This window comes from Podarcis muralis, chromosome 3 (genome assembly GCF_964188315.1).
Source record: "Podarcis muralis chromosome 3, rPodMur119.hap1.1, whole genome shotgun sequence".
In the NCBI taxonomy this organism is placed as follows: Eukaryota; Metazoa; Chordata; class Lepidosauria; order Squamata; family Lacertidae; genus Podarcis; species Podarcis muralis.
This window is the reverse complement of record NC_135657.1, coordinates 28,665,358-28,953,715: the sequence shown is the minus strand read 5'-3', so window position 1 is coordinate 28,953,715 and position 288,358 is coordinate 28,665,358. Positions and strand designations below refer to the sequence as shown.

Here is a 288,358-nt window from a genome sequence, read left to right as displayed (position 1 = left end):
AAAGGTTCTCCGGCGAATTCCTTCGCTTTAGCTTGATGATGGCACGACTAATTAGAAGGCGCACTCTTGATTAGCAATGGCATGTGCGCCATTGTTTTCGAGCCCATGCTGCTATTCAAAAAGAAGAAAGAAACTTCGAAAACAGCACGGCAACGCTGAAAATCATAATCACCAATTTAATTTGACGTATTGCAAATGTCGGATGGAGCAAAGAAATCATTTCCAGGTGCGAGGGGAAATTGCTTGTCTTACTTCATCTGATTGTCAGGCAATAGTAAATTTCCAAAGTGAAATTATGTGTGCATCCTCAAGTGGAAGTCCATGGGGAAAACTCACTGAAATATGAAGTCCCAACAGGTATTGCAAGTTTAGGTTTCTTGTTATTCTAATGTGATGATTCTGGAAAGTCCCCCAGGGGCGATGCAGGCGAGAGGAGAAGGACATTCTGTTGCACAAGCGAAGTCTGTTGCACTAGTGGAACAGCAATGTTGGATACAATGCAATGTGTCCAATGACATCCATGTAACTTTAGAGCTTGGGAGGGGGGAACCCTCAAAGAATGCTCTGATACATTTCCTGAAAGATTTCTTGTTTGAGTTTCTCTTGACCTCTTGGAGAATTTCAATTCCTGCTTCCTTAGAGAATATTTGGTGAAATAATTGTTTTAAAAAGGACACAGCAGTAATTTCAAAGTGGTAGGGAGCTGCCCATGGCATTTGCAGTATTGCAAAGTCTCCGCGAAACAGTTCCATGCTTAAAGCTGAAAAAGAAAGAGGAAAAATGTTTATTTAGTTTTTAAATCCTATTTCTACTTCATCCTTTAGCTTTAAAATGGGGTTCCCATGGCAGCTCACTATTATAATTACCAAATATACAAATCGTACAATGAAAGCTAGAAGCATAAATTGTTATCTACCAACTAGGAGCAAATTAGCTCAGACTAAACAGCGAGCAAAATGAAATGGCCTTAACAGCTTGTCTAAACACTATAGGCAAACAGGCCAACAGAGTCTGTCTAGGGCAGTGATAGCCAAACCTGGCCCTAAAGCTGTTTTTGGACTACAACTCCCATCATCCCTAGCTAACAGGACCAGTGGTCAGGGATGATGGGAATTGTAGTCCCAAAACAGCTGGAGGGTTGAGTTTGGCCATCACTGGAAGGAGATAGTTTTCCTATCTGGTGTTGCAACCAGATAGGCCCTGTTTAATGTCCCCACTATGACCTGGCACCATGGCCTCCACCTTTGTCTCCAAGGATGTGGAGGCAATTGTGCTGTCTGCTTGCTCATAGGAGTTTCTGCTTGTTTACCCAGACCCAAGACTCAGGAAAATAACCCCATGGATAACTGCCCCCCCTGCCTTCACTCTTCTAAAGGGGAGCATAGAGGGTATGTCAAGTGTTGAAACAACCAGGGGCATACTTTGGTAATATGGCACCCTGAGCGAGGACAAAATTTTGCGCGCACACCCTAAGTATTTCTTATTTTCACAATAATTCCCTTTGGTAAAGTTGCTTTTTGTGGATCTTCTGAGTATGTACCCTTAGGTGGTATCATTATCGTTATCATTATCATTATCATTATTCGCCCCCTCAGCTTGGTGCCCTGTACTGTGGAGCTGTCCACAGTGCCAGGAACAACATATTATACCTAGCCTTGTACTGAAGAGCTCTGCCATGCTTTAAGAAACCTGTAACCTGAGCTACATTGGGACACTGTCCTGATTTTTGAAATAAAGCTTTTTAATCAAAAGAAGAAGAAGAAGAGTTTGGATTTGATATCCCGCTTTATCACTACCTGAAGGAGTCTCAAAGCGGCTCACATTCTCCTTTCCCTTCCTCCCCCAAAACAAACACTCTGTGAGGTGAGTGGGGCTGAGAGACTTCAAAGACCACATGACACAATTTTCTAGCCACTTCTGCGCCTCAGAGTTTGCTGCCTGAGGCACCTGCCTCACTCTGCCTCATGGATGAGCTGGCCCTGGAACCAGGACAGGTATGAACCTGCTTGTAAAAATACATATATTTCACAGTGCCATTTCTTTTACCGTGGCTGATCAGTCTAACAGTGAAATTGCCACCTTTATTTCTGAGCAGATGCAGCTTGTTAACCAAAAATTGGATAATAGCTGAAGTGATGATGCCATTACATATTGATTGTAATGGCATGGAGGTCAATCACTTGACTGCTCTGATAAGCCATGAGATAATGGCTCACATCCTTCTGATCTAATCCAGTTTTCATCCGCGCATCTTTAGGAGGTGATGAGTTTTGATCTCATCATGCATCGGTTCTGTGCCAGAGCATTAAAATGAACAGTCCCAGACCAAAACAATAAGCATTGTGAGGATGATTTAAGAGCTTTGAAATCAGAGCTATGCAGTTTCAAATGTTCACAATTCCGTACTGTAATAATCAACACAATTACTAAATATTTACTGCTGTAGCAATCAGGAGAGAAGGGAATTAAATCTTGTTTTGTACTCCTAATGAACAAGAATCCTAGCCTAATATTCTTCGGTTATTTAATATTTCTGATTAATGCCAAACTTTTCTTTAGGAAACAAAACCAAAAAAAAGCCCACGCCCAAATCCTAGATATTTGGACCAGGCGACCAAAGACAAGTCAAATACTGTATAACTCTAGGGGTTAGGAGAAGAAGGAGAAAGTTGGATTAGCATTCTGAAGTTACTCACTATGATTCTGATGTTTAAAATCTTTTTTTCTTTGTTGAGAGATTCCAGGAAAATTTCCAGTATCATGGAAAGTTGTTGAAATGCCTTGCCTTGTTAACTGCAACATTTTTGGAAATTAATGAAAGACAAATGTTTGAAATAAGGAGTTCAAAAATGTACGTGGGGGAGGAAGGTATTTATTTTCCTCACTATGATATCATTTTGCCCATTGCAGACAGTGTTGCGTTGGTTCCTGCTAGCTGTGTGAACTACAAGAATACCAGCATGGCTAAAAGCAGAATGTATTGTATCATCACCACCACCACCAATGATTTATTGATTGTCTCCTCAACCACCATCTCAATGAGATTTACACATGATGCACACACTGTGTGCATGAGTGGGAGATGACAATTTTAGGTGTCAGGTTGCCTGAGGAATGGGATCTTTTAGAATTCTAAAACAAAGTGATCTGATTCACACCTCCTCAGAATCTCAGAATCATAGATCTGGAAGGGACCACAAGGGTCATCTACTTCTCTGCTAATACGCAGATCAGAATTTAGCTACCTGCCAGCTTTTACACATTTCACACTTTCAGAATATTTTACAGAAAGGCCATAGCTCTGTGGTCAAGCATCTGCTCTCTGTGCAAAGTTTCCAGGTTCAATCTCTGGCTATTCCACATGGGACTAGAAAAGACTCCTTTCTGCCTGGAACCCTGAAGAAGCATCTCTAGACAATATGGACTGGTAGTCTTCCATCTTTTCAGACCCAGAACCCACCTCTAAGTCAAACATGCATTTGGGGACCTATTTCTTAATTCTTCTGCCTGTATTAGCATGGTGTTAGTACTGCTCTCACAACCCACTTAGATCAGGCTGGGTCCTGACCCACTAATTGAAGGCCAGTAGCATACATGATGCTGAGCTAGATGGAACAATGGCCTGACTCTGTATAAGGCAGCTTCCTATGTTCCTGCACATTCAAGACAGTTTTCAGGTAAAATAAATAAATAATACATCTCTCTCCCCCCCCCCTGTAAAAAATACATTTTGACAGAAAATATATTTAGAAATGCATACCTTGAGAGAGAGAAATGTGTTTTAAAAAACATATGGTACTTTAATAATAATAATAATAATAATAATAATAATAATAATAATAATATATATGCCTGGTTCCCTGTAACCTCACATCTTGCAGTGAGGGAACAGCCAGAAGGCCCTTGGAGCTGGACCTCAGTGTCCGGGCAGAAAGATGAGGGTGGAGACACTCCTTCAGGTATACTGGGCCGAGGCCATTTAGGGTCTTGGCCCAGTATTAAAGGTCAGCACCAATACTTTGAATTGTTCTTGGAAACGTATTGGGAGCTGATGTAGGTCTTTCAGGACCAGTGTTATATGGTCTCAGCGGCCACTCCCAGTCACCAGTCTAGCTGCCGCATTCTGGATTAGTTGCAGTTTCTGAGTCACCTTCAAAGGTATCCCTACGTAGAGCGCATTGCAGTAGTCCAAGCGGGAGATAACTAGAGCATGCCCCACTCTGGCAAGACAGTCTGCGGGCAGGTAGGGTCTCACCCTGTGTACTTGAATGCTTAATACTTATTTAAATCTGTGTTTCAATCATAGATTAAAATCTGGGTGGGTGGGTGGAAGCAAAGTCCGACTGAGTGGAAGCAAAGGTCATATGGGCAGGACTGGCCCATGATATTTTGCTTCCCAAGGTTAAGATGGACAAGTCGTCACCTGTCACCTCCATTCCATGTACAGAAGCCAACCGGATCAATTTACTTCAAAACTAACTCCGAAATGGTGCAGCTGAAGGCAGGATGCTCAGCCCTCTGTCCTTTCAACTCTTCAATACCACATCCGACTGTCAAGCACCTGTTGCCTGAGGAGCGTGCTTCACTCTGCCCAATGGTAGGTTCGGCCCTGTATAGGGCCCAGAAATAGTTTGATTCATCCGTCCATAGTTTGCATGGCAGATTTTTGTCAGGTGTCTTAACAACCCTGAAGGTCGTATTCAGGAGTCAGACCTTGAAATAAACAGGCTTGATACTATTTGGATCAGGAAGAGGGTTTTTGATGTGGGCCCAGCTGGCAGGCAATGCTGAACGCAAAGCATGGAGAGTATGAGAAGCTCCCTTCACTTGGCTCCCCTTTGCTTCCCATAATTAGATAAGGCTGACTGGCATGTGTATGCTTTGCAGGCGAATACAATGCACAAGCAACCTATGGCATATTCCAATGCACCCACTGGGGGGGGGGGAGTGAGAGAAAATGATTACTGCCTGTCATATAATTATCATTCATTACTTAAAGCAACATGCTTTATGTAATCCAATAAATAAGACGGGTAAAACTAGACAAATGCTTTTGGCACCAGTTGACTAATTTCATTCTCAAGCGTACAGTATTAGTTTAACACTTGAGAGTCCTAAAGCCTCGTTTCATTAATATTTATTCTTTGTCTGAAGTGGGTTACTTATTCTGTTGACAGAACGGATGGATATGCAAAACCAGGCTGGGCAAAGCAGCTGAAATGTTCCCCTGTATTATTGTAAGAATGCCTTAATCCGCTTTCAACCCCTTTTTCTTTAAACATCTGTCACATAAAGTTGCCTCCGGCCAAAATTCCACATAATGTTGGAAATTCTTTGCCTGGAACACACACGAAAATATGTCCAGTTCCCACTGGGGGGTGAGGGGCGGGAGAGAACCGATGCTCAACTTTCTTGGGAAGGTGCAAAAGAATTTGAGCTGCAATGTGGAGATTAACTGCCTTTCTTAGAAAACCCCTTCCAAAGTTTTCCTCGTGGATCTTTTCTCTATTTACGACGGTTATGACGCCTCGGGTCTAAAGTGGATCAGCAGTCTTAAAAGATCTATTATATGTTTACATAAGGATTCATAACTATAATCTGAGTGGTAGCATATCTATACACCATTTTCTTGGAATCGCATATGGGGGGGGAATCAAAATTATTTAAATATGCTCAGTGCTTTAGCAGAGTGCTATTAAGGAATAACCTCCCCCCACCTTAAGAACACAAGAAGAACCTGTGGGCTCAAGCCAGTTGTCCATCTGGTCCAGCATCTCTTCTCACAGTGGCCAGCCAGATGTCTGCAGAAATCTGCGAGCAGGATAAGAGTACTCTCCACTCCCAAGGCTTCCAGGAATTGATACTGAGAACCACTGACCCCTCTCATTGTGGAGTCAGAGCATAGCCAACATGACTGGAAGCCACTGGTAGCTTTATCCTCCATGATTCCAACCCTCCCAGCACCCTACTTTAAAGCCACCCACAACTTCAAACCATAATTTACACTCCTAGCTTGTTCAGATATACCATAAACAAGCTGTAGTTCCTGTTTTGGACGTAGTAGCAAACTGAGGTTAGTTGAAAACCCAGACATATGTTTCTGACTTCTTTCTTGTGGTCACACCAGAGAAAACAAGAAGAAGGGGAGCATACATGTCTGAGACATTGCACATACCCCCAAGCCATAGGTTAGTATCACATACCAGCCGGTCCAATGAAAGGCGCAAAGCACTTATCACTTATTTCCAAAAAGCTGTTGTATTCTCTGAATAAGCAAATAGGTTTAGGTATACTGTGAATTTCATCAAGAAACCTGTTGTAACGTTGCTGTTCAAGATGTCAACAGAAATTGTAATGAATTTGTTGGTCTTTAAAATATTAGAATATCAGCCTTGGTGCAGAAGCCATATAAAGAGATGATGATGATGATGATGATAAACCTCACCATATATCATTCTAATCTTAGGGTTGAGAGATAAAGTCTAAATTATATATTCTAAATTCATAACATAGAATCAACTGTGACTGTGATGCTAATGTCAGTGTAATCAACAACGGTTTCCATCCAAGTAGGATCACCATGACAGTTATTTTAACATCTGCTTCATAATTCAACCAAATGGATGAATCATGCAGAAACACATTGTTTTGCTCTCCCCACCCCCAATGTTTTTCCTGAATGCCAATTCCTTCCAAATGCTTGGCAGATTTTAGACACAGCTCTTTGTGTACATTGCTTTAAATTCCTTTATATACTATAAATTAGCTAATGGATACTTAGTCCCTGTGAGATAATGCTTTCATGAAAGTGTCTGAAAACAAGACATTGTGTTCTAAGAGGGGGGGGAAGGAATATTTTGATTTTGAGAAAAGTGACTTCTGTCTTTGTGGGTGGGTGGGTGTGAGAGAGAGAGAACACACATACGATTGGAAGTCAAATGGTGTTTTTTTTCCAGTTTGCATGATCTAAAGAGGGAATTTTAACCCAGTTTTGTCATCACAAATCTCATATTACTATAGTGTGGAACTTGGAAATTTATACCTGAGTAGATGTGCTGAAAATTCCTGTAAAAATCATATACAAACTTGGGAGTCAGCCCCACTGATCCATTGTGGGGCCTTCCACTAAGTAAACCCGTATAGGGTTGGCTGCCATCGTAAATGAATGGAGGGTGAGTCTACTGTTGGGTCTTAGTCTAGGGTGGCCATGTGAAACATAGGAACCTGCCTTGTACTGAATCAGACCATTGGTTCATCTAGCTCAGTATGGCCAACACTGACTAGCAGCAGCCTTCCAGGGTTTCAGGCAGGGAATTCTCCCAGCACTGCTTGGGGATGCCAGAGGTTGAACCTGTAGCCTTTTGCATATGCAAGGCAGAGGCTCTAACTCTGAGCTACAGCCCTCTGTCAAAGCATGTGTCTTCTGCTTTACGGAAAACAGTCCTCTACTTGAAGGTCAGCTCAGTCCAAGACCAGTTTAAAGGTAAAGAACTCTAAGAAGGGAGGTCAAAGGCTGTGCAGTTGCCCATCAATGGTTACCCACTGTTAACACCTGGAAGCAGACTGAGCAGGTCACCTGGTTACAGTCTTTTCCACTATGGTGAGATGTCTTTCTATTCAGCCCATTGGAATTTTTTTCTAAATTCACATCTGCACACATAAATTACTATATGCAACTTTTTGTGCAAATCTGTTTCCAGTACTGCCCTCTTTTGGGGGCGATGTGTATTCTCTTTCTGTAAAGGTAAAGGGACCCCTGACCATTAGGTCCAGTCGCAGATGACTCTGGGGCCAGCATGACTAAGCCACTTCTGGTGAACCAGAATAGCTGTTTACCTTCCCGCTAGAGCAGTACCTATTTATCTACTTGCACTTTGACATGCTTTTGAACTGCTAGGTTGGCAGGAGCAGGGACTGAGCAACAGGAGATCACCCCGTCGCAGGGATTCGAACCGCCGACCCTCTGATCAGCAAGCCCTAGGCTCTGTGGTTTAGACCACAGCGCCACCCTTATACAAGCTACAGTAGTTTAGTGAAGCTTCTGTGTTTGAAGGCAGAATATTCAGGATAGCTCAGTCAGTAGAGCAAGAGACTCTTGATCTCAGGGTTGTGGGTTTAAGCCCCACGTTGGGCAAAAAGATTTCTGCATTAGATTAAGAGTCTCATGCTCTACCGATGGGGGGAGTTGAATTAGATGACCCTTGTGGTCCCTTCCAGCCCTGTGATTCTGTGGTCCCTTCCAGCCCTGTGATTCTGTGATTCCTTGCTTTCCACAGGCATCTCTGGTTGGCCACTGTGAGGACATGATGCTGGATTGATCTAGCAAGGTTCCTAGATGTTCTCCAGATGTTTTGGACTACAACTGCTGTTACTTGGCTGGAGCTTGCAAGTTGTAGTCCAAAACATCTGGAAGGCACCAGGCTGGGGGGTGGAGTCAGTTAGGAGAAGACCATCACCCTTATGCATTCCTCAGGGGCATCTGGCTGACCAGTGTTACAGCCTGCTGGACTCAGGCTGAAATCTTATGCACAGTTACCATTCAATTCAATGGGACTTACTTCTGAATAAAGATGCAGAGGATTGCACTATAAATGGACATTTGATCTGATGCAACTAGCAAGTCTTATGTATCCATCACGCACCTGCAAAACCCTGGCCCTCCCTGGCCCCCTAAAAGCCTCTTCTTCTTCTTCGTGTGGTGCCAGTCATGCCCTGAATGGAAACATCTTACCTTGTTCTTATTGACTAAATATAATCTGTCTTCCTACGTCCTGAGTTGCCATGCATAGATGCTGATCACATTACTTCTGTCAAGCAACTGACTTCCATCTTCCTTAATGCCCTTCTGCTAGCTTCCAGACACTACAAGCAATCCATCAACATCCAGTCCAAAGAATGCGTTCCGTTTAGTTCCAGCAGCGCTAGCCATTTGCCAAAGTGGCTCTCAGGATTCTTCACTTAACCCCGTGCCAAACACCAGCTAGTCTTTCTTGCAGCGATGACAGAGCCACCGTGTCTCAAAGCCAAAGCGGAGAGAACAAGATATCCTCATTACGGCTGTCGGATTTGGGGATGATTGCTTGGCGCTGGTGCCAGCTGAAGAACTGCTCTTTGACTCCAGATCATTAGGCACTTATCGAAACTGGCAGAGTGAGTTCTTCTCAATGTGTGCCCATTTCAGATTCAAATACTCATCCAAGGAAAAGTGCACCTGGGGTATGAACGAACTAACTACCCCCAGACATGTAGCTGCAGCCAATTGCCATAAATCGCATCACTGTCATTTCAATCTGATGTGTTATTTCCACATATGACAAGATGAATGAACACCACAATGGGGGAGATTGTTCTACTTTGACCATCTTGCTGCGAGGGCTAGAAGACTTGTTCCCTGCTTTGCAGGCCTTTCTACCTGGCCTGGGAGGGTGGGGCCCGGACTGACTCCAACTAAAAAAAGCTGATGCTGCTGAACAGAATCTTGGGCTGGAGTGTTGTTCAGGGAGTTTTATTTCAGAGGGGTTGCTGTTATTGATATTATTAATTTTTAAATCTTAATTTTAGATCTTATTATGGTGTTAGCCGCCCTGAGCCCGGTCTTGGCTGGGGAGGGCGGGGTATAAATAAAATTTATTGTTGTTGTTGTTGTTGTTGTTGTTGTTATTATTATTATTATTATTATTATTGTTGTTGTTGTTGTTGTTGTTGTTGTTGTAAATCTGGATCCCCCCCAACCTTGCTGCTGCCTCACCCAGCCCCATCTCAAAAAGCACAGTGCTACCTCCCCACTCCCCTGACTGACATCTGACATCCCTCCCTTGTGACCAGATTTCATCTAAGTCAGGGATGGGAAACCTGTGGCCCTCCATATCTTGTTGGACTTCAACTCTAACCAGCCCCAGCATGGCCAGTGCTCAGGAATGATGGGATATGTAGTCCGAGAACATCTGGGGAGTGTCAGGTGTCTGCCTGCCCCTCGACCTAAGAGAAATCCCGAGATGAACTGGAAGATTCCTCCAAAGGTAGAGCATCTGCTGGATTTGCTCCCCCCCCCCCAAAAAAAAGACAAAAGATGAGGGTAAGATGAGTGACATTTCCTAGAGAGCTTTCACACATCTCTGCAACATGTGATGGCAAGTTCTAAAAGGGGTGGTAACAGGTGATTTCTTGCCTCCCCTGAATTTCCCACCTCGCTGGTGCACAAATAAGAAAATACAATTTGAGAGACAATATAAGCCCAGAAAATGCTCTGAGACTTTATACAAAGAGACATCCTATTCCTCCAAATCCCCTCACTAATCCAAAAAGCAAGCAAATCTTGATAAGCCCAACTGGGAACCATCCATCTGCCACCTATTAATGTGAAAGCTGAAACACTTGATTCTTTCTGACTGAACTGAGAGAAGAGATAACCGACATTAGTTTTCTTTGTGTCTTCCCAGTTGCTGTAACCTCATTATTCTTCAAATTATCTTGCATTGTGGTCTCTTTTTTTTACCCTTCTTTTTTTTTTTTTAGGTTGAGCTGGTGCCATCAGGTCTGTAAAACTTTGCAGTCCACATTACAATACAAAGAAAGGTCAGTGCACCAATCATCTTGCATTTGGTGGGGGCTTCTTTTTATTATTATTATTCTTCTTCTTCTTTAAAAAGCTATTTGCTATTCCCTACCAGCTATTTTTCATTCCTTGGTAATTGTCTGATATTATCCTGTCCAAGCAACTCAGCAATAATGCTATCTGAAAGCTGTAAAAGATGCCTTGCTTTGGTATTTAAGCCACTTCCATTACTCACTCCCATTTGGTTCCTGTAACTGGAACGAGATAACTAGAGTAGGACATCATGGCTTATCTCCCCAACCACATTCTCAGCATGTGGGGGAAAAACTTATTATCCTGTGGGTTTGCGATTTGGGGACATTTATCAGGGAATTTAACTATTTGACCTCTAACTTTTAAGTGAAGCAAAAGACAGAAATAAGAGAACTGATTTCAAGTAGCCCACCCCAGCACTTCTACATTTCCAAAGGGTCTTGGTTTTCTGATTTCTGTTGCCTCCAGGCCTGCTGAGGTTACCCATTTCCAGCCATATGGGGGGAGAGAAATAATGACCAGTGGGCACATGCAAGATGCATGACTTTATAAGTTACACTGAGGTTCCCCAAGGAGGACTGAGGTGCATCTTGAAAAAGTGAGCCACCGTGTTGGGTGGATCCACCATTCTGTGCCACCAGATCTGGGAGATTCTGGCTGTGTAGACTCCATGCATGTAAAGCACACATACACAGCCACAATCCTGGGAACTGTAGTTTGTTAAGGGCGTTGGTGTAAGCTACAGTTCCCTGGATTCTTGCGGGGTGGTAATGTTAAATGTGCTTTATGGTGTGAACATAGGCTCTGTGAAGCTTTGATCTAGAAGTGTTGTGGGAGAAAGAGGTTAAACTCCCAGTTGTCCTCAGTGTCCTGGCCCTGAATTTTATTGGGACCTCTTGCAGGTGCTTATAAAGTGTGTTTTAAAAAAACAAGATCCTTTCTCTCTAGTTCAGTCTCAAAGGTGTAGAAAACTCTCAGAGTCTGGGATCAGCAGCACTCACGGATGCTGCCACTTCCGTTCCTGACACCTGACTTGGTTTATCTTTTTGTCCTAGTCTCACAAATGAGAGGCGGGGAGAGACAAAAATCCTGATCCGGATGAATCAACAGGTAGCAACAGTTCTCCAGCAATTAAGTTCGAAGGCCTGAAAGTAAACAGGCGGGGGCTGAAAAGGGTTTTCTCACCTATTTGGCTTTGTTACAGCTGCTGATGAATCACTGTCTGGAAATGCATCGATTTGGAGAATAGGTTATATTGTCTGATTTCTCTGTATGAAACTGTATCTGAGCTGCATTCACTGCCCCAGCACAAAAGGGATTTTGCTGGGAATTACCTGAGTGTGTCTAATAAATAAATAAATAGAGCCCAGGTGATCCCCAGCACCCACCTCTCATTTCAGATATGCGCATCTTAGTCATATCAAAGCGTTTCTGTCCTGCTCTTTAGCCAGAAAGGCTCCCAGTGTTGCTTGCATCTTAATAAAGGTAACACAACCTTGGACTTTCTGGCATGAAAGGAAATGGGGATGGGGAGAGAAGACTCAGGCATCAGATTCCTAATGCTAGTTATGACGTTCTTATAATAACCAGCAGGGAGGAAACAGGCTGCTCATAGTTCAAACAGACCTTCTGCTAGCAGCCTTTCTCAACCTTGGGTCCCCAGCTGTTTTTGGCCTACAACTCCCATCATCCCTGACCACTGGTCCTGTGAGCTAGGGATCATGGGAGTTGGAGGCCAAAAACATCTGGGGACCCAAGGTTGAGAGCCACTGTGCTAGAGGGACCCATCAGTTAAATTTGACCTTCTGCTCTCATAGTAGACAACCAGATGCCTAAGGGAAGCCCACAAGCAACAATGTTCTCTCTACTTGTGATTCTCTGCAACTGCTACACTGCATCTGACAGCAGGGGTTCATGGGGAGGATGTGAAGAGACCCAATGAGGAGTAGGATGGGAGAAACCAGCACTGGATTCTTTTCCATGGTGCAGAGCTGCTTAAGAAGCAGCCAGGATCTCTGGGTTGCAACCTGAAACCTATCTGCCAGATGAGATGAAATGACCGATCCTGTTCACTACATCCATCCTGTGGAGTGGACAACCTGCAGCCCACGGCCTCATTTCATGCAGGTGGCGAGGCGGGAAAAGCAAAGGAAAGTGGGGGCAGAAAGAGAGAAGAGGCTATAGGCTATGGGCTCCACCCTACGGAATTCCAACTCCACCCAGTGCCAGCTTCCACCACTGACAGATTCTCCTCCAGGGAATGCAGCCTTCAACAGGAGAAAGGTTTTCCGTTCCATACATCTGTGAGTAAGCTCCACTCCCACCTCCACACTGAGGAACCAGTGAGTGTGTTGCTATTCCCATCTCTGTGCATTTTGTTCTGTGTAAAAATTTTGTGTAAACAAGGCTATGGACGCCCAGAGGGGCCATGGCTCAGCAACAAACAACACTGATTGTGGACAGGAGGCCGCTGGTTCAAACCGCAGCACCAGCAGCTAAGGCTGCAATAGGCCCTGTACTAGAGAGCAGCTGCTGGTGGTGGTCATTGTAAACAATACCAAGCTGGATCATGACTGATTCAAGGCAGTTGGTTTCAAGCAAGCATTTGCTGTGGCAGAGCAGTCATAAACATTTTGGAACATGCAAAAACTGTATATTGTGAGGTGCATAAGGGAAGGGCCATTGCTCAGGGGGAGTATCTGCCTTGCGTGCAGAAGGTCGCAGGATCAATCCCCAACATCTCCAGGTAGGGCTGTGAATGTCCCCTGCCTGAAAACCTGGAAATCTGCTGCCAGTTAGTGTAGACAAGGGGTTGTCAACCTGGTCCCCACTGCCCACTAGTGGGCGTTTCAGGATTCTAGGTGGGTGGTAGGGGGTTCTACAGCACAAGTTGAATCCTTCTTCCATCGAGCACTGGTGGGTGGTAAGGAAATTTTACCATCAAGAAAGATGCATTAGTGGGCGGTAGGTATAAAAAGGTTGACTACCCCTGGTGTAGACAATACTGAGATAGGTGGACCAATGGTCTTATGAAGTATAAGGCAGATTCCTATGTTTTCGTGTCCATGCAAGAAGTGCAGGTGTGGATCAACCATGGGGAGGAAGTCATAAGCTCATTATCATTCACATGATGCTGCTGCCTTATTACAGAAGGAATAAAGCAAGAAACATATATAAGGAAGTTTTTAGCCTTTGATGTTTTACTGTGTTTGATGTTTTAATTTGCTGGAAGCCACCCAGAGTGGCTGGGGCAGCCCAGTCAGATGGGTGGCATATAAATAATAAAATGATGGTGATGATTTATGCACACATTTATACATATGTGTGTGTTAACTATTTCCTGCAAATCTGCAGTGCTGAATTTTTTTAAAACTAACCATTCTGTTTTCATTGCCTCACTTCTTGTGCGAAAGAAACTTTAATAATAAAATTGTGTCTCTGGCAGATGATGATGGTGATTTTCTGGTCCTTTTGCTATTAGCAGATTTTTTAATAGGATTCTGGGATAGTTTTTATGTGGGGGTGGGGAGAGAAGTATCTCAATGGTGGTAGTTTTATCAACACATTTTGAAAAGGGCTTAGACTTCAAGCCAAGGCTTTTCAAAAAGATTAACTTTGCTCTGAAACAATTATATTTTCCAGTTATAATGAATTGCCTCGTATATCGCAGACTAAAACATTGTGACCTGAAAATAAGCCCTATTGATTTTTAATCAGAATCACTTCCAAAAACAAATGGGCTTCAGTTTGCTGCATTAGTGCCATCAAAAGCAAGACTTCATTGCAGACAGCAGAATCCATTTTTTCATGCCAACTGAGAATTCATCAAGTAATCTCAGTAGCCTGATGAATGGATCCCCCCTGCCCCAGCAACGTATGCCATCAAATGCATTTGATTTAATCTTTATATCCCTGATGACCACAAAAGACGATCAGCAAAGAAAAAAGTCCCAGCAATCCTACATTGTTTGGGATATCATTTGCCGCATCAGCTTGCTAGGATATCAGAGTTCTTCAAGACTATAATTGGATTGCCTAAAATTAAGATGAGCGCCTAACTTTTTCTGAGAGGCTAGAGTAAGGGTTGGTACTCGAGGGGGTGACACAGGCATAGGAGTGGGGGGTGAAGTGGGTGCAGCACGCCTGGGCGACATATACACAGACAAAGCAGAGTTGCTGGGAGGCCACTTCACTGTGATATGTCCATAGCTCCCTCCTGAGGTGACTCCCCTCTCTCTCTCTCTCTCTCTTGAGGCTCTGACACAGGCTGTCCTTCCACATGTTCCTCAACTCATCCAACTCTTCCAACCCCCTCCCTGGTCCAACCAGGCCCTTCACGATGCCTTTTCGTGGGACTCATGACAGAACGAATGCCCCTCAGGATTTCATCTTCTTCTTTTGGACTAGCAACAGAGAGAAGTTTTATCAGGAAATCTTTTATTTTATTTTATGGCAGAACTATAAGAATATTCTTTCGTAGTGAACTGTGTCATGGAGGAGGTTGCCAAAGCAAGGAAGCATCCGGCAAATGACTTGTAGGAAACCTTTGCCTTCTCTCATAACTTTATAAGTATCCGAGGGTTTTTGTCTTTGTTTTTCAAGATGGCTGCAAATTCGATCCATGAATGGCGACGATTATTTATTTATTTATAAGCCAATGAGGTCATCACGCTTACAGGAGAACTCCTTGAAGCACTCACCACACAGCCGTCTGGTTTTGCTCAAGTCCTGGTGCTCAAGAACAGTCATGATGCGTCTTTCATTTCATTTCATGCCAAATACCCCCCAAAAGAAGCAACAGCTAGCAGGGTGGTGAGGCAAGGAGCACATTTGTACCACATTCTTATATGAGGGAACCTATCTTTGGAGAGCTTCCTCGGAACTGAACATTTAAAATCTCCCCCACCCCTCAGCCCTTTGGCTTTATTATCCAAAGGATATCAAGTTAGAAGAGAGGAGGGAAGCTTCAGTGATGCCTCATCCGGAAAGATAAAAGAATAATATTTAATTGCTTCCTAGCCAGATACAAAGAGAGATACTCTCCTAGCGATTTATAAACTGTTTTGGAGCCCAGTTTTCGAAGAAGGGACTTTTAATTCTGAGCCTCCAAACAAAACAGTTTGGGGGTGTTTTTTGAATAAATTCCAGGGAATTAAAATATGTTTTAACGCTATTAGAAAACTTGAGCCTGGAACAATTTGAAATTACGAGAGGGAAATTAACTATTAATTGAAAGCTCCGTTTAAGTTTGGAAGTAAATCCTTTGGAAGCTAAAGAGAATCTACAGGGTTTCCCCTCAAGCCCTGCCTCTCACCCACATCATAAACTGTTGTATAGTGCTTTCAAGTGTTCAAAGTGCTCCACATGCATTATGTAGTTGCCCTCCTTACAACAACCCTATCAAGTACATATTAGTGGGGGGAGGGCTAAGATAGAATGACGGGCATGAGTTCATGGCAGAAATAAGACTCAAAGCAGAGACTTCAAGATGCATTGTTTAGCCACTAGGCCAGATTGAAATGAGTCGAGACCAGCTTTCCACAGCCAGATGTCTCCTAGATGTTTGGACTACAACTCCTATCACCCTTGACCATTAGAATGCTAGCTGGAGCTGATGGGACTTGTAGTCCATGCCAGCCTACCCCAACCTTGGGTTTACTGTTGGAAACATATTCCCATCAGCCCCAACCAGCATGGCCAATGGTCAGGATGATGAGATGCCCAACAACATCTACAGCTAGAGACCAAAACAGCCAATGTCTCTCAGTAAGCTGGTTCCATTCAGCTACTGTGGTGAACAGTAGTTTATAGATGGGTTCGCCAGGTGCCTATGGTTAAAGGGGAAAATCAATACAGTGGCACCTCAGGTTACATACGCTTCAGGTTACAGACTCCGCTAACCCAGAAATATTACCTCGGGTTAAGAACTTTGCTTCAGGATGAGAACAGAAATCGTGCTCTGGCGGCGCAGCAGCAGCTGGAGGCCCCATTAGCTAAAGTGGTGCTTCAGGCTAAGAACAGTTTCAGGTTAAGAACATACCTCCGGAATGAATTAAGTACTTAACCTGAGGTATGACTGTAATATCTATATTATTGAAAACATTGCACATACAATATCTTGCAAATCCTTAAATCCGGCTAAATTTGGCTATTGTTATCTTTATCAGGGATGGAGAACCCATAGCCCTCCAGGTGTTGCAAAACTAAAATTCCCATCATCCTTGATCATTGGTTAGACTGGCTGGAGTGATGGGAATTGATGTCCAACAACATGTGGAGAGCCACAAGTTCCCCAAAACTCCTCTAGGCCACATTCACGGCCTACTTACAAAGCACTACAATACCACTTTATACTGTCATGGCTTCCCCCAGATAATTATGGGAGCTGCAGTTTGTTGAGGTTTGTTAGGACACCCTTATTCCCCTCACAGAGCTACATTTCGCTGTGTGGTTTAACAACCAACACCTTTACACAGAGAACAGTGAAAGAAAAGCATTCTTAGGTGTCTTTCTGGGGCTGTTTAACCAAAGTGGGGAGATGTTAGCCAAGTAATCAGTCTCTGGGCAAGTAACATTTTTGACTCTGAAAAGATCTGTTATGGCCATAGGTGGTTGAACTGGACACTCTTCACGGCACTTCCTGTGGTGCCAAGCCCAGACTGTAGCCACAGTTCGCCTAGTTCTGATGAAGCCAGCTGGCAAGGAAACTGGTTTATAGTTCTCCAGATTCCCTTCAGCTCAGAGCACAGCTGAGACAGGTTATTCAGAGAGTGCTGGAGCTCGGTTCCTGCAGCAAGTGGGAGACTTAAAGTGTTCCACATGGGCATATGAACCAAAGCAGAAGCAGTGTAGTTCATTGGGCTTTTAGGAAGAAATGCAACCAGGGCCACCTCCAAAGAGCTTCTGCTATCTACACCTTGTGAGGAGCTGGGCAGATATTTATACTTCCAGTTTCAGGCAAGGGTTCAGTGTCCTGCAGAAGAGACTTGTCCCAACTATGCAGAACTGGCGAAACTGGTGTAAATTGTGGGACAAAGACAACTGTGACTTTAAAGAAGAATGGGAACCTTTTACAGTCTATTTTAAAAAGACAACAAAATGAAATGGACTCCTTGGCAGGTTTTGAATTAACATACACAAATTTATTGGGTTAATATGTTGGATAGATAATATAAGGATGTATACAATTTTATAATATGCAGAGAACAATATGAGATGAGAAATCAGAGAGAGGAGCTGAGTGAAGTCTTGGGGGGAAGGGAGGATTTGTTGGGGAGGGGGGAGGGGGGAGTGGAGAACAAGATGATTTGTATTGTTGATTTGTTATGCTGAATTTGTTAATAAAAAAAAATTAAAGAAAGAAATAAGTGACCTGTCCCATTTTGCCACCTGAGGCAAAAAGGGAAGATGCGCAGCTCCCCCACAGCCCCCCGCTGCCGCAGCCCTCCACCAAATCCTCGCTTACCGGGTCCCGCAGTGGTTTCTGGTGAGATCTCCTGAGATTTCATGGAATTCTTGTGAGATCTTGCCAGATGCCACCAGCAGTCTTTCTCCTTGCTTCTCCGGCAGTAGCAGGGGCAGGCAGGACATCGCCCCATGGGATTCCACTGCCCAAGGCAACCAGACCCTTCAAATGTCCCTATTTTCCAGGGACAGTCCCAGATTGACAGGAGCTGTCCTGGTTTCTGATTTGATCCTGGAATGTCCCACTTTTCCTTAGGACGTCCCTATTTTCATCAGAGAAATGCTGGAGGGTGTGGAATTACACAACCCCTGAGCCAAGGAGATAAGTAACAAGACAACCTTTAGAAGACATCTGAAGGCAGCCCTGTATAGGGAAGATTTTTACTCTTTAATGGGTGGTGTATAAATAATAAAATTGTTGTTGCCGCTGCTGAATAAGATCTCCCTATTTTCATTGGAGAAATATTGGAGGGTATGGGCAACTGGCTCAGTCCTTCTCATGAGCTGGCTGGCCCTGCCTGTGAGTCTTGGTTAGTAAGGATTTCGCTTTCTGTGTGGATGCAGGATGCCACGTTAGAATTGTGTATTTCCCCAGGATGCACCTTGCATCATTTCCTCGGTATTCATCATCTGAACTTATTTTTGGTTTTGCAACATAATAAATAGTGGCACAATCAGCAAATACATTCCATTAACTAAAAAAAATCTACTCAAAGAAACCTCTTCATTAAAAAAAGAAAGAAAGATCCTACCATCAGCAAGAAACCTGGCATAGTGTTAACAGTGTTGGACTAAAACCAGGATGAGCCAGTTTCAAACCCCACTCTCTGTCATCAAGTTCACTAGGTAACTGCAGGCCAGGCACTATCTCTCAGCCTAGCCTACCTTGCATGGTTGTTGAGAGGATAAAATGGGGGCGGAGGAAAGAAGAACCGTGAACACTGACTTGTACTTCTCAGAGGTAAGGTAGGGTAATAATGTAGTAGATTAATTTTTATGTATGTGATTTTATGGATTGTTATTAAAAATGTATGAATTAATTGTTGTGTCATTGTTTCCATTTTTTAAATATGGAATTTTTTTTAATTGTTTTTATACATGCAACAGATTTATTTCTGTTTTATAAACTCAAATTTTGTACATTTTATTAGATCACTGCAGATGGTGACAGCAGCCACGAAATTAAAAGACGCCTGCTTCTTGGGAGAAGGGCAATGACAGGCCTAGACAGCATCTTGAGAAGTAGAGACGTCACCTTGCCAACAAAGGTCCGTATAGTTAAAGCCATGGTTTTCCCAGTAGTGATGTATGGAAGTGAGAGCTGGACCATAAAGAAGGCTGATTGCCGAAGAATTGATGCTTTTGAATTATGGTGCTGGAGAAGACTCTTGAGAGTCCCATGGACTGCAAGAAGATCAAACGCATCCATTCTTAAGGAAATCAGCCCTGAGTGCTCACTGGAAGGACAGATCGTGAAGCTGAGGCTCCAGTACTTTGGCCACCTCATGAGAAGAGAAGACTCCCTGGAGAAGATACTGATGCTGGGAAAGATGGAGGGCACAAGGAGAAGGGGGCGACAGAGGACGAGATGGTTGGATAGTGTTTTCGAGGTTACCAGCATGAGTTTGACCAAACTGCGGGAGGTAGTGGAGGACAGAGGTGCCTGGCGTGCTCTGGTCCATGGGGTCACGAAGAGTCGGACACGACTAAACGACTAAACAACAACAAGCCATTTCAAGACCTATGTAGTAAAAGGCAGGATATAGTTTTTTAATAAACAAAAATACATGCTTTTATTTTGAAATCACTTCAGGATGCCCCAAGGGAAGCGATTCATAAATAAAATTATCACTATTACTATTACTATTATTTAAATGTGATTTGAGTAGCTCATTCAACCTTCATTCTTTTAGCTTTTATAAGTTTTGTCTTACACCCAGGAAACTGGGTATGGGATTGCACCCTTAAAAACTGGACAAGTAATGTTTTTTTAAAAAAAATAAAAGGCAACTTTCTGTGATCATTTTTTTAAATTAGAGGAATCATGGAATTGAGCAAGGAGAGAAAGATAGTTCTCTAGCATCAATGCCAAGTAATTAAGTAAGTAGTACTCCTGGATCACACAAGCAATTCTGAAGTTCTGCAATGTCTGAAAATTGGAGCCTTATTCCTTCTAAGAAATTAAAAATGACTGTGTGCTTTTGCAAGTATTGCCTGCATGCTCAAACGGCAACTTGACAAGTTTACTGTTCTGTATCTCTAGCAAAGCAGGCCACAAATTATTTATACAATAAGCTTTATTAATGAGGTGTCTTCCCATAGCCCAAGTAAATACAGCCAACGAAAAAGGGCCTGCCTTCAAGGTGGCCCAGCCAGAAAGATGCTCTCTGTTGACATGAGGCAAACAGTGATCTTTGCTTTCCAGGGCAACCATAGAAACCTATTGCTTCCAACCTCACAAGGAACTCGGATGACATTAATATCCCCCTTTTCTGGAATAAGCATGAATTTTATAGAAATCCTCTACCAAAGGAGTCCGTGATGAATTAGAAATGTGACTGTCTGTTGCCAGACCCAAATCCAGTACTTTTTCCACAGGAACACAGAGAATTTCAGTCTCTCAACAGATACTTGAGCACCTAGTCCTCTCACTTCATGAGCACTTGTAAAAGGGGTGGGGAAAAGAATCCCTAACCAATAAGTACAAAAAACACACACACACCTGTCTCTGTACTCTCTGTTGGCTGCTGGTGGTGAAAGGACCATTGATGGTGGCTTATTATCTGCTTGGACAGAGGTGGAGTTTCTGCTGCACTGAGCTACCTATCAACAGCAGTATTCTTCAGCACAGATGAAGGCTATGTTACACTATCAAGTACAATGGATACATACCCTCCAACATTTCTCTGATGAAAATAGGAATATCCCATTCCATAATGAATTCCATATTTATACCCCACACATCTTCAAGCCGCCCCATCCACGCTGGTGGCTTGAAACACATATAAAAATGTAATAAAACATTAAACATTAAAAAAAAACCTTCCCTATACAGGATTGCCTTCGGACAGTTTGGGGGTCACATAACTCCATACCCTCCAACATTTCTCCAATGAAAATAGGGACATCCTAGGGATAAGTGGGACATTCTGAGATCAAACCAGAAACCGGGATGGATTCTCTAAATCAGGGACATCCCTGGAAAATAGGGGCACTTGGAGGGTCTGATGTATAACAAATTATTATTATTAACTTTTTATAGACCTCTGAAGGCAACCCTGCTTTGGGAAGCTTTTAATGCTTGATTGGTTCTTTCTCTCCCCATCCCCACCCCAATTTTTCCCTCTTTAATTCTGTTAGAAGCCGCTCAGAGTGTCTGGGCTTTAAGAAATAATAATAATAATAATAATAATAATAATAATAATAATAATAATAATGCAGAAAGGAAATGTCATTTTACAGCACCATCCTATGCATGCCTACTCAGAAGTAAGTCCCACAAAGGTCAGTGGGCTTACCCCCAGGTAGGACTGGGGCAGAAATCCATTCAGTTCACATTGCATTGCAAACCTACCTACCTAATCTACACTTCCCAAGCCAATATGGGGACCAAAACAGAGTGCGTCTTCAAAAACTGAGTCTTCTCCCAGTTTTGCAGAGCAGTCAACCAAAAAATGCATCCATAAATTTATATGTTGAGGGGAAAGAGTGCCTAAAACTGTATATGTTGGTGAACATAACATACAAAAATGCACCACACTAGGGAAGGTTGCTTGAAAAAGGGTGAATTTGGATACAAAATACATATATCAGGAGAAATGCACACAAGAATGCAGGCTAGTTTTTGTGGTGACTTTTTAGAAAGCACAAATGAAAGTGCAAACAGGATGAACTGAATTTAAGAACAGGGGAAGAATGAGAAACCGAGGGAGAGAAATGGCCAGTTCCACCCATACCTTCTTCCAGGTAAGTGGGTTTAGGACTGCAGCCTTAATGAGTGTTTTGTTCAATGGCTGCAATTTATTTTGCTAAATATTGGCTTTTCTCTCTGTGCAAATGTTGAGGGTGGCAGGAGAGGCTATATTGATTATTAATATCCTTCCTAACTTGCACTAGCAAGTTTCTTCACTTAGCAGAGAGCATTCCCCCTTTACGCAGCAGAAAACTGGTTGCAGGTTTGTGTGAGCCTCTTAAGACAAACAATTCAATCTGGCTTGCCCAGATTGATTATGTTCTATTATTCCTGGTAAGACCCCTTTGATCCCTCCTAAAAGAATAAAGATGCAACAGTCTTATTCATCAATAACAAAAAGTAGTTTTACTCACTATCAGGCAGAGCACAGTGTGATCCCTGAAGGCAGGCTTTAGGCTTAAAGTTACAAACATGTACGAACAGGTTTACCCCTTATGGGAGAAACCTAGGGAGACTGCTGGCCGGCAGTCAGCAGTCCAGTCCAGGTGAATTAGGAAGTTCGCAGGACAAAAAAGAAGATTGAAGAGAGGGAGGTTAGGAAGAACATTAGGAAGAACTTCCTGACAGTAAGAGCTGTTCGACAGTGGAATTTGCTGCCAAGGAGTGTGGTGGAGTCTCCGTCTTTGGAGGTCTTTAAGCAGAGGCTTGACAACCATATGTCAGGAGTGCTCTGATGGTGTTTCCTGCTTGGCAGGGGGTTGGACTCGATGGCCCTTGTGGTCTCTTCCAACTCTATGATTCTATGAGGTGGTTGCGTGACTTGGCCTTTTACCAAGTCTGGAAAGGTCACGCCCACCTACTAGTCACATGCAAGGAAGGATGCTCCAGCCAGGTGTAACAGGAAGTTCGACTGGCTGGAGCAACATCCCCTGCATGACCACTCTAGCAAAACGGGTAATGTTGTACTTGACTGCTCTAGTGGTTTACATCCCACACTCTCTGCATTCACAGCTTTCATACATCTTCCTCTCAGTAGCATAAATTTCCTCTAGGAGCCTTCCATGTGAATTTTTTTGTAGCAACCTCTTGATCTCTATGGAAACCTTGATATGGATTTCTGTTATTCTAGGAGTTGGGTGGAGAGAAGAAAGAGAATGGGATGGGCGACAGAATAATCTTCAGAGTAACACGCAGCAGTTGTCCCAACCCTCCATCCCTTGCAAGCGTTATTTCTGCCGAACAGCCCTTGCACACAAGAATAGTTTTCTTAACCTGGTCCAAAGTACACTGTATGCACGGGCCGCCAAGACTGTATGCATGGTGCGTAAGAGCTGTGGAATCTGGCTTATTTTCTGTTCGAAGCCCAAAACAAATAGCGGTCAATGTGTTTTGTTTTGTTTTAATTTTGAATCCTGCCATCTTTGAGTTTGCACACTTTCTGCTAGGTCTTTCATGATGCGTGGCCATTTCTTTTCCACTTGGGGAGATTCTAATGAAGAAGAAAAAAACAAAAAAAAAAAAACAAAAAAAAAAAAAACCCCAGAGCTGCCAAATTGCTGAATGGCATAAAAAGGATGTAAATATGTCGTGTGTCAAAGTTGATGGAAGTGAGGGGCGCAGCGAGGAAGGAAAAGTGTTTGAGGAGCACACTTATTTGGAGGTATATGGAGGTATATGGAGGTTATTTGGAGGTATAGGAATCTGACAGGAACAGGATAATAGAAAATGTTTCTAACCCAGCAAGGACTGCCACACAGAGAGGCAATCTTTGGCATGTACTACTGATGAGGATGCACAAGTGCCTCTGAGTAATACCTCACCCATGGCAGAATAGTCCCCTATTGAACGTGCCTGGGCGTGTCCTCCAATGTGCATATTCAGGAATGTGCTTCTCCATTTACGGCCACCGGCTGTGATGTGCGATGAATTGCACAGAACCACTGCTGGATAAAGACCAATGAATTCTATTAGTCTAGGGCTGTAGTATTTGCCTTTCTTTCTTTTGCCTCCCCTTCCTCTCACAATATTTTATTCTATTTTATTAAGAGCATTTCTAACCCAGCCTTCATCACAAAGTGATCTCATGGCAAACAAAGCAATTCCAGGATTGACATATCTTTTGGGTTCCTCTTTCTGTATGAGCCTATCTGACCTTACAGTCTTCAACTGAGACTCTTCTTTGGATGACCCCTTAAGGACTTTTTGGACAGTAGCAACAAGGGAGAAGGACTTTTTGGTTATGGCTCCCAATCTATGAAATGCTCTCCCCAGTAAAGTCTGCCTGGTACCACCATTAACATATTTTGGGCACCATGTTCAAAATTATATCATCTCCGTGGCATCTGAAGGATGATAACAACCCAGTTGATGGCCTATTGGATGAAATGTTCTTGCTGCTGAGGTTCTGGTTGTTGTTTTTGCTGGGTTTCTTTATGGGTTGTCGAGATGGCTTTCCTGGGAAATATTGTTTTATATGTGTTGACCTCCCATAATCATCCCTGACCACTGGCCATGCTATTTGAGACTGATAGGAGTTGTTCTCCAAGACATCTAGAGGGTTAGGGCTGGGGCTGGGGTATGGAAACTTGGGCATAGGATCTAGGGGTGGAGTCAATGAGTAAACATGGACTTTTGAGTAGGATGTGAAGGAAATAAGAGAGATGAGACCTTGCCCCAGGCACAAGGAGGCAGTTCCCAGCATATGAGACAGCAAAGGAGAAAGGAGTATATATTTTGAGGGAGTAGATCTTTGGATGGGAGTGGGTGGTGCAGCTGGAAGAGAAAACTGCCCAGGCCTATATGCATTAGGACATAGCCAGATTTAGGTTTGATGAGGCCCTAAGCTACTGAAGGTAATGGGGCCCTTTATATGTTCAACTGTCCTTTGTCAACAACAAATTGTCGCTGTTTTTTGTGTTGAATATATGCTATCCGGTAATTTATGGACCTAATAGGTATCTAAAGCCATTTGCACATAACAAAATATGTATTTTATCAAAGTAATTGTTGAACTGAAATACAATTAAGAAGAAGTATATTAATAGTGAAATAATTATTAAGCTCTAACTGTATGTAGCTTTTATTTTATTTGTTTTTTATCTATATTTTGGAAATGTACATTCAGGGGTTTTTTTCCTTTAAATTTTTTTGGGGCCCCCAAGAGAGTAGGGCCCTAAGCTATAGCTTGTTTAGCTTATACGTAAATTCGGCACTGCATTCGGATGTAGATGGGTGGCAGAGGCCAGAAAGGGCTTTGAGGAAAAACACAAGGAGTTTTTGTAGGAATTTAGGGGGGAGTATCATGTGATCAAAGCCCTAAGAGAAGTGAGAGGTTTGAGCTGTAGACTGCTGGAGAGATGGGGACGGACTAAGCGACAGATGGACCAGAGACTACTGCAGTAGTCTAGATGAAACATGACCAGGGGGCATGGACTAGAGTTTTTGCCAAGGGAACAGGGCAAAAAATGCTGCAAAGGGGATAAGTGTTACAATGGACTGAATATGGGAATGAAGAAGAGAGGGGCAACAGCGGTGAAGCCAAAGCAAGAGAGAAAGCTATAGCTGGGTCTGAGCTATTCGCCTTCTATTCACCATCGCTCCCTGCACCCTGTGTGGAGTGAGCTTTCAGTCCAGGCTTTTATATACAGAATGTATCATTATTTGCTCTCAAGAGAAAGCAGCTTTTGATCTGAGGAAAGTGATTCATCCTTGTTAGTTTTGAAGAGGGATGTGTCAATGCTTGCCTTTTGTTGACCTTTCAATTTTCTATGTTATATATATATATCCCCCAGACATTCCACCCAGTAGATTTTCTTTAATCATGCCTCTTTTCTGTGTACAGGAACTGGATTCTTATTCACATACAAAAACAAAGCATCTCCCACCAAGGCTTGCCTCTATTCAAGATGATCCACGCTGACGACGAGAGTCAGAAAAATTCTTTCCAGGAGGGGCTTTTCCCCACAGTTATTGTATGAGAGAAAGAGAGAGAGTCTCCATGGGTCAGGTAATGTAATAAAGCAAGAGGATAGAAAACTGTTGCCAAAAAAAAAAAAGTGTAGCCACACAATCTGTTCAGGGGGAGGGGATTAACTGCAGTGACAGATATTCAAAATGTTCAGTTTAAAAACTCCCAAAACCTAGTGTTGACATCCAGATGTTGGAAACTGCCACATCTTAGTTAACAAAAATATTCTCTGTCCCCTCAGATCTCCCTTCCTTATTTTGATTGCAAGTCAAGTTAGAAAGAAATTCTTTCCCACTACTGTCCACTGATCACATTACGAAAATATTTTCAAAGCTAAACTCCTTTCCTATAAGGAAAGAAATGGAAAGCACACCCAGAAGTATTTATAGTACTGTCACTATTTATTTCTGGAAGCTTATATCTGCCTGTTTATGGAATGGCAGCAGCACCATACCATGAAATCTTGTAATACGGTTCCTTCAAGCACTCGGGCACTACAAGGCAGCCTCTCTATCACCAAAGCAGGGGAGGCTGCCGTACGGTGCCAGCAGCCGGGACTTTCCACAAGCTTCTGTCTGGCATTTAGAACATCCCTTGGGCCTCCTCACTGGGCTCAACCTGCCTGTGCTTCCTAAGCGTCCAGATTTTGAGAAGCATTTTATTGGCTTTTTGGACGTTGTGTTGGCACAATGGCTGTGCCGTACTCCACTGTTGGAGGCAGTATGCTGGGAATCACAGGTGAACTTTGGGATCTGGTTCACCACTGTGAGGACAGGATGCCGTGCTAGATGGGCCCTTGGCTGGATCCGGCGGCACTATATGGTTGGGGATGGAAGGCAGTTGCTTGAAAAGCACAGGCAATGGCCAATAAATGACATTTTTTTTCTCACTTCCTACGAAACTCACAGAGTTCTCCTTTGTGGATCTATAGCAGTGGAAAGTTGCATGCTAATTAGCTAGAGGGTGAATGGAACAGAGCAGCAGTGAAGAGGCAGGAAGGAATTTTCTGTTTTGGAAATCCAGCTCCTTAATATCCTTCCAGTTTTCTGTTTCCCACAAATTTATTATTATTATTATTATTATTATTATTATTATTATTATTATTACCCACGCTTCACAGCAAAGGTCCAACGCTGGGCGACAACAGTTTAAAATACAACACTAAAAACACTTTAAAAAATCTTACATGGCGGGGGGAGGGAAACGCAACCACATGAACTGGATGAGTCCTGAAATCTCAGGTGTCCTGACACTCTTCTCATAACAGTGGCAGACTATGGGCATTAAAAATTTCAGCAGCACTCTGTGAAACACCAAAATTCAGGGAGCCCCCACTTCTTGCTTTCCATTGATTGTCATTGTTGTGGTGTCCCCTGCAGTGCCCTCTCAGCTGGGCGGCTATTGCGGGCACCTAAATCTGCCTCTACTCATAAAGAGGCAGAGAAGGGAGCTCTGGACCTTGGTATCGGTAGAAAAGAGGTGAATTTTCCCTGCAGGGACGCTTGTCAATGTGAGCATTGCTGCTTGAATAACTACAATCAAAATCCAAGGCGTGTAGGGCCTGGCTTGAGCAGGCCCCCTGCCTCAATTTGGATCAGATTCCAGAGTCCCAGCACAGCCCTTCAGGAAACGCCATCAGGCCATGTGAAGACAGGGTACCCCACCCCATGTCTGCCACCCCCAGTACAGAAGTGAAACTGACAGGCAGTGGGGTCACAGCTTCCTCCTTGCCTGAGGGCAGCAGGCTAGTTCATGGAGGGTAGGACATGCCCTATGGCACCCACAGCTTTGTCTACCCAGGACAGGACTGGCCAGCAGTCATCCACTGCTATCCCAAAGCATCGGCCTAACTGGAAGGCTGTTGCCATCTGGTATGTCAGTGATAAACTGCTTCTGAACAGGAAGGTTCCATTTGAACAAAATCTAAGCAATCAAACGTAACTAGGGGCTTTCATGGATAAGCTGGGGTGAAGCCAGATAGAAGAGCTTTAGGTGTAAGGAGTCTAGGTGTGGTGGTGAGAGAGGTTTGGTGGCTAGGGATAGAAGAGTCCCGTCTAAAGTTCTGGGCAGCCACCGCCAGTCACAAGGTAGGCAATGCTGAGCAAATGGATCAATGGTCTGACTCAGAATAAAGTGGCTTCTCTGTGTTGCTATGACTTGCAGGTCTCAGCGTTTTGGAGTCCCCTGGAACACCAGGGAAGATCGAGCCGCATCAGAAGAAAGTAAGGAGAACCTTTCTGCCTTCGAAGGGTAAAGTATTCTGGCTGTCTCCAATATGCTGCTCCTGAGAAAGCAGGTTAAAAGCCTTCCCGCAGTCCCCCTAAAGGTATTCTGCTGAATCCTGGAAGTCTGTGGGTTTGACTTTGACACCGGATGTCTCTCTTTTAATCCGTCTAGCTGTGCTGAAATCGGGAAGCTGGTGGGTCTTAATCATGCCAGCTGCTTGCCTTGGGGCAAATTTCTGTCTCAATTCCTGTTACAAGCCTTTCCTCCAAGCACCACCTTCCTCTCTTCTTCACTATAGACAAAATGTACAAAGGCTGCCACCAAGATCTCCCAGAAAGGACTTGTCTATTGAGCATTTGTCCTGATTTGCTTACAGAACACTTATATGGAGGTTATACCATGTCTGCCCTTTACTGAGCATTCATTCTGCTTGGTTGGCAGTGAGGATATACTGCAGTGAGCATCCATTCTGATTTCCTTGTGCAGAGGTTACACATCTTCTTGCCAATCACCCCCTTATCCTCACACCTTTTTGTGCATCTCCCTTTTGCTTTCCTAACCACACACACACACAAAAGGATATTGGTGGTTGTTTTTAAAGTGGATTTGTTGCACTGGAGCATTTTAATCTGCTTCCATTGTGCTAACCTAAATCTCCGGTCTGCGATTGCGTCCCTGCCATAAAATAAAGAGGCAATCACAGTCACACATTCAGAATGCACTTTGTATAGATGAGACTGGAAAACTACTTCGAATGCCCCCATCCTGTTGTTTTAGACACAAGCCAAGCAGAGAGGGCATAGCATAATGCGATGATGCATGCTTGGCATACAGAATGTCTCTGGTTTGATCCCTTGCTTTCCATTTTTAAAAAGGCTCTCTGAAGGTGAGAAAGACCTGTGCATAAGACCCTGGACATGCCCCCTGCCAGCCAGCCAGAATAGACAGTACTGATCTGGTGTAAGCCACTTCCTGAGGAAATATCAAACAACAACAAGTTAGGTGGCTATTATTATTGTTGTTGCTGTTGTTATTGTTGTTATTATTATTATTTCTATCCCGCTCATTTGGCTGGGTTTCCTCAGCCACTCTGGGCAGCTTCCAACAAAAGATTAAAAATACATTAAAACACCAGTCATTAAAAACTTCCCTAAACAGGGCTGCCTTCAGATGTCTTCTAAATGTCATATAGTTGTTTATTTCTTTGACATCCGATGGAAGGGCGTTCCACAGGGCGGGTACCACTACCGAGAAGGCCCTCTGCCTGGTTCCCTGTAACCTCACTTCTCGCAGTGAGGAAACCACCAGAAGGCCCTCAGAGCTAGACCTCAGTGTCCGGGCTGGATGATGGGGGTGGAGATGCTCCTTCAGGTATACTGGGCCAAGGCCATTTAGGACTTTAAAGGTCAGCACCAACACTTTGAATTGTGCTCAGAAATGTACTGGGAGCCAATGTAGGTCTTTCAAGACTGGTGTTATGTGGTCTCAACACCATTCTAGCTGTTGCATTCTGGATTAGTTGTAGTTTCCGGGTCACCTTCAAAGGTAGCCCCACGTAGAGTGCATTGCGGTAGTCCAAGCGGGAGATAACTAGAGCATGTACTACTCCGACAAGACAGTCTGCAGGCAGGTAGGGTCTGATCACATTCCTGCCTTACAGCTTAGTTGTCCTCTCCTTGTACATTTCCCAGCTCCTCCCTCCCCCCCAGCTCTTCACATCAGCACGGGTTCAATTTGTTCCTGTCTGTGTGCACAACAGGGGTGGTTGATGTGGGGAACGAGAATGCCTTTACCCTATACCAAAGTGTCCACTCCTTGGCTAGAGGTGAATTAAGAACAGCTGAAGGACACCAATATATATGGAACTAGTTGGAGAAAAGCAGCTTCAAACATTAATATTTTATAACAAAGTACGGGATACGTATGCATTTTGGTTAACGTCTTGTGAACAAAGATTGAAAATCCAGTGCTGGAAATGCAGTGAGGGCAGAGTAGACGGTAGCAGCAGAAATGCTAAGTGCGATGTATAATGCAGGCTACTGTGATCTTGCAATGGGAATGTATGAAATTTTAAAAGGACACTTGTTCTGTTACCTCTCCCAACCTCGGCTGCCATTTTATTATTTATATTCTTCTTTTCTTCCAAAGGATTTGAGGAGGACATGCAAAGAGTTCCGTCCAGCCTTCCATTCGGGCCCTGAGCAGCCCCAAATTTCTTTAACAGGTCAATTAAAATAGAAAGGACACCTGTGAGCAAATAAAAATATTATCAATCGATTTATGAAACCCGGTAAGACACGCCTCTAAGGAGAGATCAGACGAGAGTAGCATCCAGGTGTCACATGATCTCATCCGTCCCTGTTAATAAATACAGTGGTGCCTTGGTTCTCAAATGCCTTGGTACTCAAACAACTTGGAACCCAAACACTGCAAACCCAGAAGTAAGTGTTCCAGTTTGCGAACTTTTTCGGAAGCCGAATGTGCTCCATTTTGAGTGTTATGCTTCCATTTTGAGTGCCACACTTCCGTTTTGAGGGTTACACTGAGGTCTGTCTGTTTTGGGTATTTATTTTGTGTTTTTGTTTTTGCTTTTTGTTTTGTTTTGTGACTGTGTGGAACCCAGTTCAGCTACTGATTGATTGATTGTGTGACTACACTACATTGTTTATTGCTTTCATTTTATGGATCAATGGTCTCGTTAGATAGTAAAATTCATGTTAAATTGCTGTTTTATGGGTTGTTTTTAAAAGTCTGGAACGGATTAATCCATTTTGCATTACTTTCTATGGGAAAGTGCACCTTGGTTTTGAGCACTTTGGTTTTGGAACGGACATCCGGAACAGATTAAGTTTAAGAACCAAGGTACCACTGTATTAGTATTTTTTCCTCTCTATGCACCTTTTTTTGTCCAACAGCCCTCAATGGAACATGCAAAAGTTTCATTATTATTATTATTATTATTATTATTATTATTATTATTATTATTATTATTCTAGCCCACCCATCTGGCTAGGTTGCCCCAGTAATCAAATGTAATAAATTAATTTATTCAATTTTATTATTGTTAATTATTTTATAAGTAACAAACATGTAACCAAAATTAAACAAATCCACAAAACAGCAACAAATCCAACAATGGTTGAAGGTGCAAGGTGAAAGGAAAGGGAAAAGCAGGTGAAAAGAGAGTCGCTCCCCATGTATCCACTCATCTAACCTCAAGACAACAAATCAGAGCCCTATCAAGAGGTTTTCAGTGGACAAACTGGAACATATGGGGGCAAGTGGCCCTTCAGATTAGGAAAGGGCTACAGCTCAATGGTAACAGCATCTGCTTTGAATGCCAAAAGTCCCAGGTTCAATCCCTGTCATCTCCTAGGAATCTTAGGAAGCCATTGTCAGTCTAGACATTACTGACTTCGTCTGACTTGGTGTAAGGAAGCAGTATCTGTTCCTAAGGCAGCAACTCACGCACAATATCTTCACCTGACATACAAGACAGCATTGGTTATTATCCTGTTCTGGGCAGTTCACTGAAGGCATGCAAGGGGGAGACCAAGGAGACTGGGAACCTTTTATTTCTGGAGATTTGAGAGGGCTGGTTATAGGTGGGCAGAGGATTCACACATCAGGGAAAGCCAACTCTCCTTGGTGTCACATCCCTGAGATTCTTCACATGTTGTTGTTGTTGTTTAGTCGTTTAGTTGTGTCCGACTCTTTGTGACCCCATGGACCAGAGCACGCCAGGCACTCCTGTCTTCCACTGTCTCCCGCAGTTTGGTCAAACTCATGCTGGTAGCTTCGAGAACACTGTCCAACCATCTTGTCCTCTGTCATCCCCTTCTCCTTGTGCCCTCCGTCTTTCCCAACATCAGGAGCTTTTCCAGGGAGTCTTCTCTTCTCATGAGTTGGCCAAAGCACTGGAGCCTCAGCTTCACGATCTGTCCTTCCAGTGAGTACTCTTGGCTGATTTCCTTCAGGATGGATAGGTTTGATCTTCTTGCAGTCCGTGAGACTCTCAAGAGTCTCCTCCAGCACCATACAGAGAGGTGAATTTGATCATTCGCATTTGCCAGCCTGAATGGAGTCACTGCCTTCCTAGAGTTTCTTATCAGGAACATCCGCTGTCTGAGAGAGATACTTTGGACATGACTTTCTATTTCTTAGTAAATGGTGTTGGGAATTTCTGAGTGCAATTTCTGAGTGCAACGAGATTAAAGTACAGAGAGCAGAGAGAGAGAGAGACGTCTTTGTTGTTGTTGTTGTTGTTACTGACACAAAACCACCCATTCCCACTGTCCCTTCACTGAGATGATTTCTTGGAGGAAGCAGGAAATGAATAAGTTCTGGGTTCAGTGTTGGAAGTATTAGAAACACGCTACAGAAATCAAAACCCCACACTTCTTTTTTGGCAGGTTTCTCCCATCTGTAAGGGAAAAAACGCTACTGCTTATTTTTAGGCAGTCTGGTTATATCATCATTATTAATATTTTAAAAAGGAGCCAAAAAGAAATTTTAAAAGGTTTAAAAATGCAAAAGGTTCTGGGATTTGTCAAGCTAAAAGAAAAGTGTGATTTCTCAAGGCTCTGTTTCACCCACCCGCCACTCTCTTGTGTTAAGAGTTTTGGGAAACTACTAAAAATGTAATTTTAAAAAGTGTATATGGTGGGGGGCTGGGGGAAGGGGACTTTCAGCTTCTTTGGCTAATGGAATGGAATGGATTCTGCTCAACAATGCTTTTTGGCATTCTGCTCACACTCTTTTTCCAGGCCTCCATTGCTCAGTTGCCCTCTGCTTCCCAAACCCCACCTCCTTCCCCCCCACAGACCCATAGATGTTGAACAGTACTCATGCAAACTGTGCAAGTAAGAGATGTGCAGGTCTCCATTCCTGGCTCTGGAACGTTAAAAAGTCACACCAGGAAGCAGAATCCCCTTATTTTAAAAGGTATTTCCAAATATCATAGGTAGGTTCATAAAGTGGAGCAGGTAAGGTTTGGAAGAGTGAATTCTATGATTCCATTCCTTATCAAATGTCTGAGCAGCAGGCTTGTTCCACCACAAGGACTCATCACCACCAGTTGGAGCTACCCCTCGTACCTGTAAGACCACCTCCATCCCAACAGACCCTCACTGGTGCTAAGATTGGCAGAGGGAGGCTCTCTTGGCTGTTTCATCACCCTTAAAAGTTTGGGGGCTTGCAGCCTGGAAGTGGGCATTCTCTGTGGCAGCCCCCAAAGTTGTGGAATTCCCTTATGTCTGGAACCTTCTTTATACAGCTTCCAGTGTATGCTGAATATGCACTACTTTGCCCTGGTCCTTGAGGTGTGCAGTGGTACAGACTCTGCTAACCCAGAAATAGTGCTTCAGGTTAAGAACTTTGCTTCAGGTTGAGAACAGAAATCGTGCTCCTGCGGCACTGCGGCAGCGGGAGGCCCCATTAGCTAAAGTGGTGCTTCAGGTTAAGAACAGTTTCAGGTTAAGTACAGACCTCCGGAACAAATTAAGTATTTAACCCGAGGTACCACTGTATATATATTTTCAAGGCTCACCTAATTTCTGTGAGTGTCAGTTGCTTTAAACCATTGTTATACCCTAGCCTAGGGCCTTAGGGGGAAGCATAGGCACCGAGTGTGAGGGGCTGTGGGTGCTCTAGCCCCCACAACATTCCCCATGAAGGGGCAGGGCAGCCACAAATTTTTACGCAGGTCCAGCTGAGGAGAAGAGCGGCTCTCCTTCCTCTCTCTGCCTCTCAGGTCAAACCTGACCCAGGAGCGGTGCTGAGACTGGGTGTGAAGGAGCTGGCTGTTCCCTCGCATGGGCACCCCATCGCAGGAGAGGGGCAGTAACACTCAACAGCAGAGGAAGCCTCTTGGGCACCTGGGGCAGCGCGCCCAGGGGCAGGGAGAACCACCCATAGGGGCAGGGCATGCAGCACCCATAGGGGCGGGGCACAGATAGGCGCCCTTAGGGAGGGATGGGGTGCATGGCGCTCATAGAGATGGGGCATGCCGTGGGCCTCATCCACCCTACAACTGGGGGGGAGGCAGCGGGTGGGCAGCGGGAGCCTATGGCTGGCACCCATTGGAGGCAATTGTCACCCATTGGGGGCGATCGACCTGGCGATCGGCACCCAGGGGGCGGTGCAATGATCCACCCAGGAGGGATTTTGTCACAGAGATGACACCAGGGGCAGACCGCCCCCACCGGCCCCCTTCCTACACCACTGCTGCTGCTGCTGCTGCTGCCGCCTCTCCTCCAATCTGCCTCCGGGTCAGACTTGACCCTTGAGAGGAGCTCCGCCTGCCAGAGCCAGGCTCCAATGAGGGAGCGGGGGGGGCACCTAGTCACACCCCCTCTCAAAAATGCACCTGTAGGCGTACTGACGTCAGACACACGTGTGTACAGGGCCCTGGAGACCCACTTTCCCAGGACCAAGCCAGCAGGCCCTGGGGTGAAGGAAGGGTAATAAATTATCTTCATCATCTAGGAAGGCCATGACTACTTTAGGACTACATTGTAGAGGAAATTCCTGTTTGAAGGATGTTCAAGGGCACTCCTCTATTTGAAGGTGTCCTCTATTTTACAAGCTCTCCGGTTTCAAGGTAAAGAAGGGAGGTGGGCAGGGGCGAGAGCCCCCAGGACCTGCTTCTTCTCTCTTCTCCATTGCAACCTGCTTGTTCACTCATGTCTCCCTCTGGCCCAGCAGTGGTGAGAAGGAGGAGTGGCAGGTGGCCTTTCTGACTTCCTCGTTGGCACTCTGCCTGGTAAGCAAACAGGTGGAGGCAAGGATGAGGAAGGGCAGCCGCCTGCTGTGAGAATGGTGATGAAGAAGTAGATTCACTGAGGGTGGGCCTTTCAAATCTTGGAGCCATCTCTGGCGGGGCCTGTGGAGTTAAGCCTAAGAGCAATTGCTCCCTCCCATTTATTGGTGCAATTGCTTGCAGTTAAGTAAAAGAGAAAGGCAAGAGGCACTTTACACATTAAGAACAGCTTGTACTGTACTTTGGCCCTCAGAGACAGTATACTTGGCTCGATAAATTATTAATTCGTCCCAATTTAACTCCCTGTGGACTTTGTGAAATATATCACCTGGAAAATGTTTATCAATAAGAGCAGATCACTGGTGGCAGCTTAGCTATGAACATGCTCAAAAATAAAATCTGTATATGGTCATATTGGCTTGCAGGAATGTTACAAGCTCATCTAGAGCTACGGTCACTTTCTGCTTAGATCACACCCTCTGTTTCCTTGTGCTTGTGACTATTTTAGAGAGATCTAATGTTTTGCTCAGGAAGGTGTAGTTCCCCTACCCGCCTGCCCCCCAAGTCTCACTGGCTTCCCTCTCCCAAGCTTTGTGCATTTGGTGTGAAAGTCTGAAGGGAGATTGGAACTGTGTTCCATTGAACTGTGGTTAGAATCTTTCCTGCAACCAGGAATCTGTTAAGCTGAATGTGATTAGGTTCTTTAGGATTTTCTGCAGATTTTCATGCTCACGCAGAAAAGAGAAGGGGATGGAGAGGTGAACACAGGAACATTGGGGCACACGTGTGTTTCCCCCACCTGTCCCATGCCCCTATTCAACCGGAGTCCTCACTCATTCATTTGATGCCTGAAAAGGGCTTAATTTACTATGCAGTCCTATACATATCTGCCCAGAAGGAGGTTCCATTGAATTATGAAGAGCCTTAGAACACAATCCTACACATCCACTCAGAAGTCAGTCTGCTCATTTCAATGGGATATACCCCCAGGTTAAGTGTGCATATGAGAAAGAACATTATATGCCATTATACACTGCCTATGATTTATGCTATGGCAAGATTAATTGTTCTGGGAAAAGTCTTGCCATATGCTTATTTAACCTGGGGGTTTTTAAAGAGCCCAATAAGGGAGATTCCCCAAGCTCCCACGGGCAATTTATTTTGTTGCCTATCTGTTCCTGGTAAGGCTGTTACAGTTCCTGAGCTGCTGCCCAAGTTGTTCTTCCTATACCATAAATCCAGCTTGCCCTCTCCTAAGAGGCCAAGCAGAACAATTGTATTTTTGCATCCTTTCATTCCAGATTTTTACATAACTAAAGACTGTGGCCATGTTCTCTTTCAGCTCTCTGCTCTTGAGACTAAACATTCCCATTTCTTCCAACCTTCCCTCAGAGGTCTGGCATTCTGAATCTTTTATCATCCATGTTGTCCTCGGAATTCTTTCCAGTTCATCTTCATCTTTCTCAAAAATGTGTGGAACAAAAGCACGGACAATTCTCGTAAAGCTGGTTGCTTCTTATACATCATCTTTTGGTTAAGAGGACGTGTCAGCATAGTAACTATTTTCTAGCAACAGCATCAAATGTTTAATTCCTCCCACCACCAACACAGCAGCTACATGTACCTGAGTTCTGGTCTTTATGTGGGAGCTCTAGGTGTATTCTGTGCTGGCACACGTGGCAGGAGCCCTGATGTTCTCTTTCCTGAAAGTAAGTCCCATGACACACCATGGAATTTACTCATGTAGAAGATGCATAGACTTGGGCTACACCTCTCGCCATCACACCACTTGGAGGGAGCTTCAGTGGCCTCTCTAGCAGGGTAGGAGAATGTTGTTGGACTTCAGATCCCATCAACCCCAGCCAGTATGGTCAACGGTCAGAGATTATGGGAACCAACCACATTTAGTAAGCCATAGATCCCCCAACACTGTCCTAGAGTGTCCCTTCTTAAACTGGAATCTTGTTACAGTGGTACCTCTGGTTACCAACGCTTCTGGTTACGAACGCTTCAGGTTACAAGCTCTGCTAACCCGGAAGTAACTGCTCCTGGTTGTGAACTTTGCCCCAAGATGCAAATGGAAATCGCATGCCAGAGGCAGGCCCCATTATTGAAAGTGCGCCTCAGGATAAGAACGGTTTCAGCTTAAGAACAAACCTCTGGAACAAGTTAAGTTCGGAACCAGAAGTACCACTGTACTTATCTTTTCTTTGAAAATTCAGATAGACCAGTTTCTCTGAAGTCTGGAAGTGATCTCCAGATTCGACTTCCTATAAACTTTAAAAAGTTATGAATTGGCCTGATGCTCGTCATCTTAACACTAATTACCCTGGCTTAACCGTGTTGTAGTTCTCTGGCTAAAACTCGGATACAAAGAACTAAGGAGCCTTCTGAGTCAATGGTGAGAATTGTCTGGTGACATCTCCCTTGGTGGGTCTTTTTAGTTTTTTAATATAAAAACCCCCCAATGAATAAAGTGGTAACATAACTGAAGATCTTATTGTGCTAAAGTGTTTAAGAAAAAGCAGTGTGTAATCCCCCTATCATAGTTCCTGTGCCAACCCAATAATTGCATCCAGATTATTTGCAATTTTGCTTTGAACCTTAGTGGCGCTGGAAAGCGTTAGTGATCCTAATTGCAAAACCTACCATGGCTCAGGAGGATCAGCAAATGCACTTGCCCTGCTTAAATGACAGTGTTAAGTATGCACTGAAAACACCACTAAAATAAACCTAGTCAAAAGCACACAAAACTGCTAGCCTGTTCAATATGCTTGCTCACACAACTTAAATCAAATTTACTTCCATTATTTTCCAGTCCTACAAGCTGCTCCAGGGGGAAACAGCAGGTTAGATAAAGCACAATGACCAAAGTGCCAAAGCAATGTCACAAACTGTGGCTGTTGCACTGGCATGGCAGACTATGTTATGTATTCCACAATTTGGGTCAACGCTACCATTCAGGCAACCACAATTTTCAAAATTGCACAGTAGAAAAATAGCAGTTTTAGAAGGTAGAATTCATATTTGTGTTAGGTCTCTAAACTTCAAGTGTGCAGATTCTGATAGGGGAAACTTCATGTTCTCTTTTCTGTTATTCATCGGAGTTTTCCTCCAAGTCTATTACTTTCCTGATGCCATTTTTTAAGCATCAGCACCATATATCAACCAGTGGCATTGTAGGTCACTAGGCCAGCTTTTGGCTTAGTGACCGTATAATGGATTGTTTATGTATGCACAGGCAGTTCAAAACTAGCAATGTCAGCATAGCCAAGGGCCAGAGGGCAGAGTGGGAAAGCAGATTGTGGGCAATCAGGAAATTGTTTGAGTGATCTGGATCCAAGGCATCAAACAGAGTCAAAATCAGTTTCACCAAACCATACTCATAGTCCTGGTGAGAAAGAGGTGATTTAGAGTTAATGGCAGAAATGGCTGGGTTGGGAGGGGGAAGAGGCAGCATAGAGTACTAAAGACCTGTATACAATGGTCATTATTAATAGTATTCTTATGACCCCTAAATTCCTGGGTCCAGTAAGTGTTAGATTCTAATCAAGGTTTGTGTGTGTTAAACTGGATTCAAAACTCCTAATCCCTGGACCCAGCTTCCCATGTTCAGGAGATCGCCTGGGAAATGGACCATTGAGAAAACAAAGGAAAGGTAATGGGCCATTAAGACAGCAAAGGCCCAGATGATCAGTGGGTAGGGCCATCTCAGAGTCAGTTAGAAGACAAAGCTAGAGTCTGATGTAGAGATGAGAGGTGGCTGTGATGTGACCTAGAGGAGGAAAAAGTTGCAGGCTGGGAAAGGCTGGAGAGAGGATCAGAACACAATGGTTGATTGATGCTTGAATCCAAGGCTGCAGCTATCGGAGAAACAAGACCCTCTTAATGCTGTGAATCCCTCCATCAAGGGCTCAGGTTGTATTTATGAATAAACAAACCATATATCATAAAGACACCACAGTCTCCGCTGTGCCTCATTCCCGAAAGGAAACACAAACCCTGGGTAAGCTTGCCTGGAATCTCACACTGCTGGGAGACTAGGGTGGCGTGTAGCAATATTGATTATCTTTCTTACCCATCCACCTTCATAAGGGCAGGTTACCCAAAAAAATATTACAATTTTAAAATCCTGTAAAACAAATTACAGAAATGACAAATTACAAGAACATAGAGTGAGTCCTAGCAAGAGAGAAATGATGATGAAATAGCATATCTGGAAAACACATAAGGAGGAAGAAGAGGAGGAGAAAGTGTTTCCTTGTAACCTATAAGTCTGGCAGGGCAACTGACAGGCACCAGAGCAGGGTGTACTCATGCAGAGGATGTCATCACAGCTGCATTGATGGTACCCACTCTGCGCACTCTCACAGCTACCAGTAGCTTGAGGATTTGTGTTGCCTTGCATATAAGTTCAAAAAAGTTTCTAGTCTGCAAGTTTACCTCTCCACCTGTCCCCATATACCTGTATTATTTATATGTGGCATACTGACAGTCTAAGAGGAAATATGAAGAAACCAGTTCTTTTTCCAATTTACAGAAGATTCCTTGCTGCTCACTTGGGGAGGATTTGTACTCACCACTGGTGACTAGGTGAAGGGCTATTTGCACACCCAATATAAAGTTAATCCTTGTGGACTTCAGCATTGGTCTGGGCATCTCAGCGAAGCTAGAGGATAATGAAGCCAAGAGCGGTTCCCCCCAGTGCATTCTCAATGGAGGCAGCATCCGAAATGCAAAAGTATGGAAAAGCATTTAGATATCATTTTGCTGAAAGAATTACAAGGAGCCTCTTGCCACACACACACGGGCTCTGTTGACATGAAAGAATAGCTGACCGTTAGTCTGAATAAACTATTACATAACAGCTAAGCTATAATAAAACCCTGATTCCAAATCAAATAAGTCTCCCAGACTGCTTTCAATGAGTCACCAACAGCTTTATAAACATACAAAATACTTGACAAGGAAGTCTCTGATAATTTTTTAGCAATTATGTCTGCGAATTGTTCCTTGCTGACATCACCGTTTGAAATGGTTTCCCATAAGTTTGTGTTCCCTCTTTATGTCTGCTCATTAATCATTACAGCTTGGAATATTTCTTTTTCCTACCAACGCCCCCCCCCCCCCCCAAACCCATTATCAGAGCGTTTTCATGGCTCTGAAGCCAGCTGATGTGTCAGATTCTAAATTATCAGTGGCTCAGGAGAAACCATTTCCCCCCTTTTGGCTCTGTTAGGAGGAGGCTTTTGTCTATACAAATAAAAGGACTGCATGGTTAGAGCAGCTCCATTGTAGTGGTTTGCAAATGTTCCACTATGAAATAGATCTTTCTGCATTGACCTGTCTTGCTGCCCACCTGTCAAAATTGCTTACACTCCATTGCAAATCTCCTGCACTCCTGTCTGAGCAAAAACGCTCTTTGAAGCAGCTGCCCCTTTTCCTTTAAACACCACCACCCACCTGCTTGCTCTAATGTTTAAAGGAGGAGGTGGCTGCTTCAAAGAGCACATCTGCAAAGGGCTTCTTCTTTGCATCTCTGGTGTCAGAAATGGGGGAAGGATCCCACAGGGCTTTCACTTCATTCTCATGTGGCTCTTTCTTATGTCACAGATGCCCCCCATTTCCATCACAGAGCTACAATTCCAGGAGTTCACTGGGAAGAGGGATGGACTGTTAAACCACCCTGAGAACCATAGCTTTCTGAAGGGAAATGAATCGCCTAACAACTCTCAGCACCCTTAACAAACTACAGTTCCCAGGATCCTATGGGGGAAGCCATGACTGCCTTGGCTTTGAATTCCTTTTCCCCACAGCATGTGTGTAAGTGGTAATCGTGGTTATGGAAAGACACTATGCATGTGCCCATTAGGAAACTTCATTCCGAATACTCCACAAGGTTCTCAAGCTAAGGCCTCCTGTTAGGCTCCAGGAGAGTGGAGCACAGCAAAACATCGTCTGATTCCTGCACAATTTATCTCCCTTATCTTGGACAAGCGGCTTGACATTTTGCAGCAACATACAATTAAGAAGCAAAATCGGAGCTGCCGGCCCCAAGTGTCAAATGGTGAGCTCCATAATATGGCCTGGCACAACCAATGCAAGGGAAAGAGAATTTTTAAAAGCTCACCACAATAACAACAACAACATCCAAGGCAGAGCCGGAGGAAATGGCCTCATAATGTTGAATGTGGACTAGAAAGGCCCACGCAGTCCAGTCATTCCTTCAGATCTGAGCTTGGGAACTAAGAAGTTGCTGAGTTCAAATGGGGGACTGAGGCACCAATCAGTGCGCAACCTCAGGCAAGACATCTGATGCTCACTGAGCCTCGGTTAGCCCTGGATTCAACTGGAAACCAGATGTTGCCTGTGCACTGAACCAAGTAAATAAGTTGTAAGAACATCATACTTTCAAAACATGCCATTACTTGGGGGGGGGGGGGATTACTAATGGCAGGCCAAGTTGTGCACATTTCTTACAGACATGTGAATGCTTAGTAATGGTTTGAGCCAGGGATGGGGAACCTGCGGCTATAGTGAAGCTGTGCTGGTCCTCAAATTGCCTGCTCATTCCTGTGCAAGAGGCTGCTGGTAAAGTCACAATGGCAGAGGCTGGCTGATCATCTGGCAACAAGTTTAAAGGCTGAACCATACCACCATTCCAAGCATTTTCAGTTACAACTTAAATGTACTTCATAACACAGATCTTCAACAGTCAAGGATTATAGCATCTACCATTTTAGGTTGCAGGCTGTTGCCTGTAAGACTCATCTTTTATCACTGCACACACTCAGTAAAGCTACTGATCCAGTGTGGTGTAGTGGTTAAATCTGGTGAACCGGGTTTGCATCTCTGCTTCTCCACATGCAGCTGCTGGGTGACCTTGGGCTAGTCACACTTCTCTGAAGTCTCTCAGTCTCACTCACCTCACAGAGTGTTTGTTGTGGGGGAGGAAGGGAGAGGAGAATGTTAGCTGCTTTGAGACTCCTTCGGGTAGTGATAAAGCAGGATATCAAATCCAAACTCTTCTTCTTCTGACTGGGGGTGGCTTCTTCTGACTTTAGATGGGGCTCTTCTATCTGGCTTCACCCCAGCTTATCCATGAAAGCCCCTAGTTAAGCTTAGGTTTTGTTCAAATGGAACCTTCCTGTTCAGAAGCAGTTTATCACTGAGATACCAGAGGGTATCTTTGAGACTCCTTAGGGTAGTGATAAAGCAGGATATCAAATCCAAACTCTTCTTCTACAAGAACATAAGAAAGATCCTTACTGAATCAAACCAGTGGCCTATCTAGTCCTTTATCCTGTTTCCCACAGTAGCCAATCAGATGCCTCTTTGGAAGCCCAGAAGGAGTTCCAAGTCACAAGTATGCTCAAGTGTGTCCAAGGCTCCTATTCTGCCCAGTCAGTGTAGCTTTTCTGGTCTTCTTCCACATTGTGGCCCTCCAGGACCTTTTGCCCAGCCAGGCTCTCAGCTTTTAGGAATAAGTACAACTCTATAAGGTCAGGAGTGGGGAAGCTGTGGGCCCTCAGTTGTTGTTGGACTTCAACTCCCATCAGCCACAGCCAGCTGAGCCAATATTCAGAGATGATGGAGGTTGTAGACCATCAACATCTGCATCCCCTCCAACATTTCCCCAGAGAAAATAGGGACGTCCCATTTCATAATGATAATTTTACCATTTATGCCCCACACATCTTACCAGCCACTCTAGGCAGCTTCTAACATATATAAAAACATAATACAACATTAAACATTAAAAAAACTTTCCTATACAGTATTGCCTTCAGACAGCTTGGAGGTCGGACAACTCCATACCCTCCAACATTTTTCCAATGAAAATAGGGGAAAGTGGGACATTCTGGGGTCAAAGAAACTGGGATGGCTGTTCTAAATCAGGGACATCCCTGAAAAATAGGGACACTTATCTGGAGAGCCACACCATAGCATAGGTGATCTCAAAGAAGAATGACTTGCTTTCTCTGAGATACTGGATTTCAATCTTCTTGCATAAGGGCAAGCTAAGAAATATTGAGTGAGAAGGAAGATTTTGACTTAAAATCTAGCCAGGGCTGTTACCAGAGTCCAAATTCAGTAGCTAGTCTTAGCCCACCCTTCCTGAAAAGATTGCCATTGACTTCAGGGGTGTTGCGACTATTTCCGAACGAATTACCATTGCTTATTGGAGAAGAACTTGAAATTCTAGCATAGCATTGGCTTCGAAGATTCTGGAATTTTTATGGCGATGATGACTGAAAGGCCCATTTTCACAGCAGCTAAGGTCAGCTCCACATGATGACTCACTTACACCACTGATCTACACAAATAGCATGTGCTATGATTGTCATCTGGTATAACAATCTGCATCACAAGACTCCACATTTCCTGTTCCCCAGCGTACATCCACTGCAGGCCTGAGGGAAAAACTTAGCAAGTTTCCCAAGTATCTTTACAGAGTGAATAATGTCGCTTACATGGTGTTGGAGGAAGAGTGATGGGAAGAGAAAAGGGGGGAAATTATGAGGTAACTCCCCTTTCCTTTGTCCCTCCTCATGATGCTTGCCATTTCAGAGAAATGAAATCTATGTAATCAACATCCTACCTGCCTGAACAAAGAAACTCTAGAGTGGAACAGAGTGACTCCTTCCTTAAACCCTGAAGGCCTGCTGCCAGTCAGTGTAGGTAATACTGAGCTAGAAGGACCAATGCTCTGACTCACTATATGTTTCAAAATAAGGAGAATGTGCTTTGCCAAGAAGGATAAATTACAGCATTGTATTGGAGAGGTTCTCAGACCGTGGTCTATCCATGCAGGGGATAGTTGAATATATATATATTTGACAACACACTTGATTTATTTATTTTGATGACAGAGATTGAGGCTGTTCTGTCCAGGGCCAGATATAGCATGCAGCATAACAACACCCAGAAATGGGGACCTGTGATACTTTCACAGTGTAACTGGGGCAGTCTACTAATTTCCTCCACTGAAAATTATCGGCTAAAAGGCAGAACTATGGTTATCAAAATATGAGTTATAGACACCCCCCCCAAAAAAAATGTTTATTAAGTGGTCCACCACAGCCCCCTGCAAGAAGGTTGGACTACAGCTCCCATCAACCCCAGCCAGCATGGCCAAAGTGAAAGGTGATGGGAATTGTAGTTCAACTACATCTGGAGGGCCATAGGTTCCCCATTCCCTGCTTTAGGGCATAACCTCTGTTCATATTAGATTCTAAACAAGGAGAACATCACGTAGTTCCAGGCTCTACTGAAGACATGACAGAACCATGTCATTTAAAGCCAGTGTGGTATAGACTGTTGGACAAAGACTTGGGAGTTCAGAGTTCAGATCCCCACTCGGCCATGAAGCTCACTTGGGCCAGTCCCTGCCTTTCTGACTAACCTACTCCACAGGGATGTTGTGAGGATTAAATGAGGACAGGGGAACCATGTATGCCACCTTGAGCTTCTTGGAGAAAAAGGTGGGATATAAATGAAATAAAGAAATACAAGTACAGAGAATTTCTTTTACGCCACCAAATTTCCCTCCATGGGCTCATGACGCCAAAAAACAAGAAATTCCTTCTCTGTCAAATAAAATAAAATTAGATATGGAATGAGGTAAATAGAAAACAAGCTACTAAATGTCAGGCATTATGCAAACAAATGAAGATTCTGGAAACCTTGTAGGTTTCTGGCAAAGGACAGCCCTAAGCTCAAGAGGTCAATGGCGTCTTTCAGGGAACAGCTGTCAGAGCACGTCGACCCAGAGAAAAGGCCTCACTGAGATTTCAGAGATTTCATCTTTCATGAGCATTTCAATCAGGCTCTGACTGAGGAAAAATGACCCTTTTAAGGCTGGCTTAAGGAAAGGCTGCCGCGTCCACTCGGGAAGTGTTGCATGTGATACAAGAAAACAATTTAACTTTATAAAATTAGAGGTGGTGGGTGTTGATTTAACATAATTAGTGTTGATTTAACCTACACTGTGCAGGTGAGGGATGCAGTGGTGGAGACTCTGCCTTGCAGTCAGAAGTTCCCAAGTTCCCTGGCATCTCTCGGTAGGGCTGGGAGAGCATTCCTTCCTTACAACGCCAGAGAGACACTGCCAGTCTATGTAGAAAGACTGAACTAGATGGCCCAATGGTCTGTTTCAGTTTAAGGCAACTTCCTGTGTTCCTGTGAGGGCCACTTGTAGAGGCCATCTTTTCAGGAAGCCCCTTCCACACAATATAGGTATTGGGCCTTCAGTGTTGTGGCACTTTTACCTCACAGTTGTCTGAAATGGCATAAAGGCTGTTTTTATTAGAAAAGCAGAGAGGAACTTGATGTATGCACCTATCCACCCCTAGACTGGGAGGTGGGGGGGGGGGGGAGAAACTAAAATATATTGTGCACTTTTGAGTTGTCTTCTGAGGCATTATCCACAATGATACGCTCAAGCAGAAAACAAACAGCCAGAGAGCCAACATCACTGCCAGTTAGTCAAGCTCCTACGGCGCCCAAACCAATTTGTAACTCCATCCCCTTCTGCATCTGTCAAATTTCGTTCAAAACGGAGCAGTCCCTGTATGAAACCCTCTATTCCCACGGAGAATTACATTACAGAATGATGCTCCATGCGAGTAGTAATTTTGTTTTATTTGCCTTTCGCATATGGGAATATTTATCTTCAAAGTTTTCTCCTCTGGCTCAGAGGCTGCTTTGTAAACCAGATGGTCTTGTGTGGCCTAATTGTACGATGATTTGTTGTGTGATTCAGTAGCATTGTTTATTTGTACAGTGGTTTGATGGAATTTGTACACTGCATAATATTGTTCCACTGCGCTTTCTTTCAGGAACAAGTCCCATTTCACTCTTAACGTTTGTGGCTGCGCTTGTAATTAGATGGGGTTCCGAAGATGCTTTCATCTCGGTTCATTTGCAGTACTGAACTGGCAAAACTAAGGCAAATGAGTCCTTTGGAAAATGTTGGCACGATCTAGAAGTCGCTGACATTCAGTGTTGTTCAATGTGGAGCTGCACTTCTGGACAGTACATGCATCTCTATAGATCTTTTAGTTTGGCAGCACTTATACTTTGAAAGTGCCTGCCTATTGATATCAGGCAAGCGCCTTCCCTGTACTCCTTTCCCTGCCTGCTAAAAACATTTTTGTTTAGACAAGCCTAGCCACATTTCTAGAAGGTTGATGCATGTTTTAATCTGTTTTTGATGAAATTTTAATTTTTTAGGTTTAAAATGGTTGTTCTGAACTGTGTTTATGGATAATTTTATTCGTTTTGTAAACCACTTTGAGGTCTTCTTTTTTTTTACACTCATGTGGTGTAGAAATTTCTTTTTTTAAAAAAAATCCCCATAATTTTATTAATCTAGATTTTCCAAGATAGCCTACAAAAGAGAACCATAAAACAAATATAAAACAGATCAGAAACATCAGAAACAAAAGCAGTTATCGTAGCAACAGTAAAAATACAAAAAGTAGTAGATATTTTATCAAAGTTACCCTGCTTGCCATAGGGCTGGGGGAAAAATCCACCAGGACGTGATTCTCAGACGTATGGCAGCTTTGGGCAGCTGTTTGGGTGAAACCAAGCTGATGGGCAGCAGTGACTGTGTGAAGATGAGGAGCAGGCCCGACTGAGAGCTGCAGGGCCTACTGAGATCCTCTTGCCCAAGCCTTCACCAAAGTTGGATCCATTACTGATAACAACCTTCACTCTCAATCCAGCAGAACTCACTTACACCAATCACCACCTGCTAAGTGCTGTGCAAAGATCAAAAACAGGTCAGTCTCTCTACCTGGTGAGCTACATTCAGTCTTGCTCAGTGTTCCCCAAACATAGGTCTCCAGCTGTTTTTTGGACTACAACTCCCATCATCTCTAGCTAGCAGGACCAGTGTTCAGGGATAATGGGAGTTGTGGTCCAACAACAGCTGGAGACCCAAATTTGGGAAACACTGAGCTAGCTGATCATCAGTAATGGCCAACAGGGCAGCATGGCCAATAGGCCTTCCCAACATGGAGGATGTGGCCGGTAACCAAGAGGCAAAGTGGGAGAGGTGAGGTGGACTGAAGAGCTGTCCTATCACCACGCTGAGCTCCATAGCACCTTGCCCTTCTCCCTCTCAATAACTGGCAAAAACCTCCATGTTTGGAAGCCAGGTAGGAAACACAGTCTCACTCCTCTGTGCTCTGCCAGCCACTACCACTAGTCATAAATGTTGCATGGACGTCTTTTAGAGGCATAAGAATTGCAGCCTCTTTTACAGGCCAAGAAAACTTTTGAGAAATTGGAGAGCAGGTTTCGGCACAGCACTAGGTGTCTGGTGGGCTCAACAGGGGTCCTGGCAGCTGCCCTAGGATACCAGGAGCTGATTCTTATAAAAAAGTCCTGAAAGAATCTGGCTGACCTCCCACTTTTCCTTGAGATATATACACTGTCGTTGTTTTTTCAGCTCAGTCTACAAGCCGGTACCATGAGGAGTTATCATTGCCAACTGGCAGTCTTTCAAAGGAGTCCATCAAGCTGAAGGGACAGGACTGGATTATAAAAGAGGTGAGAGGAACTCCAAGCCAGGCTGCATTTGCTCCATGAACTTCCCACCCTGATGGGAGGCTGTCATGTCATCATTTCATATGATACAAGGAAAAGAAGAAGTGGAGAAATGTGTACTAAACTGTTGACAAATTCTTGAGAAGATTTTTTTTTCCTTAAAAAAAAAAGCAAACTAATGTTGAAATGGTAAGAGCTGAGGTTAAGATTGGAAGAGTGAGAAACTGAAACCACAACTGACAGCACCATCCATCCCTTTGGGCAACCCACAGCCACCTCTCAACAATAAGGTAAGCTCAGCTTCTGAAATTCTTCATGCAGAAATTCTTCAAATACAGATCATTCTTCAGCTTTTCTGCTATGGAGGAGCCAGCCAGCAAACACATTTCCCTACTGTTGATCTTGAGCTGAGAGATGGACAATGCGGAGTTCATTCCAAGGCCTCTGTCAGGCTACCTACTGGGTCAAGTTTTGATATCAGTCTTTTGGGCACATCCACACCCAGAGCAGCCCCCTGCATGAGGCAGGGGGAGGCAGCTGCCTTGGGCAGCACTCCGTAAGGGGCAGCACACCCCCCATTCTGCCATGAAGCTTTGCCGCTGGTCTCCCAAGTCTCTAGGGGCAGAGAAAGACCGGTGACAAAGTTCAGCCCTCCTGCTGAATCAGTGAAAGTGGAGGCATTCCACCACCCAGCTGTATCACTGGGTGGGGTGGGGGAAGATCTCCCCACCACCTAGCAGGGTGGCAGCGCTTTACACTGGCTTTTCCTGAAGGGAACAGCCAATCCAAAACTCCACCTCCAGGCGGAAGGGTCCAGAAAGGATCTCCCCCCACCTCATGGAGAAGCCCTTGCGGAGTTTGCTCCCCCCATCGTGGGAGCAGAAGTGGGGCAAAACACCTCAAGCTGCCCCTATCCACACCAAAGTTGTAAACTGGTTTAGCAATCAATCCCTCTTCCCAGGGAACTCTGGGAGTTGTAGTTCTGTGAGGAGGGTCTCTCGACAATTCTCAGCACCCTTAATCACAGGATTCTTTGTGTGCCAGGGGAGGGGACAACCATGACTGTTAAAGATAGATGTAAAATGTATAATGTGGACGCTACTTTCCCAGGATGGAGGCCACTTTCAAGCACGCAGGTGTGAGAATGTAAGAAGGAATTGTTTTCTGCCTGCCCTGCATTCATCACATAAGGCACTGTCTCTGTTCTACTGCAACAGTCATGAAATTAAAAGATGCCTGCTTCTTGGGAGAAAAGCAATGACAAACCTAGACAGCATCTTAAAAAGCAGAGACATCACCTTGACGACAAAGGTCTGCATAGTTAAGGTTATGATTTTCCCAGTAGTGATGTATGGAAGTGAGAGCTGGACCATGAAGAAGGCTGATCGCCGAAGAATTGATGCTTTTGAATTACAGTGCTGGAGAAGACTCTGGAGAGTCCCATGGACTGCAAGAAGATCAAACCTATCCATTCTGAAGGAAATCAGCCCTGAGTGCTCACTGGAAGGACAGATCGTGAAGCTGAGGCTCCAATACTTTGGCCACCTCATGAGAAGAGAAGACTCCCTGGAAAAGACCCTGATGTTGGGAAAGATGGAGGGCACAAGGAGAAGGGGACGACAGAGGACGAGATGGTTGGACAGTGTTCTAGAAGCTACCAACATGAGTTTGACCAAGTTGCGGGAGGCAGTGGAAGACAGGAGTGCCTGGTGTGCTCTGGTCCATGGGGTCACGAAGAGTCGGACATGACTAAATGACTAAACAACAACAACAATACCTATTTAGCTTGGAATAAATCCTATTAAACTTCTGAGTAGGGATAGATTGTGCTCTAAGAGATTAATATGCATGGCTGGTTGATGGTATCATAGACCAGTGAGGTTGGTCTAGCTCAGCCACCACATCCTTCAACTTACAGTGGAATCCAGTCACATGTAGGCACTTTTGCAGCCCACTACTTTCAGTAGGAGGTCTAAGCATAGGCTCACACGAAAAAAAATGACTTTGGTTATTTGAATTCTGGCTGAATCATGCCTCAAAATGAGAGAGCTTCCTTTGAGAACTGGAACACTGAGACCTTGGCACATTCTTCTTCTTCAGTAGCATCCTCACAGTGCCAACTTTGTACATGTTGGATTTGCAGTTTCATAACAGCTATGTAGTTCGTTCATGGATAAATTATAGAATCCTAATGGCTGGGGGGGAAACATTCCTCTATTTTCTTCTTCAACTGGGACTTTGAAGCAGCCAGTTCTAAACGAGATCAATATTGCACAGGGGAGAGAATTTTAAATAATGATTAATAGTAACATAATATGGTCTGGGATTGGGTAGCAGGATTTACATGTCCATCACCTACCCCTGAAAAAAATCCTTCTACTGATTTATGAAGGCCTGGATTCTTACACAGCCACTAGATGTTTTTCCCAGGTTGTGCTTAATCTTCCATATACAGAAAGTAGTTGAGTAATTCTTCTTTGAATAGTAATGTATTAATAATCTGAATGCTCTCATTCCTTTTCACAGAATTACATGTTTTGTAATATCCTAGGCTGCATCAACAGAAGTATAGTGCCCCAATCAAGGGAAGTCATAGTTCTGCTCTATTCTCCCTTGGTTAGGCCACACTTGAAGTACTATTTCCACAATTTAAGAATATTATTGACAAGAAAGAAAGAAAGAAAGAAAGAAAGAAAGAAAGAAAGAAAGAAAGAAAGAAAGAAAGAAAGAGTTTGGATTTGATATCCCGCCTTTCACTCCCCTTCAGGAGTCTCAAAGCGGCTAACATTCTCCTTTCCCTTCCTGGAACGTGTGCACAGGAGGGCAACCAAGATGATCAAGGGTCTGGGAACCAAGTCTTATGAGGAATGGTTGAGGGAGTTAGGTTTGTATAGCCTGGTAAAAAGGAGATTCAGAGGAGATATGATAGCCATCATCACATATCTCAAGGGCTGTTACATTGAAGATGGAGCAAGTTTGTTTTCTTCTGCTCCAGAGGCTAGGACCCGAACCAATGGATTCAAGTTACAAGAAAGGAGCTTCTGACTAAACATCAGAAAGAACTTTCTAACGGTAAGAGTTGTTTGACAGTGGAACGAACACCCTCAGAAAGGTCATGGACTCTCCTTCACTGGAGGTTCTTAAGCAGAGGTTGGATGGCCATCTGTCATGGATGCTTAACTGAGATCCCTGCATTGCAGGGCATTGAGTAGATGGCCCTTGGGGTCCCTTCCAACTCTACAATGCTATGATTGTATCCGAGTCTTCCTAGACTGATCCAGGCAACTGATCTAGCATAGAAGATATCTGAATAGAATGTCAGTTTATCAAACAGTTCTATAGAGTTTCCACGTTTACATTTTTCTAAGTCTGAGAAGTAAATTGTTATCATGTAATTAATTATGTGTACTTGCACCAGTGTGGGATTTTCGGCAATAGGGTTTCTCTGTCTTCCAAGTAGTGCCTAAAGTACAACACTATATTTCAAATCAGTGTATTGGAAGGAAGGTACATCTACAAAATTGTCAGGCTATTTTCAGAGAAGAGGCCAGGCCAAAATGGATGCCTAATAGGACAACAACTTTATTGCTAAAAAATAGTCTAGAACAGCAGCAATTCAGATACAGCACTACCTGTGGTTGGCATAGCAGCATAACAGTTAAGCTCTCCGTTACATCTCCTCTCCTCCAGTTACATTTAACCCTTGCTATATAATCATGTCCTATTTTGGTAATTCAAAATGTGTCAAATTAGTAATGAATAGTCCTCAAACGAAACAATGTCCTGAAATCCCAACTATCATTAGTAACAACCTGGTCACCACCTTTTAAGACTGCAGATATGAACTGAGAAGTATTGTCTGCTACAAGCTTTTTCAGAAAGTCCACAATGTGCAGATATGCTCTGTAGCCTGCCTGCTACATTATTGACACGATTCTCAGACATACTATTTCTATGTAGTTTGTGAAATAGTCCACCATCACCAAGTACCGATTGCTATTTACATTCACACATACCATCTGCTAGCCTTCCCATTACAAGAATGATGTTCTGAATCTGGCAAGAATAAGGGTGTCAAATACTAAGGACCACCCCATACATTTTACCCACCCCTCATTCTGTATTGTGTAAGCACTCCAGACCCTACTATTTAGTTGGCATGTGGCTAGTTTAAATAATAGCAACCAATCTCACAGCTTTAAGACACAAAAGATGAATTACTTAAACACTGTAAAAAAAGGGGGGGCTCTGGATTCCGAATCTACTTTATAAATAGTAAGCATTGCTGAAGTATGTGCAAGCAGAACAAAAACCCAGGAAATAGTGGTCACTGGACCTTTCTTGCCAACTTTTTGGTTTGGCATTAAATGGTTCATTCAAAGGCAAGATTAGATTGTTGGACCAACACAACGTAGTTTCTTTTATTCCCCTGAGACTCACTCTTGGATTCCAGCAGGTTACTTCATTAAACTAGCATATCAAATTTGATTGGGAGTTCTCATAGTTTTCTGTTCCGTTTTATTTTATTTTATATACAGATGAAGAAATTACTGTTACACCCATACCCAGTGACAAGCCAACTACATGACTTCACATCTACTTTATAACCACATATAATTACATAACCTTGCAGTTTATTTTCTCCCAGAACTCATGGCTCCTGATAGACTTTGTTCTGTCTGATCTAAGAGGCAGATTCTGGACTTCTTCTTCTTCTTCTTCTTCTTCTTCTTCTTCTTCTTCTTCTTCTTTGGAAATAGAAAGTTTTCAAGACACTTATACAATTAGGTTCTCCTCCCCCACCCTCCGTATCAAATATTTTACTTTTATTAACGACATATTGACTCAACCAATATAGAAGGAGTGTAGGGAAAGCGAAAAGACAAGCACTGCTAGCAGAAAAATTGGCACATGCATCCACCTTTTAATAACACATAGCTGCTTGTTCACAGTGATGGGACAGTTCTCGTATTTCCAATCCTACATCATAAACTCTTTTCAGAGTAAATTCTGTTCCTTTTATGATGGTCCCCTCCCCCACTTATATGTATTGCATGTTTTGTGTAGCGTATACAGTTTTGGACATGATCTTAACCTGTAGTGGCAAATTCACAGTGCTAGTTTTCTAGAAAAAGAGGTGCTCACCATGAATGTTTCCCTTGTTCTCTTATAATGGCAATGGCCCCCACCTGAGAAGTGCCGAAACTGAGTTCTGGCTGGAAAAAAGCCTTGCAAATGCAGAAGTGGAGGATCCCTTCGTGGTAGTCACAGCCACACCCCTTCTAAGGTTATTTTTTAAGAATATTTTTTTATTAGTTTTCTAATATACGCCCAGGGACGCAGGTGGCACTGTGGGTTAAACCACAGAGCCTAGGACTTGCCGATCAGAAGGTCGGCAGTTCGAATCCCCACGACGGAGTGAGCTCCCGTTCCTCTGTCCCAGCTCCTGCCAACCTAGCAGTTCGAAAGCACATTAAAGTGCAAGTAGATAAATAGGTACTGCTCCAGCGGGAAGGTAAACGGCGTTTCCGTGCGCTGCTCTGGTTCGCCAGAAGCGGCTTAGTCATGCTGGCCACATGACCCGGAAGCTGTATGCCGGCTCCCTCGGCCAATAAAGCAAGATGAGTGCCGCAACCCCAGAGTCGGTCACAACTGGACCTAATGGTCAGGGGTCCCTTTACCTTTAATATACTCCCAATAACAGCCAAATTACAACAAAAACAATTGATTCCCAAATTATACGATTATCAAAGTGCCAATGAACTTCCAGTTAATACATTTTAGTTAAAGTGGCTTCCGCATGATGGTTTGGGTGTATTTCTGTATCACTGCGTTCCATAATCTTAATGAATGTCAGTTACATTTCAGTTATAATAATAACGCCTTAGTCCAACAACTACATAATTAATAATTTCTATTTGTGATGTTACAATATATACATTTATAAAGTTTCAAGTGAGGAACTCAAACTATTATCTGTATTCTGCCCTGCGCGTGAAAACTGTTATATCCAAGGAGATTCCTTCTCTCCATACATGGTGTTGTCTCTTTCACTTCCTAGCTGTTGTTTTCTCTCATCGTGACTTGGGGCAGAACTGAATATCGAAGCTTCTCAGAGGTCTTATCTTTACATCCCTTGCTTCAATGTCTCGGAACAGGCGACGGTCTGCTATATATACTATATACAATCTTCTAAGATTAGGAAATGCATTGCAAAACCAATGCAGATCTCCCTGTGCTTCAATGGGATTTATTATTTTCTGTGGTCATACATGAGCAAATGATTTAGAGTGCTCCGGTATCTTCTTTCAGAGTGACTTAAGTTGTGCTTTCTATGTAGTTCCATTGTACATAATAGAACTTGCATGTCATTGTCTTGAAACTAAAGCACCTCGTGTTTTTGGTGTTGCTATATGCTAAGTTTTTGAGTATAAAGCTCCTCTTTAAATGCTGATTGGATGCCTCTAGAATGCTGGTGAGGGGGTCCCTCCTGCAGAAAGAGTAAGGAATTGTGACCTCACATAACCAGTGACCACTACATCACTGATCCCAAAATAACAATAACAACAACAACATATTTTTTATTAAAGATTTCTTGGTTTACAGAAATATGTGCAATGTCTCTTTTTTCAAGTTACATTTTCTACATATCAGTTTCATTTGTTGAGACATTAGTGTAACATTATGTGTGGGGTTCTGTGTCAGCGTCGCTTGTGCAGGTTCTCTTTACTACTCACCTTTGGTGGTGAGAGAAGTTGGGGTTAGCCTAGGGTGTGGTGATTGGCTGTGGTGAACTTTGTTTTCATGTGTGAGTGGGGTGGGTGGGTGTTTTTGGATCACGTTAGCCATATTGATTCATATGCTGTTGGTGGATTCTTGTTGTTGTCTTGTTGGGCTGTGTATGTGATAAAGGGGAGCCATACCGGGGTGAAGGTATCTTCTTCTATTTGTCCCCGTGTCAGTTTCAGTTTATTAGTTAGTTTTTCTAATAACCATTGGTACCATTGGTCCACTCCATACTTACTCCTGACAGGTCTCTCCAGTGTCTGGCTATGATCCCAACACAATTATGAAGCTCATTGAGTTAATTGTGGGCTCTCAAGCTAACTAACCTTTGGGAAGACAAATAAGACAAATCGAAGCCCCCATGTACATTGCCTGCTATTCTTGAAGAGAGGACAGGATACAAGAAGTGCTAACTTAGAACACCATCTCCTGCATCAACTTCTTTGTGCACTATGTTCAGTATCTGTCCTCTGCTTCCAACCACCTTAGGAGATGTGCTCAATGAAGACATGAGAGCAGACCTTCTTGGCACTGTCGCCCAGATTGCAGAACTCTTTCTCTCAAAATAATGTGGTTCATGAGAAGGCGGGAAATACTTTTATTATTCTGCTCTGTAGCTGACCCCAGCAGTAAGTATAGAGTTGTGGAATAATGTATGGTAACTGAAACATGCCTTATTTATTTATTGAATTTACATCCCACATTTTCTCCAAAGAGAGCTCAAGATGGCATACCTGGTTCTCCTTGTCTTCATTTAATTCTCACAACATCCCTGTGAGGTAGGTTAGGCTGAGAGGCTATGGCAGACCCAAGGGCAGAAAGCTTCATGGTTGAGTTGGGGTTTGAACCCTGGTCTCCTAGGTCCTAGTTCAATACTCTAACTGTTACACCACACTGGCTCTCTCCGCACTGACAGTCTCCTGTAATTAAGGAGCACTTTGTCCACTGGGGTCAAGCGCGATGGGCAATAATCACACTACACTTCCAACATTACAGTGCCAGGGAGAGGGGATTGCCAAGTGTCAGGGCACGTGTAACCATGCACATTCCCAGTTAAAAAGCAGCTGTGCTAGCCATGAATCCTGAATCATGTCCTGTTTCTTGCCTAAAATGTCCATTGCCATTATTCTAATATTTGATTTTCCATTTTTAATTATGACACTCATAGATTTATTTTTTTCAGTTGTTAAGTCATGCCAGAAATCCATTCCCAGCAAAGCACAATTAGCTTCTTGCTTTTCCGAATTGGAAAAGAATAGCAAAAAATACGCAAGCTTTGATTGCTTCAGAAAGGTTTATTCTCCTTATCTCTACTTCAGCAAATCGTTTTCATTTCGGTTTTAAACTAAATAAAGGGGATTCCGCTCAAGGCATAATGTAAACCTGTGACACCCCCCCAAAAAAAATCTAAACTCATCTATTCATGGTAGTACACTATGGACTATAGCAGGCTTCCTCAAACTCAGCCCTCCAGATGTTTTGAGACTACAGTTCCCATCATCCTTGACCACTGGTCCTGCTAGCTAGGGATCATGGGGGTTGTAGCCCAAAAACATCTGGAGGGCCAAGTTTGAGGAAGCCTGGACTATAGTAGTACATTTTGCTGTTTGGGTCACTTAGGCAAAAATGGACATATATCCTTCATGAGCAGTGAGATGTCAGGACGTCTATGGACTTGTGTGGGACCACATTTTGGTCCCATTGAGACTGGCCATCCACATAAATCCATTTTCACAAGAGAAAGCAAATTCATACCCAGTTCAGAATCTCATGTCCTGCTTCAGTCTGAGAATCATATGTATGTTATTTGGAGATACACAGGTTAAAGTGCAACTTGTTTAAACTTTTCTTTAATGGCCTAGGAGCCGAGATTCCATTGTCTCCATGTCAACAGAGGAGGAGGAGGTGGAGCTATCCTGTGACCCTCCAGATATTACTGGACTACAACTCCCAATACCCTTCCCCCACTGGCAGTGCTGACTGTAGCTGATGGGAGCTGAAGCCCTCAGAAATGGCTGCAGGGCCTCAGGGACCCCATCTCAGCTGTAGGGGGAAATCTCTCAAATTTAAAAGGATCCAAATGGTTCTGATTACATACAGTGGTACCTCAGTTTTCGAACGTAATCCATTCTGGAAGACCATTCGAGTTCTGAAATGTTTGAAAACCGAGGTGCAAAGGGTGGTCTGCAAATTTAATAGAGAAAATTGAGAAATTGAGAAAAATACAGTGGTACCTCAGCGGAAGCCGTTCGACTTCCAAAGTGCGTTTGAAAAGGGAAGCATTTACTTTCAGGTTTATGGAGTTTCGGGTTTATGGAGTTCTGAAACGTTTGTCAACGGAGATGTTCGAAAACTGAGGTACCACTGAACTTCTGTGCCAGTCCTTGAAAATAAAGCATTACAGAATCCGACAGACCTCTTCTATATGGAGAACATCCAAGACAGAACGACCAAGCTACCTCAAATATAGAAGTTATATCCCCTAATATAATGCGACAATCCAGTATCTGTAGTATCTGTTTTTTGTGGAATTTAACCCTGTTGCTAGAAACAGGCTTCATGTGAAACTGAGCTATTAGATACCTATTCCAGGTAACCTGCACTGACTTCAGTAAGAGTTACTGCCAAGACTAGAGTTGGAATAGAAATGTCCGTCTGGTCTTCTCTTGGGGATTTTGTACTTAGACCTCCAGCTCTATGTGGAGAGTGTGGGAATCCACATGGCAGCCATCACAGTTGGAAACCGCTTTTCAAAAGGTTGTCCTGAGGAATGTGAAGAGCTTCCACAGAAGAGCTTCCTCTGCGGCTGCCAACTCGCAGCGTTGATTCTGAGCATTTACACATTACTTGGTTGAACCATGAGGAAAGCAGCTTTCAAAACATCACAGCCGGCATGGAGTGCAACGTTTCTCGAGCCATTTTTTGGCAGTCTCCACACAAGAGCTGTAACATTTGATCCGAAGCTTATGAGCCTCCGGAGAACAAGAGTGTGGCCATTATTCTGGAAAACTTGTTTCAGTTTCCAGTCATTCTTATTGCAACAACATCCCTCTTCACAAGAACTACCCACACATTGAATCAATGTGCGAGTGGAGTCATGCCAAGCGACTCCTCCCCGATTTCCTGGTGCTCATGCTGTGCTAGGGATGCCAAGAGCAGTCAAGTCAGCATGCAGGATACTGGGGGCAGGGCTGGTTGGTGTGGCTTCAGCATGCGAACATGGCTTCAACGTGTGAGTGGTTCTTGGGAAGAGGACTTATTTGTACCTCTGTTTCAGTGTTTCATGAACCGATTCAGCATGTATCAAGATTTGGCCCAGTGCAAATAATCCTCTATTGTGAGAAAGTTAAAGAGTATGGCTAATGTACCGGCTTAATATATCACACAAGTAAAACCCAACCAAATCTCTATTTCCAAATAAAATATATGGAAGTCCTATTTCTGGACTGTTTTCTTAGATGGAAATGACATCTTCATTTCATTATCATATTCCTATAGACACTAATGCAGAACCATTCAAATCATTAATGTACAGTGGTACCTCGGGTTACTTACGCTTCAGGTTACAGACTCCGCTAACCCAGAAATAGTACCTCAGGTTAAGAACTTTGCTTCAGGATGAGAACAGAAATCGTGCTCCAGCGGCGCAGTGGCAGCGGGAGGCCCCATTAGCTAAAGTGGTGCTTCAGGTTAAGAACAGTTTCAGGTTAAGAACGGACCTCCGGAACGAATTAAGCACGTAACCAGAGGTACCACTGTAATAGCGAATGTCTGAAAGTTGGTTGACGTTGACAAAGCCTAAAAAAGGAATGTAGTTTTATTCATGTCTTTTAAGAGGTAAGTTCCATTTTGTTCAATTGGGCTTACTCCCAAGTAAGTACAGACTAGGCACACTAACCTGAGAGTGAGCCTAACTGAATGCAGTGCGACTTTTCCTGAGTAAACATGCAAAGGATTGTACTGTGAAGATAGATTTTGGACACTGACTGAATCCATTTGGAATGGTCAGAAATCACATATGAAAGCCAACATTTGTTCATGTGTCTTCCTAAAAGTAGGAACGGAATGCATTTGATAAAAGCAAATGTACTACTATCAAAATAGTATAAAATAATTTGAACAAAAAGGAGCTTTTGTGTGGTTGCTTTTGCACTTTAATGAAGAAAAAGAGAAAGGCGTCATCAGGGGAAGCAATGAATAAATTATGTAAGACAAAATAAAAATGCACAGATGGAAGGCCTGATCCTAGAAATCATTTGAGAAACTGGTCATTTGCGGACAACAACTTTGAAAACAAATGTTCATCATCTCCAGATAAGATAGGCAAAGCTGAACAATAATAACCCTGGGTTCAAATGACTGTCCTACAGGTACGATTTTGTCCTTTTGCAGGGACAGAGTCTGTAGCCCTCAAGGTGGCTGTCAAAATGTAATCTGTGTAGCATTGGGGGAAAGCACTTTAGCAGTTTGGCAATTAGGTCAGATAAAAAACAGTTAAGGCAGTGTTCCCACTGTGGCTGTGTAGGCCCAACCAACCACAGTGGGACTTACTCCCAATCAAACATATGTAGGATTGCACTACTGGTTACAGTTTAAACAAACTGAATGTTATTTACTAAAATTCAGAGTTAAAATGATGTGATTTTAATATGGATCATTTTAATAGCATACAACCATACAACTAATGATCCCTGTGGCTGAATTTATTTGCCTCATTGTGAACCCCCATATGCATGGCTTGTGTTCCCCTCAAACTCAAACCTTCCTGAAAGTATGAATCAAACCGCAATCTTGAAACATAACACACCCTTGACTGTATCAATTTAAAGGGACTATTGTGATTTTTTAAACACACCCTGGATTACTTAGGACTAAATACTTGGGCATGTGATGCGCAAACCTAGCTAGGCTGCATGTGCAGGGAAGCAGGTTTGGGCTATGTGGGGAAGTGTGAGCACAACTGTGCGGTACAAATGCCATTCCCCTATTTGAACCAGCTGCAAACCTTTTCTTTTGAAACAAACCTGAAATCTTCCCAGGCAAGCTAGATGCTTCTCCTTCCCCACCTAGCAGCTAAGTTGGCCACTTAAAGGTAAAGGGACCCCTGACCATTAGGTCCAGTCGTGACCGACTCTGGGGTTGCGCACTCATCTCGCTTTATTGGCCGAGGGAGCTGGCCAGCATGACTAAGCCGCTTCTGGCGAACCAGAGCAGCGCACGGAAACGACGTTTACCTTCCTGCCGGAGTGGTACCTATTTATCTACTTGCACTTTGACGTGCTTTCGAACTGCTAGGTTGGCAGGAGCTGTTACCGCGCAACTGGACCTCACCCTGTCGCAGGGATTCGAACCGCTGACCTTCTGATCAGCAAGTCCTAGGCTTTGTGGTTTAACCCACACATCACAAAAAAAGACATTTGCAAGGACTTTGCATGTGTTAATTTATGTCGTGATGCATATTTTGGAAATAATTTCTAATTTAAATAGACATGCAATACATATCGCCAATGTGTAGAACCCTGCACTCAGCTGCTAACAGTTACTGGGCATCTTTATGGCCCTGAGTCTTCCTTTCTGTTTTTATCTTTAAGCCAAGCTTGGCCTAGACAAGAGCAACAGAGGACTCCTTCAAACAGAAGCCTATTCCAGCAGCCCTTCAAATACAGGACTGTCTGGGATTGCAAAACGGAATGCTTTTTCCTCCCAGGAGCTCAAGGCGGCACACATGCCGGTTATATCCTTGCAACCACCCTGTGAGGTAGGCTAGGCTGAGAAAAGGCGACTAGCGCAAGGTCACCCAGTGGGTGCTCCAGCAGAGCCAAGATCCAAACCCCTGCGCCTGCTATATCAGAATGGGGGTGTAGCGTGTGACTTTCCTCTTTTCATTTTGACTGCGGCTGAACTGACTTCGATACCCCGTTATGGAATTAAACAGAACAGAAACTAACCAATCCCCCTAAGTGGAAGAAGTGAGGCTGCACGTGTTAAGTGGCCTTTCCCCTGCATATTGCTGATGCATATACATGGTCTCATGCAGACCCCCAGCACCACCGCAGCGCTAATCTGAAGTGGCTGGATGTGCCCTTTGACAAACTACGGGTGACTACAACTTGATCAGGCCAAGGAATGGCTTATTATACAAGCAGATCAATTATAAGTCCAGAAGTGCAGAAGTCTTTGCTTCTGTGTTGTCCCTGCCATCTGGGAAAAAACAGAATTGCCTTCTGCTCCAGCACCCAAACAGAGATTTTAAACTTCAGCATTTTGAAGCCTCCCATTTTCAAATGTATGACTAAGGGGTGGGTTTTTTTGCCTGCCTTTTGTTTGCTTTGTTTTTACTCTACCTTATTTTCTTCTTCCGAAACAGAATGAAATTGGAGTCAGGTAGCTTATATCGTCAGGATGAAAAACAACATACAAAGCTCATGTATAGCAAATATTACAAAACATGTATTTGTAGTGCAAGTTGGGGGGGGGGGGACACAAAAAAATCAGGGGCTTCACTCATACTGGCCAGCTAGAGGGAAACACACAATTCCAAGTGATCAACAAGAGCCCCTAAGTTAAAACTCTTCAGAGTTGACAGTATTAACAGAGTACAAAAATATGGTGAAAATTTACACGTTACACATAAAGTACTTAATTTTTTAATAGTTTACAATAGAGATCTACAGATATGTTTCCAATTAAGCTGGCTTCTTACTACCCACCTATTGTAATACTATAGGTACGGTTACATATACAAAACAAAAACAAAAACAAAAGAAAATCCCGCGCAAACACAAATAAAGCAGACCAACAATCCCAAAGCAATAGCTATACAGCAACGTATTAGGGTCTGAAGATTAGACCAGTACATGTTAAATATTTCACTGGTTTACTAAACTGACGGTTTAGTTCATTTACAGTCACTGGTGGTGGTATGTTTATATGTTTAAAAGAATCTTAATAGACTTGTCTTTGAGACTGAAACAAAAATGTCCTTTATTGATAAGGTTTTCAGTATAAAAACAAATGGTGCGAGGCTTTGCATAGGCTCTCAGCAAGAGAAACAACGGTGTATGTGGCTTTTTCTTTTTAAGGCAGACTTCCTGAAAAATAGCGAACTACTGTTTTAACTGAGCTAAACAAATCATGGTTTGCAGGAGTTTTTTTTTAAAAAAATCTCTTTTTTTGAGCTCAGGTTTCTAAGGAATGAAACCAGGTTTCTTGCAGTTTATTTGGTCTGCTCGTTTTTTGTTTGTTTTTTTGCTCCCTCGTTCCCCCCACCCCTCCCCCATGGTAATGACATGCCCCCTCATTTGATCATATAACACAAAAATAAATAATGCGCTGTTAATTCCTAAGAACTACAGGGAATGGGTAGAGCATCTATGGCGTAACACGCAGGTCAAGTAAGCCACGGAACAGATACAGCAACTCCACTGAATGGGATATTTTTCCTGTTTTTTTCCTTTCACATAAGAACTCTATCAAATTCTTCCAGTGTTTATTTTTTTAAAAGGTTTTTTTTTCATTTTCTTTTCTTTCTTGTTAGTATTTTTTTTTTTTTGCTTTTTTTTTTTTAAAAGAAAATTCCTTCTTGTCTATCTCACTAACCAAGTAGTTGAAATGTAGGATAAGGCCTTCACGGTTTTTGCTTCAGATGATGGTGTGTGGTGTTTTTTTTTGAAAACAAAACGCAAAACAATGAAACAAACTCTCAAACGATTTGGACTAGTACCGCTTTTTTTCCCTCCTTTGTTTTTTTTTTTAAATCACTGCTTGACCCTATGTGTTCTTTACATTTCTTCTTCTTCTTCTTATGTTTTGTTTTCTTCCTTTCTTTTCCAATGCACTTGCTGGTGCTGCTTCAGAATATCCCTTAGCTGCATTTGCAAGACTTTACGATCATGTTAGAAAGTTGTTCGATTTTGGGCGTTTTTCCAATGTAATACAAGATGGTGAGGGGCTCCAAATCTTGGGATACACAGCATGGAGATGCAGAGGCTTCTGGGTTGATAGTGTTATACAAGCTGAGAACCTGGAAAGAGAGGAAAGAGAGATGAAGGCATTTCCTCCAGATGCTCAGCAACACATTTCATAGGTTCCATGGATTTCAGCTTGGTTTTTACAAACGTGAAGAACTGGGACGCTGGATCAGACCAAAGGCTTATCAGCCCAGGATCCTGTTTCCATAGTGGACCGTAATTAATTGATTCACATTCATTCATAGTGGACAACCACTATGCTTCTGGGAAGACCACAGGCAAGACATGGGACCAACTGACCTCTCCTATAGCTGCCACCCAACAGCTTTTAATGTAATGATAATAATAATAATAATAATAATAATAATAATAATAATAATAATAATAATTTATTTATACCCCACCCATCTGGCTGGGTTTCCACAGCCACTCTGGACAGCTTCCAACAAAGTATTAAAATACAGTGGCCTGTTAAACATTAAAAGCTTCCCTAAACGGGGCTGCCGTCAGATGTCTTCTAAAAGTCTGGTAGTTGCTCTTCTCTTTGACATCTGGTGGGAGGGCATTCCACAGGGCGGGTGCCACTATCGAGAAGGTCCTCTGCCTGGTTCCCTGTAACTTGGCTTCTCTCAATGAGGGAACTGCCAGAAGGCCCTCGGCACTGGACCTCAGTGTCTGGGTAGAACGATGGGGGTAGAGACACTCCTTCAGGTATACTGGGCCAAGGCCATTTAGGGCTTTAAAGGTCAGCACCAACACTTTGAATTGTGCTTGGAAAAGAGTAGTATACTAAAAGCAGCATATAGCCACTGTGACGCGTAGCCACTGAGAGGTCTAACCTCCATTAACAGTGAATTCCACAATCATGTATACCGTCTTTCAGTTTAGAAAGGGGAGCAGTTCAGGGACAGAGTATGTGCTCTGCAGAAGGTGCCAGGTTCCATCACCCAGAGGTAAGGATCTGGCCATAAAAGTTCCCCACTCTGAGATAGATGGACCAATGGTCTGACTCTGGATGAGGCAGCGTCCTGTGAGGATTTTGATCTCTTGAAACCTGGGCTTACAGTGAATTAAGACTGTTTCCATTTAAAAAGGAGACTAGGATGGCACTGGAATAGGATGGAGAGAAAGGGTTGAGGTGGCACTGGGACAGAGCAGAGGAAAAATGGCAAGGGGGTTATAGCTGTAGAATTGGGGGCAGAGGGATTATAAAGGGCAGACCGAGAGCCACCCTTCCCAACCTTTCCTTAGCTCTTCAAATAAGCAGGCGCTGCCCCAAATCTTTCAAGCTTTCTCTCTGCAACCAAGAGACGCTGGCTTTTGTGTTAACGACGAAAGCCAGGATTTTCAGGATGCCAAAGTGTGTGCCAGACCCTAGATTCTGTGCTGGGTTTTCACAAGCCAGCACATGGAACACACCCAATCCTAATCACAGCCACCCAGGAGAATTCTTTTCCCTAGAACAGGCCTGCGCAACGTAGAAGTCCCATGTGTTGTGCAGGCCTGCCCTAGAATGACTTCCATGGGTGGAGTCAGTGCATTAAGGCCGTGTGGAAGATCAAAACCTGGCCTACAGAAGGGCCTAAACTGATTTTAGAACAGGACAGGCCCAGGAAACTGTTGCCGCTACTCCTCAGACATCTGCTTCAGCAGGGAGAAGGCACTGAGGTCGGAATGAAATCGCCCTGGCCCTGCTTGGGCACTGACTGTTTTAGGGCATGGATGGGGAACCGGTGGCCCTCCAGATGTTCCCAGACTCTAATTCCCATAATCCCTGGCCACGTGATGGGAGATGGAGGATATTGTGCCAGAGAGTGTGCTGTGCAACTGGACTTAAAAATACAAGGTGTTAAGGCAGACCTGTTTGAAATATGTTCAGTTGGTGTGCAGACTAGACATGTTGCACCAGTTATTTTTAAAAGACTTTGGCAGCGCCAAATTTTATTGTATTGGAAATGTATTGTGTCAATAATACACTAGTATAATGCACTAGCTGTCAGGGGTTTTTTGCAGGGGGAGGACAAAGAAAAACTTATTTTTGTTATCAAAAAGCCTGCTTTTCTGCACCCACCCCACCCAATATATTGTTAATATTCTATCAGGAAACAAATCTAACCCCCACCCCGCAAAGGAAGAGACTTACTCTACTATGCTGAGTATCTGAGCTCCATAAATAAGGACAAGCTCCTGCACAGAAATTTGCATGGTATCCTTTAGGTTCATGTATCCATTTCCATCCCAGATCTCTCTTGAAGTCAATATAAAATGGGCGCAGGCAGCAGTTGTCTTGCACGTTCCTGAAAATGCAATTGCAGACAAGCATATTATTAAAGTCACAGCCACCAAAACTGGGCTGGGGAGCAAGAAGCTGAGCTCAATGCAACTCTAAACAGAGATTCTTTGTAAGCCCTATGTAGTGTTCCATCAAACTTGGGTGGATACTTTCGTTGGGATTCCTGCATTGCAGGGGGTTAGATCACACGACCCTTGGGATCCCTTCCAACTTTACAATACTATGATTCTCAAAATGGATGCTTTTTTTTCTGAATTAGGGGTACACTTCATTTTTAGATCGAGAAACATTTACTTTCAAAATAGTAAGAAACATACAACGTAGCGCTCTCCAGATCTTGTTGGACCAAGCCTGTCCAGTGGTCAGGGATGATGGGAGATAGAGTCCAACAACATCTGAGGGTGCCATGTTTGCTATCCCTGCGGTAGCAGTAATAACCCCCTTGCATATTTTAAACACTTTTATTAGTATCTGTTAACAAATATTTTATATTGTCCAGTATAAGTCACTTCTAGGTCTTCTGTTGGGAAAGTGGTATATAAATTTTGTTAATGAAATAGATAAAAGCATGAGCAAAGGGAGCACGTTGGCCATCCCTGTAACTTCCAGTTGGCTACCTGTTCAGTAAATGTGAGAAAAGGCCCCCGCAGAACTCCTACATGAAACCAGAGAGCTGGGAGAGGACTCTGGACCAACCAGGATCCTCTCCTTGGTCAATGAGTTCTATATGCATATTTCAATATGCAAGTAGGGTCCTTTTCACATGGGCCAAATGTGTAGCCATGGCTGATGGAAGCATCACTGGCCCCTAGGGGATACAGCTAGCCTGTGGTGACTCCACGGCCTTCTCATGCCCACTTTTAATACATCTGAAACTTGCCCAATGGTGTTTCTGCATGAGTCATTCCTCTGGGTACATCTCCAACAACAGTTGATTCCAATCTATCTCGCTGCCAGGGATGTTGAGGCAATCTCATGGCAATTGAAACAGGAGCAGAAATGGCCAACGTCTGCTTATTTGTCTGGGCCAGTAATCAATCCAGCGATTAATTATTTGCATAATTAATTCCATAAAGTCCCACCACAGCAGGCAAAGAGATGACTTTACATCAGAAACTGAACTGCAGGAGAACAGAAACAGGGCTGTGTGCGATGAACATGGGTCGGAACGGAAATCAATGCCTTCTAAAATCCCTACTCTTTCCATCAGGGGTGAATGGATGATTCAAACAAACGCAATGCAGAAACGTGACAGCATTATTCATCTCCAATGGAGGCTGATCAGTGGGAAGCAAGACTAGAACAGCAAATCATTCAGCGATACAGTGGGAAGCCTGCTCTGCGGAGGGAATTACAGGAGACTTTCATTTTTTTTTATTCACTTAAGTTTTAGGGGCACACCAGGGGGTTCTCTCTTGGCATACTGCAGCGCCTTCCTGTGCACTATATTGAAAAAGAAAATCTCACAAACTCAGTGGGACTTTCTCCTAAGCAGGTGCGCATAGGATGTGGGCTAGCTTAGTTTGTTTCCCATGACACCAGAACTCAGGGAACGATGGTTTATTTAACTTATGGTTAGTGATGACACATCAGGTTCAAACTGTTGTCCCAGTTCCTGGGCTATAAGAGCAAACTAGGTGTAGAAGAGAGATAGAAATGTATATGCAAGCCCAAAGCTCATCACAGGTTATTCCATATTTCCAAAAATACTGTTTCCTGCTACAGTGGAACCTCAGTTTCCGAGTGTCTCAGAAGCTGAACAATTTGGAACCCGAACACTGAAAACCTGGAAGTAATTGTTTTCATTTTTGAACGTGCTTCGGAAGTCGTACAGCTTCCGCTACGTGTCTTTTGATTTTTTCAATGGATTTTACTGACCATCCATTGATCCTCGGTTTTCGAACGTTTCGGAAGTTGAACAATCTTCCGGAACGGATTACGTTCAAAGACTGAGGTTCCACTGTACATCTAAACTTGGCCACAATATGCATGGGTTTTTTGTTTTCTGCGGGGGGTGGGGTAGTGCAAAGTAAATGTGGTCCTTTCATTACAACTAAGGCCAGTAGGAGATAAAGGAATTTACTGGGAAGAAAATTCGAATTTTGTTACATTAAATCAGTTGTAAAGATACTATAAGAACTCAGGTGTTCAACTACTGCTCTTACTTCATACCTAGCAAGAGGCATTTTTAAAAAATAGAATCAGGGAATTATGGGGCTGTATTTATATTCTGCATTTATTTATATTTATTTGAATTATGGTGCTGGAGGAGACTCTTGAGAGTCCCATGGAAGAAGATCAAACCTCTCAATTCTTAAGGAAATCAGCCCTGAGTGCTCACTGGAAGGACAGATCGTGAAGCTGAGCTCCAATACTTTGGCCACCTCATGAGAAGAGAAGACTCCCTGGAAAAGACCCTGATGTTGGGAAAGATGGAGGGCACAAGGAGAAGGGGACGACAGAGGACGAGATGGTTGGATAGTGTTCTCGAAGCTACCAGCATGAGTTTGACCAAACTGAGGGAGGCAGTGGAAGACAGAAGTGCCTGGTGTGCTCTGGTCCATGGGGTCACGAAGAGTCGGACACGACTAAACAACAACAACAAATTTATATTCTATTAATGTTAACCTATTTCTACGCATGCAGGCAGACAGGCAGAGACAACGCCTCAATCCATAATTACCTAAAACAATAGGCAGCATCTAGAGCACGCTTCCTCCGCCGACTGGACTGTTGCGACTCAACTCTGTAGGAGGGCAATAACATTAGCAGAAGATGTGGGGTCTTCCCACTGTTTTTTTTCCTACTGGGCTTTAAAGATTTCTCACCACTGGGATATGTGTAGTAGTCATCAATACCTTTAAAAAATACATTTTGGTAATAAATATTGTGCTGCTCTTCTGGAACAAATTATATAAACCAACTTTTTACAAGAAACTCGAACCACAGAAAGAAAAAAATCAGAAGGCACTGGCATTGGGTGGGAGCATTTATTGCATGCTGATATGCATATGTAAATTTCATAGGAAGTTCTCATTATGTTGATTGCTGTGGCTCCTTTGAGACAACCTTCCAAACCTTTGTTCGGGAAGTTCTATAGCACTGCCTTCCTTCATCACACACCAACACTCATCTTTATTTTACTATAGTATGACATCTGGGTTGTAGAAACTATGGTTAGTGCTGAGCCCCGAACCATAATTGAAATGTGTTTGTAAACCTTGCTTTGTAGGTTAGCACTAATCATGATTTGGCATAGGATATCATGGCAAACTATGGTTAGAACAACCCAGAAACGGAAGTTGGAACTGGTGTACAACAGAAGATGGAGGCTGCGTTTCTAATCTGACAAGCTGTGGTTTGGAGAAGTATCCAAACTGAACATGTATTCTGCCCTCAATCAGATAAAATAAAATAAAATGCAATTTCAGCACATAACAATGCCAGGAGATGAACTATCATAAACTTCATCTGCATTCATGATTAGTCATTTAGTCAGTTGTAACACAATATATTAAAGTTTTTTTCTTTCACAGTTATTTCAGTACAACATGCATTTAGATATTTATTTAACTCAAATATTAACTCTACGCTTCTGATACACTCTACTAATCTAAGCTAAAAATGCTGTGCAGTCCAGTCCTAAGCATGCTTACTTAGAATCAAGTTCCACTGAGCACAATAGGACTTACACCCTAATATGTATGCTTAGGACTGCAGTCTAAGGCTGAAAACAAAAGTCTGACTCATTGATTTGTATGGGGTTAGATTGCACTAGAAGATAACAGGAAATAAATTTTGACAGAATACTGAAACCCACCCAGGTATCATCACTAAAGGAAAAACAACAACCCAATCTCTGTACACAAACACACACTCATCCTTCCAGATCCCGTTACTGTATTTGAGTAAATTAAATTAAATTAAATTACCGTAAAGTAAACTACAAGCAAAAGCAGCAAACTCGGGGGTGAGGGCTTGATATAAGATGGACAATGGAATGGGGACCCTTCATCTTCCTTCTCAGGCAATTTAAATTATCGCTGAATTTGATTCCTCTCAATTTTGTTGTAATTTTCTGTTAAATCAATTTATGGGTTCCTTTATTGTTGCAAGATGGATTTTTAATTCCAATGTATTCCGACCTAAAACACTCTTGTGGATTGCAGTTTTTTTTAAAAAAATCTATCCACAAATGTTTCCTTTGTTCTCATTTGCTAGTACTCAATAACCATGACCCACTTGCTCCCACTTGATTCAGTTGAGGAATCCACTTGGATTTGGGTGTGGAGCCAGTCAGGGATTTGCATCCCGCTTCTGGGGAATCCCAGTTATCATCCAAACAATATTTGGCTTCAATAAACTTTGGTGCCTGGCGTGCTCTGGTCCACGGGGTCACAAAGAGTCGGACACGACTAAACGACTAAACAACAACAAACTTTGGCGTTAACATGAGCATTCCCTCTTAGCTGCACTGGAGAAATGTGGTGAGTGACCAAGATCACTCTTTCTACAAACACACAACACACAACACACACAACACACACACACACACACACACACTAAGCACACAGAGCTCAATCTTTTCAATGAACTGGGTTTTTGTATTTTCCATGTACTGTAAAAACTCCTCTTACTTATCACATAACAATTTTAATTTTTATGGTTTGTCATTACCTGCAAATCTTGCCTCTAGCTCTTCACTTTTATTTGGGATGATATAATTATTTGAAGGCACGAATGTGCAACATGGACAGTGTAAACTTATCTTAAATCCAAGATTCCTGTCTGCAAAACACAAGGGGAGGAAGGGGAAATTGCCTTTAGATCCAGTGCAGACCTGAAACTATTTAGATTTAGCACAGGCAGGCTCTAAATGATCAAAGGCTTAGGATATGGTCACCTCGGTGGTGGAGCCACTCGTGTACTGCATCAGTTACGTCGAAAGATAGCCACTCGCCTTCAGCTCTGGTTTTAACTACCTTGCTATCAATGTAGCGCTGCATAGGTGATGTTAGATCTTTGGTTTTCAGAACCTGCAAACGAGAAAAGACAACATGCATTCTGTTGGCTATGGGCTTCCAAGATTGCACTGAGAAGAAAAACTAGCTCAAAACTAGTTCAAAAGAAGATGGCAATGGTACAGAAGATAATTGCAGCACTCAACAAGTTACAAACAATCACATACAGTAGATATAGATATAAATATATAGAACGAAATTGGATTCCAACATTGAGCCTGCAAATTTTGATGTTGCAACCAGACCTGGTGGCATCCTGCTTTTCATCTGGGCTGCTGCGTATGTTCCTGTGTTGCAAATGAATATGGCAGGATGGTTAGGGTTTTAAAGATCAGAGTAGCTTTAACTCATGGCTCCAAGATTCTTTGCTCATCCCAGAACTGTTTCCCTCCTGGCTTGATCTCTCTGCGCATTACAAAGAGGTAACAGAACTGAGATCCAGGCTTTCAAAGCCAGAAGTTGCTACAAACCACAGCAAAGTGGGTTAGAATTTCATCATTGCCGGGACACTGGAGGAAAATAAAAGCACATTTCAAACCCAGACTACATCCTCTTTTACTTGTGTTGACCTGCTTTACGTATTTCTGATATAACCCAGAGTGTGTTAGCTTTTCAAAAAAGCATATAAAATTCTCCATAGGATAACGTGATTCAAAAAGATCTTGGAAAATAAAAATGCTAGTCTTGCTTTCACTGATTTATTTACTAGCAGAATGTCCATCATTAAGACATGACCTGCTTAGCTTTAACAGTGTACCAGCATCTGTGCCCAGATACCATTTTCCACTGCCCAGAGCCAGATTTAGTGGCAGGTGCCCCAGGTGACTGCCAAGGTGCCAGGCTTGCAATGCACAGGGCTTGGGAAATGCCTTTCATGGGCTAGGTGCTCCCCTGTCCAGTGATCAGCTAAGGCAAATAGTACAAACAGTTTGAACCATGGTTCATTCATTCATTTACATACCATCTTTTTCTCCAAGGAACTCAAGGCATACATGGTTCCCCACCTTCTCATTTAATCCCTACAACAAGCCTGTGAGGTAGGCCAGGTTGCGAGGAAGTGACTAGCCCAAGGTCACCAAGTGGCGATCTAGACCCTAGTCTCCCAAACCTAGACAGCATCCTAAAAAGCAGACATCACCTTGCCAACAAAGGTTCATATAGGTAAAGCTATGGTTTTCCCAGTAGTGATGTATGGAAGTGAGAGCTGGACCATAAAGAAGGCTGATCGCCGAAGAATGGATGCTTTTGAATTATGGTGTTGGAGGAGACTCTTGAGAGTCCCATGGACTACAAGATCAAACCTCTCCATTCTGAAGGGAATCAGCCCTGAGTGCTCACTGGAAGGACAGATCGTGAAGCTGAGGCTCCAATACTTTGGCCACCTCATGAGAAGAGAAGACTCCCTGGAAAAGACCCTGATGTTGGGAAAGATGGAGGGCACAAGGAGAAGGGGACGACAGAGGACAAGATGGTTGGACAGAGTTCTCGAATCTACCAGCATGAGTTTGACCAAACTGTGGGAGGCAGTGGAAGACAGGAGTGCCTGGCGTGCTCTGGTCCATGGGGTCACAAAGAGTCGGACACGACTAAACGACTAAACAACAACAACTCCCAAACCGTAGCTAGCCATTACAGCACACTGATGGGAAAGAGACAAAGTGGGTCGGGGTCTCTAACTTTCTTTTTTAAAAAAAATTAACCACACTTTCGTGTGCTGTCCAAACCCTAATTTTAACCATGGCTTGTTAAAACAAGCCAATTTCAAACCACAGTTTGTTGGATTCAGGCAAAATGAAATCTAAAAAGGCAACAAGACCTTCCCACCTCCGGCACATGCCTGCATTGGAAGAGGAGGTGGGGAACAGAACACACCAACCCAAGGCCCACAGCTGCTCGCTCTTGTCAAGATAAACCATGGTTTGTTGTGACATCCCAACTTGCCCAGTGCTTTTGCTTGTAAAACTGGCAATCCTTACCTGCGCTGCCAGTGTCACATTGACATGTTTTAACTTGCAGGGAAAAGTACAACATCCATGCATGCAAATTTACCTGTCTTATGTGGCAAGGGAAGTATAATGAGCTACAACTGCAATACCAAAATAAGATACAGTGGTATCTCGGGTTACAGACGCTTCAGGTTACAGACTCCGCTAACCCAGAAATAGTACCTCGGGTTAAGAACTTTGCTTCAGGATGAGAACAGAAATTGCGCAGCGGCGGCGCGGCGGCAGCAGGAGGCCCCAATAGCTAAAGTGGTACCTCAGGTTAAGAACAGTTTCAGCTTAAGAACGGACCTCCAGAACGAATTAAGTTCTTAACCCAAGGTACCACTGTACTTTAAAGCTGAATAAAGGAAGGGCGACAAACTGGTGCTGCACCAAGTACCTATGTGGGCAAAGCTGGGTTAGATCAGTTCCATCTAGATCTCAGTAATACATGCCAAGTTGCCTCCTTCATCTACAATCAAAAGGTGGATGCGTGAGACTTCATTGTGAACCAATAGAAGACTAGCAGGCCATACAGCACAGCAGCCATTCCACAAGGTACCTGCCTAATGGGATGGCCTGTAGGCATCTGAGTCTCCCCACATAGTGTCCCCACCTTAGTGCCCCATCCCCCTACCCACAGCCGCCATTATGGGTACCACCACCCCTCCCTCTGTCTCACATCCAAAGTACAAAATGATGACCTCATGCAAACCTCCGAAACCTATTCTGTAGAAGAAGAAGAAGAAGAGGAGGAGGAGGAGGAGGAGTTTGGACTTGATATCCCGCCTTTCACTCCCCTTAAGGAATCTCAAAGCGGCTAACAATCTCCTTTCCCTTCCTCCCCCACATAAATCACTCTGTGAAGTGAGTGAGGCTGAGAGACTTCAGAGAAGTGTGACTAGCCCAAGGTGATGCTTACTTGGTTATATAACCGACTTCAGTGGTACTTCGGGTTACATACGGTTCAGGTTACAGACTCCGCTAACCCAGAAATAGTGCTTCAGGTTAAGAACTGTGCTTCAGGATAAGAACAGAAATCGTGCTCCGGCAGCGCGGCAGCAGCAGGAGGCTCCATTAGCTAAAATGGCGCTTCATGTTAAGAACAGTTTCAGGTTAAGAACGGACCTCTGGAACGAATTAAGTACTTAAGCCGAGGTACCACTGTATTTGTGAGCAGTGTATGATGAGAATACAGAGATCGACTGTACATTCTTTAAGGTCACCAACGTGAGCAAAAATGCGCCTCTGAACCCAGTGCCATCGATAAACAGACATGAATGCAACTTTAAACTACAAGTTGACTTCTAAGTTACATCGGCCACACCATAAACACATAAACAGATTTTATACGCACAGGGGTGGGGAAAACGTGTTCAATACAAAATTGGTAAGTTTAACTTGCTAGTATCTTCATCTACCATCTAAATTGCTAAAGGCTGGTCCATGCCACACCTGCGTTGTGGTGGTTGGAGCACTGGACTATGATGGGAGCAGATCCTGGTTCAGCTGCCCACTCAGCCCTGAAGCCCATTGGATAACCTTGGGCCAGTCTCTATCTCTCAGCCTAACCTGCCTCAGAAGGTTAGAATCATGGAAGTGTTGAGTTGGAAGGGACCATCTAGTGCTACCCCCATGCAATGCAGGAATGAACCATGACCCTGAGATCAAGAGTCTCATGCTCTACCACCCAAACTATCCCAGCTGTTGTGAAGATAAAGCGGGGGTGGGAGAGAACCATTTATGTTTCATGGAAGGAAGGGGGGAAACTTGAGTTTTCAGCTCTGGTGTCAACTAATCCTATGTGTTTGCTTCTCTCTTCTGGGAAAGTGACTCAGGTTGTCCATCACTTACTGCAAAGCCGCTCCAGCACATTTTGCACAGACGTCATTCAACAGGGGTTCAAGCAGGCCTTTTTAGGCAACCAGGCCTACCTGCCAAACCCTCCACGTCCTGCTCTTCTGTCGGCCAGCCTTGCGTAATGGTGTGCGATTGCAAAGGGGAATGGCATTGCAGCCACGGAAGCCAACAGGGGTCTTTCCCTTGGCTTCAACGAGGTTTGGATCTGGCAATAATTGAGAGCAGAATGTGGTCCTTATAAACTATTGTACGAGGTGCAGAGTTCTTGCCAAAATACAAAAGGTACATATGACTTGCCAAATGTTTTAAAGCCTATAGTTCTGTGATCCGCTTCCTGAGAAATTGCCAAGCACGTTCATCATGCAAGTTTGCAAATAAAGAGTACATGCTGCAGACACAGACCAAACCCAATTACGGCTTGGGTGGGTGTAGCAGCCACATTAGTTCACACAGTCACAACAGGGTTGCTTCCATCCTTTTAAAAACAGACATGTTTTTAAAAATTGAATGTTACTAGCCCTCATGACTGTGAGAAATGGTTTTCAATGTGTGCAGAGATCTGTTGACAAACTACAATGGGCTGGTGGGTTTCCTGTCCCCATCCACAGCTCGTTTCTTTCTTTGGGTGCCCCATCTTTTCACTGCCAGCTCTTAATGCTGGCTGTTATGAACAATACACCTCCTATCTGCAAGGGTAACACCGTGTATACAGAACTGCTCTGTGTCAGTCTTTTTCCTGGAGCGGACAGTCTGATCAAAGAGCCACATTTGCCAACAACATCCCATTTTCATTGCCGGCTACAACACTACACTGTCTAATTTTAGCCTACGTTGGAAATGATTACTCTCAATATTGCCAGAGAGTTTCTTTAAGGAGCAGGTATATGGAAAGTGTGGAGAGCAATAAAGAATGAGGACGGTTAGCAACTGCAAGGCTGTATCCTTACATATGACAACTACCTGTGTAGCAGGAAATGTAGGAAGTGGTACTTCAACAACCATAGCAGAACAGTAACACAATCATATGGGCTGCTCATACATTACCAGGCCAAGGTCAAATCTTGGGTCCAGGACATCATAAGGCCTGTTTGGTGCCTTATATCCCTGCCTGATCACTGAGATATTCAGGGGAGTCACTGTTGGTAGTCTCTCATGGGTCAGACGTACAGCTCGCATCCACCAGAAACTGCGTATTCAGATTTGTGGGCCTAATTCTCTGAGATCACACAGGTCTGTAGGTCAGTGCTTTCCAAACTTTTCAAGCTGGTGACACTTTTTGGACAGGCATCATTTTGCAACACAGTAATTCAGTTTTGCAACATTTCATGACACAGTAATTCAGTTTTACTAGCAAACCGGAAGTGAAACGAACCCTTTCCAGCCCCAGGAGGAGTGCGGGGAGCGTTTGTGCGACATACCTACACACTGCAGCTGACATACTAACGTGTCGCGCAACACACAGTTTGAAAAGCTCTACCGTAGGTGCTAGTTCCTGGGGGCGGAGGCACTTTGGGCCCCACATTGTTCAGAGGGCTTTTGGTTCCACCTCCTGCCTCCATACGTGATATCAGGACCCCCCCCCCCCCGTCATCCTGAGAAGCTGGTGCCTCTAGACAGGTCCCCTTCCTTTTGAACACCAGGTGTCTGATGAAGACTTTTAAAGATTTCAACAGGCATTTGAAGTAAGCTTTTCTGGTTTAACAGTACATTTTAACATATTTTATCATTTGCATCTTTTTTGTATCTTCATTGTACACCGTTTAGAAACAGTAGAACCTCGACTTACCACCGCCCCTACTCACGAACAATTCGACTCGTGACCGCAGCAAACCTGGAAGTAAATACTGGGTTTGCCGCGATTCGCACACGTGCAGAAGCAGCTTCTGCCATCTGCACATGCTCAGAAGTGGCTGCCACCGTCTGCACACGGGCAGAACGGCGCTTCTACCAGCGACCCGGATCGACTCACAAACGGACCTCCGGAATGGATTCTGTACATGAGTAGAGGTTCCACTGTACTGTATAAATTTGCTGAAACTGATCAAATAAATACCACATGACATCAGTGTTCTTCCATGTGGACTAGGTTATTTCTCACTAACCTCCATAATCTGGTACCACCAACAAGTGGAGATCCATGCAAAACATTTTCCGTAATCATGTCGCAGGATAATCTCATGGTAATGGAATGAGTTATCGATTGTGGGAATACATTGCAAAGAAGTCACTAATCATCTGGCTTCAGAGTAGGCAATATTATGCCCTCCAGATGTTGTTGCTGGACCCCAACTCCCATCAGCCTTTGCCAGCATGGCCCATGGTCAGGGATGATGGGAGATGTAGTTCAGTAACATCTGGAGGCCACCACATTGGTTGGCTGCTACCTCTGATCTAGCTAGCGGAGCAAAATAACGTCTACAAAGCTGGGAAGGCTTCCCAACAACTCGCCCTTGTTTCTGTCTTCTTCACTTTACAGTTCAGCACAAAGCGGTCTCAGTACCGTCAAGCAAAAAACAGACAAACAGAGTTTCTCCCCAGGAAAATGCCGAAATGCTCGGTGCAATTTCCTGAAGTTGAGGGAGATGTCGAGATTGTCAGGAACGAAGATGTCATGCAAAGCAAAACAAATAAACCTCGGCAAAAAAAAGGCACAAGCATTTAGCTGTAGCTCGCCTGAGGCGTGGTAGGTTTTATTAAAACATCAAGCCATAGAAGGCAAAGCCACTAAACCAGAGCAAGCCCTCTTTTTTGTTTTGTTTGACACACCTCTTCCAATATTTGGAGGTCACCATTCAGTGCCATCGCATCCCAACATGAGAATTAATAAATAAACTAGGGTGATAATTTGATGCTAGATTTTATGCCCAATATAAAGCCTGGTGTGGAATGGCTCTTGCACAATCCTGTCTTGGCTTTCCTCTAAGTCACATACATTTGCTGCAGGAAGGCTGAATGAAGCCAAGAGACAGAGCTTAGTCATCAGCATTTTGGTGACAAACAAGTGAGGCTACACAAGAGGAATCCTGTGGACAGCTGCAAAGTCTCACAGCTGCATTAACACCAATATCTTAAGGAGCAATAGTAGCAAACACTTAAGATGATCAATGGGTGCAACCAGCAATCTTGATTTCTAGACCGATGTCAGTAAACAAGGCCCCTGTATAGCCTGTCTAATTTCAGCTGGTAACTTATTCCAGAGGGCTTATTCTTCAGCAGCCTGCGTCATCTCTGCCTCTTGGCTGCCCTCCTCTCCAGCCTGCACTTCTGCCTCTGATTCTGGATTGCCCTCTGCCACAGCCTCTTCCTGCTCACTAAACCCTGTTACTTCTTCAGATTCTGACCACTCATCGTCGACCCATCACTGATCCCCTGGCTCTGAGCCTTCTTCTTTGTTGGTTCCCCAGCTGGTGCCCCCCACCAGTGGGTGGCGCAGTGGTCTAAACCACTGAGTCTCTTGGGCTTGTTGATCGGAAGGTTGGCGGTTCAAATCCCCACAACAGGGTGAGCTCCTATTGCTCTGTCCCAGCTCCTACCAACCTAGCAGTTCGAAAGCACACCAGTGCAAGTAGATAAACAGGTATCACTGCGGCAGGAAGGTAAATGGCGTTTCCGTGCACTCTGGTTTCCATCACGGTGTCCCACTGCAGGTTAGTCATGCTGGCCACATGACCAGGAAAGCTGTCTGTGTACAAACGCCGGCTCCCTCAGCCTGAAAGCCAAGATGAGTGTCGCAACCCCATAGTCGCCTTTGACTGGACTCACCACTCCTCTGCATCCAGCCAGTCCATTCCCTGCTGGTGCAGGGGAGAATTCAAAAAAAAGATGGCCCCCACCCACTTCCAGCATGAAGTGGTACAGTCCATTCTACAACACCCCCCCCCCAAACTATTCCACCTTATTCTGCTCTTTGTGGAGCCCATCATGCAATCATGATGAGCAATCTCTTCCCGTCTTTATTTCAGCAGGATCTGAAGGAATCGTACTGGTGATCCGAAACCCACACCAGTGTAACTGAGAGCAGAAAAATGCCTTAAACCTTTTGCCTCCTCAAGTCCTTCCTTGTAATATAATGTCCCCCCTGGGGTCCGAGCTGCCGCTAGAAGCCCAGTGCAGCTCAATGCGTCCCCCTCTCCTCCTCCTTCCCTGTATCATTGCATTCCTCCCATCCAGCAGCCTATCAGGTACCTAAGCAGGCTAAAGCCTCAGATAACAGTAGTAATAAAACCCAGAATTTCAGCTCCATTCCTCATGATGCTTTATGATGTGTTACCAAAACATGGCACTGTTTCCATAGGAAGTCATTTGAACACGTTATTGTTTTATAGTCTGTAGCTAATAAACTGCCATAAAAACAATCTCGCTGCAACCACTCCAAACAACGGATAGGATTTGTGCCCCGCTCTGCTTCCTCCCTCCACCCCACCCCCCTACTGCTTGTCCTACTCTGCCAGGGGTGCCTTTTCAGGATGCCTATTCATAAAAAGAAAAAGGAAAATGGGAGCAGCGGTTTATTTCTAAATACAGAAGCACCTTAATAAAATAAAGATGTGGTGAAGGCTACCAAAGGGGCCGCCAAGTCGACGGGTTCAAAGACATTCCCACAACATTCAAATTTTTATCTGATCAAATTCCAATAAATCCCGCATTTGGCATCAATCTTTCAAAACATAGCAAGAGACACTGGTGGATGCTTGAGCTTGTTTGTTTAATCATTTTATTTCCCTCCCCCTTCCCCCTTTTAAAGGACTTTTATCCGTCTTATATTACCTAAAGTCTTGGTCTTTTGTTAGAACTTATGTTGAGGACAGTCTCTTATGTTGTTGTTGTTTAGTCGTGTCTGACTCTTCGTGACCCCATGGACCAGAGCATGCCAGGCACTCCTGTCTTCCACTGCCTCCAGCAGTTTGGTCAAACATGAGTTCGTAACTTCGAGAACACTGTCTAACCATCTCATCCTCTGTTGTCCCCTTCTCCTTGTGCCCTCCATCTTTCCCAGCATCAGGGTCTTTTCCAGGGAGTCTTCTCTTCTCATGAGGTGGCCAAAGTATTGGAGCCTCAACTTCACGATCTGTCCTTCCAGTGAGCACTCAGGGCTGATTTCCTTAAGAATGGATCGGTTTGATCTTCTTGCAGTCCATGGGACTCTCAAGAGTCTCCTCCAGCACCATAATTCAAAAGCATCAATTCTTTGGCGATCAGCCTTCTTTATGGTCCAGCTCTCACTTCCATACAACACTACTGGGAAAACCATAGCTTCAACTATATGGTAAGCTCCCATTAATGGGAAGAGACAAACCCAGGAAGGCTCTTTAATACGTTTCAGTTTTCACAGGACTCTTTACTATTATGAGGGACAGGGGAATTCTGTGCACCCTGCCTGGATGGAGCAAGCTTGTTTTTTCCTGCTCCAGAGGATAGGACTCGAACCAATGGCTTCACGTTACAAGAAAGAACTAAACATCCAGAATAACTTTCCGGCAGTAAGAGCTGTTCAACAGTGGAATGGACCTCTTCGGGTGGTCGTGGACTCTCCTTCACTGGAGGTTTTTAAACAGAGGTTGGGTGGCCACCTATCTGTCTTGGATGCTTTAGGTGATTCCTGCATCAAGGAGGCTGGACTAGATGACCCTTGGGTCCCTTCTATGATTCCTTAACAACAATGCTGTGTAGCTCTGAGGCTAGAATGGCATATTGGGACTGAAATATGGCTGCCAACAAAACACTCTCCTGCTAAATCTGCTTCATTGGCTGATGACTATGAAACACACTGGCGATGACGTCATAGCATTGCATGATGATGTCATGGCAGGCATGTTTCTTGAGACACGTTCTCCTATATCATCCATCCCGGGCCCTTGTCTCACTGCTAACCCCACTGGGTTGTGCCATGTGCAACAGCTTCCTCTGTTGTGGGTCCCTACCTATGGAACACCCTACTGCCAAAAGAGCAGACTACAGACCCTGATGGACTGCCACCATCAAGGGAAAACATTCCTATTCTACCAGGCATAAACCAGCGAGGCTGCTTTTTGTTTTCAGTAATTTTAGGATGCTCTGGGGGTGTTTCTTTTTATTAGTTTTAAGGGGTGTGCATAATAAAATTGCAAATAATACACATCTAAAATCCACAAAAATTATTAGAAAACCAAATATGCATAAAATCATCATCATTAAAACAATTAACATTAAAACAAAAATAAAATTGGTAAAATGTTAAGAATGAATACAGGTAACTAATTCATATGCCTGGATAGGCTTAAAAAGGGTTTCAGGTGCTGACACAGTCTAAAGACTGATTCCTTGAAAATGTGGAATGAACATTATTTGGCACTTGTAAAAGGGCAAGTTCTGCAGGCTGAAATTGGTTGAGAAGGCACGTCTTTATATACCAATAGTAAAACACTCAACTTGGCCCTGTAACAAAAGAGCAGCCTGTGCAGATCTTTGAACAAAGGTGTAATATGCTGACAGAATCTTATTCCTGTCAGCAATTGGGCTGCAGCATTCAGAATAACTGCAATTTTAATGATAGTTTTAACTGGTGTGTGTGTGTGTGTGTGTGTGTGTGTGTGTGTGTGTGTGTGTGTATAATGATGTTTATTTTATGATATTCTGGAAACTGCCCTGAGATCATTATAAAAGTGATGAAGGGTGGTCTACAACTCTAGATAAGGAATAAATAATATAAATTACTAAACATTACTGGAGGGAAAATGAGGCCTAACCACTGTTTTTGGTGATTGTCATAACATCTCGTTGCAGCCTGATGATGTATGTACAGTAGTCAATGGGACTGTACACAAACGGCCCCCATTTGAAAGGACTAGTATTCACACATCCGCATTCTAGGATTACTTTCCATCCATGGAATTGCCGCTTCTCCAGCCTCAAATAAATGTGGAAGTGGTAAAATAAATCATCTGAGCACATTTATCACAGGCCGAGATGGCAACTGCAAGTGGCTTTTTGCAGACAGTAAACCAGTATTAGAGTCCATGAATAAACCATGAGATGATCTCTTTCTTGATCACTTCCATATTCAGTTCAGGCTATGGTCGTATTGACTGAAACGTTTACTAATTGTTAACACTTGTCATTACTGCGAGTCACTCAACACTTTGTTGGAAAAGTGGAATGCAAATTTTAAATCAAGTTTTATTATATCAAACTAAAAAGTCACTGACTCTTTCACACACACCAGGGGCTGTGCCCCTGGTTTCTTTGCTTGCCAACCCTGCCAATCCAGACAAACCCCCTAACTCCCCAAAGCCACCCCCCAGCTTACCAAAGTCACCCCCTGTCCTCACCCCTCCCCAAAGCCAGGATAACCCAATATGTTTTCGTGTCTGAAACAAAAAAATATAAATGGTATCTCATATGGTGGTGAATTATCACAACACAGAATATAATCAACAATCTATAGTCTGAAGCCTGGCAGCCATGTGGTAAAGGAAACAGAAAACACAAGCAGAAAACAGGGTTCGAAACAAAGGGCTTAAATTATATGAATTGGCTCAGGGGTGGTGGTGTTATTATCTGATTGAAGATGTAAGAATATAAGGCAGGCTCCTAATTTCAATTAATCATTTCACAGACATCGTTTGAGGGAAATGGCTAAACACAAAACGCATGAAAAATCACAGTGAAGTTAAGCTGAAAATGCCATGTCCCTGTTGCTGGTTTTGGGGGGGGCTAAAAAAAAAAGGTAAAGGACCCCTGACAGTTAAGTCCAGTTGCAAACGACTCTGGGGTTGCAGCGCTCATCTCACTTTACAGGCTGAGGGAGCCAGTGTTTGTCTGCAGACAGTTTTTCCAGGTAATGTGGCCAGCATGACTAAGCCACTTCTGGAACACTGAAACCAGAGCAGCGCATGGAAACGCCTTTTACCTTCCTGCCGGAGCAGTTCCTATTTATCTACTTGCACTTTTGGGTGTGCTTTTGAATTGCTAGGTTGGCAGGAGCTGGGACCGAGCAATGGGAGCTCACCCTGTCGCGGGGATTTGAACTGCCAACCTTCTGATCAGCAAGCCCAAGAGGCTCAGTGGTTTAGACCACAGCACCATCCGCGTCTCAAATCTCAGCACCCTGATTTAACTGAATTGCATATGAAGCTGCAAGTTCACTGTATATGAAGTGCCACAGACATCGCTAAGAGAGGAGGGGTAACTCCATCAAACTCCCATGAGGGAGGACTCTAAATACCATCACAGTAGCTGTCTGAGGCAAGAAATGTATGGCAGGAACTGCCCTCCTGGCCTGGACACTGTCACCGACTCTGCCCCTGGATCTGAAGAGGGGGACAGGAAGAGTGCATCCAGGGGGCGGGGGGACTGTGGTTTATCAAGGAAAAGACAACCACTGACACTGGCAAGGAGCTGCTACTTTAGATGGCCGAAATCTGCTTGAATAGAACTATATAACTGTGTTGAAAGCACTTGTTGTGGAGCTTGCTTTTTCCTCCTCCCACCCACTCCTTTTTCCTTATGTGCCATGTCTTTTTAGATTGTGAGCCTGAGAGGGCAGGGATTAATTTAGTACTGATTTTTGTAAGCTGCTCTAAGAGTCTTTCTTATTTTTATTTTTGCTAAAGGGTGGGGTATAAACATGTTAAACAAACAAATAAGTGAGCCAATGCTTCTTTTTTTAAAGTCAGTTAAGTGACGGAATGGTTAGAAACAAAAATAAAACAAACTCCCAGGAATGTATAGCAGCATCAATAATCAAAGACGACAAAATGGGGTCAGACGGGTTGAGGATGAGATAAAGACTCCACCCAGCTTTCGGCTCTGATTTTTAACAAACTAAGGCTGCAGTCCTGAGCACATGTCCTTGGGAATAAGAACTGGACTGGCTTCTGAGTAAATGTTTATAAGACACAGCTGTAAAGCTGGGATCCCATCCTTGCTTAACTGTAGAAATCAGTGGGGCATAGTTCTGAGTATGTATGACATTATTTATATGTATTTATATTATTATACTTAGGGACGTGGGTGGCGCTGTGGGTTAAACCACAGAGCCTAGGACTTGCCGATCAGAAGGTCGGCGGTTCGAATCCCCGTGGCGGGGTGAGCTCCCCTTGCTTGGTCCCAGCTCCTGCCAACCTAGCAGTTCGAAAGCACGTCAAAGTGCAAGTAGATAAATAGGTACCGCTCTGGCGGGAAGGTAAACGGCGTTTCCGTGCGCTGCTCTGGTTCGCCAGAAGCAGCTTAGTCATGCTGGCCACACAACCCGGAAGCTGTATGCCGGCTCCCTTGGCCAGTACAGTGAGAAGAGCGCCGCAACCCCAGAGTCGGCCACGACTGGGCCTAATGGTCAGGGGTCCCTTTACCTTTTTATATTATTATACATGGATGCAGCCCTCATTAATACTATGTTTGATATTAGTTCAGAATTCTTATGAAGTGCTCACCCTAAACCTCACTGTTCAGGGGTGCTGTGCTATCACCATGCCAACAGGAGCAAGACACAAGTGAAGAAAGAAGCATTATTCAAGCAGAGGAATATAGGAGCTGCCCTATACTATTATTGGTATATCTAGCTCAGCATTGTCTACGTTGGGTGTCAGCACCCCTCCAGGGTTTGGGGAAGGGTTCTCTTCCAGCCATACTTGGAGGTGCTGGGGTTTGAACCTGGGGCCTTCTGCATGCATTGGGTTGACAAGACGCCACCATTTCTCTGTTAAGTGCAATAATATAGTGCAGTGTTCCTTAATAAAATACCCAGTGCAAAATACTCACACAGCTACTTAGTTTCAGCCCACCTAATATAGTGGTACCTCGGGTTACAGACGCTTCAGGTTACAGACACTTCAGGTTACAGACGCCGTTAACCCAGAAATAATACCTCAGGTTAAGAACGTTGCTTCAGTATGAGAACAGAAAGCGTGCGGCGGCTGCGGGAGGCCCCATTAGCTAAAGTGGTGCTTCAGGTTAAAAACAGTTTCAGGTTAAGAACGAACCTCCAGAATGAGTTACCGTATTTTTCGCCCCATAGGGCGCACCGGCCCATAGGGCGCACCTAGTTTTTTGGGGGGGAAATAAAGGGGGGAAATTTATTTTTTCCCCAGATCGGGGAACAGCGGGATGGCGGCGCTGCACCTCCCCACTGCCCCCCGAGCTTGTGGGGCTGCCCGATATCTGCACGAAGCCCGGGCTTCGGGATGCAGGCTGCTATCCGCAAGCCTTGGGAGCCCGACGGGAACTCCCGCGGAGCTCCCAAGGCTTGCGGATAGCTTCCTGAAGTCTGCATTCGCCCCATAGGACGCACACACACTTCCCCTTCATTTTTGGAGGGGAAAAGGTGCATCCTATAGGGCGAAAAATACGGTAAGTTCTTAAGCTGAGGTACCACTTTTTTAATTCTACTGTAAAAGCGTCTTAAGGAGAAACCTTCTTTTCCAGCTCCCAAGAACATAAGACAATCCCTTATGAATCAACCCAAAGACCCATCTAGCCCAGCAAGAGGGAGACCATGAGCTCCAATCAAAATAATTCAACAGACCATGGTTGTTTTCACACCTGAGGCTTAAACTATGGTTTCTAAAGTAAGTGTGAAACTGAATTGGCTGGGATACATGTTCAAGTTGTTCTTCCCATTTCTCTCATATCTGACAGAAAACGTGCAAGAGATTCTTGAATATGTTAATACACATACTACAAACTTAGATCTGCTTTATACTATTTATAGTGGTCTGGCATCTCCCAAAGGATCCTGGGAATTGTAGTTTGGTGAGGTAGTGAGAATTCTGTTGCAGATCCCCAGACCTGCCTCACATGAACTACATTTCTCACAGTTCCCTGTTAAGAGAGAGCGTACATTAAAATCAGCCGAACTCTACATTGCACAGAAAGGGTCACACAGGTAACAGTCATGAGACAGCAATGATCACCACAGTTTTACCTGATACAGTTCTATCCGTTGTTCCGAGACACGAGCCTTTGGATTCTGCAATCGAAAGACTCTAAATTCTGCCTTCACCAGGTTGGAAGCGTTTTTTTCCATCGCCGAGACATCAAATCTCACTCGTCTAAAATAGGGGATGGGGTGGTTTGTTGAGATGAGATCTGCAAGAAGTTAGTGTAATGGTTTAAAATTATGAATATATTGTTCTTTTACAGGCCACAGCACAAGGCAGACTCAAGAAACAGCGACGGAAATGTCTGCTGGATGATTCAGCTTCCAGCAGCCAATTTCGATATCATTAACAATTTAACCAGATAAACAAACACATGTGTTTGATTATAGAAACAGCAGATTAATAGAGATCAGCAAGCCATTTCCAACTCTCTTTCGGGGCATGCATTTAACCCTGTTCTTTGAAAGCAACGTGGAAAATCCTGGATGATTATAAATTGGAACAAACTCATGACAGCTGATGTTTCACAAATGACTCCAGACTTGCATACGCTTAATAGCAACTGCCAAGAAAATAGAATTTAATGACAAGCAGTTTGCTGTGGGTAGCTTTATGAAAGAAAGAAAGAAAAGTCTGGAGGAAAAAAATATCTAAACTCTTGACAATATGTTTTGTCTTTTAAATATTTCGACTGAATCTCAAAGAAGAGGAAAGGAAACAGACAATTGTATAACAAATCTAAGACTTTACACAAAGCAATAAAGTCCCTCTCCTCTAAAGAAGGGGGGATAACCAGTTGTATTTCATCATGAAACCGAAAAAATCATTTCTGCACGTTGATGGGCATCAGAGCAATAATGTAGATTCCTTCTTTTAACAATTTGTGTAGCTATACTTAAATATTAATTGCTGGTTTAAAATGTTAAGTGTTTTAATGTTCAAGTGAGCCTCACTTTAGATTAAGAGCCATTGTCATATTAGATGGTAGTGAGCCATATTGTCTCCATGGCAATTTCTAAAACAGGAAGTGTTCTTTGAGGAGAGGTGATCAGGATTGCAGAAGTGGCAACGGAGGGAAGATTTAGCCCTTTCTCTGCACATAATTTCCCTGCTCCAAACTGCCCTGCCCTACCCCATGACATTCCAGAATGTTTCAAATGTCCCCCAAAAATAGATCTGGAACTCCATAGGGAAGAAAGTTGCTCTCTGAAGGATCTCTTTGAATTAAGTACAGTGGTACCTCGCAAGACGAATGCCTCGCAAGACAAAAGGGTTTTTGGTTTTTTGAGTTGCTTCGCAAGACGATTTTCCCTATGGGCTTGCTTTGCAAGACGGAAACGTCTTGCAAGTTTGTTTCCTTTTTCTTAAAACCATTAATACAGTTGCGACTTGACTTCGAGGAGCAACTCATAGCACGCGGTGTGGTAGCCTTTTTTGAGGTTTTTGAAGACTTTGGTGATTTTTGAAGCTTTTCCAAAACTTTTCCGAAACCGTGCTTCGCAAGACGAAAAAATCGCAAGACGAAAAAACTCGCGGAACAAATTAATTTCGTCTTGCGAGGCACCACTGTACTAGTAAAGGAGAACATGCAAAATGATCAAAAGAGACTGACAACAAAAATACCTAGTGATTACTACGAGCTCATCAGTCAAGGATTCAGAATTAATTATATTTATTTATAATGTTTCTCAGACTCCTTTAAAGCAGGGGAAACTATCTCAAGTTTTTTTTAAAAAAAGTATACGAAAACACGGTTAGAACAACAAAACCATGACCAAGAATGCAGTAACAACACAAAACCCTAAAAAGCTGTGCACCAGCTCCCTAGGCCAATAAAGTGAAATGAGCGCCGCAACCCCAGAGTCGGTCACGACTGGAACTAATGGTCAGGGGTCCCTTTACCTTTACCTTTAAAGTGCTTTTGACTTGATACCCAGGGGGTTGTTATGGGAGAAATTGAATGCTATTGGGCTAGAACCCCGATTACTTTTCTTGATAAAAAAAGCTGCATACGAATACTATGTGTCAGGTGAAGATTTCCCCAGATGGCCACTTATCACCTATCTTTACAACTACTAAAGAAGTCAAACAAAGCTGTATTCTTGCTCCACATCTATTTAATGAAACAGCATCTATTTGTTGTGAATGGCTCCTAGGTTAGGACCTAAGGCAGTTCCCATAGTTTTATATGCTGATGACACTGTCCTCCTCTCCTGCACCAGAGTTGGGCACTTTTAGATGTCTAAAAGCGTTCTGCCAAGGAAATCGCCTAGCGATTAATTACTCAAAATCCAAGATCTTGGTATTTTCAAATAGTTGGCATTCATCTAAATGGTGTATTGGTGATCAAGAAATCAAACAAGTTAAAAGCTTTAAAGACCAATGGATCACCTTTTATTACAATCTAAAATGGGTGACCCATTGTAACAGGATAACTGACTTAGCTAAATGCTCTGCAGCATGAATTAAACAATTCTATTTTTTTATGGTAGTGTGCCTGCAACGGTTAGGGGCTATAGTGCAAAAAACTGTTTCGCAACTCCTTTATGGATAACTGACTTTAACAACAAAGTCGAGGGTGTACAGGCCTCCTTTTTCCAAAAAAAAATCTAAGATTTCAAAAATACATCTCCTATCTTGATATTTGTGCAGAGTTAGGCCAGCATCTCTTAGACTCTAGGGGCTGGATTATGACTTTTAAATACTGGTTAAAAAATCACTTTAATACAGACCCAGAAAGTTTACTAACTTCTTTATTGAGAGATACACATAATTTTACATTGTTTTCTGATATTATCCTCAAACTCAGGCAAATAGGGATTGTAATAGATTCCCTTCTTTTATTGGATGAGTCACAAATCTTCTCTGTCATCAAGCAGAGACTGCTAGACCATGAAATCCAAAAACTCTACCCCTCCCAGCCTTTTGTATGTTCATCTGCTTACTTAGGATTGCAGCCCCACTATGGAGCAATGCCTAATTGCCTTTATAATTTAGATACTCCATTGCATCACAGAGCTTTTAAGCTAGCTCATCTAAATGGATTCCCCTCATCTGTTTTGTTTGGAAGGTTTCAAAAAATCCCCTTCCAGAACAGATTCTGCTCCTGTAATAAGAAAACACCAGATCACAACATTTTGGATTGTCCTCTTCTCGACACCCTTCGCAGAGATCTCCTAGTGACTCCCTTACAGCTTAAAATATTGATTTACAAAGAGTCTGTAATCCAGTTATTTGTTGAGGGATGATACTCCCCAAACTACCAAGATTGCTTTGGGGTATTTAGCCGAGATCTTTAAATCTAAATCTAAAGTTGCCTGGTTTATTCAATGGTGGCTATCTAGTGTTTTATATATTGTATGTGTTTGGATTATGAATGTATTTGGATGCCTTTATATGATTTTATTGTTTAAACTTACGCCAATAAAGGCCAATAACCAAATAACTTACGCCCAAATCATTTAAGGCTATCAAGCAGGAGTAGGTAAGGTCAAAGGGTTGGCCTTCAAGATGTTACTGGAGTTCCATCAGTTCTAGCAACTCTGGTAAATTATGAGGTTAAAAGCAGCCACTTTAATTTAGGCTTGGAAATGCAGCAGTGCAGCTCATACGGAATTAGTGTTGCATGACTAACACGCGTGATTTGGTCTGACTGAGGAAGCTAATACCAAAATGCATCCTCTGCATGTTAATTTTGTCTCTCTTTTTTGCTTCAGGTGCAAAAATGCATAAAAGTCAACTCTTGATTTTACAGCTGCTTTATGTCATGGGCAGTATCCAGTGAAGTGGCTCCACTAGTGTAGTGACAGGGCAACGGAACTTCCTCTCCGCTCTCTGATCCACCTTAAATATGTTCCTCAAGCCATCCAGAGCAGATCTGGAGCAGGTATGGAAGTCATGAGGGGAGGGGAGAGGGAGGGGAGGTTCGATTGCACAGGAGATACAACCTCAAGTATTATTTTCTCTTCCAACCGACCAGTTTATCCATTTACCTCCCCCCCCCCCTTTCAACACTGCTGCTTACAGTGATTGGCTCATGGACAGGCATATCTTGCACCAGCCATCCGTCTGTCCCAGGGTATGGCCAGAATGCATATGGAGCTGCTAGCTTGCTGGATCTAAGCAGGTATGGGTTTGGTCAGTGTGCAGATGGATGACTGCTTGGGAACCACATGTACCCAACCTTGGGCTCCATCTCAGGAAAGGTAGACTACGAATATAAGGGGGAAATGACTATCTATCTGTTCATCTGTCCATCTGGCTTGGGAGCTTCTAAAGATCCTGGGACAGTCAACTGCAGATTACTAAGGAAATGACTACATCAGATAGATGATAGATAGATAGATAGATAGATAGATAGATAGATAGATAGATAGAAAGATAGATAGATAGATAGATAGATAGATAGATAGATGATAGATGATAGATAGATAGATAGATAGATAGATAGATATAGATAGATAGGTAAAGGGACCCCTGACCATTAGGTCCAGTTGCGGATGACTCTGGGGTTGCGGCACTCAACTCGCTTTACTGGCTGAGGGAGCCGGCGTACAGCTTCCGGGTCATGTAGCCAGCATGACTAAGCTGCTTCTGGCGAACCAGAGCAGCACACAGAAATGCCATTTATCTTCCCGCCGTAGAGGTACCTATTTACAGTGGTGCCTCGCAAGACGAAAAGAATCCGTTCCGCGAGTCTCTTCGTCTTGCGGTTTTTTCGTCTTGCGAAGCAAGCTTAGTGGATTAGCGCTATTAGCGGCTTAGCAGATCAGCTGATAAGCGGCTTAGCGGATCAGCTGATAAGCGGCTTAGCGGATCAGCTGATAAGCGGCTTAGCGGCTTGGGGAAAGGGGGGGGGGGAGGAAAAAAAACCTGCAGGAACTTGCAAGACATTTTCATCTTGCGAAGCAAGCCCATAGGAAATTCGTTTTGCGAAGCACCTCCAAAACGGAAAACCCTTTTGTCTAGCGGGTTTTCCGTCTTGCGAGGCATTCGTCTTGCGGGGCACCACTGTATCTACTTGCACTTTGATGTGCTTTCGAACTGCTAGGTGGGCATGAGCTGGGACTGAGCAACGGGGGCTCACCCCATTGCAGGGATTCGAACTGTCAACCTTCTGATCGGCAAGCCCTAGGCTCTGTGGTTTAGACCACAGCACTACCCGCATTATATATATATATATATATATATATATATATATATATATATATGCTTTCGTAGATTTTCACGGGTACAGGAATGCAGGTTTTGGTGTCCTCGGGTATCTTCCCGTGTAAAAGTTGGGGTGTCTAGGCGACGTTTCGACGAGGTCTCACTCGTCATCTTCAGGCTGGTTCTTTCGGCTTCTTGTTACTGGAACAGAGCAGGATCTCAGTGTTTGAGTTCCTATAAATACTGTAGAGGAGGTATGGTGTATAGCCTCCAATGTTCTGGGCAGAGAGGAAGTTCCCAGGCTAGTGTGCCTTTTCTTCTTTTGTTCCTTAATTGCTTGAGGGATATCTTGAGTGATTTCTTGAGTGATATCCTGAGTACCACTTAGGTGGGTCATTAGGTGTGGCACAGGCCACAAAACCACAGCTCGCCCCTATACACGAAGCCAAGCCAGAGCACAACTAAATGTAGTACACCCATCTTCTCAGAAAAACTCTTCACAAAGTTCAAGAGGTCAAGACACAAAGGCTTTAGCAACTAATCCACACCTAATGACCCACCTAAGTGGTACTCAGGATATCACTCAAGAAATCACTCAAGATATCCCTCAAGCAATTAAGGAACAAAAGAAGAAAAGGCACACTAGCCTGGGAACTTCCTCTCTGCCCAGAACATTGGAGGCTATACACCATACCTCCTCTACAGTATTTATAGGAACTCAAACACTGAGATCCTGCTCTGTTCCAGTAACAAGAAGCCGAAAGAACCAGCCTGAAGATGACGAGTGAGACCTCGTCGAAACGTCGCCTAGACACCCCAACTTTTACACGGGAAGATACCCGAGGACACCAAAACCTGCATATATATATATATATATACACACACACACACACACACACACACACACACATTAATTCGTAAAGAAAACATCAAAGTGGTTTGCAACAAATATACATAAAATGGTACCATAAAAACAATATTTAAAACTTAAAATCAGAAATTGGATATCTGTTACGGAAATATGTATCAGTTATGTTGATGGTTCCATCTCAACAAGTGATACTGACTGGGGTAAAAACACCTTAAGTAAGAAATCAAAGCCCTGGACAGCTACGATTCTGGCTCAGTATTTGAAGTGGAAGCTCCCAAATCACACTAAACGGGAGTTATGAAGTCTGCAAAGTCACCGCAACCGAAGTTCACCAAAACTTGGAAAAACTCCACAGAACAACACTTTCAGATGCAATGGCAGACAAGAAAAAATATTTATTATTTTTTTTGCTACTGTTTTAAAGGGATGTTGGGTGCACCATCCACATGCACACATGAATTAAATTCTGACAGTTTCTCTCTCAAAACATAATAGCTCAAACTGCTAATTATTTAAAAGCAGCTAACTGACGCGGGTGGCGCTAATTATTTAAAAGCAGCTAACTGACGCGGGTGGCGCTGTGGGTAAAACCTCAGCGCCTAGGACTTGCTGATCGCATGGTCGGCGGTTCGAATCCCCGCTGCGGGGTGCGCTCCCGCTGCTCAGTCCCAGCGCCTGCCAACCTAGCAGTTTGCAAGCACCCCCGGGTGCAAGTAGATAAATAGGGACCGCTTACTAGCGGGAAGGTAAACAGCGTTTCCGTGTGCGGCTCTGGCTCACCAGAGTAGCTTCGTCACGCTGGCCACGTGACCCGGAAGTGTCTGCGGACAGCGCTGGCTCCCGGCCTATAGAGTGAGATGAGCGCACAACCCTAGAGTCTGTCAAGACTGGCCCGTACGGGCAGGGGTACCTTTACCTTTACTTAACTGATGCTGGTGTGAACACTACTTATATTCACAGTCTGAAACTGTGAGGGGACAACAACACAATTTCCTAAGCATGCGCAACTTGTTCTGTCACCGCTCCTGAAGCAGAAATCCAGCTGGTGGCCTACTGTGGCCCCTTCCCCTCCAATGCATGCTAATCTGCAAGGGGCACAATCTGCCAGAAAGTTTTCCTGTGCATAAAAAAAAGGAACAAGAGCTGTGCAGGAGCACGACACTGCGCTGGTGTTCCAGTTGTTTATCAGCTTTGTCTCGTACTTTCTGATAGAGCACACCAAGTCCTTTCTCTGTCTCCTAGTTTGTCATTGGTGGCACCCATATGGAGCAACCACTTCAATTTGTCTCCTGGTACAATCACCTCTGGAAGAAATGGAGGCAGTGAGAGATTTTACTTTCTTGGGCTCCATGATTACTGCAGATGGTGACAGCAGTCATGAAATTAAAAGACACCTGCTCCTTGGGAGAAAGGCGATGGCAAACCTAGACAGCATCTTAAAAAGCAGAGACATCACCTTGCCAACAAAGGTCGGTATAGTTAAAGCCATGGTTTTCCCAGTAGTGATGTATGGAAGTGAGAGCTGGACCATAAAGAAGGCTGATCGCTGAAGAATTGATGCTTTTGAATTATGGCGCTGGAGGAGACTCTTGAGAGTCCCATGGACTGCAAGAAGATCAAACCTCTCCATTCTTAAGGTGCTCACCGGAAGGACAGATCCTGAAGCTGAGGCTCCAATACCTTGGCCACCTCATGAGAAGAGAAGACTCCCTGGAAAAGACCCTGATGCTGGGAAACATTGAGGGCACAAGAAGAAGGGGATGACAGAGGACGAGATGGTTGGATAGTGTTCTCGAAGCTACCAGCATGAGTTTGACCAAACTGCGGGAGGCAGTGGAAGACAGAAGTGCCTGGAGTGCTCTGGCCATGGGGTCACGAAGTCGGACACGACTAAACGACTAAACAACAACAGTCACCTCTAGTGACAATTTGAAGCTGCTTAGACCCACTGGAACGCAGCAAAGTGCCACGGTGCTGGGCCACAAGGGTTCCACGTGAACAACAACGGCGAAACAAATTATTATTGTTATTATGCCCTTTGGAAATCTTTCAGATTTGATGAGAATCCCTGCTGATGTGCGTCTGGTCCACTTCAACTGCAAGTGCAGCTTTTCCTGCTAGAGAGCAGACACATCAGCTACTCTTTGATAGACTATCCTAAGTGAGTGGAACTAATTCAATATGTTTCCTGTTTTGGGGAGACATAAACAACTTTCTCTTTGTTATTTGGGCGGGGGAGGGGGGAGTAAGACCATCCGGGTTGATTTTTTTTTACTATTTTGCAATCTCGCATCCATACACACAGAGAGGGAAAGCTGAGAGCCCCAACCCGAGCCTTCCAACGAAGGGGGGCAATAAATGTTCCAGAGATTTATTTTTATTTCTTTTCGTGTTTGTTAAAACTTTGGCGGGCTCCCCTCTTCCTCCGCACGTCTGCTCTCTCCTGGTGCTCTGCCCATCCTTAATCCAAGCGGCCACAAGCCACGGCGGTCCTGTTGCTTTCCCCTTTCTCTTTCATGACTGAATCACATGAACGTACGAGGCTTTGATGCGGCATATATGCAAATATTTATAAGAGTCACTTGATTGTGATTAAAAGTGGTTTGCAAACCTCTCTTTGCTCTGGCTGGCTTCCCTAGACCTCTGCCTTGTAGGGCTCTTTCAGTTGTTTAAGTTTCAGCCGGTAAAACACACACACACACACACACACACACACACACACACAGTTTCAAAAACAAAGCAAAACTTCTGTACAAGGTGGAAGAGCTACTTCCCACCCTCTGTTTTTAAAGCCTGCTCTCTGATCTGCATATGGGATTCCATCCAGAAACATCTCCTCCTTCCATAACAATGAAACAACGGTAACTGATACGGCTTGCATGGGAGGCAAATTCAAAGGAAGAGGTTATTAGGCCGTCACCACATGTCTTTCCGGCAAGATCCTCTCCTCGCTGCGAGGCATGCGAGGGTCACAAACCTTCTCCCCTCTTTCATAGGAGGCTTCTCCAAGAAATGAGAAGTGTGTGTAGCGCAGCTGGACTTCAAAAACTGCTAATTACCACTGTTCACCCCTTGTGACCCTGATGTTAATAGAGGGGCGTGCACGGGGCTATTTTTCTAGGAAAAGAGGTGGCAGAACTCACCAGGAACACCTCCCTCGTTCTCTTAAGAGTGGCAATGATGCCCACCTGAGAGAGGTGCTGGAACTGAATACCAGCGAGTTCTGGCTGGGGGGGGGGGGGGGAGTGCCCCGGGCATGCATCATATATGAAAATAAGTACAAAGGAGCCAAAAACCCCAACCCCCACAAAAATTCTGAATTTCACATATATCTTAAGGACCAAATCACACACAATAGATGCCTGTGATGCCATCCCAGTGGTCATTTTTGAATAAGAAGGGCCACTTCTGATGGGGCGATTGAGATTGGACAAGAAGCAGGGAGGTGAGTATTTTAAATTCCCCCCAGCCTCCCATTTTCAAGTCCCACCCACCAGCGGGTTCACAGCTTCAAATGAGTTCCAATAGGAAATTTGCATCAGCAAACCTTGTAGTGGAGGGCTACTTTGAAGTGGGGGGGAAACAAAGCAGGTTTCCCTGATTTAAAAGGGTGCAATGCAGGGGTGGGCAGCCTGTGCCCCTCCAGACGTTGCTGGACTCGAACTTGCATCAGTCCCATCCTGTAAGGCCAGTGGTCAGGGATGATGGGACTTGTAGTCCAGCAGAATCTGAAGGGTCACAGGTTCCCCATACCTGATGCAATAATACATGTGTCCGAGGGTAACATCTAGTTTGGATGTGTATATAGACTTGCTGTGACTACCCAGGAAAGAGATACTGGGGTTGGGTTGGGTAGTTCTGTGAAACTGACTAGTACTGGGTGCAGGCTGGTTTTTTCTTTTGGAGGCACCTGCCAGGGAGAATGCAGCTACCTGAATGTTTTCAGGGCATGCACACATATCCGTGATGGAAGTAAACAACTAATTTAGGGCAAAGGATGTCATTTGCCAATCCTCAATCTGGCTTTGTTCGAAACCTGCAAAACCGATTCGGCCAGAAATGACAGTGGGACAAAAGAAACGACTGTGTGAGTACCGAGAAACAATGGCAACCTCCTCCAAGTATCTTAAAACCTATTGTCACGTGCCAGCCTATGTGTTTCAACTGTCTTCCAATGGGGGGGGGGGGAGGGAGACGACATTCCCAAGAGGACGGAATGTTTTCATTTCTCTCTGGCGAAATCTGTGATTGGCAACTGAAGAGATGCATCCCTAATCTGTTTACAGTGGCAGCAAAGCATCTGCCCACCAGATCATTCAAATTCAATAACCACATTTCCAGGGACTGTTGTTTTGAGTTAAAAATAGCTGCTCCCTACTTTACACGGCACATTCACCATATTCACAAGCTGCTGTTATTTTAGCTAAAGAGTTAAAAAAAAAAAAAGGCTTTTGTGTACATCCCAGTGGTTGCTTTGAGTAGGCGTCTTCAGAATTAGCAAACACCCAGGAATTGATGATGTGGTCTCCACCATGTTCTAAATTACAGCTGGGAGACAAGTGGTCCTCCATATGTTGTTTTTCCCCAATTCTCTTTGGCCTCAGCCAGTACCAAAGGACGATAGGGTCCCCCATCCCTGTTCCAAGTCCTCTCTCTCTCACTGAACAACAAGTGCTTCTTAAGCGGGTAATAAATTTTCACACAGTGTTCCTGGCCATGCACAGACAAAACACAGCACTAGAAAACACTGCTCCTACTTAGGTGCCTTTGCACCTAGTCCCATGGAAATATTTACTCATTAGTAGAGCTGCACGGTCAGGGGAAAAACAATGCTGTCCAGGGTTGCAAAGACTGCGGAGAGAATAATTGGGTGCACTCTTCCCACCTTGGATCAAATCTACGCTTCCAGGTGCCATAAGAAAGCTGCAGAGATAGTGCAGGATACTGCGCACCCCGGAAATGATCTCTTTCAGCTTCTGCCTTCTGGAAGAAGGTACAGGGTTATAAAGACTAAGACTAGCCGCCTGAGAAACAGTTTCCATCCAAATGCGATTTTGGTTTTAAACGCAATGTAAGGTAGTCTTTATGTGAGTATATTGTACAGTGGTACCTCGGGTTACATACGCTTCAGGTTACTTACGCTCAGGTTACAGACTCCGCTAACCCAGAAATAGTGCTTCAGGTTAAGAACTTTGCTTCAGGATGAGAACAGAAATCGTGCTCCGGCGGCGCGGCAGCAGCAGAGGCCCCATTAGCTAAAGTGGTGCTTCAGGTTAAGAACAGTTTCAGGTTAAGTACGGACCTCCAGAACGAATTAAGTACTTAACCCAAGGTACCACTGTATTCAATTATGGGGTATCAGAGTTTTTAGGGGCTAACCAGGCTGGGATAGCAGGCTTGTGGGTTTTTGAATGTCTGATGTAGATTTTTTCAATTTCGTTGTTCTGTATGGGACAATGACAATAAAGATTATCGTATTGTATTTGCTTCCCCAAAATGTGCACTGATTGGCTCACCGACAACTTCTGCCCAAGCAATTATTCCCCTTAAGACTGTAATTTGCTTGGTCGGGATGGGTCAGGGGAGATGGTGGCATTGCTTTCAGGGATCTTACACTGAAGATTCCCTGCCTGTCTCATCAAGCTGCAGGCTGGCGCTCGTCTCACCCATGGACCTCACACAAGCATGTGCCCCAGGCTGCCACCTGACAAGGCAGACTTACAAGTCACTCAGGGCTGCCAACTGCAACAACAAAGACATTTGCAGGAACCTACAGGGAAAACGTTTGCTCTTCCTTGACCTAGAAATCATTTCGTAAGGGAAAGCAGGTGTGTGGACCCAGCCCTAAGAGTAGAGGGCTTTCAGGAAAGGGGCACCACTGTGGTTCTGTCTCGATCCTGAGATGCAGACAGACCTACATCTTGACTCTTTTAGCCCTGTGTATCTTCTAAGCACTGGGTGCCAAATATTTGCAATCCACTGATGGAACTGATAATCCATTGATGCATTCACACAATGTAGGTGACTAGTTTTTGTGTACACACACACACACACACACAGAGAGAGAGAGAGAGAGAGAGAGAGAGAGAGAGAGAGAGAGAGAGAAATATGAGAAAGTGTGGAAAGAAAACAGGAAGTAAGGATTTTCCCATTTGGAAAGTTAGACAGGCAAATGATTTGATCTTCCAAAGGTACAACAGATCATATTACATGCACTTTACATTAAACTTGGCAACAGTTGTCTTTTCTGTAGCTGGCTTTCCTCACTAGATTATAATGTACAGCAGAAGTGTTTGAAGACTGTTTCCAATTCTCTGTCCAGTAGCTGGATATTCAGGGTGGTCTGACAAAAGCTTCTATTTGGACCTCCATTAGCACACTACAACATGCAGAGTTATATATTGATCAGCAAGTTTTCACATCTCTCCTGCAGTTCTCCTGAGCTTTATGTGGGCTGTGCTCATTCCCAGCAAGCACTGTGATTTTGCGTTCTTTGATTTACACCACAGAAAGTAACAGCAGTGGTCTCAAAGCGAGTAAGAGGGGGGAAACACAGTAGTAGAATGGAAGTGAGATAAATCTGGAGCTTTTATTGTTTGCTGAAATCTGTCTTGGCCCATTGGCTTTATGCCTGAGATGTATGGCAAGTTGCGCTAAGTCAACTTAGATTGCAATCCTAGGCCCATTTACTGGGCAGTAAACCCTATCAAACATGGTGTCTATTTAAGCTACTTAAGACCAAACCCTGTTCAACCCAGTGCGACTTGCTTCTGTGTTGACATGTATAAGATTGTGTCATTGGTGGATTAATGCAAGAAGGATATTTAGTACAGTCTTCCCCAATTTGGTGCTCTCCAGACATTTTGAACTACAGCTCCCTTCAGCCCCAGCCAAAATGGTCAGTGGTTAAGGATGGGAGTTGTAGTTCAGTAACATCTGGAAGGTGCCTGATTGACGGACAATTTAGTAGATAATTTCAGACCTAGATTTTCAACTGAGAATAAATCAACTTGGCAATTGTCAAGGAAGCCCAACACAGTCACTCCAGAAGAATGAACTCTCCCAAAATGAGGAGATTGGTAAAAAGGAAGGTGAAAGGGAAAATGAAGATGGCCAAATCTCTCCAGAAAGCCTGGGTCTTGTTCAAAACCAAAATAATAGAAGCTCAGCTGCAGTGTACACTGCAGATCAGGAAATGAACCACTGGGACCAAGAAGATACCTGCAGGGCTAACAAGCAGAGGCAAGGAAGCTATTAAAGGCAAGAAGCCTTCCTTCAGAAAATGTCCAAGTCTTGTCCAAATGGGGAAAACAAAAAGGAATGCTAACTTTGGCTGAAGAAATGCAAACAGGCAATAAGGGACGCAAAAGAAGAAGAAGTAAGGAACACATTGTTAACAATGGAGGCCATTGGACCTTTGGATAACAAGGGAGCCAAAGGCGAGCTAAAAGAGGAAGAGGAGATTGAGAAAGCTATGGTGTGGCTGCACTTAGAATACTGTGCATGGTTCTGCTTGCCTCAACTGAGAAACGATACTGTCGAGATTCAAAAGGAAAATGATCAAGGGGCTGGAGCAACTCCCCTAGAAGGAAAGGTTACAACATTTGGGGCTTTGTAGAACAAGGAGGTTAAACCAGGTTACACAATGTAGGGCATTACTGTTCAAGTAATGCTACAATTAAGTAGACAATTGGCATTAAACATAACAAGTAATTGGTAAAACTGGTGTTATTTTAAAAATTACCCGAGTGCCTTAGCAGCAGACATGTGTTTCTGCTACTGGGGAGATGGAAGATGCAGTGTTGTCCCTTGAATAGAGATCCCCGGACTCATTTGGGGACAGAGAGGCTTTTTGGAAAGCAAGAGCTGATTGGGCCTTGACTGATATTATTTGTGATCTGTTGGCAGACCACAACAAAACAATAACAAACAAGGTGGCCACCTTTGCAGTAGCTCAAAAATTCACAATCTATTAGTCTGAAGTCTGTCATTTCTAAACAGCAAAAAGATGCTTTATCTTCCCTTTATAAGTCTGAGCTGTATTTTCCAGTGAAGATTTCAGTTTCTGGTGGTGGGTGGGGAGCAACTAAACAAACACTCTTTGCTTTAGCAATATAAGGTTGATTTCTACTAGGGCCAGAAACGTATGTTTAAGAGGACAGGTTCGTTATAAAGCAAAACATTTACAGCTATTGAAAAACAAAGCAAAACCCTGAGTTCTGGATGGTTACGAGCAGAACTCTTAATCAATATTATGTATCCAAACATTTCTAGAATGCCAAGTCTGTGGATTTTCTCATTTTTGAACTGCGAGCGGGAAGTTGTCTGCAGTCTCCTCCAGAAAAACTATGTTTCTTTCCCCAAGTTATCCATCTTCTAAGTCTCATCTTTCTTCACCACTGTGCTAGACTATTATATTTGCCATGTGAGTGATGGATAATGTTACATCTTAGGGATTACAGAATGATTAATGAAGTTCTATATCCCTGCCCAGTGAACAGGGAATGCATCTGGGACTAAGCAATCACTACTGGTGGCGCAGTGACAGACTGGAGAGTTGGCTTGGCGTGGCCAGTGGTGAATGTGGAGCCTTTCCCAGGTTGTGAATCTCCCCTACTACATTACACTTTCCATGCTGAGCAGGACAGGGAAAGCATTCATTGGAGGGCTTAATAATTATGTTATTTCCCACACCTGCCCCTTCTCACCCCCTTCGCAAAACCAGAAGGGTCCATTGGTGGCCGCTCTGTAAAGGCTTGTAAATTTCTTGACAACCAAACATGGATTTTTCCCTTCTTACATCTGCCAACATGGTGTGTCCTCCAAATGTTGTTGGACTACAACTCTCATCATTGGCTGTGCTGATTGGGGAGGATGGGAGATGAAATCCAACAAAAGCCAGAGGGCACCACATTTGCTATCCCCGTTCCACATATTCTGCCACTGTCTCCAAAACAGTTTGGTAATAATAAGAATATTGAGGGCCTGTTGCCTGGATCAAAGGGGCCTAGAATTCTATGCCACTCAAATCTGATTGGCTGAATGGTAGGCGGGCTAGATAGTTCTTACTCTGTTCAGAGGGAGTGTGTGACTGTCTGACACTATGGACCACAAGAAGCAGCTAGGAGAGAAGGCTGGAGTTGAAGCAGGTGGAAGATAGGAAAGCAAATATTGAAGAAGCTAGGAACAGCCTGGTAAAATAGCCTGACAGTGTGGTGTAGTGGTTAAGAGCAGTAGTCTCGTAATCTGGGGAACCGGGTTCGCGTCCCCGCTCCTCCACATGCAGCTGCTGGGTGACCTTGGGCCAGTCACACTTCTTTGAAGTCTCTCAGCCCCACTCACCTCACAGAGTGTTTGTTGTGGGGGAGGAAGGGAAAGGAGAATGTTGGCCGCTTTGAGACTCCTTAAAGGGAGTGAAAGGCGGGATATCAAATCCAAACTCTTCTTCTTCTGCCCTCCCCACAAAAGAGCTGAATCACTATCTTAAGCTGAAGATTGGCAGAGAGGTCATCAAAGGACTGTGAGCAGCAAGAAAAAGTTCAGCAAGGACCAGAGAGAGAACTGCCTGCAAGCTTGGCTCATAGAAAACCAGCAGAAGGCCTCTGTGAGACTGACTCCTGGCAAGACTGACTGTCCTGAGAAAAGGGGCTAAGGGTAATTACAGACCCTCCAAGGAATGTCCCAAATTTAGAGAAGCCGTCCCGGTTTCTGATTTGATCCCGGAATGTCCCACTTTCCCTTAGGATGTCCCTGTTTTCATTGGAGAAATGTTGGAGGGTATGGAATTATCCTACCCCTGAGCCATCTGAAGGCAATCCTGTTTAGGAAAGGTGTTTTTTTAATGTTTAATGTTTTATTATGTTTTTATATATGTTGGAAGCTGACTAGAGTGGCTGGGGCAACCCAGTAAGATGTGTGGGGTACAAATAGTAAAATTATCATTATGTAATGGGATGTCCCTATTTTCATCAGATAAATTTTGGAGGGTATGTAATTAGCATACAGGATTTAATAGGAAACTAAACTAAGATTTTAACAGCAAGCCTCATGCAAGCTTTTGTATTTGCAAGTTGTTGCCATTTATAACAGTAACCTTACAAGTGCAAGTCTTAAAAGAAACTGTAACCAATTTATGGTATGTTTAGTATTTACATTCCCCCCCCCCTTTAGTTAATAATCATGAAAGAGCAACTTCTTCCTTTTTTTTTTTTTACTTATAACTTGAGTTGGGCTGGTTTTGTACCACGTCTACTGGGTTATAGATTAAGGCTTTGGCAAACACCACAGTTTAGATACATGGCGGCAGCAGTCAGAAGGTTTTGAAATTCGACTACCATGGTGGGAGTTGGCATAAAATAACAGCCTGCACACACCCCCGGACTTATCAGCAGTGAGAAGTAGAAGCTGGTCCATCACATACAAGGTGGGAAGGCTCTCCACAATGATTGACGCTACACCTCTCCTAATGAACAGCAGTTGATTAATAAGGGATGTTAGGATGTTAATAACCCGAGAGTTAGGCTATCTGGAAAGGGCTACGGCTCAGTGACGGAACATCTACTTTGTAAGTAGTAGGTCCAAGGTTCAATCGACGTCATCTCTTATGTAGTGCTGGGAATGTCTCTTGACTAAAAATCTGGAGAGCCACAGCCAATCAGTGTGGAAAGATACTAAGCTAGATGACCCAAAGGGTATAAAGCAAAGTATAAGGCAGCTTCTCTTGCACCTAAGTCAAGTTCTTGGCAATTGAGGCTGGCAGAGGCATTTCTAGCACTGTCTAGGCTGTCCATGTTCTCCTCTGCTATTTCAGACGAGCAACAAAAAGTCCTTCACGTTTTGCCAGAACATCTGAGAAAGGCAAAGCTCCTTCCAAATCGCCATCAGACTCGCATCCTTGGCCTGCAGTATCCCAGCCTCTCATGTATCGCTGCCGAAATCAAATATGCAAGTCAATGTGTGTTGTGTTTGGAAAATTCTCAGGTATGCACTTTGCTATTCTGCTTATGCTGGAATCTTTTTTTTTTCTAAATCAAATAAAAATATATATCCAGAACACTTTCATCTTCTTCCATGAAGCGCTGCTCCTTTTCCATCTCGGATTAATGTGTGTGAGTCACAACCCTGTCTCCTATCTGCTCCTAGGAAACAGGAGGAGGAGGATGCAAGCTGACCCTCCTTTTGCTGGCAAAAGGTAGATCTTCTAGCTTGGTTGTGCAAAGTTGGTTGAGCTGGCCATTGAGCTAGTGTAGTGTAATGGCTGAGAAACTGAGTTATGAACCCGTAAATGCCCATTTCAAACTTTTACTCTGCCATGACCTCACTAGGTGGCCTTTGGCAACTCTCTCTCTCTCTCTCTCTCTCTCTCTCTCTCTCTCTCTCCATCAGGGTGAGTATGGATGATCATATATTGGCTCAGAAACTGAGATATGATTGATCCTTATGACCAAGCCAGCCAACCAGGATTTTTTCTTCCATTATCTAAAGTTTCCCAGTTTGTTTGAACTATTGCTGTGGTTTACAGCTTCAGAACAAGCCAGGAAGGCTACTACCCAACTTCAAACCATGAGTTAATATTCAGACTTGTTCCAAACAGTTAGCCATGGTTTACTGATTCATATGAAATGGCAAACTACAGTTAATGGAAGAATCCCTGCCTAGTTTGCTTCTTTGCACAAAGGACTGAAATATGCTTTATATCTTGGCTTTTAAACCAAGATATAACCATCCAAATGCAGTTCCACTCTCCCCCTCTGCAATGTGGGGAAATAATAATACTGGCTTACTTTACACTGTGGGTAAATCTAATAATATTTGACATCTACACAGTGCTTTCGGGTGTTCAAAGCGGTCCGTGTGCATTAGCTAGTTGTAATCCTAAACTTGACAGGGTTGTTAAGGATTACAACTACATAATGCACTCCAAAGTGCTAAACATATGTTAAGTATTATTATTATTAGATTCGCCCTCTGCCATATTTGCAAGGAGGAGAAATGTTCTAAAATAAAAGCCTTTTCTTAGTGGCTTGATGGCCTGGCATCTAAAATGACATTTTCAAGAGTTCTCTTTCACCGCTAAAAAACTGGAACAAAGAAAGCTGTCCTATAACAGGTCAGACTACAGTTTGTCCATCTGCCCCTGTGTTATCTATGCTGACTGATTCTGGCTTCATTTGCACATTATGAGAATCCACACTTTAGGGCTTCACCATAACTGCACCTTTCAGGTCCTTTTTACTATACCGTGCTCTTGTACAGATGGAACAAACCATGATCCTTGGCTTAGTGTTGCACCCAAACCAAAGATAGTGGTTGCTTTTGCTCCAACAAAACACAATCAGTTAGATCAGAATGAGACTGTGGTTTGTTGGGAGCATATTAAACATAATCCCTGGTTCAGATGGTAAAACAAGCAGGAATTAAGTCTCAACGAAGCCCCAAATTTGTGTGCCCCTCCCTCTCCTCCTGCCATGTGCCCAAGAGAAGGCCTGTGTTCACATTTAGTGTCACTTTCCATGAATTTTGGCTTGTCATTACATACGCACAAAAGATTGCAACTTAAATTGTAGGGAGTTTAACAAGACAGTTTCTTGAACGATAGGTTGACGTACGCCTGCTTGTTTTAAACCATCGTCTCTAATTTGTGCATCTCAACAAGCCAAGATTCATGGAAAGTGAAGCTAACAGCAAACAAACTCCTTCTCTGGCCAGTGTAGAAAGAGAGAAGGCTTAGGCCTTTTCCAGCTTGTGCACATAGCACTAAATCATAGTTCAGCATTACCTGTGAACTAGGCCACTTACAGAGCTAGTAATGCTAGCTTATATAAAATCATCCATTTACTTTTTGCTGGCTCCTTCCTGCCCATTTGCTTATATGTTCTAGATATAAGGAGTCATGATGCAGAGAAAGGGAACACAGCATTGGGATTTGCTTTTAGAACTAGCCGAAATCTACACAAACATTCTCAGTTCAGTATGTAGGTCATAATATTTGAGGATTCTGGGGGCCATCCAGCAGGTTGGGAGGGAACTTCCTCAAGTCTCCAGAAATTGCACCACTCCTCTCGGCTACAAAAGTGAACACATGCCTCAGCCCCGACTTCAAACGCTAGAGGAGGAGATGAGTGAGGAACTTGGTTTTTTTTTTAAAGAAAATAATGAATTAAAACCAGAAGCCCACTTTATTCTTTCACCTGGACATTTTTCTTTTAGAATACGCAGGAGTAAAAAAACACCTACCCTCAAAGGAAGCTGGGCCCTGCAGTGCTCTGGGCCTGCCCTCATTCCAATCAAGGAATCGTGGCTCAGTGGTAGAACATATGCTTTCAATGCAGACGGTCCCAGGGCCAATTTGCAGCATCTCTGGTTAAAAGGCTTGGGTGGTGTCAGGGACTGGCTGGACAAAGAGGAGTGGCGTGGCCCCAGCTGGAGAACCCCCAAGGGAAGGGGACTGGTGGTGGGATGGCGATGAGTGGTCAGAGAGAGAAGAGGGAGCAGGCTGGAAGGAGGTGTCAGAAGGTGAAGAGGTAACAGGGTTTAGTGAGCAGGAAGAGGCTGTGGAAGAGAGCAGTCCAGAATCAGAGGCAGCACCAAATGGGGGTCAAGAGGCAGAGTGGAGGCAGGCTGCTGAAGAAGCCAGGGAGGTTCCTCCTCCTCTGAAACCAGCTTCCCTCACCTGTGGTCTCCCAGAACACAGAGAGGAATGAAGAGGGAAGAGCAAAGAGAGGCAAGGCAAAGCTGCCTCAGGTTGCTAGAGAAGGATCCGAGGGAGGAGTCTTAGAGAGTGGCTGGAAGGCAGGGACCTTCAGTCCTTGCAACTGCCTTCTTGGGGCAAGACCTACTGTGATCACTAGGCCTGAGCTGTTTTGGATTCTTTGAATAAAGAATTAACTTTACCGACACTGGGTGTTTTATTGCTGTCTTGCCCCTGACAGCTGATGCAAAAGATCTCTGCCAGAGTCTGCAGCATTGCTACCAGTCAAAATGGTAGTAAATATTGGGGAGATGGAAAAAATAAGTCTGGCCTGGCACAGTGCAAGTTCCTATGTAGTCCAGGTGCAAAGCTGTGAACCCTGGAGAAATGTATTTGTGGATGGCTACTCTGGGCTCACAGGAGTTCTTTATTCCGATACACTTCCCAGAAGTGTCACATTAAGTTCAATGGGGCTTACTCCCAGGTATAGGGTCACAGCCTGCATAAATTTATTTTCAGTCAGTTAATTGCCTGACACTGACAGGTATCTTGCAAGCACCAAGTTATCTGGACTGAATCATGATTCCACCACAGATGAATTCCACCACAGATAAAACTCTGTGATGCTGAAACTGGAATAACCTGGTTCTATAAGGTGAGGTAAGAGGCACACCATGCATTTAAAACACACTGCTTCCTCCACAGAATTCTGAGAACTGTGATTTGCCAGGGGTGCTGGGAATTGCTGCGAGGGATAAACCAGTTTTCAAGATTCTTTGGAGCTTTTATAGTCTGGATGTGACCCAAGTCTTACAAATAAGGTCCAGGCACCTTACTCACTATGCCACCAGGACAGCACTGAGGCTTGGGGAGTTAATAGCCTGATCTTTGCTGAGGAACAGTGTCACCTATATAATGGCCAAAAAAGGCAGAGTGACTCATCAGCCCAGCCAGACCATGTGACATTGGGATTCAAGAGTGGCTGGAAGCACTACAGATACTTCTTCAAGGTTGCTTCCAGAATTTGACCACCAGCTCATTTTAGACCACATCTGTCTTTAGCCCATGGGATCCTTGTCTGTCCACTCTAAAACCTGACCCCTGACCTGTCCTCAACCATGTTGCTTGTCTGTGGTCCTGCCAGGCAACCTGACTTACTTCACAGAGCTGAGTTTTTCTTATGCACTGCTAGGACAGTGGGCTCCCTCTTTGAACAAACACTCACAGCTTCATTATTATAGCTGCCTGTGTCAAAGGACTTGTAGCTACAAGTGTGGTTCCACATCCAAGAAAATGCTTTGAACACCACTCTCTCCCACATCACTCCTGGGAAACCAAACCAAACCCGGAGGTAATAAGAAGAGGACAGATAGTTACTCTTCTTACATTGTATGAAATATAAGGCACAGTTGAAGCATGCTGGGCTGGGGGAAAGACAAATTGAAAACATTTTGAATTATTTAGAGAGCTAAATAAACTTTCTCCAAATCCAATTTTCTCCAGCAGTGTCACAAGAACCACAAAGCCGTCATCCATGACAAACTTGGTAGTGTTGAAATCAAGGAAATGGCAGTAAAACGACATTCTCAAGCTATTTCACAATTCAGCTGGGCTCATTATACTGTTGTGTTTATGTGTCTCCACCTTAGTGCAGGGGAGTCCACCCCAAATCTGCTTCTTTCAACCCTCACAATGTTCTTGCTTTTGTAAAATGTTTTTAAACAATAAAACCCTAGAAACATTTTAACTGGTTCTTGATTAACCTCCAGGGACTTCTGGATAACTGGAAATAAATGTGTGTGGGATGGAGAGATGAATAAAATCATGATGAACAGAATGGTGCTGATAGTAATTATTATTACTAAAGTAATAATTTACATTTACAGAAAACTCAAGCCTTTAGCTATATAGCCAAATGAACTTCAGTTCGAGGGTTCTCCTGAAAACTAATAAACTGAATAAATTATTTTTATAACTTTTTAAAACCAAGGCCCGTGGCTGATAGGAGTGCGGGTAGAATATAGCTTTAGTGATTAAAAAACAACAACTGCTGGACTGCATCCCTCTATTTGTCCATAATGCAAAACTGTATGTAATACTATCCTGCCAACATCCTTCAATAGTGTACTGCAATACTACTCCGCAGAGCAGAGAACGACACTCTGCCAGAATGCCATTTAACCTGTCTACTCTAATTCACGGTTTCTTATCCTTCTTCCATGGTCATTATTTCTTGATCCCTTTCCCGTAATCCAGTCACAGTATCCAAACCCTTCAGTATCCATAGCCTTCTAGCAACGGCACGAAGGGGCATGCATAGGAAGCTTCCTTAATAAAGAACTCAGGCCAGTGGTCCGTCTAGGTCTTTACAATGACTAGCTACAGATCTCTCTGTGGTTTCAGATTATTTCGCAGGCCTAGATGTGAACCTGTGGCGATTTGCATGCATTGTGCTACAGTCCTCCAGGGCTTCCTTACCAACATCATCAAGCAGGCATAACCACTGGGCTTGACCATGGTTGTTATTTTCGTAGTACCCACACCCAAGGCAACAGAAACAGGGACGTGAGAGATGAAGGGATGGAAAAGGGGGAAGATCAAAAGATGGTAAAGGAGGATCCAAAGAAAAATGGGAGTCTAAGTCACAAGGGGCCTAGAGATAGAATGATGTGCTGTTGATAGGAAGCAAACACATAATCAGGAGAGCTGTGGATTCCTTCATACTGTGGGCCCTCATCAGAGCTGAAAGTGGACCAAATCAAATAGTCAAAGCTAACTGTCCACCTGAATGCATAAACAAAGAACAGTGGAAACTGTTAGCTCTATCATAGTAAAAAGGTAAAGGTACCCCTGACCGTTCAGTCCAGTCGTGGATGATTCTGGGGGTTGCGGCGCTCATCTTGCTCTATAGGCCGAGGGAGCCGGCGTTAGTCTGCAGACAGCTTCCAGGTCATGTGGACAGCATGACTAAGCCGCTTCTGGCGAACCAGAGCAGCACACAGAAATGCCATTTACCTTCCCACAGGAGCGGTCCCTATTTATCTACTTGCACTTTGACGTGATTTCAAACTGCTAGGTTGGCAGGAGCAGAGACCGAACAACGGGAGCTCACCCCATTGTGGGGATTCGAACCGCCGACCTTCTGATCGGCAAGCCCTAGGCTCTGTGGTTTAACCCACAGCGCCACCCGCGTCCCTTCTATCATAGTAGTTTCTGTAAATAATTCTTAATCCAGAGCTTGGTTTAACTGTAAACCCTATGAATCCAAGATTTTTTAACTTTAACATGTGCATTTCTCATTTCTTCTGTAGTGGGGTATATTAGATACATTTACTAAAGGAAAAGGAAGCCTGGGTGTGTGGTAGGTACCTGGACAAAGAATTTGCTTTCGAGCTGTAGCCTGGGTGCTGCTCTGTTTGGAATGTGAGGCAGAAAATAGCCTGGTCAGGTAACCTCCAGGTGACATTACTGCAATGTGTTGTATGTGGGGCTGCCTTTGAATCGACTTGGGGGTGGAGTTGGGAGTCAGTAATACAAATGAATGTCTACATCCACCTGCTGGTGCACTTCACATCATCTGCAGAGGCCTTTCCTGAATCCCCCCCCCCCAACTGTCTGCGGTAAGGCTGGCAATGACTAGGAAAGAGTCTTCTCAGATTGGGTTCCTGTCTTCTGGAGACGCCTGCATTTTCAGGAGGCTGGAGAGGAGGGGCGCCAAAAGGCAGAGCTGAGGAAGGCTGCTGAAGACAAGGTGGCGATGTATCAGATTGCTTGGGAAGGAACTGGAGGAAGGAGGAGAATTAGGAAATTGTGGGGAGACAAGGAACTTCAGTCCCCACACTGGGGCAAGGTCTACCGGCAAGAGTTGCTGTGCTCACTGGGCCTGGCCTCCTGAGCTGTCTTGCTTCTTTGAATAAAGAGTTAACTTCACTGGCGCCATGTGAGTCATTGCTGACCTGCTCCTGACAGTTGTTTTGGTTTTTAACCAAAAGCTTTTATTGTTTTTTGTTTGTAAATGATGATGATGATGATGTTACTTTGTTAGTCATGCTGTAAACACATGCATTGAATGGCAGGATATAAATGTATTAATTAGTTTAACATATTTACTGGTCAACAATATTATATAGACTAACTTCACTGCTTGTTGGGCTTCCTGAGTCCATGTAACGGAAAAGATGACTTCCATCCTTGAAAGCAAATCAAAGAACAGTGGTGCCTCGCAAGACGAAATTAATTCGTTCCGCGAGTTTTGTCGTCTTGCGATTTTTTCCGTCTTGCGAAGCACGGTGTCGGAAAAGTTTTGGAAAAGCTTCAAAAATCACCAAAGTCTTCAAAAACCTCAAAAAAGGCTACCACACCGCGTGCTATGAGTTGCTCCTCGAAGTCAAGTCGCAACTGTATTAACGGTGTTAAGAAAAAGGAAACAAACTTGCAAGACGTTTCCGTCTTGTGAAGCAAGCCCATAGGGAAAATCTTCTTGCGAAGCAGCTCAAAAAACAAAAAACCCTTTCGTCTTGCGAGTTTTCCGTCTTGCGAGGCATTCGTCTTGCGAGGTACCACTGAACTTAACAATACACTTTTAGTTTTGAAGCAGAGCTGGACCTGTTTTTCTACCTTTTCAGAAACAGCGTATGTTTCTGGGTTTAAAATGCCATGGTACACCTGCACCAGCAAAACTGGACATCTTCATCTGCTCCACCTGCAATAAAACATGTCTCTCCCGTATCTCCTGGTCTCTACAGCCAGAGCAGGAGCTATAACTCTCCAATGATTTAATTTCATTCCCAAAATGTGAGCTCTTTCATTATCTCCTGAGACAGACGGATACCAACCAATATGCAAATATCAATACAGTGGTACATATGTTTCAGGTTACAGACGCTTCAGGTTACAGACTCCATTAACCCAGAAATAGTACCTCGGGTTAAGAACTTTGCTTCAGGATGAGAACAGAAACTGTGTTCCGGCGGTGCAGCGGCAGCAGGAGGCCCCCTTAGCTAAAGTGGTGCTTCAGGTTAAGAACGGATCTCCGGAACGAATTAAGTACTTAACCCGAGGTACCACTGTAGTACCTAGTGGGCTTCTATTTCCCCTTGTAAGGTTCCTTCTTAGAGATTTGAACTCGACTCTGACTTTTGGCACAGGTTAGGTTTTCAGGTGTAAATCTAAAAATGGAGCAGGTAAAAGAAACACGTGGATTCAGGTTTGCCTCTGTATAATGGCAGCTTTCCACAGTTGTCTGCACTGCTATTAAAGCAGGAGCATGAATCTCTGTTGAGAAGTTCTCCTGCACTGGCTCTATTTCAAGTAAGAAGTTTTTGACCTATGGGGTAGGGTAGTCATTAGAGCGGTATGGTCATTTTCAGTTGCAATTATTCCACTTGACCAGTGGTTCGACTAAGTTATGAACCCATTCTCCCTTGGAAAAGCCTTATTCCCAGGATATGGTCTGAAGGCACATGAGGCCACCACCTTGTTGAAGCTAAGCAGATCTGGATCTGGTCAGTGTCTGGATGGGCGGCCACCTGGAAACCACATGTGTGCCAGCTTGGAAAAAAGGATGGTCTATAATGGCAAGAAAATAAATAAATAAATACATAACTAAATGTTCCTCCCTCTGAGCACTGAGTCACTTCCCTCCTTAATTAATTCCTTACAATAAAAACATCCCTTGTTCTTTGATTTACAAGTTATTTTCAATAAAACGTTTTTATTTTTTTTGCAGCACCTTCCACAGACTGCAGTCTTGAAAAAGCTAATATGTTTGTCTTGTCTGGAGATAACTGGCAACTTGCTCCAATTCCTTTCAGTTCTAAAGCCTGGGAAACGGCCATATTTCTTCTTTTAGAACGGCAAAGATGGTCAAATGCAATGCAGGATTCGTGACATCGGGCTGTCACAAACAAAATCAGCTTATGGCAGCCATTTCCAGTTGTTGTAATTCTAATTACTAAGCAAACGAACGGAAAATGACTTGGGCTCATTATTCATTTGCTGATCCTATTTTTGAACGCAAATGTTCCAGCGATGATCAAAGAACTACCTTCCCCATTTCCATCCTTGGAAAGTATTGTGGCTAGATGCGCTATGTGCAAATGTATGCTTTCGCATACAAGGTTATTTCCTACAGAGTTCTAAACCAGCATAACAGGGATTTTAATTGTTTGATCCAATAAATTTATTCCACCGTCAGCAGGGCACTGTTTCAAATTCCTTACTCTGGAACAGGCAAACCTTTCAATAAATGAAGATATATAAATGAATATAATCTAGATTTCTGCCACATCCCCCGCTCCCAGAAAAGAGGTGGCAACCCTAGTTACAAGGACCAATCCAATGTTGCTTATGTTTGACAGCAGTTAAGGTATCCAAGACACACATAGAGTTTGGGAATTGCTCTGAATACCTGGATAATAGTACTGCATCTTTAGGTGCTGACCCTGCCGGTGGAACTGGGATGTTATTGGCTTTTGTATTTTGTGGTTTTATATTCTGATTTTATCCTGTGAACCACCCTGAGACCTGTGGGTATAGGGTGGTATACAAATTTTAATAATAATAATAATAATAATAATAATAATAATAATAATAATGCAATTTATTGGGCCGTTTGTAAAAGATGCAAAACTGCTACCAAGGGGACAAGTTCGCATCCCCTTGCCTCTCTTCTACCAAGGCAACCAGGCTAATGCTCCCCCAAAGGTCTGGCCCACAACGTTCTGCTATCTGAGGAGAACCAGCAAAGTTCTGCATTCCCACATCAAGGTACACATGGTTAGCCAAGTTAATTCCACAAGTTTCTCTCCCATCCCTGGCAGTAAAAAAAGCAATACAGTCGTACCTTGGAAGTCGAATGGAATCTGTTCCGGAAGTCCGTTCGACTTCCAAAACATTCGGAAACCGAAGCGCGGCTTCTGATTGGCTACAGGAAGCTTCTGCAGCCAATTGAAAACCGTGGAAGCCCCATCAGACGTTTGGGTTCCAAAGAACTTTCGCAAACCAGAACACTTACTTCCGGGTTTGCGGCGTTCAGGAGCCAAAACGTCCAAGTACCAAGGCATTCGGGATCCAAGGTATGGCTGTAATACTAAGTTAAAAAGTGAACAACTCCTTGCCCTTTCATAACTGCCTAGTGAGATGGCTCTGGGTCATCCTCTCAAGGACAGAAAGTGAATTGGGGTGTGGATCTGAATATACATCCCACTGGATGTTGATGGTGGGGCACTGCAATGCTGGGTTTTGGGTCAGTGGGGTGGCCTTGCTCCCCATTTTATGTGTGATGGTCCTATGTGTGACAAGTGCATGAAAGGGGCGTGAGGTGTAACCCCATCAAGTTGCAGAGAGTTGAACCAGATCACCCTTGTAGTCCCTTCCAACTCTACAACTCTATGATTCTATGTTCGCTACAGGATTCCTGACTGGCTAATAGGAGACAGTGAAGGAACCCTTTCATATACATTTCTGAGCTCCCAGTACATTTCCGAGCACAATTGAAAGTGTTGGTGCTGACCTTTAAAACCCCGGTCCAGTATATCTTCACCCCCATCGTTCTACCCAGACACTGAAGTCCAGTGCCGAGGGCCTTCTGGCGGTTTCCTCACTGCAAGAAGCCAAGCTACAGGGAACCAGGCAGAGGGCCTTCTCGGTAGTGGCACCTGTGGAAAGCCCTCCCACCAGATGTCAAAGAGAACAACAACTACCAGACTTTTAGAAGACATCTGAAGGCAGCCCTGTTTAGGGAAGCTTTTAATGTTTGATGCATTACTGTATTTTAATATTTTGTTGGAAGCCGCCCAGAGTGGCTGGGGAAGCCCAGGCAGATGGGTGGGGTATTAATAATAAAACATATTATTATTATTATTATTATTATTATTATTATTGGAAGAAGGAAAACAAAGCAAAAACAAGGCATGTAACCACTATCAGACATGAAAAAATGTGAGAAAACATGGAAGGTAAATTCTCCCCAACCCAATCCACTCAGATGGGATTATACTAAGCTTGTGACATGCAAATTGGCCCCGAATCCCTACCAGCCCACACAGCAGAAAACAGGAACCACAGATTGCAATGGATGGCACTCTCCAAATTTGGAAAATGGTTGTACTGCCACAGGAAGCCAAATCACCATGTCTTTCCTTCTTTTCGAGAGAACTGCTTCTCACATTCTTTTGCTGAAGTAGGATCACAGTCCCGAATTGAATGCTCCCCTTTCCACTCCTTTACAAAAGGAATCAGCAACTGGAGGCTGTAAATGAGGGGCGAACATCGTAACCCGAGAAAACAACACAGCACCAATTTGACAAAAGCACCAACTCCATCTATATCAGAGCCACTCTTTTGTTCTCTCCCTGCTCTCCTCCTCCCCCTCCCCACCCCCAAACGGTCTTTCTGCATTCCCAGCTGAAGTGAAACCTGGTAAATATTACACTTGCAAGAAAACAGGTTTGGAATTTAAAACATCCAGGCAGAGTCTCTTCTTGGCATCTAACTGCACAGACATGGTTGCCTGGTGCCAGACTGTATTCAACCGGCTACAGAGAATTCAGATAAAGACATTGAACCTGTGGCCATAAAAAGAGCTTCTGTGCTCAGTGATGCAAAAGTTACTTCCTAGAGTCTTTACACAGCAATACCAGTTTGCGCACAAACTACTTTTGCTGTTGCCTAGAAGAATACATGTTTAGGGAGAAGAAGTGAGCATTGCACACAAAAGCTCATATCAATAACTAACTTAGTTGGTCTCTAAGGTACTACTGGAAGGATTTATTTTATTTTATTATTTTATTTTATTTTGTTTCAACTATGGCAGACCAACCCGGCTACCTACCTGTAACAAGAAAAACCTTGACATGGAAGACCAGACGTCTTTCCACATGTACCTACCTGGAACCTGAAATCTATATTCAAAGTTCTTCTTTGGGTACCTCTTTTACAAGTTAAAGGGGATTTTCCAGTGGTGGAACCCTGGTTGTGGAATATACTTCCCAGGAAAGCTCACCTGGCACCCTCTTTGGACTGCAATTCTATATCACTACCCAGGAGTGCAGCAAAGCCTTGTGGCTCCTTGCCTGGAAATAATTCTAAGTGACACGTCTGAGTAGACATGTCTAGGATCACACTGCTATTGTCTTTTCAGGACCTAGTGAAACTCTTCTCTTCCTAGGCTTTCAAAAGCTAGCTGCTCTTTCATCTTTCATCTTGCTCTGTATTTTAGCTTGGAGCTGTTTTAATGCTGCAATCTGCCTACTGTGCTGCATATTTTTATAGTTGTCTTTAAACTGTTTTTTATTTTGTAAGCTGCCCGGAAACTAGCCCTGGTGTATGAAAGGGCAATGCAACCAGTACAGTATACTCCCAGCAAGTAGCCCCAATCAGAGTCCCCCAAGGGAGTGCAGCCTTTGAAAGGAGAAATAAAACCCCACCTCTACTGTTCAGGTTACTAAACAGCTCTGGAGAAAAGCTTACACTGTCTGAAGTGAGGAGGGATACACTGAAATATAAAGGGCATCGTTCAGTCAGCTAGGCTGGGAAGCATGGAATTGTGCTAGAGGTTGGAGAACTGATGAGCTATCCCAACATATGAGCAAGGAGCCCCTGACTGTAGCACTCTGAAAATTCACATGATGCTGTCATGAAATTCATCTTATGCATCATGAATATTTACAACGACGTATGTTTCAGAAGTCCCTTTTCTGGTATCAAATAGAGGCCTGTGTATTTTATGTCCCGGACCTGGAAAAAAATGCTGTCTAATTCAGCTACATCTGGAGAGAATTAATCTCCACCACTGGCACTCAGTGGGTCAGAGAAACCTAGTGTGCCTGAAGAAATATAGAGCAAAGTCCTGGCTTGCACACTGATGTCCGTAGCAAAGCTCCTACTGAGCTGGAAAGTGAAGAGAAGGAAGACCCCAGTGTTTGACTCAAGCGGGCTAAAGAAAACAGAAGAGGAAAGCAAACAAGCAAAAGATAAGGTGGCAAACTGAATGCAGATGCAAGCTCCTAATGTTTTGTGCTGTGGAATGCAGGGCAATCGACACTGGGCTTTATTCAGGAATCCTTGAAATTAAGTCAAACTCCTGCTCCCAAAAAACAGTGCAAAGTCACCGTCTTCTTTCAAAGCTGAGAAGTTATTCAGATGCAGAGGTAAAGGAAACCTGGGCAGGAGAAAGCTCAGGAAGCACTCCAGAGTGCAGCAGGTGAGTTACCTGTAAAATGTCTTAGGCTAAGAACCTGACTGCTAGGGTAGGGAAAGGAAACATCCCTATGCTGTCAAACTCCAGCTGCAACCAGTCCCTGCAAGCATGGCCAATGGTCAGGGATGATATGAGTTGTAGTTTGGCAGAGGGTTGCAGTTTCTCCATCTCTCTGCTAGGGAGACATTAAATACCATTACACTGGTGATTCAGAAAACCTTTGCAGGGAGGAGTTTTGAGGCCTTGGAAAACCTCAGTGATCCTGGACCCTATCAAGGAAGGGTTGAGCAAAACTAGAGAAAAGTAGACCATCACCTTAGTGAGCCAACTCTGGCTGGTGGGCGGGATGCCAGCTGCCATCCCATTTCCAACTACCATAGTGTGTCATTAGTTTAAGACAGTGGTTCTCAAACGTTATCCTCTGGACCACACTTTTCTCTGATAGTTCATATTTGTCAGAGTTGAAATTCCCTGTTCACAACACTATGTTGTGGGGAACTGTAGAAGAATAGCCAATGCTCTTGGAGTCATGAGTACTGTTTCTGGTTGTAAATCCAGATGTTTTTTATTTATTTTGATACTATACTACAGGCAACTCCCAATTTGTGTGGGGTTACGTTCCAAGGCACCTCACGTTTAAATGAAATCATGTATATTTGAAACACCATTGAAAACGTCTGCAAACCCCCATTCCACCCTGCACTACCCATTTTTGTGACGGTCACTTCCGGATTTGTTGCGATGCGCACGTGCGCAGTCAGGCACATATTGGATGCGCCTAAACTGATCACTGCCTGTATACTATGCTATATTACAGCTAATGTAATAAATCAATTCCAAACTGGCTTGTGAGGATAAACCATAGTTAAAACTAGCCACATTTCCAGATTTTGACATGATGACAAACCATATTTAGTTGAAGAAAGGAGCAGATGCTTCATTTCTCTTCCTCATGGCCATTCCAGAAGTGGGACAGTAGGTTCATGCATCTAACACCAAACTATGGTTTACTAATATGTTCAAATGGAAACACTGAATAAAGAGGGAAATAAACTAGTTTTACTTTTTTATTTCTGCAACTTGACTTGTATATATATTTCCACAGAAATTCTATCCTTCCATGACAATTTGCTGAATATGCACATTCGAACAAGCCTACCCACTAAAAACCACTGGAGCCCACTGGGTAAAAAACAAAAACAAAAAACCCAACCAAAAACAAACCCTAAATGGCCTCTTTTCATCATTTATCTATAAATCTCAATTGCCACCTCGAGTTGCACTTTGCCCATTCAAACCGATCAATTCAATGCACATTTTGTCAAAGCTACCCAAATACCTCCTTTCGGCATGTTCCTCAACGCTAAAAGAATTACGTACAGAACACTGCTGATTTGACAAGAAGAACTATGTGTCCTTTGTAAAGAAAGATGGCGACCACAGCAGTGGAGACAGAAAAAGAAAACAAAAACCTTCCCTTGAAGTGAACGGGTGAAGGCAAAGTAGTGCAGGCCCCAAATAAGGCTGAAGGGATATGTTCACAGAAAGTGAATGCCTCCCCTAGCCCAGCCCCCCTTTCCCTCAAGTGGATGAAAAGTTAATATTTCAGGCAAAGGCTCCAGGGATCTTGGTTAGCTCAAGGTCAGGCATGATATTCTGCGAGACTACTGGGTCAGCAGCTGGAAACTTAAACAGCTGCTGAATTCATTCAGTATGCAACTATCAAAACAGCACCATTTATGCTTCTATCAGGGTAGATTCATCCCTTGGATAGCCCCGCACACCCTTGAGATCTGCTTCAAAAATGGAATTTCCATCCTAAAGAAAGTTCTGGTGTGCCAAAGGTTTTCTTCGTTCTTAATGGGGACAGAATGTCAGAACATTTCCATTTAAAAAATAATAAATCACAGGCCAAGCGCATAAGAAATGGAGAGGTAGGGTTTCTCTTCCCACACTGTTTGACTAAAAGCATTCTGAAGTAACTGACTGCTGCTTCTGATCTAGTGTGCTAATAAAAACACCCAACGTTGGATAAACAACTGCAAATAGATTTCCTTATGTTCTCTTTCCCAATTTTCTCTTCTACTTGGCAGTAGTACAGTGATCCCCAGCTTAGAGGACACCCCACAGATAGTGGAGTTAAAACTATCGTACACAGAAAAAATTTAAAGGTACTCCCTGAACCCACACAAAGACATCATACAACAACATTTAATAATCAAGAGTACTTTTGTTTTTAATTTATTTCCCAGGTACATAGTGTCATGAGACATTCGTCTGAGATAACCTGACCACCTCCATTTTGACAAGGTTTCTAAATCTAAATTTGTCTTGGAGCCCAGCTAAAAGAGTTCTGTGGGCTAACTGAAGGTGATAGGGATTTAATTCAACATAGATCTATGGTCCATCCCACAGCTGGGGTAACACAATGTATTTTTAAAAAGTTTCTCCATCACACATAGGGTTCTAGTATCATCACACATTGGTGTGTGAACCACTTTATCCTGTCAGCTAAACATACATGCAACTCAGACTCTCATGCAGATTCATCTTCAACTTTGTTGATAACACAACTCGAGCAACAAACAACTAGTAGGTGTAGCTGATCAAATACTTGGTTGGTTAACGGGTGGTTGAGTCTCGGTGACACAAAAGAGATAGTATGGATGAAGAGAAAAGAGAATGCAAGGCCAGGTCTTCCAAGCTGCAGCTCAAGTGGCCAAGAGCAAGGCCATTGGAAGGCTGTTCTTCTGAAGAGAACTGAACAGATCTAGATATTCTCCACAGGGACAGCTAATCAATGCAGGGCACTACATAAGAGTACAGTGGTACCTTGGTTTACAACCATAATCCATTCTGAAGGTCCGGTTGTAAACCAAAACAGGTTGTAACCTAAGGTGCGATTTCGCCAATGGGGCCTCCAAAAGAAATGGATTGTAATTCAAAAAAAGGGACACACACTCACTTCTGGGTTTGACGTGGTTGTAATCCAAAACAGTTGTAATCCAAAACGGTTGCAAACCAAGGTACCACTGTAGATCCACAGGATGCTAACAGATCCAGAGGGGAAATGAAAGAAGTTCTAAATACAGAGACTGAGGGGGCAACATAACAAATAACAATGCTAAGCAGGGGCACAACATTTGCACATTTCATTCATTTATTCACCTTGCCTCATCCAAAGTTCTTTGAGGCAGCTTACAAGTACAGTTGTCCCTCTACTTACATATCCCTCTGGATACGGCATCTTCGGGTTATAGCCACGGCAAACCTGGAAGTGTACACTTCCGGGTTTTGCCGTGCGCGCATGCGCAGAAGCGCTCAATCACGCCGCGTGCATGCGGAGCGCACCTCTATTTATGTAATTTTCAGGGTGCAAATGGACCCCCGTAATGAATTAAGTTCGTATCCAGAGGGTCCACTGTATAAAAATGAAGCAGAAAGAAGAAAAGGGCATTTTTAAAAAGCATAGTAGTCACAAGACAAAACACTTAAAAGCAGTACAGGATTAGATGTTGAGTCCAAAGGGTGTTTTGAGTTCAGATCACCTGCTATGGATGCAAAGGCAAGCCAATCCTCTTCTCCCCCCACAGCTCTGAACTGTGGGGTGCAGTGTTTTGTTTTCCCTGGGATCTCCAGCGGGAACTGAGGAAGACCTATGTCTGAAACTCTGGAAAAGCATTGTCAGAGTAGAGAATACTGAGCTAGGGGGACCAATGGTTGACTTGGTATAAGGCAGGTTCCTATGGTTCTATCCCAGTTATTAAATCAAAGTGACTGGATTTAATCTGACTTAGTCCTGCTGACATCCCTCACCGCAATCCAGGGAAATAGATCCAGGTCTTCAAGCGCCAATGGCGTTGTGCAAGAGAACACAGACAGCTCAATGTGCTTGTAAGGCTGTGAGCCCCATGTATTACTATTCTGTTCACTGCATCACAGCTAATGGAATAAATTCACCCTAAGTGCTGCTAGCATGAGCTTCACTCCTCTTCCTCCCTCTCCCCAGTATACTGGGGACTAGAAAGAGCAAGGCAGAGGGAGAAAACACAACTGGAAAGTATGCTATTTGGTACTGGCTGAATTTCAGCTCACCTGTGGACTCAGTGGGTCAAGATACCATGCCTCAGCCTCATCTGTAAAATGGGAACAATAAATATGGTCTGTGCTGAGGTAAGGACACACTGGCACCCCAATCCTCAATGCACTGGCCTCCATCAGCAGGTGCCTGTCTGTGAAAGGACTTAGGCTGCTGAATTTTAATCCCCAGGTTTGCTCTGACATCCACTATAGTCCCACAAATTTCAGTGGAGCATATTTCCAAGTAAATATATTTAAGAGCATGGATGCTGACTGTAGTTTTGCACTGCAATCCTATACACGTCTACACAGAAGTTCAACAAACTCAGATCAATGGGCCTTATTCTCAGATAAGGCTTACAGCCTTAAGCCTAATTGGAAGTGAAAGTGAAGTCTGACTTTCCTGATAGAAGGGAGTTGGTTTAAGGAAAGCTAAATTATCTGCTAATGGCTGCTTACTTCCCTTACAGGTGAGCGCGGTTGCGGCCTGACGCAGTGCCTCCTCCGTCGGCCCAGACGCACCACACCATTTTGTCTGTGCGTGTCCCCCTCTGAGGCTCACAGGTTCTCACCAACCCCCATTTCAAATTGGGCCAATCCATGGCAGCCTTGGGGTGTGTTGCTTGGTGAGCGGACCTGAGGCAGGCAGGCTTCACTCAACTCCTACTATATATCTTGGCCGACACTGTCCTCTTTATACAGTCGGCCAGGAGCGTCACCCCCCCTTCCCCTCCCTACTTTAATTTCAGTGTGGTGTAGTGGTTAAGAGCGGTGGTCTCATAATCTGGTGAACCGGGTTCACTTCCCTGCTCCTCCACATGCAGCTGCTGGGTGACCTTGGGCCAGTCACACTTCTTTGAAGTCTCTCAGCCCCACTCACCTCACAGAGTGTTTGTTGTGGGGGAGGAAGGGAAAGGAGAATGTTAGCTGCTTTGAGACTCCTTTGGGTAGTGATAAAGCAGGATATCAAATCCAAACTCTTCTTCCTTGCTGCTTTAGCCATTTTCTTTTCAGCTAGGAGGGCTTTGCTTTGGTCTGATTTGGGGCCGGGAAGGAATTGTCCCTGTGCTGCAAGTTTCACCTTCCCCATATCACTAGTCACAACTTGGTGGTTTAGGCCTTGGGCAGAATCCTATAGTCTTTCATCCAATCGGGGTGTGGTGAAGTGGTGACTCAACCCCCCCCCCCCAGTCTCTGCAATGGCGATAACAGGGTACCCCGTTAAATGGGTTTGTTGGGAAGCCTCTGTCCAAAGAACCAGCTGCATGGGGCCAGTGGGCCACAGAGTCGCCATCTGCATAAACCTGGGGTTTGCAATGGATCCATTCCTGAATAGTCCCTGTCATGCCTCGGTTCCCACTACCCCAGTGTGGAGGGGCTGAGAGGGATATATGGCCAGTGCCTATGCCAAGGCTTCCTATATCTAAAGTCAATAAAGTTGCGGCCATTTAAAATCCCAGACTGTTGTTGTGTCCATTCATTTCCCCACTTTAGCAGTTAAGTGCGCCAGGAGGGGGGACTCTGCGGCTGGGCACGCAATAACATGTGTGTGTCAGGCTTAGGTTATCACATTTAGCTTGGCAATCTTTGCACATGAGGACATCTCAAAGGACTCCGACAGTGAGTGGGTCAGTAGCTCACCAGCATCTGACGAAGCACTCTTAATTCACAATGTTTGGAAAAACCCACGCAGAGGAGATTATGGAGACTGCTGCAGCTACTTGTGTGAAAGCAGATGCTAAATGCAAAATCTACTTTAGTCTACCAGAGGCATGCACAACTTGCAAAGCCAAAGAGCAAATCACTAGCCATGCCATGTAGCCTGCCAGGCGCTTGGCAAAACCTTTGCCATTTCTGCAGGCGACAAAGCCAAGCGCTTTATCGAGCTTCTGGTGTGCCACCATGGCTGACGCGCTATGTTAAATATGGCACTGTGCTATTTAGTTATCCTGCTATCATTGTGTCACCCACTATGATCCCCAATAAGCTCACCTGGCAGTAAACAGTGGTGGTCCTACAGCTGCCATTTAATTCTTCGAGAACGCCCTGAACACAGTTTCTTCCAGAGCACTGTAGAAAATTTAGCCAGACCTCAAAAGATCCTGGGAGAGATTTCGCCCCCAAACCTCCTCAGCAATTAATACTGCCGTGTGGTTTCCTGAAACCCGCAACTGCTATAGTCTTGCCTGCTCATATCCAGACCAGGGGCTACATTTGCATGTTCGAATTTTTCCCTATGGCCATGAAAGCAAGCCAGGGGCATGCCCTCCTGCTCTTGCCCCCACTGAAATGTGGCTTCCCCAGAAGAACCCCCTCAGGGGCAATTACTCCCATGTTCTTTTATTCACATAATAAAAAGAAGCTGCGATTTTAGCCATTTCAGCACCAGGGTCTTTGAAACACAAGCATGAAACACAAACTGAACTTACTTGCAGTGCAGTTATGACAACTGGCAGCACGATAGGAAAAAGTGATTCTGAATTCAGGGGCTTTTGCCTGCCTTGAAATGTACTTATACTTGGTTGCTGTTTATTTTGAGCCACTTTGATTAGCATGGCATTTTAAAGAGTTAATGTAAAGCAATAAAAGAGAGAGAGGCAGAGAGAGGCGCAAACTATACCACTGTCCCTATTATCAGCGAGACATTTTGAGCACAGCCATTTGAGAAGAGCCAGTTCATGCAAGGTGATACTGATGGTACTTCACAGCGACTTGGCATAGCATATTTTCCCTTAACGAGTCCTCAAAATCACACTCAGGATGGAGAAATTCACTCTTAAGCTGGATGCCTGCCCCTTTGGCACAGGCTAACTTAACATTTTTACTCAATTACTATTTATAAAAGGGGGGGGGTGGCAGCGAAGGAGAACCAAGTAGCTTTCCCTTTGTCTTTTTCGAGTTGGGACCTCGATTGTCTAGTAATTTGTGAACAGAAAACGTTAAAGTCATCAGGGAAAGCGTAGCATCCTGATGGGGAAAGAGATAGAATGATGCAAGAGGTTTCTGTTGCACAGATAAATTCTGTTCATCAAACCCCCGCTCCCCGCACTCTCTCTGCCAGGAAGAACTCCTGTTCTCTTTGGCACGTTGCAGCAATGCTGGCTTTGGAGAGTTCTCCAGGGCTCCAAAGAACAGAATTTCCAAACCATTCCCTGGCTACAGAAGGAAATGAAAGTCAGTCATTTTCAAGAAAAGCAGGTTGGACCGTCCAAGGTTACTATTCTGCGCCATTAAAACCAACACGAAGTTTGCCACCGATGTCTATAGGAGTAGGACTGCACTCCAAGCAAACTTTAGGGGAAGTTTAGTATGTCAACCAAAGAACCAAATTCGAAAAGTTCTATGAAACTGAAAAACAAATGTAGGTGATGGCTAACTAAACGATGAATAAACCCAAGCCAAGTCAGACACACACACAGAAATTACAAATATTTTAACAGCAGTAAAATGCTGGTGCTTTTAATTTCTTTCCAAAAGTCACCAAAGAAACCAATGTACACTATAAATAGACATTGGATTTACCTGTTTGGGGGGGGGGGGGACTCGCTTGTAAATTTCGCCGTGAATTTTCCAAATGAACTATATCTCAGGCATTACCATTACCTTTCATGACAATACAGAGAACAAATTTATAAGCCATGCAAATTCAAGTAAAAACAAGGGCAGGAGTCACCTAATGGGTCCCATCAGTAGAAGCCCTTTGTAAGGACTTCTGCTTGCTCAACAGGGTTTCCCCCCTGCTCCCTGCATGCCCCTCAAAGTCAGGAGAAGCCCAAGAACAGCACAAGGAGTGGGGAGAGGAAGACTCATTCCATCTGCACTGATGGAAGGATCAGAAGAGCATGACAAGGAATTCCTCCCCAAGTCTATTTAACGATTTGGATCTGCTAGCAAAACAGGGTTGTAGCCCACCCAATGCTAGTCCCTACTCAATAGCAGAGCCATTGAAATAAATTTAAGTCCATTTAAGTCCATCAACTCATTTAAGTCCATCAACTTCAAGGGGTCTACGCTGAGTAGGATGAGCAATGGCTACAACCCAGTGTTACTGGTTAGTTACAATATCACTCATGGCTATACAGTGTTGTATCCATTTACAAACTGTGCATAAATAAAACCTTCTGTTCACACACAAGAGGGGGAACAAGGTGTCCACTGACCCCACCCACTGCATCACCCTGGAAAACTGTTAGTGCAAAGCCAACCATGGTTCCAGTGCACGTTCAAATGAAGTGTGTCAAATTACTTAAGTGTAAATGCTGGCATTGTTTTCAATGGGAGAAAACTGAGCCAGCCTTTGCATTATTATTGAGTTTGTATGAAGCTAGCCATTTCCAGCATTTGAGACCCAATTTCACGGTGTCAAAATTGCTAATGAATTCCAATTCAGCAGCTTCAGGTCAACACGTCCTTTGAAACTTTTTATTATTTTTTTATTGCTGGCGCACAGCAGCTACAGAATCTCCTGGAAGATCGAAACACTCCCCAGCAGTGTTTTTCATGTTACTGGTTTGTGTCCATGTATAACGAGTGACCTGTTTGGCCTGTGTATAAATGGCAGAATGACACGGTTGGCAGGCGGTGCCTTGTATCAATGCGAATCCCAGATCATTTCAGAGTTACAATGTATTTGTTACTGTTTTGGAGACTCCCAGGTTGTACGCTTGGCTGATGTACGCACATGCACAAAATATTTTCTTCCATTCCAAAACAGGAATGATGTCAGTTAATTAGCAGCTATAGAAATGGCTGCTTTGAAAGTGTTTTGAGCAAAGGCTGTTCTCTGCAGTCATTAAGTATATTAGTTAAACACCAGTGTGCTAGTCAGTCTTCCACTAGAACAGGAAACTATAGGGGCCTTTCCCATTTATAGTAAGCATCCCCACATCAATCCAGATACATGGGGCATCATATTTAGACTTATCCTGCGCTCTGCCAAAAGAGTAACCATGAAAGCCAACAATTTTTAGATCAACTATGTATTCCAACATGGAAACCAGAGACAGAGGTTATACGCTTCTTATTACAGGGGAGAGACCAGGAGCTCACCAAGACAGTAGCTAAGTTCCTCTATTTGATTTTTAATCACCAAAGTACGCTACAGGATCCTGCCCTTGCTGGAGACCCACAGAGATGAAATAGATTGCTCGCCTCTTCTTCCCTTTGGCAAATGACTGCACTGTACTGTTGAAATGGCGATGAGATCACACTGGCCTATTTATTCTGAATGTTTGTATGTGATGCCAATAAAGGTTTGATGGTGATGATATACATGACTTTTTTGAGATGGAAATTCCAATGGAATCATAGAGTTGGAAGGGACCCCCAGGGTCTTCTAGTCCAACTCCCTGCAGTGCAAGAATATTTTGCCCAGTGTAGGGCTCAAACCCACAACCCTGAGATTAAGAGTCTCACGCTCTACCAAATGAGCTGTGTTGGGGTAAATGCCTACCAAGAAGGACCAGTTCCTGACTTAGAAATGCTCCCTCTCCCATCCCTCATTGGCGATCACTGGAAGTCATTAAATCAATGGTAACAGAGAAGTACTCTCTCACACAGAGTTCCTTTATCACAATATACCTTAGAGGACTGATCCCTGACACTGCACCCAGGTTTTAGGGTTAAATCCCTGTATGTCACTGGGATTGATTCACAATATGCCCAGAAGTCCTGCTTTGAGGCAGCCCAGGAAGCTCTGGTAGGTCATTCATAAAAGGTACCAATGGCAACCAAGCTGCTTGGTTTGTTTGTACCCGTAACAAACCTGACGCTATGGACTTGGCTGGAATGGATGATCCCTTGGTAAGATTCAATATGCAAGGTTATGACCTGAATGGAAGACCCCCAAACCCAACCAAATGGCCCAAGGTAGACTACAATTTCCACTGCATCAGTTTACTTCCCAAGCAGCTTCCTTGACATTATAGACCACGTCATGCAACTGTCATCACGATTATCATCTGTTTACCCCATATAAAGCCAAACAACACATTTCCCCTTGGCACACATGCCTCGTTCTGAAATCATATTGCTTCTAAGATGCTTGGCGAGGCTCGTACTTCTGTTGCCAGCTGACTCCATTTCTCTCAGTCAAAAGAGGCTGACGGATGTTATCCTTGCTTTTCTTTCTAATCATAGTTGCCTATTTGTAGCTCTTGGAAGATTTAGTGCTTATGCACGTTAAAAAGGTGCGAGTTTGCATTTGTTCCTGGAGAGCCTTTCAGATATACAGCCCACTTCGACTCTTAGATGAGTAACAGCTTTGGGAGAAGGAATGATGGAAAGACATTAAAACATGTTTATTTGGAAGGTCTTCACGGTCAGATTATCATTTATTATGGGAAGGAGTGTGCGTGTAGAATACCAGAAAGGTACAGTGCATAAACTTGTGCTTATTTCCCTGAATTCCGAAACCACACGCCATTCCCATCTTGCTGCCATATGTTGCTACCAGATGACAACTGCTATCAAATGCTGCTACCAGTAACCTGCCACTTTGTTTATTTTTCCTTTATTTTTTTAACAGCTCATGTAGAACTACAGCTCTGATGGTAATTCATCAAAGGCAAAGAACCACATTTCAAAAAGGTGTTCCAAAATACCTTGCAACTGGGGCTCTTTCTTGAAAGGGTGACTACCAATGCACAGTGCCATTTCTTCAACAGGAGCACAACCAAGCCCAGATGGCACTCGTTTTACTCCCTTTTGCCTGGCCAGATTGTATCATTGAACTGTGATACGGCCTCTCCCCTGCCTGGATGCAGAGATTTTTTGAGGATGGCGGGTAGAAACTTCTGGATTTCGCTTGGCTAGAATGTCACCTGTTGTACAAAGGTAAACATCGCATGCACCACTGGGCTTGCAGCTCCTGAAAGTCATGTGGCCTTCAGACAGAAAGAGATTCCCCATCCCAGCTCAAGTGACGCAATGAAGGACTCACACGAAGTCACCTTGTACAAGTTCAGACCATTGCTCAGTGCAACAGAGCTCTATATTGTCTACACTGGTGCCAGCTTCCTAGGGTTTCAAGAAAGGATCTCTCCCAGACCTGCATGGAGATGCTAGAGATTGAATCTAGGTTCTTCTGCATGCAAAGCACAAGCTTTTCCACTGAGCTACTGAGGCAAATGGCCACACCACTGCAAACGCATCGTGCCTCTGAATGGCAGTCGCTAGGAGTCGCAGGTGGGCAGCAAGCAGGCATCCTACAAGCATCTGGTTGGCCACTATGAGAACAGGACGCTGGACTAGATGGGACAGTGGCCTGAGCCAGCAGAACGGTCTTATGTTCTTGTGCTCAAAAATCCAGGGGGAGGAGAGGACATGGCGATGCTTATCTCGGCATCAGATCTACAACCAACCAGAACTTCGTGCAATCAGAAGCGCCATGTGGGCATCAAATTGCAAATGGCTGTTTGGAACTATTCTGAGAATAGCAGATGCAGATAGTGCTACAAGTATTCAAAGGAGTTGTGTGAGGGTTCAAATCGTGTAGGGGTGTGAGTGCCCACCCACTCCCTGTGACCAGGAACCCTGTGCGATTGGGATTCCAAATTGTGGGAAAGATTCTATCAATGTTCAGCTTAGTCTCTCCCTGCTCAGCTTCGTCTTCAATGAGCAAAAAGCCAGGGGAAGGCGGGGTTGGGGCAGTACACACAGGGATGGGGACAGGAACACACTGCACCACAGTTAGAGCTCTCACACACATCCTTTTGGTTCTGCATGACAATAAAGGGCCAACTCTGATATCTGAAAGCAACAGGAGGAAAAGAGATAGACATAGCTTTGAACGTCTAGAGCCTTGCTTTCTGCTCCTCTCTGCATGGACACTGCCATAAATGAAGGAGGGCAAGAAAGACAATACCGTGTGGTCATCCATTGACGGAAAACTGACACAGAGGAACTTGCTGCTTTTTACTGTAGCCAATATTCTACCCCCTAGAAGAGGTATTCTCAACCTGTTTGAGTTTAGAGGTTATAAATTGAAGCCAAATGTATAACAGTCCCTGATAATGCATGAATTAGACTTAGCGGCCATGGGTAAGAAGAATATCTACTTTTCAGATAGCAACTCAAGACTTTCTGGCCTAGTGGAGATGTTCTTGTTTGCTTCATTTTTTAAAAAGGGGGGTAGACTGGGGCCTTTTCTTGCAAGATATATTTAAGTCCAGTAATCCCACATTTTTGGTCTGCTATTCTCCTTTCACCATCTATCTGCTTCTCCTGTTCTATTCTCTGCCCGCTGTCTTGTGTAACGCTAAACCATGGCTCAGTGCTACGTAGCCAAGCCTGAGTGAAGAGTCAGGCTCACAAACTACCCCACGTGGCAGGGAGGAATTCAGCAAGTATTTAGTTTCACTTTTTTAAGGATCGCGGTTGAGCATTACTAATGGTTAGTTGCTAAACAACATGACTTCAAACCATGAGTTATGATGCTGGCTTATTAAACTAACCATTGTTCATTTTAAACCAGGATCCCTAGGTTTGAACATAAGGCTAAGCTGGGATCCTTTCAAAGGTGAATTTTTATCTGCCAAACCCCTTCTCTTGGCCATTTGACAGGTAGAAAGCCCAGCACTTTCCTTGTTCTCACTCAGGCTCATCCATGCGCTGCTAAACCATGGTTAAATGTTACATGGTTAAAAGGCATACGGATACGCCTTAGGTGTTACAGTGGTACCTCGGTTTTTGAACATCTCCACTTTCGAACATTTCGGTTTTCGAACACCGTAAACCCAGAAGTAAATGCTTCAGTTTTCGAACACGCCTCAGAAGTCAAACATGCCATGCGGCTTCCGTCTTGAGTTTTCGGTTTTCGAACGTTTCAAAACTCAAACAGTCTTCCTGAATGGATTATGTTAAAAAGCCGAGGTACTGCTGTATCTCTTTTTCTTTCCTTTGGCACCCTCCCCCATCGCTTTTGTGCATATTAAAATGTGCCAGTTAGATATCTCAATTCTCTCAGTCGCTTCAAGTCAGTTCGCAAACTTTTTATAATGTTGTACTGGGGTGGGAATATTTACTGCTTCCCTCTGGAGGTTTTTTAGGCTGAGCGGAAATGTAAGTTTTGATCGCATTCCACTTGCTATGACCTCTTTGCCTCACAGACCATGTTGCTTTTCCTGGTGCATCCACTCACATGCCAACGTTTGTCCTGTGAAACTTTCAACTGTGCACATGCACACAACGATTTCTCCTCTTTTGGGGCTTCCTGTTTTAAAATGAAGTAGCTGGCATCCTCACACAAACACACACACACACACACACACACCCGCCCCCAGATACCAGTCACCTAGGGATCTGCTCAAACCCACTTTGGAACTCAGCCCTTGTGTGTGCCTGACATTCCTAGTGCCTCTATTGGTATCCCTAGTGTTTCTATTGATAAGGGTGCAAATCATTTCTGTGGACCTCTGTGTTAAGTATCAGAAGCCTGTCATACTTCGGAACATGGCACCAGTGTTTTCCATTCCTCACAGGCCAGATACCATCCTCATATTTGTGAAGAGATGTAGACTGCTTTGATTCCCTACCTTCCAGGCAAGGCAGCGTGACAGATGCTCTGTTTTTTACCCACAAAACTCTATCTGAGCAGACGAAGCTGCTGACTTGCAAATGCTAAATGTAAACAAAAAACAGAATCAGAAAAACCAAAACGCCTTCAGCAGCAGTTGGGCTCCCTTTTAAAATTCAGGGCAGAGTTTTGAATGAGAGCATGCCAGTGTAAACACCCTGACACTGGCCAAACAAGGAAAATATCATGGATTTCTATGAGATGGAGAAAGGGAGTTTGAAAGAATGAGAGATTTACTGCTGCATTTTGCTGCGTGTGTATAATCACCACCGGCAGACTCTCCCCAGGAAGTGTCGAAATTCCCATCCATCGCTGACACTGATCCAACCGCTAAAAATTAAATTATCTTTCCCAGAACATTCCAATTTGGGCTTTGGCAACAACATATGTTTTGATGCTGTTAAACAGATATACACGTACTATCTGAAACATATATAATACAGTGCTCTCTCTCAGGCAAGACTTCCCTCTTGGATTTTTTGCAACAACTTTTTTTTTACAAAAAGAATCAACTGGACATGAAAAATTGACTGGAGATTCAGATCACAAGATCTGGATCCAGCCCCAAAAGATGAAATCCAAAATTGTGAAAGGAAGTAACAAATGGATCCTTATGAGAACCTGGCGTTATGAATGAACGCCTGCAGATGTGTCAGGGCAGATGCAGCATTTGTCAGTACAGTGTGAATTTGACAGTGAGGCAAAGAGCCAAACAAACGTGGCCAAGGTCAAATTCACAGCATTTTTCCTCCCCTCACTTTCCTCTTGCATTTGACTTAGAATAATGTTACCGGGGTTACTGAAATGCAATGTGCAAGCCAGTATTTTTTTACTATCAACGACAGGATTTTATTTTCAATCTTTCAACTATACAATAAACAACATTCAGACAGCTTATAGAAATTTAAAGAGGGAAGGTACCTCAAAGGACATTTAGCCTCACCCTCCCTGCTCAGTGCAGGAATCTGCAACATTCCTGACAGATGGCCACCTAGCGTTTGGTTAAATACATCCAGGGAAAGAAGTACAGTGGTACCTTGGTTTAAGAACAGCTTAGTTTATGAACAACTTGGATTAAGAATGCTGCAAACCCGGAAGTAGGTGTTTTGGTTTGTGAACTTTGCCTTGGAATAAGAACATGTTTCGCTTCCTGTTGAGTGTGTTCCATTTGTAAGTTGAGTCCCCTGCTGCTATGGGAAAGCATGCCTTGGTTTAAGAACGGACTTCTGGAACAGATTAAGTTCATAAACCAAGGTACCACTGTACTTGACTTTAATGCAAAATAATATAAAATGCAAGTAGAGCTCTGCTATTCTGGAGTTGACCGCAGGAACAAATTGCCAAGGTAGAAAAGAGTCAAGCATACTAAAATTTCCTTTGGAATGACTTCCTCAAGGCACAAGTGACCTTGTACATACATGATTATGTACTGGAATCTTCCCAAGTCACATTGGCTACAGACGATCAGAACCCTGTGCTTTCCTCTACAGAAGGAAACATCCAGATGTGGTTAGACTACAGCTGCTGGTTCAGGCTGATGCGAGGTTGAGTCCCAACAACATCTGGAGAGCCAGAGGTTCCCCATGTCTGCTGTATACCATGCTTGAAGTACCTCAAACTATTTGCTCTGCAATTCCCTCTCAGGTTCTTATAGCACACGTGCGAAGAACCTTTAGCCTTCCAGATGTTGCTGAACCATAACTCCTATCATCCCAAGTCACTGGTCATGCTTGCAAGGTCTGCTGGGAGTTGTAGTTCAGAAATGCGTGGAGGGCCAAATGTTCCCCGCTCTTGTTGTGGGAAATTTCAAGTCCTGTAGGTGTATGCATGCCCCTTGCTGTTTGAGCTGCTAGAGGGCTGAAAGCAACAATGGCCCTGCCTTTTTACAATGGTTGACCTTGCAATTCTTGCAACCAGGAGCCCAGGATTCAGAGGACTGGGGAAATCTGTGAACGCTTCCCACCAATTGCCTTTCAAGTAGGACAAATGTCCTCTGAAAACTCCAAGGTTTTATCCTCTAATTATGGAGAGATCACCTGAAACAGCAAATTCTCTTTTTAAAAGACACCAAGCTACTTGAACAATGACAGAATACTGGCTAGTTCTTGGGGAAATAGCGACAGAATTAGTCACAGACCCCATGTTTACATGACTACAGTATTTTAAAAAGATACCAACACTTATCGCACACCAGAGATTGTCATACAAAGATGCTGTGGCCACCATCAAGGATTTAGCTACTGACCCCCATCTGCCTTGCCTCTCAAAACTCTAAGTCTTCGAGAGGCAGTTCCCTCACTGCGAGATGTGAGGTTACAGGGAACCAGGCAGAGGGCCTTCTCGGTGGTGGCACCCACCCTGTGGAACACCCTCCCATCAGATGTCAAGGAAATAAACAACTATCTGACTTTTAGAAGACATCTGAAGGCAGCCTTGTTTATGGAAATTTTTAATGTTTGATGTTTTATCACATTATTATTATTATTATTATTATTATTATTATTATTATTCTGTTGGGAGCCGCCCAGAGTGGCTGGGGAAACCCAGCCAGATGGGTGGGGTATAAATAATAAATTATTATTATTAATTGTTATTCTTCTTTTGTGAGGCACCCAGAGAAATGCCCACAAATGTTAAGTTAAGCAATTGCCGGTATACAGCAATTGTGGGTGGTAATAAATAGATATGGTCTTGTTTTTTCCACAGACTCTCACTCAAGGATAGCTTATGAAATACATTGACTTTACTTCTGCCTTTGCAAATTATACATATATGCATTTACAAAGTGCCCCAATCCATCCTTCCACATGTTCTTGTGTGCGCGCAGAGCTTCCCATTTCAAAAGGGAGATCCTATCCACCGGCACAACAATGAGCTCCCTCCGCTGAAAGCGTTGCTCCTTTCCAACAGAGTAACCTTCTGCAAGTATCAGAGCTCTCCTGACTTTTAGCAATTGATGACTCTGCAGATGTGCATTCAGTGTTTGTCACCAGCACAAAAAACCCAGCAGTTCTTAAAATGCATGCCATGGCACTCTGGTGCAGAGGTAGATAACGTGGTGACTCCTTCCAGATGTTCTTGGGACTCTCAACTCCCATCATCCCTGACAACTGGCTATGCTGGCTGGGCTGATGGGAGTTGTAGTCCAATCTGAAGAGCACCAGTTTAGCTACCCCTGCTCTAGTGAATCACAACAGGGATGAAAGAATTGCTTGAAAAGTTAAGCATCCATCACTCTAGGCTCATTGAGTCCAGCCACTTCTCAATATATGAATGGTGGCATTTGTCCTGAGGCTCCTGCCAGGATTCACTGGCAGTTCTTTCTACACCTGGTAGGTGCAGGGAATCCCAGAAGCAACACAACTGTATTCAAAGCGTATACCTGAACCTTGACTTACCAGGCAAAGGGAGACACAGAACACCAGGAGGCAATTTTAACCAGTACCAACTTGCTGGGAGCTGATTAAGGAAATGCAGATGTATCTTTTTGAATTTAGTAAGTGAAGTGCTATTCTAGTTACAGCCTAGGAAAAAGAAATACGCTGCAGGTATGAAAAGTTTAGGAAACCAGTTCAGCTCAGTTCATGTTACGTGAATGAATCATGGATTCCCACACTCCCTTCCTTCTTGTCCTGCAAAAAAGACATCAGTCAGAAGCGCTGTGGGCTTATATGTTCATTGTAGATTCTGTACTGAGCAGGAAGTTAGGTTGCTCGACTCCCAAGGTCTTTTCCAATGCTATAATTATTTGATTCTATGTAACCACAGGCTAACTATAGATTATTTTATTAATACTATTGCTACAAGTTTGTCATGGCCTTTGGCTAAAATAATAAATTTACAAACTAGATTGTAACCACAGTTTGCCATTACATTAAGCTGAGCAAACTATGGTTTGCTTGTGCACAAGCCAGTACTGGAAATCACACTATGTCCATTTCTGATTTACAGATGCACTTTAGTTTGTAATTACTGGACGTAATTAGGATTTGCCATGACAGAGTCAAGGATGCAATGAGAGAGGGAGGAAACATGTAAGTCCAGGACTTCTTCCTGTAACACTAAACCACGGTTTAGTGTTTGCATCCAAATTGAGCTAAGGTTCCCATCATACATATTCACTAAACGGAACCCTTCCTATAATCTCTTTGTCCAATGCAGACATTGCATTCTTAGTCATTAAATCAAAATAATCTGGGAAAATTGATTTTGTCAACAAAGAGAAACAACTATTAGAAACTGAACCATGCTGAATAGCACAGTGATAGAAATCATGCCATTAAGCACTCGACTCGTGGATAGCATCTTTGCAAAAAGCAGCAAAAAAAAAAAAAAAAGCCAGCCCACAGTTACAATCGGGAAGCAAACACACTCTAAACAAAAGAGCAAATAAATGTGTTTAGTCTAAACAATGCTGTTGATGCACTTATTAAATTAAAATAATACCTGGGGAACATATCATTCCCATGCTGAGAAATGCCGGGGGGGGGGGGTGTAAGAGAAAGAGAGAAAGAGAACAAAGTATAGCATATGGTTTTGCAACGGGAGTGGAAACATTTGTGTATTCTCACTAATGACTTGTTTTGTCAAAGATGCACTGGGAACTTCCACTGAATCTGTAGCAGAGAAAGACTCCGAGGAGAGACACTGTACAGGCCAAGGCAGCAGCGGGCCAACTGGAAGAGGCTCCTTAGCTTTTCCCAACCTGACCCCCTTTAGATGTTTCAGAGGGCAACAGCCGTCAGCCCCAGAGGGCACGGTCGTTGTAGTCCAAGACATCTGGAGGGCACCAGGTTGGGCAAGCCTGCTCTCAGATCACGTTGTCCCTGAAAGCAGAAAAACTAAAAACTGAAGACCTAGTATTTCATTTCCTATGATATTGATGGTTAGCAGCCCATGCTGTGTGAGGCATTTCGGTAACTGTTCACTCCTCAGAAGGGAGGTGGAGTTCTCCAATAGATTCATCGTGCATATAAAGTTCCTGGGTTCTCTGTCTACTCTCTAGAGCAGAGGTGAAAATTAGGATCCAGCCGTGCCTGACATCACAGTGGCACCAAGTGACCCAAAGTATTTTTTACCACTTTGAGCAGCAGATTCCATTGGGGCTTCCTGTACAAGAAGTCCTGCTATGGGCAGGGGTTGGCTGCACTGTGGAGTCCCATGATTCTCACCACCAATCACTACCGTTAGAGCTGGCAAGAAAGAGAACTGAGCGCCAGGGTAGCAAATTCAGGTCTTCGTGGTTTTCGTGAAATTGAATGGGACAGCTTTAAGTGGGTGACCCCCCAGCAAGACTGATGGGTGGGGGAACCCTATTTTCTCTCCTCCCCCAATGGATCTGCCAGGGACAAGGGTAACCCCAACCACAAATGGAGCCCCTCTAGGCACAGACTTCTACTTTCTCCCATATCAGGGAATGGCTGCCATTCACTCCTGTGATAAACTGCTGCAAAACCTGCCCCCTTTCCTGTTGAGAGGTGGCCCAGGCTCTGCCGAAAGCATTCCCTGGGGAATGCTGTGCGTGTGACAGGCACTGCAATACTTTAAGTCCCCTGACAACACACACACCCGATGTAGATGGGCATTTTGTTAATGTTTATTTACAGAAATCGTTGTGACAAATGTTCTTAAACTGTGTATTTTAATCTTTCCCTCCCTCGAGCATTTGTCATTTCATAAATATTTTTGTCAGGTCCCGAGGTAAGGATGGAAGACAGTTGTGCCCAATGAATTTCTTGGCCATCGGATGGTCCTCTTAACGCTTTTGCAGAAATGGCAAGGTTTTTATTCTGTTATTCTGTCTTCATGAGCACTAGAAACTTTACAACACACACATTATATTGATGGGCGTTTTGCCAATATTCTTCTCGGAAATGAGTTAAAACTCAGAGAGTCTTGTGATTCTTTATGAAATGCCAGGTTCTTATGAGCTACAAAGGTTACTTCAGGTCATGCAGATTCCAACACTCCTTGCTCCCACTCCACACACAAAAAATCATTCTGAAGTCTCATAAAAGTCAATGGGAAAAGTTTGCCGAATCATGACTAAATCCTATTGATTTCAATGAACAGCTCCAATTCCATACACATCCACCTGGGAGTAAGTCTCAGTGGACTCAACAGACATGCCATCTGTCATGGATGCTTAGCAGAGATTCCTGCATTGCAGAGGGTTGGACTAGATGACCCTTAGGGTGCCTTCCAAATCTAAGATTCTATGATTCTATGCACATATTGAAGCACACCTAGCTTTAAGCACATATATTTAAGCCAGGCATAGGCAAACTTGGCCCTCCAGATGTTTTTGGGACTACAATTCCCATCATCCCTGACCACTGGTCCTGTTAGCTTGGGATCATGGGAGTTGTAGTCCCAAAACTACAAGCCGAGTTTGCCTGTGCCTGATTTAAGCACACCTAGGCTATGCAAAATAGCTATGGTTATCAGGGTAAGGGAGAAGGTCCATCAACCCGCAACAGTAAGAAGAGCAGACTCCCAAATCCATTTAGTCTGGCATCCCTTTTCCAACAGTGGCATGTAGGCAATAGCCCTCCAGGTGAAAACGACGACTACTTCACCCAGAGACAGCTCATAGATTTGATGGCTGGGATCTTGGAAAACCGCAATAGGGAACCTGTGACCCACCAGATGTTACCATTTCTATTAAGACATTCTTTATTGGAGATCCAATTACTCTTTTCATAATTTAATAAGGAGCAGTGAAGAACCCTGACCCTCTTCTTCTAAAAGCCTCAGCCAGTTTAATGTGAAGGCACTTTCCCTCTCAGCAGATCACTGTCCCTGGTGACTATAGTTTTCACTTTTTACACTAGAGGGTTTTGGTACAAATTGTACTTACAGCCTATAAACCTTTCCCAGATATGACTCATTTTCAAGTGTCTGGATTTAAGTCTCTGTTCCAAAATGAGAGAAGCTCATCTGAAGCCAATTCCCCCAATAGGCTCAGAATTAAAGACATGTTCTACCATTGGCACGTGTGATGGTGTCCCGTGAAAATGTCATAATGCATGTTCTGCGTAGCAGTGCCAACTGCAGACAATGGGGAGAAGATGCACTTCATTTTTCAAGTATCTGCATTTAAGTCTCCACTCCAAAATGAGACAAAACTCCACTCCAGGCAACTTCTCAGGAAGGTCAGAATCCAGGTCCCAACATTGGTTAGCTTCTTTGCTTGCAAGCCACCTTAGATATTTTATTAAAAATGTATAGTATAAATGCTAACAATGAATAGTAAACTGCCATGCATGGTGATCTCCTATGATAATATATGGGCAGCATTGCCAGCTGCAGAGAATGCTGCAAAAGGACTAATCAAGTATAGTCACCTGATGAAGATGCTCTGAGCAGTGGTGGCTGGTGCCTTTTGGGTAGAAGGCAAGGAGACCAAGAATACGTGGACCAGCCTCCACTGGTTGAGGTACCAAATCTAACAATGTTGCATAGTGATAAAATACATAGCACAGGAAACCAACATGGAGTTCTTCAGATGTTATTGGACCCATGTTCCATCAGCCCCAACCAGCATAGGCAATGGTCAGGAATGATGGGTGGGTAACTTCTGGAGGGTCTCACACTGGATGCCCCTTATACAGAGACCTGAAAGACCTGAAGGCAGTGCTATGCATAGGAGCATCAAGATGGACTTGCCTTGCTATATGGAATCTTGAGTGCAGCCAGCACCACCTGTGTCATATCTTGTGGGACATGGGTGGCGCTGTGGTCTAAACCACCGAGCCTCTTGGGCTTGCCAATCCTAAGGTCGGCAGTCAAATCCGTGCAATGGAGTGAGCTTCTGTTGCTTTGTGACAGCTTCTGCCAACCTAGCAGTTTGAAAGCATACCAGCTCAAGTAGATAAATAGGTACCACTGCAGCAGGAAGGTAAATGGTGTTTTCATGCGCTCTGGTTTCTGTCATGGTGTCCAATTGCACCAGAAGCAGTTTAGTCATGCTGGCCACAGCATTCTGTGGACAAACGCCAGCTCCCTCGGCCTGAAAGCTGAGACCACACCTCATAGTCAATTTCAACCAGACTTAACCGTCCAGGGGTCCTTTACCTTTACCATATCTTGCAACACAAGTGGGATGTATGGCAGCCCCAAGAGCCAGCTACTTCACTATATGTAAAGGATTCACTCATGAGCTTTATGGGCAAGTACATAAAGCTAGTCCCTATTTATCTCAAAATAGGATTCAACAACTAGTGGGCTCGGGGCAAAGTTTAGCTCTCTCAAGTGATACCACTTCAGAAAGAGTGGAGGAGTATAGAGGAGTAGCATCTGAGGCAATGGGGTGACACAGCAGGCCCCCATGCTTCACTCATTTGTCAAGGTGGCCTCTCTGTCTCACAGGGTGTTCAAAGTTTCAGAGAAGATGATCCCACAACTTTCCTAAGCAACATATGAATACAAACATAGCCAATTTGCTGGCCTTCAGATGTTGGTGGACTACAGCTCCCATCAGTTACAGAGTTTGGATTTGATATCCCGCCTTTCACTCCCCTTCAGGAGTCTCAAAGCGGCTAACAATCTCCTTTCCCTTCCTCCCCCACAACAAACACTCTGTGAGGTGAGTGAGGCTGAGAGACTTCAAAGAAATGTGACTGGCCCAAGGTCACCCAGCAGCTGCATGTGGAGGAGCGGAGACGCGAACCCGGTTACCCAGATTACATGACTACCGCTCTTAACCACTACACCACACTGGCTCTCAACAGTTACAGCCAGCATGGCCATCGGACAGGGTGGTAGGGCATGTTGTCCATACACCACCACTTTGGCTGCCGTGTATTAATGATTCAAAATCTGTTTTGGCAAGACTTGAGAACTCATTGCACCTTATCCATCTCCTTCAAATGTGCTGATCAAAACTTATGTCCTCAAATTCCAACAGGTTCCTGACTAGACTAGCCTCTGCATCTTAGTTAAATTCTAGAATTCACTCCTGCAAGAGGTAGTGCTGGCTACCAACTTGGATGCGTTTAAAATAAATTCAGACAGGTTTGTGGAAGATAACGCCTATCAACGGCTACTAGCCACGATGGCCATGTTCTAGCTCCACTGTCAGAGGCAGTGTGCGCCTCAAGGCAAGTTTCTGAATCACAATTTGGGAGAATGCTGTCGGGCCTTGCTTGCAGACTGGTTGGACCTTGTGAGAACAGGATGCTTGACTAGGTGGGCCACTGGCCTGATCCATCAGGCTCTTATGTTCTTTGCTATGCATCTGTCCACCTATCTGGCACCTGTTACAAGAAGCACTTAATCTTACTTCCACATGAAGAAGAGGAATGCCACTCCACGCCAATACATCCCCCCTCCTCCAAACACCAGAGCAGCAGCACACTTTCTGAAGCTGTGATATCTCCCATTCCTTTCAGCCACTTCTCATTCCCATGACCCAAATTCCCCACAGCCCAAATCCTTACTGGAAGTGAGTTCCACAGAATTCAGTTACTTCCCAGTAAGTGTGATTAGGGCCGATATCTTAATTCCCCCATTATCCATTCCACCCTGGTGGGGCTGTGTAACTCTCTGGAAAACAAAAGCCCACAGCTACTTCTGTACTCTCCTAGTAACCCAATTCCTCTGAAGACAAGAAACCTACACACATATAAACACTAGTAAATCAATTCTTTGTTGATAAAGTAGAAACATGCCATTGTACGTAGCTGGTTTATAATGTTTTCTTTCATTAGGTAAAATACTCAGCAAAGGAAGGGGGGGGGAGACTACGTGAAGCAAATATTCATGCAACAGAGCTAATGGAAGGATAAATCACACCGGTGGCTCTCATAAAATTGAGGTGTAGACTAGAGATTCAATTTAAGGAGTACGGTTGTGCAGGGGGTGAACTGTTCTGCATTAAATTAGTTAACTTTCATGTGGAACTGCTACGAAAAGTATAAACAGTTGCAGTTTTTCAGGACTCTGTAAATTTATATCCCAACGTCCAAACTTCAAAGGGGTAAGTTATTCTCTAAACTTAAGCCCAGCTCTTACTCAAGCAAAACTCTCATTACAGAAAGCAAAGTTTTTCCTCAGCGAAAGGAGAAAGAAAAGACATAATTGGTCCTTTTATAGCTATTAGAAACAAGGTGTACAACTCAGGCTCTGGAAAGGTACATTACTAATACTCTGGAGGAGGAACTAAATTCCCATGTCATCCTAATTTGCTTTCCAGTGTTCGATACTAACACAGAAACCGTGAATGTGGTCCTGGTTAACCTCAGGGCTAAAAGAAATTATGGAAAAGATGCAGTCCCATAATTTAAAGGTCTCTAATGGATCAGAAGATCTGGAATGTTTTTATGCGGCTACATGGTGGGAATTTTTTTCTTACACTTTTGGAACCAATACACAAAATCTGCCCCAAATGAGGAAAATTTGCTTTTATATTCCACTCCTGTAATCCTGTTATCTTTTCAATAAAGTTTATTAAAGGAAGAAGGGGAGGAAGAGTGGAAGGAGAACTGATACTATAACTAATGCCAAAAAAGAGAGAGGATGCAATTCACATCCATTAAAAGCTAGAGAGGCTTTGTTGTTGCTTTCAAATGGGTGACTGATGCTTGGAACCAAAATGCTGCACCAGATTTTGCTTCATCAGCACTTAAACTATCGAGACCAGCCCTATCACACACAGTTCTGCTTGTGATTCATGCACCGATGTTTATGGACTACCTATCAAATGATGGCCTGCATGTGCCAATAGCCATCAAAGATGCAATACCCCACATTTCGTCCTTCCAATATCATGTTTTATAGCCTCTTACATAATTTCAAACACAATACTTTCAACAGACTCCATCCGCACATTCGGGGACAAGTAATCAGGCGTGCATTTATTTCTTACTCATTTAAAAGCTGTTTAGGGTCATCCTACAGGACAGCAATGGGGAACCGGTGGACCTCTAGATGTTAGTGGGCTACAATAATTCCCATCATTCCTGACCATTTGCTCTGCTATCTGGGGCTGACGAGAGTTGGAAGTCCAGCTACAGCAGAGGAGCCCCAGGTTGCCCATCCTTGCTATACAGGACAGCTTGCTCTCTGGACATCTTACCAAATCACCAGCCATGAAGGCATCTTCTGCTTGCCAGATGCCCATAGCATCTGGTTAGCCACTGTGGCAGCAGGATGCTGCACTAAATGGGTCTTTGGCCCAATCCAACAGGTCTCTTCTTATGTTCTTAAAATTATAATTCCACACACAATCAACACAGGTTTCGCAGCCAAAGAGCAACAAGTCCTTCAGAGCTATGGTGGTACAGTGGGACTGTAGGGACACACGTTAAGCCACTCCCCCAAGGCTTCACAACTGTTGTATCTATGGAGGCTCCAGGGGGATTGAGAAAGCCTGGGAGATCAGGGTTCTCAATCATGTCTCCTGGGGTCCCTTCCAACTCTACAATTCTATGATTCTATGATTCCTACATAAAGAGAACTGCTATTTATGTTTGTGGTGTTTATCTAGAGCAGGTGTGGCAACCTTTGGCCTTCTAGGTGTTCTTGAACTACAAATACCATCTACCTCAGCAAACATGGCCAGTGATTTTTTTCTTTAAAAAGTGTTTAGGGGTACTCTCATTTTCCTACTCATATTGTAATTCTGCCCCTCAGTGAGGCCAAACTTAGATTCACAAAATGTTTAGGGGTATACGTACCCCTGCGTTCCCCCCCCCCCCAGAAAATAAACACTGAACATGACCATTGGCCAGGAATTATGGGAGCTGGTCAGTAACATCTGGAGGAACAAAGGTTTCCCACCCTTGATTCACAGCTGTAGGCCCCATGGAAGTCCATTAAGCTTTTTCCATTGACCTCCATGCAATGTACATTATAGTTGTGAACTTTGTGTAACCTCAATTGCAGCAAATTTGAGATTTGTAAGGGAGACACAGAGCTAATGAAAGGATGCTCCAAGCCACTCAGGGATATTTCCTTGCCTGTATCTTAGAAATCTAGGCCTGTTAATTCCTGATACACGTTGATTTCCATGCCCGACCCGAGTCACTGTCTCCTTTTGTGCTCCCACAGACCATCATGTAAAAAAGCCCAGTGCCCTTTGATTCCCTTGGTGCAAACTATCGGCAAAACCTTAACACAACTTCGCTTTGAGCCTTAAACTAACAGCACGTGAAAAGATTAATACGAATAAATTCTGAGCTAATCAGATCCCTTCTTTAAATGTTGACACAGTATTATTTATATCCCATAAATACCTTCTTGACTAAAATTCATCCCAGGAGATTGGCAACGTGCCAAGGCTATTCATATTTACTGTATTTATATAGTACAGTTGGCCAAGGATAATATTTAAGACAAAATATGCCCTGGGATATATACAATATCTCTTTGCGTTTTCCTTTTAAATCTCTCCATTGCTAAAAATATTTAGACTGAATGTTACAAATGTCCCACAAAGACCTATCAGGGATCTGCTTAGTGATATATAGCCGACTGTGAGTATAATTAGAGCATATTTGCAATACTTGGGCCATAGTCAGTTACCAAATGCTAACATCTCTGTGGTAAAAAAAAGGGGGGGTAGTTTTTAAAAAGAACTCTGAATGATGGCTCTTTCCCATGCCTTTCACTCTATGACCTCAGTGTGTTTGCAGAGATCTCCTTTCTCTTCCCGCATCACTGCCTGCTCAACTAATGCAGGAACTGGAGAGTTAAAAAAAAAAAGGAAAAAAAGACCCACCACTCCGTAAGTCTGAAGAAAAGTGTACAAAGCAGTCCAAATCTGCATTTTCAATTTACTCATTCAGATTATATATTTCTTCTTGGCTGTATATTTTTTCTTCCTTAGAATGGCTTGTCCAGCCCAGCGTATATAACTAGACAGTGGAAAAACAGTTAACCCACTTACTGTGATCTTCCCAACCAAGCATTTCCACAGTAAGGCTGGCTGAAGCTCGAGAAAGGGCCTCAGCTCTTAAACTCATGATGCTCTCTATTGGCGGGTACCTGCAATATCCGCACTTGTCCTCCAAGGGCTGTTTTGCCTTACAGACCCAGCTTTGGAGGAGATTCTCACAGGGTTTTTAATTATTCCCGGGATCGCAGCTTGGATCGTTTACATTCTCCAGAAGGCAATGTTTAGCCAGGCTAGCGTTGCCTCTTTACGGGGAGGAGAAGTGTGGTTAGAAAGATGTCAGAAACAAAACAAAACAAAAATCTCCAGCTAAAAGGTGATAAGCCTAGATCAAGATGCTGCTAGGATTATAGATTGGCTGGTAAACAGTCTCAGAGCACAGACTCCTGCGGAACAAACAAAGAGATCTCCAATGAGCCAGCGGAAGATCAGTGTGGGTGGGTGAAGCGTCTATTTAAGAAGAAGGGGGGAGCAGCCTTGCCATTCTCTTCTGTGTCTCAATGTTATTGCTACAAATTACGCTAGAGAGCTTGCGCATACCCACTTGGCTCCAGCACACTTGACAAAGTCTTCCTTCCCTCGGGGCAACAAGGGTGGAGCACATTTATCACAGACATTCTGGATGGTGCCTTAATTGCAATAATAAAACCCTTTGATTGCCAGCGGTGTCCTCTTCCAGAGATTGTCATTTTTAACAAATAAAAAAAGGGGGAGGCAGCAGCACAAGGAGAAAGGGGGTGGGTGGGTTCTGAGTTCCCTGGCTGGCATCCTGGGACTCTCGCTAGCAAGCCCCAGCAAGCCTCAAAAAGCTACACCTTGGTTGCCTTCAAAATAAATAGAAGAGGCTACAATTAGAAAGTCTAGGCTAAAGCTGCCAAGGTGGCTGCATTACACATTTCGGAAAGAGGTATGCGCTTTTCAGAGACAGACCAAGTATATGAGTATCAAATAAAGTTATAAGGGTGGGGGGGAGGGGAGGGGAGGGGAGGGGGAAGACTGGAAAAGAAATCAGGGAAAAGAAACACTTAGCCTAGGCATGTAGTAAAGCTGCCTCGTTTTTTTTCTCATACAAAGTTTCCTACAATGATCGACATTGGGGTTTGATTTTCTACGTATTCTTCCCTTCCTACCCACCCACCCCAGCTGGCAAAAAAGGTGAACTGACAACAGTGGAATGTGTATGGGTCCATTTTACAGCTGAAGAGACTAAGGCTGCTATCCTTGTTGAACGCAGTGGAACTTACTTCTGAGTAAGCTTGTAATTTACTGCACAGCAAGGCTGGAATCCTATGCACACTTACTCGGGTACAAAGCCCATTGGGCTCAATATTCTGAGCAAATGCATAGAATTCCTCAGAACGGCTGCTAGACAAGAGTCAGCCGGCCAAAGCCAAACCAACAAGTCCAAGTCGGAGGTGGGATTTGAATTCATGTCTCCCACCTCCAAACACTAAGTCTCTGGACCACAGTGGCTCTGGCCCAATGCACAGAGCCAGCTCTTTCAAGCTCTAATTTATTTTTCAGAAAAGAGTGCACATAATCAGTTCCAGCTGAAGCCTTCACAGACTGTGTCCAGGAAGCTGGACTTAAAAAAAAAAAGAATTAAGGGAGTATCATTTTGTACCTGGAAATAAGGTCATCACAAATGGGAACAACTAAATTGAAAATAGGATAATAGAGGCACTTCCTGGAGGATCTGTCCTTTTTTTTGCTTGTACCAACTGCAGCAGCCAGCTTCAAAAGAAACTCGGTTTTTGGGTGGATACACTACTGAGCTAGATTGCTCCCCTCTCTCCAAGGTACATTGAAATGGACCACTGCCCATATCAGACACAAACCAGCAGTGGGAAGTGAAGTGATCAGCTTTGGAAGCTACCAACTGAACTGAAGGGGGGGGGGGCTAGGCAGGTGATAAGAAAAGAGCTGAGAGAATACTTTTGGGGTGGGTGGGGGGTGGGCTTTAACAAAGTAAACTAATCCTATTAAGGGGAAAGTTTGTTGACCCAGGTGTTGGCCAAATACTAAGGGGAAACATACAGGGGTTGCTGGCTGGCTAGGGGCAGGCAAAGACTGGATGGAGAGCATCCAGGGAGAACAGATTGAGAAGCCACTGTTCCCACCCAAAGTGGGGGCGGAGGGGAGGGCTTTGAAAAATAAACAGAGGGAATTTGAGGATGAGAACAGATAAGGAGGCTTATTAATGTATCTGGCATCGGAAGGCACCAGGCACTGCCAAAAACGATGGGAGTGAGGCAGGAGGATTGCCAGATGTCCCCTTCTTTTCGAAGGGTGATTCCCGGGTGCTTAGATTCCAAAATGAGAGGTGCCAGAGACAAAGATTAGGTGGGAGTCGCACAGTATTCCCAGGAAGCCCTAAACTCTGGATCTCAGATTTGCTGTCCAGTAGAGAGGCAAAGGAAAAGCACTCTGCACATGCTCTGGAGAATCCCCTTCTAGAGACTATGTGTCATGTGCCAGGACTGAGGTCCCACACAGAAAAACAGGGGGGGGGGTGATCCCCAAGACACAAGAGCACAGGATCTCAACATAAACCCCAGCGAGGATCCCAGATTTCAGTTCATTAGACCTCCCTCTGGTGCAAAGGTGGTTCATTCACCTGCCCTCTCCGTATCTCGTCTCCACCCCAGCATCACAGAACCAGATCTGGAAAAATATTTAAAATGCAAAAATATTTACAATTGGGAGGGGCTTCGGTATTCTTAGAGGCAACCCCAAATTTTATTTCATTCTTGGGCAGCTGTACCCCTGGGCTGTGCTTAAACAGTCAGGACAGCCTATATTATTTTCTAGAGATTTTGATCTTAGCAAGGCTCGCTCTGACCGCGTGCGCGTTTTTCTGCCCCCAAACAGCCGCAGGCGCGCGCATTCGCACTTACTTGCGGACTGGAAAGTAGGCTGCATGTCTACTTTGTAAACCTCTTTGGCGTAATACTCCTCGTCGCTCCTCTCCTTCTCGCAAGTAGCTGCCCTGTGGTTCGCCTTCTCCTGCAACAGGTCCCTGGTGCTGTTGTAGATCGAGATGACCTCCGGAGGAACCTCCTCGGGCTCCGGGTACTCTTCCGGAGGGCTGTTGAGTTTCAGTTTGCTCAGGATCTGCCCCCGGATCGCTTCGATCCTCTTGCGCATAAACTGATCCATGTCGAGGGTGCTGCACGTCGACAGGGCGAAGGCCACCGTGGCCAGATCCAAGGTGAGGAAGACGCTCCAAAGGTAGCAGTGCATTTTTAGGAAGGTTGAGAGAGAAAGCACCAAAAAGCACGTTTTCTCACTCTTCACCTTCTCACCTACCCCCCAAAAAGTGACCGGTTCCCCCCTCCCCCCTCCTTGCTTATGTGGACGCGTGAGAATAAGGCTGATAATTTATATATATATTATAGATTTTGGAGAGAAGGGAGGAATGCAACAGATCGCTAGTCCAAACAGTAGCTTGCACCGGATTTCTGGCCTCTAAAATGCTGGGATTTGGGTCGCACGATTGCGAGCAGCCGTGGCGTTGCAGCAGAAGCAGCAAGTTCAACCCGGCAGTCACTTCTTATTAAAAACTGCAACAGGTTGATGAGCGGTTTTTCTTTTTTCGAAAATAGCTGCAACAGGTTGCAAAGATTTTCTTTTTAAGCAGGTTGTTACCACCACAGCAAACAGATTGCAAATCAGCAACGCTAGCTGCGCTTCCGCCAGGAAGGGGGGAAAAAGAGGGGCGATACTGATAATAAAAAACCCCGAAAGAAAATAATAATAATAATAATAATCACGTCAATAGTTTCTTAGAGAGCTGAAGAGGTTTGGGCGGGTGGAGAGAAAGAGAGAGGCAACTGGCCACCAATTCAACTGCGGGCTTCCGAGACGCGGATCTCCGGCTTCCCACGAGCTCTCGCGCTCCTCAAGTGAGATGGCACCGGCTGGTAGTCGGAGGGAAGCCCGTCCAGGGGGGATGCCGCCCCCCGGTCCTCCTCCTCCTCCTCCTCCTGCCGGAGACAGTCCGCAGCTCCCCCTTTGGCCGAGGGGCCGGCGCCCCAGCGCGCTGGGAGGCGGCAAGCGCCCACGTGTGTGCGTGTTTGTTTGGATGCGTGTGCGCGCACGCCGGGGGAGCAGCCGAGCCGTGCCAGGGGCGCGCGGCCGGGCGCCTTAAGGTGGCTGCGCCGGGTTCCCCGCTGTCTCCTGCACCCGCGTGGAGTTGCTCCTCCTTTTCCCCGGGCCCGCGGGCTGCTCCTCTCGCTGCTGCTCCTGCTGCTCCCCAAGCAGCCAGCTAGTCTCCCTCTTCTCCTCTGGCTACTTCTGGCTGCCCGACTTTTCCAGGAGCTCCCTCCTCTCCCACAATTAAAAAACAAAAGGAGAGAAGAAGGAGGAAAACCCAAGACACAGTCAAGCGAGCTGAGCTGCTCCTTCCCCAACCTCTTTCTTTTTTCCTTTCGAGTGGACTGCAAGAGTTGGAGTCTTCCAGGCAGCCTCTCTTCTTCTCCTCCTCCTCCTTTGCTTGGCACCTTCCTCCCCCGAGTAGGTGCTTTCTTGCTGCTGCCCAGGACTTCTTCCTCCCCGGCTTGAAGCGCAGCCCCAGGTCCGCCCCTCTCGCCGCTCCTGCCCTAGCGAGAGAGAGACCCTTTCGCCGGCCGAGAGCAACATCGCGGGCTTGGGCCGGCAGAGGGAGAATTTATAAGGGCTGCCCGCACCGCGTGTGCGCGCGTGTGCTTGGCCTCCCCGGCGAGGTGACGCGCGGGGGTTGCCGGCGGAGGCGGCAGCGGAAGATTCCTCCGCCGTCGCTTTCTGTCACTGGTGGGGCCAAGGCGCCCCTCGACCCCGGGGCCAGGGAAGGCGACGGGGAGCCCCGTCCACGGCCAAGGGAAAAGAAGTTTCCTTGGGCCAGGCGAGCTCTCAGCTTCAAGATTTCCTCCTTTATGGAGAGAAAGGGCACACTATTTCACGCGTCTTGAAATGAAGGAATCCGGTGAGATTTAAGGAGCCCCTACTTTTAAAGCCAGCTTCGAAAAGATAAGAGAGACTACGCAAAAAGTTGGTTTCCACCAGGGGTGCCAACTTGGGGGGGGGGGTGTCAGGTAAGCCCCGCCCTGCATAATTGGACACGTGCATGCACACCATTTAAATGGCAAAGCCCATCAACTTTGGAGGGGGTGTAGCCCTCTCAAATATTTTTTTGGGAGGCGCCAAAGGGGCCTCAGCCCTTAGGAGTTGGCTCATGTGGTTCCCACCTCTTTTTGCCATCTGAAGGAGCCATATACCGTGGTACCTCGGGTTAAGAACTTAATTTGTTCTGGAGGTCCGTTCTTAACCTGAAATTGTTCTTAACCTGAAGACCACTTTAGCTAATGGGGCCTCCCGCTGCCACCATGCGATTTCTGTTCTCATCCTGAAGCAAAGTTCTTAACCCAAGGTGCTATTTCTGGGATAGTGGAGTCTGTAACCTGAAGCGTCTGTAACCCAAGGTACCTCTGTATACGACATAAAATATGTCTCTCCCGCATCTGTTTCTAGAGCCACCGCAGGTGCTACAACCTTCCAACAAATTGACCTCACCTCTCCATTGGCTCCCAGGCAGACGGATGCCAACGAGGAACAATGAGCTGTTTGGGACTTTATTCAGAATTACACACATACAAACAGTGCTTGGGTAGTTATTGCGCAGTAGGATCCCAATAAAGGTCTTCCCTCCAGATGTTTTTGCCTGCAGCTCCCATTAGCTCTAGCCAGCACAGCTGTTCTGACTGGGGATGGTATGGTGGGTTGTTCCAAAACATCTGGAGGGCACCAGGTATGGGAAGGTTGGCATAGCATGTAAACCGTTTTCACTTCTTCATAGTCAAGGCTGTGGAACTCATTCCCCCAGGAGGCAGTGATGGCCACCAACTTGAATGGGATGAAAAGAAGTTTAGACAAATTCATGGAGGAGAGGGCTATCGGTGGCCACTAGCCAGGATGACTACGCTCTACCTAGAGACAGCAATGCTTCCAAATACCATTTCCTGGAAACCACAGAAGGGGAAAGGGCTCTTGTGCTCATGTTCTGCTCACTGGTTTTCCATAGGCATCTGGTTGGTCACTGAGAACAGGATGCTGGACTAGATGGGCAACTGGCCAGAGCAAGCAAGCTATTCTTATGTTCTTATATTGGTTTGGTTTCATTTGTAGAGGGGGGGGGGTTGGGGGTGTTACAGCTTGCCCCAAGTATAAATGCAATAAGGTCCATCAGTTACTAAATGCTTACAAACTTCCTAATGTCACGGGAGATCTCTTCACATGAACAATGTCTGCAAATGGTTGCTACCTGGAATAAATATAGATTTATCATCCAACAACATCTGAAGGATCACAGCTTCCCCTTACCGGACATATGTCCTGATCATCACTTACAGACCACTTGATGGCACACAAGGAAGAATTTAAATGCAAGATAGGATAGAGAATCACATGGAAACATTCCAGCTCGCTGCACTTTATGGTTCAAAGCAGGGAATTCAAGTCCCCCCGTCAAACCGAGGGATAAAAGGAAGAGCAAGCAAATCATCCATGCAGACACAAAAGGCTGGCATATTGTGGCTGTAAACCATCGTGAATCCCCTACTCCTGCTACAACTACAGAGGGTCTGTGCATGAATTAGGCCTGTGAATCAGCGTGGCTGTTGACCTCTTCCTAAACATAGAATCCAGAGCAATTATTTGTTATCTTTGGCAGAATCCTAAATATCTCAGCACTCAGAAATAGCAGCCGAAGTTTAGTCATACGGCCATACTTCTTGCATGACAAGAATCCCGCAGTAGCTTGATTTGGTAAGATAACGTCAAGCCATAGGTGATCTCTTGTAGACTTAAGTGAACCCTAAAAATATAGACCCTTCAGAAAGTGAGGACAGCACAAATGGCCCGTACATGAACATGCACAGGTATATACTCTACATATTACAGTGGTACCTCGGGTTAAGTACTTAATTAATTCCGGAGGTCCGTTCTTAACCCGAAACTGTTCTTAACCTGAAGCACCACTTTAGCTAATGGGGCCTCCTGCTGCCGCCATGCCGCTGGAGCACGATTTCTGTTCTCATCCTGAAGCAATGTTCTTAACCCGAGGTACTATTTATGGGTTAGCGGAGTCTGTATCCTGAAGCGTATCTAACCCAAGGTACCACTGTATATCACAAACATGATGGGCGCAAGCCTAAGTGCCCAATCCTGTACTATGTGTATAACTACAAAGAATCCTGAGGTACATCTCAAGACTAGCAGATTTACAGTCGGGGTGCCAACTTGAATAAAATATTGGGGGGGGGTCAAGTAAGCCCTGCCCTGCGTAATCAATCACATAACATGGAGCACGGACACCATTTGAATGGCAATGCCCATCAACTTGGGGGGGAGCAGCCCACTCAAATATTTTATTGGGGGCCCCAAAGACCTCTCAGCCCTTAGGAGATGGCTCCTTAGGAGTTGACTGCTAGAATGAGTTTCACTCGCTTCTACATTTCTATCAGGAAATTATATGCAAAGATCTCGTTCCTTTGTAACTAATACAAGTTTGACAAAAGAGGAAAGAACTCTTGACATGAAGGCTGACATGACATTTTTCAGTTTGGATGATGCCTGAATGCAGGCTTTGATGTCCTGAAAGCAAATGCCTCCCGGGACAGCATAAGTATCCTCAAACTAAGCCCACCGTTGCATTGCAATATGTTCCCCAATTAAGCAGTTAGCGGCAAAGCATTTGCCTTCCTTTAATTTCACTTTCCTTTCGCTTGTTTGTGTTACATTTAGGCCGAAGCAGGCCCCAAAAGAAGTCTGGGGCTTGACTTTAATACATTTCTGAACTCTACATTCTGGAAAGAGATGTACTTTTCTAAAGTCAACTTCCTAACATACATATTCCACCACAGGCATGTGAATACAATGGTGTCCTTTTCCACATACTTCTATTATTATTATTATTCTCTCACTCTCTCATGACAAAAATAGGGACACCTGGAAAGTTACTTTCTTGAGCATAAGGATCTTCTGTTTCCTGTTAACTTAAAAATTAAGTGATCTAGATTTTTAAAAACAATCTTGTGGTTTCTTTTTACATTGTTAAGTGCAAATGCACTATGTAAGACGTAAAGGTAAGACTCCTTCTGCATCTGCTGACGACCAAGTCATTACATAAGAAGGCTGGCTATGTTTCTTACACTAAAGACCATTGTTGGAGGAAAAATATGTTTTGGAATTTAAGAGGTAATTTTCATGCGCTGCACAATGACAACAAGCGTCAGAGAGTTGCACAATTTCCCTTCTCTGTGGCAAGGTAGTTACAGTCCTAAGGCAGATTGAAGTCTTATTCAAAAAAAACTTTAATTTGTGTTCTTTCTCTCTCACTCTCTCTCCAAGTTGTAGGCTGGGACTAAGATGGTTCTTGTAAACAGTTGAAAGAAGGCTCCCCCCAACAAATACAATTTTAGAACACAAAACCCTCATTGTAATGACATAAGATGAAATTTGGCAGCAATGTGGAAGCCTTCCCAATCATTGCCTGTGACGCTGTGTTGTCATCCTCATGACCATTCTAACCGCTTAATTCTAAACAATGGACCACCTGCCAACAGCTTCAAGTGAGGGAGGTGAAAGTTTGTCTAGGAAAAGCTTCACACTGGCTTTAGGTATGGAAACTGAATAGTGGAAAACCTCACAAGGAAGAAATCCTCTCTTTGCCAGTCTTAAAAGGCAGAAGATCCACTTGGCAGGGCCTGTGAGAGATAATCTGCTGCCCCGGGGCAAAGGATAAACTGGGACTCCACATCCTGCATACAGAAACTGACAAAACGGGGAGTGAAATCTTACTTGAACACTGGTAATGGGGCAACATAGCTGAGGGCACCAGGCTAGCTTGGTCCTACAGGGCAGACCATGTGGTATAAACCAGGCATGGGGTACGTTTGGCCCTTCAGATGCTGCTAAACTAGAACCTCCATAATTCCCAGCCGTTGACCATGCTGGAAGTTGTAGTCCAGCAAATTCTGGAGAAGCAAAGCTCCCACACCCGGTACAAACAAAACTGGCCACACCTGCCATAAGCTCTGCTCCGCACTGCTGCCTGAGGAGGCTGCCTTACTCTGCCTAATGATAGAGCCAGCTCTAGGCAATTCAAGAGCACAGTGTGGTTCAGGGGAAAGCAGAGAAGAAGAGACATGACAGAGGCCAGGCTGATTCAGATATGCTGCCTCAGCAGCTTACAGCAAGCTGGCATAGTAGGCAATGGAACCAGCATTTCTCTCATGGCAATAATAGCTTTGCCTTCTCAGCAGCACATCTCTCATCTAAAAAGAGGCACATCTAGGACCTCTTTCATATATCCTTTTTTTTAAAAAAACAACCCAAAACCAAACCTGTCATATAAATCAGTATTTTCACTTTCATTCAGCTGTTCGGCTTATTCGGTTTAGAATCCTGAGAGATTGTTCTATAGCATTCCCAAATTAATCCACCTTTAAAATAAAGTGGCAAACAGCTGCAAAGGCCACCCAAGCTTATAGTTGGCTCTCAGCTGTCCCTCGTTCAAACCTCACATTTACTCCAGGCTCCAGGACTTTGGTAGAGCTACTTTTACGGCCTGCAAACCAGTTTGCATGTGGAGCACAAGAGCCAAGGAACGAAAGTAAGAAAATGCACATTGAGCAGGTGCAGAGTCAGCAGATTTTGCTAAACGTGGAAAGTGACTTGAAATCTGGGGTTTTCGTAGCCCCCCTGTTGTTTAGTTGTTTAGTCATGTCCGACTCTTTGTGACCCCATGGACCAGAGCACGCCAGGCACTCCTGTCTTCCACTGCCTCCCGCAGTTTGGTCAAACTCATGCTGGTAGCTTCGAGAACATTATCCAACCATTTCGTCCCTAGTGCCAATATTTCGGAATATATTGATGCGATTTTAGAAACCACTGACCACCCTCATCTACAACCTACAAGTCACTTCACCCAGTGACCTAGCATGCCTTGGGCTTGAAGAAAGTGCCCCAAAATAGCTATAAAGACTCAACCTCCTGATCTATGTATTTCTCAGAAACTCAGGTGCCACAAGAGGGGCCAAACCTCTTTATTTATGAAGAGACAAATGAAGCCCAGGTACCTACCTCCCCACGGACAATAGTTGTAGGAAATATTTGTTTTTAGATGGTAGCCTGGGAGACTTCAGCTGTGAAAAACGAAGGGTGGTTCCTATGAAGCAGTTCATAAAAGGGCTTCGGGCTGCACAATGGAATATCTCTACCTTTCCCACACACTGCTATATATATTTTAGGGGTCCCCCAACCCTTGAGAGCTGATGGCAGGGGTGTAAGGAGAGGGAGGGGATCATTGCTCTAATGAATCTCCTTCACTGGATACTACTCTTTAAGTATTTGGAAATGTAGGGAAGTTGATAGTTCTCACATGCTGTTATCTCCCGTCCTCAAAAAACTACCCCTTGTCCTATCTTAACCTATTGGCCTCTTGCCTCCCTTTCCTTTGTGTCAAATTTTAGATTTTAGACTGTAAGCTTCTCAGAACAGGGACCTATCCTTTTCTGGTCCAAAACATGAGAACATTACTGTATCCTTATTTACTAAATGTTTGTGTGGCCAGCATTTAGTTCTCTGGGCATCTCACAGAATACGGCCTATTAAATGCCAATTCAACAGGTACAGCAGGCACAATAAAATATTGGGGGGGGGGGGAGGGGGGGAGAGAGAATATTTAGTTTTCCACAAATAGATCTCACATTAATGAGAGTTTCCTCAGGAGGTGATAATGAACAGTGTAAGGAAGGCAGGATTATTTTTGCAGTACAACATATAATTTGCTGTTTTAAAATATTTATTTAATTTATAAGGTAAAGGTAAAGGTACCCCTGCCCGTACGGGCCAGTCTTGACAGACTCTAGGGTTGTGCGCCCATCTCACTCAAGAGGCCGGGGGCCAGCGCTGTCCGGAGACACTTTCCGGGTCCGTGGCCAGCGTGACAAAGCTGCATCTGGCGAGCCAGCGCAGCACACGGAAACGCCGTTTACCTTCCCGCCAGTAAGCGGTCCCTATTTATCTACTTGCACCCGGGGGTGCTTTCGAACTGCTAGGTTGGCAGGCGCTGGGACTGAACAACGGGAGCGCACCCCGCCGCGGGGATTCGAACCGCTGACCTTTCAATCGGCAAGCCCTAGGCGCTGAGGCTTTTACCCACAGCGCCACCCACATCCCCATTTAATTTATATACCACCCTTTATCCGAAGATCTCATGGCGGTGAACAACATTTAAAACATTTAATTTACAAAGCATATGAATAATAATACCAAAAATTAAAACAATCACGGAAAAATGGTAGCAGCCTTTTTAAAGGCCATAGATTGTTGGGTAAAGAGGAATGTTTTCGCCTGACATCTAATGATGCTAGGCGAGCCTCTCTGGGGAGAGCATTCTACAAATGAGGAGCCACCATAGAAAATACCCGTCCTCATGTTGTCATTCTCCAAAACACTTGGGGGACACACAGATAAGGGCCTCAGATGACAAGTGCAGGGTCTGGGCGGTTCATATGGGGAGAGGCAGTCCTTAAGGTACTGTGGTCCTCAGCCCTATTTAGAAGTGTCAAGATGTGGTTGAAATTTATGATGATTAAAAAATCTTTCATCATGTCCATTCTTCTGAGAGCACAACATAAAACAGTGGTGTCACTGTAATATGACTAGAGTTAAATAATACAGCTTTTAAATAAATCAATCAATCTGAGATTTAATTGGGGGAAATGCAAAGCAGATTTGAACAATTTTTCCCCCATTTATAGTGTAGGTGCAACAACGTTCAAGCTTACTAGTTTCAAACATTAGACATTTCTGATAAGAGTTTAAGAAGCTTGTAACTTCCACCTTGACTTCCATCATGGAAGAAAGGCAGTTCTATAGATGTAATTACATTAAAAATAAATACCATAGGTTGAACTGGCATATTTCCCTAGCTTCAAATGCAGAAAGGACAAAATGATTGAAGGTATCATTACTGGCAGAATGATTTGATTAATCAAGGAAGTAGAATAATTTGGCAGAGGAAACTGCTGAGCCAGGTTTGCACAAATGCAACCTCAGTATCAGGAACTATTTTAACCAGTCACTCCCAATGCAACATATATTGCTTTATTACATCTCAACAACGTTTTAGATTTCCCCCGAACCTACTTTCAGGGGCGAACAAAGTACTCCCACCTGAGGCATCCCTGCTACCCACATGGATGCAGTAAAAAATAATATGTAGCCGGGCACATCCAGGCACAGTTCAGCCTCCTGATGGCAACTCTTGTGGTTGCAATGCACTGTAAAAGCTCTCCTAGACCGCAGGCATCATTGCCGGGCCGCATACTGGGAGAGTTCAGATTATCATTTCCCATCTTAACAAGCCAAGATATGAACAAGCATTTTGGCCAACCTTGCAGCCCTTTCGCTCCTCCCTTTATGGCGGGAGCAGACAAACCAAGGCTGTCTTCCATTAACTAGAGTTTCCCGTTTCACTCAAACTGGGGAGCCGCGGTTAACAGCTCTGGAACAAGCCAGGATGTTAAGCCAACTTCAAATCATGGCTTAACCTCCTGGCATATTCCAGTGATGTTAAACCCTAGTTAACAAAATGGGAAACTGTAGTTAATGGGAGACTTGGTTGGTTGGTGGTACAAAAACCACATGCATAGCCAAAAGGATCATTACTATCTTGGCTTAGTAAAGTGAAATAAGGTCATCTCCCATGGCTCAATGCCTTGGAAAAGTTACACTGGACCACAGGCATCATTGCCGGGTCACATAATACGATTGTAAGTCTGGGCAAAACTGATGACAAACCACGTTGCATTGTATGGAAATGCTTTTGACTCTGTGCTCTGGCCCCAAAACATCCTTCATTGTTCGTTTAAATTAGCCAGCGTTTATGCAAACATCCAGTGAATTATTGCTGCAGCCTAAACCACTGAGCCTCTTGGGCTTGCCGATCAGAAGGTTGGCAGTTCGAATCCCCGCAACGGGGGGAGCTCCCGTTGCTCAGTCCCAGCTCCTGCCCACCTAGCAATTCGAAAGCACATCAAAGTGCAAGTAGATAAATAGGTACCGCTCCGGCGGGAAGGTAAACGGCGTTTCCATGCACTGCTCTGGTTCGCCAGAAGCGGCTTAGTCATGCTGGCCACATGACCCAGAAGCTGTATGCCGGCTCCCTCGGCCAATAAAGCGAGATGAGCGCCGCAACCCCAGAGTCGGCCACGACTGGACCTAATGGTCAGGGGTCCCTTGCACAAGCAGCCAAGTATTTAGTTTTTTTATCAACAGGTCTACATGTGGGAAACAGTGAAGAGACCAAAAGCTATCCTTATCTATGCTTCATCAAAAACTGAATGGCCAACAATCCCCAACTGGGTCTATACATGTCTTCTAAAGAAAATGTTCAGATCCCAAATGGTCTTCATTTGGCTTTCTTTAATTCTTCTGCTCCCTGCTGTTGACATAACATTCACATTTACTGTCACCAACCATGCATGCTATCTGGCTGGAAAATCTAACTACTTGAATAACATGACTTGCAGGGAGAAGCAAATTAATCTAAATTACACTTTGCCATTTGGATAACTTTATTAGGATGATGAAAGCAGGTTAATTAGGAGGAGGAATGGCCTGGAATTCAGATGATTGCATCATGGCTGAAAGATTCTTAAAAAACATAAACAAAACAAAAAACGAATGGCTGAAAGGAGTAAAATAATTAAGATTTATTCACAGCCTTTCAGGAGCTGAAAAAGCAATGCAAAGAGTCAATTACTGGTCTCAAGCTGGCTCAGTACAGGAACACCAGGACTGATTTCATGATGTGTCACGGCAACAGACAAACGCAAGATGAAAAAGGAAGTGGCCCCCACATCCCACCAGGTGTTGGACACGGACATGGGATGTCTGGGTCTAAATCAGGGATGGCGAGCGTTTTCCAGTCAGAGGTGGCAGTCAGCCATGGGCAGCCATCAAGCGGCAAAAATGGGCTGGGATGGCAGATGCCACCACTGTCTTTGTACAATTCTCTGCATCCCAGTCACACAGGAGCCAGAGGCTCACAGACACACATCCCTCTCTACCTTCATTTTCCACCCTGCTCCAAATCCATAGTCAGCCGTAGCCTTATTTGTAATGGTTTCAGCACCTTGCCAACGTCAAGTTATTCCCATTTTACAGATGAGAAACTATTTCACAAGGTTACTGCAAGGCTCACTGGTGGCTAAATTACTCACTACAGACCTTGGGTTGTATTCAACATAAAAGGTAAAGGTACCCCTGCCCGTACGGGCCAGTCTTGACAGACTCTAGGGTTGTGCGCTCATCTCACTCTATAGGCCAGGAGCCAGCGCTCTCCGCAGACACTTCCGGGTCACGTGGTCAGCGTGACAAGCTGCATCTGGCGAGCCAGCGCAGCACACGGAACGCCGTTTACCTTCCCGCTGGTAAGCGGTCCCTATTTATCTACTTGCACCCGGGGGTGCTTTCGAACTGCTAGGTTGGCAGGCGCTATAACATAGCAATAAGTAAATCATTCCATTAGCGGAATGACTGTTTATTGCCCAACAGACTTCCCCCTTCCACTGCATGCTTCTTAAATTTTGTTTTTTGGGTCCCTGCCCCCCAAGTCTCCAGAGCAAATTTGGGTGTGGCGCAAGATGCAGGCGGGGGGAAGGGGGAAGCGAAGTGAAGTCGTTCCACTTGTGCAAGGATCTAGTTCAATGGAAGCCCCTTGCTTCCAATTACAGAACCCAAATTGAGCACACCTGAGGAATGCACATGCCCACCCAAGGATGGAAATCACAGGAGAGCAACGAAGAGGTCAAATACTATTTGGGCATGCCGCACAAAGCAAGGAATGCTTCATAAACCACCCCAAAGAAGAATTAGCAGTATCAGCTACACACATTTCAGTAAAACTAGATAACCATGCATTAGAAGTCAAACTGCCTAAGAATCAACCATCCCTTTGACATATATGATTTCCAGTTTCAAATCACTGCCACCATGAGGACAACCTACCCTTTCATTATACGAAGAACATCTCCTAGGAAATCAAGTTCTGTTCCAGAATCTATGTTCTACAGTGCAGGTGCAGACATGCAGTTCTTAAAACTACTCCTTTTGGGATAATGTCTTATTCTAAATATGTTTAAAATTGCTTTTTAAAGATTGTATTCCTCTTTATTTTATTGCTTTGAAGATTGCTCCAAAGCAAAAGTAATATTTGTTGCTGAGCAGCGTATCTGTGAAGGGATCTGATTCACGATCTGTTCCAGAGCCACTATACTATCAGCAAGAAAGAAAACAAATGAAATTCACAACTTGAAACTGGGTTTTAAATCCCAGCACCTTTTATACATGCCTCACAAATGCATAAGAAGAAGAAGAAGAAGAGTTTGGATTTGATATCCCGCCTTTCACTCCCCTTCAGGAGTCTCAAAGCGGCTAACATTCTCCTTTCCCTTCCTCCCCCACAACAAACACTCTGTGAGGTGAGTGGGGCTGAGAGACTTCAGAGAAGTGTGACTAGCCCAAGGTCACCCAGCAGCTGCATGTGGAGGAGCGGAGACGCGAACCCGGTTCCCCAGATTACGAGACTACCGCTCTTAACCACTACACCACACTGGCTAAGCTAATGTTGGTTCGATATTACAAGAACTTGGCCCTGCCCAAACTTTTCAAAAACTGATTATTTTAGATCAATATGTAAAGGAACTAAGAGTCCTATGGCACCTTTGAGTATATTTATTTAAAAGCATTTTTAACGGCTTAATATTTAAGAATCTTTAAGCAGTATGCAAAAATACCAACATAGAATCTTTTGAGTTGGATTTTGGAGAACTATAATTTGGGTGAACTATAATATGCAGTTGATTAAGATATTTAAAGGACCCATGGAGGGGAGGCCTAAGATTTGGAAGAATCTTGTTTGATTTTTTAAAATTTTATTGTGTTAATTGTGTGATTTATTTTGTAAGACCAATAAAAACTTATTTCAAAAAAAGAAAAAGGAATCTTAAGAGTTAGAATGCACCCAAGTGTCATCTAGTCCAACCCCCTGAAAAAACAGTATCGGGGGAAAATTGTAATAACAGGCTCCAAACTTATAGGTCAGAGCAAAACCATAAAAGTAGCACAGTTCACTCAAATTAGTAGGGTAATCCTGGATGGATCATGGAGGCTTGGGTGGAAAGGTCCACACAAAGTGGCTCTCTCTATTCTAGAAATTTCACAAAATATAATTTCAATGCATTCCATATATATGTGAGTGACTGCTTATACTCAAACTCATAATTACTTTCCCCACATTGCTAGGGGGCTACCTTGCTTTGACCACACCATCCATGCATCAAGCTGAAAAGGAAGGGTGTACAAAGGGTGTTTTTGATGTGTGCCCCCCCCCTTTCCATCTTTTGAATATTCACACAGAAATCGTCCCTTGAAGAAGTGCTACAAAATGGAATCTGGGTTGCCCTAGGGTTGGTCAAAAGCTGAAGCTGGTATTTGGAATTCTGGTATTGACATTGTCTGGGGTTTTACTCTGATGTTTTATATTTCAGCTGTTTCCGTTTAATCGTTTTGCTTGTAAGAACAGTTGTAACCTGCCCTAAGCCCTTAGTTAAAAAATATATATCACGAATTAAAGAGCACTCGCATCTGCTGCTACAGGAGATGTATACTGCAATACCTGGCAATTTACCATCCCATCCAGATGCTCAAATGTAATTTTCCTTCGGTGCCCTACTAAAGAGGAAGATTAACCTCACCTCTCCATGCATTAGGAACATCAAACAAGGATTTCACTAGGTATAATTGGTGCCTTTCTACTGAATTCAAAAGCAGGCTTGTTTATTGAGAGCAAGTTTCTTGCGGTTTAAATCAGTAGCGCCATATTGGCACTAAATGATTAAAGATGCAGGAGGCTGTTTTCAAGCTCATATTAAAAAAAGCACACCTAGAAACGGAATCTAGTTTCAAATAGGTTACAGTAGGAAAATTGTAGAAAATTTGTCCATCCAAAACTCCCAGCCATCAAGCATGAAGGCCTATTATTATAACAGACATTCCCATCCATCTACTTCATTATCTTGTGATCCGCAAGTGGGTTTTGAAGATTGTGCACATGGAGGTCACAGGCTCTAGATTTAAATCCAAAATAACTGTTGCTTTTAATCCTTAACTGGCACAATAGATGGGCCCTGGTACATCTGCAGCAGCACAACTGGACACCTTCACCTGCCTCAGTTGCAACAAAGCAGTCTCTACAGCAGGAGCTGCCACCGCCCAACGGCTTGACCTCACCCCCAAAGGCACACTCCTTCATTGTCTCCAGAGACCTGTTACAATCTTTAACTGTATTGGTCTATCATAAAGCTGCGTTGACGCAGGTAGCCAAACTCGGGAGACGCGCGAGTCTTATCTTACATTTTAACAACTGGTAACTGCTCTCTGGTTGTAGAGTTGTTTTGAGTGGCTGTTGCAGCTTACCTCTGAGGTGAACCGCAATCGTCACTCAAAATAACTCCCTGTACAAGCACCTTGAGGTAGTCACCAGTGCTTTTTTTCTAGAAAAATAGGTGCTGGCACTCACCATGAAGTTGTTACAGTAAGTGCCACACATTTTAACAATGACAAAAAAGAGTACCCCCTGGAAAAGAAAAAAGCCCTGAGTGTCATCACATCTGCCACCAGTGGGGTGGGGGGTGGGAATCACTGAATAGTTTGGGATGGACATCTGAAGGGCTGAAAGTGGCCAGCTGCTTCCTCTACTAAAGGAATGTCCAAAATACTGGCAGTGATCTACCCATTGTATGGACCGGAATTGTTGAGCTTCTTTTTTGGGGGTCCAAAGATCGACCAGGGGCACCCCTCGATCAACCAGTAGATCACGACTGACCTGTTGCGACAGCTCTGCTCTACTTGAACCAAGACAAAGACTCTGCAGTGGAGGGAGGTTAATCCTGCTCATCCTACTGCCCTTCAACTCTTAGAGAGTTCCTTGAATTAGAGGGATCTTTCCACTCAGTGGATAGACCCATCAAGCAGTGGTCAGGCACCAAGACCAAGACAAACCCAGTCAATGACTTCTGGCCAGAAAAGTGAGTGGGAGCAATTCACTCCAATTCCATGGCCCTGCAGAAGAGGACTGGGGAAGCCTCAGTGAAGAGTGTGTTCTCCAGGCGTCATGTTGCTATTGGGTGAGGATCTCAGACGGGAGATGGGACAGGCACAAGAATGCCAGGTTCTGTCACCTTCCTCCCTTCGGTTTTTCTGTTGTTATCATTGCCCCAATCCATTGGAATAATTTTCATTCCAGCAATGAGAAAATTCTGAGGACTCAAAAGATATCCTTTAGCTAGGCCCAACAGCTTCCACATACCTAGATGGCTTTTATTTGTATTTTAAAAAACCCAACCACTACAGATTATGGCGGCTTTTATTTCTTGCTGTATCCGCTGAATGATCTGCCTAATTTTATTTGCAGTTTTACACACTGTTGTTTCTCTTGTTTTATTTTGTTTGCTATTTACCCAACAAAGCTTTCGAAAAGAAACACAAAACAGTCGTTTAGCAACAAATTGTTTTTGAAACTCCGCTCAGCTTCTAAAGGGATGCATCACATAGCATAGAAATCCCAAAGTCTCCCTGGGTGTGTGGAATTAGTTACACAGTCCTTTGGATCCCAGCCCTGGTATCTCAAATTTCAATTAACTTTCAGAATGCAAACTTAATATATTAAAGAGAATTCAAAGCCATTGCCCCCTCCACACACAAACACACATATGGAAAAAGGAGAGGACACAGTATGGCTACATTTCCTGGCTTCTCCTCCTCCTTTTAAAATTAAGTTTTCATGGTCGTCTCCAGTTATATCAACGCTCAGAGACCAAAATCACACATTAATGGTTGCTTTATTACCTACAAAGCCTTTCGAAGCCAAGAAAGGTTAAGTCTCTATAGAAGCAGATAATTTTACATGGTAAGGATATTTCACTGTTTTATTTTATGAACTGATAAACACCTAGCCAAGTTACAAACAGAGCGGTGGAAATGCAAGCATCATGTTAATATTTAAACTCATAGAGACCTTGGCAAAACCCCCTCCCTTTTTCCGACTGGGCAGGTGCTGCTGTTTTGACTGTACAGCTTTGTTTTGGAAATATGTATAAATTAGACATCTTTAGAGAGGAAATACTGCAGATTTCAGGATTGTTGAACGATGCTTTGTTAAAGTGAGTTTCCCCTCAACCTTCAACCTTCCCCTCAACCTGTAAGAAAAAGGCATCCTTGCTTGAACCAAGAATCTTTATATTAACCACCACCCCCAAAAAAACCCCCACTAGTTTTTGAATCACTTTGGATTTCATCGGTCTGAGTCACTTTCACTCTCCTCCTTGATTCCACTGTCTTCTCCAGCAGCGTTTTCCCCATCACTCTGTTTATCCCAGTCTTTCATGGAAGCTCCCATCATGAAGTCATCACGCAATATACTCCAGGCCGGTCCCTCTTCCGATCTAGATTCATCCTGAGGGTTGGGAAAGGAGACGAGTGTGAATGGTAATATCAAGCAGAAGCAAATTAAGTTTCCTTAAGTGGAAGCATCCAAGACAGACTATATTTAGAATTATAGATATGCTACCTGATCCCTACAGGGATCTTGTTTAAAAAGGAATGGAAACCTTTAAAAAGTAATGACAGCAGTCCCAGGCAGAGGGCCTTCTTAGTATCACAGTAGTCTCTCACCTACGGCTGTGGAACGCCCTCCTCTCAGATGTCATGGAACTAAACAACTATCTGACTTCAGAAGACATCTGAAGCCAGCCCTGTATAGGGAAGTTTTTAATGTTTGATATTTTACTGTGGTTTTCTAATCTGTTGCAAGCTGTCCAGAGTGGCTGGGGCAACTCAGTCAGATGGGTGGCATATAAATTACTATTATTAATATATTCACTCAAACTCCAACTTACATAGCTCACAACTGACACCTACTCACATGGCTAGAGCTTACAAAAGAAAGGCCCAAGATCCAATTGAAAAAAGAAATAAATGTACGTAAGACAAGGCATCTTAAAAGCAAGAAAATCGGTAAGTCAAAGAAGCATCAAAAGGGGTTTTTCTCCAGTAGCTACCCATGACACCCCATAGAGTGGAGGTACTCAAAAGAAGACTTGCCTCTACTGAAGATCTTAGCAGGGAGTCCTTCACAGTCCTGAAGTCAACTAAACCCAGACTGGGAGCTTGCAGAGCTGACAAAGCACTGCTACAAACCGATCATGTTGCCTGGCCCAGGCAGCCCCATGTATTACAGTAGTCCAACCAGCAGGTTACTGAAACATAGGTTATCAGAAGAACATAGAACACTGAAGTTGGGCTATATCTACCCAAAGCAGACCTGTACCTGGTATGCCTGCCAACCTAAACTGGTGAAAGGCAACCTGGCCTACAGAGGCAACATGTGGCCTCACCGACAATGCTGGAACATCCCCCAGGCAGCCCACCCCTTTTGGGGGTAGCACAACCATGTCAAGAACAGGGTGAAGCACCATCAGGAAGACACCAAAACATGAATGCAATAGAGTAGAAGAACAGTCTGCCAGCACATCTTTTGGAAGAGGCCACTTAACAAAAACACTTGAAAATTGTGCCTCAAATTCGGAGCCATAGGATACCATGGTCAATTGAATTGAAAGCGACCGAAGAGAATTGCACGCAAACTCCTGATGGTTTTGGTCCCTCGAGGTGACCAAAAGCAGGCCTAAAAGCCTACATGAAATGGCTCTAGAAACTCAGCCCTCACCCACGAGTGCTTGGCACTGTATGTCAATCACATAAACTCCATGATTCCCACCTCTAAAAACTGAAGATGTTTAAGCGGAGACTTCTTCAGTAAATAGTTTACAGCATACTCCATTATCAAACATGTTAGAGAGCTTATTTTGACATCTGTAAGAAATGCAGCGTTTTAGTAGTAATCCGAGGGCTGGCTCATGCATGACATACATCACTTAATCTCTCAGCACTAGCAGTTGAACGCAAAAACTACATCTGGGATCTACAGGAAAGCACAGAGCGCTGCAGAGTGTACAGGAATGCACAACGACATCTCCCCCATACTCCCAAATCTCTCTTGGTGGATCAAGTTAAAAAGCTTTTGGATCGTGCGTGCAACTCCCAACTCCGTGTCATTCCAGGAGATTTCAAAACACATGTGAACTTAGGACTGGCTTCATTTTATTTCTGCAAACAAGGTGCATGCCAGGACACAGTGTTGGATGCTTAAGTAGCAAGACTGCTGGCTATTTTCAGACAGGCTACAAGCATGGCATGGTGCACTTTGACCTCTCCCCCCCCCCCAATATGGATTAATCTATAGTTAACCCAGGGAACAGTGTCTTTTAAAAAAGGCTTCTATGTGGCAATCCAAGCTGCCTCTCTTTAATTACTCTCAAGATACAGCTTCATTAAGACATTACCTGGCACATTTCACCAACACAAAACATGGGTTTCATAAAGCCCTCAAACAAACAACTCAACCCAAAGTTAACATTTAGCGTATCGGGTTAGTTACCCAAAAGCCTCCTTGGTGTCAGCCAGTCATATGGGCCAATATCTGATGATAGTCACATTCAAAGGAGACTCAACTGATTTCAGTGGGTCTATTCAGAGTATGACTTAATTGTCTATCATCCATAGCAGAAAGCTGCCATGTTGTTGTTGTTCAACAAGTTCATACCTGGATAGCAATACACTGGTAATTTTACTCTGAATTTGTTTTTTGCTTTGGAAGCAGGTAGTATGAGGCTACTTTGAGAAGGTATAAAAGAGACAGAAGTTTAGTTTTCACTAAGGATTTAGAACTTCACTAGTTGTCCGTTATTTGAGAATGAAGAAGCAGAAAGGACATTTTCTACAGTGCAACAGCACCACTTTGTGGTGGCTACAATTCAAGCAGTAGCATACCAAAACATAGCAATGATAGCCTTTGCAGGAAAAGCTAAACGTGCCCTGTGGCTTAACAAATTTAGTTTGCATTCCTATATACAATTACGTGGGGATAAATCCCACTGAACTCAATGGAGCTTACTTCTAGATACACGTATAGGACTGCAGTGCTATTGCATCAACAAGGCATTTAGCGCTTTCTTTTTAATAAACATTTACCAAAGAAAATTTACAGAGAGATCCACGGTTATGATTCGTTTTCAGTCCCATTAAATACAGCTCAGCCGTGTTCAACATCAAACTAGCAGCATAATTCTAACCACATCTAATCAGAAATTCCCAGGTCCTGTTGAGTTCCCTGGTATGCAGGTATAGTGGGACTGCAGCCTAAATATTTTTTTTAACTTAAAGGTAAGTATTAATGAAATACCTCATATACATGACTGCTCCAGAAGGATGTAATCTTGCAAAAAACCAGACCCATCTGCATTCTTCCTTCCCCCTGCCCCTCACATCCCACTATTAAATAGCATTTTTTTACAATTATTGTTAGGTTCCATTGTAATTAATTCTATGGATTGGTTTGGTAAGCTTTGAGGCTTACACAGACCCACCAAGAGAGTTCTTGCTATTGCCAAGAACCATTGTCAAGCTGTAACGCTCCCTCCTAACCAAGCCCCATCACCATTAAGATCACTTCCTTTCTTTCCTGCAGGGTAGAAACCAGCACAGATCTCATGCGTCTAGTGTTTGATGGGTGCACACATGTATGCATGAAATCTGCACCTGGCTCTTGGCCACTTGCAACCAAGTCAAGATGCCTGGGCGCCAGAATGGCGCCTGACATCTCCACCATCTGGAAGTGCCTGCCTGGGAACCATTGGACCTGGACTGTTTTCACACACTAATACCACATCCTGTAGAATTCTACCAGTTATATTTTTATCTGCACAATCGGAATGAATTTCAGAAACCAAAATGCTTTTTTCTGCGCAGCCTGAGCAGGAGCAGCGAATAACATTATAGTTAATTGTTGTATCTTGTCTTCACTTACCCCAGCCCCTGCTCACAGTTGTGAAGAATATCCTTATACTATGAATTGTCTGTGTCACCATTTAGAAGGGGGTAGGAATAGGCCAATAGGTATGTGGACTGTTCCTGGATAAAGTGACTTTTCTTCTTTTTAGTTCTCAAGGGTTGTCATCTGAAGCAGCCAGGTGTTTAACTGATAATCAATCACAGTCAGTCAAACATTTGAAAAATAAGGCTTTAGAGCTGTCTTGCCCCCAAATGGCAACTAGACATTCTATTTTGGTGACTGTAACCTTGGTTTAAGGAGCTATTTGGCATCTAGCTTATATATCTGAATTTCTAACACTGATCTGCTATATGAACAGTGAGAAGTCCTGAGTTTCTGCACCACATCTACATAGCAAAATAGACATATGCACTTTTCATACATCACTGTGCATATGAAGAGTATATGTGATTTTTTACATGTAAGTGACAGCCATATGGAAAACTTGTCTTCTGAGAGGACACCCATAGGCAAGAGAAGCACTGTGGGCCACCTAACGTATTTTTAAAACTCAAAGCCCACAAACACAAATCAGCACATCTGATGTGCTCATTGACTTCACCCCATGGGCGAACATGTCAATCGATTCTGACCCAGTTCTCCTAAAAGAGAAGCGAAAGAGTCCAAAGAACACAATAAGGTCCTTGTCTACATGATTAGCAATTAGCTCACATCGACTCTCCCTCTGCAAAAAACGTATTATCTAATGCCAGAATCCAACTTCCTCTAACAAACTTATTCCTGGCACCTGCAACATGACACAACTTTAATTCTACCTTATTAAGCCAAGGCCTACATTCCTTGCCTTCCAAAATGGCACATTCCTGAGAAGCCAAAACAATCCGTATCTTGGCACAGCAGTGCAGAGAGGTGTATATTCACAAAACCCCACACCTACATAGGCACATCTTTTTGCATTTTTGTAATAAGAATGATACCATCATACGGCTGAAGGAATAGTGTGCAAAATTCCTCACCCACCCAGAAAAGAAGATGACTGGTCTTCCACGTTTGCTTCATTGGTGCAAAGCAAAAAAAATGTAAATTTCATTTGGTGCTTAGGTGCAGTGTCTCATCTCTGTTCATGTTTTCAACAAGTTGTCATTTACTAGGCATCAAAGCATGCAAAATTTCAATGGGGAATGGATAGTCTTGTCTTATTTCCTAACATTATCCTTGCAGCAAAGGCCAGCTTCTGGTGGAACAAACTGCAGTTTCTTCTACACCAGAAGCAGAAGCTTTGCCTCTCCTCTCCTAATACACACAGAGCACAATGGAAGGCCGAAATCCCAAGACTGGTGCTCATAACAAACCATTGTTTATTGTTGCTTCCCAACCAGTCCAACGTGTATGTGAGAAATACTTCTTAGAAACGGCAAACTTAAGCTCTTGTACTGAAATCAAAAGGACTTACAAGTAAACATGTTTTGCAGCAGCTTTTTGCTCATTACTCTAAGGACTCATTTACCAGGGCAAACTAATCTCCATTTAGTAGAAACATATTGGCAGTCCAAGCTCAATTAGTAAAATAAAAATAGAGACAAGACAACACTTTGGAGGCAATAAAACCAGCCCCAGTTGGGGCACTGCAATTTTTACAGGGTGGCTGAATGCCAGTCATTGGAAAGCATTCAAACCTTCATCCCAAAAAAAATTTTTGGGGGGGTGGGCTTGTGACTTGTCTAGTTAGGTATGTAAAATCTTCATTTGGCCTTGCACAGGATTGTGGCCAAACTTTGAAGCTGAGAATTTACCTAGGAATTCTCCTGTCACTGAGTTTGCCAAACCACAGCACAAGTGAGCTTCTACCCATTTCTCCCCGCTTTAATTCTTGATCGCATGAGCAGTCTTTGGATGTAAAAACAAATCAAGTTTTTGATAGGCAAAGACATCAGCTGGGACATTGAGAGAATGCTATATACTAAGAATGGCTAAATACAACCGCTGCAAGCTTGAACATTTAAGCTCCCTCTGAATCAGTGGGACTGAGACTGAAAAGGGCATTGCTTTCCCAGCTGTATCGACTTAGCAGCTCTCCATAGCAAAAAGAGATTTAAAGGAAATCTTACGATGGCTTTTCCTTCCCATCTGCATTTGTAGCTACCATGTACATTGCACATCAGGAACAAACCTGACCTCCCTCACCCACCCCCCTCCTCAGTAAAAATAGGTAACTGAAGCAAACAGCAGGCAGTGGGAATCAATGGCAATACAGCATTTAAGTGTTCCCTAATGCTGGCTGATAGGACTTGAACTTGCTTCATTCTTAAGCCATTGTGACTTTGGTGCATTACTGTAATAATTACTGTATATCCCAGGTCCCCAAAATGAGGAGGAATATTAAAGACAACTATTTCTTTCATGTGGCAACTTTGGTTTATCAGGTCGTTTAGAATTTCTATGATGAAGAACTGAAAATCCCTCTAGGGCCTCAAAGGGGCATTGCAGCTTTGGAAATAGGCAAAAGGCATTTAGATTTAAGCAAAGGCAAGTGATAAATCATTTAAAGAAGGCTTCAGTCAGTTGAGAGCCATACTGAAAATAAAGTCCAGTCCTCTCTGCAGACTGTGCAATTTCAATTGGTGGGTGGGTGATGGAATTGGCCACTGCTGCCTTGGAACAAAACCCAAGCAGCAAGTTATACTGGCTTCAAAACACAAATGTGAAAAATGATGTACACAATTGAACACCCACAGTCCCATCAGCAGCTCTTAATCAGGAGGCTCTGCTGCAGCTGCTGGAAAGCATTCCCAGTAAGCAAACATCGCCGAGCATTGTTTACAGCACCTGGTCTCCATTCTATTCTGGATAACTTCATCTCCAGCACACAGAAGTGTTGTGTTTGTCCTGCTTTAATTAGCCACAGAGCTGTGGAATTACAGGTTCGCGTTCTGAGTCTTTGCTGGGGGACCACCCAAGGAAGGCAACCTGTCTCCATGTACACCCAATATTTAACAGCCTCACTTGGGTTCTGTTTCAAACCAGGCGAATAAACGCATGCTTCAGGTTGACATTGACCAAGGATGAAGCTCCTGCAAACTTAAGCCCAGCACTTAATCAGAAAAATGCACAGAGGGCATCAATGGGCCATACAGCACTTCTAGGATCAGAGGAGGCCTGCCTCTGAATGCCAGTCACTAGGGAATTGTAGCAAGTCAGGGATATCGTGCTCATCGCCCGCCTGGGGTGCTTTCCCAAAATATCTAGTCTCCCACTATAGGAAACAGGATGCTTTGATAGACAGGTCTTTTGTCTGATCTGGCAGGGCAAGCTAAAGCATGATACAGATGCTGGACACCACAACTAACATCAGGCTTTGGGTGCAACCTTACTTACTCCCAGTTTCATCCCACCTACCTTGCTTATGACAGAGTTCTTCCCTGGCCACATTCACTCCGTATCAGCTGGAATGTGCACAGTTTCTATAGCGGTTCTTTGACATGGAGGCAAGGGCCACTTTCACACCATACTGCTTTAAATGTATGGTGTACAGAAACTGCACAATCCAACTGACAGATGAGTATTCCCAATTAAGATTCAGTTGCTTCCAATACTATTCCTCTCCAGCTGCTGACTCTTCCATTGGCCCAAGACCATCTCTCCTCTACTCCCCTGGTTTCTGCACTGGTACATGTCAGCGGCGGCTCATTTAATCAGGTCAGAAATTCAGCACATACAGCACATACATAAAAAATGGGCAAATAACTCATGTTATCCTACCTCCAGTCCAGTAGTGGTTGGTGCCCTGGTTTTCCCCACTTCCTCCTCTATAAAGTCAACACTGAGCCCAAGGAGCAGGATGCCGATGGGCAGTGCCACCCCCTTGACCTGGTTGCAAGGAGGCAGGCAGGTAGAAATCGAGGGCAGAATGTGTTTGGTGGGGCAGTGCCCCACTGGCCCTACGGAATCAGCCTCCACTGCCCCAGTCCAAGCTGCTGAATTCCAGGGCACTAACAGATCAACAGGATTTGCTTCTGAATAAACAGGAATAAACTGGACTGCTTTCCAGCCTACAGAACTGTACTTTGAACAACAAAATGGCAGTAGAATTATAGAAATAAGCATGCATAAAGTCACGTCAAAGCAGATACAGTTCAGCAGCAGCAGCAGCTACAATGGCTTTCAAACTACAACTCAATGAGCAGACAAGTGGCAAACTGCATCTGCAAATTAACCAGGAGGAGCCTTAGAAGCAGCGTCCTAATTATCCTTTTCAGTCCCATGGCTCTGTGAGATTTGCAACATTGCCAGATAATTTCCATGTGACCCACCAGTGTTCAGTGCTGTTCCACCCCTGGGATTCCATGTTCAAAAATATATACAATTAGTACTGGGGCAGAAAAGCTTCATTGTTCCATAAAGGAAAAAAATACTTATTAACTTAAATCTGCATCACTAAACTTGAGATGTTTTCAGTAGACCAAGATTCTCTGTAGAATTCCCCCTACTTTTAAGAATGCACTCCTTATTAGGGGAATATGTGCAGAGCCAGTTGAGAGACTGGCAGTACTAGGGTCTAAATTCTCTGTTCATGAGCCAGGTAGGGTTAACGAAGGCGTAATGCTTTGTTGAACATCTTAATCCCGACCTGGAAAGATCAGACTGTCTATCGGAAAGAATCCATTTTTATGCTAGCTTAGCCCTTGGCCTCCCTGGAGAAGAGCCTGCCAAATCCTGGCCATTCTGTACCAATTCCTAAAGTGTGATATGGACCATATAAAAGGGCTTGGACTGCGCTTGGCCAGTTAATTCCAAAGCCTCTATGATCCTTCCAGGTTGTTACTAAGATGCAAGCTCAATAAGGCACACAAACACACACACAATAAAATCAAAACTGCTTCCCAAGGTGCATTGCTTACTGATGGTTAAACGTGAGGCTCTGATAGCAGCAGGCTGGCTACTGAAAAGCAAGAGAATGGTGAGTGCAAAGTCTCATAAACGAGGAGACACACAGCTCGATGCACTACAAGCTAAGGAGCAGGGGAAGAGAAAGACATCTTCCTTCCTTCACACCTTCTTCTGACTGGTTTGCCAGAAAGGGCCTTTTCTTGACCACCTTCTTAAGAGGGAGGGGGGTAAAGTCACACCTTCACTACCAAGGCCTTTCACTCCACATTGCTGAACACATTTCCATGACCCTGAAGAAATTTGGAGGCAACGTTCTGCAAGAAAAAGGCACGTTGTCTATCTATACAACGGAGTCCAAAGCTAGAAGTCAATTTGGAATTAAAATGATACCTAATGAAAGCTTGGGAAGTTTGTATTTCAGAATTTACTATGGTTACGGTAGTCCACAACAACATGACTCAACAAAGATCTGAGTGGTGCCATTTTCAACTTCAATGTAAAAGACAGCTTAGGGTTAAAGGTAAAGGGACCCCTGACCATTAGGTCCAGTCGTGGCCGACTCTGGGGTTGTGACGCTCATCTCGCTTTACTGGCCAAGGGAGCTGGCGTACAGCTTCCGGGTCATGTGGCCAGCATGACTAAGCCACTTCTGGCGAACCAGAGCAGCGCACGGAAACGCCGTTTACCTTCCCGCCAGAGCAGTACCTATTTATCTACTTGCACTTTGAAGTGCTTTCGAACTGCTAGGTTGGCAAGAGCAGGGACCGAGCAACGGGAACTCACCCCGTCACGGGGATTCGAACTGCCGACCTTCTGATCGGCAAGTCCTAGGCTCTGTGGTTTAACCCACAGCGCCACCCGCATCCCAGCTTAGGGTTAGGGGAGCCTAAATGAGAGATAGCGCAGGTGAATTAGCATTCAAGACAATCATGACCACAGGAATAACGGAAGCTGTTAGTATAATACTGTCAAGTTAAAACTCAAATAAAATATATGTGACTATCATGCTTCTAAAGTTCAATAAAGCAGTCCTAATTGAATTAGAGATTTTGGATGTCTGTGCATAATGCATGTACTAGATCAAGAGGTGTGTGTCGCAGGTTGTTCCAAGTTGTTTTATATACCACTGCTATATTTAAACAAAAAACAAAAAACCATTCTGGCAGTAATACCAGGGGGAAATAAGGTAACAACCCGAGTTCCCCTTGCAAGATATTTCAACACAATGGATAGTACTGGTTGTTAATTTAAGGTCATGCATTACATATGAACACATGCACAAAACAGATCATGCAATTGTTGATTTATCACCACCATGATTTAATACGCTTTTTTCTCTTGCAAGTTTCTACAATGCCGTCCTGTTCTTCAGGCTACTTAACAAGTTCCAAACATCTCCCTAGCTCATATATTATAATAGCAGAGGGAGATTCTGGTATGCAGACAAGCAGCTACAGTGCTTCTAGCAGAGACACACAGCAGAGGCACCTCCACTTTTGCACAATTGTTAGGATATATGAGGTTCAGCTACTCTTCGCAAAACAAACTTTTAAAAAACACAGAGGAGCTTTTTAACTGCTCCTCTCCCCAACTGTCTCCTTAGTGCGGACTTGGACGCAGCCTGACTACAGAGTGCAGATATGCAGATGCTGAACACAACTGCAGGAGGAAGGGGAGTAAAAACACAGACTTTTCCAAATTGCAGAGGGGATGAATTATGATGAAGAAGGGAGGAAGATCCTGACCAGTAGGGAGGGAGACGCTCTCTGCATCTTGCATCTAGTCTCAGTGGAAGAGGGGAAGTGTAGAAATCAACGCTACGCCCCTCTTCTTTCTCCACTGCCAAGTTCTTGCATTTATCTCCCTCCAAACCCACACTGGTGTTCATCCTCTATCTCCCAGAAGATTGTATCTTAGTACTCCCTGTGCAAAGGGGTCCAAGGCAGGGTTGTGGTATTCCTGGCTGGCCCTACAGTGGGCACTGGAGTGGTGGAGATAAAACTCTTCAAGTACTGGGGAATATCCAATAAAGATAGAGTAGACTCAATGGACTTAAGTCCCCGTTATGTCTCTGCGAGAGGCCATGCTCAGAATAACTCAACTCAACGCTGAGAATACCAATGTTCCAAGCCTGCCACCCCTGACTGCTACCACACTCTAAATAGCACAGCACAAACAAACCCCGCTGCCTTCTCCAAGCAGGCTTTCCAGATAAGGGAGATGGGAAGGGGGCAGAGACCACAAGATCCTGCCCAGAAACAAGCATTATGTACCTTGGAGAGAAAAAAAATATATTACAAAAGTCAGCAGGTTCAGCGAGGATTAAGAAATACTTTGATAAACCGTTAATGATATGAAAGGCAAAGTCCTTGGATCCCGTTCAAAAAAATAATTACTCCCATCGGAGCACACAAAATCTGCAGAGAGGGATACAGTTTTTAAAGAAGCATGAACAAGTTTTCAAACACCAGACCGTGAAACCTCACTGGAGCTGTAGAGGAGACAGGCAATAGGAAAACCCTTCTCAGCTGGTGAACGTGAACCAGCATGCACAGGATCTGCACAGGCAGCAAAATTAGGTGGCACGATAGAGATGGTATCAGATTGTAAGCAGGGCTGGGGAAGGAAATCAAACTGTGGTCTCACCCCCCGCACTCACAAAATGCTGACTTTCTAGCTGCATACAATTTTAGGCAGGGAAACTTCCCACACTTCCCAAACTTTGGGACTTTACCACCTTATTCCGCTTCATGTAAAGATCCGCCTTACATCTTTCCTTTTTCCTTTCTCCTGTGATGGAACTCCTATTTGGGGACTTCCCTGGCTTTTTTCTGGCCCACCAGTCTGGATAGTTGGCCTTGGTGAAGATTTGACATTTTCATCCCCAAAAAGTTTTTGATTTGAGTTTCTACTGAAATGAGGCTGCATTTTAATGTTGCATTTTAATCTTGTTTTTAAGTTGTATTTTAATCAATTGTTTTTATACCTGGTGTTAGCCGCCCTGAGCCCGGTCTTGGCTGGGGATGGCGGGGTATAAATAAAATTTATTTATTTATTTTTATTTTTATTTTGCAGTTGTAGAACTCCGAAAGCTTCAAAAAAATCCAGCTCACAATGTAGCGAGGAAGATGTACCACAAACCCTTCCTAGGAATGTACCCTCCACGGCATTAAATTCCTCTATTAAAGAAAAAACAAGGCACTTAGGTAGCGAGGCTGGTGTCCAACTACTTCAGATCCTGCCTGTGCTGCTCTCTTCAACCTTGGGTCCCCAGATGGCGTGGGACAACTCCCATCATCCTTGAAAGCTGGGCAAAGCTGGTCGTGGATCACAGGAGTTAGAAGCCAACAACGTCTGGGGCCCAAGGTTGAAGAATTCTGTGTTACAGCATGCTCTATTCACTAAGGATCGCATGTGCTACTTTGAGAACATGGTGAGATAGTGTCTGCTTGAGCACAAGCAAAGCAGGTCTAACCTGCAGCATGCAGTTACTTAGGAGAGCTATACGGAATCGCCGGCACTGGAGAGGTCTTGCTCTCTGTTTCAAGGTTTGTTCAGCAGCACATCTGCTGCCCACACGACCGTTCAGGCTACGGTGTGTACTGCTGAGGAGGCAGTGTCATAGCTTAGAGGCAAAATAAGTACTTTCTTCATGACGAGGGCTTCTGAATGATCTGTGGCTGACCTTAAGCTACCATAGCGTAGGAACTGATAAGATTCCTTCCCTGTGGCCTTGAATATCGACACTTACAATTTGGCCTACCAGAGCATTCATTCTTCAAGTTCAATCAAAACTTTTCAAGTTCAATTAAAACTTGTTTTCCAAAGCTGGCCTTGCCAGGTGAAAAGAGAAAGAGAGAGAGAGAGAGAAAGAGAGAGAGAGAGAGCGAGAGATATGCTCAAAGCAGTTTAGAAACCTAATAACCATGCATTTGCAGGCATTCCCACACCAACAAAAGGACACAAAGTGGTGGTGCACACTTTTGGCAATGCACGGCACAAAAATGTGCACAGTTCTGACATCTACTCACTGCATGGAGCTGGAGGGAATTTTGTGTTCCCCACCTCTCTCTGATCTATGGCCACAATCGAGCTTCATAACCCACCTCCCCCTGCTCAATTAATACACTGAAACAGTACTTCTCCATTGCAGACTGATTACCCTGGAGATATTCATGCAAATTCCATCTTTTGCAGTTCCACTCAAGAGTTTAGATGCATTAACAACCTACCTGTCACATAAAGGCTGCAGAAATCCATAAGGAAGGAACGCTTAATATGCATGTCCCCAAAATACCTCCATCCACAAATATTTGTGTTCTGAGGTCAAGTTCCTACCTGATGCTGAACATGTCAATTCCCATTTATTTCTTTAAAAGGTGAAGGGTGGGGAACAAAAGCAAAACCAAAGCCAGCCTTGACTGAGAGCCACATGGCAACCCCCCCCCCAAGAGTTGGTTTAGTTGAATAGTAGGAAGAGATTTAGAGTTCAAAAAGTTGCAGGAAGTGAAAATGGGGGGGGGGGGGAGAAGAGGAGAGAATAGCTACAAATACCAAGGCATTACTATAAAGACAGATTTTGCCGCAAATGCATATGATCTAAAAATCCAGGATTTCGCACACCTCCCCACCAGCTTTATAACATTATTTCAACTAAGGGGTTGAGAGGAGGTATCAGATGTTAGGTTTGGAAAGCTGACAAAAGCTTCTCCCATCCAAAATTGATTTTCTGAAATACCTACCAGGCGGGGGGTGGGGGTGGGGAGAGAACCAAACACCCCACATTGTACTTTTTACCATGCAAAAAGACAACCAGGACATTTCAGCCGTACAGAAGCAAGACGTCCTCCAGCACCCGTTTCGCTCATCAGTTCCACGGGTAAAATATGTATGGGGCCTAGTCAAAGCACAGGAGTCTCTGCCTGGCAACTGTGCATATTGGCTAGATACCGTGCACAGCACACCTGAATGTGCTGCCGAGTTGTGCACAATCTCCATTTAACCCACAGTAAAACTGAACACACACACACACACACACACACACACACACACACACACACACACACACAGACTTCACAAGAGGAGCTTGTTCTCTTCTCATTCTGCAAGTACTCCAGGCAAAAGGAGAGTGAAGACCCTCCCAAACAGGAGCCTGCCCAGTCCCCATCCCCCCCCCCAATATACCATAATGGCATGGGTTTCGTTCTCCTTGGCTAGGCCACGCTTGCATATTACCCCCTCCTTACTTCCACGTAGCTCCTGGTCTGCCTTCCCACCCAACCTCAATGATGTTTAGTGACAAGACCTGCTCTGTCAGCAACCAAAGCACCAGCTCTGACCACAGTGCTAGCTATGCAACACGCCCTGTAAGTCAGTTTTAAGTTTCTGTGTACCAACAGATTACGAACAGCAGCGCTGGAGAGCTTCTATTACAACATCAAGCTTATTATTCTAATTTTTCCAGCCTTTGAAATCAAGCAAGCCGGACAGATTTAAGGAGAAATGGAGCACTTGGCGACAGTCTAAGTTACTCTTATTACCCAATGAATTTTTAAAATACTTTAATTGTACACTTGCGTGAAACTCAGAGGGTTCTTCATGCCACAGAGTGTTTCGGCATGCTTCCCGAAAGCACACTAAACAAAGAACGCATGACAAACTGTTGTCTCCCAACTGATTAAAGTATTTCTTGCTGGCACAGGAAAGCGCTTAGTTAACTCCAGTGGAATGGGGCCAAGAGAAGTATTCCACCCACTAGCGAGCACAAAGTTCAAGCATGAACGCAAATATGCATTATAAACATGCAGCTTCTGAAATTCTAGATTCCGAAACCCCAAGTCCTGCTCCCTTTCGAATCTGACTGATCCAACATCTTTGCCCTTGAACGACTTTTTAAAAGCAGATTCCTCTCAGAAGGAATTATTGTGTCGACAGTAACCCTGCAGCGAGGCTGGAACACAGGTAACTCGGCAGAACTTTTAATGAAAACTAAAACACTGCAGATAAAGTTTTCCCTGATTCAAACCAGTGTGAACAAATGTCATTCTGAGGTCTGAGGTCAGCCCCAGAACCAATTCATCCACAAGCCCACCACAGATAGTCATACCTTGAGTTGAAGTTGCTTCAGGTTGACCGTTTTCGGGTTGCGCTCCGCGGCGACCCGGAAGTGACGGAATGCGTTACTTCCGGGTTTTGCCGCTTGCGCATGCGCTCAAAATGACATCACGTGCATGCGCAGAAACGGCGAATCGCGACCCGCGCAGATGCAGGTTGCGTTTGCTTCAGGATGCGATCGGGGCTCCGGGACGGATCCCGTTCACATCCAGAAGTACCACTGTAATGGTAAGTACCAGATGAAACGTAGGAAAGACAGAATTTCTAACCTCCAACCTGTCATTTCAAGTTTTCAACAGTCTTAATATACAGAATGTAAACAGTCCTTCTGGTTCAGATCAATGGCCCATCAGTCAAGTATCCATAGCCAGAGTGGTTGACATAGGCTGGGTTGATACACAACACAAACCCATGATTTGCTTATTTTAAACTGTAGTTCCATAATCTCTGAATGTGAGCCTACTCACATGTGGAGCTATCGAACTCAAAGCATGGCTTGAAGCTAGGATAAGCTGTGGTATACTTTTATGTTTGAATTGACAGATCACTGATAAGCTGCTCCAGCTCATGAGACTACTACAGATGGAGATTGGAGTGAACTTATGAAGCTGGATGATGAGCAAATAGGAAACAATTCAGATAAGAACCATCGTTTGGCTTCTTAACTATAGCTTGGCAGTATGCCTGAACTCAGCCAATGCATGTCGCAAAGATGTGCAGAGAAGGACAATAGGGGATAGGCAGCACCATAAAGTGGACCACTTGAAAGCAGAGATGGTAGCTTGGAGCAAGAACAACGCTGCCATAAGATCTCATTTTTCCTCTTCAACCAAGATGAGAGAGCCAAGGTTTCCTGCAAGTGCTGACATAGTTTCTAACTCAAATTTCAATACCATTTCCCAGAAAAAAATAATCTGTCCAAGACTGAACACTGAAGGGCCAAAAAGGGGAAATCTGTCTTAGAAAGTTAGCTGTACTGAATACGTTCATCTCTCCTTAAGATCCTGCAAAGGAAGATACCCAGGACTCTATTGAAAATGTGAAGGGGGGACTTCCAGTGGGGCATTTGGTGTCAATGGCTGTGTTCTTCTAAGTTCCATTGCCCCACCAAGCCCATTCAACGCTATCCAGACCCCAAGGAGGGCAAAACAAAACTGTGAACGAGATAAGGACTTTGCTTAGGGAAAACCTTAGCAACTGAAACTGTAAGAGCTCTTTGAGAGTGGACTAGACCGCCTTGGGAAGTGGTGAGCTTTACTTTCCTGGAAGTATCCAAGCCAGACTGCCATCTGTCGGGGGTACTGCAGCTGCAGAATCCAGCGCTCTCTAAAAGGCAGCAGCAAGGGTCATGAAACACAGCGTGTCTAGGGAACCTTGGGCCCTCCAGTTGTTGCTGAACCCTCATCTTTGCTGGCCAAGTTTGCTGTGGCTGACGGGAGTTTTAGTTCAGCAATATCTGGAAGGCCAAAGGTTCCCCAGACATGCTATATAGAAGTAACTTACCTGGCACTGAAGAAGTTCCATAATCATTTGAAGCCAGGAGAGCAAAATTACACAAACACGCAAGTTGAATGGCTCCCTCTGCCACATTAGAACAACTGCTCCAAGAAGTGGTACCTACCTGTTTGCTTTTCAAGGTCTTCCTGGCAGCATTTTGCTCTGTTTCTGTCCCTTCCATTCCTCTCAATACATTGATAAAGTCTCTCTTTGAAACAGACGAGATCAATTTTGCCCGTTTTCTTTCAGAACTGCCTGCTTCTTTCACCTTCTCACTGACATTCTGTTGATGCTTCCGGACAGCGTTAAATAACTGAACGACGCCCCTGGCAGATGAAAGGAGGAGTGGTTAGGCACCTGTTGTTTCATTGCCACACATGCTAGGTAGCATGGCTTTGATAAACCGTCTTCTCAGCCCCACTGCGCCAGACACACGAGATAACGACAAGAGGAATCAGGGTAATAAGTCAGAACGCAAGTGGGTTTAAGACACCATTCAAAAGCCAAAAGGGATCCAAATTATGCACTTTTTGTAAAGTCAAAGAACAGTGAAATGTAAGGACACCACATACAGTCACCGACCCAAAGGCTAAGAGACTTTGGCCCATAATTTGTGACGGCACCAATGTGTACTCCTTCAAGCACCCAGTAAACATTCTAAGCCCAGTTTCACACCACACTACAGTTTCCGCTTGGAGAGTAGCATCATGTTAAGGAAAATCTAATTTAGAGAAATTGCAATCCCATGCTACTTGTGTGTCATGAGAATCAGTTATCTTCAGGCTTGCTTGTAGCCTTAACCAACCGCACAGACCAGCGTCGTCACAAAAAATGACGAAAAAGCAAGGATTATTCCTACCATTGGCAAAGTGTCCTATGAACCAGGCTGTTGATGCCCATTTTGTGTTAGTGATTTTGGTTTGAGTACCGTTTGCTGTGACAGAACTAAGCCTCCTTTCCAACACTTTTGTCCAGTAGGTTGTGTGGAATTATTCTCAGTAATTTACAGTACCTTTCAGATGGCCTATAAAAATGTCTTATTCCTGAAACTATTTATATGGATGCGCAGGATTCCTCCCCTTCTTTTATAGTGCCCCTGGGTAACTGTTCTCAAAGAACACTGGGCTTAATTCATAAGCAGCATATTTCAGTGCACTGTAGGGGTCACCTCCCCTATTGCTTTAGTGCCTCTTCACTTTCCCCCCGTTTCTGGGAACCAGGTGGCCTTCTGTGGCACCCAGTTTGAGAAAAGACTTAGTAAAAGTTATTGGTCCCACATTTTAGCAATTACTGGAAGAAGTGTGGATGCCTCCCTCACATTCCAGAGGAATCTCAAGCAGAGTTTTTTACCATCTCCCTTGGTCTGAGAGAAGTAGCTATTATTAGCTGCATCCTCCTGTCCTTAAGTCAAGATGCAAGTCGCATCTTCCTCCGAGGACAGAAAAACCAAAGAACCCAAATGTGCTCACGTACCTTGGCTCTGTAAGCAGAATCAGCACAGAAAAGGCACTTGCTTCATGCAAAACCTCTCTTCTTGGCATGGAGTGCACGCACTGGCAGAGTATCTGTGTGCATGTCTATGCAACCTGTCAGGTGTGTGTATGCACACTGGAAAAATTATCTTTTATGCTTTTATTCCTGCTAAGGGTCAGTGCATGCAAAAATGGCAGAAGGGAAAAGGAACTCTGAAGCAGTTCGGCCAAACACCAACAAGTAGTAAACAAACTGAAAACTGTGACACTAGGCTTTGGGACATGCCAGAGGAGTCAGCCAATGACTTCGCACACCCACCTACGCAAAGTTCAGAGGCAAGCTTTTAGAGCAGTCTCTGTGGAGGTAAGGATGTCAAAAACAAGCCCACTGATACGATCAAGAAAATGCACTGGTTATGTGCTAGACCAGAGCCATGTGGTGCAATGCTAGGTTAATGCAAGACAGTAATCTGACCGCAAGAACAGCGAGTTTTGGTGAATGCACTTTAGAGAAATACAAAGAGTGGGAGAAGTGATTGATCTGTGTATTTTCTAAGTATGGAATTAACAAAAACGATGAGCTCAGGCCCAGAACTCCTGCTGGGCGAACACTTAACACGTTATAGTCTTGTCCAAATTTTAAGCTTTCATAAGACTTCTGAAATCTTTTGTTGAACTTGATACTGTATGAGACAGAACTAGGTATAAATCATTTGACTCCCACGAGTCACTTCTTAAGAGTTCAATTTGATTAGAAGCAGATTACTCAGGCATGCCTTTAGATCTGTTTTCAAAAGCCCAAACACACACTCTTACCTCGTGGCAATTCTCTGAAGGCTTCTCTCCATTTCTCTGTCTTTCGCAACATCTGGCTTCACTCTGCACATCATTTCCCACTCCCGCTTTTTATCAAGCTGCATCATAAATATTGTTATGCGAAAGAGCATTAGGCATTTTAAAAATGCAGCATGCACATATAGATATTTCTTAAGAAAACCAAGTTGATAAATCATGTAGGACGATGTTAGGTGAGGATGGGGAGAATACAACTACGCTTAACAGCATCGCTCCTCTAGTGCCAAGCGATAGGCCCAACAGGGCAGTGGTGTGGATTTTCACATAACAGGCTCTCCAGTGAACCTTTCCAACTACATTAGAGCCAATGGATCAAGCGGATTCCTGAGCAGGGATGTTCTGGGCGTTGAGTTCTCCTGCCAGTCAAAGTCAACAATTGCAGTGTGACCTGGACATTTGGGTGCTCACCCAGGCAGGCGATTATTTGTTCTCACCAAGAACAAAGAAACTCAGTCAAACAACATCACACCTACTTTGAACCATTTATCCTGGGCAAGCAAAATGCTTAAAGCTGTTCAGCAAGGCTGAAATAGTTAACCTAGAGCATAGCCTCTTATGAAATGAATTCTAAACTAGAGTTGAAGGGTATGCAGGTCCCAACTCACTTGTGGGGCATTACCCCCTTCCCAAGATGGTTTGCAGCACTATCTGACCACCACAGATGAACAGCGCAGCTCTTCAAGAATGACTTGAGTACGTTTGCCCGCAAATAAGCAGTGGTGCCCAGTGATAGTGACTTTGTATTCAGACTCTAAATATTTTGGGAGCAAATGAGCAATCTCAGTACTCTGACGATATATGTGACTATTGCATTTTCTGGGGAACCTTCAACAATCTTCAAGACTGGAAATCATTCCAACCACCCAAGCCTGAGACACTGGAAGCAAAGGAGCTTCTAGATACACTAATACACACAACTTTAAATTGGAGTAGAATACATACTATAGCTATGCTTAGCTACTGTCCAGACCTTTCTTCAACTTTTAAGGAGGTGTGACAGAGAAGATACTTCCTTCCAAGACTCAACTCCCAGTGTCTGTTTTGATATCCACCTGTCTTACTGAAGCCAAAATGTTTTTCAGTTCATCTGCTATTTTGTCAGACACTTTTAAGGTTGTTTGACATAGCTCAGAACAAATGCGGTTAGTTTTTCAAAAATAAAAGGATTGCCACAATTTTTAAGTAGGGTAGAGCCATCAAACTTCTTCATATAGCCAGACTTCAACTTTAACACAATTATAGCCGCTTGCTAAAAGTTTATATTAAATGTGTAACACTTAGAGAGAGTTATACTGTATATTTAATAAAACATGAACCAATTGTTTTCCAGTAATTATATACAGTTAAAACTGGAGTTTCTGCTTTACATGGGAGATCAGGCAGCTTCAGTGCCAATATGCAGATGTCTTAGCTGCAGTTCCAAAGCAAATATGCAGAAGCTTGTTCATTAGAGATAAAGAGTGCTATCATGATTTTTGGAATACTGGAGACATTTCCCACTTTATTTTAATAACGTAGCACTTTACTTATGAAGATTAAGACTGGGATTTATTATATTTTGAGATAGCCCAATGTTTTGTGAGAAAAAGAAACCAACTTCAGTGTGTAAAGATTTCTTGATTTAGACACGAAAACCAAATGCAATCACGGTTCCTGTGTTTATCAACAGCAATTTCATACACACACAAACACATTTGTGTACACATCTATGTATATTATCCTGCCTTTCCCCGCACTCTACTTTAGCAAAACTGATTGTCATGCTTCTTAAAACAATTGAACAGCAAGTTAACATTGTTTGAACCCTCTTAACACTAAGTCTCCATTACCCACAGCCTCTTTTTATGAAGTTATAGAAAACTCTTATCTTTATAATTCCAGGCAGACCGCTATGAATTCATGTCTTGATGACTATGCTCTGGCCTCTGATCAAACAGCTAACCCTATTTTAGTTTTCCATCAGCATGGAATCAATAAAAGGCAGGCTGTTTCAAGTTTATCTCATGATGAACAAATCAGTTTATAGACTAACAGCACACCACCAATTTGTGGTACCCCACATATTTATCTGATAAAACCAGATTCAGAGAGCAAACAGTGACCGAATAGATCCTATATTATAGCCTTACATTTTCATCCGAAAATATCAAGAGTAAGTAAAGCAGCCACCGTGGTCTGGTAACACAGTGCTATTGAAATGAAGCCATTTCAATACACATTAGAGCTTCATCAGATTCATACCAAGTAAGAGCAGCTGGCTTACTTGGTACCCTGGCTTACTTGGGTAGTGAATCACACCATATAAATCAGTTCAGTTTATACAGCACCACTGTGCAGTCATTAAAAGATGTGAAACACCAAAACCTAAAAATTTAGCTCACCGTATCCCAGATGCACTGTCATTAACAGAGTGGAAAACCGAAGTGCCTTTCTAAAGAGACTAGTACCTTGTTCACCAGGTGTATCAGTGGTGACCTAAGGATGTCTTATTACCTCCCTGAAAAGCACTGCTTCCCAAAACTTTACACTTTAACACAGGGAGCACTGTCAGCTGTAAGGACCAGGAACCATGCAAGCCCCGGTCCTAAAATACAGGCTACCACATACTACACAAATTATTGGCTCATTTGCAGGGCCAGGAAACCAGCATCCTTCAAACAATAAATAACTTTAATTCACCAAGTAGCAATCAATGGCCAGTTTTGAATTCTGATTTAAGAGTTGGCTTATTGAGAGGAGGGGACTGCTCATTCCTGGACTCTGAGACACAACAATGCAAAGGTGAGTATGCATCATCTGTTTTGAGCGACATGTTCGTTCTGCATAGATAACTTGCCAGAACTCGTCCCAGGTTCGGTTTTCCCAGTGCTAATATGCTAACTGAGATGGAAACAACGGTCTAAGGTTGAATTCAGATGGTACTTTTAGTAAATTACGGGCATGGTCCCAGGTCAGCAGCTAGGGAGCAAGCTTGCTCCTCCAACAAGCTTTGAACTTCTGCACAAGCATAACTTTGCTTATGTTTGGCTGCTAGTTTTTACCCCTGGAGCACACTAGCAATCCTACCATGACAAGCCAAAGCATATGCACAGAGCGCAAGCTTCATAGTAACCCAGAGGCGTCTCTCAAACTGACCTTTCATAAATCACTGCCTGCAAAAGTTTAGCAATCTGGCTACTGAGAGTAAGTGTGAATAAATACTAAAGGGGAGGACTGCTTTTATGGAGGACATAATGTATGGTATCATGATGTTGCATCTGCTTCCTTACCTTTCTCCTCTTCTCCAGCCTCTCCTGCTTTTCCTTCTCTCGTTCCTTATCCCGCTCTTTGTTTTTAACCAGTATGGTGGGCTTACTCTTGGGAACTTTCTTACTGAGCACTTTTGCCATGGCATCAGCCCAGCCAGCATTTCCTGCATCTTTCGACTCTCCTGCATCGTTGGCTTTCGTGTCTGGGGTCTGAGGCTCATCCTCATCGTCGCCATCAAGTTCTTCAGCCCCCGAAGAGAAGCTGTCCTCTGGAATGCCAGAGCTCCACTCAGAACCTAAAAGAAGAGCAGAGTGGAGAAAAATCAAGCTCAATGAACATGTATGCAATGGTCTTGTTCTGCTAACAAAAGAGACCTCTATTTGAGGGAGGGGACGTTTCTCCACAGCCCCTGAGGGGAACTCTGGAGCAGATTTTAGCGGCACAAAGCAGGAGGAGAGGAAGGCGAAGTCCCACTACAATTGCAGTTGCAATTATAGAGCTTTGGCTGCAACCCTTCATATTTCAAATGGATTTTTTTTCTCCAGGTAAATTACAAGTTTCCCTTAGGTAAAGGTAAAGGGACCCCTGACCATTAGGTCCAGGCGTGACCGACTCTGGGGTTGCGTCACTCATCTTGCTTTATTGGCCGAGGGAGCCGGCGTGCAGCTTCCGGGTCATGTGGCCAGCATGACTAAGCCGCTTCTGGCGAACCAGAGCAGCGCACGGAAATGCCGTTTACCTTCCCACCGGAGCGGTACCTATTTATCTACTTGCACTTTAACGTGCTTTCGGACTGCTAGGTTGGCAGGAGCAGGGACTGAGCAATGGGAGCTCACCCTGTCACGGGGATTCGAACCGCCAACCTTCTGATCGGCAAGCCCTAGGCTCTGTGCTTTAACCCACAGCGCCACCCACGTCCCTTTAAGTTTCCCTTAAAGGATACCAATATAAGTGGGATAGCTCAGTTGGTAAGAGAATGAGGCTTTTAATCTCAGGGTCATGGGTTCGAGCCCCACACTGGGCAAAAATAAGCCTGCATTGCAGGGACCTGGACTAGATGCCCCTCTATGATTCTATGACTAATGTTAAAACAATCGAAGTTAAGTGTGTTAGTCCTGAAGTTCATCTCTAAACAGAACCGATGCCTCTATTACATACACTGAGATAAGGACGGGTTTTCTCCACAAATGACGACCCAATCAGATCACCTCTTAATACATAAACTTCCACCTACCACCCAAACACAGCCAGGTATTTCACGTTCACCTAAGAATAAGTTTGTCCAGCAACTACTCAGAAAGCGCTTCAATCTGTTACTCACAGGGTTCTGTAATGTTTTCTTTGCTTTCTGTTTTTGTGAGGGTGCGATTGCGCCAGCAGAATGGAGCAACTCTGGGAAGAGGAAGTAAAGTTTTCCAGGGTTCAGGGTTCCTATATTCCCAGACTTTGCCTCATAAACTGCCTTGGCTGCAATATCCTATATGGCAGGAGTTTCTATCCAAAGGCCACTTCCACTCTTGACAAGACAAGCTTCCTGGGGGCACATGCCAGGCAAAAGTGGGCGGAGCGATGAATGTGAGTTTTGCCTTTGTACAATAAGGCTGGCTTCTACCCACACCCCTCTCTACCTTCCATCCAAACAAGCAAGAGGCAGAACTCTAGGGCACATTCCAGCCAGGCAAAAATGCTTAGGGTGCAAAGCAGAGTTATGGAGGAGAGCGTTCCTAAGGGCAGAAAAAGAGGCTGTGTATTTGGCCCCCAGGTCTGATGTTCTCTAGCCCTACCACAGCCATACCTTGGTTTTTGGAACAGCTTAGTTCCCAAACGGTTTGGCTCCCGAACACCGCAAACAGTAACTGTTTGCGAAATATTTTTGGAAGCCAAACGTCCGACAGGGCTTCCGATTGGCTACAGGAGCTTTCTGCAGCCAATCAGAAGCCGCACTTTGGTTTCCAAATGTTTTGGAAGTTGAAAGGACTTCTGGAACAAATTCTGTTTGATTTCCAACGTACGGCCCTATTTGGAAACATTTAAAAGATATTCTCTCTAGAGGTAGAAAAGCAAAGCATGCAAAATTAACACATACCATACAACAAAGCAATGTAGTGGCTAATTGTAAAAATGAAACAATAGTGCAAGTAATTCTCCAGTAAGCTATTTTGTTTAGTGGTCAAATTTGCACCATTAAAAACTATCTACAGGAACCTTTATTTAATTAGATAATAGGAATTGGCCTGTCTCCTTGCTGTTAAATGATGATTTAAACTGCAATTCACCCAGAGAGAAGGTATGCCCAGTTCCTTGCTACTTGGACAACATCTTTAACCAAGGATAATTTGTCCCAAGTTACAGGAATTCAAAGGACCAGTCACCACTTCCTGCTGTAACTAATCTGCAACAAACTATTTGCAGCAAATTGAGAAAATATGAGGATCCACGTCAAGCAAAATAAAAACAAACACAAAATCCTCTTCAGAACAAAGATTTCAGAAGTCATGGCAGAAGAATCAACAAAACCCCAATATTTTATTATGGAATTAATAATGTTTTGGGTAAGAGCAAAACATTTGAGGGGGGAAACGTGTTTCTGGTTTATTTTAAAGAGATTACAATCACAACACTGACATCTAGTGTTGAAATGCCAAAATCAAGATAGATTAAAATAAGCATGTGATACAAGCCAATTCAGCATATACATGCCAAGTGCACCACTGATTTCACTAGGTGCAAGTTTGATTAAAACAGTCACTGGTATTTTCTCCATACAGAGAAGATAATCTGAGGCTTCGCTCTGCTGCAATTGTCCATCCCTTCTATTCTGATACCTCTTAAAGGAATAAAGCTAAGGCTACTACATCTCTACATCTATATTGTAAGAATTTAATTGATCAGGCCATAAGAATTTATAGTTAGTTAGTGGTTGATAAGGGAAAGAACACATTCAGCAGTCCATTGGGAAAGGAGAAAAGATTACTAGGACACATTTTCTTACTGCTCTTCCCACCCAATAGTTTCAGAAAACCCCACAGGGAAGCAGGTTGAAAAGATAGCCAAAACACCTTTCAACACACTTTGGTACAGCTTTCTTGTTTTTTGACAGATTGAATACATGGCAACATCAGCCACGGCCTACCACCAATCAAAATCCTCACAACCCTTAGCTAATGTCATTTCAGAAAAGACTAAACACAGCTCATGTTTAATCAACTCTAATTCTCATACAAACCTCAGTCATTCTACAACACAAATGATGGGCAGAAGAATGTGCTTTGGCACACAGCACAGAATTTGCTCCCACAATATACAGCAGATAGCACTTTCAGTCTGTGAACTGGCTGACAGACATCTACCACAAGAGATGTTAAAGTGACAATGCAGTAATAATAATTAATAATAATTGTATTATTTATACCCTGCCCATATGGCTGGGTTTCCCCAGCCACGCCCATCAATAACATTTTCTCATCAATTCTGGCTACCAACAACATAGGCAAGTCTGAGTAACACAGCACTCTACATGATGTGCCTGACCTATTATGTATGCTATGTTTTCAGAGAACAAAGTATCAATTGTCCATATTATCCTGTCATGATATTTACTTGTCAATCATCTGGGAACAAAGTCCCTCCAATACCCAAGGTGAAAGCTTGCTTACAAGGTACCTACTAAAATTCAAATAGTGTAGACCACTGTCAATCTGTCCAGAAGTAGACATGAAAAACACTGCTTAGCATCTGATAACACTGAATGACCCCATCCATCTCTATGAAGGCCAGAGTATGCAGACTAACACTAGCCAGCCACTAGAACCAAACCAATTTAACCACTAATCCACCTTTGACATTCAAGGGTGATGCGGGAGAGAGCACTTTGCCAGTTCAAAAATATTAAATGGTTTCATTCTAGTGAAAGAGCATCAGATTAATTCTGCATCTGCGCATATCTACAAAGATTAGCATAAAAACAATATGTGTTGGGCCATAAGAAAAAAAACTACTAAGTCCTCATGTTTGTAATACTTTTATTTGGGCCAGCCAACCAAAAAATCACAAAAATGTGGAAAGTGACAACCCAAAAATGGACTGTAAGAATTAGCCTATTTTCCTCACTGCAGCTGAGCAGCACAAATATATTCATAAGCACAATAAAATCATTTCCTCAGCAGCTGAAGTTCAATACTGGCAAGTACAAGCAGTTCCTGGCTCAGTTAATAAATTCACAACAGGATGCCGATTTATCAGCAGCCAAAAAACATCCCCTGACCTAGGACAAAGTTAACTCATGAGTTTCACCATTATTTCTAGATTGCAGCACATGCTTTCAAGCACTTAATCCCAATTATCCTTAGCGTAGAGGTATTTCTTATCACCATTTGACAGACTGTAATTTGCCAAGCATCAGGTGATATCACTTAAGTAGATGCCAGCCTCAGCTATAAAGTAATAAAGAACTTGTATAGAAAGCATGTTCAAGATCACAAGTATATAAAAACATGAGAAGAGGCCAGCTGGATCAGAGCAAAGGCCCACCTAATCCAGAATTATTTCCTCTCAGCAAACCTTCCTTTGTGTAGGTAACTGTCTGTACAACACAACTGCATGTCTGATGGCATGAGCCTTTACAAACCTATCAAGGAGTAATTCCCATTGTGTTCCATGGAGTTTAACTCCCAAATGGGTACAAGACTCAAAGAATAAAAATTGGGGGTTTTAACAGATAGCCCTTGGGGTCCCTTCCAACTCTACCATTCTTTGATTCTAAGATCAGTACACAATCACACACCAAATTTGTCTTCACTTGTTCCAATCCATCAACTTTCATACCAAAATTTTGTAAGGCGTAAAACAATCCTGAACTAGCTAGTAAGTTTTTAACAAGGGCTAAATCTCTTTGACACTGGCTACTGCAGTGGCACTGGGCCAATATATAAGCCAATAACACACTGGGTGATCTTCTATTTGAAACTACCCTTACTTTTCCTAGCCAACACTTGACTGCTGCTCCATTTTTGTCCAGTAAAAATGTGTGAAATCTAAAAGCTTTCAACTGCATCAGTAATAAAACATAAAATAAAAAATAGTACAAATAATTTGAAAGACTAAAAAATGAACCAAGTCATCAGATTCTGTCTCCCAAAGTGATTTCCGTTTCCACAAAATGACGATATGAACCAGAGCAATAATACGGCTGCATCATTAGGGAAAGCAAAGTTCATTACTATTCTCTGCTATTCAGAGGAGAAAGTCATCCTACTATTCTTTCTCCTTCCACTACCCAGGGCATGGCTGGTGCTGTCTCTCCAAGTGTGCTGAGAGAGATAGAAAAGGAATATATGAAGAGCGGGGAGGGTAAATACATAGCAATCTTATCTTCGGGGAGGGAGAGGGAGAGGGGGAAATCATAGAATTGAGCGGTCCCCCAAGGCTCATCTAGTTCTAGTCCAACTCCCTGCAATCCAGGAATCTCAACACGTGGTCCCCGATCCAATTTGAAACCATACCCGACCCTGTTTAGCTTTGCAAATACGCTAGCAGGTTTTTGTTCTTGTTTGCTGCACCACATAACCCAGGAAGCTTAGAAAAGGCAACGGCGATCAAGATTCAGGCATCCTGGATAACAAGTTCGCGTTAGGCACAGAAATGAAAACAGCAGTGCTTTTTTTTCCTGGGGGGACGCATACCCCTAAACATTTTCTGAATCTTTGCACTTCTGTCCATTTACTGTATTTATTTTCCCCGATGTGAACTAAATAATGGTGATTTTCTTGAGTCAAAATGAGAGTGCCCCTAAACATTTTTTTAGAGGGGGGAAAAGCACTGGAAAGCAGCATACAACAGTGGGGAAAGCGAAGAAGACGGAACTGTGTAGAAGGCAAGAATGAGGCGTAGAAACAAAGAGAACGGGGAACTGGGGCGAAGACCGTACTCGATCCCAGGCACTTTCGCCCCATTGCACCCTTCGGCGGTGAAGAGGAGCGAGTTTCTCCATCGCTGCCCATCCACGCGCCCCGTAACTTCCCCCATTATAACATCTGATCGCCACCCCCTTCCACCACCGGGGTTCCCCACCCAGCGCAAACAGGATCCTCGCGCCCGTTACCGCTATCGCTCGCTTCGACTTCGGCTCCGGCAACCTCGGCCTCCCCACGTGAACCCGCCATGGCAGCGGCCATCTTGCCTAAGGTATGTCCCTCTTCCTAAGCGGTCCGGGTGACCCGCGCGGCTGTTACGGACGTTCCGGGAAGAAACGAGCATCTCGAGATAGTCGTGAGACGTACTCGGGGTGACGGATACGAAAACACGCCTGGAGGCATAAATATCCTTATTACGTCGATGGGAACATAGAATGGATTACCATAGAGGCATGGGGCTAGACCGGCTCCCTCGCGTATGGCTGTACATACTGTATTATTGGAAAAAGAAACCGGAAGCGAGGGCTGTGCTCTCCGCTTCTCCTTCCCCCATCTCTGTGGTTGTTGGAGGTTTCCGCTTCATGCAGAGATGGGGCGAAGCTGAACCCCTCCAGATGTTGCTGGACTCCCAGCCCCAACCAGCAGTGCCAGTAGTCAAGGATGGTGGGAGCTGTAGCCCTGCTGCAACATTTAGAGCAGGGATGTGGCCCCCTCTCCGATCCCTGATCATTGTACTAATTGGAGCTGGTGGGAGTCGATGCCCTGGCCATATCAAATACTATATCATATTTATACCCCGCCTTTCCCCCCAGCAGGGACTCAAGGCGGCTTACAGATAAAATAAGAACAGCTGTAAACATGAGTTTGCAATTTTTTTTTAAAAAAAAGTAAACAGTAGAAATCTGTCTACCTTGCCATAGGCTCCCTACCTCTGATCTGAAGGATCACAGGTTCCCCATCCCTGGATTAATCCGTGCAAAAATCATAAGTGTTGCCTCAAGCCTGGGTGGACACTAAATTGTCCATCTATTCTAGCATCCTTGCCACCCATCTACTGCGGCCAAGCAGATGCATGGGCTGTTACTGGGGCTCAAGGACACAAGCAGGGCCAGTCGGGTATGGCCTGGGAAAAGTTCTGGCCACCAGAGACAGGCCCGGATTGAGGCCCCCAACACCGCACAGTAGATCTCCACATCGATATTGTTCAGGCCAGATAACTTTTGGTGCCTGAGTTGTAAAATTCAAATTGTGTCCCCAGTTTACAGTGAAAATAAATAAATGCCACTTTATACTGAGGCAGCTACCAAAGAAAGGGCCCTTGTGATTCAGGCACCCCAGTTGTGGAGCGTTCTCCACAAAGAGGTTTGCCTGTCATCTATTTCATTCACTCACTCACTCATTATTAAAAGTACTTGCAAAAGTCCCAACGGTAGAAATGGTACAGAGTCCAAATCAAAAGTTAAGCAATACAATTTAAACACCACAAAGCAAAATACAGTACATAGTTCAGCTCTATAAGCAGCAGCAGCAGAAGTTCAAATTCCCAATACATCTCTACCCTTCTTCAAAAGGCAAAGAGGTGTCTCTTCACCTGCCAACAAAAAGGCATCAGTGTCTTGGTTAGATGCAGGGGTCACGAAAGAGAAAGCTTGCCAGTGGGCCCTCACACTACGAATCTCATAAGGCTGTTGAGACCACCAGAAAAGCTTTCCTTTCAAATCTTAAAATGTACGTAGGTTGATGTAGGACAAAGTTCTTCAACTACTTGTGACTTAGGTCTCAAACATTAACACATTAAATTGGGACTGGCATCCACTACAATTGTTTTCAGAAATTATTTATTTCTTTATTTATTGCACTTATATTTCAAATATCCTCCAAGGAGTTCAAGGTAGTGTACATAGTTCTTCACCCCATCCCCCATTTTATCTTCACAACAAACCTGTGAGGTAGGTATGGCTGAGAATGAGTTAGATTAGAGGTAGGCAACCTAAAGGCTGAGGGCCAGATGCGGCCCAATCACCTTCTAAATCTGGCCAGCGGATGGTCCGGGAATCACCATGTTTTTACATGAGTAGAATGTGCCCTTTTATTTAAAATGCATCTCTGGGTTGTTTGTGGGGCCTGCCTGGTGTTTTTACATGAGTAGAATGTGTCCTTTTATTTAAAATGCATCTCTGGGTTATTTGTGGGGCATAGAAATTCGTTCATTCCCCCCCCAAAAAAAGATATAGTCCGGCCCACCACATGGTCTGAGGGACGGTGGACCGGCCCACGGCTGAAAAAGGTTGATGACCCCTGAGTTAGATGACTGACCCAAAGTCACCAAGTGAACTTTACGGCTGAGTGGGGATTTGAACCCAGGTCGCCCAGGTGCAAGTCTGACACTCTATAACCACTACCCCACACTGTCTATTCCAGGACACCTGCTAGCAACCTAGCTGCAACAGTTGCAACTTCCAGACCATTTTCAAGGACAGCCCCATATACAGTGCATTTTCATAGTTCCACCTGGAAGTTCCCATAGCATGAATATCCGACCTACCTCTGTCCAGGAATGGCTAAAGCTGGTGTACCAGCCACTGCAGCCAAATGGTGAGCCAGTGTAGTGTAGTGGTTGAAGTGTTGGACTAGGATGGGAGACCAAAGTTTCCTACTCAGCTGTGAAGCTCACTGGGTGACTTTGGGTCAGTCACCATCTCTCAGCCTAACTTACCTCACAGGGTTGTTGTGAAGATAAAATGGGGAGGAGGAGAATTCCTTGGAGGAAAGGTGGGATACAAATGCAATAAATAAAAAGTGACAAAAATGACTCAAAGAGCCACATGCCTGTACCTTCAAGTGGAATGCAGCCCTGTATAGAACAGGCTTCCCCACCTATGCCTGTACCCAGCCACTCACAGAATCTCTATAAATTTCCACCCTTGACCTATGAGCATCCATTCGAAGATTGAAGAGAGCCTGCATGGGTACAACTTTAAGGAGAAATATTGCAACTCAGTGGGAGAGCATTGCTTTGCCAGTGTGATGTAGTGCCAGTGTGGTGTAGTGGTTAAGAGCGGTAGTCTCGTAATCTGGTGAACCGGGTTCGCTTCCCCGCTCCTCCACATGCAGCTGCTGGGTGACCTTGGGCTAGTCACACTTCTCTGAAGTCTCTCAGCCCCACTCACCTCACAGAGTGTTTGTTGTGGGGGAGAAGGGAAAGGAGAATGTTAGCCGCTTTGAGACTCCTTCGGATAGTGATGAAGCAGGATATCAAATCCAAACTCTTCTTCTTTGCAAGCAAAAGGTACCAGGCTGAATCCCTGACCTCTCCAGGCAGGGCTTGGCATGCCCGGCTGCCTGAAACTCTAGAGAGGTGCTGCTAGTCAGTGTAAACAAATACAAAACATGATACAGTGGTGCCTCGCAAGACGAAAAACTCGCTAGACGAAAGGGTTTTCCGTTTTTTGAGTCGTTCCGCAAGACGAATTTCCCTATGGGCTTGCTTCGCAAGACGAAACTTCTTGCGAGTTTGTTTCCTTTTTCTTAAAGCCGCTAAGCCGTTAATAGCCGCTAAGCCGCTAATAGCCATGCTTCGCAAGACGAAAAAAATGCAAGACGAAGAGACTCGCGGAACGGATTAATTTCGTCTTGCGAGGCACCACTGTACAGCCTTTATGTCAGGCTGTCCCAATATTGTGTTCTCCCATTGTTTTGGCTGTGGTGGTGATTGGTGGGAGCCGTGGCCCCAGCCAACTGGACGGCTGGGCACTAGATTGGAAAAAGGTTTCTGAACATTGAGAGGGAACAGCCTTCCGACTAACAGCTGCAGCAGAACAACAACAGCATAAGGGAGCAATTGCCTTTGTGCCCTGCTTGTGGGCCTTCCAAAGGCATCTGCCTGACCACTTTGGGGCAAAAGGAAGCTGGGCTAGATGGACCACTTAGTGTGAGCTGGGAGAGCTGCTCTTAGGAACAAAGGAAGCTGCCTTTAGCAATTCAGGCCATTGGTCCATCTAGCTCAGTATTGTCTACTCTGACTGCCAGCAGCTCTCCAGGGTTTCTGAAACGGGTCTCTCCCAGCCCTACCTGGAGATGCTGGGAACTGAATGTGGGACCTTCTGCAAAGGGAATCCTCTACCACTTAAGCTACATCCCTTCTCTATTCTCCCCACTCCATCCTCTTAGATTTTCAGCAAAATAACTGCTCCTATCTTATATGCAGGGCAACTTGAGTGCATAAAATTTCACTGCGGGACCCAGGCCAGTAGATATTACAGCAAAGGACTGCGTGACATCATTCCCAGATCAAGCCTGAAAATTAGGCTCTGTGCTTCCAGGGCTGTGACAAAGATAAGAAAATATTATCCAGACCCTTTTAAAACTAATTATGAGAGGTGTGCGTGAGAAGCTCTGATGGAACCTTGCAAAAGGCTGCCTCCTTTTTGTCTTCAGAAAAGGGTGTCCCTTTATATTCTCTGTACAAGTCCATGGCATGTAGCTACGTAATGGATTCTCGCCTATCTCTCTCTTTTTATTTGCATGTGTTAGCCTTTTTTATTGCAAATAGGGTTCTAAATCTTACTTTCGAAAAGAAAATTGCACTGTATAGGAGTGTGTGTTCAAAGGAAGCTATCAATAATGTTAGTTATGAAAACCTGATCATAAGTGTTTTTAGTCCATTAGCCATTCCGGTTTATTTATGTCCCCTTTCTGGAAGAGTTTGGAGCCAGTAATTCAAGAGATGAAATTTGGAAGAGGCACACAGTGCACAAGGATATAAAACACTGACATATCCTTTATGCTAGAAGATCCTTTTTATTTTCTTTTAACTAAACTCTGCAGACACCTACTTTGGAAAGACCACGGGATATTAACCTTCATCTAATCTTTGTTTTTCCTGGCGCTGTTAAAGCATAATACCTCTCAAGGATCAACTGGAAGAATTAAATCCAAACTAAAGTAATTTCCTGTGCAAAATTAAAGCAAAGAAGCAATATTAACCAAGTAAGCCTCTCTCCATCCAACCTGGTGGCCAGGACAGAATTGCTCCTTACTGCCCCTCTCTGGTGCGAGCGGAAAATACATTACAATGACATAGCAATACTGTATCCTTATTTGTATTTATTTAGTTAAAGGTAAAGGGACCCCTGACCATTAGGTCCAGTCATGGCCGACTCTGGGGTTGCGGCGCTCATCTTGCTTTATTGGCCAAGGGAGCCGGTGTACAGCTTCCGAGTCATGTGGCCAACATGACTAAGCCGCTTCTGGCGAACCAGAGCAGCACACGGAAACACCATTTACCTTCCCACCAGAGCGGTACCTATTTATCTACTTGCACTTTGACATGCTTTCGAACTGCTAGGTTGGCAGGAGCAGAGACCGAGCAATGGGAGCTCACCCCATCGCGGGGATTTGAACTGCCGACCTTCTGATCGGTCCTAGGCTCTGTGGTTTAACCCACAGCGCCACCCGCGTCCCTTATTTATTTAGTCAGTTACTTAATTATGCTGTTGGTGTTTTTACTGTTGCTATAGTAGCATTGTGTTTTTATGTTGTATACTGCTTCACCATATTTGCAGTGTGTTTTACAAATAATTAAGTATTTATTTATTTAGTTACTTAATTATTTGTAAAACGCACTGCAAATACGGTGAAGCAGTATGCAACATAAAAACACAATGCTACAATAGCAACAGTAAAAACACCAACAGCATATCAACAAAAACCGGTTGGTTAAAAACACACACAAAAGAAAGAAATCACATTCTAAACACCAGTCTGAAGAATAGTTTTTAATCGTCATCTGAGAAAAAACTGAACTTCTGTTGGCAAGAACTTCCACAAGGCAGGAACTCAGTAGCTCTGACGGATAAACTACATTCGTCTGTATGTATGAGTATGTGTGTGTTTGTGTGCTCTTTCAATGTATGGTGTGTATGCAGCTGGAGAGAAGGAGGGACAAAATTCCAACACCCTAAACCAGGGCCATGCAACAGAACACAGGTTGGGTTGATTTCCTGACTCCACATTTTCCCAGGCTGTTGTTATGTTTTACGAAGGGTAGTAAAAGAGAGGCTTACAGCAATTAACGAAGAAATGTTGCTGTGAATCAGATTTTCTTTGAAATGTTACCTTTATTCCCCAAATCAAGGATGGCCTTCTTTTTTTGCTGTTGTTGGTTTGAGGGCATTTTCAGGGTTTGTTTGTTGTTTGTTTTTTAATGCTTTGGTTAAATACTACAAAATAACACAATTTGCAATTTATTCCACTGGGCCATGTTTGAAGGCACATTAACCTCTTGCAATTAAGGGTTATAACAAGCATCAGCTTTAAAGTTTGGTGGATGGGAGAGGAAAACGTATTGGATGAGCCTCTCTCAGCGCCCGTCTTGAACTTCTTTTCGCTGGTCTTGGACTCACGAGTCTTGGCCATTGGATTTTCAGTTGGGGGTCTTCTCTGTCAACCCTTTGCCTCGTGAGAGCTCTGGGTCTGGATTACAGTGGTGCCCCGCAAGACGAATGCCTCGCAAGACAGAAAACCCGTTAGACGAAAGGGTTTTCCATTTTTGAGTTGCTTCGCAAGACAAATTTCCCTATGGGCTTGCTTCGCAAGACGAAACGTCTTGCTAGTCTTGCGATTCCCCCCCCCCGCTTCCCCCCCTTCTTCTAAGCCGCTAAGCCGCTAATAGCCTTTTAGCAGCTAAGCCGCTAAGCCTTTAATAGCCGCTAAACCGCTAATAGCGCTAAGCCACTAAGCCTCTAATAGGGTTGCTTCGCAAGACGAAAAAACCGCTAGACGAAGAGAATCGCGGAACGGATTCTTTTCGTCTTGCGAGGCACCACTGTAGCTCCTTTCCTGCTGCTGAGTCTGTAACATTATTCTGCTTAATAAAGCTCACTTCCTTGTTCTTACAGTATTTCATATCAGTTATATACCACTTGATTGTAGGGGGTTGGGAACCTTAAAACTGTTTACAGTGGTACCTCGGGTTACATACGCTTCAGGTTACATACGCTTCAGGTTACAGACTCCGCTAACCCAGAAATAGTATCTCGGGTTAAGAACTTTGCTTCAGGATGAGAACAGAAATCGCGCAGCGGCGACGCGGTGGCAGCGGGAGGCCGCATTAGCTAAAGTGGTGCTTCAGGTTAAGAACAGTTTCAGGTTAAGAACGGACCTCTGGAACGAATTAAGTTCTTAACCTGAGGTACCACTGTACAAGTAAGAGCGTCTGCTGACATGTTTTGGGATGGGAGTTAGGAGCATAGCTGTCAACTTACACATTTGGAAATAAGGGACCAGCAGCCTTGAAAATAAGGGATCAGCAGCCAAAATAAGGGACCTGCAGCCTCACCTGTTCCAGGCACTCCAGTCTTCCTGTCCTCCTGCAGTCTGGTCAAACTCATGCTGGTAGCTTCAAGAACACTGTCCAACCAACTTTGTAACCAGAGGTTCAACAAAATAGAATCTGAATCACATGCACCACAAGGCCTATGCAGCCTCAACTTAAGATGGCTCCCCGGCCTGGCTTTGCACTGCAAAGTTTGCAGCAGCACGTGCAACAAAATGGCGTCCAGCATTCAAAAAACCTCTCAGCTTGCATTAACTAGCCACACACAAGGCATGCAAGCTCCACCCCCCAGTCGTTCTTAGACTTCTTATTGGGTGAGCAACACAGCCAAGCAACACAGCTGGAGCCTCCCTCCTCCCTGGCCGGCAGGGAGGGAGGAAGAGGAGCTGCTTCCTTTGAAATTTAAGGGACATCATTTAAGGGACATACATCAATAAGGGACAGCAGCGGGACATGGCGCTGGAATAAGGGACTGTCCCTCCAAATAAGGGACGCTTGACAGCTATGGTTAGGAGAAGCACCACCAAGATTGTGGAATGTGTTCCCAAATGGGGCTCATCGTAACTCAGAATGCTGCAGCACGATTGCTGACGGGAAGGAAACCTTCACGTTACACCAGGCCAAATTAAAGGTTACTATTTGTATTAAAAGTGTTTAATCGCTTGAGACCAGTTTGCTGAAAGGATCACCTTACTTCATATATGCCCACTCACGTGACTTTGATCTGTGGAGCTGCCATTTTAACATGTAATGTTTATTCCAAACTTAAAAAGAACCAATCTTTTTGCACCCATGCTCTGAAACTCCTTGCTCATTGAGATCATGCAGATGCCTTCACTGTACTGTTTACAGCAGCTGCTAAACACCATATTTAAAGGCAAGCCTACCGAGATATGTAATGCTAATATGTACTTTACTATGCATTTTTTTTTTTTATTTTTTAAACTGCTGTTTGTATTTCTGTTTTGAAAAATATTTTACGCTTACCGGTACTTGTTTTTAACTTCTGACTTTTATCGATAATGTTAATGTATCTTTTACATAACCCACTTAGAAGTTTTTACAATTAATCAGGAAACAAATTCTGTTAAATAAAACACACAAATAAATCCCAATTTATCTTTTTTCTTTTTAGGTGATGTATGTTGCATCTGGGTTCTATTGAGTCTGGTTTTGGGGTGTATTTAACTGCCTTTGCTTCTGTCGGTTTATTTTTTTATTAAAAAAATCAGTCACTTCAATTTGTTTCTGACCTATGATATTCGGTTAACCTATCAAGTTAAAACATGGTATTATTGTTGTGAGCCACTGTGGGGGTCTGTTTGAGTCAAAACGCAGAGAGATATACCCTAAATGAATAGTAATAAAGACAGACAGACAGCGTTTCAGGGATGCTAGTGTTCTCATTGAGGAATCCTTAATAAGCTTCCCAAACTCCTCAGGCACTGCTGGAAAACAATCTGAAGACCCTTCGTACACAAGGAGATCAGCTCCCCATTGGACCTGGGAGCACGTCTGATTAATACCTACTTAAAAATCCACATTTTGAATCTCCAGTTAAATCAATTGATTAATTACACCAATTAATCAGATAACACTGCCAGCCACAATAAAAATTGTATTTGGGTGACATAAATGGCACAGCCAGCATTTTAGTGATGTGTCCAGCTCCGAGGCGGAAGTGCAGAGCATTTTTCTCTGCACGGGGATAACTTCCCCTATAACTTCCAAACTCGTTTCATTGATGCCACACTTCTGGACGCATAATTTAGACAAAAACTAACTCAAAGGCAAGATCCTTGAGTCACCTAGTCCTTCTCACCGGAATTGTTTCTAATTGAATGTTAAGATCAAAGTTTAAGTTTATAAGAGTGAAAAACAAGCACAGATAAATAGTTATTATCTGACATCCTTATGAAAATTCATGACCTGCAGCTTTATCGGGGACCTTTTAAGAATTCTAATTGTGAAGTATGCAGAACTGTTAAATGGCTAGTGCTCCAGTCTCTTGATAAGAAGCGAGTTAAATAATTGTCCTGTTTAACTTGTGCTTGTTAACCTTTAAGGTCAACTAGTTTGAACATACGTTTAATGAAATCCTGGAGCCAGAATTTATGATACTGCTGCTGAATGTTAAATTGGACAATTTACATAAGCAGGACATTAACCTTCTGAGTACTAAATAGCATTTTAGCACTTAGCCGCTGGGGACAATAAGGGACATGTTCTATATATTTGTGATTAGCTTGCCTGGAAACTCTCATGATGACCAATTGGCCTACCAAGTTTAGCAGCATAATTAAATGAATGGACTCAGCCTAAGTAAATTATCATTGCTGTGTACAGTATATCATTATAGTCCTAAGGAGGAGGGGGAGGGGGGGAGAAAGGATATGAATAATTTAATATTACATTACTAATTTATCAATGCTAAGTGACTGTGAGGAGACTCTCTGTAATTCATTGGTTTAAATTTGATATTTGATTTACTGGTGGTGTGATTAAACTTGAGCCTACTTAATTTCTTTATCAGAAATTTATGGTAACTCAGAATTTATGATAGCGCTCCCAACTGCCCCCTCCACTCCCCTCACACACACACACACACATACACACCTTCCCTTTCCGGCAACGGATGCATTTTTCGTTTTCTTCTTCTTTGTTAATAACAGCAAATGCAAAATATTACGCATAATCAAGTTTCTCATTAAGCCATTTTTCACAGCTCGCGGCAGCTACTTCCCCTCCCTGGCTGGGTCTCTCGTAAGAGCCACCTTCAGCTTCACCTGCGGGTAAAGCGGGATACAAATTTAACATGTTAACCAACTGATAATAATTAAATAAATGAAGTGCCTGCCTTGGAATTCCTCTGGGCTCCAAACTTTCCCTATACGAATGTCATGTCTCCAGGGAAAATATCCCAATCTGATCTAAAAGATAAAGCCAGCCTGATGACCTGCTCCCTCTCTCTGCCTCACACTTACCTTTCGGCTGCTCCTCAAAGGGAAAGCTTGTTGTAGGAACCAGATATGATGAGTAATCAAATTTGTCATTTTTCACAGCTGGCTGCATCTTGCTCCCCCTGGTTACACGCGGCTTGAATCGTAGAGGTGGAAGGGAACTTGAAGGCCATTCAATCCAACCCCTGCGATACAGGAATCTCACGTAAAGAATCCCTGAAAGATGGCCATCCAAGCTCTGTTGGAAAACCTCCAATGAGGGAGGTCCTTCAGAGGGAGTCCATTCCACAGTCATACAGCTCTTACCAGGGCCGTCTTTACTAGGGGGTGTAAGGGGTGCGGGGCACCCGGGTGCTGAATTCTGGGGGGTGCCAGGCCCCCGCTGCTGAAGCCGCCTAAGCATATTGTATTGGGCTGCTATGTGGCGGGGGGTCAGTGGTGCCTTTGACATGACTGCTCTCGCGCACAGGCTCCGGAACCTTCCCAAGAAGAACTCGTATATTCATGCTCACAAGGGCCCTCCGAGCTCCTCTAGAAATAAGGTTGCCCCCACAATGAAAGGCTGCCCAAGATGGCTCTCCCATGCATGCGCACAATGCCCGCCCGTCTCATCTTTCAGACACCTCCCTACGACCGTAAGCGCATGCGTGGAGTTTTTACACCGACTCCCAATGTGTTCTTTGTCTTCTTTAGAAAAAACTGGTTTTCAACACAAAGCACAAAAAAGCCCCTCCTTTTGGAGCCGCACAGGCGTGAGTGCTATTTATCAAATGGTAATAGTGACATAAGCATAATAAAAGTTAATTTGGGGGCTAAAGTAAATTTGGGGGTGCTAAAGTTCTGCCCAGACGCTGAGGTCCAGCTCCGAGGGCCTTCTGGCGGTTCCCTCATTGCAAGAAGCAAAGCTACAGGGAACCAGATGGAGGGCCTTCTCGGTAGTGGCGCCCGCCCTGTGGAACGCCCTCCCATCAGATGTCAAAGCGATAAACAACTACCTGACATTCAGAAGACATCTTAAGGCAGCCCTGTTCAGGGAAGTTTTTAATGTGTGACATTTTAATGTATTTTTAATCTTTGTTGGAAGCTGCCCAGAGTGGCTGGGGAAACCTAGCCAGATGGGCGGGGTACAAATAATAAATTACCGGTATTACTACTACTACTACTATGACAGCCTTGGCTCTTAGCATTGGAAAGGAATTCCTAATGCTGCAGACATGACTCCTCTGCACACCCAACCAATCACTGTGTTGTGTGGGAGAGGACATCCTACAGATATCATCATATCAAGAGGTCCAATCCACATTGGGGCTTTAGTGTGACAGCACCTGCCCCACACTGCCTATCAGACAGGCACCTTCTTTATTGACTTTCCATTGCCTGCTAAAATACCACACTTGGTTTCTGTCCTGGATCTAAATTAATCTTATATATGTACTGCTGTTGTTTTTTATCTTTTATATTTATAGTTGTTTTCTAAAATTGTTTTAATATGCAATAGTGGTTTTTTTACTTTCCTATTCAACAGCAACCCCAGCTACTTTTCACCACCTAGAGAGGAAAAGCCCTATGTATTCCCCCTCCCCACATGAAGAAAAGCAGCCCAGAAGGATTTTGAGTGGGAAAAGAGCCCAAAGGGGAAAGGGCTGAGCAGCCCTTCTCCACACAGTGTTCAGCTCAAAACGGTATCTTCCAACCACATTTCTTTCAAAAAAAAAGGGGGGGGGGAGAGAAAGAAGACTCAGGTAAATTTACTTGCAATTGCATGCTATGTATAGTTTGGCCCTCAGCCATTAAGGTGACTCAGGAGTCCAAGCGGAAGAACTGAGCAAGGCATGATGGATGGCAGTTCAAGAAACCGTGCAGGCTTCCCGGCTGTTGCTGCTGTGCCTTATATAGGCAGAGCAGGGCAGTTATTAGGCCCTGTGTTCAGGTTAAGCCTTTGTGGCTCTGATGAAAGGAGAGGCGATGGGAAGGCCATGACTTGCTCCCTAGAGTCTCCATTTACGGCGGACATGGTGGCGATGGGAAAGGAGCACCGAGGCTCCATAGCCTAAATGCTCTTCCCGGTGCCTGCTGCTGTTCCTTAGTCATAGGGGAAGAGGGAAGCCAATGGGGTTGCAGGACCCTGATGAAACCAAATCTGTCACTGTCGAAGCACGAGAGCAGAAACCTCACGAGATGATTTATACGCTTCAGCCTGGATGTGATGGATCATGCAGATGCCGAGCCCAACTGCATTAGCCCAGCAGCCAGGGTGGGCGAGAACCAACCAGACACCAACAATGGCACTTGACAGGGAGCGGGGGTGGGGAGGAAGGAGATGTCAACATAAAAAATGGCAGTGTTGACATTTATAGTCTGAATCTGATGCAGTTTTGCAAAAGCTCCACAAATTGCTCCAGGATGGATGCATGATGTTAATAATGCTTCTCTCAAAAAAAAACCCCACTCATTTATAGTGGGGTTTGAAGTTATGCAAAACGATCCTATTTCAGAATCAGAATACTATATGCATTGTTTATAAATGCATTGTCTCAGCGGCCGTATCAATACTGGAGGAACAGCTTGTCTGTGATGTTCAAATAGCTCCCTCTCTGACTGCCTTCCTCTGGCTTCTGAATGCTTTGCAATTATCATTTCTGCGGGCTTTTAACTTGACACACTGGAATAGATGTTTTATTTCCTGGCCTTTGCTTGGTTGATTTTGCGCTTCTGATTTCATATTGTGATTTTAACCACTGCAAACCTCCTTAAGTAATGCATGCGTAAATATCAGAGTATACATTTTTATAAGAAAAAACAAACACACTCAATCAAGCCTGGATTAAAGGGGCAAGGGCTTTAGGCCGAAGCATTTTCTTTGGTCTCTCCCATCGCCAATCCAAACGCTATACATTGTTTTCTTTAATTTTCCTGAGACAAGTGCCACAATGAGCACCTCTGTGTGTATAAGTGCACACACACATTTTCAACTTTACAACTTCTCCTCTCGCCTATCCTGCTCTGTCTTCTAGAATGTTCTTTGGTGGGTTCTCGGATTCACACCATTTGGGAAGGAGGTCAACACTGATTTTTAGCATCTTTATGCCACAATTCTCTGCTACAAACGGTACTAAGAACTGTGTGCACATTTTAAAAGCATATAGTAAAACAACCCAATAAAAACCAGCACAGCTAAAACAATCTGCAGTCAAAGTTAACAACAGGACAGGACGACAGCAAAGGAAAAAGAATGTTCAGTGGGCACCTTCTTAGGCAGCATGCAAAAAAACCCCACAATAACCGCTCCCAGACTGGTGGAGTTTTTGCAGCCATATTCTGCTGTGTGTCACTGAGCTGTGCATTTCCGGGGGGGGGGGGGGGGGCAGGGCAGAGGGCTGGGTCCCTTCACACTCTATGATTCTATGGTTGTTTCGATAATAGTGCATTAGTGCTGTATTCATACTGGATCATCCAAACGTCGGCTACATTCATACCATACATTTAAAGTACTGTACTGTGATACCACTTCAAGCAGTCATGGCCTCCCCCAAAGAGTTCTGGGGACTGTATTCTGTTAAGAGTAAGGTAAAGGTAAAGGTACCCCTGCCCGTACGGGCCAGTCTTGACAGACTCTAGGGTTGTGCGCCCATCTCACTCAAGAGGCCGGGGGCCAGCGCTGTCCGGAGACACTTCCGGGTCACGTGGCCAGCGTGACATCGCTGCTCTGGCGAGCCAGAGCCGCACACGGAAATGCCGTTTACCTTCCCGCTAGTAAGCGGTCCCTATTTATCTAGGGCCCTAGGCGCTGAGGCTTTTACCCACAGCGCCACCAGCGTCCCACTTGCCACCCGCGTCCCACTGTTAAGAGTACTGAGCGTTTATCAGGAGACTCTCTAGTCTCCTCACAGAACTACAAATCCCAGAGTTCCCTGGGAAGAGGAATTGATTGTCAAGCCGTTCTGGAATTATAGGTAGCTCTGTGAGAGGAATTGGGAGGCAGACTCTCCAATAAGCAACCCATGGATTATTCGGGATACAGTGATTTCTTAATTGCCTTGGATAGGGAAGGGATGGTGAATAAATAGCATAAATCCTCAGCGATGACCCACTGACCCCACGTGAGAGTAGAGATCTCTCCACTCATTTGCACAGGGGAAGGCACAGACCCATGTAAAAAGTGCAGTTTTTAATTCCTCCCCCAATTGGGGGCCTTAGGATTCACGGTGATGAAAAGCTTGACCTGTTCCTCAAAATGAAAGACCTCCCACTTCTCCACCCCTCCCTTCTTGGGGTCAGGATGTTTTTTCAGCCTGCTTGGTCTCATATCTCAGGAGGTGGGGTGTCCATGCACTTTCTGGACAACCAAGTCATACAGCCTCCCAGAAGCTTAGGGAGTCCATGACCTGCATCAAGACACTTAGTTAACAATGTGATTCAACTCAGAAATGTGAAAATCACCCCCAATTCAGCCCAGTTCACCTGGTATGGGTTTTTTAAAAACCTTTTCATTTCACCAGCTGTTGGCATCTGTCTGTCTCAGGAGACAGTGAAAGAGCGTGCCCATACTATCCATATCCACCTGAACCATTTGTTAATTATTTGTTTCTTCAATGTAACTGTTATGTACTGAGCTGAATCCTAGAACAATAGGATCCAGAATGCAGCAGTCTGATTGGTCCACAGGAACCACCCAATCCAGCTCCAGGTGGAAGTGAATCAGCGACCTGATTGGCCTGCAGGAGCAGCCAATCAGGCTTCTAGAGGAGGTGAATCCGCAACCTGATTGGCCTACTGGAGCAGCCCAGAAATAGCCAATCACACAGGGCCCATTGTGTAAATAATGTATATATAGCTAGACGTTTTGGGGGAAGTTTCATTCATTGCTACTATGAGCTGAATAAAGAGCATGAAATTCACACTCAACTCTGAGCATATTTCAGTAACATCAACTAAGCCTGTGCAGCGTTGCAATGGAGATAACAAAGAACAAACCAGGGAAAGACAGGAGTGCCATGACTTCTATATTGCAAACTTGGTTTGGGTGAATGAATTTTTTTATCTGTTTGAACAGTGGGTTCCTCATAAAGGGTAATGCCCTTTTACTTTTCTTTTACTACTCTTTTACTTTTACTGAGACAGCTTCCCAGGTGAAGTGCAGGCACATTTTCAACTAACCATTCTAGGTGCTAATTCCTGTTCAAGCCCAACAACAACCTTGGACCACATTCTAAATATTTTTCAGGGCTCAGTCCTGAGTAGCAATCTGGAGTAAGTCTTAGAAACTGGGAGCCTGAAGCCAAGAGACAGGGCTGGAAAACAGGCCTGAGCTGCCCCATCCTCCTAGGCACTCTCTGGCTGGGAGGGATGTGGCAGCTCGGGCACCCTGCAGGACCAGCGCTGCCAGAAAAAGCAGCATGGGGCTGGCACATGCCAGCCATGTCCCTGCTAGGTGCTGCAGTCACTTCAGCATGCACCCTGCCCCCTAGGTGTGCCATGCCCTAGACGCCAGTAGGGCTTGCCACGCTCCTGATGAGACACAGGTAGACCATGTTGCTCAAGCAAGACTCAGCTGGAAAAGGAAGTCGTTTTATACTCCTTCCTGCAACTTGGCTCCCAGTATGTTCAAAGTGTTGGTGCTGCCCTTTAAAGTCCTGAACGGCCTCGGTAAAGTATACCTGAAGGAGCCTCTCCACCCCCATCGTTCAGCCCGGACACTGAGCTCCAGTGCCGAGGGCCTTCTGGTGGTTCCCTCACTGCGAGAAGTGAGGTGACAGGGAACTAGGCAGAGGGCCTTCTTGGTAGTGGCACCCTCCCATCAGATGTCAAGGAAATAAACAACTATCTGACTTTTAGAAGATATCTGAAGGCAGTCCTGTTTAGGGAGATTTTTAATGTTTGATGTTTTATTGTGCTTTTAATTCTGTTGGGAGCCGCCCAGAGTGGCTGGGGAAACCCAGCCAGATGGGCAGGGTATAAATTTATTATTATTATTATTATTATTATTATTATTATTATTATTATTATTAGCAACAGGATAAACCAGTAGCCAACCTGGATGGGTAGGGACCAGCCATCTTTCCAGACAGGCTGCAGTTATGCTACAGTTGTGCAAATTGGTGGTGCTTTTTTCAACCCAAAGGGAGAAGGCAAGCAAATAGGGAGTACTATCAGGGGCAAGGAGAAGGTGGCCCAGTCAAACTGGGGTTGGAGGAGCTAATGAGGATACCATGTAACTGGGCCTCCAAAACAGGAGGTGTGCAACATTTTTGCTACTAGATTGTTTCCCTCCTGTTATGAGACTGAAGCTGATGAGGGGCAGGGTGACGTATTTTAACTAATTGATTTTAACTGGAATTCAGTGACCCAGCATTGGCTTAAAAGCAGTGTTTGAATCTCCCATTGTTCTAGGTGCATTTTGCGACAGGGAATTTCATTAGCCGCGAGCAGCTTCTGAGCTCTGCGCCTAAGATTTCACTTGCAGAGTGGAAGGAGAGGAGGACCTTTTTCTGCCTCCCCACTGCCACCTACTCTCTGAAGACCGGAGAAGAGAATATTAGGGGGTGGGTGGGCAGAGGAAGGACTAGACCATGTGAAAAATGAACATAATATTTTAGCTGCGGTTCATTCATTTTGAGCTTTGTATTCTTGTTATCAAAAAAGTGCACCTAGACATTCTTCTACTTAAAAAACAAAAGCAAAGGAAAACCCACCACCTTCTGAAGTGTCAGTAGCTTGCACCACCAGGAAGTTCTCCCTCATTCACTTTCTTGTAATTCAAAGTCTTACTCTCTGGAGCCACAGAAAAGCCACTTTCACCTCTGTTCCTGCCCCATGGAGGTTGTGCAGAAGGGAATGTGCACCTCCCAGCTGAAAAATGCCCCCCCCCCTCCGCCACCCTAGACCAAAGAGATGTCCACTGGCGGTTGCAATAGAGAGAATACATCTAGGTCAGCAAACTTTTTCAGCCATGGGCCGGTCCACTGTCCCTCAGACCTTGTGGGGGGCCGGACTATATTTTTTTTTGGGGGAGTAATGAACAAATTCCTATGCCCCACAAATAACCTAGAGATGCATTTTAAATAAAAGGGCACGCTGATTCCTGGACCGTCCGTGGGCCAGATTTAGAAGGCGATTGGGCTGGATCCGACCCCTGGGTCTTAGTTTGCCTACGCATGATCTAGGTCAGGGGTCTGCAACCTGCGGCTCCGGAGGCGCATGTGGCTCTTTTACACCTTTGCCGCGGCTCCGGGGCGGATACTAGCGAGGGGAGGAGACGCATTGTGTGCCCCGACACTCCCCACTGTGGCGGGCGCTGTACTGGCTGTGACGTCGCATGGGGGCGGTGCGTGCATTAGTCACGCACCGTCCCGACGTCACCTTCCCGCCCGCTGTCAGATCGCGGCTCCGGAGATATATTTGTTTTAAATGTCGCAATGGTTTTGCGGCTCCCAGGTGTTTTTTTCTTCGGAAACGGGTCCAAGTGGCTCTTTTTGTCTTAAAGGTTGCAGACCCCTGATCTAGGTGGTCAGCTGGTCTGACATGTTTGAGTTTGAAAGCAACTCAGTGAAGGAAGCACATTTTTCTTATAATGACACCTCAAAGGTATCAGGGCCGAGTATATTTTGTGCTAAAAGAAATCCAGAATGCTGCAGCAACATTGTCCAAATTATTTGCTCGAAAAGACCAAATTCTCAGAACAGTACAAAACCAGAAATTCTGTTACTGTATTTTTTTAAAGAAAAACGAAAAACATGTATACACTTTAAAATGTCAAATCTAGGAAGCACATCTGAAAGCACACGTGTCGTCCAATGAAAACACACTATCAATACTTCCAGTAATCAGTCACCGTTTCACAGAGTATAAAAGGTAAAGATCTAAGGATTTATTACCATCTTCTCATTAGTCCCATTTCACTGTCAAGCAGAATTGAGATAAGCTATATGTTTGGCCTAGTCATAACGACTAAGGGAAAGGGTTGTGATTGTTTGCTCCTGTACCATTGGCTATATGGGACGAATTGTCCTGGATACTATCTCTAATTCTAAGCGGTATATAAATTTATTGACACCAACTGGGAGCTTGCTTCCAATGCTAGCTGCAGTATGTGTGGGGTGGGAGCAATTTCCTGCAAGATCATAGCTAGAGACGGAAGGCTTAAACCTCCCCTCCCTGTGCCCATGCTATTAGTGTCTAGATTGATGTTCTTATATATGTTTAAAACTGTGTAAATGATGTTTTTATCAATCACACTCTCCTTTGCGCTCATCTCTTTGTTGCACATATTCATGGCACTGTTTGCAAAATGTATGGTTTTGCATTGACGTTTGAAACGAAACTGGACTGGACGGAACCCCCTAAGTCATACATCAGCCTTCTTTAGCTCAAAAAAGTGGTGTGTGTGTGTGTGTGTGTGTGTGTGTGTGTGTGTGTTTTAAGATACATTGCCTGCGTTACCTGGCTCTATTTTTCTCCTTTGTTGTTGATGTCACTGCAGTGCATCGGTGCTTTCAATCAGCTGTCACCAGGAGTACAAGGAGCAGGGGTCCTCAGAAACAATTTGAAAAGAGCTGTTCCATGTCAGACGTTCGCCTTTCCTTTCCCTTGCTCCGCCTTCCAGGTTATTCTTCACTTGAGACACTTCTTCGTACGTCTGGAAAACGTTCTCAATGAACAAACAAACAAACATCACAATTCGATACATCAAAACTTTGCACTTTTCCACAGAGGTGAAGAAATCCCCAAAGCAATGCATGGACAGAATGTGTTCAGCAGTTATCCCAGTATGATGTGCTATGAGAGGATATTAGTGTGTTGTGGGAAAATATGTTGAAAAATTAAGAGCATTGAGGGCCCATCAAAGGCCCCTGTCTGGCCCAGCACCCTGGCAGAGTATTTAAAGGCAGATGCTCTCGCTTGGAGGGCTCCTCAGTGTGCTGCCTCACACACAATGACCAGCCAGATGCCTCTGGGAAGCCCCAAAGCAGGGCAGTGAGGCAGTAGCTCTCTCCCACCATTGCTCTCCAGGGACTGGTTTTCTGGTTCCTTACCACCAGCCCATGCACGAATCACAACTCTCTGAGTCATTACTCTGGCATTGCCCCTTTCTAATTGGCATCAGTTGGAGAAGAGCAGCTCTAAGGGAGATTGAATGGCTTGGCCAAGCCTGTCCAGTGTACAGAGATGAAGCAAAATTGCATGTCCTTGGAGGAGTTTGCCAGTTGCATCTCTGCATGATTTACTGCTCTGGCCTTGTCCCCTTCCAATCAGCTTTTGCTGTGGGCAGGTCATTCTGCAACACACCTCTGAACTGGTAAGTCTGGCTCACTCAGTCGCTCCCAGTGCAGAGACACAGTAAACAGGTTTGCCCTCAGCAGAGGTTGCCCATCTTCTCTTTGCCTGAGTTACTGCACTGAATTTGCCTTTTTCCAGTCAGAAGGCACATGCAGAACCGTGACTCATGCAGGACCAAATGAGGTGTGTTGTGGCAGTTCTGTGTATTGAAACACAGAAGCGCACTCGTCACTTAGAAAGAGGGGGTGGTGGAAATCTGACATTTCCTAGCGAAAGGAACATGACTGCAATACTTTTGAGGGACCCAGGAAAATTCAAAAGAATATTTAGCTCCACATTAACTTGTTTAGAATCAGCATGCCAGTTTTATTAGAGGACATTAAGTTTGTCTCCCACTTCCTCCCCCTTTCCCTTCATTTCGAAGAAATTATTCATCTGAGCAAAAGGTTATGTTTTCCTTCTGAATCTCTCTCTCCGCTGTGGTATATCGAAGTATTTTCCAATGACGCTCCTCAAGAATTATTTTAGATAAAAGCACCCATGTAGCAGATTGATGGAAGGTAATGTATTTTTTTTAAAAAAATAAAATAAAAATCTCTAATTCTCTTCTCTGTAAAACACCCTCGCACAATACAGGCTCCCCCTCCCAAAAGAAGAAAGAATCTCCCTCACACCCTTTACCATGTAGTGTTTAAAATGCATAATCTCTTCTGTTGCTTTGGTAAGTCAATCACACTAACAGGTACAACGGCCTCAGGCTAAGTACAGCAAGTGACAAAAATGCTTTCAGGTTGTCATGTCTTAAAGCTGAAAGGTTGCCCCCCCCCCTCAATCCCCACTGCTTATTCATCTTCATCGGCTTGAATAATGCTTTTCCCATGTTGTTACGTGTTGGTAAATTAAAGAAGCCTTCCAGACAGTTCTGTCAACAATTTACTGAAATGTACCTCATTAGTGAGGTTGAGCTGTCACATGAACATAATTTAATCCTACCAAATTATCACTCAAAAACACTAGAATATCCAGACGAAGGAGGCGAGGTTTCGGGGAATGCTGCCACATTTTCCCCGTGGATGAAGTTTCACATGTATTCCTCCCCATCCCCATTCCCCCCCTTTAAAAAGGTTCTTGCAGTTTAGTTTACAATACAACACACACCAGCTCCACATTTCACAGTTGATCAGTGCAGATTTATGTGTTTTTATTCAGAAATATTCCCCACTGTAATCGATGGGGTTTACTCTCAGGTAAGTGTGCACATAGATATGCAACCTGATGGATGTTTTGGTTCTGTGCTCTCTGTGCTATTTTATCACAATGGTTTTGTATTTGATTTTAATGTGGGCTTGTCTCTCAAGCTACTTGTGAATTTTTATTGCAGTGTGGTTTTATTGTTGTTCATTTATTGTGGTGTTTTATTCTTATTTCTTATTTTGTATGATGCCTAGAGCATTTACTTTATGAGGTGTCTCATAAATAATAATAATAATAATTAATACATGGCTGGTTCAAATACAATAGATTTTCTGCTTGGTTCTGGTGGTAGTGGGGAACAATGTGTGAAGATCTCACACATGTTTATTTTGCCTCATGCACATGCTTTGAGAAATAGTGGCGTCTCAAAATATGCACAGTCTTTACACATGACCATCTGTATGGCCACACACATATTTTCCCCTACGTGTTGTCTGTTGTACTTTGTCTCCAAACGGGCACTAATAACTGGCTCATTAAGTAGGGGCTTTACAGAGCACTCAGGCAGGCCTCTAAATACAGGCCTGCAGCAGGGTTTGTCTTAGACTAGGGATGAGGAACTTGTGGCCCTCCAAATGTCACTGGACTCCAACTCCCATCAACCCCAGCCAGCATGACCAATGGTCAGGTATGCCTGCATAAGAATATCACATTTGTGAAGTGAGCCAAATAGCACCAAGGCTATGTGTGAAATATATGAACCGCTGATGCCCACTTGGCCCAACTTGTCACCTAACAAACTAAACACAGTTCACCAAGCATTGCTGCGTGTCCTACATTTATTTATTTTCTCACAAAACCGGGGGTGGGTGGGGTGTACATGAGACTTTCCAGATGCTTCTCTATGCAGGCACTGACTGGATATAGGCCCACTTTGCTTCAGCAAGGTGGTAGCCCCATGTGCAATGCCCTGAAGAGGATATGTAGCTATAGACTGCCTCTGAAGACTTCTCAGAAACTTTATATATATATATATAGAGAGAGAGAGAGAGAGAGAGAGAGAGATAACACTCAAAACAGTAACACACATGTAGGCAATCTGCAGTCTGTATGTGGCTCCCTCTCTCCTGAATGTATTCACACCATAGCAAATATGGCCGACATGGAAAACCAGGTGCAGGGTGAAGAATCGAGAAGAGCCTGAAAAACAATGCTCTTTGTTATGTACTGAAGTTCTCACCCTGGGCCAGCAGGGAGATACTGTAGATAGTTATGCAAATAAGGGATCAAAAGTGACGTTCAGTGATTGGATAGTTTTAGAAAGTTGTTACAATTATGTGTACTGGAGCTCTATATAAGCAGGCTGACTGAATCCTTCAGCTCAGTTCTGTTCTGGCCTCTGTTTGAAGAATCGCTGTGTCGTCTAATATGTTCACCCACAACTAACACTGGCGGCGAAGGTGGGATCGATGGACATCAGAGCACAGCCAGATGCGGCCACCCTCTGAGCTGAGCTGAATCACTGAGCTGAATCACTGAACAGAACCAATTCAGAGCTGACTGTTCTGGCTAGAGCACTGTGTTCCATCCATCGCCCTCCACGCCAGCATCGGAATCATGGCTTCACTCGTGCCTCTACCACCATTTGTGCCAGCCTCTGAATCATGGGACTCCTACCTCGCTCGGTTCGACTGCTACCTCCAAGCCAACGAGCTGACAGAAGTATCACAGGAGCGGAAGGGGGCCTATTCCTCAGCCTCTGTGGGCCTGAGGTGTTTGAGACGGCCCAAGCATTGGTTGCGCCTGTAGCAGTCCAGGCAGCACCGTGGGACACGATTAAAGAGAAGCTCTGCAACCACTACGCGCCAAAGCCGTCCAAGATTGCTGCCTGCCATGCATTCTACCACCGGAACCAGGCAGAGGGGGAGTCAATTAACAACTACACCGCCGCCCTCCGACAGGCTGCAATGCACTGCGAGTTCCGAGACTTAGACGATGCCCTGATGGATCGAATCGTCTGTGGGGTCCGGGACATCCATCTGCAATGGCGTCTCTTCGCCAAGCCAGACCTCACGCTGCAGAAAGCCATTGAGGAGGCCATAGCCTCGGAAGCTGCCGAACGCTCCGCCCAGGAGATCCACAAGGCCAGCAGCCCGCATCTTGCTAGGAAGCCAGTTCCAGTGCATCATGAAGAGGCCAGCAGTGATGAGGCATCCTCCAGTGAAGACGATGACGTGCACCAGACAAAGCGAGAGTGCAGGAAGTTCCAAAAGAAGTCCAAGGGCCAATTGGAATGTGCTGGCTGCGAAGGCAACCATTCCTGTGCCAAGTGTCAATTCAGAGATGCCATCTGACAGAAGTGTTCCAGAAGGGTCCACATCGCTAAGGTCTGCTGATCGGCTCAGTCTGACACCCCCCCTTCACCGACTCGCAAGTCCAAGTCTTCTCTCCAGTCTGTCAAGGAAAGCTGTTTCGCTCTCACTAACTGCCGCTGCCCGTCTGGAACCACAATTGGCCAAACCAACTCGCCTACGCGACGCAAACTGAACGTCACTTTCGATCCCTTATTTGCATAAAAATCTACAGTATCCCCCTGCTGGCCCAGGGTGAGAACTTCAGTACATAACACTCTTCCTGCTTTCTCCATCACCTCTGTGGAAATTTTCCATGTTGTGGATTGACTGCTGCTTTGCATATCAGGAAGAGCAAATAATAAATTATTCCCTCTACTTTATGCCATATTTCAATTGAGAGGCATTCGGCCTCTTTTGTGGAAATGGCCGCTCCTCCCTTCTCAGGAGGGTGGCGGTTGTGGACCTTGCCTCTCTCCATCATCCCCAGCAGCTAGGACTCACATGTCTTGCTAGATGTTAAGAAATTCCCTGGCCAGCAGAATCAAGGAGTGGGGATTCATTGCCAAAATGTGGGCTTCAAATGGGCCAATCGGAAGCCCCAGATGGGCAGTACCTTGCTGGTTGGCTGGCTAAGCATTGTTGGAGCTCATTCTATCACACCTCATAGTGCTCACTGCATAGGGGAAGGTGGTACTGCGACAGGTACTGCAACCAGGAAGATAGGAACGCGGGAAGATGCCTTATATCAAGTCAGAGCTTTAGTCCATCAAGCTCAGCATTGTCCATACTGCCTGGCAGTGGCTCTTCAAGGTTTCAGAAAGGGGAGATTCCCAGCCCTACCTGCAGATGCTGTGGACTGAATAATAATAATAATAATAATAATAATAATAATAATAATTTTTTATTTATACTCCGCCCTTCCCAGTTCAGGAAACCAGGCTCAGGGTGGCTAACAACAAATTTAAAACACTTAATTGATACTACAAAAAAAAAAAAAAAAAAAAAAAAACCAGCATAAAATACGATATAAAGTGTAAATAACAATAAAATCAAGAATCAAAAATCAGTTTAGGGGGAAAATCCATCCAATAAACATTAGATGATCACCAGGGCTAGGTGGCTAAATTAGTCCCACTTGGGCCAGCAAGGAGGCCAGGGGAGAACCAGCTGTAGGATCCCAGAGTGGGCAATCTTCACAAAAAGACGAGGGGGAGGGAAGGAAGGGGAACAAAAGATCAGGCCAGGTTCAAATTGAAAGCCAGGTGGAATAGTTCTGTCTTACAGGTCCTGTGGAAGGAAGCTAAATCCTGCAGGGCCCTGGTCTCATGGGACAGAGCATTTCACCAGGTCAGAGCCATCACTGAGAAGGCCCTGGCCCTGGTGGAGGATAGTCTAACTTCCTTAGGGCCCGGGACCTCTAAACTATGATTATTCATGGACCTTAAGGTCCAGGAGAGGCAGTCCCGTAAGTACAAGGGCCCTAAGCCACAAAGGGCTTTAAGGGTCAAAACCAGCACCTTAAACCTGACCCGATGCTCCACCGGGAGCCAGTGCAACTGGTAAAGATGTGGTGTTCTGAATGCAACGCAGATTCTTTACCACTGAGGTGTGGCCTTCCCCACTTAAATAGGGACATAGGAAGCCGCCTTATACTATCAGTCCAGGGAGCTCAGTATTATCTGCAATGACTGGTGATGGCTGTCCCTGGTCTCAGGCAAGAGACATTTCCAGCCTTACCGGGAGCTGCCAGTGATGAAACGAGGGACCGTTTGCATCCAAAGGTCTACCATTAAGCTACAGCCCTTCTTCTAAGTCAGTGGTTCTCAACCTGTGTTGTTGGACTACAACTCCCATCATCCCTAAGCTCTGGCCTTGCTAGCTAGGGTGATGGGAGTTGTAGTTCAACAACATCTGGGGACACACAGGTTGAGAAAGGCTGTCCTAAGTCCTCAACTGCACAGAGTATCCCTGTGTAACTTTCATTGCTGGTAGCTCTGCTGGCATTTTTACAGTTTAGGTTTTTTTAAGACATTGTAAATTAGCAGCCTTCCAAGCCCTTTCAGACCTCCTTCCACCTCCTCACGTTGCACCTGCCAGGCTCCACAGGCTGCCCTCTAAATTGCAGAAGGGAGAACTGCTGGCTTTGCATGACATAAATTTACAAAGTTAACAGAAACATTGCGTTTCCATAAAGATTGCACAAGGAAAGCCTTAGATGCTTCTCCTAACTGCATGTGAAAGAGCAAAGGTCTGTCTTTGTGTGACTCTCAGGCAATGAAATACATGCTACTTTAAAAAAGGCAGTTGGAGCCTGGTACCACATACTTTCCAGTGGGAATGAACTTTCAAAGCTTTTATTCAGGAAAACTGAACTAGTGTGCTGTGTTTTTTAAACCACTGCTTGGAAAAATTCTGAGGTTTTTCTAGCAAGCTTATCAAGGGTTTCTCAACGGACTACATGTCCTAGGTAACAAAGGACAGCCCTCTTTTTTACATGTCTTTATTGGGTTGTTTGCAACTAACCTTGACTTAGAGTAGACCCATTGCAATTAAAGGACCTGTTAGTCTACTCTGAGTAAATATTAGTTGAATACAACCTAATAAAGACAGACCAATTTAAAGGATGTTTCCTGTTTTTGTTATTAATTTTAACTGATTTATGCAGTGGGCGATTATAACTTTTTCGGACACTGCTTTGGAACTTTGCAGTATATAATTATATATATAAATAAAAATGAATAATATAAAGTGGTATATAAATACTTTAAATTATATATATATCAGTCACAGACTGAAACCACACCACCTGTTTAGGTTGTAAACTCTAGTTTGTTTACTGTTCAACCAATATGGAAATTTCATATCACAGTTACTCTTCAAGGATTTTTCCTTGTGCAGATTTTGATTGTTTTGTTAACTAAGGACCAAAAATGGTCAGCTACCTCATGATTCTTCATTGCTGGTAGAATGATATGGTTTTACAGGCACACCAAAAAAAAGACCTTTCCACAATAAACTTGTGTGTGCATAGCATCCAGGACACAAATTTTGCTGAAGGTTCACTTACTTTTAGTGCTGAACTGAACCATTTTTTTTTTTTGCTTTTTAAAAAGAAAACCAAAAAGGTTCTGTGTACTTTTTCAATGACATTTAACAGTTCAACTTAAAAACACAGAAGGTAGCATTATAAGTTTTGCCCAAAATGATTATGGCAGCCATTTGAATAAAACACAGATTTTGCAAGCTGTAAAGCATATCATTAGAACACATCCTGGCCTAAGGTTTGGTTCACAAACTACAGTGCTCAAACCAAGTCATTAAATCTATCTAAAAGGGCCTCATTTGAGAAGCAATAAAATTTTTTAATCATTTTATTATTAAAAGAGTGTTTAATATGTAGCTAATTAAATGCCAAAGGCAGGTTATCTGAGTTTAACCTTCAAAAAGAAAATGATGTATCAAAGTGTGCCTCTGGCATCATGGGATAGAAATGTCATCCTCATAATCAATGCGTGACAACTAGCTAGTGGCCTTTTCTGGAGGTATAGTTAAATTACCTGATTAAATTAATAGCCATTTAGATGTTTTAGGAACTGCACAGACCTACACTAAATGAAAATTAGGTCCATTACATTTTCTGAGTGGGCTAGATAGACCCTAAAATAAAACACGTATGCCATTGTCCACATTTCTGAGATTAAGCAATTAAAAGCCCTTTCTAAAAAGCGACTCATTTTCTGTAATGTGCAGACAACTAGATTTGTCCTAATGATCACAGATCTGTTTCTGTCTCCTCAGCTTTCCCTTTTATGCTGCTGGTGTGAAACCGCAACAGAGCTTGTGCTCGCTGGAAGGGTTAAGTTTCACACCAAGATTTCTATGGACCTCCTGTTCAAGCAGCAGCCTACAGGGACCAGGAGCTAAACACAGGAGCTAAACACAGAAGCATTGGTGCTAAACACCACATTAATTGGGGGGGGGGGGGGAGAGAGAGACCCACCTTGTGGTGGTGTAAGTTAGGCATGGGCAAAAGGCAGACTAATCTACAGCTTGATTACTCTGATGGGTGGGGTATAAATAATAAATCTTTATTTATTTATCATCCTCAACAGATTGGGAAAGGTTTCTGATTGCAAATAGTTTAAATCCAGAGCAAGTTTTTTTGTGTGTGTGTTTTTAAACCACTATAGCTGCCTTGTGCTAATCACTTCTGCCTGAACCTCAGCGATCCTCACCTGTAAAATATGAGCATTAATTGGCCGCTTCTCAGTAAATCTTTGCATAACTCTGCTGGCTAGATCTCAAATTTTGCACAGGAATCCCTAATTTGATGTGACTCAGATGCAGAATTGCATCTCAATGTATGGTTCATGGGGTCAGGGCCAGTGCTATCATTAGACCAGCCAGGCAGATGCCTTGGGAGCAGACCTCAGAGGGGAGCGGTGCTCACTTTTGAGGGGCATGGTTTCATACAGATTACGCCTGGATAGTGTTGTGCTGATAATGCCAAGGTTGCAGGTTCGAATCCCGAATGGAACAGCTGCATTGCAGGCAGTTGGACAAGATGATCCTTAGGGTCCTTTCCAGCTCCACAATTCTATGATTAGTTTTTGTTATTTAATTCCTGATAATGCTGTTTTTTGAGGGGTAGCTCCAATGTCTCGCAGAATATGCAGTGCTGCCTCTGTGAGATCTACTAGTCACCCACTGTACAGTGGTACCTCAGGTTACATACGCTTCAGGTTACATACGCTTCAGGTTACATACGCTTCAGGTTACATACTCTGCGAACCCAGAAATAGTGCTTCAGGTTAAGAACTTTGCTTCAGGATGAGAACAGAAATCGTGCTCCGGCGGTGCGGCAGCAGCAGGAGGCCCCATTAGCTAAAGTTAGGTTTAGAACAGTTTTAGGTTATGTACGGACCTTCAGAACGAATTAAGTACTTAACCCGAGGTACCACTGTAGTTCATTGGGAGCATCTAGGAGAAGGGGCTGCGCCACCATGAGGCCCCTTGAATTCCTTGGAGCTTACGCTGGATAGCTAAATTTAGGGAAACGTTAGCTGGCATTAGGGAGCTACAGAAACCAATACATCTCATCAGAAGAAAGCTACCTCCTTGTTACAGTGTGCTTGTGACTGTAGCAGGATGATTTACACCATGGCCTTGGGAGAGGAAGGAGTAAAAGACTGCAAGCCGTGAGGACTCAGGCACCACCCAGGTAAGGGAAAAGATAAAAGATAAATCCTCCTCAAATAATTTTTAGTAGCCCTTGGGATAAAAGTCATCCCTGACAGTGATGATTTAACAGTATCTCGAGGTGGGAGGGAAGCGCCCTAAGACTCAATGAAAGCTTTTCTCTCTCTTTTTACTTCCTTCAAGAACTCTCTGCCTCTCGCTCACTTTTACTTTTGACACTCAGACATTATCCTTATGTTTGGGGTCAAATAGGGAATTGGACGAGTGCAGGACTCCCGGAATATGTCCCTCCTGCGAAATAACCGTTCTCTGTACTGCCGTTCCTAGAAAGAGAAGCATTGGCGCACTGAAGGATATTTGAAATCACATAATAGCCGATATTCGGAGGGAGGGGAGGGAGGGGAAAGTCTTTCATCTCTCCAGATCTCAAAGTACTCCGTGGCTTTGGAGAGGCACCATGGGCAGAGGAATCACGTCAGCCCCGCCAGAACGGCAGCATCTATTTATCAGAGCACAGCAAGGCGACACAGAACAATCTGTGACAACATCTGAAGAAGGACAGTGTGAAGGCATGCAATTACCACAGCGGGCAGCGCATAAGGACACACCAACTCAAATCTGTCCTCCTTTTTGTGTGTGGATATTTCTTCCCATTAAGCAGGAGGCACTAGCCTTTAGGTCATAAACCATTAGCTTGTGGTGGTTTGGTTTTGCTTGGAAATAAAATGTGCAAATGACAAATCCTGACTGTGTTCTATGGGGAGATTTGCACAGGCGCAACCGTGGTGGTATCAGGCGGAGCTTATCCCCTTTCTAATCTCTGCAAGCAGAGGTTAGGCTGCCGGAAGTAAAGCCCTCAGCTTGGGGCAGGATAGTCATTCTAAGCCTCCAGAAAACAATAACACACACAGCCCTTTAAAATACTAATAGGAAGGAACAAACAAGCCTTATGAGCCAGCTGGGGAGAAAACTGTCAGACAGCGTTAATTGCACCAGCTGTACGAGAACATCACTCTGAAAATGTCCGCCAGTGATTTCCAATATGCTTTTGGGGGGAAGGGGAAACATATAATTAAAGACGTCAGAATGAGGACATTGTTTTTTCCCCTTTACAGGCAGAGGTGGGGCCAGCCCTACCATGAGACAAAGTGAACGAGGCGCCTTAGGAGGCAGGGGAGCAGTAGGCAAGGTGCTGTAGGACTAAGTTAGCGCCTCTCCAGTCTGCAGGTTTATTGTGAGTATATTCTGATAACGGTGCATTAGTGGTGGATAAGTTCTGCTTTTGTTTGTTCTGGGGTGGTTCCCCAAGGCAGAGGCGGATTTAGGGCAATTCTGCCACACCGGGTGCCAAGCCTAGGGGGCACTGCAGGGCATCACAATGATGACATACTGAATTGAGTAGAATGGAAGGCCTTGCACAGGGCGCCACTGAAATTTGAAAGGCCAAAGTCCGTCCCTGCCCTGGGCTAGGCTACAACATTATTGCTGCCCAGAAGGGCTGCAGCACAACAAAAGCGGGCAAAAATAAACCTGAATATCATACCCTCCAACATTTCTCTGATGAAAATAGGGACACCCCATTCCATAATGGTAATTTTACTATTTATACCCCACACATCTTACTGGGTTGCCCCAGCCACTCTGAGCATCTCCCAACATATATAAAAACATAATAAAACATTAGAAAAAGCTTCCCTATGCAGGATTGCCTTCAGATGCCTCGGGGGTCAGATAACTCCATACCATCCAGCATTTCTCCAATGAAAATTGGGGCATCCTAAGGAAAGTGGGACATTCCGGGATCAAAGCAGAAACTGGGATGGCTTTTCTAAATCAGGGACGCCCCTGGAAAACAGGGACACTTGGAGGGTCTGAAATATTGGTGGTATAAAAAGTTACAGGAGTTCAGCAGGAAGTGACGGGACATGCACTGATTAGAAATGAAGCCGTGTGAGGGCAGCAAATATCTTAAAGATGACACACACCCCCCTTACCTAGAGATCCTTTCAGGTAGGAATGTCAGCAGGGGGAGCCCTATTGGTAGTTCTGAAGTTCATCGGGTGGCCCAGAAGAGGTTGTTCTCTGTGGCAGCCCCTAAGCCGTGCAATTCTCTCCCTACAGAGGTGTGCTTGGCTTCTTCACTATACGGCTTTCAGCGAATGCTGAATACATGCCTCTTCATGAGGCTCTTAGATACCTGAGATGTGTGTTTTTAGGATCCACTCTATTCCTATGACTAATTTGTTTTAACTACCACTAGCCTTTATTGGCGTAAGGATTTGTTTTAACTGTTTTATATTCTGAATTTTACATTGTTGTAACCGACCCTGGGACCTGCAAGAAAAGGGTGCGTGGAAAATTTAATACTAATAATTAAATATTCTGCAATTGCATTGTGAACACTGGAGATGTGATTTTCTAACAGCAATGACAAGTGGAGAGGACTATTGCACTCATGTCTTGCTTGTGGACTTCCCATGGGCATGGGCATAACCACTGTGGGAAACAGGAAGGTAGACTTTTCTCTCAACCCATAAGTTTTTACTGAAACTTTTTCCAGCGTACAATACAATAAAAAACAAAGTAATACAGTGGTACCTCGGGTTACATACGCTTCAGGTTACATACGCTTCAGGTTACAGGCTCCACTAATCCAGAAATAGTACCTCGGGTTAAGAACTTTGCTTCAGGATGAGAACAGAAATCATGCTCTGGCAGCGTGGCAGCAGCAGGAGGCCCCATTAGCTAAAGTTGTGCTTCAGGTTAAGAACATTTTCAGGTTAAGAACGGACCTCCAGAATGAATTAAGTACTTAACCCGAGGTACCACTGTAATAATAAAAAAAGAGTGAAGAAAATACAATGCCCTCTCTCCAAGATAGATATTTTATTTTGTGATTTTATGTTGTGAACCACCCTGAGATCTACGGGTATAGGGTAGCATACAAATTTAATAAATGAAATAAAAATAAATCTTAATCCTTGTCTCACACAGAAGGGGTGGATCCTCCTGGCTCTCACCCCAAGAGATCTTCCCTTCCCTGCCTCTCACACAGGGTCCTTCGCTTTCATGTGTGCATAATCCCCTCAGTGACCCAGAGTAGAGAACACACACCAAAAAATCCCCAAAAAAGAAAAGGAAAGAAAGGAAAAAAGAAGAAAAAGCAGGGAGATAAAAGCAACAAAAGAATAAGGAAAGGAATGAAAGGGAAAGAGAGAGAAAATAAAAAAGTGCCTTCAATTATCCATCTGCCAGTTATATGTATTCAAAGTATTCACTCCAAGATGGTGGACTAGATGGGCCTATGATCTGATCCAACAGGGCTCTTCTTACATGTGGGAAACCTGTGGCCCTCCACATGTTGCCAGACTACAACTCCAAGCATCGTTGACATAGCCTTGCAGATCTGGAGAGTCTTATCCCATGCTACAAAAGTGGGTCAGAAGCATCCAGAGCAGCTGAATAACTGTAAACTTAAAATAAGAATAAGAATAATAGGAAAATAAGTGTGCAACTCTGTTATAAAAGGGCTGGTTCCCCCTCCCCACAAGCCAGGATTTTTAAGAAGAGGGATCATTTGTGAAAAAGGCACAACTCATTCATAGGCATAATCAATATGACAATGAGCACTGACCAAAACAATACAAAACGCTTATCAAATAGAGCTGCACAGCAGTCTTGCCAAAGGCTCTTCATTATCCACCAGTGGCCTCTTAAGAACAGAAATCTATTGCTTTAAAGAAGCCACTTGAAGGGGGGAAAAGGCTAGGCTTTGCAAAGTAGCTGAGGATAAAATAGGATGCTTTCTCTTCCTATACAGAGCTCCCATTAAAAGAACAAAATGACTCAAAGAATCTTTGAAAACCTTCTCAGATATCACACATCCCTCTCACCAGATATCAAGAGAAGACTGTTTTCCAAATGCATGAAGGGATTTTGTACTTTAAAAATGTTTCCTAGAAGGTCATTTTCTTTCCTTCAAGGAAGTTCCACGGATTTTGGTGTGGGTGGGTGTGAAATTGCCACATCATGAAAACAACTGAAACCTGGAAAACATCCCTGTTAGCAGGCACATTTTGGGCCATCTCTTACCCCTTTCTCTTTCTTATACAGAGGAAAATCCTGGTGTGAGTTGGAGCCCCTCGCGCTTGCTACTTCTGACAGAAAATGTGTCCATTCAAGGACTTATAGGACCACCTATAATTTGGCTCACAGCTCTTGTACTCCATCCCTCCGCTGTCCCACAGCAATCCTGGGTTGAACCATTGCTATGCATTGCAATTGCATTGCTTCCTCAACCTTCTGTTGCAGATTGTCATTTTCTTTGACACACACTCCGAGCATTACAGCTCAGAATGTAACAAAGAGACTGAATGTTGGGAACTGACCATTATATGTAGAGATAATGCACTTCTATTTGAGTTTTCCGTTTACTTGGCCGGAAACAGTCATCCTAAAACGCAATTCTTGTTGTGACTTATGCTAACTGCATGAGCATAACCTTCATCTTTTACACTCCTGGATTGGAGATACAAATATGCATGGCTTACCCTCCTACCTGAGAAGCATGTTTATCATTTTTATTATTGAACCTTCCGCCTTGCAGTGTTGATGCAAATGCCTCTAATACTGTTAGGAAACCTGTGTGTTTTAGCATCTGTGCAATATCATCCGTCCTCCAAGGCTGAGCCTGGAGCTACAGTGTTTAAGAATTTATATGGCTGTCCTTCTCCTCTCTCTCGCTGTGGCAAAAGCAATAATGAAATGCATCAGCTACACCCTTCGAAAATATAACTGGGCTATTTCTGATTTTGATTCACTGTTTAGTCCCCATCAAATAAATTGTTTTACAGGTGTTCATCTTTAATATTTATTTGTTAATGGCTAAGCCCTAGACAGATTTCCTCCTCACAGTGTAAGTATTTGAACTTGGAAGAGAAAACGAGTCCTTCAAACAAGTTGATTTCTTTCAGAGATTCCTCCCCCACTCCTCCCCAGTATGGGGGCTTCACTGTGTAGTGACTACTCATAATATTTTCTGTTATCATCTTGTCAGGGTTCAATTCATTATTCCATTCATTATTCAATTTGTTGGGCTATGAACATCTGAATAATTGAAAACGGCAGAAGTATTATAAATTATCATGTCTCTATGAAAAACCCCTTTTAGAGATTTTATGACATGACTTTAAAGCACACACGCACACTCCACCGGAATTGGCCTACAAGCACTCATCTTGGAAGGACAGTTTCACATGTGTGTGTGTCAGAGAGAGAGAGAGAGAGCGAGAGAGAGAGAGAGAGAGAGCGCATTGGGAGGAGAGATTAAAAAATATTTTCTGCATATGCATAAACACACACAGCCCCTCAAGTGCACTAAACCTCATACTCATTATGTGCACATTACATCATTTTAATTACTGTTGCATTCACAGCAGTGAACATTGTAGTCCAAGGCGGTAACATAAATAACTGATCCATAGTGATTATTAATGAAAGCAGCTTTCCTCTGGTTAATGTTGGCATGTCAGCATACAATCCTAACACTACAGTGCCCTATATTATCTCAGACAAGAATGCAAAGCAAAACAGCACCTTTAAATTGTGGTGGCTAAACCATTTTTGGGCTGCGTTGACCCAGCTTGCTTTGGGCTGCATGTCAAAGTGAGTGGTATGAGATGAGGTGTGGCCCAAAGTAGCCACAGTGAGTGTGGTGAGCACCTTTTAAAGCCTCGAAGCTGTGCAGAAGACAACATTGCCAGAAGAAGGCAGACCTCTTCTCCCAGTTGCATCTGGTCCCCCAATATGTTCACAGCTGTATTTCATAAAGCTGCAGTCAGAGCATTTGTACCGGATGTTAAATCTGCCAAATTCCACCTGCCTCAGAAGTAAATGGAAACCTGAATATTCATTCAAGGAAGCTGTTGTAAATCAAAAGCTCCTGTCGGATTTATCCCGGCCACCATTTGTTTCCAGAAGTGTAGCAGTTAAAGGTGCAACAAAAGGATCGACTTCTGTTCCCCCACAAATAAATATTTATGTGGAATGGCGATTCAAACAAATATTGTATTACTTAAGACACTGTGCTGCTTTTCAAAACCAAAGTCCTCCCAAAGTAGTTGTCCCATTTCAGTCTATGAGTAGTCAGATATCTGGGCAACCTAGAAGTGCACGACCAGGCCCAGACAGAGGGGGGGCCATATGGGCCACTAGGCCCGGGCCTCTGATTCCAAAGGGGGCCTCGGTCAGCATATTTATCTATATTTTCCATTTTGTCTTTATATGCAGATATTGTTCAAGCCTTGAAATAAAATTATTTGTCAGCATAACTTTTGTGAAAATTATTTATATGCTTACTTATTTATAAGACTTCAGTTATCCCCAGGGTAAAAAAAATGGGGGCACATTATCTACCTGGCCCAGGCCTCTGCCTGACTCTGCAAGGCCCTGTGCATGACCCAGGAACTGAACCTGCATGCAAAGGAGGAACATAGGAACACTGAAAGCTGTCAGACCATTGTACCATCTAGCTGAAAACTGTACCCACTGACTGGCTGTGGCCCGCTAGAGTGTCAGACCAGCATGTTCCAGTGAACAAGCTGATTGCTTTGCCCTGAAACCAAGTGAATACATAATGTCTAGAAACCAACTCAAAGACAATGTAGAGATTGAGAGAAGCAAATGTGGCATATCACTTTGTCCCAGGCACCAATATGTCCCCGCCATTACAAATTGGATAATTCTAAGAGAAGTTCTCATTATAACATTTATTGATATAGTGATTTGGAGAGAGCCCATCACGTATATTAGAGGATGTTCACTCAAACCTCCCTTTACATCACTGTAATGTGCTATGTCAAATCTGGAATCCCCCCCCCCCCCCATGTATTCTGTTGAGTGGGGCTCCAGACATCTGCCCCCAAGTCCTACTTTGATGGCATGCTAAAGGGACCCACAGCCCTCAACACCGTCATATTTGACTTCTGCCCTAGAAATGTTGCCTGAAATAGGTCTTCATATAACAAGCATGCTCTGATCTGCTCATACAATCTTGGATTCCAGTAATTTAGAAGCCTCCCTCCAATGCAAATCATAACTGTATTCATAAATATCAGCAGCCGCTTTTAATTCCTATTGGGGGTGGGGGCAGATTGTAAAGGTTGGCCAAATATCCCTATAATGGAAATACAGCCGCAGTCAGCTAAAGAAAGCCTGCTATAATTCCATAATATTACTTGCAAAATTGAAATCTAAAAGCTATTTTGTTTACTGTTGGAGAAGGATTGTGGAATGAAGACATAAAAAGCTACTGAGGGTTTTTTTTAATGCAACTTTTGCATAAATCTTGTATCTATAACCTGATCTTGGCGACATAAATATTAGCAGGCTTGTTTCCATTTCATCTCCCATAGAACCAATGCTGTCCTACAGCAATAACCAGCCAGAGAATAGAGCTATTTGCTGCTGTCATAAATAAGGAAGGGTGTCACGGATGTTTTCATTTGACTGAGCAGTAATGGAGTTAATTATACTTCCAGTCTCTTTGTTTTTGATCTGTGTTTCCAAAGTCATCTTGGTGTCCTGAGTTCTCTCAGTACTTTTAACCTTTCCTACTCCCACCACCAACAGTAATTTCCCCCAGTTCGATGATGAATTTGGAAGCGTTATTGGTGAAATCTTGCAGTTGAGTATCTATAGAATAAATGCCCAGTGAAAATCTTCATTACTGTAACAGTATCCCAAAATGAAATGTTTTGCCAATAGTTATAGACTGACAAATGAGATGTAGAAAATGCTACTGAATATGTTACTTATTAATATATCGGTACACCATTAAGAGAAAAGGCCCCTTCTGGAAAAAGCACTCTGTGCTAGTAAGAAAATAAGAAGAATCAGTTATGATACATTGGGCTAAGGATATTGGTTATAATATACAGTTAGAAGATTGGGTAAAACTATGGAAAGATGGAATAAATTTTATGGCTTCCAGTTTTCTTAAAGAAAATATAATGAAAATGATGTATAGATGGTACATAACACTAGTGAAATTAGCAAAAATGTACAAAACAAATAACCAATGCTGGAAATGGAGAGAGAAAGAGGGTACCTTTTATCATATGTGGTGGGTTTGTAGAGAAGTGAAGGCTTTCTGGGAAATGGTTTATAATGAACTAAAAAAAATTGTTGAAATATACATTTGTAAAAAAAAACCCAGAAGCCTTCCTAATTGGTATTGTAGGTAATGAAATACATAAGCAAGATTTAAAAAATTGTTTTTATATGCAACAACTGCAGCAAGAATATTATTAGCCCAACAATGGAAGCAGGAAGAGATACCAACGAAGGAAGAGCAGTAGATGAAATTGATGGATTACGCCGAGTTGGCGAAATTAACTGGGAAAATTCAGAACCAGCAAGCCCAGCCTTCCCTGAAAGACTGGAATAAATTTATGGTGTATCTAAAAGACAATTGTAAACAACTAACATCCCTAGTAGGGTTACAATAAGTTTTGTAAGGTTAATTTTATCAATTATTGCGAAGTATAATTTATAATCTGTTTATCTATGAAAAGGATTTAACAGTAATAACTATAATAACAAAATGCAACATCAGAAAGTAAGTTGGAAAACCATCAGGCGAGGAGGATGGAAGTCTTAGGCTGTTATAGCCAAATGTATGTTATGTTATATATAAGCTGGATGTTATGTTTAAAAATATGTGTAAAAATAATTAAAAATTATTATAAAAAATAAATAAGAAGAAGCTGCTGGATCAGGCCAGTGGCCCATCTAAGCCAGCATTCCATTCTCACCGTAGCCAACCAGATACCTGTGGGAAGCCTCAAAGCAGCACCAGAGAAAAACAGCACTTCCTCGCATGTGATTTCCAGCAACTGGCAATCAGAGGCAAATTTCCTCTGACCGTGGAGACAGAACAACATAACAATAGCTAGTAGCCATTGATAACCATGAATTTGTCTAACCCTCTTTTAAAGCCACCCAATTTGCTGGCTGTCATTACTTCTTGTGGAAGCAAATTTCATTGTTTAATGAAATTAGGAAGCACTTTTTTGCGTTAGGAGATACTTTCTGTCCTGAATCTTCCAACATGCAGCTTCCTTGGATGTCCAGAGGTTCTTCTTGTGTTATGAGAGAGAGAGAGAAAGCTTCTCTCTATTCAATTTTTTGACACAGTGCATAATTGTATGAACTTATCATGTCCACACCAGTGTGGTGTAGTGGTTAAGAGTGGTAGACTCATAATCTGGTGAACCGGGTTCGCTTCCCCGCTCCTCCACATGCAGCTGCTGGGTGACCTTGGGCTAGTCACACTTCTCTGAAGTCTCTCAGCCTCACTCACCTCACAGAGTGTTTGTTGTGAGGGAGGAAGGGAAAGGAGAATGTTAGCCAGTTTGAGACTCCTTCGGGTAGTGATAAAGCGGAATATCAAATCCAAACTACTACTACTACTACTACTACTACTACTACTATTCTTCTTCTTCCTCTTCTTCTTCTTCTTCTTCTTCTTCTTCTTCTTCTTCTTCTTCTTCTTCTTCTTCTTCGGCTTTTCTCTAAACTAAAAAGCCCTGAATGTTGTAATCTTTCTTCATAGGAATGTTGTTCCACCCTGTTGATCATTGTGGTTGCTTCTTTCTGAACCTTATCCAGTTCTAAAATATCCTTTTTGTGTGTGGTGAAGTGATCAGAACTGCACATGGTATTCCAACTGGCATTGCACCCAGTGCTATTTTTTCCAGAAAAAGAGGTGCCAGAACTCCACATGAACCTCTCCCTCATCCTCTTTGAGTGGTGATGTTACCCACCTGAGAGGTGTCGGAACTGAGTTCTGGTGGGTTCCTGCTAAAAAAAGCCCCAATTGCACCATAGATTTGTGTAATGGCATTATGATATTTGCAGTTTTATTTTCAGTTCCTTTCATTATGATCCTTAGCACGGAATTCAAATTTTTCACACTGGGTCAACATATTCACCAAGCTGTCCACTGCAACCCCAAGGTCTCATTCCAAGTCAATAGCGACCAGTTCAAACCCCATGAGAGTATCTCTCTGTGTGTAGGTTTATTGTTGTTTGTTCCCCTAATGTGCATAATTTTAGACTTGTTTCCACTGAATTGCATTTGTCGTTTTTTTCTGCTGATTCACTCAGTGTGGAGAGAGCCTTTTCAAGCTCTTCATAGCATCACAGAATCTTAGAGTTGGAAGGGACCCGGGTCATCTAGTCCAACCGCCTGCAATGCAGGAATCTCAGCTAAAGCATCCATGACAGATGACCATTCAATCTCTGCTTAAAAACCTCCAAGGAAGGAGAGTCTGTCAGCTTCACCTTTGAGCCAGTGCCAACAACTGGGCTCATCCTCTTCAGCCCCGACTGGGCCAGGCCAGCTGGGAAAACACTTCCAGAGACCTTCCACTGCAGGAAGCAGGTCTAAGTGCAATGGACCCACAACTTTGAGCTGTGAGCACCAAACTCAGTTCCAAAGTCAGCGGAGCACAGCAGAGTATGAACTACACGAACGAGGGCTCTGAAGCATAACTTCTTTATTCTTTTGCAGCTACTGCAAACTAGAAATAAACTAAAGACTAACAACTATCGGAGGCTACTGGACTGCATGAGTGTTACAGTTGCTTAAGCAGTCATCTTATCTCTACACAGATAACACTTAGACTCTCACAGAGTCAAGCTGGAGCAGAAGAAGCGATGAGCAGAGTCCACCCCCTCCTTTCTGAAAACAAACATTGTCAGTAGATTCTTGCAATATCCACAGAGTCCACTACCTCTCATGGGAGTCTGTTCCACTGCCAAACAGCTCTGACTGTCCAAAAGTTTTTTCGAAAGTTTAGTCGGAATCTCCTTTCTTGTAACTTGAAGCCATTGCCTCAAGTCCTACCCTCAAGAGCAGGAGAAAACAAGCATGTTCCCTCTTCCATGTGGTAGCCCTTAAGATATTTGAAGATGGCTATCATATCTCCTCTCAAGTTTCCTCTTTCCCAGGCTAAACATACCCAGATTCTTCAAGCTTTTCTCGTAAGGCTTAGTTTCCAGACCCTTGATCATCTTGCTTGCCCTCCTCTGTGCAGGTTCCAGTTTGTCAACATCCTTCTTAAACTGTGGTGCCCAGAATTGGACACAGTACTCCAGGTGTGGTCTGACCAAGGCAGAATAGAGTGGTACTATTACTTCTCTTGATCTGGACACTACTGTTGATGCAGTATCTTTTTTGTTTTAACCAGCCTGACCAGCCTGTGTTGAAATTTGTCCATCAATTTCTTGAAAGTTTTCTTTCCCTGTGAAAGAGCTTTCCACATTCCTGCATTATTGTCTGGGTGCTTTAGAATTTTTGTTGGTGTGGGATTAAGTCTATCTTATTGTTTCAAGATGTAAATGGATGGCGAGTGTGATCATATTTATACTACACATTTAAAAGCACAGTTCCTCTCACGGAGCTACCATTCTTAAAGTTTCCTGGGAAGAGGGTTTGTTTGTGAAGCTACTCTGGAAATTGTAGCTCTGTGAAGGGAACAGGCGTCTCCTAACCACTTTCAGCACCCTTAACAAACTACAGTTCCCATTATTCTTTGGGGGAAACCATGCATGTTAGTGGTATAATAATGCTTAAAATATGTGGTGCTGATGTGGTCTTTTCTTTCCATTAAACATTTCCACAGTGCTCTGCAGCCTCCCCAGCTGCCTGAGCAACTTGAACCTTGGGGGTGGGGCACCCATGGGACAGGATTTCTCCCTGTGAGTTTTACCTGAAAGAGAACCCCAGGGTGGCTGAGGCGCCTGAGTGCACTCTCTGATGTTGTTTTTAAGGGAAGGCCTTCATTTCACCTTTCTTTCTTTTTCTTTTTAAAAAAATCCACATGGATTTTTAAAAATAATAAACATCTGCCAGGGCACAGTAGGCTATCTCCCCATCTTCCCATGCTTAGAGGAAAGCCCAGCGAAGGATATAAAGAAGTTTCCCTGAAACACAGGCATCCAGGGAAGGTGGTAATATGCAGAGTACCAGAAAGATGATTTGAGGAATGAAAGAAAACTTCTTTGCTGCCTCAGAAGTAAGGCAAGCACAACCAAAGCCCTGCATACCACACATAAGAATTTCACTGGGTTTTTTTTCACTCTCTCCTTTGATAATTTTCAAAAGCATTGTTTCCTCATTAATTGATAGAGAAAGGTAAAAAAAAGTGGGAGACATTTTCTGCACAGCACTACCTTATGCTCATAATATGATTTCACCCACCTGACCCCCTGCCCTCAACGAAGCCATTCTATGAGTGTAGATTACAGTGGTACCTCAGGTTACATACGCTTCAGGTTAAATACGCTTCAGGTTACAGACTCCGCTAACCCAGAAATAGTACCTCGGGTTAAGAACTTTGCTTCAGGATGAGAACAGAAATCGTGCTCCGGTGGCGCGGCAGCAGCAGGAGGCCCCATTAACTAAAGTGGTGCTTCAGGTTAAGAACAGTTTCAGGTTAAGAATGGACCTCCGGAACAAATTAAGTACTTAACCCGAGGTACCACTGTACATGTAGAAAGGTTGTGTTGGAATATGTTATTCTTGTGATTAGTCTGTGAGCAGGCTCTGGCAGGAATTTAGGATTATCCTCAGTGGATTGTGGAAACAGTATATGAATAACCAGTTCTGATGCAAATCTTTCCACATGTATGCACCCATGGGATCACTTTGGAAAAGGTCGTTCATGGGCAACAAATTGGTAACATAGACAAGTGGGACTTCAACAAAATGTTGCAGTGCGGTGTGTTCCAGTTAGTTAGACATGCCCTTTTCTCAGATATTCCATTCTTCCTCCCACCTAATTCTTCATAAATCATGTCCCAGAATATTTTTCTTCTGGGGCACGTCCACCACATGTGGGAAAAAAATCCCTTCTTTTTGATTACATTTCCAGAATTTATTACTAATTTTTTATTTATTTTAGCCAATGCTTTGAATAAAACGAATAAAGGGGAGCAGGACCCTCCAACAGATCTCCACACTGAAAGCATCCCTAAAGAGCCAAAGGACCAAAGAAAATAAAAATAAGGTGCTTACAGTGGGAAGGATGATGCTTGTTCTACTGGAAAACAGGTCCATGCCATTTCGAGACTACATTTAATGGGGGGGGGGGTGATGGGAATGGTATGAAAGAACTGCTAATGGGAAAGAAAACCTTCTTAGACCCAATGTTTAGAAATTGGATGCTTGTTTAGATACAGGAGGTCACTTGGTCCTTTTCTTCTCCTCTGTCATTGTGTTGCTGCAGTTGTGAGGCCTCCTGTTATTTCTATCTTTTCTAAAACATGCAACTTTCCCGTTTGGGTTTGTGAAATTGCTTTAAGTTTATCTCTCTCTGTGTGTGTGCATGTGTATATATACTATACATGCAATCAGCATCCCCTGGTTTCACTCTCTGATCTTTCTACAAAAGCAGTGAAAGAGACAGAAGAAACTCAACCCTCTGAGCTCCAAAAAGCTCTCCTGTCTATAGTGATAATGGATTTCTCCAAGCTTTGCCCTTTGTTAGGGAAGGTCAGGGTGTTGTGTTCTTTGGTGCGTGTGTGTTTGTGTGTGTGTGTGTTTCACTCTCTAAATTCTTCAAGGCTCTGAATCCAGTTTGCATATTGAGCTTCCAGGAACTATTTTCAACTTCCAAGGGCATTTGAGCATGAAGAACACATTTCTTGATGTCTTTAGCTACAAATTGGCACGCAGCTGGGCTTGCAGTAGCATCATGAGGAGGGGGCCAACATCTTAAATCCGCTGTTTATTACCCAGGAAGTTCTGATCAAGTTTATGGTTCTAAAGACTTCAACATATCAACTCCACTGAAGAACAGGACAAGCTATTGTAAATATGAACCATCAAAGCACCAGCCATTTCAATGAAATGAAGCAAATCAATTGTTTTTCGCAAAGGTGCCTTTCAGATCTCCTTTTTCAGGTTCTCCATTACTTTATTGGTTTCAGCGTTTTTTGTATGTTAGGCTATTGAATGAAAATAAACTAACTGAAAGGGTCTCCCTCCCCTAATTAAACCTCTGAAGATCACTTGTCTCATTATGGCACCTTGACACGTTTTACTTGACCAAAACGAGTGGCGTTACCTTGAAATGTTGCAGACAGAGGCACACCTCAAAGATCACTATCTTGCAGAATAATGTCCTGCACATCACTTTGAATTTTCTCCTCCTGGTGAGGGAAAGCTGAAAAACAAAAAAAAGAAGGAAGAGAAGTAATGAACAGTGTTTGAGGAATCTGAAACCTTTTAAAGGGGAGAAAGTGTCCAGCTGGTTCACCAGGTTTCCTTCACATGGGAATATCACTGATTTCCCCCACTAAGTAGGCATTGATGCCTTCTGTGACATCAGTAGCCATTCCAACAATTGCCACATACATATCAAACCTATTTAGTCAAGGTATGTATGCATTCGCCCTGCCTGTACCCCAAATAGTGAAGCAAATCAGGCTGATTTGGGGTGGTCTTTCAGGTTATTGAGTGGCTTCATACTGTTAAAAAGAGTGTGAAGCTGGATCTGGGAGTGCCCAACCTTCCAAGTAGCTCTGCTGCCTCAGTTTTCCCATTAAGTTAAATATATTGCAGATTATTCCCAGAGATCGAGAGGGGAGGGTGCTCTCCATCCAGCCCAGAGCTGCAATGGTCCTCTACATTCTTTAGAGATCACCCCTTCTCAAGGCTGGCCCAACTGTGAAGCAAAATGGGACAATTCTCTCCGGCCAGAGGTGCATGGATAGGAGAAGTGAATTGGCCCTCACATGCCTCAAAATTGGCTGTCCTGTTTTACAATTGGCTGGCCAACCTGCTTGCTCTCCTGCAGTGGCCAGTATAACCAGCAGCCTACCTGCTGAGGCAAGATGAGTCTGGCTGCTGCCCCCTCGACTCCCCTCTCTGAGGAAGTACGAATGGGCTTGTAATTCTGAGCAAGATGGCCAGGATTGTGCCTCAGCTGTTGCAGAGGTTCGTTGCCACAGCTAAAAATACAATTAAAGCTTTTTTTTTTTTAAAAAAAAAGAAGAAGTTGTAAATAATGTTCATAGAACTGTAAAGTTGGAAGGGATCATGAGTATCATCTAAGTCCAACCCCCTACCAACTTTGAAGTAACTTTTAAATGGAGCTTAAATGGGATTTGTGGCCACAGTTTTAATAGTATGAAAATGACATTTAATGGCACTTCTGTAGCAGCAGCAGTGCAGGGAGCCACCCAGTCACCTTGCCCAGAAGGATCCCTTTGGTTCCTTCTCGGTGTGATGGGGGGGGGGGCATGTTGAGAAGGTGACAGAGAAAACTCCTGTGCTGCCACCAGCAATGAAACAGCAAAACAAAATGTGGCTGGGGAGGAGAGATTGATTGCTGGGCCACTCTGGGAATAGTAGCTCTGGGAGGGGAATACATATTTTTACGCGCCAGGTGAAAACATTCTTCTATCACCAAGCCTTTGGCTCAATAAATCGATGGCCTTTTAAATGTGTTTGTGAGAGGGCTTTTTCCTGTTTGTGTTTGTTATGCTATGTATTTTGTGTTTTCATTTTGTAATTTTATGCTGTAAACTGCCCAGCAATCTTTGGATGAAGGGCAGTACAGTCAAACCTGGGCTCCCAAACGCTGAAAACCCAGAAGTAACTGCTCCAGTTTTCAAACCATTTTCAGAAGCCGAATGTGCTACACAGCTTCCATTTTGAGTTTCCCTGTTGTATTGTATTGTCAGTTTTCGGTTGTCGAACGTTTCAGAAGTGGAACAGTCTTCCGGAACAGGTTACATTCGACAACCGAGGTTTGACTGTATATAGATTTAAATAAATAAGTAAAACAGGGTTCTCCTAACAATTCCCAGCACCTTTAGCAAACTACGGCTCCCATAATTCTTTGGGAGAAGCCATGATGGTTTAAAGTGGTGTCACGGTGCTTTAAATGCATGATGCGAATGTCCCCTTGGGTGCCCCATCACTGGAAGTTGATTGAATTGCACGGCAAGACACCACGTTATGTTGCATTGTATCGTGGCAAAACAATATAAACTATCTTGGAGATCGTTTGACTAGAAAGCTGTGATATAAATCCTCAAAAAACACAAATAAATGCATGTTATTACTTAGGATGACATGGTGAGATGAAAATGCATTTCTGGTCTGGAGAATCCCCTCCAGTCCTGTATTTTAGGTTATAAGGCAATCAATTTCTTGTTGAAAAAAAGAAATGAAAGAGATCCAGGCTGAAAGAAGAACTAACTAGGCAAAATAATGGCTCCTGAAGTTGAGATGCAATTATAAGCCTCTTTGTGGCCTCAAACATATTATGCTACTAGCATGTTCTCCTCCTGTTCACCTGCTGCAGGGGAGGATGCTAAATTGCTTTCTTGTTTGTATTTTGGTATGGTGCTCGTCTCTTTATTACTAAAAGCCCTCCATTGATTCAGCTCCCCCCCCCCTTCCCGCATTCTCCCTGTGGCACATGCATTAGGCAAGGCTAAGTGGATAATGGAGCAAGAACAATCATAAGGATAATGGTGGGTTACAGAAACAATTATGTAAGGAATAACACATGACAGGTGATCTAATCCAAAATATATAGGCTTGCTGCCATCTCCGCGGGAAAATTATGAGACTCTGGGACAAAGGGCAACTGCGTTTCACCAGGCACACCCAGCATGTTTGTGTTAACACCGGCTACTGTTTATCCGTCACACGGGAGTATTCTTCTTATTACTGTTATTAATATTGTGCATGCATTTACATTCCTATCTCAAGAGTGCAGGAGGAGCCCTGCTAGTACAAACTAAAAAAAAGCTGATATAGGCCACATTGACACCACACATTTAAAGCGCGATGGTACGACTTTAAAGAGTCCTGCCTTCCCCCAAAGGATCCTGGGAGCTGTAGTTCAGGCATAGGCAAACTCGGCTCTCCAGAGGTTTGGGGACTACAACTCCCATCATCCCTAGCTAGCAGGACCAATGGTCAGGGATGATGGGAATTGTAGTCTCAAAAACATCTGGAAGGCCGAGGTTGAAGAAGCCTGGTGCAGGATAACCTCAGCCTTTCAGGCTGATTGAAAACAACAGCATACAGAACAAAACCAAGTTTTCCTATGCCTGCCGTAGTTTGTTAAGGGTGCTGAGAGTTGTTAGGGCACTCCTTTTCCCCACACAGAGCTGTGGGGAAAAGGGGAGTCCTATCAGCACGAGTCAACTGTCAGGGATAGTCTTGCAACATCTGGAGGACCACAGGTCCCCCAATGCTGCCTTAAGCCAGGCTTCCTCAACCTCAGCCCTCCAGCTGTTTTGAGACTACAATTCCCAGCATCCCTGACCACAGGTCCTGCTAGCTAGGGATCATGGGAGTTGTAGGCCACAAACATCCGAAGGGCCGAGGTTTAGGAAGCCTGCCTTAAGCTCTGTAAGGGCGCTTTTCAATAAAGCCAGACTTGATTGCTGGGTGAAATGGAAAAGTGGTAGCACCAGTTTATAGGCAACAGCTTCAACTGCATTAGTGATTTAATTCCTGTTGGGCAGTCAGATGCGATGCTCTTTCGGAGTCCTGACAGAAGAATTTTTACACCAGCCCCCACCCCCATCTCACCAACTGCCTCCCTGGCAAAGTGCCACCTGCCTGCCTGGAGTCAGTGCCCTCATGGGTTGTCGTTTCAGGGCTTTGTGGGAAACTAAAAGGGCAAGAACCTTGCAGCCTCCTGCCAACTGAGGTAAATTCCAAGCCCAGGGAAGCAGGCAGGTTGGCCCAAGGCAGCACAGGCATCCGTGGAGGGTTGGCAGCCACCCAAAGATGCCAGGGCTTCTTGAAACTACAGCAGTGCAAGTGCTATGGATCTGGCCCAACCGCTGCCAAAGCAGGACCCTGGGATCAGAGAGCAGGGCTTGCTGAGAAACATGGATGCCTTCCAGAATTATGAGAAATGGCCGTAAGCAAATTTGTAACCTCTTACAAAGCAATGCAAGGGTATTCTGGGGTAGGGTGGAGAACCTCAGGCATGGGGGATGAATGCTGCTGTGTAGTCTTCATAACACTCCTTAGGCCACACACCCTCTTGTCCAGGCCTGTTTCACCTCCCAAGGGTTTTTGGCAGGCTGCAAGGGTACTTCAGCTCTGATATTGCTTCCTGTGTGCCTGGATAGAGGGTACAGAGGTGTGTGTTTGTAGAAACTAGCCAGTAATACAAAGGCAAATTTTACATTTGTTGCTCCGCCCACTTTTGCCTCTGGCTCCTCCTACCACTGCCATGTGGCATCCAAGTGGTTTCTCAGAATGGAATGTGGCCCTCGAGCTTCTCCACCCCAGGACTAATGTATATGTACGAGTAACCATAGATGGCAAAGCCATTCCCTCTACAGCATGGTCACTTGTCAGTCAGCTGATGTCAACGGTTGATGTTAGCTGATTGTTGTTGTTTAGTTGTTTAGTCGTGTCTGACTCTTCGTGACCCCATGGACCAGAGCACGCCAGGCACTCCTGTCTTCCACGGCCTCCCGCAGTTTGGTCAAACTCATGTTCATAGCTTCAAGAACACTGTCCAACCATCTCGTCCTCTGTCGTCCCCTTCTCCTTGTGCCCTCCATCTTTCCCAACATCAGGGTCTTTTCTAGGGAGTCTTCTCTTCTCGTGAGGTGGCCAAAGTATTGGAGTCTCAGTTTCAGGATCTGTCCTTCCAGTGTCCCTCAGGGCTGATTTCCTTAAGAATGGATAGGTTTGATCGTCTTTCAGTCCATGGGACTCTCCAGAGTCTCCTCCAGCACCATAATTCAAAAGCATCAATTATTTGGCAATCAGCCTTCTTTATGGTCCAGCTCTCACTTCCATACACGTCAGCTGATAGTGGGGTTCATTTCTGCATTGGCTGTGCATGCCAGTTCCCTGCTTAGACCCTTGCAGAGATCAGGCTTAGAGTCTCTGCTCATCGTTTGAGCACAGATGCTGAAGTAGACTCAGCTGAAGAGTGGAGCATTCAGGCCTGCCAGGTGCTGCTTCGCCAGTGTGTTTCTTGCAGGAAATGTACTGACAAAGCAGGTCAGCCTCCCCTCATCCCTGCAAGTTAACTTTGACAGGTGAGCGGGGCTGCCTGAAGCCAGATGATTGACAAGTGATTGGCCCTGCCTACCTGTGAAAGTTGGCCCATGAGGTGAGGGGAGATAAAGATCTGGTGCACTAGGCCCAAAAGGCCACCCCCACCCCCAAATATAGACAAGACACTTGAGATCAGCTCTGATGACCCATCACTGATTCACTCATAGAGGTATCAGAAGAGTTGTCAGAAGGGTCCTGCATGACCGCTACACGAGATAAGAAATCTGAAGGGAAAAATAAAGTCCTTCAGCTAAAAAAAAGTTTGTTTATTCTCCTTTGTAAAAAGTATTAGGGGCTTTTAAAAAAAGCATATTGGTTTCTTTGCCTTCCACCTTGTTTTTGTAAATCACTCTGGAAGCTCTTTGAACAGAAGTCTTTTCAATTATTTTTTTCAAAAGACCTTGGAAAGAGGTCCAGTGCTCATTGAACCAGACTGGAATTATGGGCTGTGGGGGGGGGGGAAGGCTTGTACATTTATACATATCTCCCGCAAAAGGAGGAACATGAACTACACCCCCAGACAGTTAATATACTTTGACATCAGGTAGAAAACGGCTATTGGATATGCATGTATGCTGCACCCACAAGGTATTAGTGGTATACCAGCAATTACTAACAGTTTGCAAAGAGTTCTACGCCTGCAATATTCTGAATATTATTTTTGTTTCCAAATGCTTTCATTTCTGCAGCAGGCTTTATAGATAATGAAATCTACTACAGGAGAGGGATTGTGAAGCGTGCCATCTCTTTAACATGATGCGCAGGTTAATATATGCAGGCTGAATCTAAAACCGGGAGGACGGCAGCAGAGGTTCGGCAGAGAGCTTTATCCCATATTTCCATACGTAGAAAGCAGGATGCATTCTGGAACCATAATAATTGCTCACAATGGGGTGCAGGGGGTACGAGGTGGTTAAGGCACAGCAGGTGGGCAGCTAACGCAGGCACCACTTCTGGGAGCATAGCTAGCGTGCAGCTTATTAAAAAACAGCCTGATGGGGTCAGTAGCCCAGTCTCAGAATACCACCCAAGAACAATTCAGTTTTAATAGCTTTTACTATGTATTTCATAAGCATGCCCATTGAAATTGAGTCATCAAAGCCTCCCGGTTCCTCCAAGACAGATTTTAGCCCGAGAGCTTGGAGTAATTATCCCACTGGATGTAAGCCTGTGTAGCTATTTCAACCTCGTTCATCATTTCAAACAGCTACATACTCTGCCTGCTAATTTCATCAGATGGATTAGCCTCTCTTACTTGTCTATCTTTTTTTTTTATTTCTGGGGGGTGAAATATTGCCTTTCCCCCGTTTTAATAAGCTGAGCAGGCATGCACCGCTGCACCGCTTCTGACTCCTATTTCTTTCAGCTCAGGGAATGATCTACTGAGGGAAGATGTGAGAGTAAATGTGAAGGTGAAAAACTTGACCACTCTTACCTGCAGGCTCAAACCAGCTGTTTCAAGCTGTCTTTTAAAAAAAACCCAATAACAACACATTGGTTCATCTTTTCTCATCTGTTCCACATATATACAAAATGGTTGGCTTTCAAATTGTTTTTGCTCTTACTTTTTTTTTTTTTTTTAGTTTCTCTTACGGGAGACAGATAATCACATTGCAGGAAGCTGAAGTTGATAACGTAGGGTTGCAACTCAAGCAGCAGTGCAATGCTTAGCTACTCAGAAATAAGTTCCACTAAAGTGCAGAAGGCTTATGCTCAGGTAGGAAGGGGGGGGGGAGGGAGAGAAACTGACATTTTAAACTCAATCCAAAACAATATTAGAACCAAAATACAGCCAGCCTTTGAAATTTGCACTTCTCCTAGTTTTCTGATGCTGTTCTCTAACCAAAAAGTCTGTATGCATATATATGGGGAAAGTGCACAAATATGAAAATTTTGTTGGAAATGACATATATCAAGGGAAATCGATTGAAAGAATGTGTATATTATTAAAATCTGCATATGAAAATGTGTTTACATTGGTACCTCGGGTTAAGTACTTAATTCGTTCCAGAAGTCCGTTCTTAACCTGAAACTGTTCTTAACCTGAAGTACCACTTTAGCTAATGGGGCCTCCTGCTGCTGCCGCGCCACCGGAGCACAATTTCTGTTCTCATCCCGAAGCAAAGTTCATAACCTGAAGTACTATTTCTGGGTTAGCGGAGTCTGTAACCTGAAGCGTATGTAACCTGAAGCATATGTAACCCGAGGTACCACTGTATTAGGATAAGTTTGCATCAAAATTTTCATGATTATTATTTTTTTTTAAAGCAAACTGATTCAGAAATGTTGAATTTATGACCGGACAAATGAGAAACTGAAAGAACTGAAATGTTTTAACTGTGTATTGACAAATGTACTTTTTTCTGACTGACGGTCAAATAAAAGGTTGATGATGATGATGAAAGAACTGAAAGGGACAGATACTTCCATCTTTACTCCCAGGCAACTGGGTATACGCAGAACAAACTTAGTTGGTCTCTAAGGTGCTACTGGACAATTATATTTTTTTTAATTTTCAGTGTAAAAAAATGTTAAGTAATTAATCAAGCTTTGGTTGGTTGATCTGTTGGTTGAATTGGCAGTGCTATGGCAATGTTAACCCTAGGGGACCAGCTTCCCAGCACCGCAAGGCAATAGGTTCATCCTATTTGAGTCAGTGCTTCTTGAATCCTGGCGGGTGCAAATGAAAATGGTTGGCACGGTGAATTTTGTGTCAGTTCAGCAGATTGGACTTGATTACCTTTGCATTGCTTCGAGACTTAAGAGTCCGTGCCTCTAATTATGGGTTCCAAAATTTATGAATGGCAGGCATGTATCTTTAAAGTAGAGCAGGTTCGACTCTGCAGGGAGCCATCTCAGTGCCACCAAGAGCAGAAGATGACGGCAAACTAGAGTTGAAACTTTCAGATAAATAGTTGGAAGCTCCATTGCTATTGCTGCCTTGTGAATCCATATAAGTGTTTGACTTAATACTAATGATCTTGATACTGGTACTGAACCATAACTAATGTTACAAATTTGCAAAAATTAAAAGAACATCACCTAAAATATCAATGAGTCCTAAGATCAAGGTCATTGCAAATGATATGGATCTTGTCTAACTACTTGGATAATTTAGGTATAATTGAAGGATCTCTTTCCAGCATTTCACCACTTCCTAACACTGGTTTTTGCCTTCCTGCTGGTACAGGCTATAGTTCAGTTTGTTACTAAAAAGGACTTTGATTTTAGTATATTAACCATCAGATAGCACCCCTTCCCACACAATTTCTTTCTTTCTTGCCCATGAGTAAATAAAGTGTGTTTCCTCTCCCCACTTGATGACCACAATTTACACTATTATTTGTGTATTCAATGATTTGCACTAATCATGCTCCCTCTGTGGGCCAGAAGCACAATTCATGTCAACAAGGAATCAGGCCTTCTGGTCTTGTGGGAACTCCCTCCCCTAGAAATACAATTCTCAGAGTGGTTTACAATCAATCCCTCTTCACAGGGAACTCTAATTGTAGCTCTGTGAGGGGAATAGGAACCTCCTAACTCTCTGCACTCTTAAGAAACAACAGCTCCGCCTCAGGGGTTGCCTCCATGCCCCAACCCCCCCCCAAAATAAAAAAGCTGTGTAGAAGCTCCACACCCAATACCCAACACCCGCAGAACCTGGACTTCTGCCTGCCTTGACTTGAGAAAGGAAATCCATGCTTTATAATACTGGACTACGTACATTGTAACATAGGAAGTCGCAGTGTGCACCATCCACAAGATTTGATTCACTTCAGGAAGTGGTACAATCTGTTCTGAGTCACTCCATAGTCTGTCCGATTCAATTCATGCTTCAGGTTCAAAGCAGCTTCATTAAAAACAAAGCTCCATTTCCCATATTTCGCTGTTATGGAGAATCAAAATATGGCTATAACTTTTTCCCTTCTTGAAAGAAATGGATGAAACGTACAGCATAGCAGCCTCTCTAGAGTGGATTAAGCCCGCCAAATTGCAAGCAAATACCTCCAGGGTTTGGGGGTCTGGACTCTTTATTTATTTTTAGAAGGAGGAACAATCTCCTTCTTCTTTTATTTTGGGGAGAACTGGATGGAATTTGGAGTGCACAAACCATACCAAATCTTAGAATAGTAGCTGCTTTTCCTGCAGTGACACCTATGGCAGTTTGAAGTGTGCCTCACTTACCTGTGTTTTGTGGGCAAGTTCTCTGCAATTGCAAACATGAGAAAGCTGCTCTTCGGTAGCATACCTGCCATATTACAGAAATGTAAGGATTAGCTTTTGTGCTATATGAATTTAAAGTTGAATGGGGTGAAATAAACAGGATTCACTTTCCTCCATGTGCTTTTGTTTATTGAACCACTGCGATTGGAGAGCCATGGCAGGAATTTCCTCTATTTGAAAATGAGACGTGTTGCTCATAAAGGAGTTCTCTTGCCCCTCTCCCTTCGAACCCCTGCCCATGTTTCCCTTATGCTTTGTTAACTTTGCTTCTGCTAGGAAGCTCCATCCTTCCCCCAACCCATAGTTTTTCTCTGGCAAGACACACTATAATGTGCACTTTATTCAGGGTTGTTGTTTTTTAATGTCCAAATCACAAAATGCCATGAGGCACTCTTTGGTCCATGATCTGCAATGCCTAGTGGAAGCTGTGCTTTGTACTATCAATGCTGCAAATCACCCACAGCTCATCTGATACCCTCCAACATTTCTCCAATGAAAATAGGGATGTCCTAAGGAAAAGTGAAGGGACGCGGGTGGCGCTGTAGTCTAAACCACAGAGCCTATGGCTTGCCAATTGGAAGGTCGGCAGTTTGAATGCCTGTGATGGGGTGAGCTCCCATTGTTTAGTCCCTGCTCCTGCCCACCTAGCAGTTCGAAAGCACGTCAAAGTGCAAGTAGATAAATAGGTACCGCTCTGGCAGGAAGGTAAATGGCATTGCCGTGCGCTGCTCTGGTTCGCCAGAAGTGGCTTAGTCATGCTGTCCACATGACCCGGAAGCTGTCTGTAGACAAACGCTGGCTCCCTTGGCCAGTAAAATGAGATGAGCGCCGCAACCCCAGAGTCGTCCTAACGGTCAGGAGTACCTTTACCTTTAAGGAAAAGTGGGACATTCTGGGATCAAATCAGAAACCGGGATCCAGAACAATCTCTGGAAAATATGGACACTAGGGGGGTTTGTCATTCTCAGTTTTCCTCTTGCCTTGGACTTTGCACAGATCAGTTGCATCATGGCTAACAGGAAGCTGCTCAGTACCAATTCAGACTATTTGGCCATTTACTCCATTGTTCTCCACTGTAAGTGGAAACAGCTCTCCAATGTCTCAGGCAGAAGTACTTCCCATCACCTGCTTCCATGATAATTTTTACTGGAGATGCCAGGGACCGAACCTGCTGTCTTCTTCATTTAAATCATGTGCTCTGACACCAGGCTATGGCCTTTTCCCATGAGAGCTCCCACATGCTCTGTGCCTGGGGTGGACTGGGGTACTCACACATGACTGGTGAACTTACTTGGCTCCTGGTCTGCTTGGGCATCCAGGGGCTGGATTGTGTTTCTTATTGATTGGTTAGTCTTAATTGCAGGTGGTTAAGAGAACTGATGCAAGATGAAAGGGAAAGCATGACTTCACAATGCCTCCGAGTGACATAAACCTTACAAACAGAATAGCCAAGTTTACAGTAAGCAAGAAAGATGGCTAGGGTTAACTCAATATAATAGAGTGGGCTTTCAATCAGAGGTAAAATATGTCTTTTAAATGCAAATAAAGAAAAATGATGGGCATTCACGTGATTGACAGCCTCTCCAAATAGAAGTGTTGCTATAATTAAGCAATAATGTATGAGTGAGTGTACATTATGACAAATTGGAAGTTCGGCTGATTAGATTGAGCATATAAACTGTCAGTATAATTATCACATTTTAATCATTTTTCTCCATTTTTTTTATAACAGCATTGTCTTCAGACTCATTTGGTGCTTATTAGATTGATATTCTAAGAGGAACCGTACAACATAAAACATGTCCTTTAACAGGATGAACTTTAGATAAGACTTCAGGTATGTCTATAAACATTTATAATGGTGGCTGTTGTGCCTTCACATCCTTTTTCATCCCGTGTGCCATTTAATGCCAGGCGCGTGTCCCTTTGATCATGATAGAATATGCTCAGCTTAAAATTCCACCGTGAAATACTGCACTGGCCTACAATGAAATGCAAAGTGTGGAAGCAGTGTACGCATGAGACAGCCTTGGCCAACCTGGTGCCCTCTAGATGTTTTGTAGTGCAGCTCCCATAACCCCCAGCCGGCATGTCTTGGATCGAAAGGGCACCATATGGTTGAAAGGGCTGTATGTGTTTAGCCTGGAGTGAAGATTAAGCAAAGCAATGATCATGGTCTTCAACCACAATGGTCTGTTTAATGTCTCTAGGAAGCCATGAGGTACAGTCATTTGAAGTGTTGGGGTACACTGATGACACACAGCACTATTCTACTGAGAAGAGGCTGTGTATTGTCTGGACTGTTGCTTGGGCACATAGCTTTCAACTTTCAGATTTGAAAATAAGGGATCAGCAGCCAAAATAAGGGATCAGCAGCCTCACCTGTCCCAGGCACTCCTGTCTTCCACTGCCTCCCACAGTTTGGTCAAACTCATGCTGGTAGCTTCGAGAACACTGTCCAACCATCTCGTCCTCATGGTTCAATGTTACTAGTGAGCAAAGTTACCCAGTCAGGATTTGAATCTTGGTCCTAACTTTTGGGGTTAAGTTTCTATTCATTAATACTGACAAACTGTATCTCCCATTCATCTCTCAGATCCCCTTGTAAATCTAAAATACTGACCTCACCACATCCTGTGGTAAAAAAATTCCCCAAGTTAACTATACATTGTGTGAAGGTAAGTGTGTGAAGCCACAGCATTCCTACAATCAGCTTGTGACACATTCTCTCTCTCTCTCTCTCTCTCTCTCTCTCTCTCTCTCTCTCACACACACACACACACACACACACACACAGAGTAGAGCCCCTCCAAGCCAAAGGCCCAAAGGCAGAAAGCCCAGCCAGCAGCCAAACGAAGCCTCAAGTGGTGGTTCCCACAGCGCAGCAACCCGGCAGCAAGGAAAACCACACCGTCACCTCTCTGCTGGGAAGCGCTAAAGCAAAGGCGAGTCCCCAGGCAATGCGGCCCATTTGATCGGCACAAGACATGCAAGCTCCATCCCCCAGTCCTTCTCAGACTCCTTATTGGTGAGCAACGCAGTTGAGGAGCCTCCCTGGCTGGCAGGGAGGGAGAGGAGCTGCTTCCTTTGAAATCTGGGAAATTTACGGGATATCAACAATCCGGGATAGCAGCAGGAAACGGCACTGGAATAAGGGAGTTTCCTGCCAAATAAGGGAAGATTGACAGCTATGCTTGGGCACAGTGGTGAAGTGGATGCTAATAAGCAGAGCTTGAACCCAGGGAAGATGGAAGAGGTTCTCCTGTCTAGGAGTATTGCCAGTTGTCTCTCTTCTGAATGGGGCTGTATTCCCTTTGAAAGAACAGGTTTGGAGTTTGCGTGTGCTTCTGGATCCATCTTTTCATCGCTGGAGGCTCAGGTTGCCTGATGTCACGGACTGGCTAGATACAGAGGAGTAGTGGGGTGTATGGAATAAGGCTTCTGCTTCTGCCACTACTTGTGGATGTCTCTTTGCCACAGACTCTCCTGTTCACTATACTCTGTTATATCTTCAGCTTCCAACACCTCCTCTTCCCAGTCTTCTCCCTCTTCTCCCACTCATCATTGTCCTACCACCACTCCCTGGGCTTTGAGCCTTCTTCCTTTAGGGGTTCCCTAGCTGGTGCCTCCCACAATTTCTCTGCATCCAACCAGCCCATAACACTGGTTTCAGCTTCCTCCTTATTAATCCCTATAGAAAACAAGGAGCAGGAAGAGGGGAAACTAGAATTAGATGGCTTCGTCTGTCATTGGCTATGGCTCCACCTGCTGTTGACCTTCCTACCATCTGCCATTACCAATCTCAATGGGCAGTAGTAGTACATCATTCAGAAGGAAAGGTTCACTGTGGATGTCCATCACAACACGCTGTCCAAACTAAATATTTTTGGGGAGAAAGGGAAATGCTATTTGCTCTTCTCACCCCTTTGAAAAATTGTCACTCTGTCTGGTATAAGAACCAAGATAGGTGAACAACAAGAGAGCTGGTTTGGGTGGGAAGAGGACCAGTGAGTTGAAGCCCATGATCTATATAGCTTTGATCCAGAGAAGAACATGGCGGACATGTGCCTTTGATTAATAACTCTCTTATTTCACAATAGGTGCTGCTTCTGCAGTTTTTTTGCCTTCTGGTATAGAAATAAGGGGGGGGATTTCCATGTGGAATGGGCAGATCTTCCCTCTGCTCTGGATTGGGGTGGTAAGCATGGGAGATCAGTTCTGCTTATTTTCATAGAACCGAGTGGCATTCGCCAAATGGAACGAAACGAGGAACAAGTTCTCTTTCCAGAGCAGTTCTTCAAAGTAACTTCCCATGCACGTGTACAATATTACTCTACAGATTTGCTATTGAAATGAAATACTGCAGTGACCTTTTTAATTCCCCTGATTTTTTATAATCTTTGAAATTTAGCACAACAGCAGGAGTTTAATCATATTCACTGATATAAAAGCCAAAATAAGGCACCTCTACATTCAATTAGAGATATGACCTCCAAGGTGCCAGACTCTTCAGAGATTCTGTGAATGTCTCCAAGGACAATTACATCAATGAGGCATGGGGCTTCCTCCCCTCATTTCCTTCATCGCAACGCAATCCTATGCATGTTTACTTAAAAAGAGGTCTTGCTCAGTTTAGTAAGGCCCACTCCCAAGCAAATGGGCATAAAATGGCAGATTTAGAGCCAAACTACATGTTGTGTTACTAACGGGTTTTATTAGTGTGTACACTAATCAAAGCAAGCATTCTGCCACCAAACCCCCCAAATAAGGGCTGCAGGATAGGATTAATCCTTCCTCCTCTCCAACTGTTGCTAAAAAATCCCCCAAGCTGCTACCCCCCCGCCACCCCCTCGCTTGCAGAGGAGTGCCTGCAAAAAGGTTCTCGGTATTATTACTACCATGATTTATTAATGATATAATATAATTTACTTGATATACCACTAATGCCAAAAATTGCATTCTAAGTGGTTTACAAATATAAACACCAGTTATAGAAGCATTAATATATCAGTATCCATAACTAAAATATGCAATAAAGCAAACCCATTTCTTATAGCCTGCTAGTAAATGTGGCACAAAAATATTGGCACAGTTGTTATACTGTATAACAAAATTTTAAAGTTTGGAAATGAGGTCACTGTGATGATGATGATTAAATCCACATAGCCGTGTATGAATCTGTCTCCATTTTACTTTCACATGTGTGTGCCCATGATTTTTGTAAACCACTTTGAGGTTTTTCACAATCAAGTGGTATCTAAATTTTAAGAAGTAAATAATAATTTATAAGACATGATTTAATTCTGATGTTTTCTGATGGTGTAAATTTAAAAGTAAAACATTGACCAGGATCCATATTTTCCCACTAGAGTTCATTCTTATTTTTCCATGTTGGAAGAGTCACAAAAGATAAAGCTTTGCACACAGTTTTGTTCTGTATGCTGTTTTCAATCAGCCTGAAAGGCCGAGGTTTCTGCACCAGGCTTCCTCAACCTCGGCCCTCCAGATGTTTGGAGACTACAATTCCCATCATCCCTGACCACTGGTCCTGCTAGCTAGGGATCATGGGAGTTGTAGGCCAAAAACATCTGGAGGGCCGAGGTTGAGGAAGCCTGTCCTGCGTTATGGTGCTTCGGTATGTAATGTATCAATAATTACATATGGCTTTTGCATGAATCTTGGTGCCTCAGTACTGAAAAAGCTTGTCACCTATAAAAAAGTGTGAGATGGATTCCATTTTTTAAAAAAAGGTGTGTATGTGTGGGGGGGAAACAAGTTTGAAAGTAGACAACAAAAGGATTCAGGCATGCAAGCAAGAAACATGCAAGTAGAGTTTTTTAGTCTCACAACAACCCTGTGAAGTAGACTGACTAGAAAGCTAGAGACTCAGAATCAAAGAACTGAAGAATTGGAAGGGACTCTGAGGGTCATCTAGACTCACCTCCTATGATGCAGGGATCACAACTAAAGCATCCATGACAAATGGCCATCCAACCTCTGCTTAAAAACTACCATGTTCCAAAGGAGTCGATTCCACTGTTGAACAGCTTTTACTGTCAGAAAGTTCTTTCTAATGTTTAGTCGGAATCTCTCTCAAGAACAGGAGAAAACAAGCTTGCTCCATCTTCCATGTGACAGCTCTTTAGATATTTGAAAATAGCTATTCTATCTCTTCTCAGGCTTCCTCAACTGTTACTCATAAGGCTTGATTTCCAGACCACTGGTTGCCCTCGTCTGCATACATTCCAGCTTGTCCATATCCTTCTTAAATTGTGGTGTTCAGAACTAGACACTCCAGACCAAGGCAGAATACAGCAGTACTATTACTTCCCTTGATCAGGGCACTATACTTCTGTTGATGTAGCCTAGAATAGCATTAGCTTTTTTTTGGCTGCTGCATCACACTGTTGACTCATGTTGGGGTTGTGTTCTACTAAGACCCCTAGATCGCATGTACTACTAGTAAACCAGGTATCCTCGATCTTATATTTATGCAGCTGGTTATTCCTGCCTAAATGTAGAACCTTACATTTGTCCCCATTGAAATTCATTTTGCTAGTTTGGGCCCAGTTCTCTAATCTGTTAAAGTCCCAGTTCTGTCTTCTGCTATGTTAGCTACCCCTCCCAATTTGGCGTCATCTGCAAATTGGACGAGCATCCCCTCAATTCCTTCATCCAAGTCATCCAGGACAGAACCCTGTGATACCCCACTTGTCACTTTATTCCAGGATGATGAGGAACCATTAGTGAGCACTCTTTGTGTTCATTCAGTCAACCAGCTTAAAATCCACCTAACAGCAACCTTGTCCAGCCCACATTTTACCAGCTTTTCCACAAGAATATCATGGGGGAGTTTGTTAAAAAACCTTACTGAAATAAAAATATACTATGTCCAAAGCATTCCCCTGATCCACCAAGCTTGTATCTCTGTTTTTTAAAAAAAGCAATGAAATTTGTCTGGCATGACTTGTTTTTGAGAAACCCATGCTGGGCCTTAGTAATTACAGCATCCTTTTCTAAGTGCTGACTTGCCTGAGATTACCCAGAAAGATTCATAGCAAAGAAAGGACTTGAACTCAGATTTCTGACTTTCAAATCTGACATCTTTGCTGTTGTGCTTACTGTATCCCATTCATTAGGATAACTGCAAGGTCAGAAAATGAGCATTTAGTTTTTAAAACAACTTTAATTACTTGTTTTCTAGGTGTTCTTGTTCTTTTGGTGCATATGTTGAGATGTGTGCAAGCATTCATATACTGAACTGCATGCATATGTCCAGTCATTGCCTATAGAAGTGAAGATATCAGTAGAGTGATTGTCTTGTTCTTCCATACAATTTAACAATAAAAACATTCAGAGCCAATTGGATTTTTCATCAATCACCCTGATCACAGTGGCTGTATCAGCAAAGGGTTTAAGAGGGATGATCCGTTATGTCACTTGAGGCACGGGACAAAAACATCACTTTCAAAACATTAATGCCACAACAAAGCCCCTCTTTTTTTTTGTCAACCTGGCATCAGTCAAAAGGCTTATGATGCAATTCCTGCCAAACAGGGTGAGCAGAAACACTTGACAAGCCTCTTACACAGCTTGGCGAAATATCCTCTTCATTTTATGCCAGACATAAGTGGCAAACATTTTGGTCTTAACTCTGTATCAGTCAGGGTGTATAACATTTTGCATTTGCAAAGTCAAAGTGGAGATTTTGAACGTTGGAAGGGTGGATGTTAATTTCCACAATCTCTAGATCCCCGGCTTTAAGTTTGAAATTTTGTAATGAATGGCCACATAAACCATGGTTGTGCATGGTTTATCTGCCTTGACAAAAAGTGGCTCAACAGTCCTTAAACCCATTTAAGTCTGGCTACAGTTCAGGATGCTGTCATGCTGTTCAGTCATGCTGGCCACATGACCCGGAAGCTGTACGCCGGCTCCCTCGGCCAATAAAGCGAGATGAGCACTGCAACCCCAGAGTCGGCCATGACTGGACCTAATGGTCAGGGGTCCCTTTACCTTTACAGTTCAGGATGCAAACCCACAGCTTGAAGGATAGATATAATGACTATGCTTATATTGACATAATATTTAACCTGCTGGCATTCATCTTTCTTGAGAGACAGTGGAATACACCTCCAGGGCTGAAGTCAAACCATTGTGTTGGCACCTAAGTCACCTCCCTGGAGCACAAGCTTGGGCAGTATGCGTGGAGGTCCTGGGATGCCTAGCCAGTGTTTCCCAACCTTGTGCCTCCAGCTGTTTTTGGACTACAATTCCCATCATCCCTTGCCACTGGTCTTGCTAGTCAGGGATGATGGGAGTTGTAGTTCAAAAACAGCTGGAGGCACAAGGTTGGGAAACACTGGCCTAGACAACAAGACTCCCCTCTCAACCTCGCTGATGCGGTCCAAAGGAAAGCAGAGCAGTATGTTTGGCACCAGCCTGGCTGCAGGAGTTGCCAAAAGGAGGCGCACTACCCTTCCTCTAACACCCCATACACCCCAATAATACTTAACCATGGTTAAGGCAACCCCCATTTTTCTAATGTTGTATTTTAAAAGATTGTAAGCCGCGGATCTCACTGGTGTGTCCCTATACATATTCTCTAGGGATAATTCAGCAAGATGCACCATGATTTCATTGTGCTATTTGGATCTTTACCAGAGTTAAAGCAATCATGGTTAGCATTTTGCAGGACGTCTCCATTTTACCAAAGACATTTGGTTCTCAAGAAGCAAAAAAAAAGAGAAGTATTTGCCACAAATTTCCTGCTCAATACAGTATACCACTTTCCCTTCCAATAAATCCAGGAGAGTCCATGCTACCAACTTGCAAAGGATTCATGGTCAGTCAAACACTCTGTGACACACCTTTTGATAGATAGATGCTGAGATAATCTCATCTTCCATGCTATAGTACTTATGTTTACCATTAAGTCATTTGCCCATACTTATATCTTCTTGACATGTTTTGGTAGGCTGCAAACTATTAGAAAAATACATCAGAGTGGCAATAGCTTCTGAGGGGCTGAACATTCACACAGGGACCTTTAACAAGCAGTTTGTGGCCATTCATTACAAAATTTACTGCAAGATACTTTATGTGCTTCTGTATCCCACACATAAAGTACTGTGCAGTAGTTTCAATAAAATTTGTGTGAGATACTTTATGGGACTTAATCTTGGCAATGTGGTGCCATCAGGAAGACCTAGTATCTGTGTATTAGACTTCAATTTGGAAGATTTTCCAAGTAAATGGCTAAATCATTATTCAGTTGAATGATAACTTACTGTAAACAGTATGTTGCTTCTGGATATATCACTTTTGATCAATAGGTTTTCTGTCTGACTCTGCATCTGTTAATATTGTAGAGTGGCTGGACTGAATGCTTCAAACATTCTAAGTGGAAGGAGAGAGTTCATTAACAAAGATTCACTTTTTAAATATATCATAGGATTCACATATAAAGATGCAATATTAAGGCTGCAATCATGTCACATTATATACCAAGATAAGAGTCGGCTAATTAGTACACGTAAACTCAAAGCAGAAACTCTTTTTTTGGAGGAAACCATTCTCCACCCCCCTGAAATCCAAAATCTGCCATTTTTTCACATTTCACTTTTATGTACCAGTGACGCCCTCCAAATTTCTGACAACAGCTGATACAATGCAGACAAGCATGATGCTGACTGGACTGTTGAAAGTCGAATCAGCACTTTTCAGTGGATTTAATATAAATTTTGAAGTCACATTTCACAGATTGAATTCCACAGCCACGGTATGTAATTCCAGATACGAATGGTAGAGATGAAAGGGGAGAAAGAGCAAATGCCAAATCACATTTGAATTTAGACTTAAAAATCTAAATTGTTTCTGTGGCAATTGCACGGACTTTTCTGGCAAGAAGTAAATGTGGCAGTAGGAAGTCATGGAAATTTTTCATTGGCTGGCTGACTGATTTGATTTCTAGGCTGTCTTTCAGTCCTGAAGGATTGCTAAGACAGTGTCAGGGCCCAACTCTGAGCAATAGCCTGGTTCTTGGAGAGCAACTCAGATGAAGAGGAGCCAGTCAGGTCCATCTGACAAGCAGCAACACAGGCAGAAATGCTGGAAAACTACAATGGGCCTGATCCCATTGGATTGGAAGCCTCTGAATCAGGGACTCCTGCATCAGAAACACTGGAGTCTAAATCCAGTCCCGTCCCCAAAGAACTGACCACATAAGAGTCTCCTAAATCTGGTCCAGCATCCTGTTTTCACAGTGGCCAGCCAGATGCCTGTGGAAAGCCTACAATGAAGACACAAACACAACAGCATACTGCTCATGTAGCAACTGGTATTCAGAGGCATACTGCCTCTCACAGTGGTGACAGAACATAGCCATCATGGCTAGGGACCCACAACCCCATATCAACCCATTAAGACAGCAAGGAGCTTGGAGGGAAAATGCAAATGCCCTCTCTTTCTTTCTAATCTGTAACCTAACCAAACCACCCATGGTTCATTTCACCGACTTAGAGGCCAGACAATGGAAGCCCCATGCCTGAGAAACTGCTGCCATCAGTATTCACATTAACAGACCCCAGCATCACTCTGCACACTGTGCTCATCACCTAAGCGGGGAACAATATCTTAATGGTATGTACACTTACATAATTCTAGGAACACTCTCCTCAAGTTACTGAGCCTATAAGAGTTATCTGCTTTAAAACATTATGGCCCAGTCTTCGACAGATGTTTCCTAGCCTCAGTTGTTTCAATCCATGTCATCTTGGCTTCCCTTCCTATTTGCGGTCCCAGGTTCCATCCCAAGTATTTTTAAAGAGTCACTAGCAGCCAGTGCCCATAATACTGTGATAAGCAGATCCATCACCTGCCTCAGTAAGACAACTTTTTATGTTCCACCATCTCCCATCGTTGGCTTTTTCCTGGATGTTTCTATATAAGCATAGGCACCTTATTATTTAAGTGGTTGGATGCCTGATCCCCAATAATTCTTGAGGAACTGCTTGACTAACCCCTGGTACCTTAGCACAGAATAGAGCCTCTTGTTCTGTCCAAGGCAGTGGTCTCAGCTCAGGGATAACGTGGTTCTAGCCCAGTAGGGACTTATGCTGAGCACAGAGGCCAGGGACACCAGATCATGTACCTCTAACACCAGTTTCAAATCCCAGCCTAACTCATATTCCAGCAAGGCAAGCTCAAACAAAGCAGAGAACGAGTCCAGATAAAGAAGGGAAGGGCAGAGGTTCAAGTACAAAAAGTGAAAAACGTAAGGTGGGTGGCACCCTGGATAGCTCCAAAAGGAGCCTAGGCTTAACAGATGAAGAGAACTTTAAAAATTGAACAAATGAATAACAAAATCTGTCCAGGTCAAAATCCCACAAAGGATATGTTCTTATTTCTTTCTTATTTGTCCACAATAAGCAGAGACTAACAACTAAATGTTGCAGTGTTTCCTCAGCCCCTAGAAACAAGCCCTGTAAGGTGCTCCAACCAGCCTGGAACAGGAACCTAGAAGCACAGATGTGGAGGCAGGAAAGAAAAAAGGACACCCCTTTTTCATTCCTACCCTACTGAAACTACTCTGCACGGTGCTATTAAGTGCTCATGGGCTCAGTGTTTTATTGCTGTATCATTTGGGGTGGGGTATCTGGTGAGTGGAGAAGTGGAAATGTGCCTTTCCCCTTTCCCTGTCCCAAAGCTTTCGCATATAGCATGGAGAAGATTCAAAGATCCTCTTAACCCTAAGCTCCCTTTTAGGATACCACAAGCAGTTAAGGGACCAAGCAAAGCAAGTCCTTCCATCCCTCTCTGAAATATACTCGGAGTTGAGTGCTGATTTCATGCTCTTTATTTCAGCTCATGGTAAACAGTGAGTGAGTGCTTTCCCCCAAAACCTCTGGCTATATATATATAATTTACACAATGAGTCCCATGTGATTGGCTGATTCAACTCCCCTCCTGGAGCCTGATTGGACTGTTCCTGCAGACCAATCAGGTTGCTGCCTTCTAGGATCCTACCTGCCTATTGTTCTAGGATCCAAGCTCAGTATATAACACTCTCCATTTTCCTTTTATCTGCAAACTGAAGTCATCAACATTTCATAGGTCCTGGGAGTCACTGAGCATAGAAAGGCATGTCTTTTGGATTTTCAAAACTTTTATTTCCTATTACTATATGAACAGAATACAGTGGTACCTCGGGTTGCATACGCTTCAGGTTACATACACCTCAGGTTACAGACTCCGCTAACCCAGAAATAGTACCTCGGGTTAAGAATTTTTCTTCAGGATGAGAACAGAAATCGTGCTCCGGCGGCGCAGCGGCAGCAGGAGGCCCCATTAGCTAAAGTGGTGCTTCAGGTTAAGAATAGTTTCAGGTTAAGAACGGACCTCCGGAACGAATTAAGCACTTAACCCGAGGTACCACTGTACTTTAGGATTCCTGGGTTGCTCCTCAGTTATACGGAAACCTACCTGTTATGTCTGGCTGGCCCCTTTTTCTTACAAACTGATGGCCGTGTGGCATGAGGCCACCCAAGTTTGCTAATAACCACTTTATAACCCATGGATGTGTCAGTTTGTAGATTATTTTATGTGTATTGTTTGCATAGCATCAAGTATATGAAAGTATCAGTTTTGCAAGGTTATCCTATCACAGCAATGGAAGAATGCAAGGGTTTTTATTTCTAACCAATATCCCAAAAGAACCATCCAAGAAGAAAGGGAAAGTCACGGTGCTGTATAGTTTTAGCCATAGAAGTTGAAGGCAGTTGCTTATAACTGGAGGCTGTAGAAATCTGCATGGCAAAACAGAGCTAGCCACAGCATTGAAGATACAGGGTGGGTGGGACAACCCCAGCTGATGTCAAGTTTATTTACATAAATTATTCTGGTTGCAGAACTTGTGGGAAAGGGATTAAATTCGGCACTCTAGAGACCCTTCCTTACTTCTTCTCTGCTTGATGTGGCATAAATACCCCTCACTTCTCTTGCTTTCTCCCACAAAGAAAAGTACTTTGAGATCAGAGGGGTAAATTCAGAGAAATGGCCATATGTTTTGGCACATAGACATTATTTTTCTGAAGTGGAAAATTAAACCAATAGCAATCACCCTCAATAGCTCAGCTGGTTACAGAGTGGTGCTGGTAACGCCAAGGTTTCAGGTTCCAACTCTATGATTCTATCATCATTAGTATTATGACCATGCAGAGATGTTGCAAGAACTCCAAATTCTCCGCAGAAAAAAAATGAGAGGCTTTGAAAGTTTGTTAGGAAATGAAACTGTGATTTCCCATTTGCAATAAAGATTTGAAGCAGTCTTTAAACCTTCTTGCTGCCTTTCAGGAAAGGCTGTCATTTCATTTCCAAGCCACCAGATGCCAGACGTCTACTGCAAATTTCTGTTCTATCACATATACAGGACAGACTCAGATGATCTTTCTATGCATTAATATATCCTTTCAGCAGAAATTCCCCGTCTTTTAAGCAGCGTGTTCTTGATGCTATTCATTTACTGTAACAATCCTTGATTATCCGCAAACTGTTTCTAAAGGTGATTACAATTTTGTCAAGGAATCCTTCTTTTTAAAGGACTGTGATTTTCCTCTTCGATCATTTTGCTTTACCCCTCTAGAACCCGCGCCAGATAATAAAATTCAGTCCTCAGTTGCATGAGGAACAATGGCATCTAATGTGTAGCAATAAAAGAAAATTAAAATCTTTCACATGAAAAACTAAATTAAATAGATTCAACAATTTAGCAGCCAGACAAATCTATAAACATTACTCCTATACAGAGGAAGCCTGTCGTAATATTTATTCTTACATCAAGATCTAAAATGCAGTACATTTAAACCACATATGACTTTCATATAACAATTTTCTCTCCAATTTAGTAGCCATGGCATTTATGTTTTATTTGAAAAATAAATATTTTTTTTTAAAAAAAAATTTGGTTCTTGAAATTGAAGTGGTTAAAATGTTTTTGGTTTTGTTTTCAAATGGCAGATATTCATTTACATTGCGGAGTGCAATTTATGAATAATATGCACACTTCCCCAACACATCCATAACTAAATGCTATTACGCCACAATTCATATGACACCATGACTGTAAGCATGCAGAAAGACATATCTATGAACAGAGATGTGTTGTTTTGGAAAAGAAAAAAATTGCAGCTCAAATAGCTATGTAAATTCTTTTCTCCGTTGCAACAGACACGGAATTTTGTATCGTGCTGTTTAAAAATAAACTAGTAATTCCATGTGCCAAAAGGACAGAACGGGAAGCTGGAGAAGGTATTTTTAAAACCCTCTTCCAATTAACAGAAAGGGATCCCTAGAGCCAAGTCATATTCATTAATTTAAAATGCTTGTACAAAACAAATCTTTCTAGATAAAACCCAAGTGTACTTGGATTAAAAAGATATATGTGCTGAAATGTATATACTGCAACGTTGCGGGGGGGGGGGGGGAGCACCTGTAAACACTGATATCAGACATTAATAAAAAAAAATATTCTGACACTTAATGCACAGTTTCTCATTAATAATTAAATTATTAATGATAATACAATAAAGCCATTTTGCCCTTATAAGACACATTCCTGCTGACGACCGGTTCTCTTTTCAACATTCCACTAAACAGAAAAGTAAAAGGCTGGCTTTTCGAAAAGCAATACATGGTAAGATTATTCATCATTTATACTCAGCATAAAGTCTCCTTTAGAGTGAACTGTATTTTGGAGCAAATTATCCAATTAAACATATGATTGGTCTTTTTTTGAAAAAAAAAATATATCACAGGATTTCATCACGAGTCAGAACATTACATTCAAATTTCTTTTCCGCATATACAGCTACAAAAAAAGTGAAGTGTGAGGAATTCTAATGAACCGGATAGACTAGTCTGGAGCCTTTTTTACATAATCCCTTCATGTAGAATCAGGACTTATTTGGGATTGACTGAATTGCCCGTGGATTTCAGAAATCATTGTTTGCTCTTGGTTCAAGGAAGAATAGTCTTTTTCTTGACATAAAAATGTCAAAAAGTTATATAATTATATTTTATGATACCATTATAATTTCTGTCCATTCTTTCAAAATATAGCATTAAGCTACTCCATTATCTTATCACTTTCTTAATCTTTCCCCTTTTACAAAAAGAATTGACAAAATTATCATTGATCTTCCACCACATGTTGTACCAGATGCCCTTTTTTTTTTGCAAAACACCTTTGTTAATCTGACCTCTCTTAATGATTACGCACATATTCCTTAGTAACTGAATAAAACTTTTCTTTCACAAGATAGCAAGTGCTTAATCCTCATTATTGGGAATATGCTAAAACCTTGAATACTTGTCAAAGATTCATTTTATAATCCTGAGGTTGGTTTGCCTTTAGTGATTTACACAAGGGCTGCGATTACAATAATTGATTTATCCTGTACTTAAAATCTACTGGTGACATTAAAATGACATTAACCAATTTTTGCTGCTGGAGTTTGGATTTACTTTAAGGAGAGGTAAGATTTGTCATTACATATGTCTTAATAGAACACTTGTGACTGAAAACAGCTAGTTCAAATATAGCAGAACAGAAGAAAAGCTAAGTCTGTCGAATTGAAGCAGCTTATTAAAACAACATCAGTTAAGGATGGAGAGCAAATTTGCTTTATTAACCTTTTTTTGCATGCTATCTGTTGACATAAAAACTTTGCTTTAAAGTGCAGGTGCTATACTCTCTAGATCTATTCCTCAAAAAGTATGAAAAGAGGAGATTTTCATAATAAAAAAAAGCATGTTTCTTCTGGCGAGTTAAAGAATTTCAGCATGCAAACATTCACATATATGTTCACAATTATCTCCTAAATGGAATATATAATCTGCCATAATTCTTCATTCGATATATTCTCATGCAAGAGGGGAAAGAATCATATGCCAGTTGTTGAAGCAATTCCTCACTGTGACATGTACTTCCATTTTCTTGAGTATGTTTCTTGAGTGTGTTTGACTTAAGGATTAGCTAAATGTCCCTCCCAAGGAAACTATGGTGTTTCCCCCCTCAGGTTCTGGTTTTCTGATAAGAAAGAGCTCTCACTGAATGCAGCAATTATTGCACCGAAAACTGGAATAAGGAATAATTTCTATTCAAGAAAAAAAAACAGGATATAAATAATAATAATAATAAAAGAGTTTGGAACAGCTCTTTCCATACATGTCATGTTAGTTTTAATTATGCTTCATTAAAGCTCCTAGATAACTAAAAGTGATTACCGTGGTTGGTTCATTAACACTGTGATTTTAGCCACAGCTGAAAAACATGCTGTAAAAAGTTAATAAGGACCAAAAAAAATAATAATCAAATATATTGCAGAAGGCACAGAAAGAACAAAGACAGTTTGAAATAATTATGAGGCCAAAAGCTGATCAGGTGAACTGTCAAATGTTGCCAGCAACAAATCAAGTACACTGTACGCAGAAAGAAATCTTGCTTTGCATTTCCACTAACAAATTCCCCAGAAGGAATATACAGGAAGCTTCTCTGTATACTTGAGAGTTTTGCAGATGCAGGGTGCCATGCAACTAATGTCAATGTGTGGAAGACTGAAAGGCATGATATTTTTGTATGAATGTTGAAGCTGGAAATAAGTTGCCTTTCCCTATTTTTTCACTGATTTGCATTGCGTTTCCATTTCCTATTAGGAAGCTGACTAATATCAGACTACATTTGTGCTCCCCAGCCCAATAAGCCTACTACGACTGGGAGAGATTCTCCACGGTGTCTGGCCTTTCCCATCACCTGCCCTACGTCACCCTTTTTATCCGAAGAGGCCAAGGACTGACGATGGGAGCATTCACATGCAAAGCAAGGCACTCGGCCGCTCACCATGGCCCCTCACCTGTTCTCAGATGTACCTTGGTCTCTACCGGGCAAATTAAACACGGCAACAGCATGTGTTAGAACTGGGTTGCCATCACTGCTATATAAAGCAAGGCAAAGCTAGGGTGATTTAAAAGGGCAGCATGAGTGAGTGGGTGGTAGAAATTATGTGCGGGACCCTTTCCCTTTCTTCATTCCTGCCCCCACTGTTTCAAAACATGTCTCCTTTACTGTTTCTTTTGCCCATGAAACTCTTGTGCCTGGAAATAACCCTCAGTAGGACAAAACTAGTGTTTTGGGGAGAGCAAAGTGGGAAGGGTAAGGTTTATGACCTGCTTCTGACTGTCCATGCCACACTGTAAATCCAGTCATCAGAGGCACTTCAGACATCAGTTCTGGTTTCTCTCAGTTTCTCATTTTTCTAATCTTAAATTCAGGTCTCCACATTTCCACAACGGTTTGCCTTTTTTTAAAGAAGTCTTCATGAAAATTCACCTTAATTTTAGTGCAAATTTCTCCTAAAATACACATTAATATAAAATTTTTGCAAAGCAACCTTTTCCCAATATAATGCCTTTTATGTGTTGTTTTCACTCATACATGCATTCATAGGGACACTTTACACTAGCATATGCATTTCTGTACACATTACTTGGCTAGAGAACTGCATTGCAAAATTCAGAGAAATTTGAATTTTGAAAGATGGCTGCGCTTCGGCTTGGATATTTTATGGGAAAATGTGAATGATGTAAGTTTGCCTTTAAATGTGAACAGAATCAAATTGCTACCCCATTCCTATCCGAACCCCTTGGCTATCTGGGGTGCACTGGGAAGTTACAGGGCACAGAACTTTTTCTGTGGAAATGCCCCAGCCTTGGAACAGGCTGCCCAAAGAAATTCACCTGGTGCCCACTCTCCTGTCTTTCTGGTAAGCTGCAAGGACCCTTTTACTTTCCCAGGCTTCCACTGATCTGTTGTTGTTGTTGTTGTTGTTGTTGTTGTTGTTGTTGTAATCCATCCTAACCACAACTGTTCACACAACCCCCCCCCTCCCCACATTATACTTAGAAAGAAAATGGCATTGAGACGGGAGGGAGGAGCTCTGCCTCCTTCCATTGTGCTTTGTGGGCCTCTACACACATACCATTACATTCTCCATCCTTATATTTTTGCATACACTGATGCAATGGGATAGCGGAGAGTGTCATTACTTTAGCACAATTTGAAGTCTACATAAAACCTATAGGTGAGATTATTCATGGTTTTGGAGTAAGGTATTGCCATGCTGATAACATCCAGCTTTGTTTGTGTTTTCAGCAAACTCAGCTGTTGGTTATGAAGCAGCCTTTGGCAAGTACGGCAAATTGGATGCTAACTTCTCCAGCAAGGGCCAGGAAAGGCTCCTCTCTGAAATACTTAAGAGCAACTGCTAATCAGTACAGTACAGTACAGAGAATATTGAGTTAGATGGGGAAACAGGTTTTTTTTTTTGTTTAAAATAGCAGTAGGAAACCCCTTATAGTCCATTTTGCCTGTCCCTCCAGGGGAAGGGAATTCCAAGACTGGTGAGCCACAACAGAGGAAGACCCCCTACCATACTGCCACTCAGTGGGCTAAATCCACTTGGGGCACAACAGAAAGAGACGCTGCCAATTGCAGTACCTGGGACTGTTTATATGGGAGAAGGCACTTTGACAGATAGGCAGGTCTTATCTGGGTCCAATGAGCAAGATCCTCTCTCAGTTTTCGCTGCATACCAAGTGTGTAGAAATCAATACTTTATCTTTGGTAGCCCCATTTGCACCCAAGCACCTGTGCAGGTAAGCTGTGACTTAGCAAGGTATATCAGGAGCCAACAAACACCTTCAAATTCAATAGGACTAAGCATGTTTACTTAAAAGCAATCCCAACCAGGGTCAGCCCTACTGTAGGGCAGAGGGAGGCCATTACTTCAGGTAGCAGGTTCCAGGGGTGGCAGCAGCCCACTGGCTATTCTTTCTGATCCCTCTGTTGGAGATGATGAACTATGGCTCACCTAGCCTGCTGCCCTTTAGGGGTACTGGAGGATGCAATCCTGTTGCCAGTGTTGAATTCGGATTCAGCTACTAGTCTGGCCAGCTTCTGTTGTGGGTGCCACCTTGTCCTTTGCCTCAGGCAGCAAAATGTCTCCCACTGTGCTCAATGGAGCTTATTTCTAAGTAAGCATGCATAGGACTGCAGCTTTACTTTATTTGAAGAATGAAACTATAAGCCATATCATGAGAACAATAGCTGTTAAAGTGTGTTGTGCTTCCAGGCAGTATTATATAGAAGTTGTGAAGCTCTGTTCCCAGTTTTGAAAACTGATGAACTCTGAATGTGCTACAGTCACAAATTACTCAAGAATCCTCTAGCTACTGGGGACAATGTGTACACTTCTCAAGCACATACATCCATTGTATTTGCTGGTTCTCAATCTTGGCTGAAAATTATTATCCATTTTGTCAAAGGCGGAGTTCTATGTAAGTCAAAGGCTTGCATAATCTTACACTAAATTGATTTGCTTAAGAGATCATTTTAGCTATTTTCTATGAAGCGTATTTGGAAATAGTTGTACTGCTTTATGACAGGTGTGCAGATGCTAGCCATCCTATTGGAAAAAAAAAGTTCTGTACAAACAGAAAACTGCAGGAAGCCTTGAGCAAACTAGCAAACCCAATTTCAGTTTCTTATTGAAATTCTGTTTCCCCACAACTCACTGAAACAGGTAAATATTACGGTGGATAAACTGCTTAAAAATGTTAATCAAATAACTGCAGTGAATAACCAGATCTCTAGTCAGGAAACCACCAAGTATGAAGTGCACTAAAGCAATCCTTCTTTCCTTCTTTATCTTGTCTTTGTTGATGGTTACAAAGAATGATATGACATGAGCTGAAACTTATTGGTAAACTTCTAAAAATGGGTAGGACCCAGACTTCACCTTCCATGGATGGGAAAGAAGGATCCCACTGCCAGAGAGAGAGAGAGAGAGAGAGAATGGATACAAAGGGAGGAGCAATAATCTCTTCCTCCATCTCTTCCTCCTTTGAGTGGAACTCGGGTAAAGGATGCTCCAGTTGGTGGAAGGGAAATCTAGATCCAACCCAGTTGGAGGAATTCAGCTTGGCACTATGTCCAAAGGTTACCATTTCAGCTTGCAAGATGGAATGATCCCCTTTTCTCTCCCTCCCCCCCTGTTCTGGGGGTTCTCCTGACCGTCTCAAGCCAATTTGGGAGCATGGGGGCACATGTGGGTGGAGATGGGGAGTGGGAAATGTCCTTGCATGAGCTTCTGCTAGTGAGATTCATTAGCTGAATCCGGTCCAATGTTTCTGTAGTGAACTGAACCTCCATTTCTTTTCCATTTTCTTCCCCTCAGGCTTAAATTCAGGAAACTTTTGATCAACAGGCAAATTACACATGATTTAAGATTATTTTTCCTGAATACAGTGGTACCTTGGTTTTCAAACTTAATCCATTCCAGAAGTCTGTTCCAAAACCAGTGTTCCAAAACCAAGGCATGCTTTCCCATAGAAAGTAATGCATAATGGATTAATGCATTCCAGACTTTTTGAAAATAACCCCTAAAACACCAGTTTAACATGAATTTTACTATCTAACGAGACCATTAATCCATAAAATGAAAACAATAATCAATGTACTGTACTATAAAACAAGTAAAACAGTATTGTAGATGATAAAAATTAAAATTAAAGAAATTTCTTACCTGCACTGATGATAGTCATTGTTTGGGTGGGGGCTTTTATCCATTTCCGCAGTCACACAATCAATCAATCAATCAATCAAATTAACTGAAAAAGCCTCAAAACCAAAAACGCAAAAGAAATAGCAAAAACAAAAGCACCAAATATAAGCTCCAAATATTACCTCAGAACACTGCAATCAGAAACAGAAGGCTTGAATTATAATGGGGGTGTGTGTGCAAATTAGCAGTGCAACAGGAAACACAGGGGGACTCAAAATGGAGCAAGTTTGGCTTCCGGGGGTGGGGGGGGAATCAAAAACCGGAACACCTACTTCTGGTTTTGCAGCGTTTGGGTTCCAAGTTGTTCGTGAACTAAGCTGTTCAAAAACCGAGGTACCACTGTAAACCCTGTTTATGCAGGGAGGGAATTCCAGGGCAAGGCTATTCAAACCAACACCCTCCCCACTTCTACTGTTCCTCCTTTCATCTGACTGCTAGCTCTTCCAGGGAAATTCTGACTACCCTTCCCCCTGTCATCTCAAGTATTGTATGAGATAATGAGCATGCTAGTGAGGATAGCAGTGTCTACCAGAGGCCAAAGAGAAAAGCCACAGGTATCCAAAGTGTACCGCTTTAACCTCTCCCAATTTGTGTCTTATCTGGGTCAGAAACCAAAGTGCTAACCCACAATTTCCCATTAATTCCTGCTACAAATTCCAGTAATACCGTGGATGAATAGGGCTTCTATTTTGGCGGAAATACATTTTGCTTACACAGGGCCCTTCTGTGAGCTCCTAACTCTATGATCTTTCCCTTTGATTTGATATCTGTGTATCCACAGCACGGCAGAAGAATGCACATTACTTTCTCAGTTTATCAAGGACTGCTGTAACTAAGAGTATTTTCATATTACACCAAAAAGTGCCTTTTGACTTTTTCATGGTTTTTATCCCATCTGTGATTGTTGTTATTGAGGTGGAATCTAGACACATATTTTTTAAAAGTCGTGAAAATGCTTTTTAAAAAAAATGTTTTGAAAAATATATTGACTATGCCATAGCTCATCATCCCCATCTAGTGTCACATTTGTATAATGCACGTTAAAACATTTTATTTGCAGCTGTATAGCTGAGTTCTAGGTGAGAATGTTTGGAAGAGATATTTAATTATAAGGCAGCCAGTTTAGACTACACAACACTTTACTGTTATAAACCAAATTTAAACCTGTTGATAATAATCAGAGAAACTCGAGTTATACCGTCATAATTTAGGGCTCATCCACATGGGAGTTTAACATGAATTTGAAGCCATAAGTGCCTTAAATATTTGTACTTTGTCCACTTGATTCTCTCCCCATTTAGCAGGCAGCCTGCAGTTTCTCAACAGTAAACTTGGATTTTTTAAATTGTGGAAAACATCCAAATAGGGGGACTAAATACAATATAAAATTCCTTGTTACCCGACTGTGGATGCACTATGTGGACAGGTTCTCTGGCAACATCTCCTACCTAGCCCTTCAGACTGTATTTTAAAATGTTGGTTCTTATTTTACATTGTTTAGAGGGAGTTGTTTCATTGTGAAACACCTAGAATTCCTTTTTTAATTAGATGGTACAACTGCTACTAAATAAATAAACAAGTTGTAATTTGTTTTGTGAATTAAACTCGTAAAATTATTTGTCGATTATAAAAGGTTATCTGATCTTTCTCAGGGTCTTTGAAATTCATTGCAACTATTCATTCTTTACAATTGATTTGACTCTGAGTTTCACTTGCAATGTGTTTCTTCAAGGAAGGACTCAAAGAAGGAAATAAAAACAGGTTAATGTATCTTTAATTACTGTGATAGAGGCCCATATTATGAAACTCCCAAGATGAGACTGCCAAGATATTGCCTCTGACCATGGCAGAAAACTGCCCCAGAGAACTTCCCAAGAATAGGGTCAATTTGCCCTCCTACATCTTAACCTCTGGGATTGGAGGAAATGGTTGACCGAAGCCAACAAGAGTTGCCACTGAGCTACAGAAACAGAAATCAGACAGTTACAGGACAACAAGGAGCATTAAAGTAGCAGAGGAACATGCATGAAAAAGAAACATGCATCAGATTTGTACCTGAATCTTGAACAAATACTTATCCCCTGTATCCAGTAGAACTTACCCCCTGAGTGGGAGGACACTTTTGGCACATGCTGCCTATACAATGTACTGATCCCCAAGAGACCAGGTCTCTAAGAGATTCCTCAAAAGAGACCCTTCATTTGCTACCCAACTCCCTCAGAAAACATTAAATTGATCCCACTCAGTCCACACAAGGACTTTGTTTTTCCATGTCATGGATCTTATGAGGAAGGGCTATAGCTCAGTTTTAAAGGTAAAGGTAAAGGGACCCCTGGTCCAGTCGTGGCCGACTCTGGGGTTGCGGCGCTCATCTCGCTATATTGGCTGGGGATTCGAACCGCCGACCTTCTGATCAGCAAGTCCTAGGCTCTGTGGTTTAACCCATAGTGCCACCCGCGTACCAGCTCAGTTTTAGGCTTTTTCTAAATTCTCGTTTGGCTTTTATTCTTATCAGTCTCATTTACAGGGATGGTTTTCTTTAATAATGCCACCAGCAGCTAGGTTATATGGAAAGGGCAGTTTCTTAGAAGCAGAAGACAAGTTTTGTTTTCCTTGCTGTTTTATACTGTATTGTTTTAATTAGTGTTTTTATAGTTGATTTGATTTTGTGTGGAGTGCCCTACCTGGGTGGATGGAGCAGCCAAGTAATTTCGTTGTCCCCGAGAGGGGGCAATGACAATAAAGATATTATTATTATTATTATTATTATTATTATTATTATTAAAAGGGACTCTAGTTCAATCCCGGACATCTCACTTTACATACCTTCCAAGTGTCCCGATTTTCCAGGGACAGTCTCATTATTTCAAAAAGCCATCCCGGTTTCTGATTGGATCCTGGAATGTCCCTATTTCCCCTGCCCGTACCACTGCCTAGCTCGGGGAGGAGGATGAGCCGGCGCTTGTCCTGAGCGACAACGATGGCGGCAGCTGCGACTGCAAAGGAGCATCCTTTTGCCTCTCCACTGCCACTGGCCTCCTCCCTTATCAGTGTGCGTCTTTCTTTTTGCAAATCTACCAAAGAATAAAATAAAATCAGGATTAACGGGTTTTCTCAGGACGTTGGAGGATGTGCACGTTGTGTCCTGTTGCCTTAGTGGTGGTGGCACTCGACCCTTTTCTGAGAGGAAATGCTCTCTCTGGGGCAGGCGACACAAAAAATGTCAGGTCAAGGAGGATCAGTTTGAGGGGATGGGGGCAGAGTGGGAAGTGTCCCTATATTCATCTGAGGAGTGTTGGAGCATATTCAGTTAGAGATGGGAAAGACGGCTAATGCCAGTCAGCGGAGCCTGTTCTGAGGCAATGTGATAAGGCAGCTTCCTGGGATACAAAGGGCAGCTTCCAGACAAAAAACATTTTCAAGCATCTTGTTCGGTTTTCAGATCAGATTACCAACGAAGAGTGCAAAATAAATTATAAAGCTGCTGCCAAGCTGGATGATAATGAAGTCATTGCAACTGCTAAAATGTCATTATTTGAAATCACATGTTGCAGACATCTCAAGTGGATAGGGAACTGCCTTTCTGGGCCTGGTCGTTCCATCTGGGCCCTGTCACTCTAAGAACCACAGCCTGCCCAATCAAGGCCTTGTCTTATGTTTTTACCCAAACACTAAATGAGCTCCATTACGAGGGTGGGTAATGGCTCCTGGGAAGCAGCGTTTGCTCTGGGGTCAGCTGCCCCAGGGACAGAGAGAGAGACACAAAGCAGCCTGGTGAATAAAACTCATCCATTCCTCCCTACCTCCCACCCACCCAGCCACCCCCACTCCCCCTCTGTAACCTCTAAAAAGAAGCTGCTTTGGAGTCTCCTCTCATTTGCATGGGGAGATTTAATTTCCATCCCTTAAATATGACGAATTGCTGAGATTTCCTTCAGTTAATGCTTTTAACAGCTCCCAATAAACTTCATTAATCAGTCCAGCTCTAGGCCCAACGTGCAGCCTGGAAGCAGCTAATTTGCCTGATGAGCCTGAGACTTTAGTGAATAAACAGGTGGATAAGCTGAGGGTTTTATGGCCTTAATTACACTCTAATCAGTTCAACGCTTGGCGGGCAAAAAGGAAAGAGGGAAGAAGGAGGCAGCATGATCAGCCATCCCTTCATTATTATTATTTTTTCAACTGGTGCCTCATTTCTTCCACCATCCTCATCTTCTCCCGATTTTCTGATAGAAAAGGCAGGAAAAGGGGAGTGAAGTGAAACAGGGACATGTATTTCTAAGGTTTTAGGATAACTGACAAGATGTCTTTAAGCCGCCCTTCTACAATCTCTTAGTAACACAACCTCTGTTGCCTTTTCCTCTGCATTTCTTTCACATTTCCTCTTTCTTTTCTTATTCATTCCTCAGTCTGTGCAAATTTACAAGAGGTCTTTGGGCTTCCTGGTTATATAGATCCATGTCATAGGACAGGGAATTATGTGGCCCTCCAGACGCTGTTGGACTACATTTCCTATCAGCTGCAGCAGCATAGCCAGCCATTAGGGATGATGGGATTTGTAGTCAGCAGTATATGCAGGGCTGCAGATTCCACATCACTGCCACAGGACAACAAGGCATTTATTTTAGAATAGGAGAGGATCTGCATAACAGATTTCACAGCTGTGTTTGATGCCTTGAAGTTTGGAAATGCTTTTCCCTACTCATTGCCCCAGTTTTGTGTGGCTCTACCATTTGGCAGACTGAGGTGTCCACCTCAGGCAGCCAATTTTGGGCAGTCATAAAAGGGCAGCAAATTGCTGTTGTTGTTGTTATATTTTGAATTCCATGGTGCGGCACTTGTGGGAGTTTATGTCTCAGGTGGCAAATAACTTGGCCAGTCTTGGATATTATACACCCTAAATTGGGTAGAGAGCTACAATCTGCTATTCAACCTCAGGCATCAAACCGTTTTGGCCCAGCACTGATGCAGCTAAATTTAGACACTGCTTTCTCAATTCAGCAATGTTCCCAACTCTAATATTATCTGGAAGCTTTGTACTCAAGGGTGATGTGCAACCCCAAAATCCATGGGCTAGTTTTAGTTAAACAATGGTCAGGAAAAGGAATGTGGGAATTACTGTAGAGCAGTGGTTAAGAGTGTTAAACAAGGACCAGGGAGATCTGGGTTCAAATCCCCCCTCAGACATAAAGTAGCTAGAGGAAAAGGGGACAGAGTGTGAAGGAAGAGCTATGAGTGGAGGGGGCCCCTCTTCCCATCCTTTGGACCCCTTGGGAAACTCAACAAACCTGTTGCACCTGGACCTGGCTGTGACAAATGCAGGTGAATGAGACCCAGCTGTGGGCAACCTGAAGAAGTACCATCCACCTTGGATCTGCCCATAAAAAGCAAGTAAGAGTGAGAGACCAAGGGTGGATCTACACACAGGAAAAGAAACACTATAAATAAGTCAGAAATTAAATCATTTATAACAAAAGAAAAGAAAACCCTCTGTAAAAATCGCATAGAAAATTTGTTTGCTCTCTGGCGCCATCTGGTGTTGCATGTCTATAACACATTCAAAGTGTTGTTTGACTAATGTAGCTGAGTCCTAAAGATGATATCCACTCTTTCCAGGAGCCTTTTGTGGGTGAGCTGAGAGTTCGTTTGTAACCTGGAGGCCGAGTGTCAGGAGGAAAATGAATTGAGATAGACAGATAGATAGACAGATTAGTAACTTTGTATTAATGTAACATGTTTATACACAAACGTGTATTTTTGTAATATTTTGTTTAAGTTGTCTGTTGTTGCTTCAGTTTTTTGTATACTGCTTAGAGATACAGTGGTACCTCGGGTTACATACGTTTCAGGTTACATACGCTTCAGGCTACAGACTCTGCTAACCCAGAAATAGTACCTCGGGTTAAGAACTTTGCTTCAGGATGAGAACAGAAATCATGTTCCGGCGGCCCGGCGGCAGCAGGAGGCCCCATTAGCTAAAGTGGTGCTTCAGGTTAAGAACAGTTTCAGGTTAAGAACAGACCTCCGGAACGAATTAAGTACTTAATCCGAGGTACCACTGTATTTTTAATATATTTCAGTTGTATAGAAATTAAATAATGAATCACTGGATGACCTTGGGCAAATCCCTATCTCTCAGCCTAACCTACCTCACAAGGTTGTTGTGAGGTGGAAATAGGGACCTGGGGAAATAATTTTGTAAGCTGCCTTGAACTCCTTGGACCAAATGCAAGATATAACTTCAGTAAATAAACATAGTCTCAAAGACACTCTCCTACACACTGAGTTTTAACACGTTACAGAGCTCAATCCTGCCTAGTGCATATTTACCTCATATTAAGTCCTGGACACCAAGTCTGCACATTGGGATGCCATATTCCTGAGGGTGCTTATATTCATGGCACCAAATGTATTTTTTAAAAAATAAATATTCTTTTCATAATATATTACAGTAAAAAATAAAATAAACACAAACAAAGAATTGAGGGAGAGAGAGCAACAAATGTACACCAAATGTACTTCTGACTTCCCCTTATACTATTGTAATTACTAGCCATCACAGGGAGACTGATGAAGGAAGGGGGATATACAAGCCTCTCAAATAAATAATAACAGAAGAACAACTAAAATGTTGTCAATGCAGGCTGGTAACAGGACACTCCCCCCCCCCCCAATGAGTATGCATTCACTGTAGCTGCCATTGACACGGGAAATGCAACTCCCCTTTTTAAGAGCATATGCTGGGAGAGCTGTTTGATTCAGGTAGGTTTGCTGAATCGGCAGAATGTCAGGGGAAACCTGGATGCATGGCAACGTGATGGAAAAAGCAGTTGAAACAGCTCAAAAACCATTTTTGGGCTAGGTTTCCCTAACAGAGCTCAACAATTTGGGTTTGCTACCCCAGAAAAAAAAACCTCAAGAACTTGGCGGGCGACAGGAATTTCCCTTTTTGAAATATGGCAACCCTAGACTGAGGGCCTTGTGCTTGCTGCGCACTGTCTGCCACTTCCAGGAACCAGGAGCGCCGTTTCCAAACAAGGGCCATGATCCCTCAAGATAAAAGGGCTCGGCTGCTGTGCTTCCGCAATAATGCACCGCACCCTTTGCCACCCTCCTCTTTTCCCGGTTGCCTGGCCTCCCTCCTTCCCTCCACCAGTGCCCTTCACCTTTCCCTTTGCCCCGCTTTGGCGACCTTCGATGACCCTGGCTTCCAGGTCCCGCTTCCCTCCCACCACATCGCCTCCCTGTCACGGCTAGGCCGCTTGACAAATCACTTCAAGGGCAGCCTAACTTCGAAGGACAAGACAAAGCTTTAGCATATGGTCCAATCCCCAGATGTTTGTCTTTCGCTCGCGCTCGCGCTCTCCCTCCTCCCCGCTCCTCTCCCTCATAAGAAGGGGCTACTTGGGAAGCTCAGGCTTCCTTCCTTTTTCCTTTCTCCCCTCAGGTTTTTGTCGGGGGGTCGCTAACTAGCAGCTTGAGCGGCTGGTCTCTTTATAGCCCGAGAAGCGAGGGAGGAAAGAGACTGGGGAAGCAAGGAGGAGAAGAAGAAGAAGGGGAGCTTTTGTGGAATGTAATGATATTTTTTACAGCCCTGGCTGAGGGGAAGTCTCAGAGCTGTTAACGCAGGTGCCACGGGGGCACTCCTCACCGCACACTGCTAGGCCGCGGATGGCGGGAAAGACGAGTGTCGCCTCTCTGATAGGAATTTTGAGACCTCCGCTCTCTTTTGGCATTGGCAATAACACCCATGGTCGGGGCTTTAAGCCACGAGGCAAAGTTCAGTGCTAGGAAAGGCAGCCAGGCTGTGTGTGTGTGTTAAGTCGAGGAGTTATTTTCCTGAGCTTAGAAAGACAAGCCTGCTGGGCGTCCTTCCTTTGCTTTCAGCTGCAGACCGAGGTCCGTTGCAAATAAATAAGCTCCGGGCAGACAAGGGAATGAATGCTTTTGCTGCAGAGAAAGGAGAAGATTGCAGGCTTCATTCTGCAGCTGCTTGGAGAGAATAGAAGGAGCAAGGGCAGAGGCCGCAGCCGGCATCCTCTGGTATATAAATATATTTACAGCGTCTTCCTTGCGTGCAGGAGAGGCACACGTACCAAGCTAGTTTCATTTTGGCTGATCAGTGTCTCTCTCTCACCCCCCCCCCCAACAATTGCTCTTGATAAAGTTGTAAAGGGGGGGGAAATAGCACCCACACACACAACTGCATGGGACGCTCTTCCCCGACGTCTTTGTTCATTGTGATTTCAGAGAGACGAGGACGAGAAAAACTGTGGAAGGGGGTGCAAAATATTGCAGAACGTCTAGCCCACATTTCCCTAAGTTTTAATCTTCAGTTGCAGCAGCGCGCACTCCTAGTATGCATTCCACTGAGCACCAGCTGATTCCTTGCTCAAGAAACAATGACCTGCTTTTGCAAAGGCATTCAGCCAAAAGCAAGGGGTGGTGGGAATGTGTGAAAGAAGACATTTGGCAAGCATCTTTAACAATGAAAAACTAAGGGGTTGGGGTTCTTTCAATTAAGTGTAGCCTATTGAAAAAAACGGGTAGAGTTTCCTGGAGGGTACAATCGCTTTTGTTCTCACATAAGCTATGAAGCAAATGATTTCCAACACTTTTTGAGATGAAAATACTTAACGGGGGAATGTTGAGGTAATAAAAGATGTCAAGAGCACTGAAACTTTTTTTAAAAAGAAGTTACTAAGAAAATGGGAGCGAACCCTGAAATAACAAGGTCCCTGATTCCCAAATTTTAGATTTGAAATTTACCTGTTTTTTAATTATATCCCTTCTATTAGGTGATTGTTTTGTTTTTATTACTATGATCATAGACTGCAGATTTGCATGTAATCTACTTCTTGAATAGTTTCAGAACTTGATTGAATTACAAACAGCAAACTCAATTTATATATGATCGATGCGGGATATTAATTAGATTCCACCAATTTATCCCCATAAAGACGACACGGCATTAAGCACAATTAAATTCCCAGTGTTCTTTTATGGCATAGATTGTAACGTGTTCTGCTTATACGATTTTCAAAACAAAAGAAAAACCCAGATTACTTTTTAGGTAACCAGTTCCAAAAATTTTGAACATTACATTTATATAAATTCATCTGTATCAAAGAAGAATTAAAGCGCCTTTTGCTTTGCCAGTGCTTCTCTGGTGTCGTTTTCCTAACATAGATGAATAATGACTTACAAGTTCTGCTTATTTTATCTCCATTCCATATGGGCCGCTGATGTCTCCATAAGATGAAAACTTCTCATTTTGGTAAGAGAAATCAAATGGATTGGCTGCAGCCTGCATTTTTCATTTTGCTACACCTAGACTAAATTGCTTGCACTTTCATACGATTACAGCATGTCAGTGCTGCAATGCCTCGACCGAATCCTGGTCTTGTTAGCTTGCAGTTCATTTGCAGGTCCTTCCGCAGCACCGGCCCGCTGACTAATCAAATGGAATTTAAATAAAATGCAAGTGAATTCATGGTTCCTTCCCACCCCCTGCTCTAAATTCTGAACATTCTCAAACCGGCCCTGGAGAAATACAAAAGCACAAGTGACAGGCGAGGCAGGCCCTGTGTTCAACACTCAATCATTTCCTGTCACAGGTGCAGCCTCTATGCATTATCCTGCCATGATTGATAGAGTAGGTTTGTGCAGACTGGGGAGCTGGGCATGGTTCAGATGGGGCCCTGTCATTCCAGCACTGTGCTGCACTACCTGTAGGGGGGAGGAAAAAAAAGAGAAACTTTGCTAGGATTCAGCGACTCTGATAAGTTTTAGCTCTCTATATGCAATCAAAAGGTCGTATTTCCTAAAAGTTAAATATAGCTTCTAGGTCTAGCTAGCTTGTAATAATCCGAGAATCAAAAAGCTAATTAAATCAGGAGTGCGAAAAATGATTACTTAACAGGCTAAGGTAGGGTTGTTGTTTTTTAATTAGTTGGACATTTTCGTGTGTGTATGTAAATATATATAGCCTGATTTTTCAAGTGAATCTTGCATACAATAAATCCAACTGGGGAGGCTCAGTGCCACCAGTCACAAGCTTTTGGGAGGCTTAAGGCATTTTCACTCTATTTAAGAAGGTTTTTCGTTGGTTATTTTAGCACATCTGATATTTTTATCTGAGGTGGCCTGTATGCTTCCTGTAGTTGCTTTTTTAAAAAAATTAAATTTTGTGGCTTCTTAAATTGTTAAGTCAGATTTAAAGTAAGCTGCCTTGGGAACCAATTTGGTTAAAATTAGAGGTGGAAGAAATAATGATAATAAAAATAGTCTGTCACTGTCTCTTGTGGAAAATGGGTAAAACAACAACATCAACAACTCAAATGATCATAGTTCTTTAGCTATAAAAGAAAACTGCATTGAAATTCTATTCCCTCTGACCAGTGAATCTAAGTCGAGAATGGTTATTGCTTTAGGAAACAATGTAATTTATGCAGTAGGTATCTTTGACAGTTTTATTCAGCTAGGGAAGGGATTTTAGTTTTTGCTACCTATGATCATTCAGAATCTTGACTAATTGATGTAAGATCAAAGTTGACAACTATCTCACAAGTGTTCTGCAAAACTACAGCATCTTTTTGTTTGTTCATTGTCTCTGAAATGGCCAAAGGCAAGAAAATTTACATAAATGGTCTTCTATTTTTAAAATGCACTGTTTCTTTTAATGGGAGTATTAGCTAGTCCTCAGTGAATGATACTGACCTTACAAACTATATCAGAATAAATAAGTAACTCATATTTCATATCAGTTGCTAAATAAAATGTAGCATTGCTTTAAAAAAATTTCATTTTGAGTTATATTAAATGAAGGTGAGTTTCTATAAGGAATAATGGGACCAAAATTAATTAGAATTTTTTTTACACATAGCATTACCTGAAGCTCATTATGACACCCCACAATGCATTATTATTATTATTATTATTATTATTATTAGTTTTGCAGGCAAAACATTTTATGAAACTAACAAAGCCACACTGAAAACCTCAATTTTGTTGATATTATAGATGAATAATATTAACTGTCTCTTATAGATATGTCAAATAATCCTAGATGACAAAAGATTACATATTTATAATTTTCCAGCAGGGAAGCTAATGTTATATAGATACTTTGGTTACCAAAAAATTATAATTAAGCAAAAGCCATTCAGTGAAAAATGTTTGCCAAAAATCCATTTAAAAATTGTAGATTTGATCAGAATCCGAAGACCTACTTTGGGGGCATCCATCGGACTCTTAGGCGCTTACCTTTAAACTGTACAGCCAAAGGTATTTGCATGTATTGGGCTGCAAATCATCATTGAATATAACAAACTCCCTATGTGGCCTTGAGGGAGGGGATGTTACTTTTAAGTCCAGAGTTCCCTCAGAAGCAAACAACTTGTGCAGTTCTTTTGTTCCAGGCCTTTCTTCTCAAATGTTTGCATGGAGCTAAAGTCTTGGACACATTTAATTTGAACAGTTTTCTCAGTGATTTTGGGAAGACAAAGTGTTCTCTTTGAAACCTCTTATTATAAAGCAAGAACCATGTAAAAATGTCTGATTGATTTGGGAAAGCAACCAGCTATTTAAATACTGCCTCATGCACAATCACCAGTATGTATCCTTAATAACTAAGGGTTTCTTTTGCATGCTGGTGTCACCTTAAAAAAAAATTAGTAACAGTTCTCTTAATAAACTGTTTTCCTCACAATGTGCAGCTTTTCCTGAGTAAGGTCACATCAAGAAATACTTGGTTAACCCAAGTGATTGTGCCTGTTTGTTTTAAAAGGCGTCGGTAAAGGTTTCTAATTCACCAGAAAGTTTTCCTGTGAAAGCTCTATTGAAATGAATGAGAGTACTACTGTGTAGTTGTATGGCTATAATGTCTTTCTATAGGGTTGTTCAGGAGACCATACTCTGAAACCTAATACAGGATTTGTCCTATAGAGTTATAATTGCGCCAGTTCAGTGTATCCTCTTTCACATTTTTGGTGCAAGGAGAAAGTTACCAAATGCTCACATATAAAGGATTTTCCTTTAACACCTCATTTATTATTGCAAGATGAAAAATGATCTCTTCCATTTATTATATTATCTCATTAAAGGGCTCACAAAGATCCTGTTTGTATATACACATAGAAATATAAGCCTTACTGTTATGAACGATCATTTTGTTACACATGAACTAGAGAATAAGATTCTAAGAAGAAGCCAACTAATGGTAGACTAGAATCCACAGCCAGGGATCAGGAAAAATCTTATTTATTTATTTGCTCATTAGATTTTATACATGCAAATATAAGTACCCCTTAAGAAATAGGAGGCAGAAAACAAATAGGAACCTGTATTGGCAGCCCATAGCCTTGATAAGCCCAGAGGCAGACCCAAAGCTGCCAACACAACTACAAAGTGAGCCTGCCAAGTAGCCAGATGCTACAGCTGAAAAAAAAACCATGTTCATTGTCTTAACAGCTTCATGCTGTTAAGGGGATATAAAATACAGAATTAAATTCAATAATACCAAGGCATATTTTGCTACATACATGTGCATGTTCAACAACAATGACAAATATGATTGTACCGTCAGAGACCCAAACGTGTGTAAACGGGTTTCCCCCTCCATTTGTATGGAATGCAGGTGCCCAGGCATACATACACTAGTTCCTGTGTGCAAAGCATCAGTGGACTGGAGTGCATCTTATCTGGAAGAGAACTGTATGCCCAGGGAAGAGATGCAGAGATGCAGAATAGTGCAACAGTTGAGTGAAGATGTTATACACTGAAAAGTCATGTGAAGACCATATTGCTGGGAGTGCAACAGCAGGGATAAGGACATAGGATCAAGTCCATGGCCTACCTAGTCTAGCATCCTGTTCTCGCAGTGGACAACCCGATGCGCATGGGGAAACCTGCAAGTAGGATTTGAGAATGAGAACACTCTCGCCTTGTGTGGTTTCCAGGAACTGGTGTTCAGAAGCATTACTGCCTTCAACTGTGGCGGCAGGGCACAGCCTCCTGCTCTGTGAATTTTTCTAATCCTACTCTAAAGCTATCTGGGTTGACGGCATCACTGCCTCCTGTGAGAATGTGCTCCATTGTTCAACTTTGTGCTGCTCAAGGAAGTACTTTCTTTTATATGTCCTGAATCTTCCAACATGCAGCTTTGTTAAATTGCCCACAAGTTTAGGGTTACCAGACGTCCCCGGTTTCCGGGGACAGTCCCCGAATTTGCAAATCTGTCCCCGGGAAACGTGGCAGCGGCAGCCTCAGCAGCCCGGAGCCAGCCTGTTAGCGCAGTTGGCTCTGGCTTCAGGAGCAGCTTGCTGCTGTGGCGCCCGCCATTTTTCCTGCGCCACGCCAGCAAGCAGCTCCTGAAGCCAGCCAGAATCAACTGCACTACCAGGCTGGCCCCTCCTGGGCAACGACTGCCCGCCCGTGACTCCTGAGCCTCCCCTGATCTGTCAAAACAAAGGGGGAAGAAGATCAGGGAAGGATCGGGAGTCACGGGTGGGCTGCGCACCGTTGCCCAGTTTTTTAAAAAATTCTGCGCATTTATGTTTCACAGGGTGCGAAAGAAGGGCTTTACACCTTTATACAATATGCATGTGTGCTTGGCCCAGGGTCTTTTGCCTCACCATCCCCACTACTGACTCCCTGTTGCTACTCAGCTTAAAAAAAAAAAAAAAAGTGTCCCCGGATTCATTCAAAAAAAATCTGGTAACCATACAGTTATGATATTAAAGAAGAGGGAGGAAAACTTTTCCCTAACCACTTTCCCCATGACATGCATACTTTTATCAATTTCATTAATTTCAGTAGATCTCCTCTTGAGTAAAACTGAGCTCGAGACAACCAGGGCTTTTTTTTTCAGCCGGAACTCAGTTCCAGCCCCTCTCAGGTGGACGCCATTGCCATTATAAGAGAACAGGTGAGGCATTCATGGTGAGCTCCGGGACCACTTTCTCTAGAAAAATAACACTGGAGACAACCAAATCTCAAAGATAAAATATATCGTCCCAGCACATTTTTAAAGGTTCTTCCTCAAGGTACCACGAACACTAGAAGCAAATTTTAATCCTGAAATTCTGTGGCACCTGAGAAGGTATACCAGGGGCCATCAGCTCTTCCTCTCCCAAGGTTTGAGAGAGAGAGAAAGCTCCAACACTGTGTATATTAGATTCCCTTCCAAACTGCCACAGAAACTCCTGCAGCCCCAGCCTTACCAAAGCTAGGGTTCCACACCAGTAGAGCCAAAATGGGGACATGCTAAGGGCTCTTTGGGGATATACCAGGGCAGACGGCTTTGAAGCTTGGATTTTAAGCCATCCCGTGCTCCCCCCCCCCCACAAAGAAAAATGCTGTTGCAGCTCAAACCCATTTATTTCTTTCCTATTTTTCCCAAGGGGTGGGAAAGTAGTTCAAAACAAAAATAAACCAGAAGAAGGACGGGGGGGGGGGGGTGCAGTTAAAGATACAGTTAAAGAACCTTTGATTTCTTCCTCCCCCAAGCCCTAGAATTGCAGCCTAACTAGTACATACCACTTGATATCATTATTACCATAACTCCAAATCTTGTAACCCCAAAAAGCCTTATATATACCAGGTTATATCCTGGATTCATTTGGCAGTGAAGCATGGTTGAGGATACCGATTTGTGTATCTAAGGTTCATAGCTTGTTTCATCAATACTGGGCATTTTTTTAAAAAAAATCTTTAAACATTGTTTGTATTTCCTCTCATTAATTTTTTTTCAAAACACTTGGGGCCAACAGACCTTCTTTCTTGTGTTCCTTTGAGATTTTAATCTTCTTTTTTAAAAATATCTCTCCAGCAAGCTAAGGAAACTCAGGAAGCACCTACCCAAAATTTGCAGGTGTGCTTTCTCACACACTGAAACTGAAGTTTGTTAACGCTGCTTGTTTAGTGTGTATGTCTACCTATATAGGTATATAGCTCTGTCTGTTAGATAGACAGCTATTTCCCCCCACCAATTTGTCATGATGGTTTGAGATTACTGAGCTGCACAGAGTAGAATACTTGCATCTAATAAAGAGAAGGCGAAAGGAAAATGTCCTCCAAAGAGAAGTTGCAAGGTAGATAAAGAACTTCCGTTTGCCACTTAGTGGGATGGCTGTGTGTCCCAATAGGCTGAGCAGGCCAGCTGATCCATCCAGAGGGGATGGGTGTCAGACTGGTGCAGGTGTCAGTGGCGGCCAGTGAGTGATTGCACCATCAGCCTCCTACCGTGATCCATCATGCGGGCCCAGCCGGTGAAGAATCACAGCCTCAGCAAGGTGCTGCGCCCAGCAACATATCATTAAACAAGGTTACCACCGGCAGATTTGTTCCCATGATCAATCTGGTCAATAACCGTTCCACCTCACTGTTCCCCCCCCCCATTCCGCCCTTTAAACATAAACAAGCATCATGAAAGTGCTGTGAAAACAAGGCTTTAATAGGACTCCTGCAGCATTTTGCAACCTTTTTTTCTTTCCTTTTTGCCCCTTTAAACAACAACATGTAAATTATGAAAAATAACCTTTTTGTAGAAACTATATCCTCAGGCTAGCAGCCTGCCCCAATTCCATATTTTATGGCTTGATATATTTCCCTCTCTATTAATTACAGAATGGCATTTCATTATATTTCTACAGGTGACAACAAGTGTGGAATTCTAGTTCATCTTACAATATTACCCCTATCAGTGTGAATTGATGCTTCTCTCCTAAGAGGGCAGGAGTAAAATATGCCTTCCCATCTTTCGTCTGCAATTCTGGGCACAGCTCCCCACAACCCCCCTACTATTCGCACGATACTATGCTGTTTTATTCATTTATTTAGATGTACAGTATAGGTCAATAACACAGGGAAGTAAGTGGAATAGAACAAGTTAATCTAATTCAGTAAAATTCCCTCTTCTTTGCCATCTTAACAATGGTCTAAAGGTCAGTCCAAACGGGTAGGTTTTGCTACATTTCTGAAAGGTGCTGAGGTTTGGAATTTGCAGACTCAGAAATGAGTTACTTACTGTAAGTAACAAGAGCCCTGCTGGATCAGATCAAAGGCCTGGCTATTCTTGCTTCTTGTTTCCTACAGTGGCCAAACAGATGCTACTGGTAAGCTCACAAGCAGGACATGAAAACAACAGCCCTTCCCATACAGTTTGCAATCTAGGAACTTGTATTCACAGTGTGCATTAAGCCGAGTGTTCCTCTGTGAATTTGTCTAATCCTTCTTTAAGGCCATCTAAATGAGTGACAATCAACACATGTCCTGCTAGTGAGTCCCATAACTGTATATTGTTTGAAGTTGCATTTTATTTTGTCTTATCCTGACAAAATTCCATAATTGGGGAGCAGCCATCAAGCACACCACTTTTCATGTCCTCGCTGACCGAACTCAGTTGCATAGATGGTGTCATCTCTGTGCAAGGTTCATATGCCTGTACAGTGGTACCTCGGGTTAAGTACTTAATTTGTTCTGGAGGTCTGTTCTTAACCTGAAACAGTTCTTAACCTGAAGCACCACTTTAGCCAATGGGGCCTCCCGCTGCCGCCGCGCCGCCAGAGCACGATTTCTGTTCTCATCCTGAAGCAAAGTTCTTAACCTGAAGCACTATTTCTGGGTTAGCGGAGTCTGTAACCTGAAGCGTATGTAACCTGAAGTGTATGTAACCTGAGGTACCACTGTATTTGTTGGTTTCTGTTTTCCTTCACTGTGCAGCGAAAGGGCTTGTCACGAGACAGGTGTTTACATTCCACAGTCTGTACTGTTGGAGTTTCTCACGGGAAAGGGAGACTGGATGTGACGTACACTGGTTTCCTGTTTCACTTTGTGATTCTCTCCAAGCTGTCGAGGAGAGAGGATGCTTTTTCTGCTCCGGCAGAGGCAAGATGTCTTTCTGTAATATAACTGCTTTGAACTGTAAATAAAGTAATATTGAGTATGTAGTACGTACTCCTCATCCTTCCGCTGGGCACGGAACTCTGCTTTACACCAACACGTGGTTATGGGCTCCAGAAGTCGGATCGGAGTGCCGGCAAAGGATCGGAATGCAGAGGGACAGATCGGATCGGAATCTGCTCTGCGCGTAAACATGATTGATGAATGAGGTATGTGCTACTGCTCCGGGCAGCCTGCCAGCTTCTAGTTAATGGCTTTATGGCTGGACTTTGAACTTTTAAAGCCGTTTTGCCGGGAATAGGCAAGAGGCTCCCAGGCACAAGTTACTATGCTGGGGAAATCGAAAGTAACTTTTAAGTGCGCTTTTGGAATGAAGCAGCTGCAGCAGTGACGCAGCAAGATTTAAAGCAGCATATATGACGCTGAAGGCTAATGCCAGAGTCATGATGGCCCTTCAGGATGCTTGTAGGATTCCTAAGCTCAACAAGAAAAATTATGCGGACTGGGTTCAGTATGCAGAGGCAATTCTGCGGAAAGAGGGTTTGTTTGAGGTGATTACAGAAACCCCCCCAGCTCCAGTTACAGATGCATGGAAAGCTAAGGATTCCAAAGCACGGGGAACACTTACATTGATAGTATCCCCAGAAGAGCTCTGTCTATTGCGTGATAAGACCTCAGCCAGAGAAATTTGGGAATCTTTGAGAGAGGCTCACTTAAGGACAGAAGCTGGATCTACCATGTTTTACTTCAACAAGCTGCATAATATGGCTCTTGCTGAAGGTGGAGATGTGCGTTTACATCTGATGGAGATGCAAAATCTGAGACATGAGCTGCAACAGAGAGGACTCAACTTTCCAGAGGCTGTGTATTCTTTCATGATACTACAATCTTTGGGTTCAGGTTGGGAGTCTGTTGCAACCCAGATTGCTGTGCAGCCAACAGCTCAGCTGACAGTGGACTTTGTTACTGCCGTGGTTTTAAATGAAGCAGATCGCCGGGGTGCTAGCTGCATGGGCAAGGGGGAGTCTTCGCAGACGTCGTCCCATAGTGCAGTGGAACCACCAGATGGCGCCAAAGCTTTGAAGGCAGTGAAATGCTACTCGTGTGGACGTCTAGGCCATATGAAGAGGGAATGCAGATATCCCAAGGCCAAGACAGAGCAGCGCAGCGAAAGCTCATCGCGCGGAAAAGGCCGAGGCAAAGGCAAAGGTCCGGTGTCTAGGACAACGCAGCACAAGGCTATGGTTTCACGCTTCACTCCAAAGGTTGCAGAGGTCCAGAAGACGTCTAGATCTTTCTTCGTTGTTGATTCGGCGGCGACCCACCACATGTGCAACGATAAGAGACTGTTTGTGTCTTTTACACCGCAGGAAGGTGCGATTCACCAGGCGGATGACCACACTATTCCCAGTAAAGGCTACGGAACTGTTGTTCTTCACAGTTTGGACTTATCGATACAGAATGTCCTTTACGTGCCAGACGCCAAACATAATCTTCTCAGCGTTGGACAGCTGAATGAGCGGAACATTGACGTGTCCTTTAAGAACAGGAAGTGCATCATCACAAAGAAAAATGACTATGTATTGCATGCTGAATATGTTGATCGTTTGTTTGTTTTGTATTATGATGATGTTGTGCAGGATGACACTTGTTGCATTGCAGGTTCTAACAAAAGTTTGCATGCAGAATGTATTCATGATTTTCATCGAAAATTTGGACATTTGCATTTTGAGGCAGTATCTAAAATGCCTGCCTTGGTTGAAGGTATGACTATTAAACCCTGCAAGTACCACATGAAGTGCAAAGCATGCGCAGCAAACAAGGTGAAAATGGCTGCGAAAGGTAAGGTGTCTAGTAGGCAAGCTACGGAACCATACCAAATTGTTCATGCTGATTTGGTTGGACCACTAGCGCCCTCTTTGGGTGGAAATAGGTACTTCATGGTTCTCATTGACACATTTTCCAGATATATTTTTGTGTACAATCTCAAGCAGAAATCAGAGGCTTTTCCTAGGTTCAAGGAATTCTGTGCTTGGTTGGAAAATGTGCATGGTAAGAAGATAAAGACTCTTTTCAGTAATCGCGGGGGAGAATTCACTTCTCAGCAGTTTGAAGCTTTTCTGACTGAGAAAGGAATTCAACACGATTTGTCTAGTCCTCGCTCGCCATGGCAGAATGGACTTGCGGAACGGGCAAATCAGACATTGCTTCAAGGGTTAAAAACCTTGCTGCATGATGCCAATCTTCCAGAGAGTTATTGGGCCGAATCTCTCTCGTGTTTTGTTTACAGTTACAATCGCAGGTTATCTTCAGCGATTGGTTGTACCCCCTATGAGAAGATGTTTGGCAAGAAGCCATACATCAAACACATGAAAATTTTTGGTTCTGACATGTGGGTTCATTCACCACAAAACTCCAAGTTAGACAAGCGTGGATTGCATGGTATCTTTCTAGGTTATCAGAAAGGGTCTTACAGAATAATGATGACTGACTCTAAGACAATTAAGCTCACGAGAAGTGTTGAGTACAATGCAAAGTGGGGGGAGAATGTGGGAATTTTCCAATGTTATCCTGATGACAGTGATGAGACTGAGGATAGTCAAAAGCAACCACAACAACCCACTGATGAAGGTTCTGAGTCTGAATCTGAAACTGAATCAGGTGATTCAGAGGATTTCAAGAGTGCGAAAGCCTCTATGTGACCCTCTGAAAGCTCTGATCGAGAAGAATTGGAGGAACCATTGTTCACAATAGGTCGTTTTTCTCCCAAGAAGGAAGAGGAGAGTGTTGAAGACTTAAGGCTCATTCGCAGGTCACAAAGAGCCACAAAAGGCAAACCTCCAAAGAGATTTGCTGATGAGTTTGCTACGATAGCAGTAACAGCTGTTAAAAGCTCCAAGAAGGTATTTGAACCTTCAAGTTTCCAAGAAATCCAAGGTTTGGATTCAAAGGAAGCTGAGCCATGGTTAAATGCCATGAAGGCTGAGCTTGATTCCTTAGAAAGGAACAAAACATGGGAGCTAGTTCCGGTAGTTCCAGGAATGAAACTGCTTGGAAGCAAATGGGTCTTCAAAGCGAAGACAGATCAAAATGGCAAGATAGTCAGACACAAAGCCAGATTGGTAGCCAGAGGTTTTGCACAGGTACCAGGTGAAGACTATCACGAGACCTACTCACCCACAGTGAGGTATGAAAGCATTAGGCTTATGCTCAAGCTAGCTGCAGAGGAAAATCTACACATTAGTCACCATGATATTAATACAGCTTTTCTGTACGGATCTCTAGATGAATCACTTTATATGCTTCCACCTGATGGCGTACAGGTAAAACAGGGATTTGTTTGTGCTCTGAAGAAATCCCTTTATGGTCTCAAACAAAGTGCACGGTGTTGGCACACAAAACTCACTGAAGTATTGTTTTCTCTAGGTTTTCAGCAAGGGAAAGCTGATCCATGTGTATTTGTCAAAGAGGAGGGGCAAAAGAAACTGTACTGTTTGTTTTATGTTGATGATTTATTATTCTTTTGGAAAGATGTCGCAATGTACAATAACGCCCTAGCTCAACTGAAAGAGCACTTTGACATGAAAGATCTTGGTGAGGTAAACAACTACCTATCTCTGGAAATAGAGAGAGATCAAGATGGTAACATTCTAGTACACCAGTCACGGAAAATTGCTGATGTGTTAAGCAAACTAAACCTGATGGATGCTAACCCTGTAGACACACCGATGACAACAGGTTATCAGGTAGATGACACTGAAGAAGCATTTTCTGACACTACACTATACAGAAGTGTGCTAGGCAAGCTAAACTTCATTGCCAGATGTTCAAGACCAGACATTGCTGTTAGCTGTAATTTGCTAAGCAGACAAGTCAACAATCCTAGTGTCAAGGATTGGAAAGCTCTGAAACGCATAGCGCGGTATTTGAAAGGCACTATGCATTACAGACTGAGATTTAACAATCAGAAGTCTGGTGGTCTTGAAATATTTGCAGATGCAAGTTTTGGAAGTGACACTGCAGACAGGAAAAGTACGTCTGGAGTTTGCTACATGTACAATCAGGGTCTGTTTGATTGGTCATGCAAGAAGCAAACAACAGTTAGCTTAAGTACTTGTGAAGCTGAACTGAATGCACTGTCTTATTCACTTAAGGATTGTGAATGGTTGTTACAATTGTGCAAAGATATGAAAATTCCTGTCAAATGTCCAATCCAGGTTTACCAGGACAACAAAGCATGTTTGGCTTTGCTGAAGTCTGAAGGTTGTAAGCAAAGCACGAAGCACTTGCAATTAAAGTTGCAACATGCTAGGGAATGTATTCAGAAGGGACTCGTAACGGTGTCCTATATGCCAGGTAATGAAATTCCTGCTGATGTATTGTCCAAGATTGTATCAAGGGATCAACACTGTACCTATGTGCAGAAGTTGGGTTTGTACTGATGTTGTACGAACACGCTGCCCAGTGATGTTCACAGAAAGGGGGAGGATGTTGGTTTCTGTTTTCCTTCACTGTGCAGCGAAAGGGCTTGTCACGAGACAGGTGTTTACATTCCACAGTCTGTACTGTTGGAGTTTCTCACGGGAAAGGGAGACTGGATGTGACGTACACTGGTTTCCTGTTTTTCACTTTGTGATTCTCTCCAAGCTGTCGAGGAGAGAGGATGCTTTTTCTGCTCCGGCAGAGGCAAGATGTCTTTCTGTAATATAACTGCTTTGAACTGTAAATAAAGTAATATTGAGTATGTAGTACGTACTCCTCATCCTTCCGCTGGGCACGGAACTCTGCTTTACACCAACAGTATTAACATGAAAGCAAAATCATGAGAATGTTGGATCCTTTTTCTGTGTGCAAATGAAGAAGGAAGCTTGGTGGACATTGCTTTGGCTATACAATATCAACGGAGAAGGAAGGAACAAAGAGGGAATTTGATAAAGTTCACATTTATTATTATTATTATTAATAATAATATACCGCCCTATACCCAGAGGTCTCAGGGCGGTTCACAAAAAAGATCACAATATATAAAATTAAAATTAAAACAATAACCCCCCCCCAAAGACCACATTTTAAAAGGGTGTAGGATGTCAGTCAGGTCAACCAAAGGCCTGGTTAAATAGGAACGTTTTTGCCTGACGCCTAAAGGTGTATAATGAAGGTGCCAGGCAAACCCCCTGGGGAGAGCATTCCACAGATTGGGAGCCACTGCAGAGAAGGCCCGTTCTCGTGTTGCCACCCTCTGGACCTCTCGAGGAAGAAGCACACGAAGGAGGGCTTCAGAAGGTGATCTCAGGGTCTGGGTAGATTCAAATGGAAAGAGGCGGTCCTTGAGGTACTGCAGTCCTGAGCTGTTTAAGGCTTTATAGGTCAAAACCAGCACTTTGAATTGGGCCCAGAAACTAATTGGTAGCCAGTGCAGTCGGATCAGGACCAGTAATATGCTCAAACTGTCTTGCTCCGGTAAGCAACCTGGCCACTGAATTCTGCACTAGCTGAAGTTTCTGAGGCAGCCCTACACATAATGCATTGCAGTAATCTAACCTTGAAGCTACCAGAGCATAGACAACAGTAGTTAGGCTATTCCTGTCCAGATAGGGGCGTAGCTGGGCCACCAGACGAAGTTGATGGAAGGCACTCTGGGCCACTGAGGCCACCTGAGCCTCGAGTGACAGCAAAGGATCCAGGAGTACCCCCAAACTGCGAACCTGCTCCTTCAGAGGAAGTGTAACCCCATCAAGAGCAGGTGACCTCCCAGCCATCTGGTCTAGGGAACCACCCACATTTAAAGTAAAACCTACCAAAATCACATTTTCTGAAACAATACGAGCACCAAAACACAGTCATCATTTGAAATTTGCACTTCTCTGAATTTTGAGATGCAAAACAGCAAGCACTAAGGTGAAGCGTGCATAAAAATGCATATATTGATGAAAATAATATACAAAAAATATACAAAAAAGCATTGTCTTAGGGAAAATTGATTTGATTTGCAAACATAACACATGTTGGGCAAGACTGCATTCAAAAATGTGAATGTTAGGGAAAGAATCACACTACAATTTTCGCAAACCGAGGTAGAAATGTGAAGAGCTGAATTTGAGATTAGAAAAATGAGAAATTGACATTTTTGCCCATCCCTATTGGTAGGCATCACCTAGGAATTTGATAAATGTTCCTCTTTGAGAAAGTGTAGGTGGGGGGGGGGAGTATACTGCAGTTGTATACAGGTATACAGGAACTCCCCTGACCAATACTAACATGGTGCAAATAATTCTTCCCATCTCAGTAAAAATTACAAAATGGAACAAAATGACAGAAACCCTGATGCAAGAAGGTTGGAAGAGGCACCATCATCACATGTTGGCAGCCACCCGCTCCATGTTTGTCCCTAAGGAGTATATATTCAGGGGTCTCCCGTTAACAGTCTTCTCATGGAAGAATCCTTGTTAAGTCTCAAAGAACCTTGACGTTTCCCACCGCTCTGGTCACCTGAGAGTCCAAAGCAATAGAACCTCTTTTTGCTCCACTGGGTTTATCAAGCACCTGGTTGTGTCACAGTCTACACCTGTGTGAATCTGCCCAGGCTATAACATGGGTCACATCCACACAACACATTTAAAGCACACGGGCTTCTCCTAAAGAACCCTGAGAGCTGTAGCTTATCTCTCACATAGCTACAGTTCCTAGTACCCTTAACAAACTACAGTTCCCAGGATTCTTTGGAGGGAATAAATGTGCTTTAAATGTATGGTGTGGATGTGACCACCAACCTTAAGAGATCCTGGTCTCTGGCCTGGTTAGGTTAGTGGGTACCCAGGGCTGTGCCTTTTCAGTGGTAGTCATGCACGTGTGGAATTTCCTTCTACAAGGGCTTTTCAGTAGACTCCAGGTCTTAGTTTTCGTGCACCAATCTTTTTATTGAATTTACAACAAGCTTCCTTTACATATGATTTTATCTAATGCTGTTTGTTCATTTGTTTTGCTTTAGACATTTTTTTTTACCGTAGGTTGCCTTCTGAACATTTGCCCTAAAAAAGTAAGACAGAAATAAAGTAATCATAAGTATAATGTAAACGCTATGGGCTGCATGCAGCATATGAAAAATAATATGCACACCTGCACTTCAGTAAAAGCTGGGTGTTTATATAAACCTGTTTTCATATATTTTTTTAAAAATATGCCAAATATTTGTTGTAAACAATGCATTCTTAAGTTACAAATAAAATTTGGGTTAGTGTGCCTTTCGCCCAAGACCTTCACAGGTTCTCCTATACAGCTGCTTCCTCAGTCTCTTGGAGGAAAAGAACAAATTGCAGGCTGGAAACAGCTGCAGTTAAACATCACAAGTCTGGCTGGGCAGTACCCTTGAACACATGCCCAGCACGAGGCCCAGTGGTGCTTCATTTGCATATCTCATGACTGTGGATCACTTCACAGCTGTATCACAAGGCCATTGACATGTCTTCATGGGGTGCTTTGCTTTGCTTTGCTTTGCTTTGCTTTGCTTTGCTTTGCTTTTCAAACAAGTATATGAGGTGAACCCTCCTCTATCCAGGGTAACTGTTAATAACTCCATGTAGCATATTACCCACTTGTATTGTTTCTCCAAAGTACTATCACATACCCTCCAATCTTTATCTGATAAAAATAGGGACGTCCTATATAATAATAATTATGGTGCTGGAGGAGACTCTTGAGAGTCCCCTGGACTGCAAGAAGATCAAACCTAAACATTCTGGAGGATATCAGCCCTGAGTGGTCACTGGAAGGACAGATCTTGAAGCTGAGGCTCCAATACTTTGGCCACCCCATGAGAAGAGAAGACTCCCTGGAAAAGACCCTGATGTTGGGAAAGATTGAGGGCACAAAGAGAAGGGGATGGCAGAGGACGAGATGGTTGAACATTGTTCTCGAAGCTATAAACATGAGTGTGACCAAGCTGCGGGAGGCAGTGGAAGACAGGAGTGCCTGGTGTGCTCTGGCCCATGGGGTCACGAAGAGTCGGACACAACTAAACAAAATGATGATGATGATGATGATGATGATGATACCCCACCCATCTGGCTGGGTTGCCCCAGCTACTTTAAGCAGCTTCCAACATATATCAAAACATAAGAAAACACTTAAAAACTTCCCTATACAGGGCTGCCTTCAGATGCCTTCTAAAAGTTGTACAGTTACTTATCTCCGTGGCTTGGGGGTCACATACTATACCCCATGGGCATAGGCGGGGGGGGCAGCTGCCCCACTAAATCATTACAAATCAATACAAATCTGAGGTTCTGCCTCCCCTAACAAAAGCCTGCCCCCTCAACAACAGCCTGCTCCCCTGACAAAAATCCTGGCTACGCCTGTGCTATACCCTCCAACGTTTCTCCAATGAAAATAGGGACGTCCTAAGAAAAGCAGGACATTCTGGGATCAGATCAGAAACCATGATGGCTTCTGCAGATCTGGGACTGTCCCTGAAAATAGGGAAACTTGGAGGGTCTGCCATCAATATTATTATTATAATTATTATTACTACTACTACTACTACTCCAATTAATGCCAAAACTGGCTTCTAATGATTCAGCTAAGAATCCAACGAACTTGAAACTAAGAAAGTCACGTGACTTAAGAGAGTCTTGCAGCACAGGTAAGGGGAGAACCGGTGAAAAGATGAGGAAAGGAAAGGGAGAAAGTTGATGAGGGGGGCAGAATAGCAATAGGAGAGAGTGGAAGAAGAAGCAAGGGGTCAAGGGAAATATCAGCACAGTCTGCACAGTGTTAGACGTCCTTAATGGCACTATTCTTCAGGCTTCCATTTTCTCCAGTATGCTATGCATGAAAATTACAGAATATATAGCTAACCCCCCACTCCCCGCATGTACATCACAATTTCTGGAGTTGGACAGCAGGCTAAGAGCAGCACCGTCTAATTCATTTTGTTCCTGCCCTCTATAAATTCTACTTTGGTGATCATTGCTAGTAGAGGTAGTATCAAGATTTCATCTACCTGATCTGCCAATAGCAGGCCTCCAGCTTCTATTGATATATGCACTACAAAATTGATTGCCTGCCTGTATAGATAAGAACACGTATTGTTCTTCCACTGGGTGTAGTGCATTACTCTTTTCTGGATAATGTGATCTTGGAATCCTTCTCAATAACATAATTTCACCAATCAAACTGGATGACAAAATATAAATTTTATGGAGTTGTAGTCCTCAATTCATAATCGTTTGAGAAAGACAAATACAGATGAGTGAAGTTTTCCTGTAATAATGAAAATGGCATAAAATTCACCAGCAGCTGAGGGTTGTCAGATGTTCCAAATTGCCACTGAGAACTCGTATGATTCAATGGATAACGTGTCTTTTGGACTTGGGTCCTGGGGAGTTAAGCTTTCAACTGTGAACTCATTAGGTGGGTTTGCCTGGTGCTGTGAGTAGCCAATCTCCCAGGAATGCCATAAAGGTGAATGAAATAACCACAGGAATGCTCTTCGGCTACTTCCAGTGTGAACTTAGTGAGCTAGCAGTAGCTGCAATGTAGACTCCTCTGCCGGAAGGATCGCAGTGCTGCAGAGGAGTCGCTTGTTCATTGAAAGGATTAAAAACAGAGGGACCATCCACACTTAAAAGGTAGGTTCTTGTGTGTCCTTTGAGAGTGGATGGGACTTATCACAGACTCACAGAATTGTAGAGCTAGAAGAGATCCCGAGGGCCATCTAGTTCAACCCTCTGCAATACAGGAATCTCAAGTAAAACGTCCATGACAGATGGCCATTCAACCTGAGCAAACATGGAGAGAGGATTGGGCTGCACTTTCAAAGAATTAGGTTATTTCTAATATTTAGAGGGATGCGGGTGGCGCTGTGGGTTAAACCACAGAGCCTAGGACTTGCCGATCAGAAGGTCGGTGGTTCAAATCCCTGCGATGCGGTGAGCTCCCGTTATTCGGTCCCTGCTCCTGCCCACCTAGCAGTTCGAAAGCACGTCAAAGTGCAAGTAGATAAATAGGTACCACTCCTGTGGGAAGGTAAACGGCGTTTCCGTGTGCTGCTCTGGTTCACCAGAAGCCGCTTAGTCATGCTGGCCACATGACCCGGAAGCTGTCTGCGAACAAACGCTGGCTCCCTCGGCCTATAGAGCAAGATGAGCACCGCAACCCCAGAGTCGTCTGCGACTGGACCTAACGGTCAGGGGTACCTTTACCTTTAATATTACATTTTAACTAAAAGAGCCAGAGTAGCTTAGAACTGTTCCATATGATGACAATGTGCTTTTCGCACCTCCAAAGTAGGAATGTTTATACTTATTCACTCAAGGTCATTCTATAAATGCCTTTGAGTACATTTATTCAAAACGGAATGGCTGTGTTCCTCATCTCCCTGCTGTAAACTTTCGTAGAATGCAGTCCACAAATTAAAAAGTCGGGCAAAGTAGCCCAGCTACGTCTCAGATAAAAAATTTATTCTCAGTGGAAATTTTTGCATGAAAAAACCAATCAAGGAATTTGTGCAAATTTCACAGACATCTGCAGTGCATGACAAATTTAACCCTTCTTCTGCATAAGGAATTCTGTGAGACAGCTCATCCATAGGTTTGCATCAGTATCTCAGCAATGCATAACAATGGGACAGGGAGAAAAGTAGCCACCCTGCCGTTTATAATCCAAGAGTTCCTTTTTATTTATTAAACAATTAACATTGGCCGGTATTCTGACATTGTTTATTTTGTTTCAAAGCCCTTCTCTGCTTAAAGCAGGGTGTTCCTGCTTGAACCTTGATAGCCTCCTGGTCTGTACCAGAGCTTTTTATTTGGACTGTTTCATCATTTTCGGAAGAAATGAGGTCACAGAGTAAGAGAACTCTAAAAGGGCCAATCTACATGTTACATTTCACTTGCTGGCATGGGTCGCCCTAATCTGAACTAAAGGTACCCCTGCCCGTATGGGCCAGTCTTGACAGACTCTAGGGTTGTTCTCCCATCTCACTCAAGAGGCCGGGGGCCAGCGCTGTCCGGAGACACTTCCGGGTCATGTGGCCAGCATGACATCGCTGCTCTGGCTGAACTAGCTGAACTAGCACCATGGTATACAGGAAAAGGCGTTACCTCTCCCCTCCCCGTGACCCTGACAAAAATATCCCCCAGCTAAAATAACCTCATCAGTGCCAATGAGAACTTCTATCCCCAGACAAATTAAAGTTGCAAGAGGTGACTTTTGCCACCCTTCCTTCCCACAGGTCCATAGTTGCAATCCAGGTTGGACCTCCTCTCTGCTTCCTCTGTGGCAGCAGCAACTGAAGTTTTTCCCGGCCCTCCAGCCAATCTGATTCAGGTCCCAATTGGATGATCTGGACCTGATTTGGTTTGGATCATTCTGGACCTGATCTGCACCCAGATTGAGAAAGCCAAT

General features: G+C 43.7%; 2 protein-coding genes across 2 annotated transcripts; both read right to left on the bottom strand.

Annotated features, from left to right (window-relative positions):
- Positions 1-60,893: 60,893 nt before the first annotated feature.
- TGFB2 (transforming growth factor beta 2) lies at positions 60,894-145,387 on the bottom strand. The gene is made up of 7 exons (XM_028724620.2): positions 143,607-145,387; positions 84,292-84,455; positions 69,429-69,561; positions 69,203-69,313; positions 67,209-67,383; positions 64,376-64,529; positions 60,894-62,285 (listed from the first exon to the last, which is right to left on the bottom strand). Exons 1-7 carry the CDS (start codon positions 143,950-143,952, stop codon positions 62,127-62,129), a joined length of 1,242 nt encoding a protein of 413 aa, XP_028580453.1. The 5' UTR covers positions 143,953-145,387; the 3' UTR covers positions 60,894-62,126.
- A 14,250-nt stretch (positions 145,388-159,637) lies between these two features.
- RRP15 (ribosomal RNA processing 15 homolog) lies at positions 159,638-188,043 on the bottom strand. The gene is made up of 5 exons (XM_028724621.2): positions 187,901-188,043; positions 181,821-182,095; positions 178,513-178,610; positions 176,349-176,550; positions 159,638-160,270 (listed from the first exon to the last, which is right to left on the bottom strand). Exons 1-5 carry the CDS (start codon positions 187,971-187,973, stop codon positions 160,109-160,111), a joined length of 810 nt encoding a protein of 269 aa, XP_028580454.2. The 5' UTR covers positions 187,974-188,043; the 3' UTR covers positions 159,638-160,108.
- Between the last annotated feature and the right edge of the window lie 100,315 nt (positions 188,044-288,358).

What these genes read in the sequence shown, in the direction of transcription:
- TGFB2 (XM_028724620.2), bottom strand. Translation starts at nt 143,952, where the DNA reads ATGCACTGCTACCTTTGGAGCGTCTTCCTCACCTTGGATCTGGCCACG. An exon ending in AACGGATAGAACTGTATCAG is followed by an intron (nt 69,562 to 84,291) that starts GTAAAACTGTGG and finishes TCTCGTTTGCAG; the next exon opens with GTTCTGAAAACCAAAGATCT. An exon ending in GATGCTGCCTATTGTTTTAG is followed by an intron (nt 64,530 to 67,208) that starts GTAATTATGGAT and finishes TTGCATTTTCAG; the next exon opens with GAACGTGCAAGACAACTGCT.
- RRP15 (XM_028724621.2), bottom strand. Translation starts at nt 187,973, where the DNA reads ATGGCCGCTGCCATGGCGGGTTCACGTGGGGAGGCCGAGGTTGCCGGA. An exon ending in GGCTGGAGAAGAGGAGAAAG is followed by an intron (nt 178,611 to 181,820) that starts GTAAGGAAGCAG and finishes TTTATGATGCAG; the next exon opens with CTTGATAAAAAGCGGGAGTG. An exon ending in AGACCTTGAAAAGCAAACAG is followed by an intron (nt 160,271 to 176,348) that starts GTAGGTACCACT and finishes CCCAACCCTCAG; the next exon opens with GATGAATCTAGATCGGAAGA.